General features: G+C 46.9%; 9 protein-coding genes and 1 pseudogene across 12 annotated transcripts; 4 read left to right on the forward strand and 6 right to left on the reverse strand.

Annotated features, from left to right (window-relative positions):
• Positions 1-13,054: 13,054 nt before the first annotated feature.
• Rhcg (Rh family C glycoprotein) lies at positions 13,055-33,683 on the reverse strand. The gene is made up of 11 exons (XM_051206613.1): positions 33,387-33,683; positions 24,050-24,236; positions 22,561-22,711; positions 20,246-20,393; positions 19,284-19,450; positions 18,444-18,581; positions 18,136-18,272; positions 17,743-17,867; positions 17,452-17,525; positions 14,264-14,470; positions 13,055-13,304 (listed from the first exon to the last, which is right to left on the reverse strand). Exons 1-10 carry the CDS (start codon positions 33,571-33,573, stop codon positions 14,288-14,290), a joined length of 1,497 nt encoding a protein of 498 aa, XP_051062570.1. The 5' UTR covers positions 33,574-33,683; the 3' UTR covers positions 13,055-13,304; positions 14,264-14,287.
• A 17,116-nt stretch (positions 33,684-50,799) lies between these two features.
• On the forward strand, positions 50,800-72,353 carry LOC127238120 (cullin-4B-like; annotated as a pseudogene).
• Ticrr (TOPBP1 interacting checkpoint and replication regulator) lies at positions 72,282-112,409 on the forward strand. The gene is made up of 22 exons (XM_051206567.1): positions 72,282-73,077; positions 76,448-76,727; positions 78,374-78,612; positions 80,012-80,246; positions 82,173-82,302; positions 86,211-86,350; positions 87,718-87,936; positions 90,420-90,571; positions 92,278-92,378; positions 92,994-93,087; positions 93,180-93,259; positions 93,427-93,654; positions 94,143-94,239; positions 97,938-97,995; positions 99,205-99,366; positions 101,572-101,662; positions 104,566-104,624; positions 105,630-105,761; positions 106,642-106,799; positions 109,184-111,284; positions 111,412-111,537; positions 112,169-112,409. The coding sequence occupies exons 1-22, from the start codon at positions 72,415-72,417 to the stop codon at positions 112,276-112,278; spliced, it is 5,655 nt and encodes a 1,884-aa protein (XP_051062524.1). The 5' UTR covers positions 72,282-72,414; the 3' UTR covers positions 112,279-112,409.
• A 1,697-nt stretch (positions 112,410-114,106) lies between these two features.
• On the reverse strand, positions 114,107-129,540 carry Kif7 (kinesin family member 7). Of its 3 annotated transcripts, none has more exons than XM_051206616.1 (18): positions 129,207-129,540; positions 126,865-127,065; positions 126,134-126,527; positions 125,476-125,995; positions 124,764-124,880; positions 123,997-124,215; positions 123,096-123,232; positions 122,568-122,683; positions 122,288-122,437; positions 120,226-120,428; positions 118,161-118,358; positions 117,866-117,991; positions 117,515-117,691; positions 116,543-116,758; positions 115,745-115,951; positions 114,965-115,163; positions 114,714-114,860; positions 114,107-114,489 (listed from the first exon to the last, which is right to left on the reverse strand). In XM_051206616.1, exons 1-18 carry the CDS (start codon positions 129,532-129,534, stop codon positions 114,122-114,124), a joined length of 4,023 nt encoding a protein of 1,340 aa, XP_051062573.1. In that variant the 5' UTR covers positions 129,535-129,540; the 3' UTR covers positions 114,107-114,121. The 3 variants fall into 3 exon arrangements, with proteins under 3 accessions (XP_051062573.1, XP_051062572.1, XP_051062571.1); XM_051206615.1 differs by having other exon boundaries at positions 117,515-117,688; positions 123,096-123,235; XM_051206614.1 differs by having other exon boundaries at positions 123,096-123,235.
• Positions 129,541-137,106: 7,566 nt separating this feature from the next.
• Positions 137,107-150,108, reverse strand: Plin1 (perilipin 1). Its single transcript, XM_051206623.1, has 9 exons — positions 149,946-150,108; positions 149,275-149,333; positions 145,856-146,060; positions 143,933-144,015; positions 142,556-142,808; positions 141,913-142,085; positions 139,819-140,016; positions 139,138-139,383; positions 137,107-138,392 (listed from the first exon to the last, which is right to left on the reverse strand). The coding sequence occupies exons 2-9, from the start codon at positions 149,317-149,319 to the stop codon at positions 138,057-138,059; spliced, it is 1,539 nt and encodes a 512-aa protein (XP_051062580.1). The 5' UTR covers positions 149,320-149,333; positions 149,946-150,108; the 3' UTR covers positions 137,107-138,056.
• Positions 150,109-152,469: 2,361 nt separating this feature from the next.
• On the reverse strand, positions 152,470-159,087 carry Pex11a (peroxisomal biogenesis factor 11 alpha). The gene is made up of 3 exons (XM_051206628.1): positions 158,981-159,087; positions 156,581-156,696; positions 152,470-154,402 (listed from the first exon to the last, which is right to left on the reverse strand). The coding sequence occupies exons 1-3, from the start codon at positions 159,034-159,036 to the stop codon at positions 153,834-153,836; spliced, it is 741 nt and encodes a 246-aa protein (XP_051062585.1). The 5' UTR covers positions 159,037-159,087; the 3' UTR covers positions 152,470-153,833.
• Positions 159,088-159,173: 86 nt separating this feature from the next.
• Wdr93 (WD repeat domain 93) lies at positions 159,174-203,619 on the forward strand. Its single transcript, XM_051206630.1, has 18 exons — positions 159,174-159,371; positions 165,697-166,034; positions 166,493-166,685; positions 168,784-168,848; positions 173,697-173,775; positions 176,459-176,574; positions 177,838-177,876; positions 180,971-181,006; positions 182,142-182,226; positions 184,949-185,120; positions 186,647-186,717; positions 187,199-187,285; positions 188,576-188,692; positions 189,571-189,784; positions 191,784-191,847; positions 192,939-193,095; positions 193,436-193,640; positions 203,361-203,619. Exons 2-18 carry the CDS (start codon positions 165,735-165,737, stop codon positions 203,458-203,460), a joined length of 2,100 nt encoding a protein of 699 aa, XP_051062587.1. The 5' UTR covers positions 159,174-159,371; positions 165,697-165,734; the 3' UTR covers positions 203,461-203,619.
• Positions 203,620-208,766: 5,147 nt separating this feature from the next.
• On the reverse strand, positions 208,767-210,034 carry Mesp1 (mesoderm posterior bHLH transcription factor 1). Its single transcript, XM_051206627.1, has 2 exons — positions 209,328-210,034; positions 208,767-209,067 (listed from the first exon to the last, which is right to left on the reverse strand). Exons 1-2 carry the CDS (start codon positions 210,006-210,008, stop codon positions 209,002-209,004), a joined length of 747 nt encoding a protein of 248 aa, XP_051062584.1. The 5' UTR covers positions 210,009-210,034; the 3' UTR covers positions 208,767-209,001.
• Positions 210,035-228,839: 18,805 nt separating this feature from the next.
• On the forward strand, positions 228,840-231,259 carry Mesp2 (mesoderm posterior bHLH transcription factor 2). 2 transcript variants are annotated; one of them, XM_051206626.1, is made up of 3 exons: positions 228,840-229,664; positions 230,458-230,577; positions 230,689-231,259. In XM_051206626.1, exons 1-3 carry the CDS (start codon positions 228,840-228,842, stop codon positions 230,725-230,727), a joined length of 984 nt encoding a protein of 327 aa, XP_051062583.1. In that variant the 3' UTR covers positions 230,728-231,259. The 2 variants fall into 2 exon arrangements, with proteins under 2 accessions (XP_051062583.1, XP_051062582.1); XM_051206625.1 differs by having other exon boundaries at positions 230,458-231,258.
• Positions 231,260-237,651: 6,392 nt separating this feature from the next.
• Positions 237,652-255,512, reverse strand: Anpep (alanyl aminopeptidase, membrane). Its single transcript, XM_051206617.1, has 20 exons — positions 254,683-255,512; positions 254,151-254,293; positions 253,935-254,071; positions 252,166-252,292; positions 251,929-252,083; positions 251,666-251,779; positions 251,422-251,565; positions 251,208-251,273; positions 251,037-251,102; positions 249,070-249,245; positions 248,791-248,876; positions 248,055-248,188; positions 247,897-247,952; positions 246,277-246,424; positions 242,338-242,429; positions 241,543-241,653; positions 241,244-241,411; positions 240,501-240,641; positions 240,127-240,208; positions 237,652-238,202 (listed from the first exon to the last, which is right to left on the reverse strand). Exons 1-20 carry the CDS (start codon positions 255,288-255,290, stop codon positions 238,050-238,052), a joined length of 2,907 nt encoding a protein of 968 aa, XP_051062574.1. The 5' UTR covers positions 255,291-255,512; the 3' UTR covers positions 237,652-238,049.
• Between the last annotated feature and the right edge of the window lie 8,045 nt (positions 255,513-263,557).

Below are 263,557 nucleotides of genomic sequence, written 5' to 3' on the forward strand. Positions count from 1 at the left end.
CAGGCTCCAAAGAAACCCTGCCTTGAAAAACCAAATCAAAACAAAACAAAACAAAACAAACAAACAAACAAAAAAACAACAAAAAAAAAAAGAAGAGAAAAAAGAAAAGGCTGATAAGGGCTGGAGAGATGAGATGCTCAGAGGCTAAGAGCGCTTTCTGATTTTCCATAGGACCCAAGTTTGGTTCCCAGCACCCACATCAAGTGGCTCACAGCTGTCTCCTCCAGCTCCAAAGCATTTGATGGGCATTCGTGGACACTAGCATTCACACGCACAGATCCACATGCAGACACACATATCAAAGCATAAGTTAAATATAATAGTAATAATAAATCTTTAAAAGGTAGGGGGGCTGATGAGATGGCTCCATGGGCAAAATGGCTTGCTGTGCAAGTCTGAAGATCTGAGTTAAATTCCTGGAATGCACAGTGGAAGGAGGGAACCAACTCCTTTTCTTTCTTTTTTGGTTTTTGAGACAGGGTCTCTCTGTATAGTCTTGGCTGTTCTAAAACTCACTCTGTAGACCAAGCTGGCCTTGAATCCACAGAGATCTGCCTGCCAAATGCTTCATTTAAAGTCGTGTGCCATCATGTCTGGCCAAAGAACCAAGTCTGAAAGTTGTCCTCTGACCTCCACATACTCACTGTACCAATGTGTGCCTCCCCCCAACAAAAAAAATACTGTACAAGTAGATATGAAAACACTCACGTATATTGCATGAATCTATTATACATTACTCCTGAGACTTGTATATATGAATCATATGTCCTAGCTTGCTGGGCAATTTAAAATCCCACTAAATATAATTCTGATTACATAATTGTATCCTTGAGGGATTGATTCAGGAGCCCTCCACAGATCTCCACATCTATGGAAAATCTGATCCCTCCTATAAAGTGGTGTTATATTTGCACAGAACCCACCCATAACCTCCTGTGTATTTTAAATGTTCTCTAGATGACTTACCCAACACAATGCAAATGCTATGGACACTAGTTGTTGCATTGCTTAGGGAATACTGACCAAGAAAATGAAAATTCCATGTTTAGTACATTTTGCTACCTGTGGGGATTGACTGGATCTTCCAGTATGGAACCCAAGGATTCAGAAAACCAACTGTTGTGGAAATTGATTTGAGTACTGAATCTAATTCCCACAGAAGGTAAGACTCCGCTGCACCAAACCCGACTCTTGCCAGAGACAGGCTTGAGTGGTAGAGACGTCGTCTCTTGAGGGATGCAGGGCCTCCTGATGGTGCTCTATGATGACACACCCTATGCATGAAATGGCTTCCAGGAAGGGGAGGGGAGACATTGGCTCAAGTTCTGAGTAGGAGGAAGAGTGGCTATGGGTAGAAGCCATTTCTTCATTGCCCTTGCAACTTGGGGAAGCCTGGTTTCAAAGTCTGCCCCTGCCACATTATGAATAAGTGACCTTGGGCCATTTGCCCCTCTCTGAGGACCCACAACAATCATTTCTTTGCTGTCCTTGATGGCAGAGCCTACTTTTGTCTCTGTTCTAAGGAAGGAGAACCCTGCTATAGCCCATAGTAGCCTCAGGGAGAAGGTTCTAGAAGGTGTAAATCATTTACAGGGACCACAATTCCCATGCCGACTGATTTAGACAGTGAATGATACACTGGCAGTCTCACTACCTCAAAACTGAAAATGATGGCTGAAAACGTTTGTCCAGCACATCTGTCATGGGTTCATGTTGGACTTGACCAAAGGACCCAATTAATTCCCAGGACCTTCCCTCATGGCTAGTCACAGCCTAGGAATGTGGGCCTGGGTCCTTGACTACTCTGATATAGTGGCTGGGGTCTAAGAAACAGAGGTAGAAGTGGGCAGTCTCCTAAGATGTAGGCTTGAACACCTACCCAGCACCACTGTTCTACTCTGTGGGCCAGGCGATTTTGATTCATCAGCCTTACTGCTCCAAGGGAAGAATGCCAATGAATGTGGAAGCCATGGTTTCAATGTTTCATAGCCAATGAAACAGAGAGAAGTGGGCCGAGGAGTGTCCTGGGATAGACTTCTTTGCTCTGGAAGGGAGCATAAACTTAACTGAGTTACAACTATGAGGCCAGTGTGGCAGGCAAGCTAATCCTGGGAGGAACACGCCTTATTCTTCACAATGATGTTCTCACTTGCACAACTCCTAGGGCTGTTTTATGTAGGAGGATAGCAAACATGGCTAGATGACTTACATACAGTTACGTGACATATTTAACATTTCCACAATTTTGATAGTTGGTGGGAAAACTCAATATTAAGAAGTCAGTCCTTCCTAAAGTAAGACATACTCAACACAGTGCCACTGTGATTGGAACTTAGAAGCAAATCACAACGTTTTTCAGAAGTCACTGTGAGATCTGGAAGTGTGGCTCAGTAGAGAGAGCTGGCCTGCCAGTGTGTCTGAATTCAACCTGCTGGGGAAAAAATGGGGGGAGGAAGAAGGGAGAAGGAGAGAGGGAGAAAAGAGAGAAAGAAGAGGGGGAAAGGAGGGAGAGGGAGGAAGAGAGAAGAGAGAGAGGAGAGTATGGGAGGGGAGACGGGGAGGGGGAGAGAGACAACAAATGGGAAAAAGTCTTGAGAGGGAAATGTTCTCACAGGATGTAAAACCAAATAAAAAGAGTCATATTATAGTAGAAGAAATTGGAAACAACTCAAATGCCTCTCAATGGGAAATTAGTAAATTATGGCAATATTCTCTACTCTGCCATGCCTCAGGTTAAATCCATCTCCATTCTCAGAGTTTTGATTTTGCAGGTTGGAGAAGCGAGAGTCATGTTTTCCATGGGTTTTCTCTCACTCAGAAAGCCAACAAACAGACACACTAATGATTGTGTAGAACTGATTGGGAAGATCAAATAAGGTTATGCCTGGGCACAGCGGTGAACAATCCCAGCCCTTGGGAGATAGAGGCAGGAGGATCAGGAATTCAGAACCATCCTCAGCGACATAGATCCAGGTCAGCCTAGGCTGCACGAGCTGGAATGAGATCAGACTGGTGAATGAATGGCCTTTCGGGCACTTAAGGCATAGTGAGGCTCTTCCACCCAGCCATTGCATGTAATACTTATTCTGGAAAAGCCTTCTAAGCTGGATTATAGGGGAAACACTGTGAGGGAGGTGTTAGATTCAGATTCCTCGACTTCCAGGTGTTCAGTTACTATACAGAGAGACAAGAAGAGCAGAAGGATGAATCTGCTGACTAACACAACTAAAACCTAGTGATGGCTGGCATCAGTCAAGACAGGGCTGTCACTCAAAAGGTGCCAATCAGTTTCCTTTTCAATATGTCTCGGGTCTTCTCTTGTGTGACCCAGTTGTACTGTTTTCTCCATGCAGTAAGGAAACATAGGGTTTGCCAGCCATAAGGCTCACCACGGAGCAAGGCTAGAGAAAAACAGAAAGCCCCCTTCTCCCTCTACTTTCATCTACAAAGTCCTAGGAAAGTAGCCAAATTGGTTTTGCTTATCTACTCCCTATCTTTGTTGTTGTTTTTGTTTTGTTTTGTTTTGTTTTGTTTTTTGGAAGCAGGGCTTCGCTGTATAGCCCCTGGCTGTCCTGGATCTCACTCTTGTAGACCAGGCTGGCCTCAAGCTCAGAGATCTGCTTGACTCTGCCTCCCAAGTGCTGGGATTAAAACAGTGAGCGACCACACTGAGCTCTACTCCCTATCTTATCTTTATCTTATTTTAGTCTTATGTGCTCCAAGTATGTGTTCAAGGAGATGGGTGCAGTGTGTGAATGTCCTTTTATACACTGCATGCTAGATAATAATATGTACATGGTTAATGAACAGGCATAGTTTTATTTATTTAAGTCTCTCTGCGTGGCTCTGGTTGCTTATCTACTATGTAGATAAGACTGGCCTTGACCTGAAGATCCACCTGCTTCTGCCTCCCAAGTGCTGGGATTAATAAAGGTGTGTATCACCATGCCTGGTCAGACATAGATTTCTATATGACAATATTAGTACAAACTCTACAACATAAGGCATACATATTATCTCACAGCCCCTGTCCTAAAAAATTGCTTAGCTTAGCAAGCCTGCCATCAAAATGTAAAGCAGGGGCTGGAGAGGGCTCAGAGGCTATGAACACTGGCTGTTCTTTAAGAGGGCCTGGGTTCAATTCTCAGCATCCCAAATGGCAGCTCACACCAATTTGTAACTCCAGTCCCAAGAGATCCAACACCTTCTTGTCTCTGTGGGCGCCAGGCACTAAAGTGGTTCACAGGCATACATGTAGACAAAACACGCACACACACATCAAATATGTATTTTTTTTATGTATAGCAGAACTAGGTCCTCATGTGAAAGCTCAACTTCCAAGTTCAGGGGGCATTTGGCACAGTTCATTTCCCTGCGTTGTGGGGACTGAGAGCTTATTGCTGGGTGGATACCCTAACTTTCTGAAGGCCTCTCTCAGTTGGACCCCAGCATGGCCATCTGCCCTATCCAAATCAGCAAGAGTGTAAAAGACTCCAGGAAAATGCATGCAACAACCCTATGTGATTCTACCTGAGAACCACAAGTGTAGAATCACCTACACCCCATCACTTCTGTTATATAATATTGATCAGAAGCAAGTCACAGTTTCTACCCAAGGAGCAAACAGGAGATGGGTTTTTTTTAATGGCTTGAAAACCAGGTAGTGATTTGAGGAGGGAGATGTTGCAAGTACCTGCCATGTGTCTGTGACTATGTGTCATAATGCACATGTTCCCCTTGACTAGGAGTTGCAGCCTGATAGTCCTATTGTGTAACAAAAATAGTGTAAGTCAAAACTGCATGTAGTGGGTACCAGAGAGATGACTCAGCAGTTAGGAGCATTGGCTGCTCTACCAGAGAACCTGTGTTCTATTCCCAATGCCCATATGGAGAATAGTTCCAGTTCCAGGGAACACACTTTCTTCTGGCTTCTGTAGGCACAGACATACATGCTGGTACACTGACCATATATACATGTAAAGTTTAAAAAAAATGAAGTACACTTAGGGCTTGGGAGATGGCTAAGTGAGCAAAACACTCATTGCACAAGCATGAGGATCTGAGTTTGAATACCCAGAAGCCACATAAAAGCTGGGTACAACAACACACATCTGTAATCTCGGGCCTGAGAATGGATTTAGCATGATCCTGGATGTTCACTCACTGATCGGCCAGGTGAGCCAAAATAGCCAGGTTCAGTGAGAGACCCTGTCTCAAAAGAGAAGTAGAAGGAGGAGGAGGGGAAGAGAAGAGAAGAGAGAGGAAGGGTAGCTTCTACTCACAGGGTTTGATTTTTCATATGATCAGAAAGTTAAAAAAAAACCAAACAAACAAAAACCTGTAAAACCATCTGTATGTATGTGTATGTGTATATATATACATACATATATGTGTGTGTGTGTGTGTGTGTGTGTATTTGTGTTTATTAAACACTTCATAGAACACATAATCATTTAAGATTTATTTTATTTTTAATTATATGTATTTATGTATGTGGAAGTATGCCTTCAGCGGTCAGTAGAGGGTTCTGGATCCCATGGAACTGAAGCTACAGGCAGTTGTAGGCTGCCTGGCATGGGTTCTGAGAACTGAACCCACATCCTCTGGAGAAAGCACTAAGCTCTCTTAACTGCTAACCATCTCCACGTATAATCTTGATGCTGTACACAAATAGTCCTGGGCTATCAATGTGATGTCTATCTGTGCTGTTGACATTTGTCACCCAGCTTCCATGTACTAATTTCCCTTTAATGGTAGCTCGGGACTGACTCCTAAGTCCACATATTATGGATGAGGACCTGGAAGCTCAGGGAAGCAAGGAGACCTTCCCAAGATCAAAACAGTAAGTATAAGAAAAGATATATTCAAAACTAAGTCTACCTGACAAACATCTTATATGCATCTCAGTGAAGCTAGCTGTCCCTGGGTTCACCTTTACTTGGTGTTCTGCATCTGTCACCCTGGACAGTTCCTTGTGACACCTCCGCTGTCCAGTCCAAGAGAGGTTTTGGTTCCCACCTTTTCCTTTGTCCCCTGCTCTGCCCATGGTCATCCTGCGATAATGGGCTTCCTGTAAAGCAGATGAAGCCTTCCCCCCACATTCTGAACTCCTGCTCCCCAAAGCCTAGGCCTTCAGGAGAGTTGAGAAGGTTGAAGCACAAAGGCACCATGCCTTTGGATGCTGATCAGGGGAGAGGTGTTCTCTTTTCCCCAAAACCTGTGGAACAGAGAGAAAGAGGGCAGAGAAAAGAAAGGATGATAAACTTACAAGAGTGCTGTTTCTTAGACTGTTTGTTTGCTTGGTTTTGTTTGTTTGTTTTTTGTTTTTGTTTGTTTGTTTGTTTTTGACACAGGGTTTCTCTGTGTAACAGCCCTGGCTATCTTGGAACTCTCTCTGTAGACCAGGCTGGCCTGGAACTCACAGAGATCTGCTTGCCTCTGACTACTGAGTGCTGGGATTAAAAGCATGTGCCACCAATGCCAAATGTTTCTTAGATATTTGAATCTAGGAACTAAGATCCATAAATGCTCACAACTTTGAGCTGTCTTTCCAAACCACAATCCTTTTTTAAGCTCTTCCCGTGAAACTGCTCCCCCCCCCCCACAGAAGTTGGTATATTTATCAGAATACCAGCTTGGCAGCTGGCTGGGTAGGGCAAAAAAAATAGTTCATAAATAATTAAAAGCATTTTTCTCTTGGGTAAAAATCTGGGGTTTTTTTTTTTTAACACACACATTTAATTATTTATTTTATGTGCATTGTGTTTTTTGCCTTCATGTTTGTCTGTGTGAGGGCATCATATCCCTGGAACTGGAGTTACAGACAGTTGCAAGCTGACATGTGGGTGCTGGGAATTGAATCCAGGTCCTCTGAAAAAGCAGCCAGTGCTCTTAACCACTGAGCCATCTCTTCAGCCCCAAATCTGGGTACTTTTACATAATAGTATTGGAATAGTAGCTGTGGTAGTTATCAAGGACCCTGATTCTCCAGAACAAAACCACTTTTTTAAGCATTTGTGTGTTGGTGGACAAACGTCAGAGGATAACTCACAGCAGTGGATGCTCTCCTTCTACCATGTGGGCCCTGAAGATCAAGTCAGGTCATCAGGCTTAGTGGCACATGCCTTTACCCACTGAGCCGTCTCACTAGCCCCAACTATTTCCATCTTGTTGCTCTGCCATGGAAGAGGAAAGGAGCTTCCTTCCTGAAGCAGGACATGGTGTGCTTACTTGTCATCAGCTAGAACTTGGCCATGTTATTACAAGAGAGTCACAGAGGAGGCTGGGAAATGTAGTTTTATAATGAGCGGTCATGTATCCATATAGTGGGACAACCACTATTCTCTCTATTAGCTGGCCATGGTGACAATGAGTCTCAGAAATGATAAAGCCCCATAGCCTTGGCTCTATATCTTTGTTTAAGAGGTTCCAAGTGAATCTTTATTACAGCCAATTAATACCATATATGGTGGCTTTACTTCTGTTGGCAGTTTTAAGGAACAAATAAGGGGTATGGTAGGGCCAAACAACTTATGCCCAAGTGCGTGAGGAAGCAGGGCAAAGAGGTTAGGCAAAGATGATCCTACCAGCTATTCTGTGCCCAAAGCAAGCTTCAAGGATGACAGCCTTATCCTCTTATTTAATTGCTTCCTATCCCCCTCATTAGCCAGTTTTGTGGTCATTTCCTTCCCCAACTAGAAGCATAGCTTTTTACTTCTTTGGCAGCAAGGACTTCTAAGTTACATCAGAGGTCTCTGCTTTTCCAGCTAGTGAGTCTATTCTAAAATCAAGAAGACAGTCTAGCTGGGCATGGTGGCACACTCCTTTAATCCCTGCACTCAGGAAGCAGAGGCGGTGGCTCTCTGAGTATGAAGCCTGGTCTACAGAATGAGTTCCAGGACAACCAGGGCTACACAAAGAAACCCTTCCTTGCAAAACATAAATATGACAAGGAGAAATGCTTGGTTCACATCCTGTAAGTACTGCCTTTTACAATGCCCAAGCTAATAGACATACCCATTGCCATCCCTGTTCATAGCGGCATGGTGATGACCTGACTTGGTCCTGGGAGAGTGTCATACAGTGACACCTCTGCTATCTTTGACCTTAGTTTCACAACACAGATGAACTAAATCCATCCATCCACCCCCCCCATCCATCCATCATTCTTTCATTCAACAAGTATTGATCAAGCGCCATAAAATGCCAGGTTCAGCCTTAGCAGACAAGATACTTCTCCTGGTGGAATCTCCCCTGGAGAGATCGACAGGTGGCTAACCACAGAAAGAAATACACTGCACTACAGACTTGACAAATGCCATGAAGAAAAGGCAAGGGTAGGAAGAATACAAGCAGGAATGGGGCATGACATATAGAACATTCTAGGCCAGTGATTCTCAATCATCCTAATGCTGTGACCTTTTAATACAGTTCCTCCTATTGTGGTGACCTCCAACCACAAAAGTATCTCATTGCTGCTTGATAACTGTAATTTTGCTATTGTTATGAATTGTAATGTAAACCTCATTATGCATTATGATATGCAACTTCAAAGGGGTCACAATCCACAGGTTGAGAACCACTGTTTTCGCCAAAGGACACAGCTTAAGAAGTGAGCGTGGCAACTTCCAGGACTGGATAGAGCCAAGGCTGTGTACTTCATGGCAATGAGTGAAGAGTGCTGTTCTCAATCATGTGACTGCTTACTTCCCTCCAGCTTTACTGTAAGATCAAATTCACCCCTGGGAATTTCTGGCCTCATAATTTCTGAGCTACATATTCCCTCACCTCCCAGAATCAGGTCCCCTTACAACCCTTTGTCTCAAAAATTCCTACTAGCCCTTCCAGACCCAGCTTGAATGTGGCTGGATGCAGAGCTGGATATTCTGCTCTCATGTTCAGATCCACGGGTTCCTGGTGGTCTTGTAAGGAGGGGGAGGTGGGAGGCCGGAGGTGTGCTACCCAGTTAGCCTTAGGGTCTTGGGACCCTTACTCAGCCTTTCTTCCATTTTGAAGGGAAGATGAAACCCTGCAGTGGGATGGGGCAGAGGGACAGCAAGGGCTCAGATCTTTGCTGCTCACCTATGAGCTGTGGCTTTGGGCAGGTCACTTAGCTTCTCTGAGTCTCTGTATTCTGCATTGTGGATTAGGACCCAGGGCATGCCGACAGTTGCAGTCACGAAGGCTCAAGAAAACCGCAAGAACTTTCTCCAAGTCTCCATCCACCTCTGAATCTGCCTGACCCCTCAGTCCCACCAGGTGGGACTCATCCTTCAGTACTCCATCTTCCGGCACCCCTGTCTCTCACAAATTTCTCAAGCCTTAGCCTGCCCCACTAGAGAGCCAGCTAGCCCCCTGCCCGGTTTCATGAAGGTCTCCTAGTGATGCCAGTCCAACCCTCTCTCTGTGGCTCTTGTCTCCTCCCCATCGTTAATCTCACCCAATAGTTCTGTTCTCCCCAGAGGACAATCTAGGCTGGAAGCTTCTGGAATATGTTAAATAAAGGCCCCTGCACTAAAAGCTAGAGAGATAATTCAATGGATTCTTTAATGTGGGCCCTGGGTCCCATAGTCAGCAGTAGGAATATGAGGGGAGAGAACTAGACCAGTGAGGGGCCCCCAGAAGCCTGGGCACCCCATGCCCCTGCCCTGCCTGCTCCCTGGAGAAAAGGTCCCAGTCCCTCCTATTTTCCCAGCCAGGAATCCTGCTGGTTCCCACATTACCACATGAATGGGGCACATGCCCCCCTGTCCACTTGAGCAAACAATTTGGCTAGCAAATTGACATAATTACCAAAGACTGGGAAGAAAGAAGCCCCCACCCCTTGGCCCCCCAGAGGGTGGCTCCTGCAGAGTTCCTCCAGGGCTTTGTAGGCTGGGGCGCTCAGGGCTGATTAGGGACCTTGTGGCCTTTTCAAGAGCCCTAAGTGATTGGTCCCCTTAATCTGATTACAATTTGCAGAGCCCCTCCAGCCGCCTCTGAAGGGCTGCTCTTGAGCACCCTGCTCCATCAGCCCTCAAGTACACACACACACACACACACACACACACACACACACACACACACACACAGATATTAGGCTGCCTATTTTTAAATCGTCCTACATACATACTACACCCAGGCCAGAGCAGCTGTGCACACCCCTTCAGGCACAACTACTCATCACCCACACATCCCACCTCCAGGTGGCCTCCTCAGCACCCAGGACCAGGCTGCAGGACCCCATCGAGTGCAGACTGTTTCCCCAGCAGCTTTGTCTGGGTTCCTGGGCCTGGCTCCCAGGGGATTAGGCTCAGCAGGCAATCTGGACACAGAGCAGGCTGCTCCAGCCCCCGGCCTGGGAATTCAGTTCATGGCAGTCAATGGTCCAGGCACTCCATATCCAATTGGGAGCTCTTAATTCTCTTGGCCCAGCGACAATGGCGCATTTTCCCATCCTTGCTGCTGCCTGCCACCAGCCTCAGCTTGGCCCCCTACCCCCAGTGTTTCTCTACTGTAGCTAAGTGCCCCCTCTCCAGGGCTTAGGGCTTGTATACATGTGTGGGGCCCTCTAGGGTGACCTTTGGCTTGATGCACCATCCTAAGGGAACCATAGTCTGGAAACCCAGTAAGATTAGTGCTTGGTGTAAGAACCACACACAGTTCAGACCATCCTGAAAATAGGGGGTGGGGTGGGGCTGAAGGCTAGGCCTGGTGTCAGAGGCTGGAACAACTGTGTGTGTGTGCTCAGAGGGCCATGTCTCACTGTATGCTACCTTTAAGAACACTCTTATTTATCCAGGTGGTGGTGGTTGCATGCCTTTGATCCCGTAGCTCAGGAGCAGAGGCAGGTGGATCTCTGAGTTTGAGGCCAGCCTGGTCTGTTGAGTGGGGTCCAGGGCAGCCAGGGCTACACTGGAGAAATCCTGTCTTGAAAAACAAACAAACAAACAAACAAAAAAGAACACGAAGTCTTGGGAGACTAAGGCAGGCTAGATATGGAATTCCAGGCCAATCTGAGCTACATAGTGAGACTTTCCCCATCCCACCACAGTGGCCTTAAAAGCAGGGTGTTAGGATCTCTCGGCCTCCATTTCCCCACCAGTGGTAAACCTGCAAGTCTACAGCCACTCTCTCGGGTCCCTGGAAAGTTAAATGACTGGGTGGGTGAGGGAGGTCTTCAGCATAGTGCCCAGCCTGGAGCTCTGTGCACACAGGGGAGGGGACCTGAAGCACATATATAGGACATCGGCAGGGCAGCTCTGGTGGACCTGCAAGCTCCCTGGGAACCTTCACAGTCCAATTTTCTGGTACAGTGCCCTTGCCCCCAGCGCTGTGAGACCTCATTCCTGTTCACATCACGTTAAGGCAACCTCTGCCCAGCTCGCTCCCAGAAATGGGTTGGGCGCCGCTTTTCAAGGCAGCCGGATGTTGCCCAAGGGCAAAAACTTGTCAGTCGCTGTCCTCAGTGCCCAAGTCCTGTGATCACAGGGTCAGGGGGAGCTGCAGGCACACCACAGCCCCGTCAAAGCCTGGCCCACCATTGGTTTTTAGCAATTTGGGAGATGGTTCAGAGACCTGAGATGAGAACCTCTAGAGAATCATGCTCCCTCCACTCCAAGGCTATCCCTCCTCCTGTACCCCTTGTGGACCCTGCCCCTGTACTCTTCGCAAATACCCTCCCACGCTCCCTGAACCCTACCATCGGCCCTGCCCCTCCCAGACCCCAAACGCGTCCATTGAGCCCCTCCCACACCTCGCCCCTGCACCCCGCCACCTGCACCCCATTTTTTGTTCCCTCCCAGACTCCGCCTCTACACCTCACCACCTGCGCCCCTCCCACATCCCGCCCCTGCACCCCGCCCTGGCCTTACAAGGACCCTCTGGGCGGGACCGCTCGGCCGTGGGGGAGGGGCCGGGCCGATCAGCTGGAATCAAAGCCGCCGCCCCCTCCCCCGCCACCCCGTCCCCCTGCCGAGCCGCCGCGCACCTCCTCCTTTGTCACAATGTTTTTCAATCCGGTGAAGCAAACTGTCCAATTAGAGCCGGGGCCTCCGGCTTCCATCTTTGCCGACGTTTAATTAACATGCTCCTCTTGGCAGCTGCTGACAAGTTCCAGAAACAGGTTGTAAAGGGTTTTTGTCTTTACCCAGCATGGAAAATAAGGGGTGTTACATCGCGGAACATGAATAGGTGGCACTTCAGCTTCCTCCTTCTCTCCTCCCCCTCCCCCTAATCTGCAAAGGGGAACCGAGCCCTGAGTGTTCGTGTATGCGCGTGTATGTGTGTGAGTGAGTGTGTGAATTGCCAGGGAGACGGGGAGAGAGTCAGAGGCAGGAGAGATGATCCCCTTCCTCTCTTTATCCCTTCTTTCCTAGGAACCTTTGCTCCACAAAAGATTTGGGTTTCTTTGCTCTGTAGCCTGCACACTTTCCCATCACCTCTTGATGCCTGTCCTCGAGTTTGCCCATGCTACTCCCTGGTTACTCCTATTCATCCTCCACAACCCCGGCAGGCTACCACCTAGTCACTGACTGCCTCTGCAAGCACTCGGGTCATAGTCTACCTGTCCATCTCACTCTGGGAATTTAAGGACCTGAAGCTTTCCCCATTGTACAGCAGGAGCGGGGCTGGGCTGGCAGAGGAAGGGGAGGTCCAAGGAAAGCCCCGGATGGGGACCCCTCCCTGCCTCTCCCCAGCCTGCTGGGATATACTCAGAGCAAGTTAGTGGCCTTCTCACTAGTGTGGGCCGTTAACAGGAGGAAAAAAGGGTGCTTGGGGAATAAACGCAGCTGGGGCTGAGCTCCTGGGCTTCCCAGGCTGAGTGAACTTCCTCTAGACAGATTATCTCTTTGGGAAAGCAGTCAGAACCAGGCAGGAGGCCAGGTTCTCTGGGTCTATATATCCCCCACAGGAGCCCTACCAGAGCATTCACACCCATTCTACAAAGAACATCAACATTTATTTACTACACAGGATAGAGTGGTCTGAGGTCCCTGGGAGCATGGCAGGTGTGGTTGGGGAAAAGGCAGGGCTGGAAGAGTCCATGAAGCAGTGCCCCCAGGGAAGGCCACCCCAGCCACTGTCCATGCCACTTTCCACAGGATATTGAGCATCGCGACCCCAGGCAGGGGCAGACCTTCTGCAGCTGACCCTGGCTTGGAGCTCACTTTGTGGGAATCTCCTCCTTCTCAGGCAAGCCCCCTGGGATGAAGGGGGTGTGGAAGGTGCTGGGGCCAGTCAGCAGGACTTTTGGCTGCCCTGCTCCAGAGTCCCCAGCTAGGTGGGTCCAGCTCTTTCCAGAGCCTGGGGACAGTCTGTGAAGCCTGCAGGGAGAGAGGGACAACAGCGGGTGGTTTGTGTCCCAGCCAGGCCTGCTGCAGCCTCCTGGCACCAAAGTGGGTATGGGCTTTGGTCCTCCCTAAAACCTTCTCTCCTAGACCCTGGACCTTTTATTTTTACCCTAGACCCAGCTACTTCCAAGCTCTGGTCTCCAAGGAAGGCAAATGTTTATAAGAACAATGACAATGACCTTGAGAGACCCCAGTTCCTTCATTTGTTAGCTTGTGGCTTGAATTCTATACCTTAATTTCTTCAGCCATTAAAAAGAGAGGGCTGGGGATGTAGCTCAGTTGATGGAGGGCTTCCCTACCATGCTCAAAGCCCTGAGTTTGAAGCCCAGCATTGTATAAACTGGGTGTGGTGGCACAGTTCAATGTCATCCTCGGCTACAAAGTGAGTTCAAAATCAGCCTGGGATATCTGAGATCCCGTCTTTAAAAGGGGTTAGGGATGGTTGGTCATGGTGGCATACATCTGTAATCCCAGCATTTGGCTGAGGCAGGAGGACGCTCAGTTCCAGGCTAGCCTGGAATATGAACAAGAGGAAAGCAATTATCCTGCTTCACAGAAATTTCTCAGGGGTGGGTTGGTATTACAGAATCCTGTCAATGCGCCGCACTCTACAGAGGGGAAGGAAGAAGGAAGGTCTAGCCTGATCTAACCCGGTAAAGCCAGATCATAGACGAGGAAACCAAAGCTTGATCTCTAGGATGAAGAGACTCTCCAAGTCACACCGCAGCAAGCAGTCACAAAACCAGGTGTGTCTCTGGGTCTCTTTCTATACGTTCCTCCAGGCTAGCCAGTCTATCCTATCCCAGGGGCAGGAGAGCTCACACCTTCACATCTTTATGCTTGCTCTTTGTTCCCTCATTATGGCATCTGGCTTTGAGAGCTGGGCCTTTACTGAGAGGACCAGACCACCATCCCCCAAAGATAAGGCTTACCTGCTTTTCACCTGCCTTGGGAGCTTAGTGTACCAAGGATGCTGAAGGTACTGGAGTTGCTAAGGATACTGGAGGTGTTGGAGGTACTGGAGGAACCAAGGATGCTGAAGGTGTTGGAAGGACCAGGGGTATTGGGGGTACCAGAGGAGCAGGATGTTTGTGGGTGAGGTCCTCAGGAATGTAGACGTTGCTCACCTCTTCATGAATCTGTGGAGAGAGGAAGCTAATTCCAGGGTCTAGGCACAGGCAGGAGCTGATATGCCTAAAGGTGCTGGGGTGAGCCAAAGGCTGTAAATATTGTGTGGCGAGTGCCATCTTGTGGTCATGTTAAAGGTCGCACGTTACAAACATTCCTTTATAGCTCGCAAAGGGCTCGGTCAGGACTGGCACTGTCCGGGGTGCTGAGCACAGCAAGAACCAAATAGGGTCCTTGCCCCACAAGAACAATAGCCAGGCAGAGTGGCCTAAGAGTTTATACTGCATTCTAGACTCTTAGAAGTATATGAGGGGCTCAGGGAGGTTGCACCCATTTTTGAAAGATGAGCAATACGGCATGTCAGAACTAGAGCAGTATCCAAAAGTAGAACAAGAGAATACAAAGGCTGGAAATGGATCTGGGAAGTGAAGTATGGGTGGAGCAGCTCAGCCCTGCCTTCTCACGGCTGTCTCACCCCCCACCTCCAGGGAGCCTTCCTTCTCACTACCTCAGCAGACAACCTAGGGGTGCAGGGATGGCTTTCCTTTACAGCAGGTTAGAGTTTTCCTCCTGATCTAGTCCTGCTGAATGTATATAGCCAGGGGAAGATGTGAACATAGCATTAATTACAGAAGTCATAACAATTCAAGATGGGATGGAGTGGCATCTCAGTAGTTAAGAGTGCCTGCTGTGTAATCATGAGGACTGGAGTTCAGATCCAAGCGCCATGTGACATGCCAGGCATCTGGCACATGCCAGTTACCCCAATTCCAAGAGGAGTGGAGACAGGAGTACCACTAGTGCTTGCTGGCTTCCAGCCCCGCTGTGAAAATGTGAGCTCCAGGTTCAGAGAGAGACCCTGTTTCAAAGGACTAGGCAGAGAGAGACAGAGAAAACCAGCAGGATTTTCTGAACTCATAGATACATATGCCTGTGTAAGCACACATGGGTATACACTCAGACACCTACACACAGAAAAACAGATGATGACAGACAAATAAAAATTACAGATGCTACATAAATAGATAGACAGAGGCAAATCCTATGCGTAGTCTCTTATTAGCATTATGCCCAGGTGTTTCTAATTGTAGTGTTAAATTATATTTGTGTAATGAAATTACACAATAAATTACATTTATGTGATGAAAACAATTATGCTTAACAAAATAAAGTTTATTAAGAATGTAATAGTGCCGGGCAGTCTGTATTCCAGATAGGAAAAGAGAAAGAGCAGGGCAGACAATCAGATCTCAACAGCGTATGAAAAGCCCACACAGATAAAAGAATGAGAAGAAACACACCAAAAAGTGTCAGTGGTACTTCAAAGAAGGTTGTTTGTGTTTTTGCAGTGTGTGTGTGTGTGTGTGGTGAGATTGAACCCAGAGCTTTGTGATTTGTGTTCCAACACTGAACTACACATTCAGTCCCTTGCAAGCACATTTCTTGACACATTTCTCTATTTCCAGAGTTTCTGTAATGAGCTTCTAGTAATTTTATAATTTAAAATAAAATTTAAAATTCAGGCTGGTGAGGTGACTCAGTGGGTAAAGGCTGATGACCTGAGTTCGAGTGCACTCTCTCTCTCTCTCTCTCTCTCTCTCACTCATAAGGAAGGGATCGTGTAAACACCTGTAACAGTGGATTGTGGATTGTGGAGAACAGAAACCCTGATGCTACTGGAGGCCCAGATTGTTTTCAAGAAAAAGAGTTCTGGGGTGGTAGGATTGCTCAGTGGGTAAAGTCATTTGCTGCCAAGCCTGATGACCTGAGTTCAATTCCTGGGACCTACATTGTGGGAGAGAATTGACTCCTACAACTTGTCCTGTGACCCAAAACAGATGTGTGCCCACACACATCCATACACACACTTGTATGCACACATGAGAGAGCAAGAGAGAGTGAACGAGTGATACAGACACACACAGGCAGAGACAGAGAGACCGAAACAGTGAGAGACGGCTCTCCCGTACTCTGGTATTTTATTCCTGGAACACTGACAGGCTAAAAGTTGTGGCGGAGTTCCACTCCTGAGCCAGAGTCCCCTGGGAGCTTGTCCACCCACATTCCCAGTTCTTCTGAATGAGGGTGGCATCAAGTGGCAGTCTCACAAGGTGACTGTTACTGAAGCTGGACACCACACTGAATCTTTCACCAAGATAGCATCCCTGGGAAGCTTTACAAAATATTCTCATGTCCAAGCCCTGCACCACCAGAGCAGTGGGACCCAAGCTGCCTCATGGAAGCTCTGAGCAGCCCTAGAGGCTTCCTAGGTGACTCTCAGATGCCAGGAAGGTTAAAGAGCCACCAGCCTTACAAGGAGGTTCTCAGATGGGGCTTCATCCAGTGGTTGTTAATACTTCTGGGGAGGGTTGCTTGCTTAAAAAAAGAAAGAAAGAAAGAAAAAGAAAAAAAGAAGAAGGAGAAGAAGAAAATAAAGGTAGGGTAGCATATAGCATATCAGGCTGGCCTCAAACTCACCATGTATCTAAGGATGGCTTTGAACTTCTGATCTTCGTGCCTCTATCTCCAGAGTGCTGGAATAATGTGGTGCTGAGAATCCAGCTCAGGACCTCATGCATAGGTGAGCATTTTACCATTTGAGGCATAGCTCCAGTCTTTGCTATTCTGTTTGTTGAGGCAGAGCCTCACTCTGTAGCCCAGGCTGGCCTCAAACTTGTGGCTATCCTCTTACCTCAGCCTCCTCCCTAGGCTAGGATTACAAGGTGACTCCACTGCTGTTAGGATCGGGGACAGATTTTAGAAGTTTACTACTAGAATACAGCTGGCTGACACACCAGATTCAGGTCCCAGGGCAGGCTGCTCCCATGACTGCTCTCCCAGAGTGTGCAGAAAGAAAGGTATACACAGCCACCTTGGGGTCCCCAGGGAAAAGAAAGATGGGTAGGGGAAACTTATAGGTAACACAATGCCCTATGCAGATTTCACAGCATGTGAAGGCAAGGTGAGGGAGGGCACAGTCTCCAGAAATTACCTCCCAGTAGATGGTGTCCTCAAAGCAGTTTTCATCAGCAGCTTGTCCCCAGAATGGCAATTTCAAAATGAGCCCTAAGTAGATTGGGGGACACAGTAGTCAGAAAACATTCTTTGCTTACCCCAACTTTTTCCCTGATGGAACCCCACATTCCCAGTTCCACAGCTGACAATACAGATATCAGATATTCTGGGAAGACCAAGTCCACCCCTAAGATATGCTCTTGGGTCCCCCACTTAGTGAGTCCCCTACCAGGGCCCCATGTTTTCTAGTTCAGGCATTCTTACTCACCCACAATGATGCCGCCCACCAGGGCCATGGCCAAGGTCAGGAGGAGGCCAAATATCTGGGAACTGCCCTGCATTTTCTTGGTCCAGTCTGCCTTATAGCCTCCAAAGCCAAGTGAATGGACTAGCCTGGGGAAGAGATAAGAAGCAAGTGGGCCCCATGGAGAGGCCAGGGAACTGGGTATTGCTTTCCCATGGACGAGCTCTTGAAACCCTAGGCCTCCACTTTCCCAGCAGACTGTACCTCTCTTGAACCCTTGAGATAGGTCTGAGGGTGGGGAGGGAGGCCAGTGAACAGTCTAGAGTGGACGAAGGGAGGGAGACACTCTTGGCCCCACAAACGAAGGAACAGAGAGTGAAGGAGGAGAACCCGCTTCCACACCTCCTCCATATTTACCCTGGCTCTCCGTACACATCAGGGGAGGAGTAGGCTGCTGCCACAGCACCCACAATGCCACCTATGATGCCAGGGATACCGTGCAGGTTGTGAATGCCACATGTGTCCTGGATGCGCAGGTGGGACTCCAGGAATGGCTAGGGGAGGAGAGAAGGCGGCAGTGCTCAGGCTGTGGCTGTGGTGGGGGCGTGGGGAGGCCTTCAGACACACAGCCCCAGGGGTCCCTAAGCCTCACCCCCTCTGTCTCTCCCTACCTTCCGGAACATAAACACCCTCAGCAGCCCCAGCCCCAGCCTTAGGGTGCTCACCGATAGGTATGTGAATCCTAGGGTGGAGAAAATACCACAGAAGAAGCCCACGATGAGGGCACCATAAGGTGTGAGCATCATCTCCGCAGCTGTGCCCACGCCCACCCCTCCGGCAAGCGTGGCGTTCTGGATGTGCACCTGGGCAAGGTAGGTAAAGTGTGCAAGCTCTCAGTGCTGTTCCTAGAGCATGGCCTGTGCTCACACATTGCGCAAAGTTGGGAACTGGGAACAAGCCAGGGGTATGCAGAGGGCGCTGGACTTGGCCCCCAGCTGAGTACACCTGCTTTGTGTGCTCTGCAAGCAAGTCACCTTCCCCACCCACCCCCCAGCAGGCCTGGACATCTTCTGTGTCCATGACGCAATTGTCACTGGGCATACCTGTGGACCCCAAAACCCATCTGCACATCTCCTTTTTCTCCATGTCTACCTTGGGCCAGTGGGCATAGCTGAGTGCACACTGAGTCTATGCCAGGCATTTGTGGGCCCCATGCATGCCCAGCTGTTACCAATGTCAGACATGCCAGATCCTAAATATGTATGCTGGGACAACTTTAAAAAGCCCAAGAGGCCAGTGGTGTTAGAATAAAGACCTGCCAGAGGGGACCCCCCCACACACAACACACACACATCGGCAAGTCTGCTAGGCAGGCCTGGTGTGACACTCAACCAGCACTGACTAATAGCATTTCAGGCTGTAGGGAGGACAAGAACATTTGGCAGGGATGGCCCACTGTGAGCATCCAGGTTTGGGTTTGCCAATCTAGAAGCTGCCTGTCATGATGAGATGCAGGCAGGGCATGGCAGTCAGAAGGGTACCTCCCCAAGAAGCCCCCTGCTCACCATGTCCAGTTTGCCCTTCTTGTGTATGATGCTAGACACTGCCACTGTAGTTAGCACACTAGCCGCCAAGGAGAGGTAGGTATTGAGGGCTGCTCGGTGTTGGGTGTCTCCATGAAAGGAACTGGCTGAATTGAAGCTGGGCCAGTATATCCACAGGAAGAGGGTGCCTGGGTCAGAACATATGCAGGCCGGGGCCGGGGAGGGGGTGTTATGCCAGGCTCACAGAGCCCAAGCAGAGGCATCGCCTCTCAGCTCCAGCGATGTCCAGCTGCCTCTGACCCATGAACATCGCTCTCACTAGTGGTCCTTCTGGAAGGCCCTCCTGGCCCAGCTCGCCTCGGCCCCACTTGGCCTCCCATACCACTTCAGAAAGCCTTCTCTGTCTCCCCAACCCTAGGACTGGTTACATGCCCCTACCCTTACAGCATCATGTAGGAGAGTCTCTCCCTTCTGTAGACACATTAGCTGCTGGCACTATCATCTCAGTCTACTGGGAGACGGAAGGAAGGGCTGGGTCTGATAGACATTGTATGTCATGGGGACCAAGTGGCCAGTTCCTGTTTCTACTCTGTCTGCCTTGGGGTAGTCTAGGGAACACACAGGATGAGTGACCAACTTCTTCAACTACTTGAGGGAGAGAATTGGACACTCGGGACTCTAGAAGTATCTACAGGCTACATCATTCTGCCCTTTTTCCTGAAGAAGCAGCAGTCACCCACTGATTATGTGGAGATCAGGGGTGATCGTGACCATCATCACCCATCACATTCATATTGTCCTCATCCTTTTTAACTGGTCCTCACCCAGCATTGTTGTTCTTACCCATCCATAGCAGTTCTGATCCATCATGGTGGCCCTCAACAGTTTGGCAAGTGCTCCCCCCACCACAGTGACCCTCACCAACATAGAAGATCTCACCCACCATGGCTGCCCTCACCAACATGACAGCTGTTAGTTCTCACCAATCATGGCAGAAAGGTCCGAATGGTACACTGAACTCTGTCTCTGCTTGCTCTGCTCCAGGTTTTTTCGGTAGAGGATCCAGGTCACTGTGAGCCCAAAGTAGGCGCCAAATGTGTGGATGGTCATAGAGCCCCCTGCATCCTTTGCCTGGAGTGCAAGGGGCCTGTCAGGGCCTGGTACCCTTTATCCCTCCTTCCTCATAATACTCCCCACCCCACACATATGCACACATGTTTGGCTGTCTCTGACGCCAGCTATGGAACACAGAGCCTAGTTCCCTGTCCTATTGTCCTGTGTGTGTGTGTGTGTGTGTGTGTGTGTGTTTGGTTGATTTTTGTTGGTTTTGTCAATTTGACACAAACTCGAGTCACCTGGAAAAAGAGACCTTCAATTGAGAAAATGCCTCCATCCAATTAGTATATAAGCAAGTCTTATATATAAGGTATATAAGGGCATTTTCTTGATTTGGGAGGGCCAACCTTGGGTAGGTGGTTCTGACTTGTATAAGAAAGCAAGTGAGCAAGTCACGAGAAGCAAGCCAGAAAGCAGCACCCTTCCATGGCCTCTGCTTCAGTTCCTGCCTCCAGCTTCCTACCAGGACTTCCTTAGGTAATGCACTATCACATGGAAATGTAAGCAAAATAAACCTTTCCCTCCCCAAGTTGCTTTTTGTCATGGAGTTTCATCACAGCAATAAAAACCCTAAGACAGTTCCCAAAGCAACTAGTTGAGCAGAGGAAGGTAGGGATGTTGACTGTCCAGTCAACAAAATGCCAGGGTCCTTTCCTCTTGTCCTCTCCTCTGATTGGTTAGCTCTCCTGGTGGGCTTTGACTGCTTATGGTGGGAAGCCTCTGGGCTATTAGGCTGGTTGTAGCACCCTCTGATGGGCTGCCTAGCCCTGCCTGGAGGCCAGTCCTTAACACAGGAAGGACATGCTTGGTCAGTGCCTCTATGTTTGGATCCCTCTCTGAATTGTAAGTTCCCGGGTCCTATCTCAGTGCAGTCTCCTCCCCTGTGCCTACAGCCTTCGGCATAGCTCAACAGAGCTTCAGACTCTGAAATCTGACTATGTGTGATACACTGACCAGGTGTGAGGGCAGAGAGCATCCAGACAACCTTCCCTTATCAAACAGCGCCCCCCCACCAAGTGCCTTGAAGAAACAGATAAAAACAATATAAGAGCCACACAGGACAATTTGAGAGCTAGGGCCAGAGAAGGAGAACATGAAGGAAGGCAGTGCCTCACTGTAGCAACATTCAAATTGAAACATGCATGGATCATGAAAAGAATAAGGATGACTGCTCCAGGACCAGATGACAGCAAGGGTAAAGTTCTGGACAGAGTCATGCTCCATGTAGTTGGGGGCATAAAGGAGGTCACAGTCAAAGCAGTCCATGGAGGCAGAGCCAAGCCTAAGCTTTGAGGGAAGGGGAGGCACAGTCAGAACTTGCAGAGCCTTAGGTCAAGTTCAATTTCATACTAAGTGAAATGAAAGCTGTTGGTTTTTAGTCAGGGGAGTGGTTTTCTATGTATGGCAAAAAGCCTACTCTGTCTTCTGACGGAGACCAGCCTGGCTTAGAGCAGAACAGAGTCAAGCTTGAACATGAGTCAAAAGAGAGAGAGAGAGAGAGAGAGAGAGAGAGAGAGAGAGAGAGAGAGAGAGCGCGAGAGAGTGAGTGATTGATTGGAGCTTAGAGTGGTCAAAATTCCTCCCCCAGCATAGGGGGTGTTCCTGGCTGGGTTCAAATCTAGAAGAGGAAGCCCAGAAGTGCATAAGGTAGTCAAACGATATCCTCCTCCACATTGAGGTACCGGGGAAGTTCCCAAGAGTCAGAGGTCTAAGGCGCTGTTAGCCAGTTCATGGAATCAGTCAAGCCCAAAATGCAGCATCCTTGCCACAACCCATGGGAATGGCATTTCTAGGGTTATGGCATTCACAACTTCTCTGGCATCCCTCCTACACACACTAGCTTTTCTTGGGAGAAAAAGCTAGAGATGTATGTATGCCCAAGTATGTGCAGGATGTTCCACTCCTTCCATCCAATGGAAGAGAAAGGAAATTAAAGACAAAACCACAACAAAAACCAAATCCAGTGATGGCCTATTCTGCCCAAACACTGGGCAGAGGGCAGATATGTTAGGTAGACAATGATTTTGCTAGGGGAGGCATCATGATTGCTGATTTGTAGATGAAGAAACTGTGATGCAGGAAGCTGAATGGCTTGCCAGGTTACACATATCCACAGACCTCTCTGTCTTTATCCCTCTTTGTCTCCTCCAGGGTCTCCCTTCCCCCTCTGAGCTTTGCTCACCTCTATCAGATTCAGGAGGATGAACTCATTCACTGCGAAGAGGGTCACTTGGAAGAAGGTCATGATAAGCAGTTGGACTGGGCTGGTCTTGCCTAGAACTGCCCCAAAGGCCACACAGGTAGATGCCACACAGAAGTCAGCTTCTATGATGCTGTAGAAAGACAGACCAATGAGGAACTGCAGCTACAACCCAGAAGTCACACCCCAAGCCTTTGATCCTTGGTGGACTGAGGCTGCTGGTTAAGTCTTTTTGAGCCTTGGTTTCACTATCTGTGATAAGGGTTCATCATACTTAGGGCCATGCATGCATAGTATGTCTGGCGAAAAATCTACTCTGGCTACAGAGTCAGAGATAAGAGAGACAGTGACTGAGGACTAAAGAAGAATGTCACAGTACCCCAGGTGTAGGGGGTTTTCCAGGCTGGGTTCAAATGTAGGCAGGGAGGCTTGGAATTGCATAAAGTAATCAGATAATATCCTCCTCCACACTGAGGCACCAGGGAGGTTCCCGAGTAGCAGTGGGAGCCATACCTTCCCTTGACAGCATCATGCTGTGGGCAGCTTATGCTCAGGGAACCAAGTGGTCTAGCCATTCTTGTTGAACAAGCCCTGTATTTAGGGTACAACCCTTCCCCCTGTCTTCTGCTGCCTGTCCAGGTCCTCCTCTTATTGTCTCTGTTTGCCAAAAGCCTTCCTCAGTCCCTCCAATGTGGCCTCTGCTCCAGACAGAGCGCTCACTCTAGACTTACCAGGCTCTACCACTACCATAGCCTTCTGGGGTTTGGCTACTGGGTCCTTCTTCTCACTTTACCCACAAGGAAAGGTCAGTCTCCACAGAAAAGGGGCTGTATTATCTCAGAGCACCAGCAATTTCAGCGGGATTGGGCCCTTCTTCCTTCTTCAAGAGAACACTACCCTCTATCATAGGGGAGGGAGACCCTCCCACGTACCCAAATAACATTACAACCTCTATCTGGAGAGGAGCTATGAGAAAACTGTGTGTGTGTATGTGTGTGTGTGGACAACTGCAGGTGTCCACCACCGATCCAAGGTGTCCTGAAGGAAGAGCTACCTCATCCCAAACCCTCAGAGCCCACCCTCACAATCACTCACCCTCTTCCTGTTCATCCTCCCACCCCTCACCCCCCCACACCCCGACTCCGGGCCCCATTGCCTCTCCCTCATTGCCTCTCACTGCGTGGAACCACCGTCCTGCTAGGCCTTGCCTACTGAGCCTTTTCAAGTTTTCCTCGCCAGTCCACCCATAGGGTCCTCCCTAACACCACAGTACCCACCCCAATCCAGACTCTGCCCCCCTTCCTGAGCCACGCCCACTCCACTCTCCTCCTCAGGACCCACCCACCCCCATCCAAAACCAGCTGGTGGGCACCTGAGCCCCCTCCCCACCCAGGGTGTGCCCCACCACTGCCCAACCTCCCTCCCCGTCCGACCGGCCCAGTCCATCCCGCCTGAACTCTCCCAGGCTCACTTCTCCACGCTCAGCATAATGTGGCCTTCCTCAAAGAAGCGAAACCAGCCTTGCATGAGCAGCGCCCACTGGATGCCGAAAGCTGCCAGCAGGAAGTTGAACCCTACCGCGCTGAACCCATAGCGCTGCAGGAAGGTCATGAGGAAGCCGAAGCCCACGAAGACCATGGCATGCACGTCCTGGAAGCCTGCCGGGAGAGCACAGTTGAAGGTCTCTGCTGCATAGGGAAGACCCACCATGGCTTTGAGTCTGACAGGCCAGCACAGCCTAGAATAGCTCCTGTGGTTTCAGCCACTGTGAGACTCCCTGTTCCCTTCATCTCCTCTCCCTTCTTCCTTGCAATCAGACTAGAGCCAGGTGACAGAAACAAAAGGCCTCTTGATTGGTAAAAATAGCCACTGCCTTCATCTTAGGCTCTCTGGAGGAAGCCAGAGGACTAGAGGTGGGTTTCCAGATCAGACCACTGGGTTATAGGGTCAAGAAGATGACTGAGAGTACCCTCGGGAGATGACAGTTTTCTTGTTCCCCCCTCCATCCAGATGGCACTGCTGATCCCCAGGGATGGGCAGCTGAGCGTTTGATTCCTTTATCTCTCCCCGCCCCCATTGCTGTTGTGGAACTCACTCATATGCATTCTCAAGGACCGTCTTCCACAGGCCCTGGGCATTTGAAGTTGAGGCCAAGCTATGAGTTATACTCAGGGACCAGAGTGAGTGTAGAGCACAGATCATCTTGGCAGGCCAAGCAAGGCTGCACAGGGCTACTCGTGTCCACGCCCCAACATCAACTCCACAAATGCACTTCCTCCAGCCATGCAGTGGGAGAAGTTATCCCACCCCCATACCAAAAGCACTTCCTCCAACCGTGCAAAAGTTAAATACAGATGTGTAGGTAAAGTTCTTGGCACGGTGTGTACCTATAATAGGTGACCCAACTGGGCAGCTGTCTTTATTAACTATTTCTCAAGCATTGCTTCTATTTCCAAGTCTGACCAGACTTCTAACTCACAGTGATCCCAGGAATTCATCTTCCCACTTTGTGCTTCAGGTTTCTAATAAAGCTAAGGATGAGCTAGAATGATTTGGGAAGGGCTAGAATGATCTAAACTGTTCTCCCAGCACTAATCTGCTTGCTTGTAGAGCCCAAAGAAACAAGAGACGGCAAAGAGCTTCAGCAGGTGAAAACTTGAAGGTAGTGGTGCACACCTTTAAGCCCAGTACTCAAGAGGTAGAGGCAGGTGGATCTCTGTGGGTTTGAGGCCAGCTTGGTCAAGTTCTAGGACAGCCAGAGCTACACACAGAGAAACCCTGTCCTGGGGGTGGGGTGGGGCAGGGAGCCCGGACAAGTGAAAACATAATAGAAATAAGACACAAAGGAACCGTGGATGCCATGAGACACAAAGAGCCAGACAGAAGGGCTCCCATTGGCCTCATCTGGGGCAATTTAAGCACCAAAATAATGGTTTCTCATAATAAGTTACAGTCATTTACATACAGGAATTCATGAGTCCATGCCAATAATAAATAGGTAAAAATGGACAGGGTAGCAGAGAGGATTCTTGCCTGCAATAGAATGCTGAGGACTCTGCTCAAAATTTAGGTAGAGAATTAGGGATGGAAAAAATCATCGCTTTCATAGCAACAGCTCAATAAATGATGCTAAATGCAGAGGGAAATTCCAAGAAGAGCAGGGCGTTTACACTGTCTTAAAGATTCTGCCAACAAATGACTCATTGGCCTCACGGGAGGAATAGACAATAGTGATTGCACAGAGGGAAAATTAGGTTACATATTAACTGGGGGAATAAAAATTAACATGTCCAATGGTGGCAGAAGGGACATTGTGTGCCTCCAGATGGGACATCCTATAAAGGATGTATCCCCTGGTGCCCCCCATAGGGTGCTCTCCCTGAGACAGCGGGGACAAATTTAATAATGAAAAAACAATTGGACACAGAGCGAGGAGTCTATTGTTAAAAGGGGTTGAGGCTGAGGCAGGGCATAATGGCACACGCCTGTTAGCCCAATGCTGGAGAGGCCAGCTTGTGCTTCTTAGTAAGACCTTGTCTCAAAAACAAAACAAAACAAAACAAAACAAAGCAATAGTGGGTTAAGCTGTACTCTTGAAGATTATCCAAGTCATAGAAAACAAAGAAAATGTTTTTCTAATGTTCCAGATTAAAAGACATGCCAGCTATACTTAATAAATACATTTGCACTGCATTTGGCAGAGAGAGTATGGGGAAGGCTAAAAAAGGTTGTCAGGTCAGCTGAAGGAATTAGGTATTGATGGTGGATTAAGGTGCCTCACCCATGTGGATGTATGAAGTTGAATTCTGGAAGCAAATACTCCTGTTCTTAGGAAATATGCTAAGGTGTGCCAGGGAGGAAGTCTATGAGGAATGTAACCAACCGTCCAAGTGATTCGTGTGTGAGTGTGTGTGTGTGTGTGTGTGTGTGTGTGTGAGCATGAGAGTGCATGTGTGAGCATAATTGTGTGTGAATGTATGCCATGTGAGAGTGTGGGTGTGAATGTATGCTGTGTGTATGTGTGATTGTGAGCATGAGTGTGTGTGTGAATATATGCTGTGTGTGTAAGTATGTGTATGTGTGAGTGTGAATGTATGTGTGTGGGTATGAATGTATGCCAAGTGAGTGTGCATGTGTGTGTGAATGTAGTGTGTGTGTGTGTGTGTGTGTGTGTGTGTGTGTGTGTGGCTGGAGAGAAAAAGAGCAATGCCTGTGTCTGAAGTTAAAATGTATGCAGCAAACTATGTCTCTCTGTGTTCTCTCTATTTTAGCAGCTTCTGTAAATTTAAATTTATTTCCAAAGAAAAAGTTGGAAAAGAGAAGAAAAGGCAGTTCCAGGGGCCCACCAGGCCACCTGTCTTCCTTACACTGTCCCCATTTCTACCCTCCCTTCTGTCTACCAGCTGTGTTGACCTCTGGTTCCCGGGCCTACTTCAGGGAACACCAAAGGGAACACCTCCCTTTGCTGGAGGGCCATTGTGTGTTCCTACACGTCTCAGAATAATGCGCCCTCACTGAAGAGCCTTCTGACCACATACTTTCTTTTCTTTCTTCTTCTTCTTCTTCTTTTTTTTTTTTTTTTTAACAAGATCTCAATATGTGGCTGTTCTGGCTGTCCTGGAACTCACTCTGTAGACCAAGCTGGCCTCCATCTCACAGAGATTCACCTGCTTCTGCCTCCTGAGTGCTGGGATTAAAGGTGTATGCCATTGCACACAGCTGTGACCACCTACTTTAAGTCAGGCTGTCCGTTCATGGGACCCTCACTTCCTTCCCAGCCCCACGAGAAAGTGAAGTTGTATGTTTAGTTGTTTGTCTAATCAACTAGACCATAAAGCTCCAGGAAGATGGGCTGTGCCTGTGCTGGCCACCAGGGTGTTCTCAACACCTAGGAGAGCGCCAAAGGGAACTCTCCATGATATTCTCAAGAGTGCAACATACTGCTACTCTTCCAGAGGACCAGGATTCAATTCCCAGAACCCAAATAATGGCTCATAATCATCTGTGACTCCAGTTCCAAGGGATCTAACACCCCTTGGCTGCTGCAGGCATTATGCATGCAAGTGGTGAGACATATATGAATCTTACACACACACACACACACACACACACAGATACTGTGTTTGTATTTTAACAAGACTACAGCCTCACCACCTTTGTTTTGTAGCCAGCTGGGCACAAGGATCAAAAGGGGTGTTTTTACAGTATGGCAGACCTGTGGCCCCTCTCCTTCTAATTCATAATGCTGATGAGCCCTGGAGCCCCTGTGGTCTGCAAGGTAGTGATGAACAATGTCTTTGTCACAGCTCCCTTGACCTTGACTTCTCCTGTCTGCCCCCGTCTGTCTCCCACCCCACCCTGCCCCATGCTTCCTTGAGGTCCAAGCCCAGGCACACAGGTCTCTTGACCAGCAGGCCTCCCTGCTCATCGAAGGATAGAAGCACAAATGGATACAGGGAAACTGACATTCTGCACCCCACACACCTCAGGATGGTGCTCTAAGCCCCCTTCATGGCTTCAGCATTATTCAGCTCTGCTGAGGTTGCCAGAGCAAATACATCCTGGCTGGGATTTCTAAATGCATGGACAGATTTCCTGTATTATCATGCCCCATGCCTTATTAAGTTACCAGCTGCTGTGGAGAGCATGGAGTGAATGCTATGTGAAGCACCATAAAAGATCCTGGGGTTGTTCTGGGAAGAGCTGATGAGTGACAGACTAGAAGAGCTCTGCAGAGGACAGAGAGGCTGCATGTTTGGATGATGGTCCCCCAGGCAGGGAGCAGAGCTCAGTGGCAGGGCTGTTGACAAGCTTGCAGCAACGGGAGGGATGGGGCAGTTGTTGAAGGTTAGACGCTAGGTGTCATCCTAGCTGTGATGAGCCTAAGACAACCAGCCATGGAAGAGGCAGGACCTGAAGCCTGAAAGAACCAGCTGTCACCTACTAGCATGCAGGCCCTCACACCGCGGGATGTGGGAACGGAGAGGGAGATAGATCAAGCCCGCACACTGGTATGCCTTAGGGCTAGAGGACAGGAAGGGAATGTTGGGGGAAGCCCCCAGGAGAAAATGTCCTGCCAGGAAACAGGGTCTTTAAAGAAGGGGGGGTGTCCCGGTCCCAGTGGCACAGAGGAACCATGCTGGCAAAGAAGAGCAGAAGGGCACCAGGGACACCACCTGCACACCCTGAGGCTACCCTGGGTCTCCCTGGGTCCCAAGAGCAGGCACGAGGAATCCTGGGTTTTCTGTCCTTCCACCCCACCCGTATCCTCTCATCCTGTCCCTGGGGCACCCTGTCTTCCCTGTCCCTCCCTGTCCCTCCCTGGAGATGTAGCTTTCCCTCGGGCACATCCCTTCCTCTTTGTCTTCTAATTGGCCCTGAGTTACTTCTGAAACCTTCCATTCACCACATTCTGTTGCCTCAGGTTCGGTGCTAACTTTAGAGATCCGAGCAGTAACCATGTGAAAATCTGGTCTGTGCGCCACCGTCAAGGCATGTCCTCTCTGGTGCTTCAGACAGCTATCCCAAGAGGTTCTGTGGGGCCTTTTAATGAGGGAACTCCATCAAAGGTCTGGCACAGGCCATTGATCAGCCATATTAGCTGGTGTTTCTCCTCTTCTCCATGCAGGCAGCTTGCTGCTGGCCAGTGCAAGTCAGCCCCCACTCTTCTCCCTGTTTCTCTCAAATCCAAGGTCTAATTTGGCAGAACAGCACACTAGTGGCCAACCATGTTAACTTCCACCAGAGGGCGCCACTACATAGCTGTTTCCACTCTCCCTCTGCAGGCCACCTAGTCTCCTCTGAAACTCTTCAGATTTCTCCAGTCAAGGTATTCAACCAAAGCTTCTCATAGCTTCCCACCCCAGCGAATGGCTGAAGGCCCTATCCCACCCTTACTGTATCATCCCACTAAGGATGGTGCCTGGAGGTACTGAACCTCTCCATCCATTTCCTAGCGGCCAACCCAGCCTCACTTGTTTTGTGGGACCACGATGATGATGACAATGACGATGATGACAATGACGGTGGTGATTGTGCATGAGTGCCAAGGTCAGAGGACAACTTTTGGAAGAAGGTTCTCCCTTTTCATCATGGGTTACAGAGATCAAACTTGAGTTCTCAGGCCTGGCAAGTGCCTTTCCCTACCTACCCCTCTACCCCTCGCTTGTTTTTGGCTTTGCTTTGTTTTGTTCTTTAGACATCTGTTGGCAATTGGCCAGTTCTCCTGGGACACCAGCACTACACAGTTCCTGATGGGGGCAGCAAGGCCACAGACAACTCCAGAAAGCAGTAGAAGGGCTTGGCTTCATCCCTACGTCACTGTCCAGCTCAGCATCAGTCTTCCTGAAGAGAATAAATGTCCTGCCCGACAACAGACAAGCCACACACGGCCACGGAGAAGAGTACAAAGGAATGCAAAGTCTATGACAGTTCTAACTAGTTCCAGGGGCATATTTCTTAGCCACATAGCTAGCCAGATGCTGGGCCTCTGTTTACACATCACAGAGTGTTCACTCCCTTCTGGGGCACTCATGACGGTGTTTACTAGGAAACTATACCCCCAAAAGCCTAGACTCCTCTTAGACACTGAACTTTACAGCACCACCCTACAGTCTGAGGCTCAAGGTTAGGTCACCAAGGGAGGGATCTGACCCAGGCTATAATGCCACCTATTCTGGTTAAATGGGTTCTGATGGGATGAAACGGAGTCTGTGGTACAGTTCCTAGAGGACCAGACAAGCCTGGATGCTCTGGCCTCAGGAGACAGGCCCTTAGCGGTGGGAAACCTGGGCATCCTCTACTTCAGGCCCTTTCCTTCATGTTTTGGCCTCCTTTGGTGTCTCCAGAAAGCTTCTGGGGTCAGGACCTGGTGGCCCTCCTTGGCCCATGGTCACTGAGGCTGCTACACCAGCTAGGAGGCGGCTTTGCATTCAGCAGCTGATGTAGCACTTCAGATCCCAGAGAGCATCAGGGCACATTCCCAGCTAGTTCTGTATCTGTTGTCTGGCAGGGGCTGGGGATGCTGATGCTGATTTCAGTCTTGGTGCTGACCTGCTCCAGAAACCAGAGATGCCCAGCAGGCTCCAGTGACCCCTTGAATAGGAATAAGGCCCCCACAGCACACCCTGAATGGGTGCTGGTGGTTGCAAGCCAAGAACTAGTAGGACCACAGGGGCCTGCCTGACCCACACCTTGGGAATTACCCAGTGGTGCAGAAACCAGGGCCTGGAAACCCACCTGGCTCGAAAGCCTCATGCTCCTTAGCACCTAACCATTGTCACCATGATCTGGGAAGTTCAAAGAGTGGTGCTGGGGAGAGGTGAAGGACGAGACCTGGGGTGGGAGAGCTACCAGGAGGATGGGCTCAGAGCTACACCACAGTAGCCACCTGGGCCCCTGGGTTCTTACTGGGTAACCTGTGTCTGCTCTATGGGTTTAGTTTTCTCATCTGTGAAATGGGGGGGGGGGGCGGTTAGCAATATCTCCCCTTGAGGGATGATAGCGGTGGTCAAGGAGAGATCCCATGCTTGGCGGGGGCTGTTTCTGCCACCACGGTACTTCCTGTGCTTGCCAAGGAACACTGAGTTACCTCCCAGTTCCTGTTTCTGGGCAAGCACTCCCCCATATCTCTTGGAGTTAGAGACAAGGGCAACTAGGGGGCATCCTTGGTGTTTAGGGCTCCCTCCTCCCTCAGCATTCTCCCCTTCTCTCTCTGGGAGTCCTTCCCTTAGGCCATTCTGAGCCTCTCTCCCCTCTTCCCAGGCTTCCCTTTCTGCCCTGCTCCCTCCTCAGCACCAGTACTTCCCATTGTCAGAGATGGACTGCCTGCTCAGATGCTCAGAGCACCACTGGCCTTCGGTGGTATGGGATGCAGCGCTCTGTTCCCAATAAACCTAGGAGTCCTTGAGGACCAGAGGGTACACAACTTGTTTGTCCAGAGTGACCATAAATCCTGATTTACCGGAACAGCCAGGGTTCATGTCTTGCTCCCAACACACTGCTGCCAGCACCCCTGGATGACCCTCTAGATAAATGCTGACAAGTGATGGAAAAGGAGACAGGTGGCTGGGTGATGAGGGACAGTACAGGAGTTGGGGAGTCTGAGGACTGTATCCCTTCTTGGGGGTATGAGGTTCTGTGGCTTCCCTTGTGGGGTCTTGATGGCCTGTACTGTCAGGACAAGATAAAAAACTACAAATGCCCAAGAAAGGGAAGCCCTGGCCTTACACTTCTATGAGGCTGTGATGTGAGCAAGGCAGCTGGAGATGAAATGGAGTAAGCCAAGGATGAATACTAAGCTCACCTGCTTCCCCATTTGCCTGCCAAATCCCCACACAGACGAGGAAGGTTTGGGACACGAAGACTGGATTTGCACTGTGGATTCTGAAGCTATGGCTTCAGCTACATATAACAGAAGCTACAGCTGTCAAGATCTCTTTTGCATCACACAGCTCTGAAGGGGGCCCTGGGTTTCCAGACATAGAGAGTACCCTGCTGCTGAGTATGCAGCAGCATACTCAGAGGACCGCATAGGCAGCTGTTGGAGAAAAGCTTCAGGGTCCCTTGGAAAACCAATGGCCCATGACCACATGAGCTCCAACTGTTAGAAGAATTGTCATTGGCTGTCGGTAGACAGAGTGGAAACTGAGAAAGCATAAGGGCATTAGCAGAGTCCTAGGCTGGCAGTCCAAGGTTAGGCTGCTTGGGATGACCTTGGGCTAGTTCTCTATGCTCTCTGAGATGCCTGAAGTCCTCAGGTGCCTGTGTTTAGTGCTCTTGTGGTGTGAGGCACTCCCAGTACTCCACCCGGCCTCACATCCCTCCTGTGTGGTGGCTCCCACCATCACCCCTAGGCAGCAGAGAAGGAAGGTAGGGCTCTTTATGACTGACATCTGCCTGACTGCACCCACCCCCAAAGCAGTAGAGCCATTATTAAAAAAAAAAAAAAAAGATATTCCAGGGAATATCTTCTTTGTCATCATCATCCTATTTTTGTGTGTGTGTGTGTGTGTGTATGAGTGCTTTGCCTGCATGTGTGTGTCTGGTGCCCACAGAAGGCAGAAGTCATCAGATTCCCTGGAACTGGAGTTACACATGGTTATGAGCCACCACATAAGTGCTAGGAATCAAAGCCCAGTCCTCCGGAAGAGTATTCAATGTTGCCATCTCCCCAGCTCCTAAAGCTGTGTTCTTAACTATAGCATTACAGAAAATCCCAGGGCACAGGAGGGGTGTCCAGTGGCTTTATTTCCAAACCCAGAGGGTGGGTGTTATGACCTCCTGGCCCAACACTACCTGTGGTCCCACATACCTGTCTCCATAACAAAAGTGGAGAGCCATCATGCCACCCTTGTGATCGCTGACCTACCCCCTATTTGAAGAATATGGGAGCCAGATAACCTGCTGGTTGGATGATAGGATCCTGGCTTTTGAGACCAAGTAGGACTGGGACATAGGAGGCGTCTGATGGCTGGGGGAGATGAAAGTTAAAAAACAAATAAAAAACCAAACCAACTAACTAAACAACAATAACAAAGACCTCTCACATCTCCCAGGTGAGTGCTCCTACCAGACTTTCACAGAAAGTGTGAGCACGTCTGCTAATTTCTCCAGTGACTGGCTGAGGTAGGAGAGTACCCTGGTGCAGAGCCTACTCTGGGACCAGCTGGGGACTGTGGGGCAGTGTCGGCCCCCCATGTCCATCCTGTTTCAGAGCCGGAGGCAGATCTAATACGGAGAGCAGTCAGGTGGCCCGATGGGAACCACCCGGAGACTCTTCAGGTGAGCCTGCCCGCCATAGGACTTACTCGGGTAGCGGTAGTAAAACTCGTTCTCAATGTCGCTAGAGATGTTCTTGACCTTCTTCTCCAACCACCAGCGAGCATCCGCCTGGATGTCGTAGCGCACAAACACGCCGAAGAGAACCACCATCACCACCTGCAGGACCAGGCAGATGACCGGCAGCCGCCACCGGAGGTTGGTGTCCCTGGCCATGTTCTGCACAGCTGGCTGTTCCGCACGCAGGGCTCCCAGGCTGGGGCGACACTTATAGGACCCGGGCACTGGGCGGGGCAGACGCGGAACAGCTGAACCTGGTGCCGCCCACGCGCCCAGGGCGCTACCCAACCGGCAAGAGGCCCGCGGGGCCGCCCCGAGCCCAGCGCCCCTGGAAGCTCCGGGTGTTGGGAGCAAGGGCAGAAACAAGAGAGTAGAACTTCTGCAGGTCTTGTCGATGCCTGGCCTTTTCTCCCTTGTTTGGGTGAATAGAGCGGTAAGATGATCTTCACCGTTCATCCAGATCAGAACGAAGAATTCCTAGACTGGAATTGCTACCCACATCACCACTCTGCCCCCCCCCCCACCTTTTCCGTTTTTAAGACAGGGTTTCTCTGTGTAGCTCTGGCTGTCCTGTAACTCGCTCTGTAAACCAAGCTGCCTTTGGAACTCAAAGACCGGGGATTAAAAGATCACAGCCGAGCCACTCCTGTCCTTTTTGAGATATTCTCCCTCTGTAATCAAATCTGGTTTCAAACACTTAGCAATGCTCCTGCCTCAGCCTCCCAAATGGTGAGATTACCGGCTTGAACCACCACTGCCACTGACCATTCTTTTCTTTTCCAGTTCACAAAAATTTAAAGAGAATGCATGAATGAAATGCAAAGGAAATATGAGAAACTTTCACAAACCACAGAAGTTTTGAGGCAGGTACAGAAAAGCAGAAGGAAGATAGACACCACCAATTTTCTGCCATCCAGAAGCAAGGCTGGAATTTTGGTGTATCTATGTTCAGTCTTTCAAGCTTGTTAGAGAGGACACTGGCTCAAGAAAGACCATTTCACTTTGTAATATTTATATATAGTTTGTGTTTCTCAATAGCTCATAAACATCTCTCTTGCTCTTTATAATATCTTTGATATATATATATATATATAAAATGTATGTTTGTGTGTTCATATATATATATATATATATATATATATATATATATATATATATATGAGACGGGCTTCTTTGTGTAGCCCTGGCTAACTTGGAATTCACTATGTTGGCCTTGAAATTATAGTGGACCTTTTGGCTCTGCCTCCTAAGTGCTAAAATACAGGCATTCTGCTGCCAAACCTGTTTTGTTTTGTTTTGTTTTGTTTCAGTTTTGTTTTGTTTCATTGGTTTTTGTTTTTGTCTTTGTTTTTTGGTTTGGTTGGGTGGTTGATTTTGGTTTTTCAAGACAGAGTTTCTCTGTGTAGCCCTGGCTGTCCTACTAGAACTCACTCTGTAGACTAGGCTGACCTCAAATTCACAGAGATCCACCTGCCTCTGTCTCCTAAGCCCTGGGATTAAAGTCCAGCTTTGGTACTGTTTGTGGTTGTTTATCTTGTTTTGTTTGGTTTGGGTTTTTTGTTTTGTTTTGAGACAGCTCTTTACTCAGTAGGCAAGGCTGGCTTCCTGCCTCGGACTTCCAAGTACTGAATTAAGGATCTGAGCCACTGTACTCACTTTACAACATCTTTTTACTTTATTTATTTTTAATTAAACAATCCTTAGGGCTGCAGAGATGGCCCAGTGGCTAAGAACATGCACAGAATTTACAAAGGACAGAAGTTCTGTTCCCAGTGTGCACACTGATGTCTCACAGCTGCCTGTAACTCCTGATCCAGGAGGACCGATACCTCCAAATCTGCAGGCACCTGCATTCATGCACACACACACACACACACACACACACACACACACACACACACACACACCTCCTCCTATATATAATAAAAAGTAATAAAAATAAATCTTAAAAATGAATACCTTTTTATTACATCTTATTTACTTTTATGCCTTTGTTGTGATGTGTTCTTGTGCAGGCCAGAGAACAACTTGTGAAAGTTGGTTCTTTCCATCATGTAGGTCTGGGGTATCTAACTTAAGTCTTCAGGCTTGACATCAGGTGTCTTTACCAGCTGAGCCATCTGCCAGGCCCAACATCCTTTTTAAAGGCAGGGTAATACCATGCTTGATCAAGCCAATTCCTACTGTTGGATTCTGAGGCTGGAATCATAGACACTAGTGACATGAGCATACAGGTACATAGGTCTTTGCATTCCGAGAAGCAAGATGATTGTCACACCTCACTTGATTTCCCCTAGGGAGTCCCCACCACACAAAGCATACACTTCTCATGCTGGCTAGTCCTTCCACATACTTCCATCTCAGCACTGGATTTACAGCCATATTGTGTTGGGAACTCCAGGAGCTCCATTATGCCAGCATGGGGTGCCAAGGTCCTCAGCTAAGAATTGTTTTGTTTGGAAACAGCAAGACACCCCAGAAACCTTGTCAGCCAAAGGAAGCATTTAGTAAGGATTCTGCTGTGGGCAAACTCCCTGTGTACCTTTAAATTTGTAACAGTTCACAAGGTGGATACTGTAGACACATGCTTGAAGTGAAAACTGAGTTCTCAGGCAAGCTATAGGCCTAACTGGAGATTCAAACCCCTGGCCATCTTATTTCAAAGGCTGAGGCCCTACCATGCTGTTTGTCCTCCTCCATGGCCAGAGGAAGGGAGAGGCTTGGTGTCAGGCCAGCACATTCTCACCGGGGATGACATCTAAGCACATGGCAATGGACAGCAATGAAGTGAAGAGAAGGCTATAGCGTGTGGCTAGATCCTCAGGCCTTTAGATTCCAAAAAACAGCCACTGACGAGAAGAGACAGTGGGAAGCAGTCTCTGAGAACAGATCTAGCAGGGATCTGTGAGAAGTCTGTTCGCCAGGATGACCATCTTAAAGTTAAGCAAGATGCCACACTCATGCTGAGAACTGTAGGTCACAGGCTGACACACACCTCTAACAGAGTCCCCTAGCATCCCTGTGGGACTGGAAGCTAGATTCTACTTTAGGCTCTGCTTATTGAACCCAGGATGCTGACAGAAGAGCCCTAGAGAATGGGCTCAGACCTGGAATCACAGGCCAGCCTCGTTCCTCACAGGTAGCATAAGAGAGCCCTTTGACACTGACCTTCACAGAGGGACTCCATCTGACAGGCTAAGGGAGTCCATCAATGAGTGCATTAGCGCACCAGAAACGCAGGGCTGAAGGAAGACACTATCATCAAATAGTATTTTTCTTTGGTCACATTTCTGGGCTGTTCTACTCATAGATCACTATGAAATAACATCAAAAATATCATGTCACCTTGTGGATGACAAATATGGTTCTGCTGCATGAAGTCTCTGGATACCATAAGCGTTCACTCATTTAGGGTGTTAGTATGTAACAGTGAACAAATCTTTGTGGTATTTTTAAGCCCTGGGGCTGGATTCAGGATTCTGGGCATACTAGGCATGAACTCTAACCCTGAGTTACATTCCCTGCCCCCACATTTTTATTCCAGCAAGCTATTAGGCTGGGTATGGGGGTGCACACCAGCACCCAAGACACAGAGGCAGGTGGGTCTCTGTGAGGTTGAGGCCAGCCAGGTCTGCATAGCTAGTTTCAGCCCACCTGTGCTTTGTGGTAAGACCCTGTCTCAAGACACATACTTCCTCCCCTCCTTTTTTGGCAGTACTGGTGATTGAATTTAGGGACTCATGCATGCAAGGCAAGTGGTAGAGCACGTAACTAAACCCATACTTCAACTTCTTAGACACCTGAGCAAGGTGTAACGTCCTCACATCTGTACTGACCTGTAATATGGGAACAATGATACCTGGGTCTTGAAGACTCAAGGCCCGTCCATCAGTGTGGAATGGTGGAAAGATGGCAAAAGTTGCATTTTGATCTAGTGTCTGCTTCCCCTTGCTGGGTGATCTGGAGAAAATTCTTAGTCCCCCTGGGCTTGAAGATTCAATGGGTGTGAATGGGCATCTCAAAAGCCATTTGTCCCCACAAAAGGCCCTTGATCAAGTGAAGCCACTCAGTTCACAGTGCCTGCCTCTGTTTCTCCTAGTCACGTGAAGTCTTTTCTTTGGTTGGCCATTGCTTCATACTTGTCTGTCGCCTTGCCTCGACCTAAGTCACCCTCAACTTTACTCAACTCTGAGGACCACACCCTTTGCAGTGTTGGCAGTCTCCTGCCTCTAACTCATTAACCTCTCTTCCAGCATTCTACTATGGATGAGATGAGCCTACCAAAATTCATGTTGACATTTAGTCCCCACTATGAAGCATCAGTACTTGAGACCAGGGGCTGCCTCTCGGAGGGGTGATGGTCAAGAGGACCCTGAGTTGGTGGATTCATGGCATCTGAAGTGGCTGTTACAAAAGCCACCCTGACTGTCTCTTGGGCATGCTCACTTCTCACTGTGTGATGACTCATACCACCTGTAGATTGCTCACCAGCAAGAAAGTCCTCACCTGGTCCAGCCTTGGTGGCCCATGCCTTTAATCCCAGCACTCGGGAGGCAGAGGTAGGTCTACAGAGCAAGTTCCGGGCCAGAACAGGCTCCAAAGCAATACAGACAAACCCTGTCTCAAAACACACACACACACACACACACACACACACACACACACACACACACAGACAGACAGAAAGAAAGAAAGAAAGAAAGAAAGAAAGAAAGAAAGAAAGAAAGAAAGCCCTCACCAGGTGGGCTCCCTGGGCCTTGGACTCTCCAGCCTCTAAAACTGTGAGTTGAATAAACCTCTTGCATTTTTAAATTACCCTGCTTATGATGTTCAGTGATAGTCACAGGAAATGGGCTGACAGAACCCTTCCTCTTCCTACAGTCTCTCTTTTTATCACTCTGTATCCTCTTAGTCACACCACTGATAGCACCTGTGTCTCCTTTGAGGCACTCCCTCAAAGGCACCCTCCCTCTGTGCCCTGTACAGTCTTCAAGGTGAGGCCACGAACATCAGCTGCTGACATTAGTCCTGAAGGCACTAAGGTGCAGCCTGTCTGGCCTGAGGTGGAGGGTAGGCAGGGCAGGGACTTTTAGAATAAAATGGACAGGTGCACTGCTGTCTGGAGTCATGGGCTCCATCATCCCATATAGGAGATGGCCCTGGAAAGACGGCCTAGCAGTAAAGAGTACTTGCTGCTCTTGCTTGGATCCAGGCTTGAGTCTCAGCACCCACATGGCAGCTGACAACCATCCACATCCCCAGTTCTAGGGATCTAATGTCTTCTTCTGGTGTCCCTGGGCACTGCATGGTGGCTTCTGTGCACAGGCATCATGATTGCAGGAAAGACACTCATACACATAAAAAGAAAAATAGATAAATCTAAAATTATTTTTTAAAAGATAGAGATGATGTCCTTATTTAAATGAGCTGGGGGAATGAATGCCTGTGGAGGTCACAAGATGGCATCAGTTCCCTTGGAGCTAGAGTTCCAGGTGGTCATGAGCCACCCAGCATGGGTGCTGGGAACTGAACTCAGTTCCTGTGGAAGAACAGGAAATGCTCTGAATTGCTGAGCCATTTCTCCAGTGCCTGTAACTCCAGCTCCAAGAGAACTGACCCTTCTGGCCTCCATAGGTACACACACACACACACACACACACACACACACACACACACACACACACACGATTAAAAACAAAATAAATTAAAAATAATCAATGAAAATTTCCAGAAGGAAACAATTCATAGATGTTTAAATTACTTTTATTACAGTGCATTGTTATATTTATTCCATTTTAGTGATGTTTAGTTAGTTGTTCATTCTGTACTGTGGCCAACTAATAAATTAAGCTTTATCACAAATACAAATATTTGATATTTGTGGATATCATAATTATGGAGAAAGGCGAGATAAATGGAGTTTGGCACCACCTGAGGTTTCAGACATCAGATAACTATGTGGAACATGAAAGCAGGGAGTAAATGGGGGGCAGTGGTTGCTACAGAGAGGGTTTAAGGAAAGTGGAGAGAAGGTTGAGGATGTGGTGAAAGTGTTACCATGTCCCCCCACCCCCACCCCACCCCCACCCCCGGCTCAGCTGTCAGTATCCATCGTCAACTGCAGCATCTCCAAACATCCCAACAGCTGTCCCTTTCCTCGTCTACATTTTTGATGGCCCAAACTCCCAGTGTCTGCCTCCAGTGGCCAATAGTTTTGATACCCCCCCTCCAGAAAAAAAAATGGTCACTGTCCCAGAAGCCTAGGGGGAAAAATGTCACCTCCTAGGATGTTCTCTCTCCAGTTAACATAACACCAGGCCTGTAAGCTGCCATCTTGGGTGAAACCAGGTTTTCTGGAGTCAGAGAACAGTAAAACACGAGGCTTCTCGCCACTGGCACTGTGTCTACTTTCTCCTACCACAGTCTCTATGTCATTCTTTATCTGTTTCTTCTTGTGTTATTTCTCCTGGACATGGACATCTATATGTGCTTATTCATCTGTCGAGGGTCAGCCCTGGAATGTCAGGCCTGAGATGACAGGAACCTAGAAGAGAGCCCACTCCATGCCATGTCTGGTAGCACATACCTGTGAAGGCAGGAGGATTAGGAATGCCATGTCATCCTTGGCTATGTGACACTGAGGAGGAAGGAATTGGGGGTACTGGGAAGATGGCTCTGTTGGTGAAACATTTGCTATGCAAGCCTGCAATGATTCCCCAGCACACACATAAAAAGCTAAGTGTGATGGTGTGCACCCATCACACGTAATCCTGGCCCTGGGGAGGAGAGACGGAGGCTGTCAGGGCTTGCTGGCCAGGCTAGACTTGACAAAATCAGTCAACTTTAAGCTCAGTGAGAGACTGCCCATAAAAGAAGATGAAGAACAATTGCAGAAGACATTTGATGTTGACCTCTTGACTACACATGTGCACTCACATATATGAGCACATACTTGAACATGTATATATGCATATATGAGAGAAAGAGCACATGAGAGAAGGAGAGAGCTGGAAGGTGAGAGAGAGAGAATGTAATGCTAGGTAGTTGCTAATGAATTCTTTTTCTGAGCAAGCAAATGAATGAATCCTTTCAGTTTGCTTATCTGAGAAACTACTGCACATACAGCTCAGTATTAGGCCTAAAAATGATAGCCCTCCCCACACCAAAGAGAAAGCACAGCTTTGTTCCATGGGTCAAAGCAGACAAGCCTTGCTCCTTCAGTACAGGGAGCTTGGTGAGTGCCTGGGTGTTGAGGTGAGCTCCGCAGAAGAGGTGAACTTTGATGTGGGGCTTTCAGGGCAGGCAACAAGCCTCCTGCATTTTCTCATCTCATGTGGTCTTGGCAGGTTATTCCAGACCTCCTTCCCCACAGCCTAGGACTTCTACTGACTACCTGCAGGGCTTGTCCTTGGAGATCTGAGCTCAAGAATCTAGTGTTCAGGTCTGTCTGGTAGACAGGGCTTTAGTGGAGGGACTTCCTCGGAAGGTGGGCATTCCTTGAGCAGTAGGGATCTGTGGGACTAGGGTGCTTTTTTCACAGCCAGGGAGGGGCAGGGTGGAGCTCCACACTGGCAGGGAGCAGGGAAGATGTGTTCCATGAGCAAAGTTGGTGCCACTGCCTTCTTTCAAAGGTGTGGCTGTGCTGGGGGGAGTGGTACAGGACTGGTCACCCTTGTGGCTCTCCCTCTTGGTATGTCACCGTCACTCTTGCATTTTTGTCTGGGATCCCATAGAGCCTAATGTTGGGCAAGAGCACTAGGCTGGGGGTAGGACATTCTCAGACTGATCAACAGTCCCACAAGTCTCTGGTACCTTCATGTCTGCCTTGCACAGCTCCAATAGGCTGTGCAGCACAGCACTTAGCACTCTGACTCAGAATCAATGTGCCACATCCTCCACTGGTAACCGATGGCTGAACCTCTCTCTACCGGTTCATATGATGAGAATGGCAGTAATAGTACAGCTTACTCTGGTGCACTCGATGCCTTTAACTCTGCATACTTGATGAAGCAGATGCCCTTAATACGTGCAGTTAGAAATAAATGGGAAAATCCTATGCAGCTTGAGACATGTCTTGGATATAATTAGGGGTGGCTTTTGTGGTAATGGATAACAGAGATCCCCTTAGGCATGCTTGAAGAGTCATCAAAAGTAAATGGACCCAGGAGATCCAGGTTCATGGCCCCAAGACCACATGGCAGGGACTTTGGTCTTGTTCCCATCCCCAGAAGTCCCTTGAAGTGACTGAGGATGCCCCTTCCCCACACTTCCCATCACAATGTAGGTGGTTTGTGCAGTGAGGACACAGGCCTCCAAAATGCTTCCTTCTAATTGCTGTGTGGGCTCAAACACCAACCGCAGGGCACTGGGTGTGACATGCTTGCTGACCACTGCTCCAAGGAAAACAGCTTGGCCTCTGTGCTCATCCTACCAAAGTGTGTGCCCTAAATGCCATTATGAAGACTGAGGAACACTACAGAACAACTGGTCTGGATTCTTAAAACACTGTAGGTATGGGCTGGGGGTATATTTCTCTTGGTCGTATGTAATGAGTTATTGTAATAAGGTTTACGGAAGCCTGGATAAAGTGAAGTCAGGTAATTATTTGGGAATCACACACAAACAAAATAAGGTAGAGAACAGCTGAGCTTTTCTGCCCAGAGTGCTGGAAGCTGTGACCCAATCCCCGTCCACCACCCAGGAGAGAGTGCTTGCCTCCCAGTCAGCATGTAGCACTTGAGACTGTGCCCTGAAGGGGGCTTGTACCTCAAAGACTAGTGGCTGAATGAGTTCCCACAACAGTAGTAAGGTCAGCTAGCATGCTTGAAGCCCTTGAGTGGATCTCCAGTACTGCATAAACCAAGCATACTGTCACAGGTTTGCAATCCCAGCACTTGAGCGGTGGAGAAGGAGCATCAGAAGTTTAAGGTTATCATTGGCTACATTGCAATATCATGAGAGCCTGGGCTACATGAGTCCCTGTCTCAAAAACAAAACAAAACCAAAAACCATGAATGAACCAAAGATGTCATGGTTGGCCAAAAAGGGAGAGAAACCACTTGGAGTTAAACAAAAAGTACATAAGATACCTGATTAAGTCTTGATGGGTCCTGAATTAGAACAGAGGACTAGGGCTGCTGAGATAGGCCAGTTCAGCAGGTAAGGGCACTGGCCTCTAAGCATGGTGACTGGCTATCACCTAAATCCATATAGTGGAAGGAGGGAGGAAACTCCTGCAAGTTGTCCTCTGACTTCCATGGGTGCACTGTGACACATGTATGTACATGCATGTGCACACACATAGAATAAATAAATAAAAACGTGATTTAAAAATAATAATCACAACCCCATAAAGGTACAAAAATGATAGAATGAATAACTAGAGGAGAAAGAAAATGTTAAGCGATGGCATGTGAATCTTCCTGAGTGTTCATGTAACTCACATCCACATTAGCCAAAGGGCTATCCACCAACATTTGGATAAACGGCAGGAATGGACAAACTATAATATATACATACAATAGAATACCACTCCTTAAAAGCGAAGGGATTTTCAACATGTTACAGCAAGGATGAACCTTGAAGACACTGTGCCCAGTGGAGGAAGCTATTACCAAGGGCCAAGCACAGTATGGTGCTATTATATGAGGTTCATGGAGTCATCAGATTCATGGAGCCAGAAAGCAGAAAAGGAGTTGTCGGGGCTGGGAAAGGAGGAGGTGGGGAGTGATTGTTTTGATATGGTAGAGTCTTGGCTTTGCAAGAGCAAAGAGCTCTGGGTGTGGCTGGTGGTGATGATGAGAAACGATGGGCATGAACTCAATACTGACTTGCTGAAATAAAACCTGAAGCTGAGTGTGAAAATGGGGGTGCACGCCTTTAATCCCAGCACTTGGAAGGCAGAAGCAGGTGGATCTCTGTGAGTTCGAGGTCAAAACTTGGTCTACATAAAGAGTTCAAGGGTAGCCCAGGTCTACAGACAGAGTTTGTGCCTCAAAAATAAATAAATAAAAACCTCAAAAGGAAAAAGTGTCAAAAAGACCATACCAAGGTCAGTATGGGTAGAGGAGCCTGAGGATTAAAATGAGTGGGCAGGCAGGGGACAGAAGTGGGAGCCAGACTGCTGCACTGTGTTCCTTTTCATATTCTTTCAGTGGCTGTATTGCCTAGTCAAACATTACAAATACAATTACAAAAGTTAAAAATAGTTCTTTTGGTCTTGAGAGGACAAAAAAAAGTCTGTCTGTCTCCATGAGGAGCTCCTTGAAGTGCCGTGCCTTTAGCATCTTAGGACCGTATTCTACAGGGTGGGGTGGGGTGGGACATCTGCGGCTGAAGGTTATCTGGGGACACAGTAATTAGCAAATGCCCATACACTCCCTCTCTGGGCCCCTCAGAGACCTCAGCTCTTCTCTGGGGAGTCTCCCACTCTGTGCACTCCCCACAGTAAGCCAACAGAACTCTTAAGAGGCTCTAGTGGCGGCCCTTTCTGCCCACACTTACCCAGTTAAATGTAGCCTGTCACTGAGCCAATCAGTTTGGTCTTCTCCAGCTTCCCTCTTTATGAGGTGCTGCCAAGAAGCTGGGCCCTGGGGTCATAGTCATTGCTAACCAGCAGTGTCCCCCAGTATGGGCCTGTGCTGGATAGGACAGTTCATAAGCTTTTTCTTTTGTGGGGTACCTTTTGTCCAGCCATCTGAAGCTCCTTGGTCCTGGCCCAGCAACACTAGCCTTCCAGCCTCTGTTAAATCTGGGAATCCCAAAACTACTCAACAGGGTGTCTTCACTGACCAGTGCTTTTTCCTAGCTTGTGCACAGGAATCCTGACAGTTAAAAGCTTGAGTTTTGTAAGGCTTGGGAGATGTGACAAAGATGGCCTCAATAATTTCTCTGTTCCACATGCCAGCCAATAACTTTATCTCTCCCTCCAAAGAGAGGTATAGTTCAGGACCACCATCAACCCTTTTTCAGTACTAGCTTGATCATAGACCCTGCAGGAAATCTAACTAACGGAGACAGTCCTGGAGAGGCCCATGTAGGGGTTTGGTTGACAGTCACAGATGGAGTTACAGACAATAGCCCGCATCAGCTGCCAGCTATATGAGTGAGTCACGGTGTACACCCAGCCCAGTTAAGTCTTCAGGTGATGACAGCCACCATCTGACTGCAACTGCATGGAGATCCCTGGCAAACACTACCCTGGGTTCCTCTTCAAGTTTCAGACCCACGAAAGCACAGGCAAAAGTGTGATTTCTTCAAGCAGCTCTTTTTGTTTGTTTGTTTTTCGAATCAGGGTTTCTCTGTATTGATTTGGAGCCTGTCCTGGAACTCGCTCTGTTGACCAGGCTGGACTGAACTCACAGAGATCCGCCTGCCTCTGCTTCCTGGTGCTGGGATTAAAGTGCCACCAACACCAGGCTCCAAGCAGCATTTTTGAGACCATGTTTCAGGTAGACCAGGTGACCCTCAATCTCACTATGTAGCAAAGGATCACGTTGGAGTCCTGACCCTCCCCCTTCCACCTCTTTTTTTAATTTTTAAATTTTATTAGATGTTAATGTGTGTTTTGCCTGCATGTATGTGTACCATGTGAGTGCCCAGTGCTCTTAGAGGTCAGAAGATGGCATTGAATTCCCTTGAACTGGAGTTACAAGCCATTGTGAGCTCCTATGTGGGTGCTGGGGATCGAACCCAGGTCCTCGAGAAGAACAGATAGCACTCTTAACCACTGAGTCATCTCTACATCCTCATCTGCCTCTATATCTTGAGTGCTGGAATTACAGGTAGGTTCCACCATGTCTGTTTATTTAGTGCTAGGAATTGAACTCAGGGCTTTAGCTACACTAGGGGAACCCTCTACCAACCAAGCCACAGCTTTAGCCTTGGAGTCATTTATGCACAAACAAACTAAAGACTCCTGTTAGCTTGTTTATCTTGACCCCACAGAAAACTGTCTATTCTTAGCAGCCAGGAAGAGAACAGGGTAAAAAGCAAGGAAACTTAACATTTGTTGACTCCTATCACAGACCTGAGCCTTTCTACATACTACCTCATAACGCCCTTCAGGGTCTGAGAATCAGAGACAATCACTCCTTTGTCAAAAAGAACATCACTGGGCAGTGGTAGTGCACACCTTTAATTCCAGGACTCAGGAGACAAAGACAGGCAGATCTCTGTGAGTTCAAGGCCAGCCTGGTCTACAGAGTAAATTCCAGGACAGCCAGGGCTGTTACACAGAGAAAGCCTGTCTCAAAAAAAAAAAAAAACCAAAGAAAGAAAATGAGACAGAGAGCATCAGACCAGGCATGATGGAGAACACCTTTAATCTCAGCACTCAGCAGATCTGTGAGTTCAAGAACAACCTGACTGCATAGTGAGTCCCTTCTCAAAGAGGGTGGGGGGATGTCTTGGTTCAGAAGGGATATGGCTCCATTTAGTTGAGTGTCAGATCATAAAGCTGATGTTCTCCGATATTTGGCTTGAGGCAAAACTCCTAGGATCAGGACTGAAGGATTGGGGATTAGGGAAGAAGTTCAAGCCAGTTTGGCAGCTTGGCCTTGCTAGGATAAAGACCTTCAGAGCAGCTGTGTGACCATTTTAGAGGGCTCAGAGCATCCTCATTGCTTCACCCTGTGCATGAACCCTGTGAACACGGAATCTGGGGTGGGAGTAAGCAATGCATAGAAACTTCCAGCGACAGAAAGCCAGAGAAAGGCGGCCTCTGAGAGCTTCGTGTTGACAAATCTCTTCCATTAGTTCTCAAGTGACCCTGTGAGGACCTGGGTTGGTTTCCCCAGGTAGTTCACGGTGAGACACGGAAGTAAATGTCGCAATGCCTCGGAGAATCTCTACGTGAGCCAGGCATTTCATGTAACATCCCTAATATGACAACCCTGACACCATCACCTTGTATGATATATAGAGAAAATCACTGAGGATTTAGTTATTTGTCCCAAACTACACTCAGCTATGAAGTGCAGGCTACATAATGGTCTGACTGGAACAGTGAAGGGAGGAGAGGTGGGTGGACAGGCATCAGATCCATTTGGCCTGGAGCCCGAGACAGACAGAAACTGGGAGACACAAATGTGCTGTGGCACAGAGAGGTGAGGTGGGGAGATCTGGTAGAATATGGTGGGTCCCTAGAGGGCAGTCAGTCAAAGGCTCATTACCCTATGGGTTGAGTGGAACCCTCAAGGATAGCATCTCACTTTCAGCCCACCTATAATTGGCTATCTGACCTAACTCCCCATGTTAGACATGAAGCCACTGCCACCAGAGAGAAAAATGGACATGCTTAAAGTCTCCCAGTTTGGCAGCAACAGAGCAAGACAAGCACTCGTACCCCTGACTCCTGGGCAAGCTCTTCCAGCAGTCTAGAATGAACAAGGGCTTTTACTAGGGAACCCTGGCCTGCAACATCTAAACCAGACAGAGACGGGGAACTATTAATAATTACACTGAAACAGCAGGTGCAAGCAGGACTGTCTCAGGCAAATGGGGCACCAGTCACTCTAGCATGACAGCTGACTGCCACCCACTTGCCCTTTAGGAAATCTCTGTATAGCCTAAAGGCCTAAGAGGCCTGAGAACTAGTTATCACTTTCTTCACATAGTAAGGAGACAGAGAATGAAGGAACCCTGAAGGCCCTGCCTTCCTGGGCTCTTCAGGGTGCCTAGAACTGGCTGCTCCATAGCTGGCCTCTGTAAGCCACCTGTAACTGTGTATACACAAACAGAGGCATTCCATTTGTCCTGTTCCTGCCTATCCGAGGTCAAGTGCTCTGCCAATTCCCACACAGCTCTAGTCCCAGGTGCTTCTCACTGGTAATACCCACTGAAACAAAGCCATCATCACTGTGGGGTGTGACTATCAGGGCCTTTTCATGAACCAAAATGCCAACAGGGTAGAGATGTGGGAAAACCTGTCACTCCTGACCTGGAAGCCAGGTCACTGTGGAAACATCTGGAATACAGCTTATGCCAGTTGTGCTGTTTCCTTCCTCCCCCACATCCTTGCTCAGAGTCCAAGAACCATGTGGTTGGTGGGAGGTTAGAACATGTTCTTGAACACTAGGGGATTCTCCAATGAAGAAGTGTGGTGCTTTGGGAGGTAGAGGAGTTAGTGATGGGTAGTCCCAATGGATTGATTATTCATGGGTCACCATGCCTTTCACACCCACATCTTGGTGAAGCCAATGGATTATTCATTGGGTCACCATGCCTGGTAGTTTCTGGCCATAAGGTCTTTGGATCTACCCTTGTGATTGCTTAGGCCAATAGCACATTAGCAAATCTGACCCCCCCCCACACACACACACACTTACCCATGCATTCCTTTCTGGGAACACTACAGTCAAGAGAAGCAACCCAGGCCAGTCTGCAGGAAGCTCTGATGATAGGCAAAAACTACAACTGAGGGTGAGGGACATTAAACTGACAGCCAATGCAAATGAGTCTAGAAGAACTGGTCCAGCAGAGTTCAGCCTAAATTGTGGGCCCCCACCATAGTGAGCCCATTACATACTTTTTGGAGGTTTTACATTTTAGGAACTTTGTTATAAAGCGGAGATAAGGGGAACACTGGTTTAATGTCTCCATTAGAGTGGAGACAAAGTTTCCAGTGATTTGACTTCATGAATGAATGAGGCAACTGGGATCTGGGTGATTCCCGAAGCCCAGTAGTTTCTGCTCCACCATCCTTTTGCCCAACAGGAAGCTCATCCTGGGTCACTGGTCAGGGTTAGGACATGCCATGAAGTCTAGACCAGTCTACACTGTCTAGTCCATAGTGATGGGTTAGGAATGAGCATGTGACCTTAGAGAATTCCACTCAGGGTTATCCCTGAGAATTCCCCAAGCCTCCAGATGTAGTATAGCCCACTCAGTGACATTTGCCCAGGGAGGCTTATTGGGAACTGTAAGAACAGAAGAGCTTTGTGCTAGGCCACAAAGTTAGTGATGGTTTGTCAAAGCAGCCATGAGAAATGCATAGGCATCATCCTAACAAGTGGGAAAGTCCACGATGGGACCCAGTGCACAGCTCTTCGGGGAAGTCAGAAACACTGAAGAGTGGGGAGCTCTGACCTCAAAGAGTAGTTCTCAGCTCTCAGTGCACAGCAGATTCATCTGAACCCAGGAGCACCAAAGTCCACACTCACCAGGTCCACACTGAGAAGTTCTGGTTGAATTTCTCTGCAGTAGGTCTCAGGCACACCCTTTGCAAAGCCCATTGACGATCCTAGTGTGCAGTACCGTGGAGGACATGGGATTCCTTTCCCATCCTGCCCTCCTTTGGCTTCCCTGTTCCTCCTGTTAGGAAATGGGTGGGATTTCTTCCTGAGGTGGCAGGACATGGTTTTGTTAGCATTTCTTAAAGACAAACAAACAAACCCACTTCACTTGTAAGTGTATAATATGTATGTGGCTGCCAGCATGGAATGCCAGATTTCCTGAAGCTGGAGTTACAGGTGTTTGTGAGCTCCTGGTGTGAGCACTGGGGACTGAACTCTGGTCCTCTGGAAGAGCAGTGAGCCCTTCTGAGCCATTTATCCAGCCCTTCCTTTTTCTTGTGTTGGAGTTGAGGGTTGAACCAGGGCCTCTCAGATGTATTAAGGAAATGCTCTTCCTCTGAAACTATATGCACATCCTTTTTTCTTCATATTTTGAAACAGGGTCTTGCTAGCCTATAACTAACTCACCTTGTAGCTTTAAATTTCCAATCCTTCTGCCTGAAGCTCCCAAGTAGGTAGGATGACTGGCCTGTGCCACGAGACCTGATTTATATGTCTAAACAAAGCAAGCAGTTATATTTAATACATAAGTACATGTGCTGGCTGGTTTTGTGCCAACTAGACACAAGCTAAGGTCACTGGAAAGAAGGGAGCCTCAATTGAGAAAATGCTTCAGTAAGCTTGGGCTACAGGCAAGCCTGTATGGCATTTTCTTAATTAGTGATTGATGGGGGGACCCAGTCCACTGAGGGTGGGGTCATCCCTGGGCTGGTGGTCCTGGGTTCTATAAGAAGCTGAACAAGCTGTGGCCAGCAAGCCAGTAAGCAGCACTCCTCCATGGCCTCTGCATCAGCTCCTGACTCCAAGCTCCTGCTCTGTTTGAGTTCCTGTCCTGACTTCCTTTTGGTCATAGGGTTTCATCACAACACTTAAGACAGTATATATAAAAGTTTTATTAAAAAAATAATCACAAGGTGGTGGCACACATCTTTATTCCCAGCTCTCAGGAGGCAGAGGCAGGTGATCTCTCCGAGTTTGAGGCCTGCCTGGTTTACAGAGCAAGTTCCAGAACGGGCTCCAAAGCTACAGAGAAACCCCGTCTTAAATATATATATATATATATATATATATATATATATATATATATGTGTGTGTGTGTGTGTGTAATTTGGGACTGGAGAGGTGATTCAGCAGTTATGGACACTGGCTGCTCTTTCCAAGGACCTAGGTGTGATTCCCAGCATCCATATGGATGATGGTTCCTAACTGTAACTCCAGACCCAGGAGATCGGATTCCCTCTTTTGGTCTGCTCAGGTACAGGGCTCCTACATGGGTCTCAGATATACATGCAAACAAAGCATCCATACACATAAAATAAATTACATTTTTAAAGTAAATAATATAAAATTTCTAATTAAACAAAATAATATAAGATATATAGAGACTATATAATTGTGCATAACTATAAGTTATATGAGGAATATATATTTAATTTATAAAATTATGTATATATTATACACTGTCACAAACTTAATATGGCTGTGACAGTGAAAATAATCACTGTTTGTTTGTTTTTTGAGACAGATTTCTCTATGCTGTCCTAGAATTTGCTCTGTAGACCAGGCTGGGCTCGAACTCAGAGATCACCTGCCTCTGCCTCCTGAGTGCTGGGATTCAAGGCATGCACCACCTTGTCATTCGCTCTTTCCACAGCCTTTCCAGTTAGGAAACTGAGACCCTGAGAGAGGAAATAACTCATCTGGGCTATGGAGCTCAGCCCAGAGCCTCGGAGGAAGCTCTAGTCATTTGTGCCTCTCACATACTCTGGCTCTCTGCTTGTTATGGAGGCTCCAAGCTAAAACCCTGCTCTTTAAATGCCCCACACTCTCTTGTCTTGGTCTCCAGGTAGGTAGCAGGGAGTCTGTGTAGTGGCTGGAGGTGACCTTGAGTCAGAGCTCAAGTGGCAGGAAAAGTTTTGATGGATAATGATAAGGTAAGATCTGCGGGTTCCAGAGGCAGCCACCTGAGACTATCGCATCTGGAAAGCGGCCTGCAGGCTCACTCCTGCCCTGAGCAGGCCCAGGGTAGAGGGAGGAAAAGGTGGAGAGGGGACAGGGAAAGAGGGTGGACCAGGAGAGAGGGAGGACGATGGGGAGGCGTGGCCAGCGGGTGGTGGAGTACGGGCTGGAAAAGTCCAATGGTGCTTTAACTGGGTTACCCGGACTTGCAGGGCCTCTGGGCCAGCTTCCCTTTGGTAAAACAAGGTTCTAGGTAGCAGCCTAAGAAAGGACTCAGAACTGGACACGGTGAATACTCTCGCTCAGGGCTCAGAAACAGCAGGCACACAGCATCTGAGGGGTCAGTCAGCCCCAGCTCCCCCTCTACCAAGCTTACACCTTGCTTCTGGCACCAGGCTGGTAGGAGCGCATTAACAAACAAATGAACGACAGTAGCCTAGGGCAGACCCATGACTGAACGAGGAGAGCTACCAAATGTCACCTCCACTTGGTTTCCTAATGTCCTTGCCGCTCTTGCTCTGTGTGTTCCCAATGGACTCTGTCTATACCACCCAACAGTCCCGCCCCAGGAATCCAGATCCAGGGTCAGGGCCTAAGGTTTCCATGTTCACAGGGACCCTTTACAAAGCATAAAAGGAAAGCTACGGAATGGAAACAATGGTCTAGATAAATGTCCATCAAGCATACTGACTGTGCTCGGGAACATTAGAAACTTAGTTGTTGTTGTATTTTGTTTTTCTAGACAGGGTTTTCTGTAGCCTTGGTTGTCCCAGAACTTACTTTGTAGACCAGGTTGACCTCGAACTCACTGAGATCTGCCTGCCTCTGCCTCCCCAGTGCTGGGATTAAAGGAGTGTGCCACCACTGCCAGGCCATTTAATAACTTTTGAAGCCAATTTATGGTGGCAGGGGGTCTTCAAGAATTTAAGTGATTTAATTAGCTTGTAAATAAAAAATGTCAGTGTGAAATTATGAGAATTATTTTAGCAGGTCAGTGGGAAAATTGAAAAGAAAATAAAACAACCCATAGATGTGTGTTAGCGATAACTCTGAAGAAAAATTAAACAATCCATAGATATGTGTTAGCGATAACTCTGAAGAAAAAATAAAATAACCCATAGATGTATGTTAGTGATAACTCTGAAGTTCAAAGAAATGAATGGGAACAGTATTTTCCAAATTCAAGATGGACATTACTTCCACAGCAGAGGGAAAGGACCAGAAAAGGTGCATTTCCAGCAATTCAACTACGTGGGTAACATTTCATTCCTGAGCTAGTGGTAAGGCTATGGGTTATACACTTTACACTTTGCCTCTTCCTACATCTGAAAAAGTTGTGGCAAAATTTAAAAAAAAAATTGTAAGAGAGGGGAAAGAAACCCACACATCCATTTCAAATTACTTTCTGGCAAATACACATTAATATGAAATGGATTTTTTTTTTTTTTTTTTGGAGACAGGGTTTCTCTGTGTAGTCTTTGCTGTCCTGGAACTCACTTTGTAGACCAGGGTGGCCTTGACTCACTGAGATTCACCTGCCTCCTGCGTGCTGGAGTTAAAGACACGCACCACCACCACCCAGCAAAATGGAAATATTTTAAAATGATCTTCGTAGTGTGCAGTAGGGCTTCCAACAGTACACGGCTCTGAATTTCTCAGTGGTCCTATACACCTCACCTGGTATCTCAGTCTGTTCCAGCTGCTGTAACAGATATACAGACACTGGGTAGATTATAAACAGTAGAATTCTAAGCAACACCTCTGGAGGCTGAGAAGTTCAAGATCAGATGTAGCACCTGGTAAGAACTCTCCTAGATGGTGTCTTCTTGCTGTCCCTCCTATGCGGCAGTAGGGATGATGCAGATCCCTCAGGATCTGTGATGAGGGTGCTGATCTTATGTGCCAGGGCTCCACCCTCACACTCTAAGCACCTCCCAAAGGCCCCACCTCCATATGTCATCATGCCGGAGGTTGAATTTTGCCAGAACATTTGAAGCACAGCACCTGGGTTCTGGCTCTACTGGAGGGACCTGGAGCAGTATGTATATCACCTGCCCACCGCAGGCCCTGTACCCAATGCAGGGTCAATTGTTGTAGATGGAAGTTTCTGTCCTGCCCAGTCCTACAGCCATTTACTCCCAAATAAACACACAGAGGCTTATATTAATTATAAGCTGTTTGGCTGATGGCTCAGGCTTATTATTGGCTAGCTCTCTCTTAATTATTAACCCATTTCTGCGAATCTGTGTATCTCCACGTGGTCTTAGCTTACCAGTGATGCCCAGTTTCTTGCTTCTTTGGCAGCCACATGTGTCCCTTCAATTCTGCCAACTACCTTTCTCTATCCCTGCTTGGATTTTTTTCCCCTAGCTAAATCCTGCCTGTCTGTTAGCCTAAACAGCTTTATTCATCAACCCATAAGAGAAACATATATTCACAGCATACAGAAGGACATTCCCCATCAAATTGTCAATTTTGTATTAAGCATATGCCTATCAAATACAAATCTATGTATTTACCCCCTGGGTGCTAGAGGAGTAGTAGATACAAGGCTTTAAGAGAAAACCAGACAGTTCTAGAAAAGTAAGAACTATATGAAAATTTGTAAAGTTTGGGGGCTGAAGACATGGTCGGGAGTTAAAAGCTCTTTCAGAGGACCCAGGTTTGGTTCTTCAGCAACCACATGGCAGCTAGCACCCTTCTACAACTCCAGTTCCAGGATATTCAACGCCTTCTTCTGTCCTCCATGGACACTACATGCATGTGGTGCACATCCATACAAGCAAGCAAGCTCTCATACACATAAAACAAGATAAATAAGTCTTGGTCAGCACCCAGCACTCAGGAGGCAGAGGCAGGCAGATCTCTGAGTTTGAGGCCAGTCTGGTCTATAGAGCAAGTCCCAAGACAGCTAGGAACTATCTTGAGATAGTTCCTATCTTGAAAAACCAATAAATAAGCAAACACATGGAGATAGAGATGAGAGAGAGAAAGGATCTTTTAAAATTTTATAGATCTGAGCAGGCCTCTTGGTCACTGTCACGGCCAGGCCTAACTGGGCCCACAGATGTATGGCAAGGTGCTGTGCTGGCCAGTGGCTTTAGGGGACAGCTTCCCTCTACCAATGCCTGCCTTACCTGATGCTTAGAAAGAAATGCTGCTAAAGCATGCAAAGGAGAAATGGGCTCTTCGCACAGGGAAACAGGAGAGGAGGAAGAGGGGATGAAGACCACAGGTGAAGAGAGTGTCTGTTACCTGGAGTATGCACAAGCCAGACTCCTGTCCTAATGCTCCTGTCCTTTAACACAGTTCCTCATGCTGTGGTGACCCCCAAACATAACATTACTGTTAAGAATTTTAATGTAAATGTCTGATATTCAACTCCAAAGAGGTCATGACCCACAGGGTGAGAACTTCTGCCCTAGAGCATTACTGGACCCCACTCCACTTGTTGAGGGTCCCCAAGTTTGAACATGGGACAGAACTTCCTGCCTTTAAAGAAGGTGCTGCCGAGGCAGAAGATAAGCACCCGGCCCATTCTCTGGGCTAGATTTGATGTGTAGCCTTGCTTGACTTGAGGTCAGAGGTCCACAAGTTAGAGCTAGATAGTGAGACCCTGCCTAAAGAAAACATAGACATACACACATACACACACACACACTCATACACACACAATCAATTGTTGCAGAATATTTGTACACCGTGTGAAGATATGTTGCTGTGATTAGTGTGATAAAAAGCTGAACAGCCAATAGCTAGGCGGGAAAGATAATTGGGACTTCCAGGCAGAGACAGAAAGAGAAGATAAAGCATGCAGGAGACCTATCAAAATGTAGACTGAATCAGACACACAGGATGGGAGAGAGATAAAAGCCATGTGGTAAATATATATATATATATATATATATATATATATATGTATGTATATATATATATATATATATATATATATATATATATATTCATTCTAGCACTTGGGAGGCAGAGGCATGCAGATCTCTGTGAGTTCTAGGCCAGCCTGGTCTCTACAGAGTGAGTTCCAGGACAGCTAGAGCTGTTACACAGAGAAATCCTGTCTTGGAAAGCAAACAAACAAAACAACAAGAAAAGAAAAAAGGAAGGAAGGAAGGAAGAAAAGAAGAAAGAAAGAAAGAAAGAAAGAAAGAAAGAAAGAAAGAAAGAAAGGAAGGAAGGAAGGCACCAGAGAACTGGCTGCCTCCCTCTATTGTGGGAGACCAAATACTACAGTGGTGTCTGTCTGGAAGCCAGGAGGAGAGCCCTCACAGAGCAACTGTGCTGGCTGACACCAACTGTAAGAAACACATGGGGTCATTTAAGCCATGAAGTTAGTACTCTGTTATGACCACTGGAGACGAGACCCAGTCCCTTAATGGTCAGCCAGGGATGTGGAGTGAATGAATAAGTCTTTCCGTGGGTTGCCGTCCTGCTCAAACAATTGGGACTAGTGGATAACCACAACAACCATCTCATTGCCATCATAGTTATTACTGCTATTCACACCCAAGCAACAGTCACAAAATGAAAACATTAAGTAAAATAATAAAAACTACTTGGAGCAAGGGAGCCGCCCCAGACCTCACACCCTCAGTCTAAACATGTCTCATGAGATGTCAGGGGCTCAACGGGTACTGTCCTCTAACTTGCCTGGACTGGAGTGGCGAGTTTGTATCCTTGGGAACATATAATCGGTAAATGAATTCCTGGTCCCTAAAGTTTAGTCAAGTCCCTCGTAGCCAGTGGTTCATGGAAAACACGGCTATATGAGAGGCCCTTGATAAAAAAGCTGAACCTCTCCCACACCTCAAGTCCAGCAGAGCCGGGGGCTTCGGGATCTGGGAGCTCTGAGGTGTGTCTTCTCAGGCACTTCTGCCAGTGACGGTAGAACCAGTACTGCTCCTCCCACCTCTGCCAAGAAGACACAGTTAAACAGCAGCAGCTGCAGCAGTAACTAGAGATAAGTCTTTGATTCCACCTTGTCCTCTTCTACCCCTCCAGAGCCTAGAGATTCAGTGTCCCTTTCAACCTTATTCTCTGACTCGGGCAGGACTCCAGCAGCCACTTCCAGCTACATACTGTACCGATACAGAAGTTGCATTTTGAAGAAACCCTGGAGTTTGTAGGGTTTGATATGAAAATGGCTGAGGAACCTTCCTCCTCATCTTTCTAGTCTTCACCAATTGCTGCAACCTCGCAGTAGCAGCAACTTAAAGGTTTAGAGTATGTTATTTCTTCGATGCACCATGCAAATGGTCTGGCTAAATCCTCTACCACACTCTCAAGTTTTGCTCTGGCTCTGCTAAGAAGTCACTGATGAAGAATTCTAAAGATAACCCTAAAACTATACAGATGACACACGGCAAAAGCTAAAAAATGTGGCAAAGCTATTCAAAATAGAAGTCCAGTTAAGTGCCATTTAGAAGAACACAAACAGACTCTAGAAGATCACATCAAACACAGATTCATCAGCTCCCAGAGGATTCATTGGCTTGTGTTCTTTTTCTAAAAATGGTTGATAGAGGCTGGAAAAAATCACTGTGGGCAAATGATGATGAGCAGGGGCATTTTATTTGTTGCTGGGCAGAACTTACCCTTCTTCAGAATCCAGTGCTCTTCTCCGTTTGGGACATAGGACTGGAGTTACTTAGGGCTCATATTATAAGTGATCAAAAGAGTCAAGAGGAAAGCAATTGATGGCACCTTTTAGGCATGCTGTCTGATTTGCAAGTTTACCAAGACTCTTGTGAACAATGATGTTTGGAAGAAACTAACTGGCTTTATGCAACTGAAGGTCAAAAGTTAATGAAAGAAAGAGAGGCCTGTGTATCTCTTTGACTTCTTAATAAATGCCTAGAAGAAGCAGATGGACAGACTTCTTCCTTAGATGGGATCACACAGAAGTCACTAACTGCTTCTGTGAGAAACAACTTCTATGTGAACACTTAATAGAAATTCTTCAAAAAGGGCTAAATAATGTTAAACAGAATTTAAAATTTGTCTTCCCTCTATCAGTTCTTTAGTAAATTCAAGGAGGAGTTCAGGTCCTCTTATAGTAGTGGGTTGAGTATATCAAAGTTTTTGGAAGTACTATTGTTATTAATTCTGAAAAATATAAAACTGTGGTTCAAGAATTGTTGGATCTAAAAAAAAATTAAAAAAAAACTGTGATGGAGCACACCTCCATCCAGTAGATCTATTTCTGAGTTCAAGGTCAGCCTGATCTACAAAGTGACAGCTGATGCTACATAGAGAAACCCTGTCTTGAAAATGAAGTTGTTGGATTTTAATGATAAAGTTTACCGTTTCTTATATCTGCTTTCTGAAAAATGAAAACTTCATCAATGCTATAAAAGAATCATTTGAAGAATTCATTACTAAAACACCAAATAAACTAGCCAGGCGGCAGTGGCACACACCTTTAATCCCAACACTCGGGAGACAGAGACAGGCGGATCTCTGTGAGTTTGGGGCCAGCCTGATCTACAGAGCTAGTTCTAGGACAGCCAGGGCTACACAGAGAAACCCTGTCTCAAAAAAACCAACCAAACAAAAACCCTGAAAAGTAATGGCAAACTGCATTGGGTAACTGTGAATTTCGGTTGTCCTGTAGCAGCTGGATTTTTGTGTTCTTTCCCCATGTATGTAGTGTTTCTATTTCTCTCCAACAAAGCTTTCATTTTTTTAAAAACAGCTAAATTTTGAATTGCTAAATGAAACATTAAGTATAGTGTGTGTGTGTGTGTGTGTATGATTTTTAAAAAACATTTTATGCGTGTTTTCATGAACATATGTTATATGTGAGCAGGCTCCCTTCCTTGGAAGCCAGAAACTGGGTCCTCTGAAGCTGGAGTTACAGAGCTTAGTGTGGGTGCCACGAACCAAACTCGGGTCCTCTGGTACAGCAGGGAGTGTTCTTAACCTCTGACCCGTCTCTCCTGCCCCCCAAATCGTGTGTGTGTGTTATACTTTAATACCTATTTTTATTTATGTGTATGTGTGTATATGCCACATGTGTGTAAGTCCCCTGGAGCTGCTGGGGACTCAACTCTGGGCTTTTGCAACAGCAGGGGGCGCCCTGACCACCTCCCCACAAAGCCATCTCTCTAACCTTGAATTTTTTCTCTTTTTTTCTTTTTTTGACTGGGTGTCACTGTGCAGCCCTGGCCAGCCTGAAACTCTCTATGCATACCACAATGACCTTGAACTCACAGAAGTCCTCCCTCTTCTGCCTCCTGAGCTGGGAAACTACATTTTAAAACGTCTCACTGAACTTACACAGAAGAAAGCCATCCAGCAAAGGAACTCCAAATCCAGCCAGTCATCTAAGGATTTTGCAGAATACTGGAGACCTTGAACTTGCATTTGATGGATGCCTGTAGTGAAAGGATCCACTCAGTGACTTGAGGAAAATACGTGTGCCTATGGACACACATCAGTCTTACAGATATGAAGGTATTTGACATTTGCAAATAATAGTAAAACATGCAGTAGTCTATATGGGAAACTGATTATTTTAAATATATTTTTATTTATTTATTGCCCAACTCTTTTACCTGCAGCCAACCCCTGGTTACTCATCTTGATTCTGACTCAAACGTTGGTAGACACTTTTATGTTAGGGAGGAAGAGGAAATGAAAGAACAGGACAGGTTAGCTAATAATGGAAGACACACCTTTGCTGAATCAGAGAGTAATATGCAACCAGAACATCTCACCACACACATATTGCTATTCACGATATCATGGCTACAGTCAGCGCCATTTTAAATTGAATCTGAATGATTAACATTTTGCAATCACTCAACCTAGCCAATCAGCCAATCAATAAAACAAGAAACCAAAGCTTGATTCATAGCATTTGCAATGAACACTGTCCCTAGAGCTGATGACAAGCATTCAAGAAGACATTGCTGAACATGGAGCTAGAGAAAGCAGCACCCTTGACAAGTGCACACTCGTGGTCCAGTATGCCCACCTCCACACGGACCAGGTAATCTAAACATAAAAGTAATGGAAATAAAAAGTCCAGTGGATGGCCGTGAGGAGCCTGTGGCCGGGTCAAGCCGGATACCCTATGAGACCTGCTCTCACCAAAACCTGGCCACATGGACTATCTGTCAGCAAAACCAATCCTCAGCTTTTCTTGGAGCCGCTGAACTTTGGGGTGCTTTCTTAGAGACCGACCAGGCAGCTGGAGCCTACTCTGAGATGCTTGTTTTCTGACTGTGGCTGCTGGTGGGGGTGGGGGTGGTGGGGCTGGGAAGAGAGAGGAGGGAAAGGAAGGGAGAGAGGGAGGGTGGGGGAACCTGTTAATGGCAGAGACGTCCCCACACATGATCCAGAAAACATTCAGTGGGCGATGACCAGTGGCTTCAGTTCAGGCAGCAATTGGGAATTTTCTAGAACATGTTAGCTGGGTGTTACAGTGCACATCTGAGATTCCTGCACTTGGGTCTTTTGAAGGACTACTCTGGGTCAGAAGCCAGCTTTGGCTACACAGGTGTTGGGTCTCAAACCTAGGACAAGTCTCACTCAGTACCTGGGGCTCCTCCCAGCACCCCACCCCCTACCCTAAACCTGTCCCCTCCAGGGGCTCGGCTTCTGCTCCCCTGCCCCAGGCCTGATCCCTATATAACTCAGCCATTCTGGTTAAGTTGGTCTCTTGACCTCTTTCGGTTGGTGGCTTCTCTCTCCTGTCATGGTCTGGGTTAGTCTATCAGCCATGTTCAGCCTGGACTCTCTCCTCTGCCTGCTTTCTCCCTTACATCTACAATGAATCCTACACACCAGAGGAGCAGTCATGTCCTCCTCTTTTATTTCATTTTTCTCAAGCAGTGTAAATCGGGAGGAAGATGGTCCAGGATGAAGTAACTCTGCTTAAGACCTCTCTCTCTAAAAACAAACACAAACAAACAAAGGAATGCTTCACAGGAGAAAGGCAAGGGCCTAAGCATTGAGATCGTGGCAGAGGTGCTTTGCCCTGGACCACCTTCCTCCCGACTTATGCTACTTGAGAAAAGCCACTAGATACTGGTTATGTAAGTTTGGGCATTTCTGTAAGTAGCAGGAAGCCTAGCCAAATTCTTGGCCAAGTCAGAGTGGTCAGAAGGGCACAAAGGCTGGGAGTTGGGAAAGGGAAGAGGGTGAAACTCGGGGTGAACATGGGGACAGCTGAAGCAGTCCCACCTGGGCCTGCCGCCTGGTGTTGTACCAGGAGGAGTTTATCTCCAGGCAGCATGTCTAGCTGTTCTCTGTCTCTTTCTCTCCATGGTCTCTCTAAGTATCCCTGACTGTCCTGGAACTAGCTATGTAGACCAGGCTAGCCTCAAATTTACAGAGATCGGCTGCCTGCCTCACCCTCCACCACACCCAGCTTCCTTTTTTTTATCTTCTTTTTGTTTTTTGTTTGTTTGTTTTTGTTTTTCAAGACAGAGTTTCTCTGTATAACAGTCCTGGCTGTCCTGGAACTCTCTTTGTAGACCAGGCTGGCCTCTAACTCACAGAGATCCACCTGCCTCTGCCTTCCAGAGTGCTAAGATTAAAGGCATGTACCACCACTAGGAAGGGAGGGGCCTCCTTTTTCTTTTTAGATTTATTTATGTATGCTTGCAGGCCAGAAGAGGGCACCAAATCTCATTATAGATGGTTTCAAGCCACCAAGTGGTTGTTGGGAATTGAACTCAGGACCTCTGGAAGAGCAGCCAGTGCTTCTAACCTCTGAGCCATCCCTCCAGCCCCTGGGGCTTTTTCCCCCCTTAAAGTATAATAATGTGGAATTGTCTACTGGTATGTTAAATTACCTATAAAATTTTTCTTTGTTTTGATGTGAGACAAGGCACATTGCGGTCTAGGCTAGTACAATCTGTAACTTACAGTAATTCTGCCTCAGCCTTCTAAGTGCTGGACTGCATACATGAACCAGTAAGCTTGGCTTCATCATAACAATTTTTTTTTTTTTTTTTGAGGCAAGTCGTCTAGGCTAGCCTGGAACTTACTGCATAGCCCAAGTAGGCCCTAAACTTGTGGCAATCTTCCTGACTCTGTTTTTTTTGTTGTTGTTGGTTTTATTTTGTTTTTGCTTGTTTGTTTGTTTTTGTTTGTGTTTTAACTTTTATTTTGAGGTCTTCATTTCAGTCTAAATTTGCCTCCTTATTTTTATGCCTGTGGGTAGCACTTCTTAAAGGACCCTGTCTAAATATGACAACTATCCAAGCTAAAGAAGGAGGGGGGAGATGGATGCACAAACAGGGCCTTGGAAAAGACAATTCCCCCATGCCTCTGCTTGCATGCAGACCCGGCCAGAGCACACACTCTGCTCTGAACCTCCCTTCAGCTGGAAGTACCTTCCTTCACAGTCCCTCTTAGATTTTCAGGGACCCCCACCATTCCCCCAAGACTGTCAGTTTCTACCTTAAACCCTTTTCTCCTCGTGATACTGTGTATACTTCCTGAATGCCGTCCCTCCTTCCTTCTCCCCCCCCCCCATCCTACCTTCTCTCACCTACTCCCTCCTCCCCTCCACTCCTCTCAAATGTTCCAAGTTCTGGGAATTACACTTGGGGCCTCAGGCATGCCAGGCAGGTGCTCTGCCACTGAGGAAAACATTCAGCACCATGTTCTTGAAGTTGCAATTAAAAATATATAAGGTAAAGTTTACACTTTTTTAACCATTTTGAGGGCGTCCTTCAGTTCAGTAGCAATAAGTACATTCACACTACAGCACACACAACCACCAACCCCCATGCATGTCCAGAACCTCTTTGGCATTCCATATCATAGTTCTCTCTCTCTCTCTCTCTCTCTCTCTCTCTCTCTCTCTCTCTCTGTGTGTGTGTGTGTGTGTGTGTGTGTGTGTGTGCGCGCGCGCGCGCGCGCAACACATCGTTTCTAAGATGAAGCTGTGATATGTAATGAGGAAGCAGTTCCTGTGTGAGATGGTTGCTGTGCAACAATGTGAACATATATTAGTATTTCAGGCTTTAAGCTGGTCTTGAATTCCCTGCATACCTAAGAACGGCCTTGAACTCCTGATTCTCCTGTCTCCACCTTGACAGTGCTGGGATTACAGACTATATCCAGTGTGTGGGGTTATAGGGTGCTAGAGAGCCCATCAAAGGAAGGGCTGGGGCAAACTAAACCCAAGGCTTTCTTGAAAGCCAGACAAGCACTCTAAACTGAGCTACATCCCCAGTTTGCCTTGTTTATGCTTTTGAAGAATGAATTTAAAAGGGATTTCCCAGCCCCTGGTCCCAAACAGCCTGGAGGCAGTGGATTCCTGCTTTGATAAGCAATCAGGTCTAAGGGCTCTCTGTGCTGGGTCAGCCCTCACTTGCTGGGCTCTCCTAAAGGGCGGGAAATTGAAGGGATTTACTCCTGAAAGGGGAGGCATGAGTTCCTAGGGAGTGAGACCTCAGCATCACACTAGGATGCCCAATTTATTCTGCCCTTCCCAGGCTCTGGCCAGAGCCCATTAGGGAAGATTCAATTTTGTCCATCCTCCAACTATCTAAGTTATCCATTCTCTTCCATTCCTGCATCCAGGAGTTCACTGATTTCCTCTGGAGTGAAGTTGTCCTTCATTGGGAAGGACCAGGAACTGATGAGGACCAGGATAGGTGCTCTGCAGTGTGACTGTCTTCGGAGGGGTCTGGCCTTAAAAGGACTTTCAGCACTGCTCAGGTGTCCCATGTCCCCATCTGCTCTGGTCCCTCTCCTGGTGGGCTCTAGAAGGAGATGCTTCCCCAAAGCTCCTACCTTTAGCCCTTGATTCTCCACGGCTGTAAACAGACATGGTGTTCCAAGCCAGGTCTTTAGCCACCTGACATGAGGGGTTTCTGGGCTCTGTGCCGCCCTGATAAGGCAGGTCTGGGCCATGCCTGGCTGCCTTCAGTCACAGGTTGCTCCCCTGCCCAGAAAAGGGAGGGCCAGCACCACAGAACTCTGGGACCACACCAGCCTGTAGACAGGTTTTGTCCAGTGAGCACTACGTAGTCTGGGGGGGGGGAGGGGTTAAGAAGAGAGCAGAGTCTCAGGCCTTTAGCTTGCAGGAATGTCCCTCGTCCCACCCCTACACCCCCCCCCACACACCCTGAAAGTGTGAGTCCTCCCAAATCAGCCACTTACTTAACCTTTCTGAGCTGTATGACAGGGGATTTAAAAAAAAAATACTCTGAAGGTTTTCTTTGAGAATTAAATATGAATGCTCTTGTCCTTGATGCCCTGCATTCAGAAAGTGTTCATTAGATGCAGTTTCGCAACCAGCTGTGGTGGCGCACACCTTTGATCCCTGCACTAGGAAAGCAGAGGCAGGTAGATCTCTGAGTTCAAGGCCAGCCTGATCTACAGAGTAAGTTCCAGGAAAGCTAGGACTGTTACACAGAGAAATCTTGTCTCAAAACAAACAAAAGAACAACAACAACAACAACAAAAAAGACATTACATAATGGAGAGACCCTCTCTCAAAACAAAAACCAAAACAAACAAGCAGAGCACCCCCCCATATAACCCAAAAAACTTGAATGCATTTTCTCTTTGTTTCATTCTGTCTTAAGAGCTTATGACCATGGCTTAGCTTAGGCAAGTGAGCAATGGTATGGGAAAGCCATTGTTGTCTTTTCATGCGCAAAAATACTGCCACAAACAACAGCTTACAACAGCTTCCCTGAGACCAGGTAGCACTACAGTATGAGCTGCTGGGCTGAGTGGATGCTGGGACAAGTGGCTACCATAGAGGTGAAAGTGTTCCCAGAAAATATGCCCTTTTCCAGGACCTACTATGACACTGTCTGTATTTGCCACTTGAACATCTCATACAGGGGACCTCCTCACACAGAGCCCTCTTGTGGAAATGACCTCAATTGGGTGGCTTTTTCAGAGAGGGGGGCATTTTCGCTCATGCCTTCTTCATATAGAAACCAGTCTCAGAATAAGAGGTAATGTTCTACTCAGAGGTATTGTCCCCAAACCCACTGGGTTGGAGTCTGTGGGGGTAGTGTAGCTCTAAAGTCCTCAAGGGTCTCGAACATGTAGCCAGGGTTAAGGACTATTGCTCTAATCCTACGCCCTCCTTTTAATTTTAATTTTTAGTTTTAGTTTTCATATATATGTGTGTGGATTTGAGCATATGAGTGCAGTACATTGACAACCATAAGGGGTGCTGGATCCTTTGGGGCTGGAGTCACAGGCATTTGTAAGTGACTTGCTGTGGGTGCTGGGAACAGAACTCAGACCCTCTGTACACTATCTGCTGAACCAACTCTCCAGCTCTTCCAACACTGAGACCAAATGCTTAGAAGGGACCTGAGTGTAGTTAAACAATCTGATTGTCCCACCTTTAAATCCTTAAGTTTTATTGTATTTGTTATTGTGGAGGCTTTGAGACAGTCTCACTCTGTAGCCTAGGCTGGCATCCGTCCTTCCACTTCTGCCTTCTATCTATACTACATATTACACACATCATATATTACATGCCATAATATGTAATATTACTCAGTGTGTATAATTATGCAGTGTGTATAATATATGGCTGTCTCACTGTAGCATAAGTTGGCCCGAGACACACTCTGTACCATAGGCTAGCCTCAAACCCACAGTGATGCTCATATTCAGCTTCCCAGGCTCAGCCTGAATTTACAAGTATGGAACACCATGTCTGACCAAAATCCTTTTTTGTTTTTTGAGACAGGGTTTCTCTGTAGTGTTGGCTGTCCTGGAACTCACTCTATAGACCAGGCTGACCTCAAACTCACAGAGCTCCACCTGCCTCTGCCTTCAGAGTGCTGGGATTAAAGGTGTGGCACCGCCTCCTGGCTTGAAATTCTTAATTTAAAAATTTTTAGAAGCCAGGTGGTGGTGTGCACCTGTGATCCAGGATAGCGAGGGCTGTTACACAGAAAATCCCTGTCTTGAAAAATAAAATATTAGACTCATTTTATTTTTATGTGTATGAGTATTTTTTTGCAAGTATGTGTCTGTGGATGTTAGAAGAGGGCGTCATATCTCTTGGAACTGAGTTTCGGATAGTTTCAATCACCATGTGGGTGCTGGGAACCAAACTTGGGTCCTCTGCAAGAGCAAAAAGGACTCTCAACCACCGAGCCACCTCTTTCACTCAACTGAAAATAAATTTGTATTCATTTCTATGCATATGGGTGTTTTGCCTGTGTGTAAATCTGTGTAACACATGAGTGCCTGATGCCTGAGGAGACCAGAAGAAGGCATCAGATCCCCTGAGACTGTAGTTCATAGGGTTGTGAGCTGCCAAATGGGTGTTAGGATTCGAACCTGTGTCCTCTGGAAGAGCAGCCAGTATTCTTAAGTGCAGAGTTATGTCTTCATGGTCCCTCTCCCATTTTTTAAAAGGGGTTGGCACTTTATTTTGCACAGGTGCCTGCAAGTGACACAGATCCCTGACTATGAAGCTCCCAAAGGCAGAGTGAATAATGCTCCCAGTAAGGAAAGGTAGAGACAGGCTTGCTTGCTGTACAGTCAGGAATGATGAGACCCGACTTCCCTGGCTAGTAGGCACTGCCAGCCTTGGGATCACTGAACACCCACCCAGTGCTGGTGGGAGATAGAGAGTTGTGGGGAGGCTGTCTGCAGCTTTTGGGGGGCCTGAATCTCTCTTGCTAGCTATGATAATTAATCTGAGCCTCAATCCCCTCAGGTGGAGAAGGAGGGAGAAAGTAACACCTGCCTTGCAGAATCACTGTAAGGCTTGCCCACCATCCAGACCATCCCACTAGGTGGTAAAAATACCTGATTTCTATTTATGGGGGAGAAAAGGAAACAGCTCTCTCCAAAGGAAGGGGACTCATGTGTCCCACATGCAGCCTCTCAACCACCCAAGGTCTTTTGGGGGTGTCTGGTAAACCGCTGGTTTCTGCTTTCCATAGGCAAATTAAGGAGCCCTTGATAGAGGGCTGCTGCCACCCCCTGGTGGTACTTTCTGGTATCTGCCTGCATTTCTAACCAAAGAAATAAATTCTTGGTAATATTTTAACGTTAATTACTGAATATGTATTCTGTTAGGCACTAAGACTACAAAGAGAAAGACACTGCTTGTTATTGTTGGAAAATGAAGTGTCCAACACAGGCTCACATTTTGAACACTTAGACCCCAGTTCAGTGGTGGCTTTTATTTATTTACTTATTTTTGAGACTGTAGAACAAGGTGGGTCACTAGGAGTGGGCCTTTGAAGGTCTTTGCCTGGGCAGATGTATGGAGGTCAGAGAGCAACTTAGGGGAGTTGGCTCTCTCCTTTGGCCGTGTTGAGGCATGGTCTATCTTTTCTTCACCATGCTGTGTATTCCAAGCTCATCAAGCTTCCGGGGGATTCTCCTGTCTGCCTCCCATTTTGCTGTGGGAGAGCTGGGATTGCAGGCAGAGCCACTGCTCTGGCTTTCTATGGGTTCAGGGGATTGAACTCTGGTCATCAGGTTAGTTTTTTTGTTCACTGAGCCATCTCACTGGATCAGAAAACATGAATTTATTTTAGATTATAAACTTTTAAAAATTATTTACTATTATGTAAATATGAATGTTTTGCCGGAAAGTATGTCTGTGTACTGCATACATGCCTGGTGCCCGAGGAGATGGTGAACCTCCATGTGGATGCTGGGAATTGAACCTGGGTCCTTTCCAAGAGCAAATGCTCTTAACCACAGAGCCTACTCTATAGCCCTGATTTTATTGCTCTTAATTTTGTTCTGAAACTGAAATTTACCCCAAGCCACTGTTGGCAATAGTAGTTTGTCATGCACAGTTGTATATAACTCCTCAGAGCAACAGTAGGTCAGCAGGCCCTACTCACCACAAAGTTCATGAAAAACTCAATTGTCCACACCCACTGCTGATGGGAAGTGTCAGTCTAGGTCCTGACACTGAGACATGGCTATCTATATATCTCCCTATGTCATCTGGATGTCCTGAGTTTCGCCTAAGGCAGCTCTTCACAGCTTAGCTTTGCCTGGCTGAAGCTGAAAGCTTTGTAACTTCATTGTAGACCCAGGTTACCATTGATTTGCAGTTTACCTTGAAAGCAGACTGAGAATTCATTTTCCTGGTTATCAAAACCAGCAAGTCTGAGTCAGCCATGATGACTGTGCAGCCAGAATTTTTTCTGAATTGGGAAGTACCTCTCATTGCCATTCTTCACATCCACAACTCGGGTAACAGACACACACACACACACACACACACACACACACACACACACACACACACCCAGCCCCATCACTACCTGGAGCTGAGACACCTTGGTGAGCTCATCCAGGCCCGGGGCTTTAAACGGCAGCTAGGCACTCATCCTTTTCAAGTTATGTCTTTGCCGGGATTTCTCCTCACTGCTCTGTACTCACATATCTAACAGCACACCTGAAACTTCCCCACTTGGGAATTATCCTAGTTTAATTTCTGTTAATGTGATAAAATATCCCAACAAAAGGCAACTTAGGGGGTGAAAAGATCTAATTGTTAGGCCACAATTCCAAGTTGCAGACCATTAACTGAATAGAGACATCAAGGCAGCAGGAACTTAAAACAGTCAAGAGCAGAGAGAAAAGAATTTATGCATGGATACTCACTTGCTTGTGTCCAGCACAATTTCTTCATTCATATAGTTTAAGCCCCTCTGTCTAGGGAATGATGCTGCCCACCAAGAGCTGAGGCTTCCCACATTCATTGCCTTCATTTAGACAACCCCACAAGGGTCAGCCCACAGGCCAGTCCAATGTAGACTAATCCTTCATCAAGGCCCTTCCCAGGTGATTCTAGGTTGCATCAAATTCACAATAATTACAGGGGTCCAGCTGGCATCTGTTGTGCCTACCGGGTTTTCTCAACCTCCAAGGAAGTGACTCCTGACTGCAAAAGCAAAAGGTTTTTATTGCTAAGAACAAAACCAGCTGGGGCCTCACTCTATCGAAAGAGTAAGGCGTCTGCTTACAATTGTGAAGGATTTTTAAAAGGGAAAAGGGAAAGGAAGGCTTGAGACCACTAGTCTCAGCTCACAATGTTTCCAAGGTTACAGAGATTTTACAGAGTACAAAGTTTCTTTACACGGTCAGCAGGCTCAGTGGCCTTGTTCTCAAGATAATGGGGCAGGGAGGATGCTGGTGTGGGCTCTGGCTTGCTTCTTTAACTCCTGAGAACAGCATGTGGTCTCTGTATTCTGTAGTCAGTGAGTTATCTACTGGCAGAAATTCTTGTTCTTTCTAGTTTTCCCTTCTTGCCATAAGCCCTAATTTTATATCTTTTAGTTATTTATTTTTCCATCATAGCATCTTAATCATAACATTGCCTAACTAGAGTCTGCCTCCTCACCATTACTTTCTCACTCCTTCTCTACTTTTGTTCAACTTTCAGGCCCTAAACCTAGAAGTTATTATTATAGCCTGCAATCTGGAATATATCTTTAACACAACCATGGTTCCGTATCTCCACCACAGGAACCCTGGTCCAAAGTCACTGACATGAAGTGTAGACCAGTAGTGTCCACACTTTGATGTTTTCCCTTAAGGGCACAGAATTACATTAGAGAGGCTGGAGAGGTAGCTTGGTGATTAAGAGCATTTTTTCTTCTCTAGAGGACCAGAGTTCAATTCCCAGCAACCACATGATGGCTCATAACCATCTATAATGGGATCTGATGCTCTCTTCTGGCCTGCAGGCATACAGAATGCTCATACCTTTAAAAAATGCACAGAGAGGTATAAAATCTGTATCCTCAACATATGTTGCTGTGGTCCCACCCACAGCCTGGGTTCAGGTCCTAAGACTGGGAAGGCGTTGGTGCTAAGAAATGAACTGACCGACTACCAGATGAATTCACACAAGTGGCTAGCCCCAAATAGCTCCAGCCATCTTTATTTATACATCAAAAACAAGATTTTTTTTCCACACTAACAAGATTTTCCCATTCTTCAACATTAACCTCTGGCAAAAACAAATACATGAAATATATTTTTCCCAACTTTTACATCAAAACATCTTACAACCAAAACAACACTTATTTTTCTAGTTTGGCCAAATATCAAGCCAGATACATCCTGTCTTTACAGAGCTAAAGGTGGATAAACACATTTTCAAGAACGATCTCATTCAAAACATATTTACAGAAGTAGGAGTGACCTGCCTCCGATCCTATCAGCATGGAATCAGAACAGCTCCAGGGTCGGGAGTGACATCTCTAGACAAGAAACGGGAGAAGCATCAGCTCCCAAAAAGTTTTAGGAGAAAATACAGGAGAAAAAAAAAATGGGGTTTCCAGAAATGATCACATCTGTCCCATGCATGACTGACAATATGACACTAAAACCACCAAGAGAATCAATATTACGAAAAAGAAGAGAGCATGCAGGTGAGTGGTCCCAGCAGTATTCTGTACAGTCCCGAAGCCCACTGGTCCTTGCTGAGTAAGACTGTCCCCGTGGGCTTTGCTCATCTGGAGATACCTTGGACAAGCACTCATATACTGGTCTGAAACTAGCCACATGGCTCTCAACAATATGTATATTTAATCAGCAAATTATGTGTACTTTAAAAATATTTACTTGATGTGTATGAGTGTTTTTCATACATGTATGTATGCATACCACATGCATGCCTACCCATGGCAATCAGAAAAAAGAGCATTAGACTTTCTGTAATCATAGTTACATATGGTTGCGAGCCACCAAAGGGTATTGGGAATGAACCCAGGTTCTCTATAAGAGCAACAACTCATCTTCACCATGGTTGCTCCAGTCCCACCACCCACCCTTTGGAGACCCTATGTAGTGTGGGTGTCACTCTGTAGCCCTGGCTGCCCAGAAGCTCACTATGTAGACTTAGTTTTGAACTCACAGAGATCTGCCAGTCTCTACCTCTTGAGTGCTGGAATTAACGGCATAGTGCAACCATGCCCAACTCTTTTCTATCAACACTTATAATATAACATATAATGAAATATAAAATAGAAACTTGGAAACAATTATATAAACAAATATTAAGAAATTTTTGCATGCCTAACTGATTGTAAGACTCATACTTTTGTTTTGTTTTCCAGACAGGGTTTCTGTTCGTAACAGCTCTGCCTGTGCTGGAACTCGATCTGTAGATAAGGATTGCCTAGAACTCAGTGTTCCATCTGCCTCTGCCTCCCAGTGCTGGGATTAAAAGTGTGCACCAATACCGATCAGATTTTAATCTTTCTTTAGACAGAGTTTTGCAACATAGCTCAAGAACTCTGGATTCTCCTGTCTCAGACTCACTCCTAAGTGCTTTGGTTATAATAAGAACATGTCAATATGCCCAGCTAATATTTCAAAGTATAATAAGCATTTATGTTAAGGTCCATGGTTCTTTATCCTTATAAGAAAAAAAAAAAAAAAACAATCTGTTTCAAATACTCTCACCTGGAATACACTGTAATCCCAGTATTTTGAAGTTTGAGGCAGAACCAGGGATCGTTCTAGGTCAATCAATGTCTTTAATTTTATCTTGACAATTTAAACGTAAGATTTGATCAAATTGTCTTTTTTTTAAAAAAAAAAAAAGATGGCTGACATTCTAAAAATGGTGTTGCCTTGTGATTGCATTATTAACATTAACAATATGTGGTTTTATTACAGGGATTTTATAAGGCTGTGTGTCCTGTTTGTGAAGGTAATTTTTTTTTATTATTTAGAACAATATTTATTTTATTTTTTATTTATTTTTTTAATTTTATATAACCAAGTCTATTTAAATGAAAACAAACATTTACAGACACTATTTGGGAATTTGGGCGTCGTTCTTTCCAAACTACTTCCTGCTGGTAAGGGGCACTGTCAAGAAGATGCAGAAATCCTGGCTGTAGTCTGTAAGGCTGCTTTGTCCAGCTGTTTTGAATGTAGGATCACCTGGTACTCTGTTTCAGGTGATCTGGCTTGATCAAACCACATTAGTCTGGAAGGAATCCACATCTTTTCATTTTCTGTGAAAATAAAAATAAAAATCCTTTTCCCCAGTAACTTGTCCTTGAACTTAAATTTTGGAGTCAAAGCATTTTTTAAAATTTATTATTTTACATGTCGATCCCAGTTCCCTCTCTCTTCCTCCCTCCCTCCCTCCTTTCCTCCCTTTTACCCTCTCTGCCCTCTCACATGCACTCTAACCACCCTCCCCTCCCATCCCCCCCCACCTCAATTCCATATGTAGGGGAATTGAAGGTAATTTTAAGTTAAAACTCAATCAGATAATCTCAAATCCCCTTAATCTGGTACCAAAAACACATATTAGGGGCTGAAGAGAGGATGGCTCAGTGATGCAGAGCACTTGAAGATCGGAGTTCAATTCCCAACACCCACATGGTGGTTCACAGCCATCTGTAACTTTAGATCCAAAGAATCCAACAGTGTCTTCTGATCTTTGCACACAGGCATTCACATGATATCCATATGTGAGCAAAACACTCATACAGTAAGATGTAAAACTAAATAAAATAAAATAAATAATATCCAGTGGCCAGGGATGTGGCTGAGAGGAAGCATGCTCACTAAATACATGCCAGTCCCTTGGTTTCATCCCTAGCAACCATTCCCCCAACATAAAACAAACAAACAAACAAACAAACAAAAAAAAGAAAGAAAGAAAGAAAAAGAAAAACAAACACCTTTTGGGTGTAGTATGTACATGGTCCTGGATTTGACCTCCAACACTCCATAAACAGGGTTTAATGAGAGCATACCAGTAATCTACCACTAGGGAGGTGGTGGCAGGATACAAGAGAAAGTCACAAAAATAAACAAGCAACAAAAGCAAGTTAAAACGTCTATTGAGTGGATGAGGGGTAAGATTTTTTAAAAAGGCGGGCTCTGGGGATATAGATGTTCTAGTATAATTTTTCTGCACCCAAAGAACTGGCTTAGGTACTCTCTGGTATGTTGGTTCATTCCTTAGTTTGTAAAACAGCCAGCCCCCTTGATGATGCTCTGCAGACTCCTCGTGTATCTCACTGCCTCTATTTTGACTCCTTGAGGTGTTTGTCCATTGGATTTTCCCAGGAGGACCACGAGTGCTCTTTTGAGAACACGAGTTCTGTCACTTCCCTTCCTTCCCGGAATCCCTTCCTGTCCTTCACAATATCCAGCGCCCTTCCACTGTACTCCTTGCTCCAGTGGCCCCGGCTGGTCTGGGACCCGCGATCCTTCTACCTCGGCTGGGGGGGGGAAATGTTTATGGCAAAAAATTAAAGCCTCCGTCACCAGATTCTGTTCCCTAAAGACTTAAGAAAAGACTAGGGCGAGTTGGACTCAAACCACGCCAAACCCCTTCCCCATGCACCTCCCAGGCCCCAGGGTCCCACGCCCCCGCCTCCTTCACGCACGCACACGCCCCCAAAGTACCGCCTCTTTAAATTTTAAAACGAAGGCTCAGGCCAATGAGGACCAAGTGTCTCCCGGAATTCAGCGCCCCGCCCACAGCGCCCCGCCCACAGCCACACCCTCCACCAATCGAGCGCAGCTTTTCCACACTCCTTCCAGTTAGGCTCAAAAAAGGAAGTGCTTACGCAGTTTACGTTCAGCCCGCAGCCAATAAGAATCAGGCTTGGGCCCCTGCTCCTCCAATAGTGGCAGCTGTCGCGGAGCGCGGGAGGCTTCGGAGCTAGGGCCTCAGAGAAGCGGGCAATGGCGCTGGTTCGCTGAAGAGAGTCCCTTGCCCCGGGAAGGGCGACGCGCGGCCGGGCCGAACCCCGCGGCGGCCGACATGGCCTGCTGCCACAAAGTGGTGCTGCTGGTGGACACCGCGGGCGACGCCGCTCGCCACAGCCCGGCCAGGCGCGCCGCCCTGCGCCTCCTCACTTACCTCAGCTGCCGCTTCGGCCTGGCTAGGGTCCACTGGGCCTTCAAGTTCTTCGACTCTCAGGGGGCACGGAGCCGCCCCTCGCGCGTGTCTGACTTCCGTGAACTGGGGAGCCGCTCCTGGGAGGACTTCGAGCAGGAGCTGCAGGCCAGGCTCGGGGATGGCGCTCCCGGCGCCCACCTGCCCGGCCCGACGCCCAGGGCCACCCACACTCACGGTGCCCTGATGGAGACGCTGCTAGATTACCAGTGGGATCGGCCGGAGATCACGTCGCCCACAAAGCCGATCCTGCGGAGTAGCGGGAGGAGACTGCTGGACGCCGACAGCGAGGCCAAGGAGGCCCTGGCCGCGCTCGGGGGCTTTGGGAACGCCGTCTTCCTCCTGGCGCCCTGTCCTCACTCGCAGAGGGAGCTGCTGCAGTTCGTGTCGGGGTGCGAGGCCCAGGCTCAACGCGTGCCGCTAACCCCCAAGCAGGTGATGGAGAAGGTGTTGCCCAAGAGGGTCCAGGAGGTCATGATCGCCCGAAATATAACCTTGTACTGGGTGGACACCACCGAGCGGTCTAAGGTAAGGTGGGGCACTCTCAGATCCAGTGCACGTACTACCCCCTCCCCCACCCCAGACAGCTAGAACTTGTCAGTGTCAGGTTCTGTAGAGTGCCGAAGACCCAGCGAAGGAAACCCCAGCGGGTCCCAAAGAGGGACAATTTTCCCCAACAAAGTGAGTGTGTGTGCTCTCTCTCTCTCTCTCACACACACACACATTCTCTCACTCTCTCGACAGGGTTTCTCTGCATTACGCTGGCTGTCCTGGAACTTGCTCTGTAGACCAGGCTGGCCTCGAACTCACAAAGATTGGCTTGGCCCTGCCTTCTGATTGCTGGGATTAAAGGCGTGCACCACCACTGCTGGACTCATCTCTTGACTGTTTCGTCTTATGCTGTCCTGTCTTCGTGGTCCTCTAGTCCTGCCCTTTCTAAAGCAATAGAAACCTATCTTAACTTTTGTTGTTGGCCTGACATGGTGGCTGCCCAGCCCACACTTTTAATCACAACACTCAGGAGGCAGAGAGTGGCAGGTGGATCTCTTGAGTTCAAGACCAGCCTGCCTAGTCTATGTAGTGAGCTCCAGGACAGCCTGAGCTATGTAGAGAGGCTCTGTCTTCAAACAAAACCAAAACCCTTTGTTGTGGTATGTAGAACTCTTTCTCTATTATGTTCCACACATAATAGGACACACCTGTCATTTTCCATCTAGTTTAAAAACACTATCTTAGTGACAATGGTCTATAGGAAGCTGAGGCAGGAAGATTGTCAGTTCAAGACTAGCCAGACTGCACAGAAAGATGTCGTCTCAAAAAAGCTAACAAACAAAAATCTCAAAGGCGGGTACCAGCTCTTAACACAGTCAACATGGTGTGTGTTAAGTAAATGTCTGCTGGTTAGATGAATCACTTTTTACAAACTTAGTCTTAATGGTTAGTTTGGATTTTTGTTGAGTCAGTGAAGTTCCTTGCTCTTGTAAGTGCTATGGTGAGTGTGTGTGTGTCTGTGTTTGCTAGTTTTGAAACAGACTAGTGTAGTTCAGGTTGTAGCCCAGGAGGGGGTGGCCTGGGGCTCTGTGTATTGGAGGGTGACCTTGAACTCCTGGTCTCTCTCTCTACATACATACATATTTTACACACACACACACACATATATGGAATTATAACATGAAAGCATCAGTAGTATATACAGTTCAATTTTTATTTCTGGTACATTATTTAGTAAAGATATATACATAGGCCACTACATTGAGCCCTGTCTTAGCTGTTAGAGATATGGTGGCTAAAGTAGTTTATTTTCTGGTGTGGAAGATATATTAAAGAGATGAGCAAATAAGTGATGATTTCAAGACTTGCTCCAAGGGTGAGGGGAGGCAGGTGGTATTGTATTTAGAGGCGTTCTTAGGGAAGAAAGCCTTTCCTCGAAGACTTGAACAGTGACTGAGGAAGACTATGAAGACTGAGAGAGAACATTCCCAGACTTAGAGAAGGCCATGAGTAAGGCTATGAGCTAGGAATTAACTTTGTATTACAAATAGGAACTGTGGACCCAGAAAAGCAATGGGGAGAACAACAGAATTAGAAAGGAAGTGCTGGTTGATGTAAGGGAAGAAGTGGGAGGTAAATGTGATCAAATACATTGTAAGAGATTCTCCAGATCAAATACATTGTAAGAGATTCTCCAAGAAGTAATAAAAATTTGTGACTTTTATTTATTTTAAACATGTGGGTGTTGTGTCTGTATGTATGTTTGAATTACCTGCCAGAGGCCAGAAGATGGTGTCAGGTTTCTTGGAACTGGAGTTATTTGTGGTTGTGAGCTGCTGTGGTGCCAGGAATTGAACCTGGTTCTTCTAGAAAAGCAGCCAGTGCTCTTAATTGCTGAGCCATTCCTCCAGGACCAATAAAAATGTTTTGTTAAAGCTAGGTGTAATGGATCTCTGAGTTCAAGGCCAGCCTGGCCTACATAGTGAGTTCCAGGACATTGAGAAGTATAAGTGCTGGAGAGATGCTAAAGTTAGGGACACTGACTACTCTTCCAGAGGGTCTGTATTCAATTCTCAGTACCAACCTGGAGGCTTACAACCTTTTCTTTTTTCCAGACAGGGGTTTCTCTGTGTAGCCCTGGCTGTCTTGGAACTCCCTATGTAGACCAGGCTGGCCTTAAACTCAGAGATCTGACTTCTGAGTGCTGGGATTAAAGGCATATGTCACTACCACCTGGCTTTTTAAATTAAAAAAAAATTTTTTTCAATGTTCATTGGTGTTTTGCCTGCATTCATATCTGTATGAAGGGGTTCATATAACATGTAAATGAAAAGTCAACATCCTTCACCTTTCTAAGCTAGTCTTCTGGCTTAGTTTCAAAAGATTTGTTTCTTTTGGCAGAGAAAAGGGTCATAATCAGTGATATCTGAATAGTTTGCTTTCTTCCACATAGCAGTGAATTACACAGATGATAATAGATTAATACATAATATGAATTAATTAATTTTGCTGTTACAATGCTTAAAAGATTGATATGCATGACTGACAGAGAACTTTCAGACTATATTGTGGGTTTTTTTTTTTTTTTTTTTTTTTTGAGATCTGTGGTTGTAGCTGAGGCTGTCCTGGAATTCAGTCTTCCTGCTTTAGCTTCCCAAGTGCTGTGCCATTTAGTTGATCCATCAAAATCTGTGGAAGTATCATATTTTACAAACACCAGGGTAGTTTCCTTCTTAGACTGTCTCAATGAAAAGTAGTTGGGCTGGGGAGATGACCCTGAACTAGAGTGTTTCCTGCTCTTCCAAGAGGACCTGAGTTCGGTTCCCAGCACCCATATTGGGCAGTTCATAACTGTATGTAGCATTAGCTGGCCTCTGAGGATACCCACATATACTTCATACACTTATACATTTATATGCACATTAATAAAACATGAAAAGCAGTAAAAAGAGGGCTACTTTCCTTCTGTGTAGTTCATTTCATTTGTTTATCATGTGTTTAGGAGGTCAGAAGACAACTTTGGCTGTTGTTCCTCAAGTGCAGCTCACCAACTAGGTTAACCAGCCAGTATACCCTAAAGATAACTGCTCTCTGTTTCTTGGTGCTAGGATTATAAACATGTGTCACTGTGCTTTTTAAATATGAATTCTAGGGTTTGAATTCAGGACCTTACACTTACAAGGCAAACACTTTATTGAGTTTTCTCATCAGTACTCTGTTTTCTTGAAGATATGTTATGTGGTAATTTGGCTGTGTATAATAGATGCTAGCTGTTATTTGTACTTGGTTCAACAGATACATTAATAGTATAATTTGACCCTTTAATGTTGGTATCAGCATTTTCCTGATTTCCTCTAGTTTATTCATAAATACACTAACCGAAGCTTCTTTGTCATGTTTATTTTAGTTGTGGGCCTCCCCAGACCATGTTGGGTACTGGACAGTTTGTGAACTACTCCACCATGGAGGAGGCACCATCTTGCCATCTGAAACTTGGAGCCTGGGTCTTACTAAAGCCAGGGAAACATTGCTGCAGAGTGGTGGTGAACTGTCGGGTGAACCTCACCTGTCCCCGTGGGTCTCAGCTCTACCAATAGATGCCTCTGTAAACTGCCTACTCCATAATTCTCCTGAGTATGAAGCCTCCTTTCCCCAAACCGAAGGAACATTATTTCTCCCTGTTAAAGGTAAGCACATAACTTTTAAAAATCTTTCTTTTTTTTCCTTCAAGGCATACTGCCAGTTTCTTTAGCAGTTACTATAGCCTGGTACTGAGTATAATTGAAAGAATTTAAAATTCCAAAGCAAAATCAGACACCACAGGAAGACTGAACTGTGTATACCTGCCAGTGCATGTGAGGAAAAAAAAAATTACAAAGAATTTTCAGTGTTTCCAAAAAGAATGGTAGGTAATATTGTTTAGATGATACCCAAGCACATCAGTATAAGGATTTCATTGCCTTGTAGAAGAAATTGGTAAGTTAGAGAGCATATAGAAAGAAGATGATTACAGAAGAAATGAATTACAAAAATCCTCAAATGATGCTTGCTACCAGGAAAAGCCATCATCTTACAACTTTGTTTCCCATATGATTTGCTGCATGGTAAAGCTCATTTCACCATATATCAGTATATATGTTCCCAGGAAACGACTGCATAGAGAAGAATACTTTAAACTATGTTATAATTAAGTGCAGCTGAAGAATTTTTACTGGTTTTTGTTTTTGAGATAATAATGTCTCAAGCTGTTTCAGACTTGTTAGTCTGGTCACGTTGCCTCACCTCCCGAGTGGTGGGGTTCTGGGTGTATGATCCAAGACTTAGCCAGTTTAAAGAATTTTTTAAATGTTTATTTATTTTTATTTTATGTGCTTAGATGTTTTGCCTATGTACTGTGTGTATGTGTTCAGTCCCACAGAGGCCAGAAGAAGGTGCCAGATCCCCTTAGAACTGCAGTTATGGACAGTTGTTAGATGCCATGTGGGTGCTGGGAATTAAACTATGGTCCTCTGAAGAGCAGCCAGGGCTCTGAACTACTGAATCATCTCTCTAGCCGCCCCCCCCCCAGATTAAATTTTTTTGAGAGCAGTTTTGGGGGCTGGAGAGATAGTTCAATGGTAAAGAACACCGTTTCTTTTCAGAGGTACTTAGCACCCACATGGTGGCTCACAACTATCTAACTCCAGTTCCAGGAGATCCAATGTCCTCTTTTGATCTCTGAGGGCACTAGGCATGCACATGGTACATATACATACACATATGTAAATACTCATACACATAAAAGGAAAAAAAATTTAAAGAATACTTTTGTTTAAGCAATTTACTTTCTCATAATATGTAATACACTGGTTTTTTATGGGATTTTTTTCCTCTCTAGTACCTTGGTATTGAACCCAGAACCTATATGCTAGGCAGTTATCTACCACTGAACCATACCCCGATCTTACCAAAGTTATTTTTTTCAGTTTTGTTTTTGAGACAGGACTTCAGGATGTAGCCCAGATTGGCCTAGGCCACTCTATCTTCCAACCTCAGGCACCTTAGTGCTGGGATTATAGACATTTATTATCTCACCAATCAGAGAGTCTTATATTTTGAAAGTAGTACTACTTGAGTACATATTTCCAAGTTATGATTGAGAAGTTTTGATACCATATCCATTTATATACAATTATTTCTATAGTGCCAAATGAACCTGCCAGATAGCTTGTAGGCAACTGGCTAAGGGTTGAAATGTGAATTGAGTGACATTATCCACAGTCTCAACTGGAAATCTGATTCTTTTCCTTCTTGCTATGAAATCTAAAATTTTAATATCCTTTATTTCCATCAGGCAAAGACATTCAAGAAACATGGGCAATCTCCCTAGAGCCCTTAGCCATGCATCAGAGACATTTCCAGAAGCCAATCAGAATATTTCTAAGGGGCTCAGTGGCCCAGTGGTCTTTCCCAATGAGTAGTGCTTTAGGCACTGACAACTGGATGCTACAAAGTCCAGAGGGACACAAGTCAACTCAAAGGCTGTTGTTTCAGGAGCTGGTAAGCAGGCTGACTGCTGAAGAATTCCATCTGGTAGGTGTCCTCCACACCTCAGAGTGTCTTGTCCAGGAGCACACTAGTGAGATGACATAAGCTTGTTCACAAAATGCCAAGGATTGCCTACCTGATACATTCTTACTAAAATTGGTGTTTTTCAAATAATGTTGTTTGCACTTAAGTATAATGAAGATGATGATTTTTAGTGAAGAAATCATTTGTAAAATTGTATACATCATGAGTCCAGTTAAGTTAAAGACCCTGAATTTACCTAGAGAAGAGGTATCTGGCCCAATGAGATGGTTTGAGATGATGGGTGGTTTCTCAATGTAAAATATTCTGTAATGTACTTTGATTTTAATGTATTTAAGGAAAAGCTGCTACAATATAAAATTAAATACAATAGCATAAGAATGGTTACTCAAACTTACAACTTTCTTATGAAAGGAACACAGATATGCCTAGCTTTGATTTTTAAAATGTTGACAATTTTTGTTTTTTGATTTTTGAGAGAGTCACACTGTGTAGCTTTAGCTGGCATGGAACTTACTATGTAGACCAGGCTTGGCCTTGAATTCAGAGATCTGCCTGCCTCTGCCCCTCCAATGCTGGAATAAATGGTGTGTAACACCACACCCAGCTATGATGGTTATTTTGAAATTACTCTCAAATTCCTTATTTTTCTTTGCCTTTGTAATCTCAGGAAGTATCTTTGTTCTGAATTCTGTAGTAAAAGATTCTTGAGGAAGATTCTGGATCTTGTGTGGAAACTTTCCTAAGAGTTAACATGGTTCAGTGAAAAGAACACTATATTGTGTTATTGTTAATGTGATTTGTATCACTTGGTTACGCTAGATAGACAAGCTTGGGGAGGCAGGCCGTCTGGATTAGATTTCAACTCTGCTGCCCAGGTGTGTGTTGTGCCAGGTGATTGTATTGCCTCACAGTGAAGTACATTTGTTCTGAAGTTCTTATACCAGCAGGTGACCTTGAGCAAATGGCTTTTTCCTAAGCCTCAGTCCATCCTATAAAGTGGAAGTGATAATCATTTTTGTGTATGTGTGTGTGAATCATTTTAAATGAGTGGTTGTAAGATGCAGCAAATGTGTAATGATATATGTATGTATGTATGTATGTATGTATGTATGTATGTATATATGTATATCTGTGCTTGCTTTCGTTGCCATGTACTAGACTTGAAGAAGTCACTATTAAAATAAAGCAAATACAATTGGAAGGATGCAGAAATGATAAACACATGGTAAATATTACTAGCACTGTAAGCTTTTTATTACAAATTGAAAATTTAGGGACTATATAATTAGTAAATTCTCTTCTGCCACTGATAGACAACTATTGTTCTATCTTCTAGCAGGTTATATTCTTTTAGGTATATTGACAATAATATTCCCAACTAATTAGCATTTCTTTATAGGTTGCCAGTGTGGATCCTGGTGAAGGCTGGCCCCCTATCACAGGAATTATTTCACCATTCTCTGCCAATGCTATGATTCTCACAGTTTTCCGAACCAAAGAAGCTGAATTTCAAAGACATTATCTCCAAACAGCTGTGGCTGAAGACCCCCAGGATATAGCTTCCCTTTTCTCAGATGTTGTAGATAGTGTACTGAATCAAATTCATAATTTATTTGAAGACCCTGTTTCTTCTGGTAAGTTTTCCCACCAGAAATTAACACGACACAGGGTGGTTTGCAATCTCTTCCAGCAGCCCTTTCTATCATGCATTTGGTGGAATCCTAGGATGTAAGCCAGATAAAAGCAAGCTCTAGTACAAGCTATAGGTAGTTTAAATCTAGTTTTAGAAATCCTGAAGAACTTCATATGAAGGCTGTATAGAAAACTTTGAAATTAGTTATAAGATGTTGCCTGGCTCTTACTATAGTTTATGACTATACATGTAGGTGGATAGGACATGAAAGTAGAGGGAGATTTAGAAAAAAGAAGCAGGAGGAACATGGGTAATCACAATGTACTAGGAAAGGAAGACAAAATAGTCTTTATTTCTTTTATGTGGGTATTATCTTTCTGTACACATACATACACATGTGACAAAAACAGGAGAACTGTTTGAAGGTGAGAAGAGAAACAGAAAAATTGGGACAATTACGTAAGGGGTGATAAATAGAAAAAATGTTCAATGTATAAAAGTATCAATGAAAAAATTTTAATGAATGAAAATACAGTGAAACCTATATTATATACACTGAAAAATTAATTTTAAAATTTGGGGTGGAGAAGGCTGCATGAGGGCTGGTGCGATAGCTCAGGACTTAAGAGCACTGGCTGCTTATATGGAGGATCCAGGTTCAATTCCCAGCACCCACATATATGGCTCACAACTATCTATAATGAGATCATCTGTGCCTTCTCACAACTGTAACTCCGGTTCCAGGGGATGCAGCAGCCTCTTCTGGCTTTCATAGGCACTTCACAAAGTGGTGCACAGACACATGCACCCATACACATAAAATTACAAAAAAGAAACTTCAGAGCTGTGGAGATGGCTCAAAGTGGGTAAGAATGCTTGCTGCCAATCCTGAGAATCTAAGTTTGATCTTTGGAACCCATGTATAGATAGAAAGAAAGAAACGACTCTACAAAATTGTCTCCTAACCTTTTATTACATGCACACATACAATAATAATATTAACAGACAACTTTGTAAAAGGAACATTAAATTCATAAGTAAAGCTTAGTACATATAAAGGAAATGCTGAAGTTGGTATTGGGTGAGTGACAAGGACAAGGCCAAACATGCAAGTGTGTAAGTTGGAAGAAGATAGTGGATTGTGCTATGTTCTCCTATTGTATTTACATTAACTCACTTTAAATTAAACTGTTGCTTTTTAGGTAGGATGATTTATTTGAAATAATCACATATTAAAGCAGTGGATTATTTTGTATCTGTGTCATTGGCTTATTTGTCAAGAGTATATGCTATTTGTAAAATCTTTAGAAACAGGTCAGAAACTATTTTAGAATACTGTGAAACAGCACTCTGGATATTTTGCCAGTGTGCTGTAGCATGGCTCAGTTTCCTGGAGTACATAAGTCAGTATGATGCCTTACTGTCCAGGTTCCCCACTACTCTGTCTGGATAAGATCCTGTTCATGAGGTTCTATTGAAGCTTATTCTGGCATTCCAAATACATCCTCTAGCAGGCCTGTCCTAAAGCAAACTACTCTTCTACTGTAGTTAACTGTCTCAAAGTTACCAACTTGATGCAGTACAGTGGTTCTGCTCTGCAGCTTTAGACTGCTTTTATGTTAGTACATTGTTTATTCTTGTACAAAAAGGCACTTTTAAAAGGAAGTTAATTTCTTAGAATAGAAAAATAGCACAATTTTAAATGCATTTAGAGAAGTATTTCAGAAATAAGATGAAGGGTTGTGTAATAGAAGCAAAAACTTCAAATTGTGTTTATATTCCCCACCCCAGACAAGACAGACCTGTGAAGTTGGTAATGCAGAATGTCAGGTGTTATTGACATGCCCTTTACAGAAGGAGTGAGTCGGAGGACAAAGCACTGGATTCTCTCCTTGGTTCTGATGTCTTCTCTTTTCTGTCTTTTTAGCCTCCTGTGTTCCAGAGTGGGTCCAGCAGGAGCTTAGTCGCACCAGCCCCTGGAGTCCAGCTCTTATGGAAAAGTGGTTTCCTTTCTCTAATGTCAGTGGAGCCACTTCAGACTTGATGGAATCATTTTGGTAAAGCTTTATACATTTTTTATATTGATTATTAAAGTCAACAAAGATATGAACGGTCTTGTTCTAAGGGAGCCTATCCTTCTATAGCTCCGTGTCATGTTTTACTATTGAAGATTTACCAACTTGATGCAGTGTGGTGGTTCTCTGCATTTTACATTACTATATCATGTTATTGTACTAAAAGGCACTTTTAAAGTAAATTTCTGAGACTGAAAAAAATAGCATAATTTTAAATGCATTTAGAGAAATATTTCAGTCAAATATAAACATATACTCACACAGTATACAAACATATCTATCTCTCTTATTCACTGTTCCATTGCTGTGAAAAGACACTGTGACCAAGGCATCTTATAAAAGAATTTAATTAGGTGTTTGCTTTCAGTTCCATGGCTATAATGGTGGGGAATATAGCAATAGGCAGACAGGCAGGCATGGTTCAGGAACAGTAGCTGAAAGTTTACATCTGATTTGAAAGTTGGAGGCAGATCGAGAGAGATGAGGCTGGTGTGGGCTTTTAAAGCCTCAAAACCCAACCCCAGTGGCACACCTCCAACAAGGCCACATCTCATAATCCTTTTTAGTCCACCAATTGAGGATGAAGCATTCAAATATAAACTACCACATTATTTATCTATCTCTCTCTATATATAAATATATGGCAGTCAGGAAACATTTAGAACTAACTATCAATTAAAGTAGGATTTAGGCAAACTTGGGTTGGTGAGATCAATCAGACTTGAGTTTGATCCCTTGAACCACATGGTGGAAGAAGAAGATAACTTTTGCAAGTTATCCTCCAACATTTACTTGTGCACCATGACGAACTTATACACGCACACACATGCACAAATAAATGCAAAGAAAATGCCAAACACTAATATAGGTGTGGTTTGAATAAGAATAGCACTCACAGGCTTAAAGATTTGAATACTTGATTATTATGGAGTGGCACTACTTGAAAGGAATAAGGAAGTATGGCCTTGTTGGAGGAAGTGTGTCACTGGAGATGGGCTTTAGTACTTCAAAAGTCCAAGCCTGTCTCAGTGTTTTTCTTTCTGCTGCCTGTGAACATGCAGCCTTGTTCCTGGGCTAACCCTCTGAAACTAAGCTAGTCCCAATTAAATGCTTTCCTTTATGAGCTGCTGTGGTCATGATGTCTCTTCACAACAGTAAAACACTGACTAAGACCACAGATTAATTTATACTGAAAATAGAGGTTTCTTTCTTTTCTCTCTCTCTTTTTTTTTTCTTTTGTTTTGTTTTTTGAGACAGGGTTTCTCTGTAGCTTTTGGAGCCTGCCCTGGAACTCACTCTGTAGACCAGGCTGTCCTCAAACTCACAAAGTTCCACCTGCCTCTGTCTCCCGAGTGCTGGGATTAAAGGCTTGTGCCACCACAGCCGGCTCTGATCTTTTCTTCTAAAGAGAAATTTAAGAACCAGTTAATCAGAATCAAGTACAAGAAGGGATAAAGAACCAGGTATGGTGCTTTCCTATAATCTCAGCAGATGGGAAGATGGAGAATTAGGGGCAGGTCTGGGCTGCCAAATTAAAACTATCTCCCCACCTTAAATACAAAAGGGAATTGTAAGGGTAAGAACAGATATGAATTACATGGAAAATAAAAATAAAGGTGGTTTTTAAAAAGTCAAATAAGAGGCCAGCAAAGTAGCTCAACAGGTAAAGGTGTTTGTTGCACAGACCTTGTGTTTGAGTTTGCTCCTTGGAACTGACTCCACAAAATTGTAATCTGACCTCCACACTCATCATGCACCATATCTGTGTACACACAAAAAGTGAGTTAAAAAAAAGAAAAATTAGTCAAGTAAACCTTAAGACTAGACAGTTGAGGGGGCTGGAGAGATGGCTCAAAAGTTAAGAGCACGGCTCTTCTAGAGGTCCTGAGTTCAATTCCCAGCAACCACATGGTGGCTCATAACTATTTATAATGAGACCATTGGTGCCTTCTGGAGTGTAGGCATACACACAGGCAGAACACTGTATACATAATAAATCTTAAAAAGAAAAAGATGTGGTAATTGAAAAAGATGAAGGACACAAATACACAGTATTAGAACTATAGAAGATATAGTATAAATTCTACTTTTATTTATGTTTTATTTTTCGAGACAGGGTTTTTCTCTGGCTGTACTGGAACTCACTCTGTAGACCAGGCTGGCCTGGAACTCACAGAGATCCACTTGCCTCTGCCTCCTGAGTGCTTAGATGATAGGCATGGGCCATCACCACCTGGCTTAAATTATTACTAAAAGGTAAAGTTTAGGGTTTTTTTTTTTTTTTTTTTCTTTCTTTTCTATATATAGTTACCCATTTGTTCCAGTATCATTTGCTACAAGAATCCTAATTACTTTCCATCAGTTGACTACTAGTGTTCAAACACCTTTCTAGACAGAAGAGTCCAGAAGCTCTGATTATACGACATTGTCTGAAATATTGTACTATAATACCACATACTGTAGCTTTATAGTTTAAATCTCTATCAGATAGGGTAAGTATTCTCAACTTTGTTTTATTTTCTACTTGCTTTGATTCTAGAGTTCTTGATGTCTATGTGAAGTTTAGAATGTGTCTATAGGGGCTAGGAAAATGGCTCGGTTCATAAGAACACTTGCTGTGAAAGCAAAAAGAAAGACCCGAGTTCAAATCTCCTGCACCATATAAAAGCCAGGAATGGCACACAGGTATATACACTCTCAAATACACATACTCACACACACAGAGCAGGGGAGTAGGGAGAATATCTGCCTGTTAATTTCCTAAAAAAAAAAAAGGCTGTTGGAATTTTGATTGGGTATGTATAGGCTCATAGATAAATTTAGGGAAGAACTGGCAAGTTTAGCCTTTGATCCATAAACTTGGTACATACACCTTTTTAAATCTTTTAATTTCCTGTAGTGTTTTATAGTTTTCAGTACAGAAATTTATTCTGCATTAATAGCTAAGACAGAGATAACCAATATGAAGTTCTACCTATTGGCTAACAGTTTATAACTTAAAAAAATTTTTATTCAGCACTATTTCTGAAAAATATCATTAAGAATTGAATGTACAGATATCATCATAGAAAATCCAAAAAATTCTACAGGTAAATGATTACACTGAGAGAATACAGCATGTTGCTACATACAAAATCAATGTGTAAAGCATGTTAATAGTGTACCTACAACAAACAGAAACTATCATTTATGAACTAGAGAATTGATCCCTTGAGACTGTGGTCTTAAAAACTAATTTCTAAGAAAAAACTTATACTAACAAATCATTAAGAGAGCATAGGGTATAGCCCACAATGCCACCCTTGTTTGTTCTATGCCATTCCTATAAATTCAGGATCACTTTCCAGGTTCTCTGTTTTGGATTATTTGTGCACTAATGCCATACTGCCTTTATAGAACTGTAGTTTTACAGAAAATCTGCTTGTCATGAGAAGAGGAACTTTTATTTTGATGTTAGATTTTTTTGTTTGCTTTTGGTTTGTTGTGACAGGGTTTCTGTGTAGCCTTGGCTGTCCTGGAACTTGCTCTGTAGACCAGGCTGGCCTCAAACTTGCAGAGATCCCCCTGCCTCTGCCTCCTGAGTGCTGGGACTGAAGGCAGTCACCACCACCCAGCCTCCATAAGATCTCTAATCTTGATGTTAGGTATAATATTACCTTTTAATATTGTATTCTCTGTTTTTCTGGTTGAAAGGTTCATGTTTTCAAATTAACAACAAAAACTTAGAAAGGGAAAAGGGAGGGACAGACCTCTACCATCCAGCTCTCATGGGACAGTCAGTCTATTGAAGACTAGCATGCATGTATGACGCTGATAGCCCTCTACCTGTTCTGATTCTGGTGGTTTGGAAAGTTAGAATTTGGCCTTATAATAAGCATCTTGTCTTATAGGTTATTACATGCTGCCTCACCTGATAATGAAGAATCCTCTAAAACTGAAAGTGAGCTAACACGGTGCCTCTCTGAACTCTACCAGAGAAAATCTCATGAAGAATCTATTGCAGTTAATCAAGACCACACCAGAAAAAAACGTATGTACATAGAAAACATGTTTTTTGGGGGTAATCTTTTCTCCTTTTGAGACTACATTTTAAAACAGTTATTCTTTCCAAAAAGGAACAAAAGTGGAATAAGATTGGAATGGTAACTAAAGGCAAATTTTTATATTTCAAATTTGGAAATATTATGGTAGTTCAAGATGGATTAAATCACTGATGTTTTCCTAACGAATTGAACATCCTTATTGTGATTATATTAAAAATATCAGTGTGTGTATATATATATATATATATATATATATATATATTTTTTTTTTTTTTTTTTTTTTACACAAATATTTGCTCATTAGTTACTTTGCCTCTCCAAGCCCCATGCTGGAAATGAACACAGAGCATCAGCCTCCTAAACAGTGCTTTTCCCTAGAGCTCCATCCCCACCCAGGCTGCCCTTCTAATCATTCTGCTTCACTTGTGTTGTTGAACATGTACATTGTTTTCAATTTCTGTCATTGCAAATAATACTCTAGTACATATCACACCACACATATACTCTGAGAAATTGATTTCCTTAGCAACAGTTTCCAGGAATGAGTTAACTGTGTTAAAGAGTATGAAAATTGGCTTTAATACAGATACTAAATTGTGTTTCAAAAAAAGCATGCACTTGTCTAGCATGCATGAACTGTGGGCTCTATCCCTAGCACTGCCAGAGGAAAAGTATCATCACAGCTATCTCTTGGGCAACACCAAACTGAAGCATGCTTGGTGTTTGCTTTGGGGAAAATCATTAAGATGGGTCTGGAGAGATGGCTGAGCAGTTAAGAGCACATTTTGCTTTTGCAGAGGACCAACGATTAGTTTCCAGAACCCCATGGCAGCTTACAACCATCTGTAATTCCAGTTCCAAGGGATCCAGTCCTCTCTTCTGATCTCTTTGGGTACCAGACATGTGCTCGTGCGTGTACACACACACACACACACACAAAAGAATCACATACACACATTGCAGGCAAAACACTTGTGCAAGCACACCTTTAATCCCAGTACTCAGGAGGCAGAGGTAGGTGAGTTTGAGGCCAGCCTGACAAAGGGAGTTCCAGGACAAGCTCCAAGGCTACAGAGAAACCCTGTCTTGGAAAAAAACAAAAGACAAAGAACAACACACAAAAAAACACTCATGCATGAAAATAAAATAATCTTTAAGAAAATGATTGAGATAATTTAGTTCCTAAACTTCAGTAAAAGGAGCCTGTTTTTTCTATACTGTAGGTAGAAGTGGATAATTACTTGGTCAGATGAATCTGAAGGGAGAATTTCATTCCAGTATTCTTTTTGGTATATTATTGTTCTTGATTTCATAGAAATGAAAGTTAACTTTCTTCTTGCTGATGTTTTGACAGGTGGTATCCCTCGAACTCCAGTGAGACAGAAGATGAATACCATGTCCCGCTCCTTGAAGATGCTGAATGTGGCAAGGCTAAATGTAAAGGCTCAGAAGTTACACCCAGATGGTAGTCCAGACATGACTGCAGAGAAAGGGCTCCAAAAGACAATAGTCAGCAGAACAGGAGATAAATCAGAAGACAGAGGAAGAACATTAAGAAGTTCTAAACTTAAAGGTATTGATTCATTCTAAAGCCTTTGGTGTCTGTGTTGTTATATAAGATTGCTGGAGGATGGGGAGGCTAGCCCAGTGGATAGAGTGCATGCCTAGCATTCATGAAATCCTTGGGTTTGATTCCTCATGTAAAACTGAATATGATGGTGCATATGTATGATCTCAGAACTTGGTAGTAGAGGCAGGAGGATCAGAAGTTTAGTGTTATTTCATATATATATATATATGGTGAGTTTGAGGACAACTGAGCTATATGAAACCTCATGTAAATAAATATACAAATAATTAAAAAGAGATAGAGGGGAAGGAGGTAGAAAAGGAGAAAGATTGAGATTATTTGGAGAAATTAAGAGCAGACTAGGATCTGTCCCCGTGTAGACTAGAGGACAGACTCGGTTTACATTCTTCAGAAGCCATCCACCTTTTAAAAATACAAATTTAATTAATTGAATTAGGGTCTCATGTAGCCCAAGCTATCTTCAAACTCTTTGTAGCTGAGTGTCACCTTGAACTCCTGATCCTCCTGTTTCCACCTCCACAATGCTAGAACCACAGCATGTACCAGTATGCCCAGCTAGTGAGCTGCAAGGATCTACCTATCTGTATTTCCCCAGCACTGGGATTATAAGCATGGTCCACCACATTTGGCTTTTAAAAGGATAATGCTGGGAGATCATGTCCTCATAGCTTACAACTGAGTATGACCCTTAGGTGGCCATATTGTTGAATTTTAAGTAATTTTTTTGCAACATTTTAATATATATTGTATGTTATGGTGTACATAGATGGTATCTGCATGTTATGGTGCACACATGGGCCAGAAGGCAGCTAGTGGGAGCTTCTCCTCCATCCACTGTGCGAGTTTGATCTCTAGGATTAGCAGCAGGCACCCTCAACTATTGATCCCTCTTCCTTGCCTTTAATTATTGAGTTTTAAGAGGTCTTTGCATATTTTGAATAATGAGCGTTTATCAGATGTCCTTTGCAAATATTTTCTTCAAATCTGTGGCTTACCTTTTTTACACTCTCATCAGTATGTTGGTAGAACATTTAATTTACTTTTAGTTGGTTGGCTTTTTATCTTATGCAGCCTAGAATAACCTCAAACCTGTTATGTGTCTGAGTCTTCCTTTGAACTTCCTAGATATCTAGATTTTATTTTTTACTGTCTAGCAGTCTTAGGATCTTTTATTTTCATATTATGCTGACTTATTTTGAATTAATCTTTGTGAAAGATAAAAGTTTGTGTCTGAACTTAATATTTCCTATTTGGATGTTCAGCTGTTTTACACCGTTTATTGATCTTGCATCCATTGTGTATCACCTTTGTACTTTGTCAAAAATCAGTTGATTATACTAATACAGAACACTATTTATTCTATTGATCTGTTTGTATTTTATTTTTCTGATACCACATATATAGTAAGTCTTAAATTTGGGTAGTTTTTAGTTTTCTGCTTTTATCTCTTAACATTGAGTTGACTTTTAGTCTCTGTATAAACTTTAAAATCAGTTTGCCAATAACCTTAATTTGTTGAGGTCATCAGTGGGTTGCATTGAACCTGTAGATCAGATGGGGAAAACTTACATCGTGGCAGTACAAAGCCTGCTTACTTATGAACATAAGGATGCTTCCATTTATTTGGTCCTTTGAATTCTTTCATAATTTTGTAGTTCCCTCATATAGGTCTTACACATTATTTGTTAGATTTAATTTCTGAGTTAGTACTTTTTTTTGCATTTTAAAATAGTGATTTGTGTGTGAGTTTTAAAAAGTTTGTTTTTGTGTTAACCTGCATTTATGTATTTATACCACATGTATGCCTAGTTATCTACAGAGGTCAAAAGAGGGCTTCAGATTCCCTAGAACTGGAGTTACCAGCAATTGGGAACTGCTGTGTGGGTGTTAGGCACCAAATCCAGGTCCTCTGCAAGAGCAGCAACTGCTCTTAACCCCTGAACCTATCTAATCCCTGCTAATGTGGTTTTAGTTTCAAATCCCACTCATAAGCCACTAATATTTAGGGAAGTGGCAGGCTATTTAGGTTAACTTTGTTTCATACAACCTTCTTAACCTTCACTTACTCCAGGAACTTTCTCATTGGTTCTTTCAGATTTCCTATGTAGAAAACAAAGATACTTTAAAATTTTTTTTTCTTGATCTTAAATTTTTATTTGCACATTTACAAAACCTTAGAAATAGTCACTAATGTCTTTTCTTTCTCAATCTTGGCACTAGTGATATTTTGAATGAGTTATTATCTTTCCTTGTTTGCCTGTGCTAGGTAATGTGGCATGTTTAACATTACCAGCATCTTCATGTTATATGCTAGTAACCCCTAAAGTCAGTCATGGCAATCCAGGTATAGTTAGATTTCTCCTGGAAGACAAAAGTTTCTCTCCCCAATTGATAAACCTTTAAATGATACACAGAGTTGATCAGAATATGAAACGCAAATGTTCTTCTCTCCCCCTCCCCCACAGACTTTAAAACAGAAGAGGAGCTACTGTCTTACATACATGAAAACTACCAAAAGGCTGTGTCTACGGGAGAAATCACATTGTATTCATGTGCTCAGAATATGGTCTCAACTATTAAAGTGTTCCTAAAGTCAAAGGACGTCAAAGAATTAGAAGTAAGAAAGTCTAGATGATGCTGTCATAGATGTAGTTGAAGAATTTCCATTATGTTGTACATGATAAAGTTATGAGTAGGCTGGAAAGCTCGCTCAGTGGTTAAAACTAGTGACTAATCTTTGGGCGATCCAGGTTCAATTCCCAAGCTGCATGGTGGCTCACATTTTTTAACTCTAAAGGGGTCTGATGCCTTCTTCTGGCTTCTTTGGGTACTACATGAAAATGGTGCACAGATTTATATTCAGTCAAAACATCCATACATGTAAAATAAAGATAAATATTTTCTTTTAATGATGAGTATAAGATTGGGTACAATTCCAGATTTTAGAATGTGAGCCTGATAAACTGGAAGGCCAGAATCAAAGTGAACTTCTGTCCTAATGAAAGTGCTATATTTGTGTATATGTTAGCTACATGAATTAAACTAATGGTTTTGACCCTAGCTGCTCTTCAGAATCACTTTTTGTTGTATTGGTTTATAATTATTATTTATCTGTTTATTTATATTTTATGTATATGGGTGTTTTGCCAGCATGTATGTCTGCATACTGTGTGTATTTGGTCCCCTGGAACTGGAGTGACAGATGTTTGTGGACTGCTGTGTGGGAGCTTGGAATCAGAACTAGGTTCTCTGGAAGAACAGCCAGTGCTCTTAGTTGATGAGCTACTTTTTTTTTTTTTAAGTTTTATTTATTAATTATGCATACAGTGTTCTGCCTGCATGTATGCCTCCAGGAAGAGGGTACCAGATCTCATTATAGATGGTTGTGGGCCACCATGTGGTTGCTGGGAATTGAACTCAGGACCTTTGGAAGGACAGCCAGTGCTCTTAATCTCTGAGCCATCTCTCCAGCCCCCTCGATGAGCTATCTTTTCAGGCCTGTTGTTTTGTTTTTAATGCTAGTGTCTGGTCTTTCCAGATTGACAGACTAACTCCCAAGTTTCTTTATGTTAGCACTTGGGCAACTGTTTGTTTTAAAAACTCCCTACATAATTCTAGCAGTGTCGTAAATCACTGTTTTAGAATACCTCATGGTATTTATTCATGTATAATGGCAAGAGCAGGATTCTTTCTCTATACTGGACAGGAGCTATTTATGGTATCACTGCTTTGTAGAACCTTCTTTTTAAAATTAAGTGTATAAAGCTGGGTGTGGTGACACACTCCTTTAATTCCTGCACTTGGGAGGTAGGAAGATCTCAGTGAATTCAAAGCCAGCCTGGTCTACATGATAAGTTCTAGGACAACCAGGACTACATAGAGAACCCACTCAACCTGTGAGTGTGTGTGTCTATATGTGCAGTATATACATATATGAGTGCAGGTGTATTCAGAGTCCAGAAGAAGAAGGTTTCTGACCCTCTAGAGCTGGAGTTACAGGTGGTTGTGAGCAGCCCAGCATAGGTGCTAAGAATCCTCTGCAAGAGCAATTTGTGCTCTTAAACCTAACTGTTAAGCCATCTCTATAGCCCAAGAAACCTTCCTGTAACAGTTGAAATCTAAAGGCTTGCTGTGTCTATTTGGTTACTCATAATTGTTTTGTTTTGTCCCCTGCACATTCTCTAAGATATCAAAGGAAAACATTCATTTCTGTAGTTTTCATTCAAATGAAAGAAGAGGAAAGTATATAAGGCATTAGTCAACTGTGAAGCAAACTAGAAATAAGTAACAGTTTTCTCCTACATAATATCTTTGTATTTACAGATGACTTGCCTGAATCATATGAACAGTAACCTCTTAAAAACCAGCAAAACTCTCCGACAGAATCTAGGGGGAAAGCTGGATAAAGAAGACAAAGTCAGAGAGTAAGAAACCACTTTGTTTAATTTTACTACTACCCCAAAACAGAATTCTCAGGTTAGCTTGGGACAGTTTAAATTGTCAGTTGCTTGAGCATGCTTTTGTTAGTGACCTTTATGATGTACTGAACAGCAGTTTGAGTCATCTGATTACCTAACAAGCACACCAGTATTTAGAGAAAGTACTGAGCTCATCTTTCTCTCCTTTTATTTCAAACAAACAAACAAACAAACTGTTATCATGGAGCCCAACATGTCCTCAAACTTGCTATACAGCTAAGGCTGACCTTGAACTCCTCCTTCTACCTCACAAGTATTGAGGTTGCAGATGTACACCGCCACGCCCAGTTTATGTAGTGCTGAAAATCAGATGCAAGGCTCAGGCATGCTCCACAAGCAAGTCACCAACTGAGCTACACCCCAGGTTTCCCTGCCCATGCACTGCTTCCTGCCCCCCCTCAAGATTGAATTCACTGATCTGTATTACTAGGCATTTGCTTCAACACTGAACTACCTTCTGAGTTCTTGGTCATTGTTTCTTATATAAATCTTTGCTCAAAGAAAGAGTTTTCAGTAAGTGACAGTCAAAGGAGACATGACCAAGTATTTTGTTTCCTCGAGGTGCCAGCTTCAGGTGTTTCTTCGTCTGGAGATGTGTCAGCAGTGCCCCTCAATACTGCAAAGTACAGATGAGGTGGAACAAGTCGTGGAGGAGGTGAGTCCCTGGCTGCTTCCCTGAGACCATGCGCTCCTGCTTCCACTTACTTCCCAGCAGAGGCTATGGTAATTTTCTGCAACTTCTTTCAGGTGACAGATTTGCTGCGCATGGTGTGTCTCACTAAGGACTCGGCATACTTGTCAGAGTTTCTGGAGGAGATTTTGAGACTGTAAGTTTAATGACTACTGGCTTAGTTTAACATTGTTTTATCAAGGACTCCACATGGTGCTGCCTTAGAATTACAAGATTACAAAGGCATTTTTTTTTCAGGCTGGGTGGAGGGGTAGAGAGGATGAGATGGTAACTCTGTTCCATATCTACCAATATACTCCACAGGTATATTGACTCTATCCCAGGGACAATTGGACAACTTTACCACAGCCTGGGGTTAAAGATTCCTCAGAAGCTGGCTGGAGTTCTTCCTACAGAATTTTTTAGTGATGATTCCATGACTCAAGAGAGCAAGTCACCACCTCCTTCATCAAGTGCTCAGAAATCAGTGTCGGTCATTACTGAGTCTGAGCAGCTGGAGGAGCTGCGAACCAGATCAGCCAAGAAGAGAAGGTACCAAAGCAATTACCTATGCTATAGTTAAGTTCAGAGAAGGGAAAAGTTTGAAGACAGCCTCATTTTTGTCCATCTAATGTGCTAAGTTGGTAGTTGCCCTTGTGTCAGAATCATAGAAACAAACTCTCAGGAGTTCCCTCCAAGTAGTATCTGACACTTTATATTTATTACTCAGGGAATATGTGGTATTTATTTTCACTTACAAAGACCTTTACTGTCTACAGGGGTGTCTAAGAACTAGGAACCTCTTATAAAATAAGGTTAGGGTTCCAGCTTATTTATAACACCTCCCTTGCTGCCTGTCATTGTTAATTAACAAGTTGAATCTGTAGTAGCTATTTTTAGTAATTCTGGACTTGTTCTAAAGATAGGCCACCTCAAGATAACTAACTAGCACTTAAGTTAAACAATGTATTTTAGATGCTGACTTCATGCAAGCCTCGCTACATAGTTCCTTTATTTGGTGTGTTTTCTATTTTTAAAAGGAAAAATGCATTAATAAGACATAAAAGCATTGCAGAGATTTCACAGACTCTTCGACAAATTGAAGTTCCCAAAGTGTCCAAGAGAGCTATGAGAAATGTAAGTAATCACCATTGACAGGTGCTAATAGTTCCTCTCCAGCAATGTTTCTCCCAGTGGGAAGTCAAATTTGGAAGGTACCTTATCTGAAATGACCCTTCAGAATGTCTGGATTTTAGAGTATTAACAATCAAAACAATTTTTTAAATCTTTGGGAGTTAGAGAGATGGCCTAATGGTTAAGAGCACTCATTGCCCTTCCAGGGGTCCTGAGTTCAATTCCCAGTAGCCTCATTGTGGCTCACAATCCATCGTAACTGTACTACTTACTATGGGATCTGTGGCACTCTTCTGGTGTGCAGGCATACATGCAGACAAAACATCCACATACATAAATAAATTTGGATTTTAGCACAGTTCAGATTTTGAACTTTTGGATTTAGGGATATTCAGTTAAATGTTGAATATTTCTGTGAACATGTATTAAACTATAACCAAAGGAATAAAGAAATATAAAATTAAAAACCAACAACAAAACAACAGCCAGGGAAATAGTTGAGTCAGTATGTACTTGAAACCAGAGTTCAGTCTCCAGAACTGTTATACACACGGACAGGGAGTTGGGTTAGAAGCTCAGTTGATAAACTTCTTGCTTTAACATGAGGACCCATGTTTTAAAAATATATCCAATAGGACTGGAGAGATGGCTCAGTGGTTAAGAGCACCAGCTGCTCTTTCAAAGGACCCAGGTTCAGTTCCCAGCGGCTCATAATTGTCTGTAACTCCAGATTCAGGGTTGACAGCCTCATGCAGACAAAACAGAAAGTGGTGGCCCATGCCTTTATTTTCAGCACTTGGGAGGCAGCGCAGGCAACTCTCTGAATTCAAGGCTATCTTGGTTTATGGAGTGAGTTCCAGGACAGCCAGGGCAACACAGAGAAACCCTGTCCTGCCGGGGCTGGCAGGGGGTTTGGAGGGGGGGAAAAAACAAAAAACAAACCAGGGACTGGGGACATGCTCAGTTGATAAAATGCTTGCCATGCAAACATGAAGACCTGAGTCCTGAATTAGTTTAGAACCCACGCCTAAAATGCCTGGCATAGTGGCACATACTTTTAGTCTACCACTGGGAAAGCAGAGACAAATTCCTGGGACTGCCAGACAGCTAGCCTAGACTACTTGGCAAGTCTCAGGCCAGTAAGTAACCCTATCTCAAAAACAAAAATGTGGGTAGTTCCTAAGGAAGGACACCCTAACTTGTTCTTTGGCTTCCACCTGCACACATATGGACCTGTCCCACACATACATTTGTGAACAAACAAACACAAAGACAGTTCTAGTTATTGTATTGTAAAGAAAACAAGTGAAGTTAGGAGTTGGAACTGGAGAGACCACTCAGTTAAATGTGTTTGCTTCTCTTCTAGAGTACTCATTTGGTTTTCACAGCACACACTGGGAAGACTCGCCAGCACCTATGACCCCAGCACCAGGGGATCCTGTGCCTTAACCTGCACAGACACCCATGCACATAATTGAAAATAATAAAAGTAGATCTTAACCACCTTTAATTCCAGCACTTGGCAGGTAGAGAGGCAGATGGATTTCTGTGAATTCAAGGCCAGCCACAGCTAGTTTCAGGACAGCCAGGACTGTTACACAGAGAAACTCTGTCTCAAAAAAAACCTTAGAATGAACAAATGAATGAATAAGTAAATAAGTCTTTAAAAAAAAATTAGGCAAGAATGAATTCAGTCTTTAATATACATAGCAAAACTTAAAAAACAGTGAAAATGTCATTGAAAAATAATATGATTATAATAGGTGTTCGATTATCTACCAGAAAAGTACTTTATTTCATTTTGATTGTAGTTTGGGATGTGGGCGGGAGTAAAGATGGGCACTGTCATGAAACTTGGTGGTAATTGGTTTTTCTGTGGCACCATAATAGGAGCTTCCAGGGAAACAAAACAGTATACCCAGAATCTGCTTACTAGATGGGGTTAGCATCATGCTGAGGAAAGAGGGAAGAATAAAGATGCAGTGATGCTTTGGAACACAAACTGTCTGAAAAGAAATCCAGTCTGTGAGAACTTGCTTCAAAAGCATCCTCTATGATAGTGGCTGCCATACAATGGGAGGCAATTTTCTTTTAGAAGTACTATATCTTACGTGTAGATAAGATGCCAGTCTCACAGATCTTATAGTCATAACTAAAAGGCAAAAAATCCAGATGTGGGTGGATGTACAGAAGCCGGGAGAACTCTATTATCACTAGTTTTTATGCTGATTTACATTTTCTAGCATTTTTGGAAATTTTTATTTTAGATTGTCCAAGACAGCCATGGCTGGACATGGTGGCTCACATCTTTAGGTCCAGTACTCAGGGGGCAGAAGCAAATGGATCTCTGAGTTCAAGGCTTGTCTGGCCTACATAGTGAGTTCCAGGCCAGCCAAGGCTACATAGTGTAACCCAGTTTATTCTGAAAATAAACGTTAAAAAATATCAGAGCAGAGACTTACTGACATTAGGTTTTGATATTGATTGAAGAATTATTTCACACCAGGCCTTGGTGGTACATGCCTTTAATCCCAGCACTTGGGAGACAGAGGCAGGTGGATCTCTGTGAGTTCAAGGCCAGCCTGGTCTACAGAGTGAGTTCCAGGACAGGCTCCTAAGCTATACAGAGAAACCCTGTCTCAAAAAACTAAAAAAAAATTCATGCCAGTTGGTACCATAGATAATGATAGCTGTTGAACTGAAGGATTAGTTAAGTTTCTATATAAGAAATTTTAGTTTTTTGAAAGATCAATATAGTTAAGCTAGGAAACAGTGAATTTGTATTATAAGTGTAGCACATATTAATTATATACATGAATCACATTAGTGCATATTCAATGCCCTCTTCTGATCCCTGTGGGCATGTTCATGGTACACATACAAATATGCAGACAAAACACTCATATACATAAAAAGAAAGAGATAGCAAATAGGAAAATCTTGAAAAAGGATTCTTTTATTTAGATGTATCTGGGAGTCTTGTCTCCTACACTACAGTAACAAGCCAATAGAGGTTTGATGCAGAGGTGTTAAGAGTCCAGTGTCCTAATCAATCTGTATGACTTTTTTTTTTTCCAGGTATAAAAGATATGTATGGTCATCATTATAAAATTGAACAGTATCTTCTCTATCCATTCCTCAAAAGTTATAATGCCAGTTAGTTTGTTGTGTATGATCCTGGACCTTTTTCTGTATATACCCAAAACAGACATCAACAATTTGTTCATAATGTAGACACATCTACATGAACTTAAACATAATTCCATCGTTGCTGAAATGTGCACATCCCTGTAAAGTTGGTGTGAGGAGCTGAACCATGAGCACTGTTACATAGCCAGCCTGAACTGCATAGAGACTCTTATTTTCAATGAAACAATAGATTTAAGCTACCATACTTACTATTCTGAATTTAGAAGCCCTCTCCATTACATAATTGTATGATGGTATACACAAATCTCCATGTGGTTTCAAATCCTCATTGGTTGGGTGTGTGACACACCACTGTTTCATTTTTTATGTGTGTTCGCATGCTTCTTATTTGGGATTACTACTCATAGCAGGGGTGTCTTTGGGATGTGTACTTTGGTGCATTTTTCTATGCTATGGATCTCTCTGAATTGCAAAGGTCAGAGAGCTTCAGGTAGAACTTTTTCTTATCTTGAACAAATGCCTGTGTTGATCTTCCTCGTTCTCATTTCCAGGAGAACTCTCAGCTTGCTTCTGCTCAGCCACCACTCCCAAGGAAAGACTCTGTTCAAGGTGTGTTTTGTGTTTTCAGCACCTGTTCACTGGATTGACAAATTTACTTTGACTGGATGTATTTATTTCATATTATAGCTGTATATGAGCATTGGTTTAAGAAAATACATCCAAATCCTTGTTTGAGGGGAATAAGATAGTTCATATAGCCTTAAATTAAGATACTGCATCATGCAAATTAGTGACTTAAAATATTTTTAAATATCATTATCATGGAACCCAGAATTAGAAAAAAGAAAAGAAAGAGAGAGGAAGTGGGTCTGTTTTAGACAAAGGAGTTTAAACATGTTGGTCAAAGTGCATTCCATAGTCCTGCTTGGATCTTAAGATAATTTTTTTCTTTCTTTTTTACAGCTAAAATATAATTATATCACTTTTCTCCTTTTCCACTCTCTAATCCTGCCATGAGCCCTCCTATCCCTTTGGAAATCATGGTCTTCTTTTCTTTGTTATTGTTATATATTCATATGTGCAGCAAAATCATAAACACATAAGTAAACGAATTGCTAAGTCTGTTTAGTGTTACTTATATGTGTATGATTTCAAGACTGGCCGCCTGGTATTAGATAACCAAGTAGGGGGCTCATACCTGTGAAGATTTTTCTCTCAAGTTAATGATATATTTTTTGTTTGTGTTTTTGTTTTATTCTAAGACAGACTCTCAGTATTTAGTTCTGGCTGCCTGGCACTTGATATGTAGATCAGCCTGGCCCCTGAAGCCACAGAGATCTGTCTACCTGTACTCCCTAGTGCTAGCAAATAGAAACATTTAATCTATAAATAAAAATATTAACTTCATTATTAAAAAATACTTCCCACAAAGAAAAGTTGAAGATTAGATGATGGCTTCATTGCTGAATTCTACCCAGCATTTAAAAATAAACATATTAACATGTTTTAGTTGATAATTCTAAACAGTTTGTTGAGGAATGAATTACCTTGAACAAATGATGCTGAGATAACTATATCCAAAAGAATGATACTGGGCTTACACCTCATTAAAAAATCTGTGTACAACCCTTTGGGACCTGTAAGGTCAGTAGTTTTGAGGTCCCCCAGAAGTTATGCTATCCAGGGCAACATTTTAATACATTCGGTTACAGAGTGGCTTCCTTAAGCAGCTCTGTTTGGATCCGGCATCCTTGGTTAGTTGACACCAACTAATTCTTTTCAATCTCCTGTCTCTCTCCTCTCTCCCTCTGTTTTTAGAAGTGACAAAAGTCCGAAGAAATCTCTTCAACCAGGAGATGATTTCTCCTTCAAAGAGGGGACTAAAGCGGGGACTGCCTCGAAGTCACTCTGTATCAGCCTTGGAAAGTCTACACCACAAACAGAACAACTTCAAGAAGACCAAAAGCAGTACATTTCAAGGTAACCACAAAAAGAATTTGTAACAAGTTTGCTGATAGCATTGTTCTCATTTTTATTCCCAAATCGGTAATTTGAATCTTTCTTTTTTCTGGATTAGTTTAGCTAAAAGTTTGCTAGTTTTATTGATCTTTAAAAGATCAATAACTTTCCATTGACTTTCCAGCCTCACTTTCCTCCCTCTACTTACTTTAATTTTAGTTTATTGGTTTTTTTGTTTTGTTTTGTTTTTTAAAGTTTCGGTTGTTGGTTTTGTTTAAATTTGTAGGGTATGTGTGAGCAATAAGGTTGTCTCATATGGATTCTTTTGGGTTCATCCTTCTTGGAATCCATTAAACTAGAGCGGTTAGGTTCATGTCTTTCATCATTTTTAACAATTTTCTTCAGGAAGGTTTTCTGCCACTTTGTCTTTTCACCTTCTGTAATCCCCATGATACATGTGGAACATGCATGATAGCACAGTATACATGGGTGCCTCAGTCCTTCTTAATTCTTTTTTCTGGTCAGCCTGTTTAATTTTATTTATTTATTTATTTTTTTTTTTTTCAGATTTACTGATTATTCTACCTGCTAAGACATGTGGTTGAATCCCTTTACAGAATTTCTTGTTACATCTGTATTTTTTGGTGGCTGTTTTGAGTCAGTTTCATTTAACCTAGGCTGGCCTCAAGCTTGCTATATTCCTAAGGGTGGCCTTTGATCTCTTACTTTCTTCTCTTTTTTTAATCCAAATTATTTTTATCTTTTGGAAGTTTTTAAATTAAAATATAATTACATCATGTTCTTCCTCTCTTTCTTCTCTCTAGCCCCTACCAATTCCCTCCTCACTCCCTTTTAGATTCATGGTCTTTTCTTTAATAATTATTGTTACACACACAAACATACATATGTATGTATGCACACACACACACACATATATATCTTGTTACATATATGAATGAGTTTAGGGCTAAACAGTCGGTATTAGATAACCAACTACAGGGCAAATTCTTGACGGAGACTTAATTCTCCCTCTCTTAGCAGTCATTATAGTTCTTTGTCTAGGCCTAGACAAAGGCCTGTGAGATTATGTTAGAGTGTCTATTGATGTCATTGTTCAGTTTTCTTTTAGCATCCATATTGTTGAAGTATAATGTGTGTAGCTTCTCTATCATTTGCAGCAAATTTTCTGGTCCTGGCTCTTATTAATCTTTCTGCCCCATCTCGGTGATGTTTCCCAAGCCTTAGCTATGGGGTTTGTGTTGTAGATACATTAATTTGGCAGAGTACCCAACAAGCAGTTGCTCTCAGCATTTTGGCCACCTATGGCTTTTTGTATTGGTCTCCATTAGCTAGCTGCAAAGAGATTGATAAGAGATGAGAGTCTACTCACTTGTGGGTATAAGGATAGATATGTAATGCAGGTAGGAATTATATTAGTTTAGTAAAGTAGTAGGCTCTCCTCTAAGATGCATGATCTCACTAGCCTTAGATAGTTGGCTAGGTTTCTTTTACCAGGCACGAGTTCCCTCTTGTTGACTGGGACTTAGGTGTAATTACATAGCTATTGGATACTGCCAATGTAGATGCCACGATTGCACTGTTAGGGATCTTTTGTTAGGCTGGTCACAGTTCACAGGCTGCACAGCTGGGTAGGACTGTGGACTACCTCCCTCCTTTGCCAGCTTTCATGGCAACTTCCAGTGTAGTAAAAAGCTAGTCCTCAGAGACGAGGCTTTTGGATCAGATCCGGTTCAAATCCTTCACGTCCTTAAGTGACACAACAACACTAATATTTTATATATAATTATATGTAAACATAAAACAATATGATTTCTGTGGCTTTAACAATTATCTTTAATGTTATTTATCCCTCCTCCCTCCTTCAATATTGCTCTCTCCTTCCTTCATTCTTAATTAAAGCCTTCCCCCCCCCTTGTCAATTTCTCCCTTTATATCAATTCTGTTGCTCCTGTTTCTACTTCCTGAACACTGGAATTGGCTACATGTGCTGTTGATTGAATCCAGGGCCTTCTATATACTGTGTCATTTTTAATCAGTGCTGTTGACTATTATGTTGAGCCTTGAAGGCATAGAATCTATCTCAGAGTTTAGCATCTTCTCTGGCCAGGTAAAAAGCCACATGTAAGTTCAAACTGCTGCTCTTCCCTTGCTGTTACCTGAGAGGGTTAAGTGAGATTTATAGTTGACACTGTTTTTGCATCTTAGGGTATCACAAACTGCTGACTAAGAGTGTAGCTGAGACCCCAGTCCATAAGCAAATCTCCAGGAGACTGCTCCACAGACAAATCAAGGGCAGGTGAGTGACAGCCCAATCCAGACCCCTCCAGGCCACCCTCAGCACCATCTTATAGGCAACTCTTTGCCTTCTCTTGACTTAGCTAGTTCTTAACCTTGTTGATTATATTTTACTGACAATAGAATAATATATACTATTCCACTCTGGCCTCTTATACTGGGTATAATAATTTTGTGATTATGTACATTTCTTGTATCAGTTCATCCCTTTTTATTATTAAGTGGTATTGCATTAAATGGATCTTCTGCATTCACCTGTTGACATTGGGAAAGGTGTCAAGTAAGGCTGGAGAGCCTAGTTAGCCTTTATTGATAGAGATACAGCTGGGGCTTGTTTTTTTTTTTTTTTTTCCTGTAGTCACTAGTCGGATTAGGGAAATTACTGTCTCATTCCAAAAGAGCTGTCTCATGTGAATAAATTCTACACCTCAGTCAAATAGTCCTTTGGGAAAGGATGTGAACTCCTCTGCTGACCAGCCATTGTTTAGACTTTCTCCAAGGCTTCTAACATGATGACGCTGTTCCCTTGTATGACCACCATGCCGATGTTATTCTGTTGCCCATTAGTTGCCATCTCCACACACTCATCAATCACAATATTCATAAAGGGATCAAAGCCCCGTAGTATTCCTTGTATGTGTCTGACACCATTTAACTTCAGTGATAATTTCTTGTCCATACATTTCTTAAGTTCTTGCTCATGGCAACTCTTCAGTGGGCTTGGCACGATAGACAAACTCTTCTATTTTAAAACTAATTTTGACATTGTCAAAATAAATTTCACAGTAAAAGCATCCTAGGAGCTGAAGAGATGGCTTAGTGATTAAGAGTACATAGTCTCTTACAGAGGACCTGAGTTCAGTTCCCAGCACCATGAAGAATAATTTGCAACAATCTTTAACTCCAGCTCCAGAGGATCCGACAACTCCAGTCTCTGGGCACTGAACACATGTACATAAGCATACACACATACTTTTTTTTCCTTATCTCTTAAAAAATTCTAACTGTCTCCTGTGGTGATACATTATTTATGATTTAATAAAGCTTGCCTAAAGGATCAGAATACAAAACTAGCCATAGCCATAAGAGCTAGGCAGTGGTAGCACAAATCCCAGGACTCAGAAGAGAGAGACAGATAGACCTCTGTGAATTCAAGGCCACCCAGGGCTACATGAAAGTGAATTAGTTCAAAAGAGAAACAGAGTTCATGCCTTTAATTCCAGCACTACAGAAGTGTATAAGATAGGAGCAGGGCATTTAGAATTCAGTCTCTGCAATTAGTCTCCAGCCCTGGTAAGAACAGGATCTCCCCAGCCCTAGTAGAAGTAAGAACTAGCAGCTAGCTGCTTTGCTTTTCTGATCTTCATCTTGAACCCCAACATCTGTCTCTGGGTTTTTATTATTCATGTTACAATCTCCATCTAAATATTGGAGCAGAGCTCAATGATGGTGTATATTAGCTTATGCAAGAGTCACAATTCAATCCCCAGTTCTCAAAGGGACAGTAATTGTGAATGAAAGTACTTACCAATGCTAATTATCAATAACCTTAAGGTCCAGCCTCAAGGCTTTTGCTCAGGGTTTAAAAAGAGATAATACATAGGATCTAAGTCTGAGGGCTGTAGAAAAGAATCTTCTCACACCATGTTCATTCTATACATGTGCTCTTTATTGTACTCTCCTTACTGTTCTCTATTGTAATTCTTTTGTCCTGATGTCTATAATTTCTTAGCTCTAGTTCTTTATGTCAATTCTTATTCTGTTTAATCCTTCTTCATTTTTCTACTTACTTATTCTTCCTACATTCTGATCCTTTTACATTTTATTAATTTCTGACAGCTTCTCCCCTCAGTTACTACCTCTCTCATCTCCTCTTCCCAAATGTCTTTTCCCTCAGAGAATTATAGCGTTAGTTTTTCATTGGTCAGAAGCAATCCTGAGCTAAGTAATAAAGGCAAAGCCATTGCCATGGCAACATGAGGTCTCAAGCCCATAGGAGCAAAACTGTGACCAGATATGGAGGGTACAGTGCCTAATGACAACTTTAAGACAGTGATCTATTGTTAGTCGACTGGCAAGTGAAGAATTGGCATGCTTTTCTTAGTAACGTAGGTTGGACATCTACAGCTCTGGCCTTGTACATAGCTGTAAGGTTTCAAGCTTATGATCTATTTACAAAATGTCTTTAGTTTGAACTGGTTCTGAGGTGAAAGTGAGCTAATTATGTGCAGTTAGTGTGAGTAAGAGAACAAGGCAGGCTAGTTAGAGTCCACAGTCCTTGTGGGGCAAATAGATCTGGTTATGAAGCATGTCCCAGTATATATTCTATATATCAAAATTATATAACCAAAAAAAGTCATCTTCTAGACCATGCACAGATAATGTGCCCAGCAGATGAAATATTTTCATGAGACAAACACGAAAGCAGTGGGAAAACACCCAAGGCTCATGAGAGAAATTACAGACAGGAGAAGCAACTGGTTTCCATAGCCAGTGACCCTGTGGCCTTGCCGAGTGGAGCTGTCCCATCAGAAATCATGTCTCTGGTCCTTCGACCTGTTAAACACCAGTTTACACCTGCTGTATTTCTCATGGCCCCTGACAGCTAATATTGTCAAACCCCAGGCTTTTGTAACTTAGTTGAGATGTTTTCTGTGTTTAATGTATTTTGTTGTTGCATTCTACTCTGTGTGTGTGTGTGTGTCTGTCTGTGTGTCTGTGTGTGTGTGGTTGAGGACAGTTTTCTTAGAGTTGGTCCTATCCCTCTATGTGTGAGTCTTGGGGATAGAATGCAGATTGTTGGACTTGGCACCAGCACCTTACTCACTGAGCCAACTTGCCTGTCCCCATCTTTAATATGTAAATCATGAGTGCTATTGACTCTTTGTGCTGTTGCTCTTCAAGGTCTTCTGATCCTGGTCCTGATATTCATATAGTTGAAGAGTCTCCTGAAAAAGAGGATGGTGAGCATATCTCCTCTTTCTGCATACTATCTAGTTTCAACAAAAGCTTTCTGTGTTTTTCACTTAGTATATCCTTCAATACTCTGGATCCAGCATACACATATATGGATATATGTATTAAATTTAAATTTCTGGGTAAGAAATACTTTTACAGAATAGAAATAGTGTTTGGTGTGAGGATTCAATTTCCATGTTATATAAAGGGGCTGTGACATTTTAAAGTGTGTCTTAGTAGGGCAGGTGTTCAAAACTACTTTCTCTTTTTATTTGTTTGTTTTGTTTTGTTTTTTGAGACAGGGTGACTGTGTAGCAGCCCTGGCTGTCCTAGAAGTTGCTTTGTAGATCAGGCTGGCCTCAAACTCACAGGCCTGCCTCTGCCTTCTGAGTGATGGGATTAAAGGTGTATGCCACTATTGCCTGACTCAAACACTACTTTCTTAAATGGTTTAAGTAACTATTGTTTGTGGCAGAAAGATGGCTTAATAAACCATCACTCAAAAATACTTTTAACACATTTTAGTATATATTCTTCCTAGACAAAAATATATGTAATGTACTTATAGAAAACCTAGTTAGGCTGGGTGTGGTGGCTCTCATCTTTAATCCCAACTCCATCACCCTGTAAGCAGAGACAAGTGGATCTCTGTGAGTCCAGGGCCAGCTTGGTCTACACAGAGAGTTCCAGGGCAAGCAGAAGTACTCTCTGTCTCAAAACAAGCAAACCTAGTTTTTGTTTTGTTTTATACAAAAGTCACGCTATTTATACTTTTTGTTCTTTCTGTCATGCTTAGAGGTGTAAATTCATGAGACTTGTAAAGGAGCAAGTTCATGGGTCATTATGTTCTGCCCCCTTGGTGTGTCAGTCTCTTGTACATTTTCAGACACTACAGTTGCCTCTAAAAGCCACTTTTACCTGTGGCTTTTACCTGTGGTGCAGACACTGTGGGGAGGAGATGCTAAATCTGAAGTCCCCCACGTTTACCAGCTCTTGTTCTGGTTTTGCAGAAATAAGTGTGAGACGAAGTCCTAGAATCAAACAGTTGTTGTTTAGCAGAACAAACTCTGGTTCCTTCTACTCTGTGTCTCAGCCAAAGTCTCGAAGTGTGCAAAGGCTCCACTCGTTCCAGCAGCAGTCAGGTAATGTAGGCCTGTCTGTCAATGTTTTGGGGAAAGGAGGTATACAATTTGGTGCTGTCTCAATGTCTGTAATCAAGGCTAGATTACAACCCTTGGCTTGTAACCATTCCTCTCTTGGATTCCCACAGCTGGTCATCCACAATGCTGCTGTAGATAACTCATTCACTCCCACAAACAAGCCCAGGGACAGGGTGGGTAGTATCAGTTTGTCTATTCTTCATTCTTTTATCCATGTTGAGCTTGGCTAACAGATGTGTTTTTACATTTATACTAAAACAACAATATATTTATACTTAAAAATAAGTTATTTCAGTTACTTACATTTTCTAAAATAAGGTTAAAATCCAGGAAGACAGGGCCTACAGAGATAGATGGCTTAGAGGTTAAGAGCACGCTGCTCTTACAAAGGACTAGGGTTTCCCAGTAGCCACATGTGGCTAACAACTGTCTGTAACTCTAGTTCCAGAGGATCCAGTACCTTCTCTGGCCGCCTCAGGCACTGCATGCACATGGTGCACAGACTTATATAGACAAAAACACATAATAAAACAAGTTAAAAAAATTTTTTTTAATCTAGGAAGGCAGCAGTTATTGCAATCATGTGCATCATCAGTTGGATTTTCTACCCTAACTGGTCTAAAAACATTGTTTTTCTTGTTTTAATGATGTTGGGAGCACTGGACATAGTAGCGTACACCTTTAATCCCAGCACTGGTAAGGCAAAGGCAGGTGGATCTCTGTGAACTAAGGCCAGCCTGGTCTACAGAGTGAGTTCCAGGACAGCCAGTGCTATATAGAGAGAGAGACCCTGTCTCTACCAAAGGAAAATATTGGGAGGACAAGTCTTGAGGAAGAATTAAATGTTATTTTTGACTTGCAGACCAAAGAGAAAATTTTCCAGTCCAAAGTAATCAATCTCCTAAAACACTTCTTTTTGGGGCACTATCTGAGATACCTGGCTCCTCCAAGAAGGGCTCAGCCCGAATTAGGAAGTCCTCAAGAAGCATCTTGGATTCTGAGATATCTACTGCTTACCAGGTATAAATGTTCTTTAATGTTTAAAATGGTACTGTCTTGGGGAGCATAGAGACATGGTTGTAGAAGCAGGTGTCCAGTAAAAAAAGATGTGGGTGGTGTGTGTCTTTAATCCCAGCGCTTGGGAGGCAGACAGGGGCATATCTCTGAGTTTGAGGCTAGTCTGGTCTACATAGTGAGTTCCAGGAAAATCGGGACTATGTAAAGAAACCTGTCTCAAAAAAACCAAAAAGGTCTGGGTGACAGGGTTAAGCCACATCAATAGCTGCTGGGAATGGGTTTAAAGCAGCAGGTTTGGCTGAGGTCATGGCATTGAAAAAGAGACAGTGGTACTGACTGCTCCTTTGGCTCCATCTACCACATGTATGGTCATTTCAGAGGCTTTTCTAGTTTCTACCTTCTTGCATCCCATTTGACTGACAGTTGCTCTTCATGTCTCTTGGGATGAAGCCAGAGTGAAGTCTTGCCTGTCTTGGTACAGACGTTTGTGCTCACCTACCTCTCCTCTCTATCCCTCCTAGTCCCTGCCTTCTTCAGTTCTACCTGGAACATTTTGTTAGCCATCCTCCATTTGGATCAAACTGGTCTTTCTGAAAGTCTGATCTGCCATCTGGCATTCTTGCTAAAGCAAAGTTCCCTAAGTTTTCCTAAAGCAGAGCCTTTGTGTTCAGAAATCAAAATCATTGAAACTGCTTCATTGTTAGAGGATGCCACAGAGCTACATGGCCACGGGCAATCTCCTATGTTCTCATGGGGTCCACCATGTCCATGTGCTGGCCTGGGCCCTCTCCACTTGATACTGTTGCTACTCAGACTGCACCTAAAAAGCTACTGGTTTTCATAGTTCTGCTTTTGTTTGTATTGCTTTATGTAAACCAAGTCCCCTCTGCCCCACTTTTCCAGTCTCTGCTTTCCCTTGTAGAGGTACATTCTTTTTTTTTTTTTTTTTTTTCTATTTGTGTGTGTGTGATGTAAAATGTGTGTGTATGTCATAGTACAGTCGTGAAGGTCAGAGGGTAGCTGTGTGGATTTGGTTCTTTGTCCCTACCTTTATGAGGGACTCAGGGATCACACTTAAGTTGCCAGGCTTGTATGGAAGCATCTTTACCTCAGCCATCCTGTTGGCCCAGGCATCCATTCCTGAATGGCTGATTTGTCAGTCATTCTTCTTTGCTCCCCAGCTGGGCTACATGGGGTCTTCTGTGCTTTCTGCATGCACCTGCTAGCTCACTCAACGTGAAAACCTGTTAGCCTGGGCTTCCTTGAGACCTTCAGTCATGCTGTAGAAAGATTGGTGTTTGACTGCCTCCCCTTTCAGAGTTTTTAGCTACATTGTTAACAAAAAGGAAGGAAATTTTTGGTTTGGGAGTGACCTTTCTGACACTTCATTTTTACTGTGCTTATGTATTTGTATACCCCCCCCCCACCCCTTTGATCCTAGGAAAAGTGTACCAATAAAATCTGAGTAATGTTTGGGAGAGGAAAACAGGTCACTTTTTTATTAATTTATTTTTTTACATTCCAATCCCAGTTCCTCCTCCCTTCTCTCCACACGCTCCCTCTCTCCCTCCGCCACCTTTTCCCACCCTACTCCACCTCCCATCTGCTCCTTGGAGAGGGTAAGATCTCCCCTAGGAGGTCTACTAAGTCTGTCCCATCATCTCATTGAGGGAGGACCAAGGCTCCTCCCCACCCCACACCCCTGTGCCTAGGCTGGGCAAGGTATCTGTCCATATAGAATGGGCTCCACTAAGTCAGTTTGTGCATTAGAGTTAGATCTTGGACCCCCTGCCAGGGGCCTCATATATTGTCCCAGTCACACCATTGTCACCTATATTAAAGGAGTCTAGTTCAGTCTTATGCAGGTTCCCCATTTTTTAAACTGGAGTGAGTGATCTCTCACTAGCTCTGGTCAGCTGATTCTATGGGTTTCTCCATCCTGGTCTTGACTCCTTTGTTCATATTATCACTCCTCCCTCACTTTAATTGTACTCCAGAAGCTTGGTCCGTTGTTATGGATTTCTGCATCTGTTTCCATCTGTTTCTGGAAGAGGGTTCTAGCTTCTCTGGGGTTGTAGATTGTAGGCTGGGTATCCTTTATATCTGGTATCCACTTATGAGTGAGGTTCTGGGTTACCTCACTCAGGATTTTTCTAGTTCTGTCCATTTGCCTGCGAATTTTAGGATGTCATTGTTTCTTACTGCTGAGTAATACTCCATTGAGAGGTCACTATTTTTAATTTCCAACTGAAGATTTTTTTTTGGGGGGAGGGGCTAATTTTAAATCCCCTGTTTGGTTTTCTAATGGTCTTAGAGATTACTAAGACAGTTTTTAGAGAATAGAGATTACAATAGTCTCTAAAATAAACATTTTTTTTTCTTTTCAGACTCCCAACAAGAATAATCAGAAATCCCCAAGCTTTCCTAAGACTACGCCAAGAAGGTTTCCTCATATAGCACAGACCTCACTGTGCACTCCGGAAAGACTGCAAAACTCCCCTACAGAAGTAACTGCAGCTGAGGGGCCCATTTCTGAGGCACCCTCCTCACACGGTTACAGTTCACCATTGGCATCAAAGGTCACTCCCCAGAAGAGAGCCTCCCCAGCAGAAAATACCTCTCCTCTTCTCAAAAAGCTGCCCAGCACACCCAGGGGGCCAGATGTTCAGCTGCCTCGATGCTTGTCAGACTGTGCATGGCTACACTCGGTGAATTCCAGTCCAGAAAGCCCTTATTGTCCCACATCCCCCCCACCTCCCTTGACCGCCGAGTCCCAGAGTCAGTGTTTAAGTCCTGTAAGATACTGCAGAACACCCCCACGAGTAGCCCTTGCTGGCACACCTGAGCATCAGAAGCCCCGACAGCTCCCTCTCCCCAGGGCCTCTCAGGCACAGGAATCTTCACAGGAACTACAGGAGAAAGCCGTCAAAATTTCCAAGCAGACAACAGACCCCATTACTTCTTCCCAACCTCTTTCTCCTAAGGAACACTTTACTTCTGGGTGTGATAGCTCCCAGTGTCAGCTTAGGAAATCTTCGTCAGCCTCCCCCGCTCCTGGAGAACAAAGTTGGAAAGCACACCCGACATCACCCAGCACAGCCACACCTGTCTCTTACCCTGTTCCCTCAACTCCTCCCAGAACCCCACAGAGAATGACTTCCCACCCCATCCCCCCTTCTCCACCATCCAAGCTTAGGAGACTGTGGAGAAAGACCTGTAGTCCTCAAGACTTCCCAGAGTGCCAGCCTGGACCTTCTGCTGCTCCAGTGCTTGAGGCAGCTACTAGCCCAGGCTCCAGTGAACAGCAATCTCAGTCTTGCGAAGGACAGAGCACTGGTTTCAAGAGTGACTGGCAGGTATCCTCTCCTGTGCTTATTGCAAGTGACACAGAGCACCTTCCTCTGATTGGTGAAGCCCAACTCTGTAGCCTTGAGAGCCGTGAGGTAAAAAATGCCATCTTGCCAGGGGAAGAAGGTGAGGCGCCAAAGACCACCATTGCTGATGAACCTCCCTCTGTGTCTGGCTCTGGGATTCTTCCACCTGTCCCTTCCTCTGTGCCCAGCTCCCCTGAGCTGCTGCCCTATGCCTGCATGGTAGACAGAAGGCAGAGCAAGGATGCTGCTCAGCAGGGGAGCCCACAAGCTTCAGAGGCCACTGGCAGCCCTCAGACCTATGAGGTTGAGCTGGAGTTGCAAGCTTCTGGCCTTCCCAAGCTCAGAATTAAAAAAATAGACCCTGGAGCTCTTCCGGAAGCTGAGGCCCTAGGAAAGGACAGCCCCCTGGGAGAAGAGGGTGCCCTCCCTGCTCTCAACATGCCCAAGGCCAGTAAGTCTTCCAGCAGAGCTGAGCACACCTATTTGTCACCTCCTTGTCTCCACCCCTCACACAGCACGCCTGGCAAGAGTGGGGGGCAGACCTTCATCTGTCAGTCTTGTACTCCCTCCCGCTGCCCACCCAGTACCCCATCTCCATTTCAAGCAGATGTTGGGGTTTCTTGGACACCATCCCCCAAGCAAAGTGGGAAAACCACTCCTGAAATTATCAAAGACTGGCCCCGAAGGAAGCGGGCGGTGGACTGCAGTGCTGGGCCCTTTGCTGGGAGAGGCGAGGCCAGTGCAGACTTCCCTGGGGCTTCGTCACTGCTTGAGCCTGAGCCTGAGCCCGAGGGAAAGGACCAAGACCTTGAACATCACCTCCCTAAGGTCCTTGTCTTGGAGGATTTTGAACTAGAGGGGGTGTGTCAATTGCCAGACCAGTCACCTCCCAAAGACAATGTGTCTAAGGCAGAGGATGCCTTCTCTTGGGGACAGTTTGGACTAGGCTCCAGAAGGAGACACCTGTCTGCCAAGGAAGAAGCTGAATACGATGTCAAAAGGGTCTGTGATTCTCTGGGCGAAGATCCCCAAGCTAGCAAGCATGGAGAGTGGTCTCCACATTGGAGGACACCACCACTCCGCTCTGTAGGGGAAGACGAGGTGTTTGTTTCTGGTGAGTTTCATTTTCAAACCAACATATGGTGTGCTTCCCTTGGGCAGAGTGGTAAGGAGGTGTTTGGAGCTGCGGGTGGCCTGGATGGAGTCTTGTGTGCCTGCACTTACTTGTGGCATCTCCTTAGGCTCCACCCCACCCTCTGGCTGCATGGTACGGAGCTGCCTCTCTGCCAGTGGTCTGCAGGCCCTGACACAGTCTCCACTGCTGTTCCAGGGAAGAACGCCATCCTCTCACACCAAGGACACCAGAGGTAACCTGCCTGTTAAAAGTCCCAGGCACTTACCAGAGCTGGGATTCCCTGTGAGTGACTTGCAGGATTCTCTTGCGTGCAGAGTGTGGGAAGATGGTTTTGACCCTGCAGTGTCATGTGTCTTTCCTGGAGAGGCTTCATGGTAGAACTTGGGGCATCTGAAGAGAAACCTCTGTAAAATCCTATCAAACTAACTCGGATGCAGGGAGTGGTGTGCATGCCTTGGCACTGTTGTTCTTGGGCTCTGGCAGTGAAATAGCTTGGGAAGCACAAGTGACAGTGATCAGGGCCAGTCACTTTCTCACAATAGGTTTATGTGCACATTTCATCAGGCCCCAGGTTTCCCACCTTCCGGCCCTTAAATAAAAGCACAGGTTAGAAGCATTTGCAGTGAGGGACTTGTGTGGCTCTCTTCTCACAAAACATTTCAGCCATGCAAAGTAACATAAACCCCTCTAATCCAATGTAAAAGAAAGCCTTATGTGTGGACACACTGCATTTCCAGTGGCTTGTCACTGTCGCAAGTTCAAGTGTAGGTGACACTCTTGAGTCCACTCTTGTGACACCCTCTGGTTAGATCGTGTTGTGCTGTTTTGTTTTTCAGGCCTCTCTGTTCTCTGCTTTTCCCTAGATGAGGAGGTGGATGTGTTCCCCTCCACTACTGAGGAGTCTCCTTTCAGCCAAGCCTTCTCCCGGAGACGGCCTTTCAGAACCTACACGAGGAAGAAGCTCATTAGCTAGCCCTGGTAGAACATAGCTGGAGGACTCAGTGAGGAACACTGCGAGCCTGGCCATATCCCTTGCATTCTTGGAGCGGTACTCCACAGTGGCTTTCTCTGGATGTGGAAAAGATACCAAGTTCATACCACCAATCCCAACAATGTGTCCAGAACGGCATTGCCAGAACTTAATGAAACTGAGAAACTTCACAAGCAGCTAGCTATGTCCCCTGTGGACTTAAAAGACCTTGGGGACTTTGCAGGGTGTGGTCCTATGCCTATAGTCCCGGCACTTGGGAGGTGAGGGCAGAAGGCTCAGAAGATTCTGACTGCATAGCAAGTACAAGGACAGCCTGGGCTATATGAGACCCTGTCTCAAAAACACAGCAAAAAGACATTAAGGACCTTGAGCCTTTTTCCCAGTCAGTTTTTGAGCTTACCACTGAATGCCTCATGGTCTTCAGATTCCTCTTATGGACTTCCATCTGGGGCCAGGCCCTGGTCCTTTGGGAGAGATTAGGAATCTGGTGGGCCACAGAGTAGCTGGTACTATAACTCAAGCAGCCTGGGATCTAGACAGCAAGCAAGGATCCCATTCCAGTGCCTCCATACCATGACCTTGGTGATTCAGAGGACCACTGCCACACTGGGGAGTGGAGAAAAGAACCTTTGACATAGTCCCTGGAGGGCTTGCCATAAGGTTTGAGTTCCCTGACACAAGCGGTACTTCATAAACTAAGACTACAGCAAAAAGCTAGGTAACAGTAAAGTCATCCTGGCTACTTAGCTCTCAGTGTTTCTGCCCAGGAGTATGTGATCATGCTCCAGAGTGATCACATTGCAGGGGCTGCCCTGAGAGCCAGCCACCTCGTGGCCGAGTCTTAGCCTGGTACGTGCTTGGCACCCATAATCAACTAAGCCAACTTGCTGTGGAGTCTTGGCAGGAGCCTCATTTGCAGCGAGGGCTGCTTTGGTACCTACTGTCTCCAGAAGGTTCAACCCTTTTGTGGTCCCAGGGCTCATTCTTCCCATTGTCAGATTCCAAGTAAAAACTCCCATTTCTCCTTTCAGAGATAATCACTTTGTGTGGTTGAGGTAAACAACTAAGAATGAAGAGGTCAGCCTGGAGTGCCTGCCTGGGTTCAGTTCCCAGTACTGAATAAATAAGAAAAGGCTTCGGGTTGGCTCAGGCTTTCAGAGGTCAAAGTTCATGGCTATTTGTCCCTAACTTGAGTCCTGTGCACTAGCAGTGAGGCAACCAGGAAGTCGAGAGGAGGGGCAGGACTCCAGTATCCCCTTCAAGGATGCTTGCTCTCCAGTAACCTAACTTCCACTAGACCCCAACTCCGATAGGGTCCTCAGCTGAGGACCAGCCTTCAGGAGTCTTTGGGAACACATTTAAGATATAAACCATAATGAGATTTTCCTGTTTATTATTAAATATTTTACATGTTTCTAGTAATGCTAATAACTTTCCTAGTTCCTCATCTACATAAGACCACTTGAAGCCTTAACTGTTGCCCCTGATCATTTTGTGACAAGCCTTGGATGATCTCCAGATTTGCCTCACAAATAACAGGTTGCTGTCAGATACTACAGCTTAAAGGAAGGGGGTAGTAGGAATTTGCATATTTTTAAGACTGCTAAGGGTAAGGGTGTTAAGCACAAGGTCCTGTGGTTGATCCCCAGTACCACAGTGGAGAAATGTCCAGTTCTTTTGGGTTGTGGCCCAAATTTGCTGACTCCACAATCAGTGTAAAGATAAGACTCTGGATTTACAGTGTGAGGTTTGGGCTGTCCTTCACAGATGCAAAATAGGCAGTCTCTCAGCAGGACTGGAATCGGAGGCAGAGCCTGGCCAAGGCCTACAAGGGGTTTTTCCTGACATCGATCATCCATGGGCTGGTTCTTCGGGGTTCCCATCGGGGCTTAGGCATGGGTCCAAAGTTCCAGGAGAGGCCCACTTCACCCACAGGTGGCACCCGCCCTCCTGAGGGTTCAGTTGTTTCCCGGGCCCTCAGCTCCTCAGAGGAGTTCTGCTCACTGCACAAGCTCGAGCGTTTCCATGTCAGGGGTAATGGGGCATGGACTAAGTCCCGAGTCTCATCCCAGGCACGGGGTGCCCCTTCCAGAAAGGAGGCCTGCCAGAGACCTTCAGGAGCTGCTGGGTGGAGCCCATCTTCATTTCCAAAGCCTTGCCTATTTTCCTGGCAGAAGCTTCTCCTCTCGCCACCTGTCACAGAATAGCATCTTTGTCAGACATGGAGGCAGACAAAAGTGTCCCCAAACCTAGCTTCCCAGCACCCTAAAGAAGCAACTTGAAATGAGCTGAAAGAAACACATGAGACATCTGGGCATGGCAGAGCAGGCCTGGGCCCTCTGGCTGTGTAAATTTGAGGTCAACATGCTACTCCTCGATTTCCCAGTGGGGCACACTCAAACAGCACCAGTGTTTACCCCGGCTCTGGCCTGCTGAATTTCCTGCACTGAGCTTCTGCTTCAACTCCTGGTTTATCCACATGTGTCGGCCCAGTTCCTTCTCCAGAGCTTGAATCCGGGCCTCATATTGCCTCTTGCTGTCTGCTAAGCCCTCACCAAGGTGGTCTGGCATGGAAAGAGAATTAATTAGTGAGGGGCTGTGGGCAGGGTGCCTTAGCCTTGAGGCAGGCAGGGTTATGGGCAGAGTGCCAGCATCCCCCAAGCCTTACCTCGACCCTGCTGGAGGAGCAGCTGCACATTCTGCTCATGTTCTTTCTGCTGCAAGGTTAGCTGGCGGTCCATCTCCAGGCGCTGCCGCTCCAGCGCCACCTCCAGCCAGTACACCAGGCGCTGCTGCTCCTCCAGCTGCATCTCAAGCTCCGAGAAGGCAATCTGTTGCTGGTGTTGCTCCTCTCGGAGTGTCACCACCTGCCCCAAGACCAGCCAGGCTCACCCATCACACCAGTACTTTACCCAAGTTATCCTTAACCAGTTAGTAAATGTGGTCACAAGGAAATCACTGGTCTTTCCTGCCTATTACATAGTGCTCTACACAGTGAACTCCCAACAATCAGCTGGCTCTCCAGGTGGAACCTACCACAGACCTTTCCCCACCACACAGTACTGAGCTACTAGACAGTGGAACTGGAACTATACCCAGACCAGGATTTTTCAACCAAAGAGTAAGGCATTAGGGACTGGCCAACTCTTGATTGTGGAGTCTATTATGCAACATTGGATAACATCTCTGGCCACCCCCACCCACCTGGAATGCCAACCAAAAATACCTCAAAACATATCTCTAGGGGAAAAAACAGCCCCTCTTGAAATACCATTAATATAGACCAGGGCCTTCAGATCAGGAGAGGAGATAGTCTTAGCTTCACTGTGATAGCTTCACAAAGAGACTGGAGAGTAAAGGTGACCCTGACCATGTCCCCTCATCTGGGAGGAAGGGACAGACTTCTTTGTGTGGCCAGCAACACAAGGCATTTGTGTTGGTAATTCACCTTGTCAAAATACTTGCACAGCAGGGCTCTGGTCTCTGAGGAGGAGAGGTAGCTGAGCTTGGCCATGAGATTCATCTCACACTGGGACAGCAAGGAGGCCGAAGCCCGCAGCACTCGCTGGCGGCAGGTGATTGCCTCATTCTTGTACTCAATGGCAGCGTCCAGGGCCTCAATGGCTTCATCTAGCTGGAACAGTGTCCTCTCCTCCTGTGGGAACAGGTGCATGCATGGAGGAGGAGATCAGACTAGCTGAACAAGAGTCCTGGGCAGTTACACAACAGCCAACACACAGACACAACTGAGCTTTCAGAGTCCCCCTGACCTAATAAAGTCTTGAACATTTCAGAAGTACCCTCACTACAGCAGCAATAGGGACAGTGCCTGACACAGCATGAAAGATGCAATGCTGTGAGGCTGTGTTCTCAAGTGTGTACCCCCCTTTCAGGATGAGCTTGGGGAGCTCCAGAGAGCTAAGACAGGACTACCTAAGGCTCCAGACAACCAGGGGTAAGCGTATTCAGTGCAGGCTTTCTCTGTTCAAAGGAAGAGCACTGTATATACAGCACAGCACAGGTGTCTAGTTCCACTGGAAGGGAGCTGAGAAGTCCACAGGGTCTCATATCTATCAAGGGGGCCCAAGGGACAATCTCACTTTACCTTTCAAGGCTTAAAACACATTAGGGCTCTTATGTCCTAACGCAGCAAGACCAACACTGACAGAGCTAGGGCAGGGGACAGGACAGGTGGACAAGGAATCGATCAGAGCTGAAGCATAGGGACAGAGCTGGGTGGCCATACCTCAGGTGACAGCAAGCTTCCTTGCCTTAGCTTGCTGTCAATCTCCAGGCGTTGCTTCAACAGTGAATCCTTTTCCTGGCGCAGGGTGTCTATCTCCCCGCGGATCTGCTGCTGGTTCTGGGCGCTGCCTTGCCGCAGCTGCCCACTCTTCTCAGATAGCTCCTTCTCCAAATGTTCTAGACGGCTGGACACGCGCACGATGTCCTCATTTAGGGCCTGAGGCGGCACCGCCAGTGATCAGAGAAGGAACAGGCGCTGTCCTCACAGAGGACACAGAAAGGGCCCAGCGGGCTCAGTGGATGCTAAGGAGGATGAGGGTCTTCCCTGGCCTATCTGTAACCCAGATGTTTGCTCAGGGATCAGGGCCCTTTAAAGGACCAGAACACCTGTGGAGGAGATGGCCCAGAGGAGGACTGTGCAGGCAGAGAGAGAAGGCTCTAATGTCAAGAAGCTGGTGTGTGGGAGGCTGTCAGCGAGGAGACTTGGCTGGAGAGTGTGGGACGATGAGAAACTGGCCCTTCCTGGAGGCTCGTGTGGAAGGAAGCAAGGGTGCCCTGTGTCCAAGGGATGTTGTAGATCACCTAGTGACCTTTAGGCTTCTCAGATCACCTGTGTTCCATGATGACAGTGACAGGAACCCTGGTCTGAGTGTCCACCACCCTTCGGGATTCTGGCTTTGACCTAAGCACCTGGATTAGAACAGTCCTAGGTTTGGGTGTGACACAATTCCCACTAAATTCTCTTGACCACATTCTGATCCCATCTGACTGAAAAATGAGACAGCTCAGAAGCCGGGCTTCCTATTAAAGAGGATGTGGCTGTGCCAGATGCAGATGGACTCTTAGCCTACCTCCCCCAAAGCTGGTCTTCATTTTGCCCATGTGGATACCAAAGTGGTGTGTGCAAAAGGTGAAATGGACTTTAGGGTGGGTACCAATGTCCCATACACTAGTTCCCGTGGCCGGGGCTCACCTGGCTGGACCTCAGGCGCTTGCTCTCTAGCCCCGTCTTCTCCTGTATCAGGGCCTCCTTCTTGGCCAGGATGACCTCGCGCTTGTGGAGCTCTTGTCCTAACTCCTCCAGTGCCCGCCGCTGCTGCAGCACCTTCTCCATCTCCTGGTCCAGCCACTTCTTCTGCTCCTCAATCTTCTGAGGGATGGTGAGGGAGAGAGCGATTTCAGTACCTGCCTCTAACTAGAGCCATTACCAAAGGTCCCACGGAGAGAGCAGCAGATCCCAAGCAAATCCCCAGTAGACCCTGACAATGAGCATGGTCACCCAGCTGCCAATCTCATGGGGACATAAAGCTCGCCCCAGTCACACCTGCTGCTGCTCCAGGCTGACCACGGAGCCATTGCTGCCACTGCGCCTCTTTCTCTGGAAGGCTGCAATCTCTTCCGTCTTGATTTTCAGGATCTTCTGCTGTTGTTCATGCTTCAGTTCCAGTTCCTGGAGGAGGAAACCCAGTGAGAGGGAGGGAGGATCGTGGTGGGGAGGAGACCTGCTGGATACGGCCATGGCATGTGCCCATAGCCTCGAGTTTCATAAGCTCGGAGGACAAACAGCTCTCAAGAACCCACAGTAACTTGTTTTGAAGATCATGCAGCCAGAGCCTGACCTTGACACGATGCTGCCGTTTGTTCATCTCTGTCTCCAGGCGCCGCTTCTGCTCTGTCTCCTCTCGGAGCCGCCTCTGCAGCTGCCCCTGCTGTCGCCGCATGAGCTGCACATTCCTCTCCAGCTCCTGCAGCCGTGTCTCACTTTGAGCCGACAGTGACACCAGCCGCTCTGTTGCTTGCTTCTTCTCCTTCAGTACCTGGGATGCACACAGCAGTCACAGGGCTTGCAAGGAGCTGGGCACAGTGCTTGGCACTTATCAAGGGTGGGCAGGACCAACAGGTGGGTGAACAGAAGGACACAGGAAAGAGGAAAAGGTGGGTGGATGGTAGACTAATGACAACAGAATACTAGTAACATCAGGTGTGACAACTTTTACTATTTGGGTGGATTATGCCGGATACTCTGCACATGGTAACGGATCTAACAACCCTATGAAGAAGTTTGCTCCTGAGCTGGCAAAGTGGTTCTGTGGGTGAAAGTGCTTGCTGCCAAGCCCAATGACTGATTTGAGTTTGAGCCCTAGGACCCACATAGTGGAAGGGGAGAACCAACATCCAAGAGGTGTCCTTGGAACTATTCACACACAAAAATAAATAAATAAGGAATTATTGTAATGAAAACAATATGACGATTATCCCTACTTTACAGATTAGGAAACAGGCACTAAGAGGTTGGGGAAGTTGATCAAGAACCCACAGCTAGGGGCTAGAGAGTTGGCTCAGTGGTTAACAGCACTTGCTGCTTCTTGCAGAAGTCCTGGTTGGGTTCCCAACACCTACATGTGCTCACAACCATCAATAACTTTAGTTCCAGAGGATCTGATGCCCACTTCTGGCTTCCACAGGTACAAGCACACATACATTGCACATACATTCATTCAGGCAAAACACTCATACATATAAAAATATGTAAGTCTTAAGAAAAAACAGGCCAGGCATGGTTGAGCACACCTTTAATCCCAGTAGTTGGGAGGCAGAGGCAGTCAGATCTTTGTGAGTTGGAGGCCAGCTTGGTCTACCAATTGAATCCCAGGACAGATAGAGCAACACAGAGAAAACCCATCTCAAAAAAATAAAGACAGTGCCAGGTTTTAAAGCCAGTCAGGTTCCAGAAGCCCATATTCTCACCTATTCTACCAGGTCATCTCTTGGACTGGAACTGAGAAATGAAGGAGGGAGGCGAACAGAAGGGCAGATGGGTAGGTGGAGAGGCAGCTGGGATCATCTGAAGATAAAAGCTAGGACGGACAGGGCTACGGGCTGAACTGTCTTCCCCAAACTCTGAATGTGACCACATTCAGAGATGGGGCAGCTTTTATAATGAAGCATTAAGTATGATTGAAGGCCTGAGGGTGACCCTAACCTAGTATACAGGAATCCTGTGAGAGGGAGAGACTCCGAGAAAGCAGGTGCACAGGAAAGGTGGACACACAGAGAGAAGGCCAGCCATCCACAAGCCTCAGGAGGCCTCAGGACAAGCCAGACCTGTGGAAGCCTTGAGCTTGGCTATCCAGTGTGAGAGGCTGAATCACTGCAGCAGGATGACCCTCCCAGCTGTGGAAGCCTGGTCTAACAGCACAAGCAAATGAATATGAACTGCTCAAGGGGATGGAAGATGGACACACACAGGTACGTGAACAATCATCTGATAGATGGCTAAATCAGGCCTTGGGTACGGTGCTCAGTGTGGGCACTTCCCTTGGGTTTCCTTCCCAGAAAAAAGCAAGCAAGCTAAAACTAAAGAGGGTCAGATGGACACCTACACTGACAAATGGGAAAGCTGGTGGGACAGAAGTTAAGTGAAGAGCAAGCTGGGATTGTGGATGCATGCACGGAGGAAGTGTTGTGGGCTGAAGGAGATTTTCCTTCGATGTCTGCCATTCCTTGGTTGGCAGGCAGCACCCTTCTTTCTTTTCCTGTTGTACTGAAAGCTACGCTGATTCCAGCTTACCTGTGACACCAGCCTAGAGGCCAGGAGTGACTGCCACTAGCTAGGGCTGAACAGGAGGTTCTGTATACACAATCCTGTTCCCAGAGACCCCAGCTGGGGACCCCAACACTGACCTGCACCTGGCTTTGGGCTGCAGCCACTCTCTTGCGGAATTCCTGGAGCCTGGACCGTTCACTGGCATCCTGGGGCTCCCTGCCCTCCAGTTCACGAAGCTGCCTCTGTCCTTCGTACAACTCTGCCCGAACACGCTCAGCCTCCTGCTCCAGCTCCCGGATGCGCTGGCTGTGCTGGCGGTTCAGGGCCTGGGCCGCCTTCCCTGAAAGAACGTGGGTCCAAACTGGCATAGGCAGACCCCTTCCCAGAGTTTTGTTTCCCAGGCTGAAACATCACATGGGTTTCTTCAAGCCCTCACACCATCGTCTTTAATCCACTCACTCAATCGCCCCTCCACCCTGCTTCTAGTCCTGGCTGACCAGAACTCATGATATGGACCAGGCCAGTTTCTGCCTCCTGAGTGCTGGGATTAAATACATGTACCACCACTCCTAGCTATCCCCCTACTCACTTTTTAAATGAGTTTTGCCCACAGGAATGACCCAAATCGGCAAGTTTTATCTTTACCTAACACACGACAAAAATCAATATAAACCCTGAACCTGCATATATCTCTAGCTTCAACTGTAAGAGATAGGAAGGACAGGGAAAACACCACTGCAGGTGAACAGACAAACCCTGGCAGGATGACTCAAGAGCTGAGAGAAGAGAGGCCTCAGAAGCCTTTGAAGCCACTGAGCATGCACAGGCCCAGGCATGGGAGGCTGACTCAAGCTAAACAACACTGTTGGGACACCAGGGAGCAGTGCCCAGGCTCTGGGGACTGACATGTGGAGGACAGCCTGCAGTTTCACCCCAGCACACAAGCCAGTGCGTGCCTGTAATCGCAGCACTTAGGAGGTGGAGACAGGATCAAGAGTTCGAGGCCAGTGTTAGCCACACAGCATCTTTAAGGTCAGGGTAGGCTACATGAAACCATCTCAAAACAAAGAAAATCAAGAAAATGACAAGGGCATGGCATGGTGGTTAGGCAGCAAACAAAGTTTGGTTGGCTGTTTTGTTTTTTTGAGGGGGTCATTCTAAGTAGAAAACAAAAAGACAGGGTAGTTGGGATTTGCTTCAAAATATATCTGCAAAAAATGGGCACAGATGTCAAGGTGGGAGCTCTCAGGGACTGCTAATTCTGGATAATGACCTCTGTACTGTTCTCTCTTCTTAACCTTCTGTTTGAAAGTTTGAAAAATGAATTTAAAGCTGGGCAGTGGTGATACATACCTTAAGTCCCAGCACTTAGGAGCCAGAGGCAAGTGGATCTCTGTGAGTTCAAGGCCAGCCTGGTCTACAAAGAGAGACCCTGTGTTTAAAAATAAAAATAAGATATAAGAAATAAAACGAAAGAAAAATGAATTTATAATAAATTCACAACTAATAAAGACATTCAGAGCCAGGCAGTAGTGGCACACACCTTTAATAAAAACGTCTACCACCAAGCCTAATAACCTAAGTTTGGTCCCCAGGCCATGGCCATATAGTAGAAAGAGAAAATTGACTCCTGTAAGTTACCCTCTGACCTTTACAAGTGCAGTATCATACACACACACACACACACAAACACACACACACACACAAACACACACACACACACAAACACACACACACACACACACACACACACACGGGAGGGGGGTGTAAATAAAAATTTATCCTAAAATTTTTTTTTCCTATCAGATGTGGCACAATCTGGGGATAGCAGGTTCTCATTTACACTGTGAGCAGGACCAAGAGTTACTGGTCCCAGCACCTCCAGCAAGTCAGTAAGAAAGAAGCTCTGTTTACTGGAGGCCATTCAAAGCACGCCAGCAGAATGGACTCAGTCACTTTCAAAGCCATCCTATGAGATAGGTACAAGCATTATTCCCTCCAGACAAGAGAAAACAGAGGGGTTATGATACTTGCTCAGGGCCCCACAGCTAGAAAAGGCTGAGCTAGGTCTCAGACCTAGGCCCTGTGGCCTGTGCTGCTAAGCAGGACATGCAGAACCCTCTCCAAAGCAGCACTGGAAGAATGCTGAGTGTGTGGAAGCCCATCCCGAGGAGGAGCCCACCTGATGCCACCACTCACCTGTTCGGACCAGCTCACCAATGAGCTCCTCCTTCATCCGGATATTGATGGCCAGTTCCCGGATCTTCTGCTGGGCCTGAGCCAGTCGCCACTCAGAGGCCATGGCAGCTGGGGCCTGGCGGGTCTGCACTGGGACCTTACTACCACCAACTGCTACGACATGTAGACTGTTAGGGTCAGCACCCTGACTGAGAGTGGGAGAGGCAGAGGAGTGGACTGGAGGGCTCCCGGGGTGAGTAGAGAAGGCAAGAGGAGCCTCTCTACTCTCCACCTAGCTTACCTTGTGGTGCTGGGGTGGCAGTAGCTGACTCTTCTAGGCAGACCTCTGGGCCCTTCCTGTCAGGTGGGCTCCCTGGACAGACCACTGCTCTCTGGCTCCAGCTGCTGATCCCATTTCTGGAAGGCAGAAGCAGAAGTTGGTACCATTCCCCAGTCCCTGACCCAGCTTAGCTACCTCTTAGGCCTGGAGGGAAGAGAAGCCTCTGGACCCACCAACCCATAGGATAAGGGTGGGGCAGAAGCCAGAAGCTGGGCAAAGCTTAGAAGATGTCAGGAAGCTGTAGGAACCAAGGATCGCCTTGGAAACTGAGCAGCAGGGAGCCTGGGCACTTCCTATCACAGGCAACCCAGTGAAACCTTCTCAATCAGAGGTACCAGTCCCCCAAGGGCTGGTGAGCATGAGACAGACAAGCACCTTCTGTCACAGGAGAGGCCTTCACAGTACTGAGAGGAGAATGGCCAGGAGTCTCCCACAGCCTGCAGCAGCCCTGAGCTGACCCTGAATGCCCACATCCTGGGCCTCCCTCACCTGCGAAGGTATAAGGTCCGCCTGGGTGGCTCCTCTTCCTCTTCCTCCCCTTCCTCCTCTGAGGTAGTGGAAGAGTTACTTCCCAGCTTGTCCACTTGGGCCAGCACCTCCGACTTGGTCCCCATACCATTTGTCACCTGCTAGGGGAGAATTAGAGGCTCAGGGTGAGAATATTTGCAGGGCATCCCCTGAGTCATTTCCCTCCCAAGGCTGTTACTGAGCTGTACCCTGCCACGCACGCCCTCCTCCCCTCAACTTCCTCCACCCAGTCTTCACCCTCAAGATCTGTCAAGGGACACGCTGGGAAGTATTCCCGCCCACTAGGAAGGATGTGATCCCCTGGCATCTGGCACTCCTTGGGTGAGCTCTTTCTAGTAGGCAGTTCATATGAACCTAAGTCTTTTTCACCATTGATAGACACCCTGCCAAAATAGTGGGTATATGACATACTCCCACCTAACCCAAGCTCTCTGCAACTGCAGGCTGAAATGCCTGGAGTTCTGAAGCAACACAGAATTCAACTTTGTCTAAAAAGACCCCACACTGCAAAACCTACAGGCAGGGGACCAAACCTTGGGGGGACAGCAGAGCATGTGGAAGAGTGAGCCTGCAGAGAGCCACCCACAGATGGTATGTTAAGAGCTCCATCCTCAGGTGCAAAAAGGTGCCACGTTGTCATCCCCAATACCCTCACTCCAAGCAATCGCCTGCTGTCTCAAGATGCTCACTGGCCCTGGTCACTTCTCAGAGACCCCCATAATTTCTCATATTCTGGCCCTTTCTCTAGGGACACTTGGAATAGGAATTTTATAACTCACAGCTAGTCCCGCGCAGACATGAACAAGGGACACATGTCCCCATGTTACCCTGGCCCTGCTCCAAGCCTTGCCGCCTTCCTCACCTGCTCGGAGCTAACTTCTTCTCCAGAAAGACAAATGGGGGGCACCATGCCCAGCATGTTAGTGTGGACACCTCCGAGGGGGGCTGTGTGAGGTCGAGGAACAAAGGACCCAGGAGGCAAGCCCTGCAGGAGTCCTGGGGCTCCCCAGCCAGGCCGTGCCAGCTCTAACCGAAGCCGAAGTTCCGCCATCTCTTCCTGCTGCTCTCGCAGGCGCTCACTCTGCAAGACACAGCCCAGACACTGATGCGGACATAGAAGCCTAGCACAGGGATGTTTGCGGACCAGCATAAGTATAAGAAACTGAAAAGTGAATCAGAACATCTCACCTTCTAGGATGAAACAGAGAAGTTTGAATACCACTGATCCCTTTCTATCCAAATAACATACTATACACTGGTTCTGGCTCAAACTCTCATCCTATCCTGCCCAATGCTCATCACATTCCCACCTTGCCTAACACCACCACTGCCCCCAACACCAGAGAGCCCATGCCGATCTGGCCATCAGACTCCCAGACCATCCTGCTGCCCTCAGAAGGCAGCTCCTGTCACTCATGTAAGGCTGGGGTGCCAGGCATGGCTGTCAGTGCACTCTCTTCATCTGTCCCTCACCCCATGCTTCTGTTAATGCTGGGCACCCCACATCTCTACATATCCCTTCACCAGATGCCCTTGTCCGATTCTCCATTCAAACAAACTCCCTTCCATTTTGGGAAACTGCCTCCCTCCTCCTGAAAGCCTTCCTGATCTGCAGAAGGGGCATCCTACCTGCAGTTTGTACTGCTCCATGGCATCCTCCAAAGCTGCCAGAAAGTCTCGATTCTCCTCCTCTAGCCGCGCCACCTGGCTCTGCAGGACCATCAACTGCTGGGCTCCCTCATCTCCCTATGGGACAAGTAAATAAGCTTTAGGGGTGGTACATGGCAAGGCGCTAGGTCACCCCAGCTCTTTCTCTGCCTGTCCCCAGCTCACCCAGTCCTACTCTCCACTTTGTTCCAAGATCTGCCTTGCAATGGGTGCTCCTGGCCCCATCTAACCTTAGGTTCTTTCTGCAAGCCATTTGGACCATCACCCGTCAATATTAATAATGCTTTACATTTTACTTATTATTAAAAATACTTTAGTTTTGAATTAGGGCATTGCTATGTAGCCCAGGCTAGCCTGGAACTCATGATCATCATGTTTCCTTCTTCACTGTGTTGGAATTAGAGATGCGGTCACTATTCTCATAAATCACGTTTTTATTAATGTTATATTATTAAGAACACCTCGGTGCTTACCAGTGTGAGAGCACCTATTATACCTTCCGATCTTATATATCGTTACTTAACAGGTCCGGAGACTAAATCAAGTTAAGAAACTGACTTAATCACCAGAAGTGACAATGAACCCTGAATATACATACTACTGTAAAAAGGCATGACTGTCCGGCTAAGACCCTCTTCCCTCGAACCCTTTCCAGGGCCCACCACAGAGCCACCTTTCTCCCGTTGTTCCCCTGCGCGGTCTGGTCCTCCGCTGGAGCGCTCTCGATGCCACTGTCAGGCCCGGAGGCGGAGCTCAGGGCGCTGCGCTCACCCTCCACCGCACACAGCCAGTCTCGCACCTTGCGCACAGCTCCGCCCGGCAGCCCCGGCTCTGCCTGCAGTTCTCGTAGGAGGCTGTAGGCGGCGCTGGTGCGGGCCCGGCAGCGCGCGCACTCGGCTCCCAGGCCAGCAGCCGCTACCGTGGTGCCCACTGCCGGACCCGGCGCGCGCCGGCCGCGGTGGATGATGCGCGTCTCCGAGCGGTGTCGCGGCGGCCCGCGCGCGCCCGCCGCCTGTTCTTCGGGGGCGCGCTCGGCCTCTGGCCGCCAGTTGACTGTGGCGCGATTGCGGATGTTCTGGGCACGGCTGGCGTAGTTGAGGGTGTTAAGAGTTTCATCGAAGTCGGAGGAGGAGGGGCTGACGCAGGCGATCATCACCGTCTTGGCATTCCCTCCCAGGGAGTCTTTGAGGATTCTGCAGGCAAGAGGACGATGAGCGACAGCGATTTAGCTCTTGTGAATACTCACCTGGAACCGCGGGCCAGGTGACAAAGACACCCATCCTGAAGGGCTCCGTGACCCCAGCCGAGCACAGAGAGCTGGGCCAGCTCACCGGGTGATCTTGGAGTCGCGGTAGGGGATGTGGCTGCCACGGCGCTGAGGGTCCCCTAGGGCGCTGATGACATTGCCCAGCGCTAGCAGGGTGCTATTAATCTGGATGCTCTCCTTGAGCCGTTCGCCAGTGCTGCCGGTCTTGAGAACCCTCTCGGAGCCTGCCAGGTCCACGAAGTGGAATTTGGAGACCAGCAGGTGGCCGGCGGCGGGTCGAGGCAAGCGGCTAGGAGCCCGTCCCCTCTGCTCTAGGGTCACAGTGAAGACCGTGTGTGAGCGGCTGGAAAGACGGTTGAAGTGTGTGGCGCCTGTGTGCCGCGCAGCGTTGCCCATCTCCAAGAGGCTCAGCACCTCATCCAGGCCTTCTACGTCCACTTCTTTCACCCCACACAGCACTGTGGACACAGAAGACTGTGAGCGGCTCCCCTACAGACAGCCGGAAGACAAGAACAAGTCCAGAACTCCTACCTGTTCTTCTTTACTCAGAAGCACCCACTCGTGCCCAGGGTCCCAGCTTTCCCACACTTACCCTGAGGCTTCTCACTCTGGACACAGAAGCATATGTTCAGCTCGCCAGAGGCGGGGAACAAAACGGTCCAGGGCCTGGATGGTTTTTCCCTTGGTGGGATGTCTCTCCCACACAGGTAAGCCACCCCACTCTCAGATCAGCCTGAGGCTTTATTTGCCACAGGTCTCACTCCCAGTCATTAGAGGATTCCCAAGATTTCTCACCAACATTTCCCCGATCGTCTTCCCGAAGCTGGATATCGCGGCTAGCAGTGCCCACTTCTAGCAAGTCCCGGAACTCTTCCTTGTACACTTCCAGGTAGGACACATGCACCAGGCAGTCCAGCAGGTCATTCTCATCAATGAGCTTGAAAGCCTCAGCCATGGCCCTTGGGATGATGCCCTGTTCATCTTCATGCAGGGAGGCTAGGGAGACACCACAGAGTCTCCTGCTGCAATTCCCCAGCTAAACCTGGGGTATCCTACACCCCACCATCAGCTTGAGAATGGGGCTGTAGCATGGAGAAGACAATGGCAGAGGCCAAGGAGAGGCAGCCTCTGCTAGGCAGTATCCCAGGGAGATTAAGGCAGAATTAGGGAACTCAAGCAACCTCTTATGGGTTCATCAACCCTTTACTACATTCCCAACAGATAATCATATACCCTGGGCTTGATTATTCCCTGGGACAGGCAAGGCACTACCATGGCCTATGCACCGCTAAAGGGCCTCTTCATTTGTTTCAAGGAAGTAGAGTGTTCATCCTAAGAACCCATAGGAAGTTCGCTTAAATATATGCACAGCAGAATGCCAAAAAGTTACTAAATAAAAAGGAGATTGAAAGACTAGGGGTGTAGCTTAGTGGTAGAACACTTGCCTAATATGTGAGACCCCAAGTTCAATACACAGCAACACACACGACTGAAGAATATTTAACAATAAATGTTCATCATTAGGAACTAAAATAACATTTTATGGCCAGAAAATTCAGATGTTGCTGGGTATAGTACTGCATTAAACCATGAACATTTATCATTAAATATTATTCATTTGAGTGTGTGTGTGTCTGTGTATATGGGGTGTTGAAGATCAACGTTATGACCTCAAATATGACAGCAACTCTACCAGTGACCTATACACAACCTCAGCCCTATGGCATATTATTAAGAAAACAAAACAGGATAGAAAAGAGTGAATATAAAATAATGTCATGTTTAGCTGGTCCTTGTGGTGCACACCTTTGATCCCAATACTTAGGGGAAAGGGATAGATGGATCCCTGAGCTTGAGGCCAGCCTGGACCATACAGAGAAACCCTGTCTCAAATGACAAAAACAAACAAAAAATTCATATTTAAAATATAATCATTTTCACAGAGAAACTGGAATGCTCAGAGAGGCGGTTATCAAGCATGTTATTTTATGCGTGTATTTTTTTTTTGCATTTTCTTAATTTTCCACAATAAGCAATTGCACCTTTGTAATTGCTATGGTCTGTTTATGTCTCCCCAAGTCATGTGTTAAAATCTTCACCCCCACCCCTACTGTGATTGTATTAGGCGACAGGATGGCTAACACATGAGTTGGGGCCCTTATGAATTAATTGAGTGTAAAAAAAAAAAAGTACATGGCACTGGACAGGACTGGACAGGTTGCCAAGGAGTGAAGGCTTTCACAGAAGACCAGGGTTTGGTTTCCAGCATGGTGGGTCACAACCACCTATTGTAATATCCAGTGGGATCTGATGTCCTGCTCTGGCTTCTAAAGACACCAAGCATACATGTAGTGCACATGCATACATATATACAGGCAAAACACTTATACACATAAAAATTTATTTTTATTTTATGTGCATTGGTGTTTTGCCTATATGTATGCCTGTGTGAGGATGTCAGATCTTGGAGTTGCAAACAGTTGTGAGCTGCAATGTGGATGCTGGGAATTGAACCCAGGTCCTCTGGAAGAGCAGCCAGTGCTTTTAACCACTGAGCCATCTCTCCTGCCCCATAAAAAGAAATCTTAAAAAAAAAGAATAAAAGAAAGAAAGAAAAGGCTTGAGCCAGGTGTGGTACTACATGTTTATAATTTCCTAGCACTTGGGAAACTGAGGCAGAAATTTAAAGTTTGAGGTCTAGACTATGCAGTAAATTCTAGATACATCAGGGCCCTGCCACAAAAGGGAAAATGGTTCATGTTACTCAACAGGAGGCAATTCTGCCCATTGGAACTGGTCCCAAGAGTGTCCCTCAGGTACAGAGACTCCAATCTCGACTGGAACACTGACTCCTAGCCCTTGATAGCATCCTGAGACAAGCCAACTTGCCTGGCCTTCCTCTGCTATGATTCCAAAACCCACCTTGTCTCTTCTTGAGAACGCCATTCACCCACAACTCCCCCACCCTTCCTGCCTTTCCCAGCTGGCTGATCCAGCTGGTCCCACTGTAGCAAGCTGATCTCTACACTTCCTCCTCTGCACCTCACCTTGGAGGCTGGGGGAGGGAGACAGGGACAGATTCAGGAAGACTTTGAGGTCCCTCAAAGTAGTCAAAGGGGACAACACGGGTCACTCACCCACACTGGCCTCCCCCATGGTGTAGGTCTTCCCGGAGCCTGTCTGACCATAGGCAAAGACTGTGGCATTGAAGCCTTCAAAGAAAGCCTCGAGAAGGGGCTGGACGCAGGCCTGGTACACAGCCTCTTGTCCAGTGTCCTCTCCCAGCACCACATGGAAGCCAAAGTGGCGGTCCCGCCCCAGGGTGATTCGACCATGCTCTGGCTCCACCTGCACGCAACTCTGGTGACCATGCAGCAGCTCCTTGGGCAGCAGTGGGCGAACTCGAAGGGCTACCCTCACTGGGGCTTCCTCAGCCCCAGGCAGCCTCTGGGCCTCCAGCCCCATGTTGAAGGAGGGGCTTTTGGATCTGCAAAGAGAAAGGGCTGTTGCCAAGAGGACCAGACCACACAGCTGTAAACCTTGGGTAGATTGGGGGAAGGGTATTCAAAGTTGAGAGCATCTGCCAAACCTGGTACCCAACTACCACACAACCTGTGATGCCATCTTTCCTAGTAAATTCTCTTGACATACTCCACTGGGGGGGGGAAGGCCCACCACTTGCTACCCCAGGGTTTAGTGTTCCAGCCAATCCCTCCATCTCCACACACAGGGCATCACAACAGCGAACTCTTTCCCTTAATACCAATAGGCCTCTCACACAGTCTCTGCCATTGCCCATCACTGAAACTGCTTACGCCTGCCCATTTCTTCAAAGAAGCCAACAGATCTATCAAGATCAAGTATCCAACACTCAATTCTGCCAATCCCAACTCCTAAATATTTCTCAAGATTATCAGCTACTCCTCATTCTGTTGCCAAAGCCAGTCTTTCTACTGACATCCCTAAGTGATTACTTTTGCCAGTCTTCTGCGTCTCAGTTTCCCTGCCTCTCCAACCCCAGAGCCTGGGGCATCTTTCAAAAATGTGGTTATGACAATCTCTTCTTTATACCCCACCTCCAACAACAATAAAGGAGGCTTAGAACAGACACTCCACTCCCCCCATCTCCTGGACACCATGTCTTTCCTCACCTCTCAGGCCAACAACCTCTGTGTTACCAAAGCTTCTTGATCCACCCACGCTTGGGCTGGGCCCACCTTCTGCACAGAGCCAGGGAAACTTCTCTGCTCCGTGCCCATCACCACCATAGACAGCCCTTTGTGCTGCCCAGATCAGACACTGACCACACAGATGCAACAGCCAGATTCACTTTCCAGACAGAAAGCAAGAACCCTCTTTGTCTATCACAGCACCCAGCACAGAGTACACTACCCAGTAATCCGTGATGACCCTCCGATCTCCATCCTCCTTCCTCAATTCCTCAGTCCCCAGTACACCACTGCCCTTTGTTGTTTTTGGTATTTACTGTTTAGCCTCTCCACATGTATAACCGCTCATTCATTCAGTCCGAGTTAGGTACCGGGATCTGGATACACTGAGGTACACTGCCTGGCGGCACTCCAAACCCCAGGTAGACTCTGGAGCCTAGTCCTGGCTTTTCCATACCCACAACCAATGCAACGAGCTTCAAAGGCGTGCTGACAACTCCACCCGCGCGATCGGCCACTGGGAACAGGCCCTCTCGGAAAGTTTGCAAAAGTGATTACAAACGCGGACCCTCGAAGGCAGCTCCTCCTGCCGGGCCCTCCCTGTAAGGAGCAGCGGACAGGCGGGGGAGCATGGATGGGGCGCTGCTCAGGCGCCTCTCTGGTGAGCCCCGCTTCGCCCTCCACCCACTCCTGACCCACACCCACCTGCCTGGGTGCGAGCACTGTCCCGGGACCTACGGTCGAGCTCGGCGCCCCGGCGCGGCGCGCTCCGATGCCGTCATCGGGACCCCCGCCCCCCAAACATCCCTCCCTTCACCCTCTCAACTCCGCCTGCCCTGGCGCTCGGGGGCGGAGGCGCTAGCTGGGCGCCTCCAAGTCCGCCCGCAGACAGGGCGGGGCGGCCGGGGCGGCCGGGGCGGGCCCTCCGCTGGGGGAGGGGCGGGCCTGGAGAAGCAGCCAGTGGCGTCTCTTAGAAGTCTCCGAAATCGACACCAGACCTCAGTCTTTCTCCGGGGAGACTCAGTTCTTTCTTTCTGTTCCCAGCGTTAAGCCATCCTTCTCATTAAAAACAAAACAACAGCAAAAACCCACCTTCCTTCTATTCTAAAGCTAACTTTGCCACAGTGCTGGATTTCTGAGATAAAAATTGATTTTACAGTCGCTGTCAAGGGACACTGTCATGGAGAGAGGTGATACAGGTGTGGTCATCTCGGTGACCTCAGAGAGATTGTTCCCACTGGAAACACCATGCATTACTGAATTTTTAATCCAAACCAGGATGGGTGGCACATGCCAGCAATCCCAGCTCTCTACTCGATTCTTAGGGTAGGGGAGTCCAACGCCAGCCTGGGCTACAGAGCGAGATTCTGTCTCAAACACAAAAAATATAAAATCGGACACCGGAGTGGGGAGGAAGTAGAGCATTTGCCTAGCGCGAGGGAGGCCTTGGTTTCCCTCCCAAGTACCACAAACATCCATCGCCATCTCAGAATACACACTTATCACTTAAAACAACACTAAAGAAAACTCTAATACAGCAGCAAATTTTAATGCAGTACATATACAGAAGATTGCCTGTTATAGAAGGGCAGCATAATTAAAGGCTTCAGAAATTGCTAGCTATCCCAGATCTACATGAGAAAACCCTCAAACCCAAACGGAAGAAACACAGCCTGAAATGACAAGAACAAGAAGATCAGGCGGTGCCACTGGAAAGATAAGCAGAGGAGAGAGGAGGGGTCCCCCAGAAGGTTGAGTCAGGGGCAACAGTACCAGAGGCCCGCTCCTCCACTCCTCCATTCCTCCACATGTAACCTGTTATACAGAGACTAAACACCCAGAGGAAAAAGGGTCACCATGTGGTGTGGAGTGCTCTTGGAATCAAGTGACCTGTCCTTATGTCCTTTCCTTCAACCCTTGTATGTCACATGGTTAGGTCTGTTAATCCCTGAGCTAATCACTGGCATGGTGACAGTCTACAGACCCTCCGGAGATGACATGGATAGCGAGAAGTCAACCACAGCCATATTCTAGTCTTTTGAAATAGAAGCAGGTGGCCAGCTGGCTCCTGGATGAGGAGGGGCCACCAGGAGAATGCCGGAATACCATTAGATGCATATGAGCTGATGCAGGGGACCTGCCAGAAGCTGTGGCACTTCCTACAAAAGGAGGTAAAGCAATTGGGAAATATGAATACAGTGTAGAGTTCCTCTCACACGCCATAGAATTCCACCTGTCAGTCCCAAAAAGCCTAAACCAGTTGGAGAACTGAGCAGGAATATCCCAAAATGCAAAGCAGCCTGCCAAGGAGACAAAGAGATGCTGAATGGGAAGAATGCTACACCTGCATAAACATCGAGAAGGTGACAGAGATAAATGAAGCATCACATTTTTAGAGGAGTTATGATTGTAATTATAATAGCAATTATAGTAATTAAGCTATAGAGACGGTAACACTAAAGCTGTTAATGTTACGGTAAAATTGTAGAATTCTGCGGTGTTAGACATCACTGGAACTATCAATCCGAACACATGACTTTACAAAGAAGTAACCTTTTCCTAACCCTTACCAGTGAGCAGGTAATGATTTCACATCTACCACCAAAACCCACATAGAACAATCTAGTACGCCCATCCCAGTGTTCAAACTGTGGTCCTTATCCCTGATCTCAGTTCAAAATAGATGGTTCCACATATTGGGTCAAGAACGTAAAGGATTTTTTTTTTTTTTTTTTTTTTTTTTTGTGGTCAGAAAATTTAGGTGTTGTTAGGTGTGGTAGTGCATCCCTGCAACCCCAGGACTGGGGAGATGGAGACAAAAAAGGGTCAGAAGTCTGAGGCCAACCTCAGCTGAATATCAAGTCTGAGGCCAGCCTCGGCTATATAAGACCCAAGAAAGAAAGGGAGGGGTGAGGAGGAGATGCAAACAGCAAGGCAGTGGTAAAGCAAAGGGGAAGGGAGGATAAAGAGGAAGGGATAAAGGGAGGTAGGAAAGGATAGAAGGAACAGAGGGAGGAAGGGAGGGAAGAAAAATCCAGATGTTTTGAAAGTTGTGATAGGCCTAAAAGGCCATAAGGGTATGGCTGGCTGGTTTTTATTACCTATATGGAAAGGCAAAGTGTGAGGAGTAGCAAAGACTCTCCTGCCAATGAACAGTGTGGGGATGGCTAAGCAGGTCTAAAAGCTGGAACCATCGTGATTCAGATAACCCCACAGAAATAAACAGAATATACTAGAAGCTCAGCTTGTATAACAGGATGTTGATCAGCAGCAAGTCAGGCTTCCTGGGACATCAAACAGAACTTGGTCTGTTGACGCCAACCAGGCATCAGACAACAAGAGGGCAGAAATTTCCAGCTGACCTCTGAGAAACTCTCACTTCTCCTGTAGTATTCAGCACTAAAGAAATCTCGGGATGAAGCGAGTGAGAAACCTATAGGCCTCCAGTCAGTTCTCCACATGAACGGAGTCATATATTTAAATGTAATCAAATGTATAGAACAGCATTATGAAAATAATTGGAGAAATTCAAGAGATATTGTTGTGAGATATCCATCAGAGAAAAACCACTTGGACATAGGTTTAAGCCAATAGAAAGTATTTATTAGACAGCTGGTAACCACACTGGGTGTTTTCAGGACCCACGCACAGTCTTAAGCCTTTCTCAGGGCGGGCTTTTAAGAATGCAAGCTTGATGGGGAATGTCCTTCTGTATATATGTTTCTCTTATTGGTTGATGAATAAAATACTCTTTGGCCAATAGAGGCAGGAAGACAGGCAGGACTAGGAGATGAGGAGAATTCTGGACAAGGTAGGCAGAGAGGTGCCGGAAGGAGACTCCATGTAGCCAAGGAAAGACTAACAGGTCCAACCCTTCTCCTGTAAGACAAGACCACGTGGAAATACATAGATTAATAGAAATGGGTTAATAATTAAGACAGAGCTAACCAATAAGAAGCCCTAGCCATCAGTCAGTGTTTTATTCATCAATCAATAAGAGAAGCATATATACAGAAGGACATCCCCCATCGAAAGCTCTCTAGATGGGAGCGGGAGTGGGGGAGCAGGAAGAGAAGAGGGAGGGGAAACTGGGATAGGAATGTAAAAAATAAATTAATAAAAAGAGGAAAAAAAGAAAATTCAAAGTTAAATAAAGCATTACGCCATCCCATTAAAAAAAAGAACGTAAGCTTTCTCTCTCTCTCTCTCCCTCTCTCTCTCTCTGTCTTGCTTGCTCACTCATGCGCGCACAAACACACAGGACACACAACAAAACAAACAAAGTACCCCCACATCCTGGATTGATATACCTTAATTAGCAATAATTGTTAGCCAGAAGTGGAACTACAGAAGCCAAAAAGCAAGGTTAGTACAATTAGGGGCTTTCCCAGACTAGAGGATTTGATGGATTAGGTCTTTGTTCTTGTTTTGGCAGGTGTTGCTGCCTCCCGCTGGGTTCCAAGGCCTAAGTGGTACTTCCATCATGGTGTCAGTTGTGCTAAGGTCTAGGGCCTACTAAGTTCTGGGGCCCTGCCCTGTTACAATATCATAACGACTTCCAGGTAAGGAATACTTTTAAAGTTGTAACTAGGGCTGGAGAGGTGGCTCAGAGGTTAAGAGCACTGGCTGCTCTTCCAGAGGTTCTGAGTTCAATTCTCAGCAACCACATGGTGTCTCACAACCATCTGTAGTGAGATCTGGTGCCCCCTTCTGGTGTACATGCATACATGTTGACAGAAGACTGTATACACAATAAATAAATCTTTAAAAAGTATAACGTTGTAGCTAAGAATTACAAAGTATAAAATAAAAAATGTCTTTGACTAAATTTAAATCAGTCAGAGAAAATACTGCTCTTGCAGAGGACCCAAGTTTGGTTCCTAGTACCCACATCATGTAGCTCACAACTAATTGTAACTCCAGGTAGTTCCATTGAATCAGATGCCATCTTTGGCTTCTTGGGGCACTGCACTCATGTGCACAAACCCACACAGACATGAACTCATACACATAATTCAAAATGAAACCTTTATTATTATTACTACTAGTACTACTACTACTAGATTTTATTTATTTTTTATTTATTTTGAGACAGAGATTCTCTGTGCAGCCCTGACTATCCTGAAACTCACTCTGTAGACCAGACTGACCTGAAACTCACATAGATCCACCTGCCTGTGCCTCATGAGTGCTGGAATTAAAGGCATATGCCACCACCACCTGGCCAAAATAAAGCCCTTTAAAAAAAGAAAGAAAGGAAAAAAGAAGGAAAGAAAGAAAGAACCTCTGCTCACTTAAAAACAATCCTGAAGCTGAAAAACTAGTCACATATGTGGCACATGTGGCTGATGAGTGACCACTATCTGTGAAAATGTACAGAGTCCCCAAACCTCAATAAGGAAAATAAGTTACTGAGAGAAAAGTACATAAAAGTTTTGACAGAAGGGGAAATACAAATGTTCGAGAAATACAGGGGATTTATGATTTCTTTTGCTTTGTGTGGTGTTGTGGGTGGAATCTCAGGGTCGGTGGGGAGGTAAAAGATATCCAGGGTAGATAGGGGAGGTCCAGGGTAGGTGGGGATGCCCCCAACAGATAGGGAGGCCAGGACGAGCCTGCATTTCTCTCTGCACATCCAGGCCTGGTGTCACTTTCCAGCAGCTGCCTATGCAGCTCTACCAGAGATAGGCTGGGTTCTGTCTTCACAGTCCTGCATTCCAGCATCGAAGGACCCCTCTTGCAAGATTCACACCCACTACAGTCCAGGGCATTCCTGAGTGTGGTGTGTACTTAGGAGGGGTATACTAGTCATGTTCACTTGTACATGCCCCTGTCCACTCCCCATTCCTATTTTTGTTAGCCTCAAATTCCAAAACCATGGATTAAGGTAGAGAACTCATTACAACAGAGGTCTGCCAAAGACCAGGTGTTAGCATACCACAAAGCAGGGGCCAAGAAGGTACTCATGGGTCTGAGGGATTCCAATAGGATATGATGTATATATTGATTTCTAGAAGGAATGTCAGACATGTCCTAATGATTTGTGTACATTTATATAGCAGCAGATGACAATAACAGGACAAAATAGAGTTTCCTTTGGAAAGACAGCCAGAATTATCAGTATTTCAAATCACATATTATTTTATCAAGAATGTCATGATTACAAATTACAACTTGTCCATAGATACATATGCATAAGATTGTGTGTGTGTGTGTGTGTGTGTGTGTGTGTGTGTGTGTGTGTGTTGCTGGGAACCGAACCCAGGGCTTTGCACAAATTAAGCATTTGTTGTACCGTAGAGCTACATCCCAGCTTTACTGTTTACAGTAGGGAGAAAAAAGGAAACAACCTAAAAATTCATCATTAGGAAGCTAGCTACACCAAATTATTCTTATTATTTTCATATAATAGATTACCATTCAAAAGAGTACGAATGGCTTCTGATACTGGTACAAAAATGGATAAGATGTATAGTTGAGGAGCTGAAGAAATAGCTCTGTGGTTAAGAGCACTTGTTGCTCTTGCAGAGGTCCATGGTTTTATTCCCAGCACCCACATGGCAGCTAACCACCTAAAACTACAGTCCCAGGGGATCCAATGCCCCTTCTAACCTCCACGGGCACCAAGAACACATATATATGAGAAAGACATTCATACATGCAAAATAAAAGAAAAAATTTGTTTTCTTTTAAGCATAATAAGCATTATAAAGGATGTATTGATCAGAGTGGGAAAAGCCAGGGAGGACACCACCCACGGTTTATGTAAGCAAAGATAGGTCTATACACAAGCGCTTGCCCAAACATAGCCTACAACTGGAAGGATCCGTGAAAGAAAACTGAGAAGTCCAGAAAGGAGAACACACACTTTGAAATGTTTGAACATTACAAGTGTATTTATGAATTTGTCTAGATTGACCAAATATTGACATTTCCAAAAAACAGGATTTGGAATGAATGATGGCTATGGATATATGCTCTGTATAATATACACTGTTAGCTAAAGGTGACCATTGCGGGCTTTCAGCATCTGGAGTAGCAACATTCGAGAGTGAGTATGCAGAGTGACACAATGGAAGTGTGGCTGTGAGTAAAAGCTGACACTATGGAGGACACACCCGAGCCCACCTGTGCAGGGGAGAGAGACTCAGAAACTAGAGCTGCTATCTAAATAAACACTCAAAGGCTTTGGCATCTTGTTGTTCTTTTTTAAAGCAGTGTGCTGAGAGCTAGGTAATGAGAGGGTCTCAGAGCTCAGTGCTGAAGATGCCCTGAGAATTCCTGACATTCAGAGGGAGTGGCCAGAGTGTGCGCCTCTCACTTAGCACTGGAGATGGATCCAGCCTGTGCTACTTGGGAGAAGGAAGAAAGAAGAGAGGGGAGGAGGAGAGACGTGAAGGGAAGGAGGAGACAGAAAAAAGGAAAGAAAATGTCAACTGACTCACTACTTTTTGGTAATAAATACATGTTCACAGAGAAGGGATATGAATTTTAGAACCAGTCAGGTGTCATTGGCCAGAAGTTTTGCTAAAAAAGTGAGAAATCGAATTAAGCAATTGCTTTTTTAGTTAAAGAAAAGCAAAGAAAGCCATGAAATGAGAATTGCCAGCTGCTCCGGTGCCCCTTAAAAACTGCCTGTGATGGTCAGGCCCCCAAAGGATGCTTTAGAAGTGCCTCAACAGCACCGTGGAAGTGTGGCTCAGGCTCCCAAGGGGCCACCTTAAAGAAGAGACCCACTTAGCAGTGTGGTTTCTGTTTCCTTTGGGAGAAGCGACCCTCCCGTGGGGGTGGCGCCAGGCGAGCAGGGACGCAGGCCGCTCAGCTCTTTTTGCGCAGCTGGTTGTACTGTGCTCGGCCTAGGATGGGCTCCATGACGCTGGGCCGGAAGAAGCTGTCGCTGACCCTGCGTGCAGGCTTCTCCCGGGGCATGGCCAGAAAGCCAGGACGCGATGTCTCCGCCTTGTCGTCAAGACCGGGGCAGGAGGGCGCGCTGAGGCCACGCACGTTGCGCAAGCTGCCACGAGGCTGGCCCGGGCGCTGTGCGGACTCTGGACTGGCGGGTCTTGCCCCAGACCCCTTGCGCTCGACCTCTGATGGCGGGTTATCGATGTCTCTGAATTCGCTCTCGGGCTCCATCAGGGACAGCCTGGGAAGCTGAGAGCCAGGAACTCTTGTTAAGAGTCACAGCCCTTTCTATGGCCTTTAGCCTAGTACACACACACACACACACACACACACACACACGCACACGCACGCACGCACGCGCACACACACACACACACACGCACGCACGCACGCACGCACACACACACACACACACCACCCCCGTGCGCCACGGGGCAGCCATCACAGGGCAAAGACTGGGGTTTGGGATGAAGGGTACCCCGGAGACCCCTGGAAGCATGCCACCCCTCCCACTTTCAACGATTTCAGTAACCTTTCCCCTGGCACCGCCTGTTCATCAAGCTCTCCTTCAACCTGCTCAACCTGTAACTTCCTTTGGAGAGGTTCTCAGGGATTCCCAAAAAGATGGCATTAGTCTTGGCTTCCCAGCTCCCCCTTCCGCTGTTGATATAGGGCCAGCTACTATCCCTGGAATGCACACCGTACTGCTCCAGGTGCCTTGAAAGCCTATTGCCAGGCCCTTCTTCTGGGAGCTGAAGTGGGAGGGTTGAGTCACTCGGGACTCCATCATCAAATGGGAGGCACAATGTAGGGAAGAGGTCTGAGGCCAGGGCTGTGACCCTCTGTACTCTGGGCTGGGGGAGTCCAGTGTGCAAGGTTTTGAGTACTGAGATTGGAGAAGTGTCTCCAGGGGCTGGGAGAAAGGAGTGGGGCGGTCTACATCTCCTTCAGTCAAATCTACCTTGGGAGAAGGTGTCCCTGGGGTGGGACTCACCGGCACATAGTGTACTACAGTGTCTACCACGTTATCGGTAACACCCTTTAGAGCATCGGATAGGGACATGGCCCTCCCTTTGGTGGAGGACACAGCCTGGGCTGGTGTGAGGTGCAGGATCCTTCCCACTGTGCTCAACACAGCCGCAGGTGCCCATGTCACCGCTGAGATGGTGTTCCGGACAGTCTTCTGCATGGTGTGTACCACACCACCCAGGAGGCCTCTCGGATTGGGCAGGGCTGCTACCTGTGGGCCAGAGAAGCGTTAGCCCCTGCCCTACATCAGTTCCTCTGACCCTTCCCCTAACCTCCAGCCCAGAGCTAGGAGGGAAATGTGAACATAAAATAGAAACAAAACAAAAAAGCAACAACAATAAAACAAACAAACTAAAAAAAAAAAAAAAAAAAAAAAAAAAACCTAGGCCTGGGACTGTCCCTAGCTGTGGATAGTGAGGCCTTGGGCATGTCACCTCCTCTCTCTGAACCCCAGTCTCCTCGTCTGCAAAAGTGGACCAGCAATGGCTGCCCTGCCTACTTTTGTGGGTGTTGTGGAACCCGCTGAGTGACACAGCGATTGGATTGGAAGAGACCTGGGGACAGAATCCTTTATTCTACCCTGCTCCTCTGCTCCTCACCCCCACCCACGGGCTGTGAGGCCTTAGGCTCTCACTCTCTTCATCACCTCCCTGGCGCTCTCTTCAGCCTCTGATCCCTCTTCTTCCTCCTCCTCGTCTGTCTCCTCTCCCTCGGTGTCTGTCTGGTCGTCATGGCTTTCATCCTGGGAAGCTGCTATGTTGTGCAGCCAGGGCACCCGCACCTCACTCCGCCGCCGGGACACCACCTGCATGGCTGCTGATGCGCCCCACTGGGCCAGGCTGCTCTGAGGGAGGATGGCACAGAGAGCTGGCTCAGTGGACCCCTCTAGGCCCTAAGGTCCTTGTCACAGGAGCAGGGGCACGGGTGGTGAGCAGGGCCTGTTCCCACAGGGGTTGGGATTTATTTGTTGGTTTTTATTTCTTTATTTCATTTTTACGAATATGCGTGTGCGCCACCTGTGTGCCTGGTGACCACAGACGTCAGAAGACAGCATCAGATCCCTGTGAATCGGAGTCCTGGGTGGTTGTGAGCCACCACGTGGGTGCTGGGAACTGAACCTGGATCCTCTGCAAGAGCAACGAGTGTTCTTAACCACTAAGCCACCTAGCATTTTAATTTGTAATAGCTTGTCACTGAACATACATAGTTGGCATAGAACTCTGGGACTTTTTGTAAGCACATCCTATGTAACTATAGCAGATGAAGACAGAATATTTCAGCACCCAAGAGGTTCTCCTCAGTCTGTATCCCCCAGTCTGTGCCCCACATTCTGACTTCACAGCCACGCATTCATTTTGGCTATTCTCTTCCGTTTTTACTGTTGGGATGGAATCCGGGGGCTCTTCTGCACAAAGCTTGAGCCTGTACCCCCAACCTGGATGCTAATTTGTTTATTTTTATTTGGTTTTTTTTTTTCGGACAAGGTCTCATTATATAAGCCTGGATGGCAGGAACTCACTGTGAAGGTCAGGGAATCCTTCTGTCTTGTTTCTCAAGTGACCCAGTCCCTAAGAGTTGTCTTTTGACCCCAGCACATTCCCCCCATATCTGGGGTGGGGAGACAACACACAGAGTAATAATAAGCAAAATCAAATTTGAAAAAGATTATCACTCACATTCTGGTGTGTGGACGGGAAACACTTGCAAACACGACAGTTGTAAGGTTGAGGCACGAAGACTGCCACAAATTAAGGGCTAACCTGGGCTACAGGATGAAACCCTAACTCAGAAAAAATTAGTCAATTAAAGTTTAAAGAAATTAAGTAAAAGGACATCTCACATGACCGGAGAGCAGTCACTTCCTGCTGACTCTGGGGCTTGCTCTTGCAGCTCTGCGGGTATGTGGCCTCGAGTAAGCAAGGCAGGTGCTCTACCACGTAGCTACAGCCCAGTCCAGACTCCATCACCGTGTTCTAATCGTTTAATTTGTCTCTGGTTTTCTGTTTATCTTTGTTTAAGGGACTTTTGTTGTTGTCTTTTGAAATGGGGTCTCACCATACAGCTAGGATAGTCTAGACCTTGGATAATCTATAGACAAGGCTGATCTTGAACTTGAAGAAATCCCAAGTGTGGAGATTATTAGTATGTACTTACGTGCCTGACTTTAATGTGTGTGTGTGTGTGTTTTCTTCTTCTTCCTTTCCTTTTTTCCCTTCTTAGTTTCCCACTAAGTCCCTTGCTTCTAAAACTTGCAGCCTAACTATATCAAGATGAATGGAGAAGCAGCTTGGCCTGGGTGTGGTTGGGGAGTCAGGAGCCCCTAGAAGAAAAGACTGGAAATCTGCATAGTCAGAGGTGAGGGCTATTGGGACTCTCGTCCATTGGATGGGTTTTTGTTTTGTTTATTTGTTTATAAGTGACCTTTCTACTGTTTTAATAGCAAATGGGGGTGGGAAGGTCCACGTAAGAGGCCCATTTGGGGTCATGAAGATTGTGAGTTAAAGAGACTCTGAGGGAGGATTGGGGAGACAGAAGAGGGTAGGTAATGAGGCAGGACCACCCACAAAATTTGTGTCCTGTCCTTTCTCTTCTCCCACAGGATGAGCAGTTAGCCCACCATCCTCTTAAGTCCCTGTCTTTACCTCTAAAATCCCAGCCCGGCTTGAAGTACGTTCCCAAGACAGAGGGACTGGGAAACCCACAGAGCAGGGGTCAGGCAGAGTTCTCAGCAGACACTCACCAGGGGTGCCACACCCGGGATCCACATGGCCAGAGAATGGCCCTGCTTCAGGGCCCAGGCAGTGGTCTGCATGGTGTGTTGAGAAAGAGTGTTGGCCAGGGTGCTGACCCTCCTCATGAGGCTGGGTTTGACCTTGGGAGGCTTCTGGGCACGATGCCGTCCAGAAGCGGGGGCTGGATAGAAGATACAGAAGAAAACATCAGAAAGGGACTGAGGGGCCTGGAGAGACAGCTTAGCTGTTAAGAGCACTTGAATTCAACTCCCAGCACCAGTACGATGATAGCTCATAACCACCTGGAACTCCAAATCCAGGGGATCCAATGTCCTTCTCTGGCTCTTGCAGGTAATAGTCACATATGATGTATACACATACATGCAGTCAAAACACTCATACACGTAAAAATTTGAAAGAATAAATACAATAAGAAAATGGTCTCAGCCTTGTGCCTTGGGCTGCAAAACAGTTGCCTTACTTCTACCATGACCCCACTGGCGATAGCCAATGCCAGTTCCTTCTCCCTCTCACATCTGGGGTGGAGGGACTAAAGGACTGAGATCCTCTGGAGATTCCGAGGGGCATTCCCTATGCCAGAGCAAGGCCAGCAAGTTCCCAGGTTAGCCAGCAAGTCTGGAGGGCAGTTACCTGACTCTTCCTTTGTTGGTGGCAGGAGGAACTCTACCACCTTCTCAATGCCACCCAGAGCCAGATCAGCTCCTCCAGAGGCCAGTCGGCCAACTCGGGTGTTGGCAGCATATTCTGCTGTTTCTTTGGCCATCCCCAAGGCAAGCTCGCAGCTGGCCAGGACCTTGTCCGAAGTACTTGCAATGGGCACACTGATGCTGTTCCTGGCACTTCGAAGGCGGGTAGAGATGGTGCCTTTCAGTTCAGAGGCGATCTGAGGAGTGTGGGGAGACAATCAGCTATGTGGATCTCCTCACAGACCCTGAGCCCAGCTCCCTGGAGCGCCCCATTTAAAGACCCAGGCACACTGGACACACAGTTGTAATAAAAGGACTGGAGGCTGAGGCAGAAGCATCACCATGAGTTTGGTACTATCTGTGGCTTCATAGTAAGATCCAGACCAACCTGGGCTACAGTACAAGATCCTGTCTAAAACTTAAAAAATTTAAAAAAGGACCCAGGGACCAGCAAATACATGAATATGTGGGAAAGAAAAAGGCCACCAGGCTTCTCCACACTATATAAAATATCCATCCTTCAAGGACAGCCCCTGAAGCCTCCCCTGGTGGTATCATTCACATAAGGCATCCCCTCCTCTGTCTTTCCCTTAGCACACTATTTTATGCTGGAGTAATTTGCCTTCTTCCTCCTGGGACCTGGAACCTGCTCTGTGAGTTGACTTGGTCTAGAGCACTAGAGAGGAGGTGCGCTGCAGGCCTGCCCCCTGGAGGTCTCCACCTCAGGCTGGAGTATAGCAAGTCCCATCACCAAGGATGACCTGGGAGGGCTCCATAAAGCCCTCGTTGTGGCTGTTGGCAAGGGCAGGGCACAGGGCTCAGGGCAGATCTGTAGGACAGGTTGATGGTTGGGCAGTAAAATAGATGAGGTCATAGGCCTTACTGAAGCCAGCACTGGATAAGGGGAGATAAAGGTATGGCCAGGGGGAAGTGACTTTTTTAGTCTCATGGTCCATAAAGGTTTGGATCTCAAGGCCATGTATGTAATCCTGGGATCCCAGTGAGAGGGACCCAAGATCTGTTGTAGCTGTTGTCACCACATAGTCCTGTGCAAACCCATGGAGTCCCAGATCCCATGACCACAGTATCAGAAGGCTGTGCAATCATGGAGGGGCCATGAGAGCACCTGTCTGAGTTTATCTGAGGCATATGCCTACTCTCCCAGACACCCTGACTCTACCTGACCCCACAGAAACAGGAAGAGGGCTCTCCACCTGCCTAAGAGGGTGCTCTCCCCATGAATATCTGGGGCATCGGTGCTCTCCTTCCTGAGAGGAGATCACAACAGTGTAGGGAGCACTATGGAAGAGGGAGGACTCACCTTTTCTGGAGGGTATTGAAGGGCTGGAATCTTTTCCTCCAGGTGGTCCAGGCCTCTGCAGGCCAATTCATTGGCTGCTGTGACTGAAAGGGAAAGGCTGTGTTGGGTGATCCCTGCCCCATCCTGAGGAAATACCCTGGGGCCCACAGATCCCAGCCCTGAGGCTTCCAGGTCGCCTGGGGCCAGAGACTCTGCTATATTTAGCCCCCAGGTACTTATAAGGCCTTGATAGCAGGGCCATTTTGGAATAGGTAAGACCTGCACCTACTCAGCATGTAGTATTAGCAAGTCCCGTTGGTCTGAACACCAGGTCAGGCTCACAGGGTTCCATTCTTTACCTCTAGGGCCCTGGGCAGCAGCTCTCTGCTGCCCCCTTCTGCCAGCAGCCAGAACCGTGCGCCTCTGTGTTTGTAAAGTGTGGCTGCATGGGCAAACTTGTAGTGGGAAGTGATCACTTCCAAATGCTGTTCTCTCCCCTCCCAGACTCCCTGTTCAGTGTTCCGGAAGGGTGTGAGGAAGTGAGAGAGTTCACGTGGCAGTGAGGCAGGTGGCACCCGGGCTTTGGCCTTGGCCTCAGGGGCACCAGGCCTGGGCTTGCTTAGTTCTGGAGATGATGGAGTCACAGTCACAGCCAGAGCAGTTCCAGATTGCAGGACCAGATTTAACCCCCAGCTGTCAGGATGGCTGCAGCTGAAAGGAGCCAAGGGAAGAGGACCAAGTTGCCCCGAGGAGTGGGACACGCCCCAGAGGATGCAGGTGTTTCCAGGGGGAGACTGCCCTAGTCTGCTGAGGATGGAGGCTCTGTGGTCAAGGTCATGGAAGGCACAGGTTTCAAGGGTATTTACAGATACTCTATCATGTTTCTCTGAAACAGCAAAGATCCCAGATGACTTTGGCTGCCTTCTGATTAGACAGAATGAGGGTACCCACGAGGGGCTAGCCCAGGGCCTGTGGTATTTTTGTTATTATCATTAGTTGAATGAGTTTTTCTTGGACAACTGTATACATATCCCTGCATCTTCTCTTATCTCTCTTCCACCCTCGCTGTAATTTGTTTTGTGACTCACTTAATTTAATTAGGGCCATCTATGAGACCAAGGATTTGAAATGGAGCCTTTAGGTCTGTCGTGCCTGGTTGCTGGGTAGAATTCTCACATACCCAAAATCTATTAGAACAATAGAAGATGCTAGACTTCTTGGCACTGCTGAGATTTCCCTCAACCCTGACAAGAGTTGAGTCTGTTTTGAATTTTTCCAGACAGGTTTTTCTCTGTAGCTTTGGAGCCTGTCCTGGAACTCACTCTATAGAGCAGGCTGACCTTGAACTCACAGAGATCCACCTGTCTCTGCCTCCCGAGTGCTAGGACTAAAGCTTTGCATGGGCCACTACTGCCTGGTGGAGCTGAGTCTTAGAGACCACCTTTTCTGATGGAGACAGGATGAGTCTTGTTTCTGCCCCCAGTTTCCTGCCTGGTGGCTCTCCACTACCCCACTGGTCGGGAGCTGGCAGCAGCAGCCACAGGGTGAATGGGCCTTTTCTTTTCCTGGTGCACTGCTAGGCCCACTTTCACTGAGACTTCCGGTTCATGATACTGCTCCTTCTGTTGTATTTGGAGTCGGTGTGGCCAGATGTCTGCCTCTGGCTCCACTCACTACTGCGCACATAGATCTGCCCATTTATCCCCCTGAAAATTATTTGGCTGCCCTAGGCTGGGCTACAGCTGAGGCATGTATAGACACAAAGAGATCTGCATCTATGCCTCTCTATCTGCAGATGAGAAGACCAGGAAGTTGGATACAGGCAAGCAAGGGAGGTGGACAAACAATTTGTGAGATGACCAGACAGACTGACAAGCACACAGGCAGACACGGAATGAGTATCAGTGGGCAGGCAGACTGATGCCAAGTTCTATGAGAACTCACACTGGGTGGACAGCCGGCGGACCACCGGCTCCATGCTCCAGGCAGCCAGATTGCTGGCACCCTGCACACCCTTCTCATAGGCATTGCACACGGAGGCCACCAGGGGGTGGGCTTCCTTTGTGCTGTTGTAGGTCTTCTGGAAGCACTCACAGGTGCCGCTCACCACAGGCAGCTGCAAGACTCTATGCAGCACATTCTCCTGCTCCTGTAGGCAAAGGAAAAGTGTTAGACCCCACCCCACCCCACCCCCTGCTCAACCTCCCTGCAAGCTGACCCTAGTTAGAGTCATGCATGCCGGTAGCGAGGCCAGCCAAAGTCTAAGGGAAACAGGGCTTCTCTAAATGGTCCAGTCATGAGACCATGAGGGAGCCCACAGGGAAAATGAACCTGCCTGCTGTGCCTTCCTGGTCATTACCTAAATAAATCCTGGAGAACTCCCGAGGTGATCTGTGCAAGCCAAATCCCATCTCCCTCCCAGCTCACCCCTCTTAGACTGACTGCCAAAAGCAAGTTAATGTATCTGTTAGTCCACCTTCAACTGGTAGCTTCATGTAAACTTTTTAGTGGTCTTCCTGAGATACTGGGCCCATGTCTATAAATGCTGAACCACATAGCCTTGCCTTCCCTCCCACATCTCTTTCTACTTGGTAGAATATTATTCTCTCACTATTACCTTCTCTGTGGGACAGGATCTCAATTAGCCATGGCTGGCTTTGAACTCACTAATTAGCTAAGGATGACCTTGAACTACCGATCTTACTGACTCCACCTCCCAAATGCTGGGATTATAAACACGATCAGCTTTTGACTCTCCTCCATCATGGCTATGTCTGTCCTTGGGCTGTCTCTACATCTGTCACCCTGCTATGATTATGTGTATATGCCACCTTTCTCCCAGTAAAATGTCCTCTGTTTCCCCAGGGCCTGTTTGAAACACTAACCCTGGAAAAATGAGCCTCATACTGGAAAAATGAGCCTCACACATACACGGGGCTGTGCCTTGCCAAATGTGTAGGTTCTTTTTTTTTTTTTTTTTTTTTTTTTTAACCTTTCTTGTTTTTGTTTTTCAAAATAGGGTTTCACTGTGTGTGTGTGTGTGTGTGTGTGTGTGTGTGTGTGTGTGTGTGTATGCTTGGCTGTCTTGGAACTCGCTCTATAGACCAGGCTGGCCTTGAACTCACAGAGATCCACCTGCATCTGCCTTCCCTGTGCTGGGATGAAAGGTGTGTGCCACAATGCCCAAGAGTTCTTCTTAACTACACAGAATAACAGGATTTGGGCCTCCTGGAGTTCCTCAGCAAGAATCCTCTCCAGAAAACCTCCTTGGGTGGGCTTGCTGCCTTCCTTCACAGAATGGCTGGTGCCCTGGTGGCATGACTTTGCTGAGCTGGTCTGCCTCCACACCCTGTACCTGCTCTACTGGAACAACCCTGAACAAATCTACTTCACCTTGTATCCCTGCAAAAATCCCTTCTCCTTAGGAAATAGCTACATTTCCTATGTTAGTTTATAAGTGGGTCATACAATGGGCTTGTGACCCTTTTCTCCTGACACTTTAAGAAAGGTATGGCCTTTCTTAAAATACAACACTCCATTTTTAAGTTGGTTCTCCAGTGAGTCTGACCTTTTGGGTGTAGTGGGGTCATCTCTTGTTATTGGGATGCCATACTCTTACCAAAACATTTTGTTTTGTCAGCAGTTACATAATTACACTTTAGCAAGCAGAAAATGCCTAATCTTTGAGTGAAAGAATGAATCTGGTTTTGTAGTAGGAAGCAACATTTTCCAGAGCTGTTACACTCCAGAGTACTGGTTTGGGTGCCTTGATCTCAATCCTAACTGTATTTTGCAGTGTGAAGTGTTTGAAATTCAGAGATAACTTACCCAAGATCACACAGATAGTAAGTAGCAGAGCCAGGACTTCGGTCAGGTTTGATTTGATTTTTTGTGTTGAGATAGGGTCTCGCTGGGTGTAGTGACACTCAGCACTTTAATCTCAGCAGTCAGGAGGCAGAGGCAGGCAGATCTTTGTGAGTTCAAGGCCAACCTGGTCTACAAAGTGAGTTCCAGAACAACCAGAACTGTTACACAGAGAATCCATCTCAAAATCCAAACCAAACCAAACAAACTGAACAAAACAAAACAAACAAAAAACAATGAAAAAGGAATAGGGTGTCATTTAGTTCAGACTGGCCTTAAACTCATTGTGTAGCCAAGGCCAGACTGGTCTTCAACATCTGATTGTCCTGCCTCTACCTCCCAAGTTCTGAAATTATAAGCATGTGTCACTTATATTGGACTGTTTCCAAGTCAGGTTTGAAATGGAATATATGGAATGCACTTCCAAATAAATTAAGATAAAATAAATTAACAATTGGGCGAGGATGTGGCAGATTGGCCGTGGGTTCATGGCCTTTGGGATTAGTCAGCAATCCCTGGGACCTTGTATACGTTTGCCTAGTCTTGTGAAGACTTGTCCATAGAAAAAGGAGCATGAAGCAACTCTTCAGGGTTGACCCATCTGTTCCAACTCTGTATGACTTTAGATAGACCCTGTGACATGCCATCAAGGAGACCTGTGTGGGCCCCGGGACCAAATAGTCACACTATTTTTAATTTTTCATCCTGCAGGTGAATCAGATCTCAGAAGGAGAAAGAGATTTGGACTACATGAGGAAGCATCTTCTTTAATGCCTTGGACAGTGCTTTCAAAGTTTGTTTTAAACAGAGCTAAAGGAGAAAAGGTCTGGGAATGAAAGAAACCATTAACCATTAGGAAGACCTAACATTTTGTTTGTTTGTTTGTTCGTGACCCATTCACATCCCTCTTACAGTTTAGTACAAAATAGGGAGGTCTATTGAAGCGTAGTTTGGGATGACTTTAGTCTCCTCCAGGGTCATACCTCTGAATCTCACTAACGTCTGAACTGTACCCAAATCAGACAGGTCTTGGCAAAGCATATCAAGGACATACAAAAGTGTCAAAATTACTTAAAATCATGGTGAAATCTAGGCCAGAGATAAATGCTGGACACACGAATGTCTACTTTCATCCCATGCATGGCAGCACAGGTGACACGTTGCAGAGTCACAGAACATGCATGGGCACTGTATGGCATGCATGCTCTCCTGGGTGGTGGACTGTTGCCTCAGGGTTTAGGTCATGGCGATTTCCTTCCCTGTCTCTCCTTAGCCATCATCCCTATCCTTTTCTCCAAGGCTCTTAGACTGTCATAGGCATCTTTTCTTTCCTAGTTTCCCAAACACCTGTTAATGGTGGCAAGGGGTGGAATAATGAGACAGTGACTTCGGAACAGACAGTAGACACATCTTCCTGAGGTCCCCTGGCTCTCCCCTCTGCTCACCCCCTTCTACCTTGGTTGCCCATTCCCCATCTCACATGAGCCCAGGTTACTTACAGGGAGGTCTCCATCCATCAAGGTTGGGCCCTTGTTCATTGCCATCCTTACTCTTCAGGCTGCAAAGCAGAGTCCCAGGTCCATCAGAAGCCCACAGGCTTACACTCCACAGGGTGGCTCCCTACTTCTCACAGCCACCCACCACTCATCTGGGAGCTCAGCTGCCCTAGGTTGCAGAGTGAATGTCACATAGGAGAGGCCATTCTTTGGAGTCCCGACACAGTGAGTCTCCTAGTCTGCTCAAAGTGAATTCCATAGTCTGCTCAAAATTGATGCTTCTTTTAAGGGCTCAAGATAAAAGAAAGTGTAGGTAAGTTAGATAAAGATAACGAGATAATGAGAGAAAAGGTTAAGATGAAGTCTGGGGCTCTTAAAGCAGTCACATAGAGACTAAAAAGCAAGTGTCAGGTAGAATTTAGTCTTTTTCTTCATGATACAATTCTAGCTAATTACCATTTCCCAATATTGCCAGTTAGGTAAGCCTTCTCCTAAACTGTCTTCTGGATAAGCCAATGGCCACTCTGTGCCCTGCTCTTTTAACCTGTGTCTTTTCCTCAGTGGTCTCCCTGCAGACTCTGTGTCCCTCGGTAAGTTCCCCATCTGCTCTTCCTCTTAGCTCCTTCCCTCTTAGCACTCAGGTTAGGGCCACCACCCGGGAAGCCCACACTCACTGCAGCTGGCTGCCACCTCAGTCTCAGAAAACCCAGCTGCAGAACGGCTCCCCTCCACAGAAATCCTCCAGCCACTCCAGGGAATCTTGGGCAATGCCTCTCAGACCTCCCAGCTGGAGGAGGGCAAAGAGGAAGAGAAAGCTGGGCCAGGCTGTTTCCATAGTCGTCTGACCCAGGATGTCCCTTGGGCTCATCCTAGTTTCTGTGGGGGACGTTTAGCCAATGATGAGGTGGCTCACAGAGCTGAAGGAGTCCTATGCCAGAGCCCTGAGACAATAGTTCCAGAATATTTCTGGCTTCCAAATGACAAAAATCGCTTTCCATAAAGAAGGCAATAGTAATTGTGTCACTAAACTCCTAAATTCAAAGTTCCATGTAATTCTGTGATCTTTGGTCCCTTTCCCCAAAAGTTTCTATGAACAGTACTTCCATATAATTTCTCCTACCCTTCATTATTTGCTAGCAAGGATGACTACTGAACAGCATGATTTCAACCCACACAGGGATGGTGTTCAGCTTACTGTATTAGTCTAAGACTATCAAGATAAATTAACCTGCAAAGAAGGCAAAATAGAGCTGAGAGTTGAGCCCTTCGTAATTTTGACTCTGGGAGAATAGTTTTAACCCCTGTAAGTTTAAGAAAATATTTTGAAGCTGGTTGTGGTAGCAAATGCCAGGAATCCCAGCACTCAGAATGCTGAGGCAGGATTGGTAATTTGAGGGCCACCTGAGCTACATAGCAAGCACTTGTCTCAAAAAGCTAGGGACTAGGGGGTGGAGCTCAGTGGCAGAGAACTTGCCTAGGGTTGAAGGCCCTGGATTTGATCTTCAGCACTGAGGAAAGGAAGGTGTGTGTGTGTGTGTGTGTGTGTGTGTGTGTGTGTGTGTGTGTGTGTGTGTGTGTAAGAGAGAGAGAGAGAGAGAGACTTTACCTAGCCTAAGATACCAACAGAACCAAACAGGAAGGAGGAAATCTTTGGGTTTTGTTCACCTAAGTCTGAAGAAGTGATGGTGTTGATAAGCTTTGATTTGTTTTTGTTTTTTCCAACCAATATCACCCAGACAGCCAAGAACTATCAGAACATGTCATTCATTCCTCAACAGGGACTCAAGCCCAGGCTCAAATCTTAGTTCCTGATTAAAGTAGAACACTATGGTCTCAACCAGTATCTTCAGACCATCTAGATAGGGCCTCAATGAAAATGGATGAGAGGACACTAAATATTAGCTGGTAGCAGATTTGCATGTTGTTGGCTCTGCTAAGTTGTTAATTCGGATGAGAGAAAAGAAAGGCACTGAGCAGTAGGTTCAGCAAAACGGCTCAACAGGTTAAGGGGATTGCCGCCAAGCCTGACCATCTGAGTTCAATCCCTGGGACCCACATGATAGGAGAGAACTAATTCTGGCAAGATGTCCTCTGACTATCTATCTATCTATCTATCTATCTATCTATCTATCTCTATCTCTATAAATAAATGTAATAAGAAATAAGAATTAAGAAACAGATTCAGATTAGTTCGTGGTAGTAAATTTGAACCTTCATATAATAAAATGGAATAAGATGTCAGGAAAGGGGGGAATGTGGGGCATGGAGCTTCCAAAAGAAATAATAAAGAAGTAAAACATTTGATACTTAGCAATCTTGGTCTGAACTATAAGGCAGCTGTGGAGAAGGAGGGGAGTATGTAAAGTGGCCTCTGCTCCCACTTCAAGGTCCAGGACAAATCATCCGGAAGGCTTGCATCTGGACCCAGTCCAGGCTAAAGGGCAGTCTGCCTTCTCAGGCAGTGGCTTTGGGCCAGAGGGGCTATAGGGCTCTGTGCCTAAAAGCTCTGCTGACAAAGCTGGTCCTTTGGCTGCTTCTACTGTGATTCTAGAATGTGGGTGAAAGGTGAGAAAGGAAAGGGGCAGGGGGAAGAGGCAGTTCTCCAACAGTCCTGGGTGGGGTGGGCTATCTCATGTTGCTCCCTTCCCTCCACTAAGGAGAGTTGGGATCTTGCCATTCTGTGCACAGGTGGGTCCCCCAAGCCAAACAGGGCACTCAAACACTTGCTGAGTGAGCCCTCAGCAGTAGTGTTCAACTGTGAATGTGCAGCTCCTTGGGGCTTTGTAGTTTTTCCAAATCCCTCATGAATGTGGACCCAGGAGGAGTTAGTTGAGAAGGAGAAAGATACAAGGATGAGGTAGCAGGGCCCCACTGAGTTTACAGACTCCAGGAGATGGCAGTTTCCAACCCTCCAACCACCCCCTCTAATGTGTAAGACCCAAAGACCAAAATAGATATCTGCAAAACACTGCCATGACCTCAAGGCTGGCTTCTCTGCCAGCTATTGCCAGGCTACCTTGGCAGGGGTGGTTTGGACAGATCTGTAAGGGAACTTTTCAACCAAGAACTTTGACATAGTCCCTGTGCCTTCCTCCCAGCCTGCACCTTGCCAGCCCTGAGCTTCCTCAGATGGGATCACCTGCTCACTGCCTTACTCTAAACTCTCTCCAATCCCAGACATATTCACAGATGCATGAGTCAGTTTTATTTAGAAATGTATTAGACATAAATGACATGTTACAGTACAGTTATTTAAACATGTTTGTCTTGTTTTAGCCACTTTATAGTTTCCCTCAGAATGCCCCAAAGCTTTCCCAAATCACATACTTTAAAAACAGAATGCCAAGGACCTGAGTCTGCTTTTCAAGGATCTTCCTCACGTTTATGGGACGCAGCTGTTCAGTGCATGTCTCTCCTTTCCACTTGGATGATGAGCATGGCTCTGTAGGTGCGGCACTGGTCACCCTTCTCCCTGCTCCCCACGCCTCAAATAGGAGCACTGAACTGGGAGGAGCACACAGGCAATGCCACTGACTCAGTGCTCCTAGTGCCCTATTGCCACTTCCTGTTGTCCCCAGCTGTCCCAAACAAACCTGATTTATCACAGAAAACTGACATTCACACACAGGAAAACTTTAATTCTCCCATTTTGATAAGAACGGTTGTGGAATTGCCCGCAGTGTTCTGTAGCTGTAAATAAAATCAATCTGCATTGTTTTGATTTTTATCAAGAAACCTTCAAAGTCTCCAGCCTGGTGAGGGCGAATGCAGAGGGGCAAAAGGCAAAGGACTCCTGAGCCTGGAAATGCTGCTGAAGGTCGTGAGATGGCACAGAGGACTCCTCTCAAAAAGTCAGAGCGGACCTCTGACTTCAGTCTTGTTTGTTAGTGTCAGTTTCCTTATCTGTTGCACACTGTGTGACAGGTGCCACAGTGACCTTCCACCCAGTTTCACCTCCGTCTCCTCTGCGGCACCTTTGCTTACTCACAGCATTTCCAGAGGTTTCCACCCAGACCCAACCCACAGCACAGAGGTCCCGCTGCTTTCCTGAATCAACCTCTGGACATGAGGGCACACTGCAGCAATGGCCAGAGCCTACAGGATAAGAGGCTGGAAGGCCAGCTCCCCTCCACCCCACAGTCGTCTGCAGGGATGGGGCACAGTAACTGATGGGAGGAAGGGAGGCTTTAACCAGAGCCAGGAGTGCAGTGCTCCAGCTCTGATGTCCTGTGTGAAATCAGGGACCCAAACAACCCGACCCGTGAGCCTAGTGTCTTTGGATCTTTTATGATGCCTTTCCTTTCCATTTTTATTGATTTAGCAAACATTAAGCTCTTACTATGTATACAAAAAATACTTAGTAATGTTAGCTGAAGGGAAAACATTCAGAAACTCGGAAGTTACTGCAGCAGTTAAAAAAATCAGTCTGCATGCTCCATTGTTGGTCCCGCTTCTCACATTACAAGTTGATAAGATGCTCACATGATTAAACAACTAAGCACAGTGAGACCCTGTGACAAAGTTTGTTCCACTAAGCTGTTACCTTTAAAGCCCCCAAACACCTAGCGGGTCTTCAGTTTCAACTGAGGGTACACTACCGTGATGAGGCCGGCCACAGAGGACACGAGACCTCCAAGTCCTACGACACCAAGATTGGACTTGTAGATCCCGAGCTGGTTCAAAGGGATGAGGATGTCACAGAAGTTCTTCAGTGTGTCTAGGAGCAAGGGAGGATGCTGCTTCAGAGATCGGAATAGGAGCAGGAGGAAGGACTGAAGCCAGTCCGTGTCTTCACTGACCACGCTGTGACCAGGAGAGCCCTGGGATGGTTTCTCTCTCTTCGCCCTGTCCCGGGCCACCCGTTCCATCTGCAGCAAGATTTCATACAGATCCAGGACCAGGCTCAGCAGCAGGAAATAGTAGTAGTGGCGGGTCGCCCGCATTTGCCACTTCTCTCTGTTGACTCCAGAGGTTAGACCCACACTCTTCACCCAGAGGACAGTGTCACAGATGTAATAAACCACACGGTTCAGGTTGGCTAGTGTTAGGCATAAGCGGGGCACAAGGTCCGTGATTTGGATGCTCTGTTCCGTTGCCTGGATAGCATGGACCACGTTGCCCAGTCTAAACCCTGTGAAAGGAACCCACAGAACCAGCACTTGATTAGTACTGAATGGGAGGTGGGAGCCCTGTGGCGAGTTAGGATTCAGAACTTAGCAGCTGACAGCAGTCCAGGCTCAGGCCTAGCTGAGGAAAGGTGCCCTATAGTGACCCTGCAGAGCCCAACAGATAGTGACCTTGACAGTTCACCACCCCCATTCCAAGGCTCAACATTCACTTCCAGTACAATCCAGACAAGGTTAATCACGGGTGTGTGCCAATATGTTTCACAAGCAAAACAATACTTGACATGAGCTCCATGTTCAACATTCTTACACATTTCATTCCAATTTGTGGTGGTTTAAGTAAGAATGTCGTCCACTCCCTCCCCGCCCTGAATGCTTAGTCACCAGAGAATGGAACTCTTGGATAGGATTAGAAGGATGAGGAGGTGTGGCCTTTTTGGAAGAAGTGTGTCACTAGGGGTGGGCACTGAGGTTTCAAAAGCCCATCCTAGGCCCAGGCCCAGACCCAGTCTCTTAGTCTCAGTTTCTCTCTCTCGGCCTATGGATCAAGATGTAGATCTTAGCTACATTTCCAGTACCACGCCTGCTTGCTGCCATGTTCCCAGCCATGATGATAATGGACTAAGTCCCTGAGACTGTAAGCAAGCCCCCAATTAAATTGTTTCCTATATAGAGTTGGTTTAGTCATGGTGTCTCTTCACAGCAATAGAACAGAGGCTAAGTCACCATCAGAAGGATTATCATTTGGTTGTCATTAGCCCATCTTCCTCTGGCTCAGTATGAAAGAAGAGGACAGGGAAATGGCAGGAACAAGGGGCAATGGTGATCAGTAGTCACATGGAGCTCCTAGATGAACTAACGAAACCATTGCAATCTATGCCCTTACATCAGCATGCAATTAGTCAACTGGGGTCATCCATGCATGGGTATTTACTGGGCACCCAGAAATGGGTTATTTGACTTAGTAAATGACCAGAAGCAGCTACTCTCCAAACACTTTCAATCTCAAAAGAGCACTTGAGCTCACACAGAGAAGTATATGAAATGACTGTTTCATAATTGGAGTTTCGGGTTCTTATTCTACCTTGTGGGACTGTTGGCTGAATGACATTGGATAAAAACCTTCTGGATTTTCAAGACTAGTGAAACTCTAAAGGACATTTCAGCAATGACATTCTAGAGAATTTATGACAGAATTTCCAATCTTGGCCTTCAAAGATATCAGAAATCTTACCCAACCCTTCTCAGCCCTCCTGTCTATTTAAGTCTTCTTTCTCTGCCAAACCAGGTTTTGGTTTGACACTGATCCTCCAGGACAATGGTTTGACTCCAACAGTCCTGAGCCTCTGCTAAGGGAAGCCTACCTTTCAGAAGACTTTGTTTCTCCAGCCACAGCTCAAATCCTATCTCCTTCAAAATATTTTTTTACTCTGCCCCAGCCATATTATTTGTAATGTGATTTTTATCTCCCCATAAAGCCGAGGGATGCTCCTACATGAAGTAGGTAGTCAAAACAACTCATCAATATGGGATGGTCTACATCCCATTCTAGTATATGTGCTGATCTACTGCTGAAACATCTGCTTTTCAACAGACAATGGAGTCAGACATGCAATTGTTGTGAGAAGCATGGGCTTTCCCAGGGTGATTGGTATGGAAGAATATCCATCAGCGAAAACCCCTGCCTTTCTTTCCCTTTCACATGAAACTACCTGGCAAACTAAGAAAATACATGCATTCAGATCCTCCACTAATCTTCAATAGATGAGGAGGAAAAGGCATGTGGTCTAGGATATGGCTATCCTGTCCTACAGAACTTAAGGGCTCATGCTAAGCTGAAGTTCAGGTTGGGCATTACCAAGACAGTCTTAGAACTGAAGTGAACTAGCACATACACTGTGTGCCCCGCTGGCTATGATTGTGCAGGAGGAAATGGTATAGCACCAAATTTGAACAGAGGAAGATACCTGTGAATGGTCCATAGGAAAACATTCAGCCTCAGCCTTTTGGTTTTTTTTTTTTTTTTTTTTTTTTTTTTTGTGTCACCAGGCAGGGTTACTGCCAGTTTCATTGTAGACTTGGGTGAATGGAAATGATGATCTTGAAATCATGTTGTAAATTCCAGGGACTGGGGTGATGGTTTTAAACCAGAAGCCACTGTCCCTCGAGAGACAGGTACTTACATTTACGGCCAGTGCTCACACTGGACTCCAGACTCTTGAGCTTCATTACCACGGCCTCTTTGCCAGCTTTAGACTCTAACAAATATCTAAGTAGCATGCATGCATGTTGAGTGGCTCTGAAATGGAAAAAAAAAGGAGGAAAATGGTTTACAAACCAAATAAAATTTGATTCATGAAGGGAAAGAGAAACATATGCCCTAAAAGCCAAGAGAGACATCATGCTGAGATGGAATTTCTGGGAAGGTTTCTCGTGTTGAAGCTCTTACAAAAGCCACATTCTGCAATAGCTCTTGCATAGGAGGGCCAAAGGGTGAACATGCAACGGTAATGCAACACAAAGGTTAAGAAAGAGAACTGTGCAGGGCATAGCACCTCCAGAGCCCTTTACTGTCATAGGAAGATGGATGAAAATCAAGGTGAGACACTGCACAGAGATGTCTCTCAGCTCTACAAACTGTCCACAGGGCTATTTGCCCCTATGTAGAATGATTTTCAGATTTCCAAAATGAATTTTTCTATCATATAGCTTAAACTTACTATTTATGCGACAGGAAACAAACTCAAAAGCCAAGTGAAAAGTACAGTCTTTTGTTTGTTTGTTTGAAAAGTCCAGTCTATTAACACACCAATATACACGTTAGCAGCTATAGTGTTTGTCCTTCAAATCAAATAGTATTTTATAAAAAAATTGTTCAGCATACTGTACACCCAATAAAATGATTATTATACCAGCAATGGCAATAAATATAATAAATTAGAGTCACAAACATCCAAACCCATCTGCAGCCTACTTAGTAAAAAGCAGGTTCCGGGTCAGGTGTGATAGTGCCCATCTTTACTCCCAGCACTTAGGAGACAGAGGAAGGTAATCATGGCCAGCTTGGTCTACATTGAGAATTTCAGGCTTACCAGGACTATATAGTGCAACCCAGTCTCAAACAGAACAAAAGAACAACAAACAAAAATCCCTACTGTCTGGTGGTCCCTACCGTCTTAGAACTGCACCTGAATCCCCGTAGGATATAAATTCTCAGTAAAACTGGCACAGGGCTGCTGGCTCATGCCTATACTTCTAGTGCTCAGAAGGCTGAAACAAGGGACTGTAGTGGCTTCAAAGTAGGATTTTTCTCAAAATAAATGAATAAATCCTCCCCAAAGTGGTACATTTCCCACAATGATGGGCAGTTTGGGGTAATGAAGTAAAATGAGGGAGAGTAGAAGGTAGAATCCACCTTCTGGCTAGAGGGCTCAACTGCTCACATCAATACATCCTCCTCTCTCAGATTTGGTCTAATAGGAGTGGGTCTTAAACAAGGCATCACCTTAGAAATGCTAGTTTGTTGATGGTTACACAGATCCTTAAAAGGGCTGGGAAATAAAATTTTGCTAAATATTTATATCCTAAATTATTATTTTATTGAAAGACATTGCAGGGCACATTCTGGACACACTAGAATTATATGTGTTGACTTTAATGAATCGTGTATATTTTCAACCATTTTGAAAACCTATCAAGTTAAGCACGACTGAGTTAAGAGATGGGCGCTGGAGTCAGCTGTGTGGACTTGCATCTCTCTCGGCTCTGCACATTAGTTCTCCTGAAGCTCCTCCTCCACTTTCCCTACAAGTGAAACTGGAGTATCTCCTGCACAAGGCTGCAGTGAAGGTTGGTGCAGTTGGTCTCTGAAGTCTCATTATTAGGATTTTCCTTACTCATATGTTTAGCTTATATTAGTGGTTGAACACAAGCACCTGGAAGAGAAGAGCTGTTAAATAAAACGCCTCTATTTTTTTTCCCTTTCCCTTTCCTTTTAAATAATCATTGAGCAACACTCATATTTCCCTTTTGAAACAAGACTGAAGGAGGATTTGTTTCAAACACTAAAAAGTACACCATGCACTTCGGAGGTGTCGTTCAAACACTTTTCCCATTGTACTTTTTACAGAGTGGTTTTTTGGTTTTGTTTTGTTTTTTAATAACGCTCTCCAAGACACAGGCTGAGCCAAAAAAATGGAAGATAATGCTATGTTTCCGCGAGCACTTCACGCGGTGCTCCGAGCCGCAGGTGTTCTGCTTCCTTAGGCACAAAAGAAATCCAAAGTTCCCCTCGAAAAGAAATCTCTAGGAAAGACGCTGAGCGCTGGGGACTCAGTTTCCCTCTCTGGGGGAACGTTAGGAGACACGGCGGGCTCATGGGCTGCTATCGCATCCAGAGGCACGGAGGTGGCTGGCGTGCACAGCCCCATCGAATTTAGGCTGGGGTCCCAGCTCGCTCAGGGGGAGCTGGCCGCGTCCTCCTGCCTCGATTTACACGGCTGTCAACTCCTTCCCCACGCCCAGGACAGGGAAAAACTGGGTCCGGAGCGGACAGGGGTGGAGGCCGACGGCACCTGACTCACCTGAAAAGTCGGTCGCGGCCCTGGCTCTGGTTGGCGAAGCGGACGAAGGCGTCCATGGCTCCCACCCACAGCCGCGCGTCGCGCCGGGTCCACGCGCGGGTCCTCTGGGGCTCCGCGGGTCCCAGGGGACAGTGCGGGTCAGCGGAGCCGCAGAGTGGGTGGGGCCGGGCTCTCCGCCCACACCGGGGTGGACACACCTTCGGAAGCGCGGCGTTGCAGGTTTCCGGTTGGGACCGGAAGTAGTAGTTACTAAGGCAACCCAAGCCGCCAGTCGGAGTGAGCAAAGCTAGGTCTCACAAGCTCGGCGGTGGTGGCCTCCTCCCGCCTCGTCTCCACGTGGAGGCACACAGTGGGTCAGTCCTCCCTGCCTCCCGCGTTCCGGTGTGCTCAGGTACCCACGAACCCCTCCTGGAACGCTGTGCTCTTCCCTGGCGGAGGACCCCGAAGTCTTCTTTGGGAGATGGCAGGCGTGATCATGCCTCTGTGCCAGGCCTGACGCGATTGATGATGCAGGCAACAGAGCTAAGCCAGTCCCAGAGTGTGTTTCTAGCTGGGGAGTCGAGTAAAGTGAGAGAAATTTCTTTTAGGATTATTGAAAACCGAATGGTTCTTTGCTGAGGAAACCCTAAAAGGCTCAACATGAACAACGCGCAGGCAAAGGAGATCATAGTGACCGCACTGCGCATCATTGGTTCTGTGGAACTTAAGGATGGAGCCTCACTTACCTCGTAGTTTTCTTCTCCTCACCGTTGCTCCCTCCTTACTTACCCCTTCCCTGTTTTTCTGTTTGCTTCTCTCATCTCCCACGATTTCCCCCCATCCCAGACTCTGATGAAACAGACTCAACCATGTCACCGTACCTTTTTGGAGGACCCCCTAGAGGTGCTTTCCTAAGGATGGGGTAACTAACATGTGAATTGCCAGTCATCCCGGAGCCTCTCCGCCAGGACCTCTCAGCAACTCTTCTCTAGCCAGCTGTGCTACACCTCACTGATACATGAAGGGACCTGGGCCACCCCCACTGTACACTGTACACAGTATTCGTCCCTCCCTTGTCCGGCACTCTTTCCTAATGCCCTACTTGCTACCAGGGACAACATCAAGGCTCCTTTTTGTGGATTAGTAAAAGAATTTAGAAGCAATCTTGGAAGCAGGCTGGCCAGCAATTCTATTGAGCGTCTGAAAGAAAAACAGCAGGCAGCCAAAGTATAAATCTCAGCAGCATCCAGGTGTAGAAAGAGGAAGAGAGAAAGCTATGCTTTTTTGCAGTGGAGGTTGGCAAGCACCAGCATGATGTCTGGAGCTTCAGAGAACAAGTGAGATGAGCCCAGAGCTCCTAACAGAAGCCCTGCAAGCAGCCTCTTGGGGGTAATTTTATAAGATTACTCTCTGTAGCCACAAAGTGAGGTCTCCCACTTTTCTGTCTTTATTCCCTGCATCGGACCTATCCCTAACACCTGCAGGCCTGGGGTAAAAGTACACTCCAGCTTCCATACACTATGTCTAGATATTTGAAAGTTGTACAGGTAAAAACTGGTAAGTGTTCTGTTTCCTGGGTTGACATGTGCTCTCACAATAACATAGAAAGCCAGGCTGACTTTTAGAGTTGTAAGACTCCTTGAAATATCCACAAACACAGCTGGGCCATATAGTGAGAAACGGCTCCCAGACTTTTCCCAGTCCTCCTCTAATCTCTTGCTGAAAAGGGCCTTGCAAGAAATGTGGGGATTGTCCAAGCTACATTTTAATTCTACTTGTGCTGACATTGGCATCTGGTTCTCCCTCCAGGAGAAACTGAGAAAGGCTTATGCAGACCCTGGTATCATTTGGGAAGTGATTTCCATGGACTTGACTAGAAGAGGGAAGTAAGGTTTTAGGTAAGGATTTTATCTTGTCTCCATGAATTACAAATCCTTTCCTGAGGAAAGTGCCACTGAGAAAAAAATGAGCCATCCTTCTCTTACCCTCCATCCCCTCTCCTCCCCACACCAACTCCCCGCCCTACTTTTATGTCTTTATTGGGGGGGTTGTTACTTTGCGACATAGTGGATTTAACCAGGGCTGCTCCTTTAGGCATGGCTGTATAACAAACAGAAAGAGTGTGTTGATTACTGGCTAAGTACTAATTACTCTGCTAGGCTGACCTCCCAGGAACCACAATATATTTATGAGTACAACATGTTGAACTGTCAGGTAACAGAGGTGAACATAGGTTCTGTTCCCTCTACAGAGAAATTTAGATCATGAGTTTTCTATGCATTCCCAAATTTTCAACACTATCATAGAAATGTAATTATAACATGTGTTTTTTTCTGATTTATTTCACTTGCCATAATGCACTTGAGCTTCATTCGTGTTGTACATATCAGGACTTGGTGGTTTTTATAGTTACCTTTTCACCTGCTGAAGTGCACTTGTGTGATCTCTGGTTTGGGGCGATTACAAATAAAATGGCTGTATTTCAGTACAGATTTTGAGGTGACACTTAATTTTTTACTTTTCTTGTTTCAATATGTAGAAACGTGACTGGCGAATCATAAAGAGGGCTTAACTTTGTAAGAACCTACCAAGCCATGTTACACCCCAGCTGTATTGTTTCATTTTCCCACTGGGAGTGTGAGAGTTCATCTGCTTGCCTAGTGGTAAAACATCTAATTGTTTCTGCTTCGGTGCTCCTAGAAATAATGCAGTCATTGTGCATAAGGCTGGCAAGTGTTTTCATTTCCACACCTAGAACTGGAATGACTGGACTGTTGTCCTGCATATATGTTTAACTTTTTAAGAAGCCATGAAACTCTTTTAAAAATTGTTTGTGCTTTGACAATTTCATACATTTGTATAATTCGTCCTGGTCACAGTCATACCTCCAGCCTCTTACCCTTCTCTCATGCTCAACATCACCCTCCCTCCTCCCACCAACACCCCCACACACCCACACACTTTCATGAGTTTGTTGTGTTGTGTGACATATAACTCCCATGGGCATGGGTATAAAGCTATTCCATGGGCCACTTGTCATCCTGTGGCTACATCACTGAAGACTATAACCTCCTCGCCCTCATCAGCCCTTAATTCTCCTGGGTGATGTGGGGTGGGGCCTCATGAGACCCGCCTCCATCTATGACTTGATGTTTAAGGACTTGGTCCTGTGCAAGCTCTGTGCAAGCATCTGTAGCTGCGTGAGTTTGGAAGTGCCACAGCCATGCCATGCTCCTAAGATACCATTTCACAGCACAGCAACCCTCCTGTCTCTACTGTCTGGTCCTTGTGTTCTTTCCACTCCATCTTTTGAAATGTTCCCTGAGCATTGGAGAGGGTGGTATGGGTGTCTCATTTAAGGCTAAGCATTTAGCAATCACTCGTTCTCAGCACCTTGCCAGCCACGAATCTTTGCATTAACCACAATTCACTGCTAAGAGAAGCTTTGTTGAGCAAGTCTGAGGACAGCATTGGTCTATGGGCATACATATACTTAGAAAGCAGTTTGACAACATATCCACTTAACAAAACAAAAGTAGTGGTTTTCTCCTACTGCCTATGATCTTCCTAGTCACCAAGCTTCAGCCAGGTCCACAGTGCTCCCTCCTACAGAGTGGGCCTCTGGTCCAATCAGAAACAAGAAATGGTTATGCCATAATATTCATGCCATTATTGCACCAGTAAGCAAAGCACAGATTGGTATTATGGCATTTGGGGTCCAAGTCATCACTGCTGACTCCCCTGCTTCTGAGATCAACATTATCAACCATCCCTGATCTCCAAAATGGCTGTACGAGTTTGCACTCCCACCAGCAGTGGAGGAGTGTTCCCCTTTCTCCACATCCTCTCCAACATGAGTTGTCATTGGTGTTTCTAACTTTAGCCATTCTGGCAGGAGTAAGATGGTATCTCAAAGTTGTTTTGATTTGCATTTCCCTGATAGCTAAGGATGTTGAGCACTTTCTTAAGTGTCTTTCAGCCTTTTTGATTTCCTCTATTGAGAATTCTCTCTTCAGTTCTGTAGCCCATTTTTAAATAGGGTTATTTGGTGTTTTGTTGTCTAGTTTCTTGAGGTCTTTGTATATTTTGGAGATCAGCCCTTTGTCGGATATAGGATTGGTGAAAATCTTTTCCCAGTTATGGCTTACATTCTTGACTGTCCACCACATGCTAGGTCCTTTTTATTGTGTCCCAAACATTGCTGATTTCATATCATTGGATGCTGGGTTTTTCAATCTTTTCATTATCATCTATTAGAGATGATGGTTATTTAATTTTAATTCATAACCATAAACTCACCTCTGCAATAAAAATGTATGGAGCTGGGTGGGGCTGGTACACGTCTTTGATCCCAGCACTCAGGAGGCAGAGGCAGTGAATCTCCGTGAGCTTGAGGCCAGCCTGGTCTACAGAGCAAGTTCCAGGACATCCAGGGTTGCATAGAGGAAACCCTGTCAAGAGAGAGAGAGAGAGAAATATGCAGCAAGGGTGCAAAACTCATGGGATATTGTGAGCAAATCAGATGTTAGAGGCTGGTTAAGATGTACAAGTCAAAAGTATCAGAGTTCCTTCCATCTCAGCACTCAGGAGACAGAGGCAGATGGATCTACCCTGGAAGTTCCAGGACACCAAAAGCTACAATAGTGACAACAAACAGTCCCAGAGCTTTCTAGAGTCAGCAATGGTGATCCTGTTGATCTTGCCTTTCCTGGACCCAAAGTGCTCCGTGGCTTCCATCCTTCACCTTTGCAAAGACCACAGTTTACCATCCAATAGCTCAGTCTTTACTGTGCAGAACAAAAACTGAAAACTGTATGTTTGGTCCAGCATCCACCATGGATGAGATGGCAGGACTGTTTGCTTCAGACACTGGTAGTGTCTGACCGCGAATGGCAGCAAGCAGCAGCAGACAGTGGCATTTGCAAAGTGATGCTGGATTTTTTTAGTTTGGTTTGATTTTTTGTATTCTTATAAAAAGTTCTCAATCTTTGTTCTGAGATAAAGTTAAGTTACATAAAGACAGTTTGGTCTTCTCTATTCTAGAAAATAATTCCATGTGAGTGATTCCAGTGCAACAATTCATTCTTGCACTTATGTTTCCCACCACCAAGGCCAGATTCTTCCGAATGCTCTACTCTCTGTTTGTGACTTATAAAATTGTCTGGTCTAGCTGGTTAAAGAAACCACATTATTCCTGGTTCTGTATGAGCTCAACTTACTGTCCTTACTAATGCCCTCAAGTAGTACTTGCCCTAGGATCAGCCAGCCTCATCCATCATGTACTGGAAGCATCACATATGTTCTCCAGCATATAGGGAAAAACCATGATAGCAGCTGTATCCTTACAGGACTTGCACAGACCACAACCACTTTCTCAATATAAGACCATTCTGCTCTGAATTAAGCATCTTAAAATGCCTCCAAATTTTCTCATTAAATGGTTTTTAAAGCTATGACAGCAGCTGGTGAGATGGCTCATTGGATAAAGGCATTTGCCACCAAGCCTGAGTTCAATTTCTAGGACTCACATGGTGGAAGGAGAGAACCAACTCGTGCAGGTTGTCCTCTGAACCCTACCTACCTTAGTTTGGGTTTCTATTGCTATGAAGAGAACCATGACCACAGCAACACATATAAAGGAAAATATTTAATTGGGCTTTACAGTCCTTATTATCATGGTAGAATAAGGCAGATGTGGTGCTGAAGAAGGAGCTGAGAGTTCTACATCTTGATCCATGGGCAGCAGAAGAGGAGACTGTATACTGGGCATAGCTTGAACATATATAAGACCTCAAAACCCTTCCCCACAGTGACTCACTTCCTCTAACAAGTCCACACCCACTCCAACAAGACCAAGCCTAATAATGCCACCCCCTATGGGCTAAACATTCAAACACACGAGGCTACGAGAGCCATACCTATTCAAACACACACCACACATGCTCTATGGCACACGCACACACACGTGTGTGTGTGTGTGTGTGTGTGTGTGTGTGTGAGAGAGAGAGAGAGAGAGAGAGAGCGCACAGGAAAATGTAATTCAAATGATAACATTTGAAATCTCCATTATACAGACTTGTACACAACTTTGAAGTTTTTGAAATATAGATTATTTGTTCCCTTCCTGTAGAAGGGAGCTGCTGTTATAACTACTTTAGAAATATCTAACTATTCTGATTGTGCAGGCTTTTAGTCATTATTCTCTCCATATCCCAGACATCTCTGTAGACTCCTGAAGAATTGCACAGATGCAGGGCATGCAGGACATGGGTCCTACAGAGATCGGGGGGGGGGGGGCAGGGGCACCAACGATACTGCTAATGGAACAGATTACACCACCTGCACCTGATTGTGCCTGAGGAAAGAGACAGGGAGACTAGGTGGCTTGACCAGAGCCATTTGCAAAGGCAGACAACTAGGGAAAGATATTAGTCGTTAAGTGAATTTCATTTGGAACATTTGGAACATAGTTACTTATCCTATCAGGAGGGAAGGAAAGACAATAGCATGCCAAATTCTTCCATCAGAATGCACATTATCTTGGGTTAGCCTGGGAGAACTGTCCCTTCTGATACCCACGTGAATATAAAGACCATATCCCAGGCATGTGGTAGCAATCCTACGATACATAAGGCAGTCCAGTCTGAGACAGCCGGTCCTATGGGATGCTGTGCTGGGAAGACTAACTTCTTGTTTACCTTTTTTCTCAAAGTCTCTCTGCTCCCTCTGCTTCTCAGATTTGAGTTCCCAGAAGCTCTTGGTGCCACCTGTTGTGATGTCATCATTCAAAGGAAATCAGACTCGGAAGCCAAGGCCATCTGTGCTTGCCAAGGGACCACTGGAGATTCCCTCTCCAACAGAGGCAGACTGGCCTAAGGATGAAGAGAAGGATTTTGCCTTCTGGGACAGGAATCAAGAGCTAGACTCCCTGCCTCAGCCTTACCGAATGATCAACAAGCTGGTGAACCACCTCTTTGACCGCTCATGGGAAGTTATTGAGGAGAGAGAAGCTTTACGGGAAATTGAGAAAAACCGCATCCTGCCCACCATCTACCTTCCAGTTTCGGAAATCCAGGTATGAAATCCAGGCTGTTTTTTCATTTGAATGTTAACGAAAATGCCTGAGTAAGGGTTGCCTGTGAGAAATGGGGTGTTGTGGTTAGTTGACAACTCCACAAGGGCCCTTTATGTTATGTTATTGACACTGAAAAGCTTCATTAGTGTATTAGGTCCCCTGCATGCTTGGTAGTTGAGAACTGTAGGGATTCAGCTGTTGATCTTCCCACAGGACACTAGATTTAAAAAAAGCACAGGGCCTGCAGTCATGCTCATGTCCAGGGTATATATCAAGTCTCAACTTTTGTTTTCTCTGGCTCCTTTCCCCCATAGGGAAATGCATAAGGCAAGCATTTTCAACAGGTACACGTTTGGCTGTTATATGTCTAGGAAGAGCCCTCTTTGAAAAGTTAGCTCAGATTGCTTGATGGCATTGATGGAATTAGTTTTGTCTTTTTGTGTCTGTGTTTTCCCCAGCTCAACAAAATGCCTGGTGGTATGGCTGTTTCACAAGACTACCTGTTTATTGGAGGAGCCAAAGGATTCTCAATCTATAATCTGCAAAATTTCAAAAAAATATATGTTTGGGAGAAGTTTAAAGTTGATGTTATTTCCATCTGGGCCATGGATTTGGGGAATGAAGTACTTATCATTCCCGTGGATGAACTAGGTATTTGTTTTTCTTCGTTTAATCTCTTTTCCAAATATGGGCGGAATCAAGCATGTCGAGTTCTCTCTCATATAGTTGTAACTACCACCTATCTCCATTACAAGTAAGTTATGCCAGGCCTAGTGTAACGTTTCTCATACCGTAGCTGATTTGGTTCTTCACCTGTCCAAGGGAAGTGTAGTTTATCATCATCCATTTGCAAGAGACAACTTGAGGCAAAGAGGTTAAATAATTGAGGTAAACAGAAATAAATGGCACAAGGAAGTTTTAAACCAGGATAGCCCCCAAGTTCATACTCTTCCAACACAAAGCCTTGCTACCCAGTTTCACCCACACAAGTACATTGAAGTTCCCATAGTTATAAAAAGTCAAAAACCAAGCCGGGCAGTGGTGGTGCACACCTTTAGTCCCAATACTTGGGAGGCAGAGACAGGTGGATCTCTGTGAGTTCGAGACCAGCCTGGTCTACAAGAGTGAGTTCCAGGACAGGCTCCAAAGACCCAGAGAAACCCTGTCTTAGAAAAACCAAAAGAAAACAACAAAGCCAAAACCAGAAGGGATGAGGGGGGAAGACAGAAAGTGGGGATCTGGGGGACTATGCAGGAAGGATCGCTGTTTTCATTTACGAGAGAAACTTTGAAGGTCTGAGCCAGGACAGGGGCTAGTGAAGGGAAAAGAAGATTGTGCTGTGATGTTCAAGATGTGAGTGTGCTGAAGTGAGGTGGAAGGTGCAAGGACTCCTTGGCTCTGTGTTTGTGCCTTTCCTCTAGGTGTAAAATTAGTTCAAAACAAAAGCTTAAAACTGGCAGGATCGCCTAGTGAGCTAGAAAGACTTGCTGCCACGCCTCACTTTGATCCCCAGGACCCACTTGGTGAAAGGAGGGAACTGACTCCTGCAAGTTGCCCTGTGACTGCCACTTGCCTGTGTGGCACAAGTGCCGCCCTCTTCTAATAATAAATAAGTTGTAATAAAAATTTTAATTTCTTTAAATGGAAAGGGGAATGCAATAGACATAATGGTGGATTGCAGCTCACACATGCAACCCAGCACTTGCAAGGCAGAAGCAAGAAGATCAGGAATTCAGGTTCATCCTCAGCTACGCATAGGTTTTGGAGGCCATCCTGAATTACTGAGAGCCTGTCTCAATTACCCTTTCCACCAAAAAGACTTAATGATAAACCTATTTTATGGGGAAGGAGTCGTGCTGGACAGCATAGGCAGGGATGGTTCCTTTCTGCATTGGATACCTGGGTGGATGACAGTGCCATTCCTTGATAACAATGATAGGAGAATAAGGTGCTCAGGGCATGTGAGTTGAAGAAGTCCAGTTGAACCCCCACAGATTTGAGGTACCTGGAGATATCTGTGTAGGACACAGGGGGGCTTTGGGCTAAAGAAAAAGCCATTCATTATGATCCATTACCAGGTGGTTTTATGTCTGTGTTACCTTCTTTTGATGACTTTGAAGGCAGACTGCCTTGGCATCCCCTGAACAGTGTCAGGGAATACTTTTGCCATGACTCTTTATTAGGATGGGTTAGAATTTACCCACAGTGGGCCAAGCGCCTTCATGTGATCTGTCTTTATCGTGGGTGCAAAGGCAGGTTATGAGTAACTAGGAGGCAACTAAAGGAAGATAAGAAGCCACAGTAGGTAACAATTGCATCCTGAATTCAACAGAATTAATCACATAGGGAGCCTAGGGGGTTAAGACACATGGAAAGATGAGGGATAATCCTTTCTCTCAAAGGAGCTTAGGGACCCAACACACTCACAGCAAACAGTTGGGGCAAACAGTTGGGCGCCAATGTGAAGAGTGTGTGATAGTGGCCAGTGTAGGACTTGGAGTGCAGGACAGACTGCTGTGGTTTACAGGAGACTTACAGGAACTGTGGGTAACACCAGCTAAACACCAGCTAAGTGGGAGGGGACTGAGAGGGAGAGCAAATGAGTATTTCAAAATGAGGTGGAGGAAAGATGGGAGACAAAGAGCACCATAGGCCACCTGGGCCAGCAAAGCAGGCACTGAGTTTAAAGTCAGACGCTCCCGACCCTGCCTGGCTCCCCAGCTCACAGCCTCTTATTTTTCCGTTCCAGGTATTGTTAGATTGTTTTACTTGAATAAAGACAGTCTTTTTCTCATCAAAGCCATCAATGAAATGGTGAGTTCCTGTTCTTCCACTTCAGCTGGGGAATACCAATTAGGTTACGCAAAGCAGATTCCTGGTAAAAGACTTGTACCCAGGATGCAAATGAAAATTATACTAAAAACAAATAGGCCCAAGAAGGCTCGGGGGTAAAGGTGCTTGGTGCCAAGCCTGAAGCCCGATGACCTGCGTTCATTCCTAGGACCTGCATGGTGGAAGGACAGAACAGACTCCCTGAAGTTGAGTCTGACTTCCCCTCTCTCTCTCTCTCTCTCTTTCTCTCTCTCTCTCTCTCAAACACACACACACACACTTTCAAAAGTGCTTTTTTCCAGCATTGCAGTTTTTATTTATGTGAACTGTTTAAAATGGCATTTATGCCGGTTGTCAGGTGAGGAAGGCTGCGCAAGGGAAAGAAGTCCCCTCTTTTGGTAATAAAGCTTCGGGTTCATCCCTTCATGGATTTTTTAATCTCCAAAGACACACGGTCCTTAAAAGTTGTGTTCCACTTTTGAAGAGCAATCTTACTCCAGTTTCTTCCGGTCCCAGATGGTGTCTGTGTTGCATTTGACATGCATGGACTTTCCTTCCCAGATGGTCATTACAAACCACCTCTGTCATTGTGGCTGGAAAATCTTCTCAAACAAATGGGCACCCCAACCTCTAGTAATTTTTAAATTACTTTTTAGAATAACTGTCCTAGATTAAAAACAAATGCCTTCCTTCTACCTGGCTTTCTGGTCCCAGTGGTAAGACGGGGGCTGCCCCAGAGCACAGTGTAGAAACGGCAGAACTGCTCAAGGATGAAGAAACACAGAAGGTAGCACAGTCTGCGGAGGAACAAGGAAATTAATCCCATGCCAAGAAAAACTCCACTGAAACTCTAACTATTCTACAACCACCTTAGATTCCTTCTTGGTGAATACCAGCTGCTATGGTAACAGAGCAGCCAGTTGATGGTCGCAAGGCTCTGTGAAGTCACATCAGTCAATGAGACTGGATGAAAAGTTTGGGTGGGGACATATATGATAAGGCAAGTCCCACTTTTCACTAAGGGATATGATGGCATGTCAACAGCTTCCACAGAGCCTTAGAACTGGGACATGAAAATGCCCAAGGCATGAAGGATGCAAATGCAGGGGCTGAAGAGATGGCTTAGCCAGTAAGAGTGCCTGTTGCTCTTCCCAGTACCTACATCAGGCAACCCCAGGTATATGACACCTTCTTCTAGACTCCTTGGGCACCCACAACACACACAGCATATACTCTCAAAGATACATACATTTAAATATATACATGTGTATGTACACATACACATAATATATATGGTCATGAAATGGAAAGTAGAAGAAGTTGGTTTTGTGTGTGTGTGTGCATGAGAGAGAGAGAGAGAGAGAGAGAGAGAGAGAGAGAGAGAATAGAGCCACTGTACATAGGAGGAGGTCAGAGGATAACTTTCAGGAGTTGGTTATCTCCACTGTGGGACTGGACTTCTTCACATTTTTTTAACAAGTTCTCAAAAGTATAGTAATTGCAGGTTTTTAATTGCAGCTTGACGTGTGTGTGTGTGTGTGTGTGTGTGTGTGTGTGTGTGTGTGTGTGTGATCAGTGTGCATCAAAGGACAACTTCTGGTGTCTTCCTCACTCACTCTCCACCTTCACTAGGCACAGGATCTCACAAAATCTGTTTGTAGCTCGCTGTTTTGACTAGACCAGCTGGAGAAGCCAGCTAAGGTCCTTCTTTTCTCCACCTCCCTGTGTGGGGATTACAGTCACACATTGCTGCCGCCAACTCATCATCATCATCAAATTTATATTTTGACAGTTTATATCCAACTTTTTACATGAATGCAGGGATCCAAACTCATGCTTGCATGGCAAGCACTTTGCCAACTGAGCCCTCTTTCCAGTCCATGGACTTTGGGGCTTTTGTTTTTGTTTTTTGAATCAGGGTCTCTATGTGTTGCCCTGCCTGGTCTTCAATGTGCTGTATAGACTAGGCCATCTTTGAACTTGTAGAGATCTACCCATCTCTGGATTAAAGGTATGCACCACCATTCCTGGTGAGCTTTGTTTTGATTGTGATCTGAGCATAGCAATTGTGAAAGATATTAATAACCTCTATGAGGAACCCGAAAGACCAATTAGTTATTAGCTTTATTTGGGAATTCATAATGTGGGCTTAAATAAATATTAACAATTTATTGGGTTTGGAAGGTAATAAATACAACTAAAATTGTGATGCCACAAGGTATCATGATGATACAGTAGAACTTCTTGTTGTTACAATGGAGCTATAATGCTACAATGTAGCATTGCAGTGGCACAGTAGAGGTTTGTAGACTCACAATGCAATATTGTTACAGTGCAGTATAGTGATGTCACAATGCGTCATCGTGATGTTACAGTGCAGTATAGTGATGTCACAATGCGTCATCGTGATGTTACAGTGCAGTATAGTGATGTCATAATGTGTCATCATGATGTTACAGTGCAGTATAGTGATGTCATAATGCGTCATCGTGATGTTACAGTGCAGTATAGTGATGTCACAATGCATCATCGTGATGTTACAGTGCAGTATAGTGATGTCACAATGCGCCATCATGATGTTACAGTGCAGTATAGTGATGTCATAATGCATCATCGTGATGTTACAGTGCAGTATAGTGATGTCACAATGCGTCATCGTGATGTTACAGTGCAGTATAGTGATGTCACAATACAGTATAGTGATGTCACAATGCGTCATCGTGATGTTACAGTGCAGTATAGTGATGTCACAATACAGTATAGTGATGTCACAATGCGTCATCGTGATGTTACAGTGCAGTATAGTGATGTCACAATGCGCCATCATGATGTTACAGTGCAGTATAGTGATGTCATAATGCATCATCGTGATGTTACAGTATAGTATAGTGATGTCACAATGCGTCATCGTGATGTTACAGTGCAGTATAGTGATGTCATAATGCGCCATCATGATGTTACAGTATAGTATAGTGATGTCACAATGCGTCATCGTGATGTTACAATACAGTATAGTGATGTCACAATGCGTCACCGTGATGTTACAGTGCAGTATAGTGATGTCATAATGCGCCATCATGATGTTACAGTATAGTATAGTGATGTCACAATGCGTCATCGTGATGTTACAATACAGTATAGTGATGTCACAATGCGTCACCGTGATGTTACAGTGCAGTATAGTGATGTCACAATGCGTCATCGTGATGTTACAATACAGTATAGTGATGTCATAATGCGTCATCGTGATGTTACAGTGCAGTATAGTGATGTCACAATGCGTCATCGTGATGTTACAGTGCAGTATAGTGATGTCATAATGCGTCATCGCGATGTTACAGTGCAGTATAGTGATGTCACAATGCGTCATCGTGATGTTACAGTGCAGTATAGTGATGTCATAATGCGTCATCGTGATGTTACAGTGCAGTATAGTGATGTCATAATGCGTCATCGTGATGTTACAGTGCAGTATAGTGATGTCACAATGCGTCGTCGTGATGTTACAGTGCAGTATAGTGATGTCATAATGCGTCATCGCGATGTTACAGTGCAGTATAGTGATGTCACAATGCGTCATCGTGATGTTACAGTGCAGTATAGTGATGTCACAATGCGTCATTGTGATAGTTCAAAGAAGCATTTTAATGTACTTTACAACATTTGGTGGCACAATCACAAATTCTCCAATGCAACATAGTGACAGCACAGTTAAGCAATGTGACATAATTTGAGGGCAATGTGATGTTACAGTGGAGTTTATGATATCACAATGCAACACTGTGGTGACAAAATCTAACATTGTAATGGGACAATGCAGAATTATGATGTTTAAATGCAAAATTGTGATAATATGGTAAGCTATTATGATAACACAAAGCAGTGTTGTTGTCACACACAATGAAGAATTATAATGCCACAGTGCAGTATTCTGACGACACAATGTAGCACAATGAAACATTCTGATAATGACCTGGAACATTATCTTATCATAGTCCAGCGTGTGGCACCACAGTACAATATTATGACAGAACAATGGACCACTATGATATCACAAGAGCATTAAGATTACAGAATGGAAAATTGTGATGTCACAATGCATCATTGTAGTATCACCATGAAGCACTGTGTTGGCACAAGTCAGCATTTTGAGGTAATGGAGCTGCACTATGACTCACAATTGAACGTTTTTATGTTATAGTTGGAGCTGTGCTATAACACAATGGAGCCTTGGACAGGCTCAGTGGAGCATTATGAGGGCCACATGGGAAACTGATTTACCACTTTCTTTTTGTATGTTTGAAAATCTTTGTAGTAAGTTGATAGATATTGAGATAGATTAAAAATTGTTTACTCTTAAACAAATTAGGGAGCTTACCAATATAACTTGGTATAGCCACCTTATTTTCTTAGTAGCTCTCAAGCTCCTACAAGGTAGCAAACCCATCACCCAGCCTCTCTCAGTTGGCCCCAAATAGAAGGAGCTTTATTCCAAGGTTACACCCAGCTTCTGTTGTAGAGTGGCTAGAGGCTTTGTCTGACAAGCACCAGTCTTCAGAACTTACTTTGACTCAGCTGAATAATCGACTTTAGGGTTTGCAAACCACATCTGATAGCATTCCATGACCCGTGAGGAAGTATGTCTACAGCAAGCTCCGTTTCTTCACATGCTATCTTGTCCAGTCCCTGGACAAAGATGGAAATGAGAAGTGATGTGTGGCATCTTGCAAGCTTCTGGAAGACCCCTGTCCTGATGTGACCCACAGGAACCCCTGCCCTATGCTCCTCCCCTTTAGCAGCCAGCACTCACTCTTTGGCACCTCTTTTCAGGATGATACCAGCAAGCAAAGTACCTGTGTGAAGATGGAACTCTCTCAGAGTGGAGACTACGCAGCATTCCTCTTCCAAGGCAAGCTCACCCAAAAGCTGTGAGGGAGCTTCCAATTTGAGTCTCTCCCAGGCACTGTAGACCTTTCATTTAAGAATCCCTTTAGATTTAGATACGTGTAGAGGAGCACACCTGTAATCCTAGCCCCAGCGCGGCTCTCCCGGGAGGAGGATCATGACTGTAAGGCTACATAGGGAGAGCCTGTCTCAGAAACAAAACAAAAACAAAAACAAAAAGAACAAAAGAAATAACTTTCAATTTTAAAAGTAGCAAGGGCTGGAGAGGTAGATCATTAGTCAAGAGCACTGGCTGCTCTTCCAGAGATTCAGACACACTGGAGGCAAAACTCATACACAGAAAATAAAGTCTTTTCAAAAACAGAAGAGTAGCAAAGCCAGTACATACTTCTTCTGCCTACATTTACCCTATGGAGTGGGTGTGGAAACAGCCAGTAACTACATCACCGACTAGCCCCTGCTGACCGGATTTCCCATCACTTCATCTTTTTTTTTTTTTTTTTTTCCTTGCCTTTTCTCTCCTTGCTTTAGGAAAGGATACAATATCACAGTGAGTCATATGTCACCTAGTGTACTCCTGCAACAGCTTTTTGGTCATTGTGTGGTTTCCATTATCTTGATGTTTTTCAGGAGAATCAACCAGGTAGCTGGTTGCTACCCTTCACTTCCATGTGTCTGCCTTTTTTCTCATGACTCTGCCAAGGCTGAGGATGTAGGGGAGCCAGCACAGGACCAGGCACTGTCTCAGGAACTGCATGGTCCCACGCTGACTCATTTTTGCTGGTATTTGCATCACAGGTTCCTGAAGGCTGGCTCCTAAATCCCGCGCTCAAGCAATCCTCCTGCCTCAACCCCCAGAGTAGTTGTCACTCTAGGTCTACACTACCATGCCTTGCCTACCTTTTCCCCTTTCATCCTCTGTAAGGAGCAAGCCACTAAGTGCAGACAGCACTCGGAGGGCGATTTAGGAGTCCCCTAGAGGCAGACCATTTGGTCATATATTAACAACCACTATTGTAATTATTAGACATTGGGGGCAGCTGCTTTGAGAAGATACAGATATTTTCTTTGTATTGTTGCTTTCTTTCTTTTTTAAAGTTCTTCTCTCATATATTACATTCTGACCAGTTCCCTTCCTCACCATTTCCCCTCTCCCCCAGACCCAATACTCCTCCACTTCCCTTCAGAAAGGGGCAGGCCTCCCAGGGATATCAATGGAACAAGTATATCAAGTTGCAACAAGATTAGGCATAGCCCCATCATATTAAGGCTAGATGAGGCAGCCCCATAGGAGGAAAGGGGTCCCAAAAGCAGGCAAAAGAGTCGGAGACAGCCCGTTCCCACTGTTAGGGGTCCCATCAAACTACACAACCACAACATATATGGTGATTGGTAGGTAAAACTTTTTATTTTGGTTTAGTTTTTTGTTTTTCAAGACAGGGTTTCTCTGTGTATCCTTGCTGTTCTGGGATTTGCTCTGCAGACCAGGCTGGCCTCAAACTCAGAGATCTGGCAGGTAAAACTTTAGGAATTAAAATATCTGTGTCTTCTCAGATATCTTAATTTTCTGTAAAGTTTTACCTTAGCCCCTGCTACCCACCTTGCCAGCGGCAGTTATGCCTGTGTCAACAAAACATATTTTATTCAAATGTTTGGTAGTTTGATATTCAGCTTTTAAATATTTGAACATATTTTATATGAGTCTGGATTTATACTTTTTTCCTAAAGGGTCTTCAAATGCTAAATGCTTGAGGAAGATAGAGATTTAACAGTGCTTTTTGTATCAAAAGATATGGTAGGGACCAGAGAGATGGCTCAGTAGTTAAATGCACTGACTGCTCTTCCAGAGGACCCAGATTGGAGTCTCAGTATCAATATGGCAGCTAACAACCATATGCAACTCTAGTTCCTCTTGGGTACCAGTTACATACATGATATATGAACATACACGTAGGCAAAACACTGATGTATTCATGTTCTTGGACTATTAAACAAAGTACCACAAAGTGGATAACTTACAATGATAGGCATTTACTCCCTCATGGTTCTGAGAACAAGAAGCATGAAATTAAAGGGTCCAGATGACTATATTTTTAATGAAACATAGAAGTAGGATCCCAGTCTGTGGGAAAGCAACCTTTCCCAACTGGTTCAGTATTCAGAACAGGAACCCAGCCTGTTCTTGTGATGGGAGAAGGTCCAGCAGCCTTCTATAGATCATCATCTCAAATGTTGGCCAGAAGAATTCTTTGGGGTCTGTCCCCTTTCCAACTCTTCCTTTGCTCCAAGACTCTCTTACTATGCTTACATGTGCCACCTTCCTTCCCTAGGTGGCAATGTCAACTCTAGGGCAGAATGTCAGTACAACTACTTGCAACATAGAAAACAGGGGACTTGGCATAGAAGACAGTTTGATTAAAAACACAGCTGTGTCAGTGTGGGAGAAGCCCCTGATTCCATTAGATAGCAGTGGCATAAGGGGTCAACTCTCCATGCAGAGGTTGCTTGGTAAGTGAGGGCATGCCATAACCATTGCTTCAGTTTATGCAACCCTCCCTTGCATGGGTGTCTCCTGCAAAGGTTCTGGGTCTCCAGCCAGCACTTCTGAGAAAACAGACAATCTTCAGCTGAAACTTGTCGCCTGCTAGCAGTTACCTAATGCTTGCTTGTTTGGTTTTCCAATGCAGGAGCTGGGGATGTTTGGCTGGAAGTGTATAAATTGCCCAGGGAGACTTGGCTGAAGGAAGTGGAGCACCCACAGTTTGGTCTCAATCAAAAGAAAAAAACCAAACAGCTGCAACTGGTAGAAAACATCTTTTCCAATCACTATTGTTCCCTCCTCCCTTAGCCCTGGCTGCCATGAAACTCTTTGTAGACTATGCTGGCCTAGAACTCAGAGATCCTGAGTGCTGGGATTAAAGGTGTCTGCCACCACTGAATGGCTATTCACTTGTTTTTTCATACACTGAGGATCAACCAGCATGTAACGGTTTAGACCTTATACTGTAAATAATATTTGGGGTTGCTTAAATATGAACTGTTGTCACTATATTTTCCAAATTAGAAATAGTCACTTTAGGGACCCAACACAGACTGCTGGGCATACTGGCACACTCCTTTAATCCCAGCACTCTGGAGGCAGAGGCAGAGGCAGAGGCAGGTGGATCTCTGTGAGTTCAAGACCAGTCTGATCCACATAGTGAGTTCCAGGACAGCCAGTGCTACAGAATAAGACCCTGTCTCAGAAAAAAAAAAAAGGAAAAAAGAAAAGGAGAAAAGAAAAGGAGGGCCCCTGGAGATTGCTCAGTGGGTAAAGGAGCACACTGCCAAATTGGACAACCTGAGTTCGACTCCTGAGACTCACGTGGTTGTCCCACAAGCAAACTGTGGCACACACAAGGCTCCCTCTCACAAATAAATAAAAATAAATTAATTATCAAATTAAATTATTTAAATATTTAAATTGAAATCAAACTGGTTAATTAAATACTAAAATTTGATTTATTAAATTAATTAAAATAAAACAAAGATAATTAAGAATTTAATAAAAAATTTTACAAAAAACCTCATTTCAAGTTTTTCCAATGTTAGTTTTTTGTAATGGTGTCCTAGCTGATCCATCCATCCCACACCCATAGTTGTTAGGTGCTTCATCTTTCTCCAACTACAGTTTAAGGTCCTGAAGAATGGACATCATGCCCTAAAACCCTATAGGCTACTCAGATGTTGGACCTACATGTGTACTCCATGAATTTGCTTCTTTTTGTTGTTGCTGTTTGTTGTTTGTTTGTTTTTAACATAGGGTTTCTCTGTGTAACAGACCTGACTGTCCTGGAATTCACTTTGTAAACCAGGCTGGCCTTGAACTTACAGAGATCTGCCTGCTTCTGCCTCCTGAGTGCTGAAACTAAAAGCGTGCACCACCAAGCCCTACCCATGAATTCATTTCTTAAAAGAGAAAATGGGTCTGGGGGGGGGAGAAAGAACGTCTCTGAAGACAGCAGGGAGTCAGGAACACACATCAACCTATTGTGAATTCATTCCTGTTTCTTTGTTCCTTCCTCAGAGCACTCCTGACTCTGCTCTTATAGAAAGTGGAGAAACGGTAAGAAACTTTAAATATTCAGAGAGACTTAGTCACATTTGAAAGGGCCATGCTTATATGTGAAAAGTACATCAAGTATACTGGTAGAATGTCCTGCTGGGGCCCTGCTCCCAGCATCTGTGTATCTTATTTCAAGTCTTACAAACACTGAAGACAGCCTCAAACCATGTGAGCTGAGACAGAATTATTTGAAGCTAACTAAGGGAGCTTAACTGCGACCCCACCACTTACAAAGCCCCTTTGTGAGGGCCTTAGTGATGCAGTTTTTTCATCTTTGATTCTTATAAAATTTGCAAAAATATTGTTAATTGCCATCACTTGAGACTCTAATTTCCCTCTGTTGTAATCTCCTTCCTGTTTAGTGGTGTTAGAGTGGCTGTGGGCATTTTGGGTTCCTAACTTTATAGGTATTTGTTTTTGAGGCAGAGTATCCATGTAGCCCACACTGGCCTCTAACTAGCAGCTTTTCACCACCACCCAGTGCTGGGATTCCAGACACACACTGCTGTGCCCTGATTCCATTCTCTCCCCTAAAGAGGACCCGGTGAAACCTGGATTTGCTCCTGCCACTATAACAATGCAGCCCACCAAGACAAGTGAACTGTGGAGTTCATTTTCATCTTGGACTGCTTTGGGAGATGGTGCAGCCTGCCTGTTCTGGGGTCTGTGGAGAACACCCTTTCTTAAGGTTGAGAAGAAGACCCACAACATCTGAAATGGGGTCCCTTGCTAGAGCCCTTCCCTTCCTTCCACCCTTTAACTTACACTTCGTCTCAAGCTGCATAAATAACCCATGACAACATCACTCTGGGCAAAGTCAGCTCACTGGCCAGCAGCATGGAGGCATATGCTCAAACAGCACTTGGGAGGTCCACCTAGGAGGGTCATGAGTTCAGGGTCATCCCTGACTACAGAGCAAGTATGAGGTCAGCCTGCGGTACTCAAAATTCTGTCTCAAAGAAGAAACATTCTTTGAGATGTTAGTAATGGTTGAGTCTCCTCCAGATAAAAGTGTCAGGGCTGGGGAGTCAAAAAAAAGACAAGAAGCGAGGCATGGTGGTGCACATCTTTAATCCCAACCCTCAAGAAACAGAGGCAGGTGGACCTTTGTAAGTTCAAGGTCAACCTAGTCTACATAGTGAGTTCCAAGACAGCAGACAACCAGGGTTATAGAGCAGGGCCCCGTCTCAAAAAAATAAAATAAAATAAAATAAAGAAGAAGAAGGAAGAAAGAGAAAGAAAGGAAGGAAGGAAGGAAGGAAGGAAGGAAGGAAGAACGAACCAGTCTCTACCACATTGGTTCCTATTTACCTTGCTGATTTCTATTGAGTAGAATGAAGGTACAGAATTTAAAGAGATACTCTCAGAAAAAAAAAAAAAAAAAAAAAAAAAAAGGAGGTGGAGAGGTGGCTCAGTGATTAAGAGCACCTGTTGCTCTTGCAGAGAGCCTGAGTTTGGTTCTCAGCACCGATGATGTCAGGAGACTCACAACTGTCTGTAGCCCCAGCTCCAGGGAATTTGATGTCTGCTTTGACCTCTTCAGGCACTACACTTACATACACACATCTCCACATGAACTCACAGTTTTGAAAATTAATCTGATAAAAGGGAGAGACTCTTCGGGTCAGGCATGTGGGTACAGAGTCCAACACCCGCTGTACTGTCCCTCTCTGAGTTCCTCTGCCGCACTGCCCCGTCCTGAGAGCGCCTTGCTCTCTCCCTCCCATGCTGGCACTGCTGGCCTCTTTACTGAACCTTCTTATCTCTGCTGACGCTTTCTGCTTAATGACTGTGCATCTTCTAGACACACAACCACAGCTGTAAATCCTGACAGCCTTTTCTTGTTCTTGCTCTGTTCTATTTTCCAGGGTCCCTAACAAAAATGTTGAAGAATAGCAGTAAACAGCCTTTACCAAACTGAACATGTGTCCCTCTAGTCTCAGCTTGCTAAGTTTTGTTTTATTTACATCAAGAATGGATATTGACCTTTATCAAAGTTTTTCTCCTCATTAAAAGAAATAAACTGTTTATTTAAGGGACATAACAAGAGGCTGTGGGATACATGCAGGTTTTTAAAAGAGGTCTCCATAGTGAAGCAAATGAACGTATCAATCTCTGCACAGGCATCTGCTTGCTGCTGCTTTATGTTTGCTGCAGCTAACCCCCCATTCAGCACATTCACATATACAGCATTAGTTTTTAGATTGCTCTCCTGCCCACCTGCATCCAGACCAATCAGATGGAGATATTTTCTCAACTGAAGGTCTCCCTAATTGACAAACAAATGTAGACACCTAACCAGCATAGGCTGGCTACACAGCCTGTGCTGTGTGTTTGGTACTGCTCTGTCTAGGTGATCTTTCTACAGAGACAGAGGTAGACTCAAGCATGCATGCATGCGCGCGCGCGCGCGCACACACACACACACACACACACACACACACACACACACACACACACGGTAATTCAAAAGTGCACAGGCATTTTCAATTTTAAATATGAGATATGAGTCTGGCTTATTGTTTTTGTGTGAATTTCTCTGGATAGTTTTCTGTTCAGCTTCTGGTGTCAGGATATGTATGGTAGCCTTCCCTGTAAGGTAAGTTGTAATATCTTTTTTCCCTTCTTAGGTGAGAGTCATGAGGTCTTACTTAGCAAAAAGTTGTATTACGTTTTCAAACTCTATGCTATTCAGCCCATTATTTTTTTAATGTTTTGAGTCATTTTTGGTGATAATTCATTTTACTTAAGCATTCTGTTTTATAAAGATGTGTGCGTGTGAGTATGAAGCCAGATATAGTGCCCGCCTTTAATCCCAGCACTCAGGAGGTAGAGACAAGTGGATCTCTATGAGTTCCAAGCCAGCCTGATCTGTATAGTGAGTTCAAGTGCAGCCAGAGCTACATAGAGACCCTGCCTCTAAACGCGCATGCGCGCACAAACACACACACACACACACACACACACACACACACACACACACACCCCAAAGATATATGTGTGAATGCTTCCTTTGTGATATTTTTCTTATGTCTGTTTCTCTTTCGTGATCATAACATTACTTATTTATTTGTGTGTGTGTGTTTTTTTCCAGAGCTTGCGACCAAGTCTAAGCCCTTATGCAATCCAGGTAACCACCCTCTCACTGAGCCCTGTGCCACTGTTTTTAAAACCAACTTTTCACAGAGCTAGCTAGCTTGCTGCTATTTTATTGAATATTTTGTAGTGTGACACCTTTCAAATCTATTGAGATTTCTTTTATACCCAAAATATGGTTTGCATGGTTAAACACATTTGAAAAGAGGGTAAATTCTGCTTGTTTTGGTCAAATTATTCAAGTCCCCTGCATCCTTTGCTTTTCTTCTTGTACCCGTACTGTATTTTACTCACATTTCTGTGTGCTTGATCCTGTTGCCCTTTGGGAGAGGAGTCTCTAAGACTGGATTTGTTCTCTCACTTCTGTGAGGTTTTTGTTTGGGTATTTTGAAACCCTGTTATTAGATGTATAACATGGGAAGCCATGTTTTCTGATAAACTGACATTACTCATGTACTCTTTGGTCCTGTTAGTAGTTTTGGTTCTTATTGGAATCTAAGTCAAATGTTAGTATTAGTCATCTCAGCTTTCTTTCAATTATTTTGAGTTGATATATACCAGTTTTAATACTTATATTTTTAACATGTTTATTTATATTTAAACCAAAAATTGAAGTAGGCTCTCTCTCTCTCTCTCTCTGTGTGTGCACGCGTGTGTGCGTGCTTGTGTACGTGCGTACGTGCGTGCATGTATGTGATATAGCATCTCTCTGTGTAGCTAAAGCTCATTTTACAGTTTCCCTTTAGCTCAGGATAGCCTCAAACTCACAATCCTGCTGCCTCGCCCTTCCAAGTGTGGCTTAAATGGAGTTTCTTTTTGACATCATATAGTTTAAATGTATCATTTTATTGGGTATGTATTTCTTAATTTTATGCTTGGTGCACTATGCATATTCAGTAAATATTGGTGATAACACATGGATATAAGAGTGAATGAGTTCCACCTAGCAATAAGAACTGATGTATCTACCTTTTAAGAATAGTATTTAGACCATTTATATTTAATGTTATTGGAAAGTTTGAGTTTAAGTCTACCATCTTTCTATTCCATTTTCTACTTGTCCTATTTTTCTTCTTTTTCTTGACATCCTTAAGAAAGGTTATTTTTAATGATTCCATAAATCTCCTTTGTCGGCTTACTGGATGGGTCTTTCCCTTATTTTATTTTAGGACTTAAGCATTTGTTTTAAAACTGACATTAAGTTGAGTTCTCCAGTTTATATAATGAAGATTAAACCCCCTAAGCCCATAGCAGGTAAGAGGTAGCACTTGTTTCTTTTGCTGTTGATTTCCTGTTGTTTCCCTTACTAGCCCTATTCCACATTTCTGTTTTCCTGCTTATTAGCAATTATATCTAATTAAATGCATAATTCTAAAGAGGATTTTTAAAAAATCTGAGTCTCTAGGACTGAAAAACAAAAAGAAGTACAAATATTGCAAGAATTCAGTTAGTAGAATTAGTAGGTCAAAGAAAGACATCTTTTATGATTGCTAGGCAGAATTAATTCATTCCCATACTTCTGTGTAAGTCATCATCACTCTTTTGCTTAGTGTCTGCAACCAAGCATGGAAATCAGAAAGACAAATCTCCTTCATTCTAGAAGTTGAAGGTCTACCAATGGAGACTGGAAGGAAACTACAGTACAGTGTTTTAAGTACAGTAATTGGAAATATCTAGGACCATGAAAACAGAAAGGAATGTCTGACTCTGCCCAAGGATAAACAAAGACTTTATCGAAGGAAGGGATATTGGAGCCAGGTTTAGGTTAAGTAAGAGTTGACCAAGAAGATAAGAGCAGTTATCCATTATAAGCAGAGAATATAGAGCATCTTGATACTAACATGGTCTCAAAGATATACCAATAAAAATGTTACCTACACCCATGAACTACATAGCATTATTTGCAAGAGAAGCAGACTGGTTAAATAAAATCTAGTGTATCTATACAAAGGAATAACTTGCAGCCATTAAAAATCAGAAAGAAATACAAAGGGTCAAGAACAGCCAGTAACTTAAAAAAATAATGTTAGAGCTAGGTGTTGGTGGCGCACACCTTTAGTTCCAGCACTCAGGAGGCAGAGGCAGGCAGATCTCTGTGTGTTAGAGGTCAGCCTGGTCTACAGAGCAAGTTTTAGGACAGGCTTCAAAGCAATACAGAGAAACCCTGTCTTGAAAAACAACAACAACAACAATAATAATGTTAGTTGAAGCTGATGATGTGGCTCAGCAGTTATGACATGAGTTGTTCTCACAGAGGATCCAAGTTCAGTTCCTAGCACCTACATGCTAGTGCACAACCTTCTGACACTTTAATTCTAAGGGGACCCCAATACCTTCATCTAACCTCTGGCCTACCAGGGACAGGTACACAATGCACAGAAATACATGAAAACAAAACATACACATAAAATAAATAAATATAAAAGATTTAAATGCTTTATAAATAAAAAAGAGAGGAGTATTAGTGGGGGCTGGGGAACTGACTTATGGTTAAGGATACTTCCTGCTCTTGCAGGCTCAGTTCCTGGCATCCACATGGCAGCTCACAACTCCAGTTGGAAGGGATCTGAGACCTAATCTGGCCTCCTAGGACACAGGCTTACACATGCTGCACAGACATGCAGGCAAAATACCATACACAGAAAATGAAAACTAATTTAAAAATTTAAAAGAATATTAGTGTTAGGACTCTTTGTGCAAGAGATCCTGGGTTTTATTTCGAGCTCTAGAAAGTCCTATCTAGGAAGATTTGTTACGAGGACTGGAGAGACAGAGCAGAGGGTGAGAAACTTGCTGCTCTTACAGGTGATCCACGTTTGATTCCCATTACCTACATGGTGGCTACAACCATCAACAACTACAGGGTCCAGGGATTCAGCCCCTTCTTCTCACCTCTGTGGGCACCAAGAGTGCACGTAGTGCACAGACATGCAGGCTACACACACACACACACACACACACACACACACACACACACACACAAAGTGAATAAATATAATAAAAAATGTAAAGGTGTGTTGCAAAACTACAGTAATTAAGGAAAGATAAATCGACTGCGTGGTGGCACACCACCCTTAATCCCAGCACTAGGGAGGCAGGGGCAGGTGGATCTCTGTGAGTTCAAGGGCAGCCTGATCTACAGAGTGAGTTCCAGGACAGGCTCCACAGCTACAGAGAAACCAGTCTCAGAAAACAAACAAACAAACAAACAAAAACATTAACTGTATACAAGTGTGTCTATATATGGTTATGTGCATCTTTGAGTATGGTGTTGAACCCCCCCCCCCCCCCGGAACTGGAGTTACAGGCATTTGTAAGTTGCCTATCATGGATGTCCTCTACAAAAGCAGTATGCATTTTAACCTCTGAGCCATCTCTGTCTAGACCTAGGAAAGACTTTTTGTCACACACTCACACACACAGAATGGTGTGGTAGACTGGGAGTATACTTAATGGTAGAGTGTTTGCCTTTGTGCAAGAGATCCTGGGTTTTATTCCTAGCTCTAGAAAGCAGAGGAGGGTGGATTGGGAGGTTGCAAGGTTGCTAGGAAGAATGACAGGGAAGGTGAGCAACAGAGCAGAAGTCCTGTAAGAGAGGAAGTGGAAGCAACAGGGACTGCGTAGGAACAGGGGTCTTCAGCAATAGCAGGAAGTGATGGCCTTTGCCGGTCGGGGCCTTACTTTGTAGGACAGCAACACAGGCCTTAACACACCACAGGCATTCCCTTGACCCTTCTTTTGCAGAAACCTGACATGCTGGGTTGGGAGTGTGGAGAGGGAGAATAGCTGCCCTCTGCCCGGGCTCTCTGAGCCTGTGTGTTAAGGGAGAGGATGGCCAGGGCTGGATCCCTGGATCTCAGACCCTCAGACCCTGCGGAGCAAAAGTGGGTTTCTGAGGTGAGGCTTCTGAAGGAAGCAGGGGGAACCAGCACAGGGAAGTGGGATTTCACTGGATCCTGGGATCTCTTCAATCCAGGTACCACATTTAAAAGCCCCCTGGAGATTTTTTCAAAGGTAGAAGACTACTGTGGGCTAGGCTCCGGGCAGAATCACTTCATCAAGGATGCGCAATGGGATCAGCACATGGATCTCTTCTATGCCTCCTACAAGAAGTACCTGGAAGGGGAGTGGGAAGAGGAACCACTCAGGTGAGCCCGAGGGAGGAGGCTGCCAGGCTCTGTACTCGCTGGACCCAAGCAAGCATCCTGGATCAGTCCCCGTCTAAAACCTCTCTTGGGAGAATTCAGCAGATTGTTTTTAAATGTTTATTTTAATTGTACTTAATTAACTTAAATTTTGGAGTGGTATTTTGCCTACATGTATGTCTGTGTGCCATGCTCATGCAGTGCCCATGGTGGTCAGAAGAGGGCCTCCGGCCATCCCCTGCAACTAGAGTTACAGACAGTTGTAAGCAATCAAGTGGGTGCTAAGAATTAAACTGCTCCAGAAGCCAGTGCTCATAACCACCAAGCAATGTCTCCAGCTCCAGCAGGTTCTTGTAAAAATGCTCTGTGGGCTTGTTTAAGTGCAGCTAGATAGAGCAAAGGCTGGCAACTAGAATTTTAAAGAAGGAATATCTGTATGGCTCAGTTGAACTCTGTCTAATAAGCCCAAAGCCCAGGTTCAAAGCCCAGACAAGGGAAAAGAAGCAGGACCTATGGAGATGAGACAGAGTTTACTTTAGATTGATGTATGACATCTTTTCTGTTTCGTTCTGGTTTTCAAAAAGGAAAATGCACACAGAGAAAAGATAACAAAAAAGGAAATGTCAACACCTCTATAGAGGGACACTTCCCTCTATTTCTTCTTGCTACTTTACAGCATTGAATATAACCCAGGGCCTATGTGTGCCAGCCAGGCTCTCCGTGTCTTTCTAAATGTGATGTTATATAAATCTGTAGTTATTACAATATGTTAGCAGTGATGTGTGCTAACACCTCAGTCAGCAGGCAAGCCTCATAGCCCACGTCTGATGGTAAGAACTGAGCCAGTGTCTGAAGTAGCCATGGTTTAAGAACCATGCCTCCCGGCTCTGTTGGAACATTCTTGTTTTCACATGAAAAATGAGACCTGTCATCTTGCTATTAAGTAGGCCTTGGATGTCCTCACCTCAGGACATGGATTCTGAAGGCCCAGCCTTAACGGCAGGCAGCCCTTTATTGTGAACTGAGACCCTCGCCTGACTTGATGGTACCCACTTAGTTCTTACTGCCCAGCAAGATATTTAGGGACCACATTAACTAGCCACTGCGGGAATACCATGAGAATCTGCAAGCACTCCAAATAAGGGCCAGTTTATCAGTACACTTTGAGTTTTGTGACGCCCCCCCCCCCCGGTCAGAAAGCATTTATGAAATGTCACCCATGTCTGGCCTTTAAGGGATCTCCTCTGAGGATAGAAGTGACCTTCTGAAAGTGGGGGTGGGGCTCCTTTGGCTGGGGCTCTATCCTCTACCCTGCTGGCCTATGAGTGACCCACAACTTCTCCCCAATAGCACTGTCTTCATCTGTGTCAATGTCTTTGTGGCCCCTCAGCCCTAGCATGGGGCTATCATGGGGCTCTGGGAGGTTCACTATCAGAAACTAAGTCATTTCTGGTCTTAGTTACATATTGTGCCAGATCTCTTCTTGCCAAGGGGTCTACATGGCTCTGACCCCTGTCTGTCTTCCCCAGTACGGCCACATTCCACTTCTTTGCTAACCCCTCCATATTTCCAACACCAGTGGATATCAAGAGCTCTTCAGGTAAGCGAGAGTGGGACAGTGGTCATCTGGGCAAAGGGCCCTCCTGGAGATGTGCCACACGGCAGATCTTGCATGGTGGGAAGGAGTGAAGGTGGAAATCAGGCGGACAGCTGTAGTTTGGCGGTGTCTGTTTGGGTGTGTGTCCCTAAAATGGAAGCCACAGGACTTGAGGGAGGGGCTGCCCTAGAAGGACATGAGTGTACAGATCTGTCAAGCTGCTTCTGGTTATGAACTCCTCGTAACAATCAGACCAAACTCCGGCTTCTAAGATGTTGTCTTTCTAGAAGATGTAAGGACAGCTGTAGCCTACCCTAGGAGTAGCCTCCATGGAGGTGCTAGACTGTTCTCGCTGAGTTCACCTTTCTGCCGAGTGGACTGCACTAGAACAAATCATTGCAGACTTGACAGGCAGTACACTTGCCACACAAACCCTAGGCTGCCTTTTGTCTACTAATGCCCTTTCTTCTCTCCCCACCTCCAGGAGCTGCCTATATCCTTGGCATACACTGGACTGGAAGTCATAATTTATTCCTCTATTCCCTGAACAAAACTCTGAAGGATAAAACTGGTACTTTAGCTGCCAAGACTGAGACAGTGCCTTAGCTCGGGGCTCTGAGAACCTATGCTTCTCTGGCTGAGTGTGGCATGAGGGAACCAGAGCTGTGCAGGCAGAGATAGGTGCTTAGTGGGTGCCCAAGGTCTGTCCCTGACTCGTTTCTTGTCAGAGTCAATGCACAGGGCCCCACAGAATGCAGTGTGAAAGCAGAGTGGGCTTGGCTCCGGCGGCCAGTGCCTGCAGCCCAGTGTGTGTGTGTGAAAGGTGCACTTCAGGCCCGTTGCTTCACATCCATCTTTTTTCTTTGAAACTCTAGTAAGTCATTATACATCACTGTATGCTGAGTGTTGTAATTTTTAAAAAGTGGCTTGAGAGAGAAAGACACTATGCAACAGAGTTCAAGCTGAGGGTATTTTTGGTTTTTTGTTTGTTTGTTTGTTTGTTTGTTTTTTGGTTTTTTTTGTTGTTGTTTGTTTTTGTTTTTTTTTTTTAATTAAGGGGAAAGGATTGTAAAAAGGGGAAGGGGAGAGAGGAGACTAGCCTCCAGGGACAAGAACAGAGGGAGAGGGGAAAGAGAGGCAGAGAGAAAGAGAGAGAGAGAGATGGGAGGTGGGCAGGGTTCTTTTAAAAGGGAACATAGTGAATAGGCATGGGTGGAGCTCTTAGTGGCAGCGGCCAAGGGCACATCCTGTCAGAACTCCAAAGGCAGGCCAGTACAAATGCCTAAATAGTAACACTGAGTGTGTTGGCTGTAAATAGCAAAATCCAGAGGGTTTGATATTGGAAAGCCCGTTGAAGTTGCAACACAGGCAGGGATTGTTGCCGGACACATCCATGGACACAGCTTACGTGCAGTCCACTCAGGATGAGGTCTTGAGTGGCACTTTACTTCCACGCTGTGCTGTACAAGTCAGGTTAAGTATGCTTGCAGAAGGACTTGCTTCCTCTGCCCTCTCCCAGGCAGCCTGGCTTCTAACCCTACACACACACACACACACACACACACACACACACACACACACACACACGTCTACTGGTCTACTGACTGGCTTGTCTCTCAGTCTTACCTATGAAATGGTGTTCTACCTGTAACCAGTAACAAGCCTATCTAAGCCTAACCATGTCCTTCAAGTGCCCACAAATAGCCACCAAACATTAGCTGTGACTTATTTTAGTCTGGGAAAGGAGCACAGCACTGAGAGATGGGTGGAGATTCTAGACAAGGGGCTTCCGGTGCTCAGACACTGGGTTAGGCAGACCAGTCTGGGCCTGATTCCCCCGCAAATGATCTCTTCCATCTAGACTGTGAAAATGTATGGCCCTGTGCTGCGCCCATTACAGTGTCTCAGATCAGCAGCTCCTCCTACCTTGTCCTCGCCTGTGAGGATGGTGTGCTCATTCTGTGGAACCTGGCCCAAGGTGAGTTCCCATCTCACCCCTAGACTGAGCTTGGGAATTCCTTCCGTCAGTACGTTCACAGTCCTTTTGGGACAGCTGGGCCTGCTCTCCCCTTCTTCACTCCTGGAGCATAATATTGACCTTTTGCTTGTTTGCTTGTTTGTTTGTTTGTTTTTGTTTTGCCCATGTACTCATTGAGAGATTGCTCTGTGTCTGGTAGTGCGCCAGGTCCCAAGAGCACAGCTATCACTTTCCTTGTTACAGCGCAGGGAAAATGTGTCTCCCAGAACAGCCTGAGAGGTTCTGCAGCCTCGGCCCTTGCTCTCAAAGAAAGCAGGTCCTCTTCCATGCTGTTCTGCCCCCATGCCAATCAGCAGGAACTCTGCTGGTATTAGAGCTGAGGGATCTAGAAAGCCGTCAAAGCAAGACCAGCGGCGGTTCTGGGTGATGGTGGGGACCCAGGTTCCTGGTCCAGCTTTACAGACGCAGAAATGGTGACATCTGAAAGCATCCACCAGCCAGGCTTCATCAGGGACCGTGAATCAAAGTGATGCACAGCCCCTTAGTCAACAGCTCATTTTCATTTCAAGGGGACGATATTAGTAGACTTTTGTGGGCAATCAACCGTAGGTCAGCTGGGCTATAGATATCTCCATTCCATTGCTGTCTCTCCCCTTCCTCCTTAGCCTTGGTCCCTGTCCCCCAGCTCCTCTCTAGGCACAAGACCCTCGATGGTTCTTTTGCAGTGGGCATGGGCATTCTCCTTGCAGAGGCTGCACATTGCTTGACCTGGCCCTCACCCCACACATGTCCCTCACACGCTTCCTGGTCACAGAGCTGTGACCCGTGGCTGCGACCTCATCTTTTCTGATGCGTTAGAGTCATTTTTTTCTCCCCAGGATTCCTCTTTGGGGTCATTGCTCTGCCTGAGGGCTGCTTCTGCCAAAGCATTCACTTCCTAAGATTCTTCATGGTGCATGAAGGACGGAACATGTATCCTGAATTCTGGGTGAAGTCTGAAATGATGTGTGTGGTGCTGTGTACCAATGCTTCCCTCCACCTGGTGACAGCCAGTGGGACGAAAGGACCCACCAGCAAGGTGCTTGTTGAGAGGTCAGTGGCTTAGGGACAGGACAAGGTGGTAGATAGATGATGCTATTCTATAAGACTGACGGCCTCTGCCTAGAGTCCACTGCCATTGCCACCACCCTCCTGGCCTGGCACAGTGCCATGTGGGTAGGGCACAGTTCTCTAGAAAAACCGTCCTTTCCCTATGCTATAGGACCAGAGAGCCTCAGTTTCCCCCAAATAACTTTCACCAGTTTCCCCAGAGGTCTTTAAGAAACACAAAAATTTTAAATAAGGCCAGGCATGGTGGCACATACCTTTCATCTTAGTGCCCAGGAAGCAAAGGAGCTTGGGCTACATAGTAAGTCCCAGTGTCCCAGGGCTACATAGTAAGTCCCTGTCTCAAAAATGAGGTTTAAAATATTATATGTATGCAAGTGAATCCCTGCTCTCTCTCCCTCTCTCTGCTTGTGTGTGTGATGATGATGATGATGAGATAAACTTGCTGTGCCCAGAAGAAACCAATCACCTCCCGTTCCCTAAGGAATTGATCACATCCTCCTTTCTCCCTGAAGGTTGTTGCCTATCAACAGCCACACACCAAACATCCCCCAACATGACTGGCTGCAGAAAGCAGCCCTCCAGCGGCACCCCATGCCCGTAGTGAGCAGATCATGTCTCACTGGCCTTACCTAGCTTGCACCAGCTCTTGCCGGTCACTGGTGGCTCATCGGGGGCTAGGGCCTAGGCTAGCTTGTCTCCCACTCCTGGAAGCCAGCAGGCTGTTGACCAGGAAACAGTGGCTCCCCTCCTCCTGCTCTCTCCTCTGGCTGGCCAAGGCTTCCTCACATGCTGCCCTAAGCTTGCCCACGAGCAAGAGAGGGCAACAGCAAAGCGCAAACGCGCCTCACACTTCTGGACATTGTGACATCTGCTGAGATCTTACAGGAGAAGCACGTGCCCTGGCCACACCCAAATCCAAACAGTGGGAGGCTTTGTTGTTTTGTTGGTTTTTAAAACAGTACTTTTATCTAAGTGTATGAGTGCTCAGCTGCATGCATGTTAGTGTACCATGTACATGAGCTCCTGCAGAGGACAGAAAAGGGAGTGACCTTCTGTTATTAGCTAGCACGTTGGTGTAGAGAACCCAACCCAAGTCCTCTGGAAGAGCAAGTGCTTTTAACTGACCCATCTATAAAGTCCTGGTTTTTATGAGAGTTGCTGCTAAGTATTTGTTTTTCTTTTTTCAGTTTCCACATTTTTTTCCTATTTTTTGTTTTTTGTTTGTTTGCTTGCTTGCTTTTTAAGACAGGGTTTCTCTATGTAACAGTCCTGGCTGTCGTGCAAATCTCTGCCTCCCAAATGCTGGGATTAAAGGCATGCACCACACCTGGCCCATTTTCTTATTCTTATCATTCCTTTGATTTAAGAATTTACAACCTATACATGATTTTGCCTCTAAAAGTGCATTTGTTACGTTGTATATATTTAGGAAACTTATGACTGGAACCATATTCTATGAACCTCCAATTTGCTTTTTGTTTATTCTGTTTAATCTGACTTGCTTTATAACATTGACCATGAAAGCTATACATGTTGGTACATGTACCTCCAGTTCCGTTTCCATTGTGCTTTATGCTCTGCTACGTAAGCAGCCTCCTGCTGGTGAGTATCTACACTGTTCCTAGTCTTGTTTGTTCCTTTCTTTGTTTTGCTTCTATGAATGATCTCTTCAGATATCTATTGGTATACATCAATAGTTTCTCTTGGTGCTGGAGAGATGAGTCAGTGGTTAAGAGCACTGGTTGCTCTTCCAGAGGTCCATGAGTTCAATTCCCAGCAGCACATGGTAGTTCACAACCATGTGTAATAGGATCTGATGCCCTCTTCTGGTGTGTAGGCATGCATGCAGAGTACTCATATACAAAATAGAAATAAAATCCCAAAAGGAAAAGAAGAGTTTCTCTCGAATAAATACCTAGGAGAAGACAGTAAAAGTCTGAGACCTCTACAGAAGGAGAATGCCATTGTTTGTGCCCCATAGGCCCACGAAGCACCTGGAAGAAGCCATCTGTGCAGTGGCCCCAGTCCCAGCCTTGCCTGGCATGGTAGGTGCTCCGGTCCTTGGTCCTCTTCTGTGAGTGTTCCAGAAATGGTTGTTGACAGCCTACTGGGTCAGTAGACAGTGCTGGTCATTGGATTTGCTTTGGGGTATATGGATATGAAAGAGAAACTCCAGGGCGGGGTGGGGTAGTGCTGAGCAGTAGAGTAAATGTTAGCTGGCCCTGGATTCAATCCCAAGCAGCGAATAAACACTAACACACTAAAGAGGAAGTCCTCCCCCAGATGGAGCTCCCATTTCGTCAGGACACAAATCCCCAAACAGTTGCCCAGGAACACAAGAAAGACTGACATAATGTGTAATATAACTCAGCAGGGATCATCTAATGCAGAAGTTGCAGAGGGGAGGGTAGTGTGACAGGAGGGGACAGCAGGCTAGAGAAGTTGAGACAGTATCAAAAGGTACTACCAAAGTTCAGGTGTGTAAGTATGAGGAGGGAAGAGGGTAGGTGTGGGACAGAGGGGCCAGCCTTTGTGTGCTGGCAGAGGGTGCAGACACATTCCCTGTCCATGAGATCCGCTACACGGAGCGGTGGGAACAGGAACAGGGAACATCATCTTCTAAGCGGGTCTAGAACCCACGTGCTGGCCTGCCTCTGGGTGCAGCTGTAGGACAAAAGGGCATTATGGCTGGTCCTGCCACATTCTGCTGACTCCCTAATCCTTTCAGGGCCTGTGATTGAGACACACTTGGCAGAGAATGAGTCCATACAGGGCCCAAGGAGGCTCCCCGAATACATGAGTCTGGTAATGTCTGTACTGTGCCCAGCTGCAGTTAGTGATCACTGTCAAAGTTAATGTCCTGTTGGCTCCCAATAGTCCCCAGGAGATGAGTTTGTAAGAGACAGAGAGGGACCCAAGGGCATGCAGGAAGGGCCCTCAAAGCTTAGGGCCAACTGTGAGGGGATGAGGGCAGCGCCCTGGACTGGGAACCAGATTCTCCCTCGTGGCAATGAGTGTCTGACCTGGGACAGAGGCCAGGAGGTAAGAAGGGTCCTGGAACCGGGTCCCAAGGTGGCCTCCATCTTCCGCCTTTCTGTGAGAGTCAAGTCTGAGAGTTCTTTCTCTTTGTTTCCAGGTGCTAATCTTTTTCAGGAACCACTCAATGAGCCTCATGGATGTGGCCAAGGCTGAAATAACCTGTGCCTTTTCGGCCCCCGCATACCACCCACAGGAGATGCCCTGGAAGCCACTGTTCGTTGTGTCTCCACACCATCCATGCTTTCTGCTTCATGGTATGGAAGGGGATGTGAGGGCAGCTACCCAGCACTGGGGCCTGCCACACTCTTCCCTGAGTTTTCCTGACCTCTCACAAAAGCTGGGCCTCATTCCTCAGTCATCTCCCTAGTCCCCTCTGCCCCAGGCCAAAGGAGGCTGAGGCCTGGTTCCCACAATGGTCTTTGATAAAAAACGTTGGCAAGGTCTTTGTTCTGCATGATTAAGGAATTCCTCCCAACTTAAGCCAGGCAAGCCACCTCCACACACAGATAACAGTGTGAAGACCCACACCCTGAGGACCCTAACTAACCCCACAGAGAAAGCAATTACACTGAGCAGCCGTCTCCTTCCTCACAGTAATGCGTCCAGATGGTAACACCACACCTACCGACGATGCCAAGGACACCCCAGATTCTGTGTTCTGTTTTAATTTTGAGGAATATCCCCTCCTGAAAGATATCTCCAAAAATTGCACCATTTCTCAAAAGGACTTGGAATGTAACCAGGCCTTCTCCCAGGTGTTACCACTGGAGAAAAGATGCGAGCAGTTCCTACAGAAGAGGTAAGACCCCGCCCAGCTATGGGGCTGTGGCTGATGAGCCATCACTGAGTGTGGTTTGTGGTTAAGAGCCTTTCCATACTTAATTACTACTAAATGAAGGGTTTTTTTTCCATGTGAGCCAACCCATCCTACTCTGTGAGCTCTAGGCCAGAAAGAGACCCTGCTCTTCAAAAGAAGTGGCTGCTCTTCCAGAGGACCCAGGTTCTATTCCCATCACTTTTCTGGTAGCTCACAACCATCCTGGAACTGGAGTTCCAGAGATTTGACACCTTCTTCTAGCCTCCACTGGTCCCAAGCATGCACATAGTGCACAGAACATGCAGGCAGTGTAATGCAGGCAGTGTGATGCAGGCAGGCAGTGTGGTACAGGCAGTGTGACATAGGCAGGCAGTGTGACACAGGCAGTGTGATGCAGACAGGCAGTGTGATGCAGGCAGGCAGTGTGATGCAGGCAGGCAGTGTGATGCAGGCAGTGTGATGCAGGCAGGCAGTGTGGTACAGGCAGTGTGACACAGGCAGGCAGTGTGACACAGGCAGTGTGATGCAGGCAGTGTGATGCAGGCAGGCAGTGTGACACAGGCAGTGTGATGCAGGCAGTGTGATGCAGGCAGGCAGTGTGACACAGGCAGTGTGATGCAGGCAGGCAGTGTGGTACAGGCAGTGTGACACAGGCAGGCAGTGTGATGCAGGCAGTGCAGTGCCCGTCAAGTCCATCAGGCCATCTCCCCTTTCTTTATTTAGATCTCTCCCCCAGGAAGTACAATGACCGAGTTATAGAGGTAGTGGCTGACAGACCTGGGTTTGAATTCTGACTCTCCCAATTGTTAACCATAGGACCTGGCTGGTTAACTTTCAGAGCCTGTCTCCATGCTCACCTACCTGCCACTTGCCAGGTCATGGTGTGGACATTCTGATTAGGCCTGACTTCTGGGGCTTGCAGGTGAGACAGTGCATACAGAATGCCAGAAGGGCTGTGTCCTAGTCACTGTTCTGCTGTGAAGAGATACCAAGACCAGGGCAACTCTTATAAAGGGAAGCATTTAACAGGGGGTTTGCTTACAGTTTCAGAGGCTAAGTCCGTTATTATTATAGGGAAGAATTTGGTGGGAAGGTATGGTAAGAGAAGTAGCTGAGAGCTGTATCTTGATCTGAGAAGGGGGGGAGGGAGAGAGGGAGGAAGGGAGAAAAAGAGAGGGAGAGAGACAGAGATAGAGACAGAGAGAGAGAGGTTGGGCCCAGTGTGTGTTACACGTACTTTCCCAAAAGCCTGGTGCCTGGAGCTGAGTCAGCCCCAAAATACACAAAGACTCTATTAGTTATAAAGCTGTTGGCCAATGGCTAGAATGTCTTCTTGGCTAGCTCTGTCTTAAATATTAACCCATAATCACTAATATATTTATTTCTACATGGTCTTATTTTACCAAGATCACCAAACTCGAGTCCTCTCTTCCCAAGATCACATCTCGACTCTACTACATTTCCCAGAATCCTCCACCTATCCTAGTCCCACCTGTCTTGCCTTCCTATTGGCCAACAGTGCTTTATTCATTAACCAATAAGAGAAACATATTTACAGAATGACATCTCCCATCATCTCTTTTCTGTATAAAATAAAAAGAAGGGTTTTAACTTTAACATAGTAAAATGTATAACAAAACAGTTATCAAATAAGAACTATAGTTAACAATATTTAGTCCATTAACATTTAGCAAGATTTAAAGAAAATATGCCATCATTTATCCTATCTTTGTGAGTCTAAAGTCTTATATGGAACTTATCTTTAATCCTAACTAAGGAAAACTATAACCATAACAATCTGTCTTCAATCCATCAAAGACCACAGAAGGATAATATATAAACTCTAGAAATGACGGAGACAACTCTACCTGGACAGTCATCCAAAGTTCTTCTGTAAATAGGCACATCCATCTTCAGCCTACTGTGTCTGGCAGACTTCTCAGCAGAGCAGGAAAACTTAAACTGTCCACATGTATTGTCAGTTTGTCAGTCACTTTTCTCTGAGTCCTGCAGACTGTCTGGCAAACTCTTTCATGAAGCAGGAACTCTGTAGCACTGTCCATCTTGGTTCATCAGTCACTTTTCTGTGGGTCCTGAATGTTCAGTTTATACAGCATAAAGTCAAACAGTCCAGACAAGAGCAATATCTTGCCCAAATGACTAGTCATGCCATATTGGAAACAAACTCCATAACGAGTTTCTTCGATGTCCATCTTTCTTTCTGATGCAGGTGGTGTTGTCAGGAGCAGTTATGTCTCACTGTCAAGAGAAACCCTAAACCATTTTAAATGCCATATTCTGTAGGTCTTTGAAAGGTTTTAAGAATGCCTCTCCTTTTGAAATATATATATATATATATATATATATATATATATATATATATATATGTCCAACAAACCTAACTATAAGTTTTGACTATTATAGGTAACTACCTGTAATTTGTACTTAATTATTCATTACATTTTAAAATTTGGCTATATAAACACAATACTTAAACAAGAGGAGAAATATACATATCACAAAATTGACCTTAAATTTGTATCGATAAATGAAAATCCATTCCAAAACAAATTATTCATTTCTATACCATAATCCCTTTTTTACCTTTAAAAGAGATTGGTTGTGATCATCAACCATTTATAACCAACCCCATTTAAATAAAAACAAACATTTATAGACAATATTTGGGAATTTGGGCGTCATTCTTTCCAAACTGCTTCCTGCTGGTTGGGGGTGCTGTAATACCATGGGAATCCTAAGAAGCTGTAGAAATCCTGGCTGTAATCTGCAAGGCTGCTTTGTCCCAGCTGTTTTGAATGTTGGATCACCTGGGACACTGCTTCAGGGGTCTTGCTTGATCAAACCACATTAGCCTGGTTTTCATTTTCTGTGGAAACAAAAGTAGGAAGTCTTTTCCCCATATCCTGTCCTTAGACTTAAATGTGGTCACTGCCACTGCCAGCTGCTGGTATACATCACTGAATTGTTAGCGAGGCCTCTTAAAAGAGCCCTGCAGTTTTTTCTGCTTATGCTGAGTAAGGAAACCTCCCTTAAAGGAGCAATGGCTCTGCTGGTCTGTAGCAAAACAGATCCCAACCAAGAAAAATGCTGCTACCAAGAAGACTTGTTTGCAAATCCTACCCCCAGCTGGCACACTTCTTCCAACAAGGCCACACCTCCTAATCTTTCTAATCCCTTCAGAAGATGTCACTACCAGGTGACCAAGCATTCAAATAGATGAACCTGTGGGGGCCATTTTAAACCACCACAGGTTGTTTCCTCCGTAAATAGTAGTTATAATGTGCCAATCTGTTAAAACCAGAATGCCTCAGGTCTGGAGAGATGATTTCTGATGTTGAAAGCTCTTGTGGCTCTTGCAAAGGACTAAGGTTTGATTTCCAGCACCCACATGGTGGCTCACAACTGCCTGTAACCCCAGTTCCAGAGACTTTGACATAATCTTCTGCCCTCTGAGGGTACTACTGTATGTAGTGCACCCACAAATATGCTGGCAAAACACTCAAACATAACATAAATCTAAAAGAATTTTAAAAAATAGAGTGCCTGGGAAAATCCTGAATATGACCACTAGGTGGCAGCACAGCTCCCATGCCCTCTCACATAGAGCACCTTCTACACTTTCCTTCCAAGGTCCTTTTCTAGAAAAGAATAGAGGGCCTTTGCCTGAGAGGCTAGTTACCATCCCTGAGCTGCACTCCAGCCTCTTACCTGCATCGACCTTCCTACCATGTGCTGAGTGGCATAAGTGGCTCTCAGTATCTCCTGGAAGGAAGTAGGCCACTTGATCAAGAAAGAAACGTGGTCTCAGTTCTTGGAAGAGGGAGCTGTTTGTCAACACTGCCCGGGTCAGAGGTTTGGCAGTTGTGCTCAGGAGCTCTCTCATTCTGGACCCTGGGGACCTGCTCTTTAGATAAATTTAGGGGAAAGGCTCATGATGTCTGCATCGTATTTCCAAACGATCCAGGAAAGTATTTATAGAGACAAAGGGAAAAATGGTAAGAGATGGTGAAATCTGGGGAAATGTTCATAGAGTGCAAGGGAGCGACAGCTAAGGACGGTGAGTGCGGGTGAAGGGGCATTGTGCTCTTTGTACCCTTGTAACAGGTTTGGAAGTTTTCCAAAGGGAAAGACAGGAAGAGGTGAGGAACTATGATTGGTTTTGAGTCAGGAAGACCGGGAATGTGTATTTGAAGGAACATTGATTACCGTGGGACGGTGAGCATGTGTGTTGGTTTTCTTCACTTTCTCTATCTGTAACTTTTCTACAAAAATCCTCCATTGCTTTGGCAAACAGACTGAAAACAACAGGGAATGGAAGTCTCAAGTGTGAGAATAGGCTATGGCTGTGGGGAGGTGCTTGCCCAAGGCCGTGGCCTGGAGCTTTCTAGTGCTCCTGGAGTAGTTGGGTGCTCTGTGAATTAACTCCCAGTTTGATGAGCTTGCTTCCTTCCATCTCTGCCTCTTCTCAACCCATCTCCTTCCTTTATTTATTAGAAAGGGTGACATTTCCCACTTCACCCAAAGGTCAGTGGACACCCACCTGTGGGAGTAGACCCAGAGTCACAGCTGCAGTCTGAGTAACTCACTACCCTGGGGCCACAGACTGCCAAGTGATCTTGTCACCGACATCTGCTGAACCCAACTGTAGCCCAAGAATGTTACTTCTGAAATAGAACTACTGATTAATAACAGTCAATTCCCACTGTTGTGAGAATGAACTCAGAAGCCAGACATGGTGGCGCAGGCCTGGAACCTCGGCACTTGAGGAGCTGAAGCAGAAATGTGGGGACCTCAGGTCACACTGGGCTACTTAGGGAAGCCCACTGTAAAGACACAGAGAAGTGTGTGTGTGTGTGTGTGTGTGTGTGTGTGTGTGTGCGCGCGCGCGCGCATGCGCACATATGCATGCACGCACACAAAATTGTAGAACTTTAGAAAACATGAATGTGCAACCCCAAATTATCAGTACCACTGCTGATACCCCCTGGTCACTCCAAGTGACATTTTCGTCAAATTAAGATCGTGTTTCATGCTCACTCTCTTATCTGAGTTTATGTTGCTCCCGAATGTAACTTTGTGTGAGTGTGTGCATATATATGTATATTCATATAAGAACATGCATGCACACATGTGTGATGCCTACAGAAGCCAGCACCAGAGGTGTTACTCCGCCTTACTCTATAGGTACCGTTCACCCTGGGCGTTTCTGTTTGGTTGTTTTGGTTTTTCCGGGGGAGGGGGTTATTGTACTAATGTGTATCTGTGTGTGGGTGTGTACGAGTGATTTCAGGTGCCCTAGGAGACCAGAGGCGATGGGTCCCTTGGAGCTGGAGCAGTTGTGAGTGGACTGATGTGGGCGCTGGGAATGCTTGCTCTTAACCAGTGAGCCTTCTCTCCAGCACTGCTTGTTTGTTTGTTTGTTTGTTTGTTTGTTTGTTGAGGCTTTCACTGCCATGGTGACACAGCAAGCACTTTACAGATGGACCTCTCTCGATGGCCCCTAGTTTCCAGAGATAACTTTATTGTGCTGCCAACTTCCTGGCCCAGCAATAAGATTCCTGAGATGATTAACTTGTAAGTAGAAAAGGTTTACTTTGGCTTGCAGTTTTATAGATTTCAGTCCATGGCCATTGGACCTTATTGTGGTGAGGCAGCATGTTACAGTGGGGATCGTGGGGCAGGACAAGACTGTACTTACTCCATGACACTCCAGGCAAAGGAGGAGGAGAGGGCTGGGGTCCACAATCCCCTCTCAGGCACATCCCCAGTAACCTAACCTCCCACTCAGCCCACCACTTCCCAACAGCATCACACTGGGGACCAAGCCTACAGCACATGGGACTTTAGGGCCACTCGACATCCAAGCCACAGCATTTGTAAGTGTGGTTTCTGTGACTAACTTTCCATGGATGGATGTGGGTGACTTCCTTCCTGCCTCTGTGGTTGGTCTGCTTGGAGAAGGGGGAAGACCATACTTTCTGACCTAGTGTCCCTATTTTTGGAACCCTGAAACCATCCTGAACCCCAGCAGGAACGGAAGGGTCTCTTCATTCCTGCCTCCCTGCCTTTCAGCAAAGTTAGCTCCTGGGTTCCAGCCCAACCTCTCCCTGGAAAGGGCCCAGCAGCTGGCTGGAGTGCAGAGGCTGAATGCCCATGGCCCTTTTACAGAGAAAAGGGCTGCTGTCAGCAGAGTGGACCAACATGGCATCGTGGCCCATTGGGGCCTGGGCCTGACAGGAGTGAGAACTCTGAAGAGCCTCTGGGAGCTGGAGGGGACAATTTGCTTGGTGGCAGGCCAGCTCCCCACTTATCTGAGGGACAGACTTGCAGGAGCATTTACAGGGCTCTGAGTGCGGTATCTAAGTCACATACTTCGGGCAACCTGTTTTGCTTGCTCTGAGGCATAACATCCCGGGCTCCAGAGAGTAACCCCACAATGCTCACAGACATGCTGCATCCTGGAGCACATGCATGTTCATACCTTTATCCTGTCCCTAGCTGTCAGCTCATGTCTGCACACATGTGTGTGCATGTTCACACACACACACACACACACGAATACACACACAAAGGTACACATATGCACAAGTACATATATATGTACACATGAACACATACCCAGAGCTTTTGTCTCCTATTGCCTTTTCTGCTTATTCGTTATATCTGAAGTTAATTGTCATTCATTCCAAAACTAGATGAAGCAGGGGCTGGAGAGATGGCTCAGGGGTTAAGAGCATTATTGCTCTTCCAGAAGGCCCAAGTTTGGTTCCCAGTCCCCATATGGCAGCTCACAAATGCCTGTAACTCCAGTTCCAGGGTATCTGCTGCCGTCTTCTGGTCTCTGTGGCACCAGGCACACATGTGGTGTACATACATACATGCAGGCAGAACACTCATATAATAAATCATTAACAACCACAACTAGGTGAACCAGTGAGGGCCCACATGGTAATAGATTTAAAATCTCAGACTTGCAATAGTTTCTCCAGATCGCTTTCACAGAGCTGCAGAGGGACTTCTGCAAACAGCCTGCATGAACACAGCCTGCCACTGGGGCCTGAGATCACACAGATCATGCTGTCCTCCTGGCAGACCACTGTTCTTGGCAGTCAAGCTGAATTAGTTCCCTGTGATCTGGTCACCTCTTAGTAGCAGACTAGCTGGGTGCCAAGCTTTTAACACCTGAGCCTTTGGGGGATGCTTCAATCTAAACCACTTGCTGCCATGTCTTGCCCCAAACCAATGAGTTCTCTGCCACCATGAGGAGAGGCCCCCTGTGTGTGGGTGATGGAGAGGAAAGGATGTTCCTTCCTGGAGGGCCTTTGGGGTTCTCTTGCCAGGTAGCACCAGACTTGAATGAACAATCTGCTTCCCCCTTCTTCCTCATCACCAAATAGCGGCAGTGCCACTCTGGGCTGACCCAGCTGCTTCTACTTTGGATGACACTGTCTCCCATAGTTTCTGCCTTAGTTGTCCCTTGCTGCCTTCTCTGGGTCCCTGAAATCACCCCGACCCCTCTACATGATTCCTGACTCAGAAACATGGAAGCCTACTCATACTCCAGGCTGAGGGCTGCTCCTCAGCCTAGAGCCCCAGAGCACCTTCTTCCCCAAACTTGCTTCCTTGGACATCTTCCTTTCCATGTGGTGGCAGCTGCCTGGCTTCCCCTCTCTTCCTGGCACAGGCTTGTCCTTGACGGGAGATAATATCAGTATGTTCCTGTATGAGCAAACAAACAAGCAACTGTCTTCTTAGCTCCTGACCAGAGCCCAGTGGGCTCCTGGGAGAGCAGCCCGCACACCACAAGGTGCCTGCAAGCTCCTTGGCTAAGTGGCCTAGGCTTCCTGCAGGCCAGCTTCTCGGAGGTAAAAGTTTAGGGTTTGGTACAGGCACATCTGAGTCCCTATTCCCTCTCCTGTCCTTTCTCTTTCCCAGACTATAGAAACAGAGTTAGAAATCCATGGAGTGTAGTCTGCATGGCTTTAATCTGTTGTAAAACTTGCCCTGCAGCTTTTCAATTTTGCCTGTCAGTTTTAAGAGTTCCTTGTCACACACACACACACAAAGTTCTTTGTCAACCAGGAATGATGGCACATGTTTTTAGTGTCAGCACTCAGGGGACAGAGGCAGGTGAGGTTAACCAGTTTACACAGCAAGTGTCAGCCCAGACAGTGCTACATAGAAAGATCCTTTCTGGAAAAAAAATACAAATATATACATGCATACCATGTAAATTTTCCTCTTTTGTCTTTGGAGAAACCAAGTGTCATAGAGCCAGGTTTGTCTCCTGTCTCCTTTGGGGTTGGCCACTGACCTTAGAAAAGATTTTCCATAGCCAGCTGGTTCTGAAGTGTGGCTGTGGACCTGAGTCAGGAGGTGGAGTGTGGGAGGCCAACTCTGGCACCTAGGGGTGGTTACTATGGCTAATATTAGAGACCTTTAAAAACGGGATTTTATTCCAGGCAGAGGCAGACAGATCTCTGAGTTCAAGGCCAGCTGGTTTCTAGTGAGTTCCGGGGCAGCCAGGACTACACAGAGACCCTGTCTTGAAAGCAATAAAATTTAATTTAAAAAACAAAACAAAGGACAGTCTCTATCTGTCGCCAGGTACAGAGAGAAAGCCAACGAGGAGCGCTGAACATTCATTCGTTGTATATATCTTTTCAAAAACTATTCCTAGAGCAGTCATGGTGGCACAAACCTGAACCCCAGGACTCAGGAGGCAGAAGCAGGTGAATCTCTGAGTTCAAAGTCAGCCTGGTCTACATAGCTGTTCCAGGACAACCAAATGTATGTATTTGGTTTTTAAATTTTGTTTGTTTCTTAAGATTTTATTCTTATGTGTTCTGCTTGCATGTATGCCTGCAGGCCAGAAGAGGGCACCAGATCTCATTACAGATGGTTGTGAGCCACCATATGGTTTCTGGGCATTGAACTCAGGACCTCTGGAAGAGCAGAGGATGCTCTTAACCTCTGAGCCATCCCTCCAACCACAGTTTGTTTGTTTGTTTGTTTGTTTTGAGGGGTATGGGAACAAGGGCCTTGGGAATACTAGGCAGGTGCTCTGCTGCTGAGCCAAATCCCCAGGCCTTGATGTTTGTTTCCTATCAGCTCTCTTTAAAAAGAAAGCTTTGAAAGTTATGTGTATGTGTGTGTGTTCTTGTCTGTGTGCTGCATGCATACAAGTGTCTGTGGGTGGCCAGGTTCCCGGAACTGGCGCTGTAGGTGATTGTGAGCTTTTCTATGGTTCTGGGAGCCAGACCTGGGTCCTCTGTAAGAGCAGTAAACGCACATAACCTCTGAGCCATCTCTCCAGGCCCTGGATTCTCCTTTTTAAAAGCCGACCTCAGACATCAGATGTCTGTAGACGTGAGTCACAGTTTCTGCTTTAGAACTGGCTTCTGTCACTAAATGTTGCCCTGCTGTGTGTAGCAGGTGTGACCGCCTTCCTTTAGAAGGCGGAGCCATTCCCTTGGGTGTCTTGTTGGTACTCTCCTCCATGTGCTTGTGCCCTAGGGCGGCAGGCCTGCTGCTCCCGGAAAGGGCTTCCGGGTGCCTGCTGATGTCAGGCATGTGCCATCTTCCAAGAGTTTCCCACCTGCATGCTCAGGGACAGCCAGGGCACCAGGGGACCCGGTGGCTGGGGTGACAGCTCTCATTGTTGGTTGTTGTGGCCCTCAGTTTCCAAAAGCTGGCAAAGTCCCAGATGAAAGGGCGTGAGCAGTGGACACGGCTGCGGAAGTACTCCATTATTCTCCAGAAAGAAAACTGGAAGAAGTGATCACCCTGGGACTCTGAAGGAGTGTCCGCCTCAACAGCCACTCCCCAGGACACTGGAAGGCAGAAAGACAGCAACAGAGCCACACTCAACGCTTGGCACGTCCACGGAGCCAGTGGGGACCCTCAAGTACTAAATGCCCATGGAGGTTAGATATGTCACTCAAATAAACAGACTGGCAGCTGCTGTGTGCGACCCACCCTGACTCCAGCCGGGCCAGCTCTAGATCCCCCAAGTCTACTAAGGACACTAGCCTAGGAGAGCCACTTCCTGAAGTAAGACAGCCAGCCAGCCTGCCAGCCACCCTGCGGCCCCTTTTCTTCCCACACACTCACGAAGCAGTTCTTCACACAATCTCTTTGAAGGGCTGGTGTGTGGCACAGTGGGAAAGTGTGTATTTAGCATGGCCAATGCCCTGGCTTAGGTGCCCCAGAAGAAAGAAAATGAAGGAGGGCCAGAAGAGTGGAGGCGAGTGGTGGGATAACCTTAGGCCGCACAGACTTGGGAGGCAGCCTCATAGGCGGATCAGACCGCTAGAGGAGGCTGGGTATCCTGGGGAACTGCTGCTCAGGGAAGTGTCTGTTTCTCTGAGGACACCATGTGGTCATGTTGAGAACTGCAGAAGGCTACCTCCCAGCCTGGCCCTAGGCTAACTCAGGGGTCGGTCCCTTCTGGGTCTCGACCGACCTTGTAGATCTGTGCTGCTGCTTTGTGATACCCGCATCCACCTCCTCTCCTGGGCCACATGCTTTGCCCTGGCTGGCACTAACATCGACCATCCGAAAGTCCCCGGATAACACTGTGCTATCTCTCAATGGGAATGAGAACTCACCACACAACCCCAACCCCGCCCCCCACCCACGTCGACTGTCCCTCCCTCCCTCCTCTTCCTTCTTTTCTTTCCTCCTTCCTTCCCTTCCCTCCCTCTCCTGCCTATTCCTCTCTCTCTCCCCTCCCCCTCCCTCTCTCCTTCCCTCCCCATCCTTCCCCTCTCCATCCCTTCTCTCCTTTTCCCCTTCCCTCCCTCCTTACTCTTTCCCATCCCCCTTCTCCTTCCCTCCCTCCCTCTCTTCCTTGAGATGAAGCAGGAGCCTTGGAACTTCAGCCTTGACCTAGCACAGCTCCCCAGTGCTCAGAGCCCTTGACTTAGAGGGGAGTGCAGCCCCAGATTACACTGGTTGGAACAATCTCCAACAGCCTGATCAACCTTCCTACCAGCCAGATACCTAGCCCGAGTGAGTAACACTTCCGGAGCCCCAGGAACAGTGTGGAGGCAAAGTGAATTGTGAATTCCCCACATCTCCCTCAGTCCTAGCCCCTTTCAGCTAGGCTCTCAGCTGGAGTGAACACCATGACACACACAGTACCCAGGCACAAACAGCATCCGTGACACCCAGGGCACAAGAATAGCCCGGGGAGGGATGCACACAGAACACACAGCTCATGTCCCTTTCCTCAGGCTCTAGCAGAGTCCGAAGCCTGCCTCTGGCTGGCCCAATGTGGTCATATGAGGATGTAGGTGACACAGGTCTGTGGTGCATGTCTATCCCTGGAGGGACAATGGAGGTCTGTTCCCCCAAACTTCAAACTGTCAAGGGGGTGGGGAGAGCTAGGTGAGGAAAGGTGAATGAAAGGTGTCCTGGCAGTTATGACGACTCTGTCATGTCTGCCGGTGACACAGGCCCTCTTTATCCCTGTGTAGAAGGGAACAGGAAACCTGAAATTCCAAGCACTTAGGTGTGGCTTCCATAAAGAGAACCAGCAAGAAGGAGCCAGACCTGGCAAAGCCCCCTCCAGGCCATGAGGGCTCAAGGCATTAGCTAGGCTCCACTGTGCCATCCACTGAGGAGGAAGCCAGTGGTTCCAAGAGAGGCTTTTCCCGGGGGTTCACAGAGGCCCAGGGAACATGAAGAGGAGAGCAGGGCTCAGGTGATGCACACAGCACACTGGTACAGAACTTCAGTGTGGCCAGCACCAGAGGGAAGGTGTAGATAAAGCCATCAGGTCTGGCCCAGTGAACAAACCAAACTTTATGGTTAGATGAGGCTGACCCTCCGGTTCTCTGGTCTCACCCACGTAGATGGACTTTATTTCCCATGTGTGGCCAGAAAGCCCATGATCTCACCACACGCAGCTAGTCCGAGGGCCTCGTCAACCTCATTTCTCTTCTATCTGATGCTAAGCCATCCCTGCAGCCTGCTCAGGAACCATCCATCATCTGCTGATGAGGACACTGTCGGCCGCCACCCCCTTTCCTCTGCCCTGCCTTCAGATGGCAGCCCTCTTATGTCCTCAGATAACAATGGCTTAAATACTAATTTTTGTTCTTCCTGTGTAACCTGAGTGTTTGTCTGGCCTGGTACCAGCAGGGGCCAGAAGAGGGTGTCAGATTCTAGTTATAGACTGTGACTGAGGTGACAGTTGTGAGTTCCCATGTGGGTACTGGGAATCGAACCCAGGTTCTCTGAAAGAGCAGCCAGTGCTCTTAACCACTGAGCCATCTCTCCTGGCTTGACTATTAAACCATCAGCTTGACTGCTGCTCCTTAAAACACTGGCTTATCAGCACCCACTTAGTCCAGCTGTCCACAGTCCCGGCCAGGATGCCCTAGGAGTTTATGTTATGTGGCCCGTTTGTGCAGTGCTAGTGTGCCACTGGGTCTGTTGACCAGCTGTGTGGTTGTCCAGGCCCCCAGTAGCCTCATGGTAGGCAACAACGCATCTTGTTTCTTTGTGCTTCTGCCCCCTGATCCACACCGGACAGGCAGCAGCAGGCACCACACCCTTCTCACAGGGACTCTGCAGCTACAGGGACTTAACAAGGCATTGTCTGGGTCAATGGGCACTCAGTTGGACCAGCCACAGCTGTTCTGCAGTCGCTGGTCCTTCACTGGTCCTCTGCCACCCAGGTTCTACCAACCAAGTCAGATGAGGAAAGCACCTCCCCCACTGGAAGGAAGGCAGCTGGGGCCAGGGGGTTCAGAGTGGACAGCCCTGGCTCGGAGCCTGTGTGCTTGTGCTCCAGCCCAGCTTCTCAGTCTCGACCTCTCCAGACTCTGCAGAGGACTCAAGCAATTGAGATGCCGTCTAGCACCCAAGCAGGCCCTGGAGTCAATCCCAGTGCAGACAGCTGGCATCTGTAGGGTCTGTGATTGGGATACCTCTGAGGTTGGCTGAGAACCGGGGTGACAGGCTTGGGGGTGCCCTCCTGGGTCAGGGCTACTGCTGTCTTCACTTGGGAGTCTGCTCCAGGTGCTGATTGGGCCAGGAAGGGGGGATGGGACCTGGGAGCAGTGGGAGGCGACCCTTTTCTATCTGACAATCCTGTGTCCCAGCCACTATTAGCAGGGACCTGTTAATGAAAATTCACACCCAGGTGCTAATAAACAGTGGGCTGCTCCCAGGCCCCTCAGAGGAGAGGCCCTCTGCAGGGAAAGGGGCTGGCCAATGAGCTCCACTTAGCTGTGAAAAGACTTGCTAATAACTTTAATTCCCCATCCTAAAACACTGGGCCTTTACTTTGCAAATAGATTTTCCTCAGTGGGTTGGCTCCGGGACCAGGAAGACTCTTCCTGTCCTGAAGCAGTTAAGGTACTGGGAGGAGAGTGTCAAAGGGGGTTAGAAGTATTGGAAAAGGGAGGGGCCAGTGAAGGTGTGAGATCCCCCACCCCCTGGCAATCTCCTCTGGGTCACTCTCTCTGCAGCCAAACACCAGCTATTGTATGAACTGCTCAGGCCTGGACCCCAACGCTGCAGAATAGGACCCCCCCCTTCAGCATGACCTCCCCTCCTGGCCTGAGCCAGAGTTCTGGAAAAGATCCCCCAGGTGATTTGAAACAAACCCGAATGGATGATGGTGAATGAGCCTATGAAGGAGGTGGTGTTGGGTAATAAGGGATGAAGCTCATCATCATGCCCCAATCTAGGTGAGCCTTAAAACATACTCAGAAAAAAGCCACACACACAAAAACACACTCTATGTCCTTTCTGCTTGTTTGTTTTTGTTTTTTGAGACAGACTCTCTAGCCCTGGATGGTCTGGAACTCACTATGTAGACCAGAGACCTGCCTGCCTTAGCCTTCCAAAGTGCTGGGATTAAAGGCCTGTGCCCAGCCTGTATATTTCATATACATACATACATACATACATACATACATACATACATACATACATGAGAAATGTTTACAGCAGATAAATTTCATTAGAGATAAAAAGTGTTACTGCAGGGGGCTGGCTAGTGAGGAGTGGGTGGGGCTAATGGGTAGAGGGGTTAATGAGTAGCTGCTGCTGCTTTCTTAGTCTTTTTTGAGACAGTTCTCACTGTTATCCTAGCCTTTGCCGCCTGAGTGCTGGGATCAAGGATGTGTGCCACCACATCTGGCCAGTAGCTTCCTTTTGGAGGTGATAAAAAAATATTCTCTAAAATTGGTGAGAATGGTTGCACAACTCTATGCATATGCCCAAACCCTCGACTTGTACTTTTTAAAGCCTCTTGTGGTGGCACACATCTGTCACCACAGCACTCCTGTGAGGTGAGGGCAGGAGGGTCAAGGAGTTAAAGGCCACCCTTGGCTGAATGATACTCTATCTCAAAACAAAACAAAAACTTAAAAAATCTGACTTTTGTGATATATCTCAATAAAATGCTTATTTAAAAAAAATAAAACAAATGCTGAGGTCCAAATTTCTGACAGTTGAGGGGGAAAGAGAGCTGTTGCCCCTGAGCGTGAACCCTTCCTCCCCTGTGGGTTGATGCCAGTCTCTCTCCACGAGCTCCAGGTGCCCTCTCTTCTCGGCTGCTTATTTCTGGTCTGATTTTCACCAGCACAGGTCAGCAATCAACAAGTCCTTCACTTCACCCTAACCAGGCCTCCAAGGAAAACTCCCCTACTGAAGTCATGTCTATCTCCCGGCCACATGGGACAGAGCTCTAGCGCTGCTGGGATAAGTCTTCCCACACACACACACACCCCAGCTGCCCAGAATGAATAGACAGGGCGCTATCCTCCCTGGCTGACCGCTCCAATGCCCGAGTCCTATGCCTGAGTCTTGACCTTTATGCTTTTGTAAAATCTACGTAAAGGCAAGGAAGGCACAAAAGACACTGACGGAGTTGCATTTCCTACATAAGTATTCTGGTTTCATCCAGTTTCTCCCTAAGTTCAAAAAAGATGAACTACTTCCTGCCACCTGAGAGCACGAAGCCCCACTCCACTCCTTCCAGACGGACCCACAGATAGATGTTGACAATTGAGGGAGGGGCAACGACACGGGACCGGGGACGGACGGGACACACAAACACCAAACGACACCAGCACAAACGGTTTATTCACAAATAAATAAATACACACCAAGCAGAGTATCGTGCCTGCTTCAGTTTTACAGCGTTTACCCTATGGGTCCCTCCTCCCAAGCAGGGCGTGCCCACGTTGGTATCGCTGGTGCCTGCCTCTTCCAGGAAATACTCGCTTCGAAGGTGCGGAGGCAAGAGAAAAAGTCACTGTGCTCAGACGGGGTGTCAGTCATCCATTGTCCCTTCGATCGTTCAAGCTGGAGGCCACTCTTGCGGCGTCCAGGTTTCTAGCAGAGCCAGCACATCGCTGCTGAAGAGCTGCGGAAAGAATGAACAGCGCCGAAGTCAACACCTGCCCCAGTGCCAGGTCCGCGCTCATCTGCTCCACGCTCCAGGTTCCTCGAGCGAGCAAAGCAACTTTAATCCCTGCCGGTCCCCCGCCTCCCACCCCGATTGGGCACCCAGGGAACGCGGGGGTGCTGTCTAGGGAGATCGCGTGAGCTCCGCACCGTGGTGCTGTGCACCGCCGCCAACAGCAGGGGGCGCCACCCAGACGGCGCGGGGAAGCGGCTACTAACCGGAGGCGAGGGGCTGGGTTCCATCTCCTGCCTTTCCAAGGATGTTGTGTCTGTCCCGGCGTACGGGAACGATGGGTCCCAGGGCTCTGCGATGTCTCGGGGTCGCGGGCAGGCGGGCGGGGACCCCCACGACACCCCGCTGCAGGCAGCCGGCCTGAGATGCAGACCGAGCGGCTGCGCCTGCGCCTGAGCCGGGCCGCCGTCCGGGCAAAGCGGGCAGGCACGGGGTGACGCCGCGTCCGCGTGCCGCTGTCGCCGCAGACTGTCCTCGCTGAGGCCCAGCACGGCCGACAGGTGTCCGATGTAGCGGATGGCCAGGCGCAGCGTCTCGATCTTGGTCAGGCTCTGGCCGGTTGGTGCCACGGACGGCGGCAGGAAGCGGCGCAGCTCGTGCAGCGCGCGGGCGAGCGTGCGCATGCGCAGCTTCTCGCGCTCGCTGGCGCTCTGCCGCTGCCCGCTACCCAGGCGGCTGCCGTGCGAGCCTCGCCTACCCGGGATCCCAGCGCGCCGGGCCGGGCGGGCGCACGATGGTGCGGGGCTGCCGGCCTGGGCTCCGTCCCACGGGTCCGAGGACCAGGCCGGGGAGCAGACGCTGTCCCCGTCGGAAGGCATCAGCGGGGGCCGACGAGCGGGACCCGGGATCCAGGACTGGGCGAGCGGCGCGCACAGGGGCTGGGCCATGGCAGCGGAGGCCTGTCCAGTGGTCCCGCTGCCGCTTTATCCCGAGCCCAAGGTGTGAAGTGGCCCCTTCCAGAACTCAGCACATCAAAGCCGGCTCGGGCCAGGAGTGGGGGCAGGGCCTGACCCTTTGAACCAAGAGCAGGCACTCTAAGGTGCAGGATCTTGGTTCAGGCTACCTTACCTGGGCCATATTTGGGGCCTCACAAAGACAGGCACCTATGACTTGTGGTGCCCAGGGCGTTGAACAAGTCCTGCAAGTTGAAAGAACCGTGCTCAGAGAACTGAAGTCCAGCTCCTAGGTTTAGGGTATGTCTTCATATATTAGGAACCCTACACAATTTTTTTTTTTTCCCAGCCGATTGTGGACTAGGGTAGGAACCTCTAGACATGGAGAGAACTGTAGCCCATTTCTCCTCAGAAGCTTGGTGGTGGCCTGTAGCTCCTCCTTGATGTTCAGGCTGTGGGAGGCACAATGAAGAAACTATCCCAACTATTGAGGTTGCTGGGTTGTCTGAGCAGGGGGAATAGGAAGGCCTGCTGCCCTACCCTACAAGTCATTCCTAGTCTTGGCAAGATGAAGGGCTTGATGCATTTTCCCAGCTCTCCTGTGACTAGTGTTTGACAAAACTCAACAGCCCTGAGCTGGGTGTGGTGACACACTCCGGAGGTGGGGGCAGGAGGGTCAGGGTCAGTCCTAGCTATATGTAGCCTAGGCTAACTTGGGCTACATGCAATCCTGTCTCCAAAAAAGAAAAAAAAAAACAAAACAAAACAAAAATCTTCCCCTGCCCATGGCAGGCTTGCAATCTCACTATTTCATAGGATGCTACCTGCTACTTGTTAGTTTCTAAGATTTTATATATACATACCTATGTATGTATCTATCTGAGCTGGTGCCCACAGAGGCCAGAGGTGTCACATTCTTCAGGACCTGGAGTTACAGGCAATTGTGAGCTGCCTTGGGTCCTCGTCAAGAGCAACAAATGGTCTTCTCTGCTGCTGAGCTATCTCTCTAGTGCCCCCCCACAGGGTCTCATGTAGCCCAGGCTAGTCTTGAACTTACTATACATAACCTAGCTGTCCTTTAACTCCTGATCCTCCTGCCTCAGCTGAATGCTGGAATTGCAGTTGTGAGCTGCCATGCCTGCCTATTGAGGATGTCTGCTCTTACCACACCTGTTTAGTACTGGATGGAGGGTCTTGGTTGGGAACTAAAGTTGAAGAGAAATAAAAAGCAGACCCTACTTATATGTAACATGCTTACCCACGGTCTCAAGAAGTTGTGTATATGACACAGGCCTGTAATTCTATCACTTGAAAAATGAAGATGAGGAGTTGGGGCCAACCTTGCCTACAAAGTGCATCTGAAGCTATCCTGAGCTCAAAAAACAAACAAACAAACAAACAAAAAACCTATTAGAGGGTGTGTCTCAGTTGGTAGAGTGTTTGCCTAGCCTCCAGGAAACCCTGGAGTGGCACTGGCTTGTCACTTCAGCGCTGGAGAATAAAGACAGAAAGACCAGAAGATCAAAATTCTCTTTGGCCTAGATCCCAGGCTCAGAGGTTAAGAGTACTGGCTGCTCAGCAGGGTGGTGGAGGCATGCACCTTTAATCCCAGTCCTTGGAAAACAGAGACAGGTGGATGTCTGTGAGTTCCAGGACAGCCAGGGATACACAGAGAGACCCTGTCTCAAGCAAACAGTACTTCCGGAAGACCCAGGTTTGGTTTCCAGCGCCCGCACGGTGTCATAACTACAGTCCCAGGGCACTGCTCTCTTCTGGCCTCTGGGCACTACCGTGCGTGCAGCATACAAAATGTGGCAGAAGCTCGCACACACAGAAAACCGAAAAACAACTACATAGTGAGTGTGAGGCATATCTCAGAACCAAGGCCCTCAGCCCGATGGGCAGATCTGGGATCAGCTGACTTGAGGGGCTGAGGCAGGAGACCCACAAAGCCCTGTTAGGCTACCAATAAGTTCAAGGCCAGCATGGCTACCTTAGTGACTGTCTCAAAATAATAAAGGTAGGGCTGGTAGAGTACTTGCTTAGGATGCACCAGGCAAAGTATCTGAGTTGCCTGCCGAGCACCCCAGGCATGAGTTGGGTTTATGTTGTTGACCTGGTACATAGTTTATGGATTGTTGTCTCTTCTCCAGCCAGGCCACCAAGTACCTGGTGTCTGGCATCACCTCTGTATCTCTTCTTCAGAGGAATGGCACCTCAGATCTCCCAGGTGCCCCACACGTCTTCTAGATGGGTGATGGTTTGTAGCAGTGAAGACCTCGAGGATTGGTACCTGATTCTCTGGGAATCTCTGCCTACTCCCATCCCCTCCTCAAACACTTCTCCAACCTTCCCTCTGCCTTCTGTTAGAAGGTTCATGCCCACAGTCACACCCCGAGAAGCAGTATTCCTCTCCACTGGGGCATGGAGAAGTGAGGCCCAGGCCGTGAACTTGTTTATGTGCCTGTCCCAGAAGGTTCCTTCTCTGCCTGCAGCTGTCCACAGGAGCCATCCCTCCTGAGCTGTGGCAAATGGATGCCTTCCTGCCCACCCCCATCTGAACAAGAACCTTGACCTCCAGGAGTGTGCCTCTTGGTTGACACTAGAACAAGCATTTAGGGATGTGCTGTATGCTGGGGCAGGGTGGGGGTGGATACGGTTGGTCCCCACAGGCAGGAGGGGTGAGAACACCTGAGTGTCCCAAACACCCTCCAATCCCCATGTGCTCATGATTTTACAGTATAGACAAAAATTGAGAAAATTCACTGAAAGGCCTTGGGTCTCAGTTTGAAAATACAGTAGATGCTTGTAGTTTAAAATGAAAAGGTGTCCAGGTCCAGAGGGCACGGCCCATCCGCTTCTGAGACGTCTCTACCTGCCTGCTCCAGACCAAACTGGCATTGCTTCTTGTTAACAGCGAGCACTTTGAAGTGAGGTCTATTTTATTAAGTACAAAGTTAGCCAGACACATTTGGACAAGGGAGGGGTGAGGGGAAGGCACTCTTTGTTAAGAAGCCTCAGATCTGAATCCTAATTGTTAACATTGAGCACACGGAGGGATCGGGGACTGGAGAGGGAGCAGGATAAGGTGGCCATGTCAGTGATGAGGGAACATTTAAAAGGCCCAGGGTCTGTGAGGTGGTGAAGCAGACAGACACAGGACTTCATGAGAGGCGGGGCAGATGGCAGGTCCTGTCTCAACCCCATCCCCAAAGTCTTGAGTCCTAATACTAATTCACTGAAGTGCCACGTGGAGTCCCTCTCTGCCCTGTCCCCCCTGTTGTCCCTGTGTTCTCTGGGAAACAACTTCAGGGGCCCAGCTGGCAAGGACAGTCAGAGCCTCCTGCTTGCCTCTGCCCCTTTGATCTCCTTATCTGGCCACTGTCTTCAGTGGGCTCTTGGGAGCTGCTTTGAGTTAATGAGTTCTCCAGGCTGCACTGGCCCATACAGCCTCCCTGCTGGGCCAAGGCCTTCACACTTCGGGGACTGTGTTTTGACAAGTGCCAGAGCCAGTGGCTTCTGCTCCCCTGGCCCGAGCCTCCCCTGGTTGCCAATGTGTAAAGCTGGGAAATGAGGCCTTGCCACCACCCCACCAAAACAGAGGTGAAAGTTCAAGCCTCAGCCCGGGCAGGGGGCAGGCAGGATGGGGAGGGGGATCTTTAAGGCTCAGGGTCCAACCTCAGCCTTCATGCTAGAGCCTGGGCTCCACACTCCCACCCACTCTGCAGGGAGAGCCCTCATTTCCCGGCCAGCCCCTCTGACACACCCTTGTTAATCAAAGGTGCTATGCAAAACCGCCTGCCTTGCACCCCTAATCTCTTGTGACCCTCAAATCCCCAGCAGACCTTACTTCACATCTCAGAGCCCCCAAGAAGACATGGGAAGAAAGAGGCTTCCAGGCAGGACCACATGGGCCAGAAGTTCTGCAGGATAGCATCTGAGAATCCAAGAATATTAAACCTCAGGACCATGAGAGGGCTCAGTGTTAGGTAAAGAAAGCTATTTGCTTCCAAGCCAGGCAGCTGGAATCCAATCCTCAATCCTTGGGACCCACAAGTTGTCCTTGACAGCCACCGGTATGCCTACAAGTGTGTGTGTGTGTGTGTGTGTGTGTGTGTGTGTGTATGTGTGTACACAAACACCCTGTACATACAATAATGATAAACATTTTGAAAACCTCTTTAAAATAACGAAAGTACCACCCCCAATCCAGAGACAAAAAAGGCACTAAAGTGGCCAGTCCCTCCCCTCCCCTGGGACCTTCATTCCTTGGGTCATAGATAGATGAGTCAGGACACATCTACTAAGAAGGCCCAGTAGCAGAGTTCCCCATTTCTCCCCCATTCCCCATCAACCACCCCACAACCCTGCCTGATAAGGTTCCCCGAGGTTCCTGAGGCTCCCAAGGGAGCCCTGCCAACCAGACCCCCACCTGCCTCCTCCTCACACCTTCCGCTCTTGGAGCCACTGACCTGGCACACCATATGGAATAGATTATTCTGGACCTAAGGTAATCTGATTATCTGGTCCTGGGCCAGTTGGATGCTCAGCCAGTGGCAGCCACAGGCAGCAGAGGGGTGATGAGGAGGGTGGGGGTGGGAAAAGAGGAAAGAGATTTGGCACATCACCCCTCCCCACCCCCGGAAAGGCTCAAGAGGAAATGCCAGAAGCCCCGTGGGTCTGAGGCTGGTTGCTAAAACTGAGAGAGTAGAGATCACCTCTCTCTTTAGGGGTGTCATATTTATGATTCATGGCCACATCCAGGTAAATTGGGGGTGGGTCTGAACCTTAGAATGAGAACAGGAGAAATTGAGATATAAAAGGATTAAGGATCTGAGCTAACTTTCCCAAAGCAAAGACACAAACACATATGAATGCAGGAAATGTGGCATGCCCCTAAATTCCTCAATCTGAATGGATCAACTCAGCCTGTGGAGCCCTCTGCTGGCTCCTGGGCGGGCCTACATTCCTGTATTCCCAGATGCTGCCAGTAGAGGGCGATGTACAGCCACTTGCAAGCTATTGGTGCTTTTTTTGACAAGGTCTCCCCTTCCCTAGGAAGCCAGAATGGCCTCAAACTATACAACTTAGACAGGCCTCAACTCTGGGGAATTCCTCCTGTTTCAGATTCCTGAGTGCTGAGATTAGAAACATGGAACATCGGAGAAGCTTTAAACCTACCCAGGCCAACCTTCCTCAGTCACTAGACTTTTGCTGGAACCATTATCAGAGGTTATGTTTTAAGGTGGGATGAAATGTTGGGAACATGAGAGGATGCCCATGCCTGTGGGATGGTCTGTGTGAACCTGCAGGAGAAAAAAATGTATTTATATGCCACCAGCAAAGCAAGACAGGGGCCCAGAGAAATGAGAAGAGAAACCAGGGACATACCAGCTAAAGCAGAGAAAGAGGTATGCTTGGTGGTATATGCCTGTAGTACCAGCACTTGGAAGATATATGCAGGAAGATCAGAAGTTCAAGGTCATGCTCACCTACACAGTTGGTTTGAGTCTAGCCTGGGGTCCCTATCTCCAGATAAACAAACAAGCAAACAAAGTAAAAGTTTTGCCCTGAAGCTGAAGTTCTTTCTACACACCAGCTGCCTGATATTCTTTGTTCCTGCCAATCTGGGAGGATCTTCAGACCCAGTTCAACCGCCAACGTGAGGAGTGAGACTGTGGGGCTCCTCAGATCCCTAGCACCATCGAGATGCCTGAAGGAAGCTGCAACAGGGCATTACCCAGGCAACAGGGCGGGTTGGGACACTCCGGTCCCTCCCATTCCCTCCCCCACCCACCCCACAGCAGTGGAGCACCAGGCAAGTGGTCTACAGGCAGAGACAGGAGCAAGGGTCCCACACCGAGTTCCAGGGGCCAGCAAGGCCCTCAGCTAGCTCTAAGGCCCTGTCTCAATGGCACAGTTACCTGGAAAGAGTCTGGCCATGCCAAGTGGGCTACAGAACAAACAGGGGAAGGGGTTGGAGCTCAGACTACCACAAGATTAAGAAGGAGGAGAAGGGCCTCATGGGGTCATCACTTTGTTTTTAGATCCAAGGATCTGGTGGAGTTGACCATGACTCCTCGGAGGTTCCTCTCCAAGATGAGTCCAGAGTCAGCCCTGGGCCTGACCCAGGAGATTTCTTCACCCCCCCCCCCCCCGAGATTATGTTCTATCCCAGTCCCTGGGAAGGCATGCTGTGGCCAGGCTGGCTGCTGGCTTCAGCCACCCACCTCTGGAGCTTGAGTGAGCTGGCGTTTCCCAGGCATCTTACCCAGCCTTTCTGAAAGGGAACCTGTCCTGACAAGAAAGGAGTAAAGGGGCAGGTGTGGGCGTGCTGAGTGACAAACTCAGATGCAGAAATCTCCATTCTGTTTAAGACTGTGGATCCTAGCAATGCCAAGACAATTCAAGCCCGTGAAACAGCTCTGCACAGGCAGCAGCCTGTGATGCTGTGTGTTTTGCAAGGGTGTATAGTGTGCATATGTATGATCGCACAGACAGACTCCTCAAGGCTCATCGGGTACACTCATGTCCTCCAAACATGACACAGGCAGTTTGGTCGCCATGTAGAACGCAGTGGCATAAGCTGATGTAGCCACAGCTTTACCACATGATCTTAGGGACCATGTTGTACATACCACTGGCTGTGTCATTACCAAGTAGTACTTATGCTGGGGGCAGGGGATAGATAGGTCTGGGTTCAAATTTCAAGAGAGATGTGAATCTTGATTGTAGAGATTAGTTTTCACAAGGAGACTCCATCTCTAGATTACTGATAGTTTTTAAGCTTTCTTTTCTTCTTTTTGCATTTTTTGACATGTGCACTCTATTGTTCTTTTTTAACACAAGGTCATGTGATCCAGGTTGGCCTCACCAACACTCCTGGTCCTCCTAGCCCTGCCTCCCAAATGCTGGGATTACTGATGTGTGCCACCATGCCTGGCTCATGTGTGCAAATTTAAAATCATTTTTCAGGGCTGAGGGTATAGCTCAGTGACAGAATAACCTTACATGGGGGTTTTAGTTCCAATACCACATAAACTGTGTGTGGGAACTCACTGGATGACCTTCATCTATACAGGGAACTTGAAGCAAGCCTAGAATATTTATGATCCTGTCTTGAAACAAGCAAACAAAGCCCAGTGTGGAGGAAAAGAGAGAGAGCAGGGATTCGGGCAGATCTTGTACGTTCATGTTCAGAGCATCTCTATTCAAATCATAAACACTGGGAAGAGTTCAAGTGGCCCCAACAGACCAATGGATAAAAATGTGGTCCAGACTGACCATGGAATAGTATTCAGCAAAAAAAAAAAAAAAAAAAAAAAAAAACGTATGACATGGGATGCAAGCTACAATTTGTATGAACCTCAGAAACACGATGCTGTGGCAGCTGTAGCATCACAAGTCTAATTTATGTCATGGAGCTGCCACTCAAACAAGGTTCCCAAAGGGCTGCCTCTCATCCTGAAAAGGCCTCTCTCACATGAGTGAGGTCCTGGCATGGATTCTCCACACTGGGGAAAAGCAAACATCTAGGATGGGTGAGGCTCCAAGTCCCACCCAGAAACAAAGACAGGGAAAAGTGTGTGTGTGTGTGTGTGTGTGTGTGTGTGTGTGTGTGTGTGTGTGTGTGTATGTAGACAGGCTATCATTCAGTAGCCCAGCATCGCTCAGATTCATGGAAATCCTCCTGCCTCAGCCTCCTGGAGTGACAGACTTGGAAATTTTTAGGTTATAGATTCACATTTTTTAAAAACTAGAAATGTAATATACAAAATATTAAATTGTGACTTGTATCTCGGTGTACTTTTTACTTTTTCTTTTTCTAGAGAAATACAATGCCATAAAGGTGGCTCAGTGGGGGAAGGCACTTGCTGCCAAGTCCAACGACCTAAGTTTGATCTGTAGGGCCCACACGGTAGAATCGTCCTTTGACTTTCACACTCAAGCTGGGCATGCCCCCTCCCACGTTGTTGTTGTTTTCAGGAGCGCAAATGTCGCCCAGCCACAGCTGCATCACCAAAGGCCCACTCCCGCACGGCTGACAGTGTATGGACTCTAGACAACCACGTTGCACAATTTATGAGTTGGTGTCCGTCTCTTTTTTTGGAACACAGGTGGTCTGAGCCTCTTTAAGGTAGCTCAGATGTCTCATTTCTTGCAGGCAGCTTGGCTCAAGAGAGCCTCTCCTAAAGCTTAGCTTGTTTGAGAGTGTCTCTCAGTCTTTATAACTTATCTATAAGGGGTGCAGGACCTGGTGCGGCTGGTTAGTTTTAGGGACTTCCTGAAGCTCTTAAATTGTTTATCTCTTGAGCTCAAGCTTTCCTGCAGGATAGAATATCTCATCTAACCTCACAACATCCTGTTGGTCTCCTTAAAATTTGGGAAAAAAATTTAGTGGAAAATATACTAGAACCTTACTTTTAAAAAAAAGAAAAGAAAGAAAGAAATGCCAGGGGCTACAGAGATGGCTCGGTCAGCAAAGTACTTGCAGACATGGGAACCGGTGTTAGAGCTCACAGAAAACTCCAGGCACGTCATCGTGTACCATGCACTAGGGAAGTGAAGACAGGGGGACCCCGGGACATTATGGTCAGTCAGTCTAGCTGAATCCCAGAGTTCTGGGTTAGAAATCCTGTCTCCAAACAAGATGGAGGAGAGAGCAAGGGTTGGCCTCTGGCTTACGCACCTGTGAGGTGGAGGCAGAAGAATCAGGAGTTCAAGGTCACTCTCAGCTATAGAGTGCTTGAGGCACTTGGGATCATATTTTAAAATATGAAACAAATAAAACCCAACCAGGCATGGTGGCACACACCTTTAATCTCCGTAGCTGAGACTTAGAATTAAGAGGGAATGTGCAAGGCTGCTTGAGACGCTGTCTTAAACCAACAGAAAGCAGTGGAGGAAGGTGCAAGGTCCCCTGGAACCTGCATCTGTGTGTTGGTGCTGGTGCTGCTGTCCAGCAGAGGTGAACCGCCTTCCATTAGGATGTGGAGATAACCACAGAGTGTCCCTCTGGGTGGGTAGACCTGGGGCCCGTATTCTCCCCAGTGTTTTCCTACTGCTCTGGAGGGTTTGTGTATCACTTTAGTGGAAGGAAGAGGGAAGGGAAAGGGATGAGATGGGAGAGGAGAAGGAACTCCTGACACCCAGCTAAGTGGACACTCCCTGTTCCCCACCGCACCCCACCTCCACCCCTGCCTCTCCAAGGCAACACCAGCAGGTGCCCAGTGCATCCACTGCAACCCTGGCAGGTGCCCAGTGCATCCACTGCAGCCCTGGCAGGTGCCCAGTACATCCACTGCAACCCTGGCAGGTGCCCAGTGCATCCACTGCAGCCCTGGCAGGTGCCCAGTACATCCACTGCAACCCTGGCAGGTGCCCAGTGCATCCACTGCAACCCTGGAAGGTGCCCCAATGCATCCACTGCAACACCAACAGGTGCCCAGTGCATCCACTGCAACCCTGGCAGGTGCCCAGTGCATCCACTGCAACCCTGGCAGGTGCCCAGTACATCCACAGCAACACTGGCAGAGTAGAGCAGGTTCCATCTCCTGTTTCACAGATGCTGTAGGTGAGTCCCAAACCCAGACTCTGCTGGCCCTGGGTAGGAGCTGCCTCCACTAGGCCTTGTTGCCCTGCCTGGCTTATCCTTCTGGGCAGAAGAAGGCAGAAGGTGGGTTCTGGGTCCCAGCTGTGGAACAGCTCCTTCAAGGCCCGTGACCCCAGCCCCTCTCTGCTTCCCCAGCCAGCGCTCTCGCTCACACCCTTCAACACACGCTGCACTGATCCTGGCCCAGACCTCCTGGACCCTGCCCTGCCCTGGCTCCAGCCGGTGCCCGCCTGGTGTAATCAGGGTCCCCTTTCCCTTCCAACCCCCTCCCATCACAAGAAATCCTGTGGATCCCACTGCCTTCCTAAGATCAACTCCCCATCCAGCTGGACCACACCCTCTTCTACCTCCCGCACCCTGACCTGGGTTCTAGCACCCCTGGCCCTACCTGCCCAGCCCTAGACTTCCAGGTCTGACTCATAATTTTTATGCTGTCAGCAACCCCTCTACAAATAGAAAATCTACAATATCAGGCCCTCCCTTACCATGGAGCCCTGCCCTGACTGCCTTCCTGATCTCCAGGTCACCAGGTCACCCCCAGACGCAGAGCTGACCTAAGGTCCTAACAGTCCTTTCCCTCCTCCTGACCTAAGAGCAGCCACTTGTCCCTCAGGCCTGGCCCTAGTGTAATAAACAACCTGTAATTCAAAGCCAGGTGCCCCAACCTGTAATTCAAAGCCAGGTGCCCCAGGGTTAGGATCTGGCTCTAGTGGCCTTACTCGAGAAATGACACCTCCATGGGCAACAACCCTGTGGGGTAGACCATGGGATTTGAAATCAGAAATCAGACCAGGCTTTTCTGAGGCCTGGCAGAGAGAAACCCAGACCCGGGGCATCTCTGCGGCCTTGCCCTGGTGGTTGTCAATCTCTGGGGCTACCTATGACACTGGTGGTGCTCTGCCAGACAAAGCCTTGGCAGGAGGCTTCTTGGGCTGTGCTCAACATCAAACATCAGTTCCAGGACCAAAAGAGGCTGACTCAGAGCCCACGGACACCTTCCATCTCTGGTCCAGGGACACACCTTGCCTTCACTCTGGCTCCTGCTCCAAGTATTCTCTGGGGCTGTGAGGAGCCTCTGCTGTCTGTTTTGGAGGCCCCTGCACACTCCAGTTCCCAAGTTAACACCTTCTGCCCAGAGGGAGGCAGCCTGTCCTGTCAACAGGCAGACAGAAGGTGTGAAGGCCGCCAGTGGCCTGGCCCAGGGGGAGCCCAGGCTGACCCTCTCCACTGGCCAGTAATGAGAATACCACCATCTCTGCAGCCCCTGCCCACCTGCTCGTGCTGTGCCCTCCTGCCCTCTCTTTTCCCACAGCCTGACACCCTGGGACAGGGGACTCATGGGAAAAGGCAGAGAAGCCAGACTTGTGCTCAGAGGCCAGGCCTTAATATGGCTTCAGCTTGCTGGATCTGCTTTGAAATATCCACAGCCATCAAGGGTAGGGTGGACCAGACTCCATAACCTCCCCCTACACACACACACACACACACACACACACACACACACACACACACACCCCTCCAGAGGGCCAGAAAGGAAGCACATCAGGTGATTCGGGGTACCCAGTGTGTGAGGCGGTCTTGAGAGGCTGCCAGGGTGGTGGGCTGATGCGTGGTCTCCCTGCTATCTAATGCAAGGGCAGCACACAGCAGGGGTAGATGACTGGGGGTCTCGTGAAGCCAAGACTAGAGGGCAAGACTCAGGCCTAACTTGCTCGTGGGCTCCTGGGGCAGATTCCAGCACACAATTAATACCTGGCTTAGGCACATCTGTGTTCAGGGGACGGCTTGAGAGCTGCGGGCTCATAGTTGCCCTCAGATAGTTGGTACATGGGTCAGAATCCCACCCCCAGCAGGAAGTATTTCTCAGTCTCCATTTCTAGTCTGGCCTGGTCTGGTGGGCTGACCAGCACCCACAGCTCTGACCTAGGTCCCCTGCCTTCCAGTGCCAACTTCACCCAAGCTGAACAGGCAAAAGTGATGGTGTTTTATAGCCCCGGCCCTGATATCAGGCTCAACTGGGCCACACATCCCTGGCACAGTCAGAGCAGGATGGAGTAGTGTCAGGCAGAAGTGCAAAGAGACCTCTCACTGCACATTCCTCTCTGCACACTCCCACCTAGCGCTCCTGTCCCCTCTCTGGCTCAGCTCGGGGCCTTCTCTCTGGAGGAATCTCATAAGCTGCCAACACCCTAGTCTCTCTGTGGACCTGTCAGGGGCCAAAACAATCATGTGCTCAGCTCCTAAGTGCACGGCTCTCCATCACCTTCAGGGTCAGGCCACCTCTTTCAAAAAGTAGCTATGGCAAGCGGCTGGGCTGAAACTGACTCAGTGGTTACAAGCCCTTACTACTCTTGCAGAGGACCTTGCTTCAGTTCCTGGCCCCCACATGGTGGCTTACAACCCTCAAAACTGAAGTGACAGATGGCTGTGAGCCACCAACTGGGGGCTGGGAACAGAATGCCAGTCCTCTGGGAGAGCAGCACACATGTGCTCCTAACTACGGAGCCATCTCTGCAGCTCCTTCTCTCTCTAAGATTTGCTTGGTTTCTGAGATAGGCTTTTACTCTGTAGCTCAGGCTGCTGGTGCACAGCCTGAGCTGGCATCAGCATCCCCCACTTCAGTCTCCCAAGTGCTGGGGCTGCAGTCTGAGATCATGCCTTTTCTTGTTGGGCTGAATACTGACCCCCTCCACCCCCCAGAATCCTTCAGCTACTTCTCTAGTGATCCAGCTTCCTTGAGCAAAGGTTTGTCTGCAGGGCTCATCAACTGTGGCCTCTGGGTTCACCCCTCCCTGCCTGGGCAGCAGGAGCTTCACCTTCCTGGGTGAAGGACCAGCTTCTTGTCAACTCCAGCATAGTTTGGGGTTGGCCTCTGTGCCCTTGACACCTAGAAGGCAAGCATCACAGCCTCCCCACAGGTGCTACGCACCTCTTACCAGGTGTCTCCCGAACCCAAACTTACAAGGGTGCCTGTGATTCTGTGCACCCCATCTTATTGCAGCTGATGGGGGTAGGCAGGCCAGCCTGTCATGATGGCTTTGGCTCTGGTTGGTAGCCATCATTTCCTGGGTACACGTCTCACACTAAATTAGTTCAAGCCGTGTCTTCACTCAAGTTTATAACCTGCCCATGCCAGGGCTGTAGAGCCTATGGCACATCACTGGAGACCTCTTCCAGGTGAAAATGCCCCCATCACCTCCCAGAATGCTAACCCTGATGTGAATTCACTTGGCCAAGCTGCACCAAGCTGACTCTGTTGGTGAGGAAAGCCAAGCACATGCTCAAAATGTCAGCTCAACATGGTGACTTGTTTTTTTTTTTTTTTCACATTAAACAAGTCCAGGGGTGTACAGTGTAGAGGCAGCACAGTACCCCCTGGCGTTGTGACAGGGTTCCTTTCGGCTCACCCATCCTCATTGTGTGGTTTCTGCCCTTGAGCTTGCCTTTGAATTATCTGAAGTTAGCTCAGGTTCCAGCCATTGCATAACTTTCAGGTAGGAAAAAAAAAAAAAAAAAAAACACAGCAGGCAGGAGTGTAGGGGGATAACTACAGGATTGCACCTCCCAGTCTTGAGGTGTTTTCCCAAGCCTGTAGTGTACCTGCACTACAAGCTAGTTAGGAGGCTGAGGCAGGAGAATTGCAAGTTTGAGTTCATCCTAGTTAACACAATAAGAGCCCTGTTTTTTTTTTTTTGTTTGTTTGTTTGCTTGATTTTGAAGTTCTCCCAGAAGACCTAGCTAAGGAAAACTACTGACATCTAGTTGGCCTTCCAATGTGCAGGAGAAACCAGGGTACAAACAGGCCTTACCACCAACCACAGCATCCCAGATCCCGTTATTGAGGCAACAGGAAACAGGTTAGAGCAGAGGCAGTGTGGGTAATGAACAGCGAGCACACTGTACTGATTCTGTTGACCTGATCTAGCCTCTTCCTCCTCCCATCACAGGAATAGGGGAGACTGTGTACCCAGGATGCTGAGGCCCAGACCCCAACATACTGAGCCACAGTATACAGCAAGGACGATGACTGGAGGGACAGGAAGATGGGAGGGCAAGACTCAGGCCTGGGGCAGGTTTAGGCACACCTGCACTGAGGGGACTGCTCAAGCGCTGCAAGGCTTCAGGGAAGTAGCAGATAGCTCTGATATCTGGGTCAGAACCCCACCCCAGCCAGACGTAGTTCTGAGTCTCCATTTCTGGTCTTGTCTGGCCAGCTGGTACCTACAGACATGCATGTAACTCGGTGGCCACAGGACAATTGTGTGCTGAGGATGCCCCCATGCTGGACATGGAGGGGATGGAAGTGTGAACCAAGATCAATGCTGAGAGTTCCAGAGACCAGAACTTTCCCTCTGCCAGGGCTGACACAGAAGATACTCATGGTCCAATCTATCCCTTGACCCCTTGACCCACTCGTTTGCTGCCCCTGAACATACTGTTAAGTGGAACATCAGCCATGTGTTAAATGCTATGTTACTTCCCCCAACAATTACCCTGGGACCAGAGCCCTCCCTTCATAGAACAAAAAAAAAAAAAAAAAAAAAAAAAACCACTAAAGTTGAGCCAGGCATGGTAGTAAAAGCACTTGGGAGGCATAAAAATCCTGTCTCAGAAAACTGAAAAAGAAAAAATAATAAAGTTGAATAAATTTTCTAAGTCCTACCACTACTGACCCACACAGCCTTGAGGCTTGTGAAGGATCGACTTTCATCTACCTCTGCTCAAATAAGGCTGGCATGAGTGTGCCCTTTGCTTTGGGGGGTCTGACTGAGGAGCTTCAAGAGCTCAGTGAAGAACCAGGTTCCTTACATCTTTTAGAAATACACTCTGAAACCCTAGGACCTGGCCTCTGGGGCTAGCCCACACCATAAAAGTTAGCCCATGGGTCTGTGCTGCTATTAGACTCTTGTGTTGTTCCTTTAGGCTGGCTCTACAGATCGGGGGAGGGATGGAATAAAGTCAGAAACTCAGAACTTTCTAGAGATTACAAGGCCAGTTCACAGGTTTAGCTGTCTGCATACCAGGCAGAATCCTCGAGAATAAATAAATAATAAATGGTGGGATTGTGTTCTGAGAGGCGTGAATTAGAAACACCAAGAGGAACCTTTATCTGAAATTTCGGTGACTGTTTTGTGGTTCTGGGAGCTGACCTAAGGTCTTGGCCATAGTCGGCCAGGGCCTCACTGAACTACATCCTAGTCCACCAGCCTAAAATTACAGATGCACATGAAGATGTAGAGAGCTGGGTAAGTTGAATTAACATTTAATGTTCTCTATCACAGCAGGAAATTGTGACTAAATGTATGCTTTTTAAATAGCTAAGGAGAAAGAGTGATGGCTAATTCTTGTAATTCTAGCAGTCCAAAAGCTGAGGCAGGAACATTTCCATGAATTTGTAGCCATCTTGATCTAAAAGATGTTGTCTCAAAAAAAAAAAAAAAAAAAAAAAATTAGAGCTAGGCATGGTTTCATATGCTTGCAATCCCAATGCTTGGGAGGTGAACATAGGAGCTACATATGGAATTCAAGGATGGCCAGGTGGACTTGAGGCCCTGTCTACTCGCCTCCCAAAAAAAGATGTCAGGCTGTTGTGGCCTACTGGATGTGGTCTGAGAATGTCCCCACAGATTTCAGAGTTAGAATTGTGCTTCTCAGTGAAGCAGTGTTAACAGGTGGTATGGAAGCTGAGTGGTGATGCACACCTTTCATCCCAGGTCTCAGGGGCAGAGGGCGGGGGATCTCTGTAAATTCAAGGCCAGCCTGGTGTACAGAGAGAGTTCCAGGACAGCCAGGGATACAAAAAACAAAAACAAACAAACAAAAAAGAGGTGGTATAGAAACTGATCTGTTGGCACTTGAGAGACAGAGGCAGGAGAATCAATCTCAAGTCTAAGTCCAACCTGCTCTATGCATAAAGATGGTGGGGAGTTTTAAGATATGGTATCTCAGGCTGGAGAGATAACTCAATGGTCATGAGCACTGTCTGCTCTTCCAGAGAACCTGGGTTCAATTCCCAGCACTCACATAGCAGCTCACAACAGTCTATAACTCCAGTTCCAGGGGATCTGACATCCATGGCAAAACACTAATGTACATAAAATAAGGATAAATAAAATTAAAAAGATGGTATCTCACAGGAGGTGGCTAAGTTGTCCTTAGAAGGACCAGGGTGTTTTCACAGGGCCCTGGTCAGTTCCTGCTAGAGACAGTTGTTATAAAAAGATCAAAACTGTGGTAACACAAACCTCCAATCCCAGCAATTGGGAGACAGAGGCAGAGACAGACAGATCTCTGTGTGTTCAAGGCTAGCCTGATCTACACAGCAAGACTCTGTCTGGGGAAAAAGGAAAAAAAATTTAAGAATTTTCTTTTTTAATTGGCTTTTAGAAAAGTCAAAACATGACAGAGAAAAGAAGAGTTGGTTTTGTCGAGTTGGTTTGTTTGGGGATGAAACCTGGGTTCTGGCACATCCAGGCAATGGTCAACCACTGAGCTCATCATCAGACCCAAAAGAAAAGGCTGGATATGATAATGCACACCTTTAGTACCATCACAGGCAGGTTAGAGTCTGTGCCCAGCCTGGTCTACAAATGAGTTCCAGGACAGCTATAGTGATATAATAGAGAGACCCTGTCTCAAAAAAGAAAAGAAATTCATGTCTCTCAGTTCTGGAAACTGGGACATTAACAAGCACAGTGCCAGCATGCAGTGAGGACCTCATCCTATGGCGGAAGCCATCCCAAGTAAAACAGAGTGAGCATGGAAGAGAGCTTGCCTTTCTGACAAAGACAAATTCAGTCAGGAGAGCAGAGCCCTTGTGGCCTCTCACCTCCCAAAGACCCCACCCTCCACACTGTTGAGCTGGGGAATATTTCAACACTTGAGTTCCAGAGGACTGACCCAGTCCTCTGGACTAGTCAGTACTGAGTACTTCTAAGGAGACCTGGGTTCATGAGTTCAGATGGGTGCTAGGATTGAGTTAGAAGAACATTGATGACCATCTAGTGCTGTCAGTGTGGAGAGAGTCACAGGGCCTTTGGGGAGAGGTGACTTCATTTGTCAGGGTTCCATCTCCCACGGTGAAATATTTGGCTATGTAATTTATGTAATAAAAATTTAACTTTTAAAATAATAACAAGCAGGGAGTTGATGGCGAATACCTTTAATCCCAGCACTCGGGAGGCAAAGGCAGGAGGATTTCTGTGAGTTCGAGGCCAGCCTGGTCTACAGAGAAAGTTCCAAGACAGGCTCCAAAGCAATACAGAGAAACCCTGTCTCAAAAAATAAACAAACAAATAAATAAATAAATAAATAAATAAATAAATAACATTTACATGGCCATTATTTACTTCAAGCCGTACCAGTTAAACCAGTTCTTGAAATGTTTTCAATTTGTTTAAATAAACTATAACTTTTCATTTATTTGCTTTGTGTGTAGGAATATTTTGTCCACATGCATGTATGTACACCATATGTGCCCATTGGATCCTCTAGAATGGGTCACAAGTCCCTTTGTAAGAACAAGTGCTCTTAACCACTGAGCCATCCCTCCAGTCCCCCTTAAACATTCTTGTCATACTGACCTTGACTTACTGATTACTGATATTTTAAATTATATTAACCTTCTGTTCAAAAGTCACAAAGGCCCTTAAGAATAAAACCGACTCCTTGGCCTGGTCCCAGATGTACTGGCTCTCACACCACCATCCTAACAGCACCCTGCCATCCCATCACCATGCCTTTCCCTTCTGGCATGCTCTTCATGCCCCCTCTCCCTAATCAAATAATGTTCTTGGTTCAAGGCCCAGCTGCAACTGCTCAGCCTCTGTGGCCAAGGCCCTATTGTCCTAGGTGCTCCCCGTTAGTCCTTTCCTGGAGATCATGCAGGACAAAGGTGCCTTGTTTAAACTGGAATTGTCGATGAGGGAGGGCAACCTGCACATTATAAGTTGTACCACCTCAGCTATTCCTCAGAGCAGTCCTGGGACTAGACACTCTACTTATTCCCGTTTTACCCACCAGAAGAACAAGCTCAACCAGGTTAAGGGCCCTGCACAAAAGCAAGCAGGTGTCCACAAATGCCTTGATAGGTTAATATATGGGTTGTATTGGTTTTCGTGTTTTGAGATAGGGTCTCATGTAGCCCACACTGGCCTCAAACTTTATGTAACTAAGGATGGACTTGAACTCCTGGTCCTCTTTCCTCTACCTCCCAAGGGCTTGCATTGTAGCCATGAGCCCCTACCCTGGTGGCAGCTTCTGGGTTTTTGCTTTGGTTTTCCTTTCTGAGACAAGATCTTAGTGAGTAGTACAGGCTGACCTCAAACACTGCCCTCGCCATCTTCCTGCCTCAGTAGTCTGCCAAGTGCTAAATTACTGGTATACGCCTTCACACCTCACTGTGTCGGTCCCTCTTTATTTATAAGTGCCAGGTAAAATTAAGGCCCATTGTAAGCACTTTCAAGAGCATCATGAGGGCCGAAGGCTCAGAGGAATGAGATGACTCCACGGCTACACAAGGCATAGCTGGCTTCGGCACCCACTTCCTTCTATCTCCACCTCCCATTCTCTACTCCCAGGCTGCTGGGTTCCATTTTTAGGGGGCAGAGACAGCTGTGGTCAATGAGATTACTTTCTTCCTTAGTGTCATCCAGCCAATTGGCAAAAATGTGGAGTCTGTCCTGCCACTGTGGGCAGACTCCTCCCGACCTCACACAGGGCCAGTCCTATGGAACACACCTGAAAGCCCTGGGTAAGTTACTGGGAGTACTGGGAATAGTCCACCATAGGCCAATGATGAAGGGTAGCCACCCCTCAAGTGGGGCCAATGAGGCCATGAGGGCCAGCCAGGTACCCAGCAGCCCGTGGAACTGTCATCCCACAGCCGCTGTGGGTTCCTGTGCACTCACCCTGCAGTAGAGGCCAGAGTGTGGGCCAGGCTCAGTGAGATGCTTAGCAACCCCATCCAGATGCGAATCGTTCCTCCCACACTTCCCGGCAGCAGGGGCCTCAATTAGAGCCTTCGAGGGGTCAGAATCCACACCTCCGCAAATGGGCCTGCTTTCCCAGGGCCCCCCTGCCCAGACCTTCCCTGGGCTCTGTGGGTTTTGACACCTCTCTGCAACCTGGCAGGGAGCCACCTCACACCTTTGGTCCAGATAAAAGCTAGGTGCTGGAGGCGACCCGTCCAGCTTCCCAGAGTCACACCGGCCATGGCCCAGTCGCCTCCTTCTCAGGGCCTCCCTGGCCTCGACCCCTGGGTCTTCTCCCAGAGCTGGGGCTCGGACTCCACGTCCCCAGCCTCATCCTCGGATTCATCCGGATCGTGTCCCTGCTACATCACCCGCCGCCCCTCGCAGTCCGAGGGCCTGGCCCGCAGCGCGAGCAAAACCCAGGCCGCCCCGACGGCGCCCCGACGTGCGCGGCCCGCGCCCGCAGGAGGGCAGCGGCAGAGCGCCAGCGAGCGCGAGAAGCTGCGCATGCGCACGCTCGCCCGCGCGCTGCACGAGCTGCGCCGCTTCCTGCCGCCGTCCGTGGCGCCTGCTGGCCAGAGCCTGACCAAGATCGAGACGCTGCGCCTGGCCATCCGCTACATCGGACACCTGTCGGCCGTGCTGGGCCTCAGCGAGGACAGTCTGCGGCGCAGGCGCCAACGGAGTGCAGACACCGCGTCCTCGCACCGATGCCCTCTGTGCCCGGATGGTGGCAGCCCCCCGCAGGGTCAGACGCTTGGCACTGACCTGGGCTCAGCCATCAGTAGTGGGGTGTCCTGGGGGTCCCCGTCCGTTTGTCCAGGACCCCGAGTCTCTCCTGAAAACCTAGGGAGCAGGATCTCCAACGTGGATCCCTGGGTGACGCCTCCTTATTGTCCCCAAATACAGTCACCCTTGAACCAGTCCCTAGGGAGAGCCCCTGACACCTCTCACTGGACACCACCCCAAGCCTATTCTGGCACGCAGACATCTCCAGAGCCTAGGAACAAGACCGGACTCTGGTCACCATCCACTGCTCCTGCAGAGCTGACTGAAGTATACCAGGTAGGTCCCAGAGCCCCTGCTGCTTTCCCCAGGGAGGTCCCAGGCTTCATTTGGAAATAGAGTGGGTAGGTGGTCTCTAGTATGTACAGGGTCTCCTGCCTTTCAGGTCCCAGGTTATCCAATGAAGGGGAGGATGGAAGGAGCCTTACCGACAGCTGTAGGGGAAAAGACAAGGCCCTGGAAAGTTAAAGCTACCGCCATAGTTGCCATCACTGCTATGCAACAGTTTCCACAGCCTGGGGAAGAGAGGATGGCCCTCGGATTTACACAGAGGCCAGGGTGGAAGGTGAGGGGTTGCACTGTCAGGAAATTCTAAGTTCAGAGCAGAAGTGAGTGAGGCCCAGGGGGTTCATCTGCACTTTCCAAATCGATTCTACTGGAGTTGGTGACCTGTGTGTTTTCTGTGGTTTATTCGTTCATAAATGTCTTGTGGTCCATAAAAGATCATGATAATGACTTAAGTTTTACGGAGCACTCACAGTGTGCCTACACCATTCTTTGTACTTTTACCTGTATTTGGTTATTCATCTCTGCTAATACAACCCTATGCGGCATCAGCACACCCATTTTACAGGTGGTGAAACTGAGATGGAGGGACTTCTCATAGCTAGTGAGTAGCAGAGCTAGGATTTGAAGGTTGGCAGTGCTTCTCCGGAACCAGGGTTCTTGTCCTCTGCACCCCTCTACACTGTTGGGGCCATCTACACACCACCAGCTGTACTCTGGGGAAACAGGCAGGTATGAAATCTGCCAGCAGTGGCCAGGGAGCAAACCCTTCTTGTTTCTCTTGCAGAGTCTTTCTGTGTCTCCAGAACCCTGCCTGTCCCTGGAAAGCCCACCCCTCCTGTACCGTCCTTCCTGCCAGAGACTACAGCCTCAGCCTCAGTGGGGCTGCTGGGGCCACAATGCAGAGGTGCTCTCCAGCTCCAAGGACCAGGGTTCCAGCCCTGCATCCCAGCTCCCTGCGGCCAGCCCCATTCCAACCTCAGGCCTGCAGCTCAGTGGCTGTCCTGAACTTTGGCAGGAAGACCTGGAGGGACCCCCACTGAATATCTTCTACTAGTGGCCTGGCCTGTACCCTGTCAGTGTGGAGTCACAGCTGATTGAGAGTGCCTTCGTCTACCTCTTCTGTGACATTCTGAGTTCTCCTTAGCCGTGGATTCCTTTTCCCAGGTGATGCCCTTCATTGAAACTGTCTGGAACAGATAGATAGTAGGTACCTTCCCTGACTGGAGGGGGCTAGGACAGTGCCCTCTACTTCTAGGTATCCTTCTAGAGCTACTGCTCTCAACCTTCCCAATGCCTCGGCCCTTTAATACAGGTCCTCATGTTGTGGTGACCCCAACCATAAAATTATTTTCATTGCCACTTCATAGCTGTAATTTTGCTACTGTTATGAATGACAATGTATCTATGTTTTGTGATGGCCTTAGGCAACCGCTGTGAAAGGGTCCATTTCAACCCCCAGGGTGAGAACCACTGTTCCAAAGGCTCAAAGCCCTGCGGAGTCTAAACTGCTCTCAGAGTGGGGTGGCCTAGGTCTGGGCAGTAGAGCACATCCAAGCTCTACTTGCTGCCCAGAATCTTATATATTTGTATTATAATTAAAAAGAAAAACCAACAAAAATGTGTTTTCTTCTGATTTTCTTTCATCAACATACATTTTCCTCTACTAGTAGATAGGGGCAGCCAATGATTTGAGTTGACTGGGGGAGAACAGAGAGTTGAAAAGGGCATCTCAAAGGAGGCAACATTAAGTGGAACCCTGTGAATCTGTGATGGGGAATTCATCCTTCCTGGGTAGTGATTACAGAGGCTGGGAATGGGGGTGGAATGGCCATGGGAGATCTTGGGCCCTTTCACCACTTCATTAAAAAAAAAGTCACTAGCTGGGGACGCACCTCAGTTGGTACATTGCTGGGTTCAATCCCCAATACCACCTGAAACTCGGCATGGTAGTACACACCTGTAATCCCAGCACTGGAGAGATGGAGGCAGGAGAATCGTCCTCTGCCACACAGCAAGTTCATGTATCATGGGATACATCAGATTCTGGATCAAAAACAAGTCACTTAGCAGCCTCGGGGGGAAGGGAAGTGAGGAAGCTGTTGATTGCCTGTCCTGGATCTTGGCCATACACAGGGCCTCCCATGTAGGGGGACCCTGATCCTACATGGGAGCCCATTGTCTGTTGACATACCTTTAGGCAAGTTACTCCCTTGTTGACGCAAGTTCCTGTCCTGCCAGCAGCTCCCAAATAAACACATTGAGGCTTATATTAATTACAAGTTTTCAGCCAATAGCTCAGGCTTGTTACTAGCTAACTCTTACATTTAAATAAACCCATACTTCTTATCTATGCTTTGTCAAGTGGCTTGATTCTTTTCCTCAGAGAGAGAAACAAGAGACAAGCATGGTCATCTTGTTTCTTTCTCTGTCTACTGGTGACCTCTCTCTGATTCACCCTTCTTCCCAGCATTGTTTGGCTCTGCCTCCTTAACTTATCCTGACCAGCTATTGGCCAGTCAGCTTCTTTGTTAAACCAGTCACAGTGATGTTATCACACAGTGTAAAGGAATATTCCACACTTTCTCTTTGAGACTCAGTTTCCCTGTCTCCTAAAGGAAAAACTGGTTTAGGTTATCACACAGTGTAAAGGAATATTCCATACTTTCTCTTTGAGACTCAGTTTCCCTGTCTCCTAAAGGAAAAACTGGTTTAGGTGATTATTAGAGGTGTATTTTTTCCCCCTCATCTGTTAGAAGTGGTCTAGTTTGGGGTGGCAGGGAGAATTGTGGTTGGAATGTAAAATGAAATATAAAAGAATAAATTTTTTTAAAGTGGTCTAGTTCCAACTTAAGGACTGTCACTAATCTTGGAAAGATGAGAAAAGTGTACAGCACACAATGTCTACAGCACATACACACACACACACACACACACACTCGTGTATGCACACACAAGCACACTTACAACACTTACACACAGGCCTCACTTCAGTGCACACTACATTCAGCTCTTCCTTGCTGAGTAATTGTGGTGAGCTATGAAACTCCTTTGAGTCTGTTTCTGCAGTAGAGATAATAGTAGACCCCCACCTGCCCTTCAGGGTTCCTATACTTGGCACATGATGGCTGCTCAAGAAATGTAGTAGCTGAGGAGGGTCACAGTACCTATGACCCAGTCAGGTGACTGCCAAACTGAAATGGGCACTGAGTCATCTGGACACAGTGCCCACTTAGACAGGGACTTTAAGGTCCGGACAGGGTTGCACACAATAGCTCTTCCTTGACCTTCATTTTCCAGTTGAGTAAAGAAGTCTAGGGGAAAAGCAACTTTCCGTAGCTCCCAGCTAAGTGCAGACATCAAGCCCCTGACCCCAGTCTGCTGCTCCTTCCTCCCCAAGAAGACACAGGTCTTGGTGCCTGTGTCACTAGATCTAGTCCCAAGGCAGAACCAGACAAGGGTCAAAGCTTCCTATGATTCACACTCTTTGTCCCAAAGGGACAAAGAGAGTCCATCGCTGCTACAGTCTCCAACACCAAGGCCCCACAGGATGATGGGGAGAAGACCCCCCCATCAGCTGCAACTGGAAATGAGCATCCTCTGGAGTTTGGCAGTCTCGGTCCCCAGCTCCCATGTGTTCCTTGAAAGCCACTACTTATGGGGACCATGCACCTCAATCAACCCAACCAATCACCTGGCTGGACAGCCTGATGCTCCTGGAATAACAAAAGCCAGCTCAAGTAACCCTGCCTCTTTTTGGCCCCTACCAGTAGGCAGGCTCAACCCTGCCTCTCAAAACTGTAACTCCTCCCTGTACCCCCCCCCCACCCATCCCTTGTCTTTGAGTCTCATGCAGACTACCATGAGCTACATTTTTTTTGTTTGTTTGGTTGGTTGGTTGGTTGGTTGGTTTTGTTTTTTGAGACAAGGTTTCTCTGTAGCTTTGGAGCCTGTCCTGGCACTCACTTTGTAGATCAGGCTAACTTTGAACTCACAGAGATCTGCCTGCCTCTGCCTCCTGAGTGCTGGGACTAAAGGCATGTACCACCACCGCCCAGCATGAGCTACATCTTAAAGCAGACAGAATGGTGATGTTGGTGCCAGTTAGGATGACTGGGGACCCTTTTAGCATTGCCTGAGAACTCACCCAAGACTTCTAATGACCCTGTGAAACAGAAGCCACACTACCTCTACATGTAAGCAGTGGAGGCTGGGAGGAGTGGACATGCTTGGCTTGGAATCAAGGCTGCAGTAAAGATGAACTGAGCTAGGTTCATCCCTCATCTTCAGATGCTATTCTGTGATCACTGGGGCTGCGGCTGGCTACTGGAAACACCCTCATCCCTGCTGGCAATGAGGAGTCCATCCTTTGGCAGGCAGAGGCTGGACAGGCAGTTGGCAGCCTGAATCCTAGCTGGTTTCTGTTCTGAAACCCTGACTAAGTTCCTGTGGGCAGGCTTTTGGCTCTTGGTGCCTTGACTGCATCTCAGGGGACTGGCATCTACCAGCCACACAGAGCCTTGTGAATGCCAACATTTTAAGGAGACAGGGAACAGGAGCTTGTAAATGTGGATGTCACAGACTCTGGCTCAGCTCCAAACTGGTGACAGTAGTCAGAGGTCAGCACTTCTGCCAGAGTCATGACTTAAGCTCTCAGTCCTCAGCCACCTTAGGTGTGGCTGTGTAGCTTCACCTAGAATGCATTAGGTTTGATCCACAGCACTGAAAAAGTCAAATTAAAAAACAAAACACTGAGATTAAGATAGTCTATGATCATTTAGCATCACCTAAGAAAGAGAGAATGCCGGTAGATTTCTCTCTGGTAAGCCAATTCTCCCCTGTGACATCCACAGGGACCCAAAATGGTGAGACTGACCCTTCCCCCCAGCTGAATGCCAGAAGGTCAAGTGCCAGCCATGGCTGCTGGGTACTGGCGACAGGAAGGGTTGGTGTAGAGTGAAGGAGCCCAAACACTTAATCTAGGGCAGCCCAGGGAGCCCGGCAGGGCCCCTCACCAAGGCTGGCCACAGGATCTTGCCCCTCCTCGCCCTTTGATATGCAGATAGAAGGAGAGAAGTTGGAAGCTTTCCCACCCCAGTACCTGGCCACACCTTTCTCACTTGGGAAGGAGGGCTGCTTGGAGCTAGATGAGGCTAGGGGATGGTGGTACTTGCTACGTAGCTAAGAATGACCTTGAACTCCTGTTCCTCCTGCCCCTGTGTCAAAAAGTCAACCCAAAAGCTCAGCTGATTGTGTCTGCTGTGTCTGCTGCTCAGGCTTGACTGCTGACTTCGGATACCCTCATAAGGTAAAGAGTAACCAAGGAAGACACTCATGGTGGACTTCTGGCCTCCACACATGTGAATATACATGTGCATACATGTGTACATGAACACACACCCAAACAAAAACAACAAAGAAGATGATAGCTGGAGTGTGTCTGATGCCACATGAGTTTAACTCCAGCACTCAGGAAGCAGAGGCAGGCAGATTTCTATGAGTTCAAGACCAGCCTGTTCTATATACAGAGGTCATCCAAGGCTACAAATAAATACATTTTTAAAAAAGATTCCTATTGGGAAGTAACATTTATGGGTGATAATTGATGTCCCAAGGTCTCCTGTAGTAAAGTACTTGCCACACAAACATGAGGAACCCCGTTCATAAACTCAGCACCCATGTATAATGCTAATCACAGTGACGGGAACCAGTAACCCCAGCTCTGGGAGTGAGAGACAGGAGGGTCTGCAGAGCTCATGGGATAGTTCTGGGTTCCATAAGGGACTCTGTCTCACAAAAAGTAAAAAAGACAGGCAGAGGTGGTGCACGCCTTTTATCCCAGCACTCAGGAGACAGAGCCAACCTGGTCTACAGATCGAGTTCCAGGACAACCAGAGCTGTTACACAGAGAAATCTTGTCTCAATAAAGCCTAAACAAATAAAAAGGTAGATAGTAATGGGGGAAGACTACCTCTGGCCTTCACACACATCTGCACACACAAATAAAGGAGTTAGGGGACAGTGAGATGGCTCAGGGTCCTTGTAAACCTTGTGACCCAAATGTGATCCCTGGAAACCAAGTAAAGGTAGAAGGTAAAGAGAGAATCACCTTCACAATATTGTCCTCTGACTCCAACATGAGAGCCGTGACTCAAGCATCTCTCTAAAAATGGGGAGGGAGCATCTGAACTATCTCATCTCTCTTCAAGGCTGGAAGATGATGAGTATCAGAGGTGTCTTACCCTTGGCTTTTTACTATGTCTGTCCCATTCCCAACCCCTAAGAAGGCGCCACAGAGTATCCACTCACGGTCCTAACCCTGCAGTCACAGGCAATCAGCCCATGAGGGGATTGCTCCTTACACAGGCCAGCTGTTCCTGTCAGGCACAAAGGACTTCTGGGATCATCTTGAACCAGAAGAAGCGATGACCCTCACACCATACCTAGGCTAAGACTACTTAATTATAAATGGATCCCTTCTGCCTGCTGCCCCAATTATTTTCATTCATTTACTCCTCAAGTTTGTGACAGAGATGTTCTTGGGAGGCACTGGCCTCCTCTATCTGTACTTCCCAGAGTGTTATTGTGCTTATTCTCTCTCTCTCTCTTTCCCTCCCTCTCCCTTTCCCTCTCTCTCTCTCTCTCTCTCTTTCCCTCCCTCTCCCTCTTTCTCTCTCTCTCTCTTCTCTCCCCCTCCCTCTCTCCTCAGATAGGATTTCCCTAGGCTGGTCTTGATGGGGGATGTCCTTCTGTATGCTGTGGATATAGGTTTCTCTTATTGGTAGATGAATAAAGCAGTTTCAGGCAATGGATAGGCAGGATGTAACCAGGCAGAAGTATAAACAGGGCTGCCAGACTAGGAGAATTATGGGAAGAGGAACACAGAAAGTGAGAATTGGGGGAGATGTCATGTAGCTAACAAAGGAGCAACATGCTAGAGCATTATAGGTAAGCCACAGCCTCATGGCAATACTTAGTTTAATAGAAATGGGTTAATAATTAAGAGAGAGCTAGCCAGTAAGAAGCCTAAGCCATCGACCAAACAATTTATGATTAATATAGGGCCTCTGTGTATTTATTTGGGACTTAACAGCTGAGGGACCAGGTGGGAGAGAAATCTCCATCTACACATGGCACCCACCTTGAAGCAGGAACCCATGACCCTGAGATTAAGAGTCTCATGCTTGAGGCAGGGCAGGGGAGGAGGGGAGGGTGAGGGAACTGGGATTGACATGTACAACAAGCTTGTTTCAAATTTAAATAAAAATATTATCATTAAAGAAAAAAAAAGTCTCATACTCTACCGACTGAACTAGCCATTATCAGGTCTCCAACTCCTGATCCTTCTGCCTCTGTCTGCTGGGAACAAGAGTGTGCCACTGTGCCTAGCTTGCTCATCTTTTTAATTTGCAAATTGAGACGGACAGCCCAGGCTGGTACAGGACTGACAGAACTATGGGCTTCCGTGCTTCATTTGCTATTCCCAGGAGTCGATATATACCTGGCACAAGAGACTGTCCTCAACTGCAACCATTCCCCATCCATCCAGTCTTCCCAAGCTCTCCTCGTCCAGCCACCTGCCTGCCTCTAACCCTCAGCCCAGCCCTTGGGTTCCCGTGGAAAATCCACCTTGGAGCCTGGAGAGGAGGTATATGCCCTAGGTCATGACTCAGCATTTAGGTTTGGGGTCTCTACTGGAATACCCTTCCCCTATCGTCCCAGGTGTCCAGTGTCTCTTTGACAATATGAGGGCCACAGCCAGCTTCTGCCCCTTTGAGATTTGGTAGGGTAGATCCCATGGGAGCCACCATATTTACCCCTCTCAACCTCCAGGGAGGTTCATCGGTGCCTGAAAGCTTATCCTTGGAATCAGACTGCAATGAACTTCCTCCAACCCCTAGACCTACAGCATGGCTCCCCTCTCCTCTCCAGTCTCTGTAACCATTGTGTTAATCTCCCACTGAGTGACAAGTCTGGAAGGTCATTTTAGAAATTCTTTATTTACATTTTCTTTTAAAAATATATATATATAGATCTTGTGTCCTGATGATTCTTTGGTTCTGGGTCTCATGGAGAAAGTGGCAAAGTGTGCAGGGTGACTATTTGGTCTGCCCTTTGTCCAGTAAAGTCTTACTCTGGCCTCAGAGCTGGGCTTCCCTGAGATCAGCCCCAGAGGCCTGGGCCTGGGGCAGAGTTGGCATGAGAGGCAAGGGCTGGGAGGTGCCAGAGCACCTGACAATTAGGAGCTAGGGTGGCTCCATAGGAACTCTGAGGATAGGATGCTGGTCCTGGAGCTCTGAGGACAGACAGAGACCCTGCACAGGCTGCTGAGCTAGTTGTTGGTGTCCCCAGGTGCCAAGCGGTTCTCAGGGCCAGGATCTACTTGCTGTTTTGAGTGAACCACTGGAGTACCACCTCCTTGTTCTCCTTCACCCACTTGATGTTGGCCTTTGTCTTCTCCAGGGCTTGCTCCAGAGCCCGAGTGCCTGAACCAAAGCCTGTGTCTTTGTTTTCCTCCTGGAACTGCTCCAGCTGCCAGGAAAACAAAGTGTCAGATCTGAGCGAGCTCTCAAGCTCAGCCTCGGGAGAGGGGGCCTTCCCAGTCCTTACCCATGCACAGGTCCCTGGGGATGGAGACCATATCTTGTTCCCTGTATAAGGGTGAGTCCCTCACCACTTCTTGGAGCTAAGTACTCATCTACCCAGAAATTGTGAAACCACAGCCCCAGGTGGAGTCTGCTCAGAGGGTACGGGCTTCATTGTGCACTATTTCAGTGAGTTAGCCCTGAGTTCAATGAGGTATCTCAACCCAGTAATGAGCAAATGAAACAGGTACCACATGGAGCAAAGACTTAGGGAATGTCTGAACCTCAGATGATCAATTGCTTCAATGCCTAAGTAGCTTTTTTTTTTTTTTTTTTTTTTTTAAGAAAGGGGGTATGGGGCTGTGGCTTAGGAGTAGAGAGCTTGCTAAGCATGATCCAGCCCCTGGCTTCCAACCTCATCACTTCAAGACAGTAAAGAGGAGTAGACAATTGCAAGTCACACCCAATACAATTTTGTACACATAGACTCTTAAGAAAAATCTGTGAAAGAACTGTTAGGACTCAGGCTAAACTGTCTCTCACTGATAGAGTTTGCTCAACATGTGTGAAGCCCTCGTTTCCATCCCCAGCACAAGAAAAACAAAAGGAAACTGAGAACTAATGATTCAGCAAGGTTTCATAACATGGAACCAGTATATGGCATCAACTGTACACCTAGGAACCTGAGAAATGTTTGCAAATCATAGGTCTGTATTCAAAATACATAAAGAACTGTTACAACACAGCAACAAAAGGCAGCAGCCCAATTTAAAACCAGACAAAAGGCATGAATAGAAGTTGTTCCAGAGACAGTAAACAGCCAGTAAACTCCCTTCAGTAGTCATCAAGAAAAGACCATTACAATACCCAGGGACAATGAGAAATTAGAACCATCCAACATTGTTGGCAGGAATGTTGCAGCAGTAAATTTGCTCTGGACAACATTTTGGCCATTTATTCAAGAAAGTTAAACATAAAGAAATGCCCCAGTGAGTCTGCTGCTAGCAATATGCCCAGGAAAAATGAAAACACATGTTTGTATAAAAATACGTGCATAAACCGGGCATTGGTGGCTCTGGATCACGCCTTTAATCCCAGCACTCAGGAGGCAGAGGCAGGTGGATCTCTGTGAGTCTTAGGCCAGCCTAGTCTACAAGAGCTAGTTCCAGGACAGGCCCCAAAGCTACACAGAGAAACCCTGTCTTGGAAAAAAAATGTGCATAAATGTTCATGGCAGTGCTATTGATAACAATGCCCATCAGCTGATAAATGGATACACAAGATGTGGTATATCTACACAATGGAATACTACTTAGCCATACAAAGGAACCATGGTTTTCTTAGGTGCCAAGAGAAAGAACCCTGACACAAACGGGTCACATATTACAGGATTCCATTAAAAAAGGTCACAAAATGTCATGATTCCATTTTGTGAACTGCAAAAATAAAGTACATTAGGGATTGCCAGGGGCTAGGGAGAAGAGATGGGGATGAGGAGGAAATGCTAGCAGCTACCTACAGGTAGTCTTTGGTGAACTGGTAAAGGTTGATTGTACAATCTTGCAAATGTACTAGAAAGCACTTAAAATGGTAAGTTTTATGGCACATGAATTGTAACTCAATTGTTAGGTAAGGGAACCTAGGTACTCAGGAGACTAAAGCAGGAGGATTGATGGAGCTCAGGGGTTCAGGGTTAGCCTAGGAAATCAACCAATGAATAAATATAGTTTTAAAATTCCAAGTTTTATTTTAATGGGAACATTAACATCTACAAAGTCTCTCTACTTAATCCTTGCTTTATGAATGGAAGCTACCACCTCCAACTGGGAAAACTAGATAGAGCCCAGGGCTAGGAGAGATCTGCTCCTTACCTGCTGCAGCTCGAATTCGGTAGAGAAGCGCCTGGTCACTCCCTGGATGAGATTGGCAAAGGAGAAAGATCCTCCTCCATAACTGTGGGACAAGGGAAGGGTGAGTGTGAGCAGTGGAGGGGGCAGAAACCTGAGGGACATTCTCTACGGGTGTCACAGAACTATAGAATTCTACAACCATTTTGAGGGAGGTATGAGGAGGCAAAGCAAAATGACATCCCAAGATCCCAAAGAGACCCTGCCAGGACATGCAGAAGGCAATGTTAAACACAGCTTCTTTCTAAGAAAGTCCAGCACAGGAGATGGGAGGTGTGGGGGTCACCCAGGACCTCCAGCCTTGGCCTTCGCCAATCCAACACCCCAATCAGACTCACTTCTCAAAGAGTTTCTTCCAGTTGCTTCGGACAAAGTCCCAAACCAGAGATTGCCCAGCCACATTATTAGCAATACTGATGATGGTGGAGGTGGCATCCTGCCTCCGGATGTAGTCAGGATTCAGAGTGTAGGTCAGGTACCTATGGGCAGGAGGCAAGGGTAGGGACCACTTGAGGACTGTAGTCCCATGATACAGGGGTGGGAGCCTGATGTCTCACACACAACCACCACCTCTTGTATTGCTCAGGATCCCTTTGATGTATGAAGAGCTGTGGGGCACCTGGATACTACCTTCCTGCAGCAGGGGGGAAACTGAGGCACCTGCACACGGCTCTCAGGATCACTGGCCATGCAAATGTGAGCTGCCATGTAACTCTCTGAGAACCGATAAGAGGGTAGCCACTCCTCACTTTGAAGTTAAAGGACACTCACTAACACTGAGGGAACAAAGAATGTGATTGTCCTGGGTCTAGGGGTCATGGGTGTCCTGTGGTTGCTGGAACTGTGCAGGTCTGGCCTCTGAGAGCTCACCAGGTTCAGGAGACCCTGTCCTGAGACTCAAAGCAGAGCCCACAGCCTTAAGAGTTAGGGACCCTGACCCTGTTATTCCAGTGTTGGCTCAGTCACTTACTAAGCCTGTGGTCTTTGGGCAAGTAATTGTTTGGCTCTGAGCTTCTCTGTCCGTGTGCTGGTGAGGAGCATGGTGGCTTGGCTGAGTCTGTGGGTGGGACCAGGTTCTCACCTGTTCAAAATCCACACGTCTTTGCTACAGGCCAGGGCTGTTCGAAGTTTGTCTGCCTCGTTTACCAGAGTGGCCTTCCGGAACTGATCCCAGGCAAAGTTCCACTCTTCCTCGCCACCAAAAGAAATGGCGTTGCAGTAGACAGTAGACCGGAGGTTGGGGTGGATCCTGGCGTGGGGGAGTCAGGAACACAGCATCAGTGGAAAGTGGGGAGCCAGGAGTTGCCAGTGACTGGCCTGGGGCTCTATTTAGTCCGAGGGGAGATGAGGGCAGGCAGACAGGAACAGGGGAACACTCACGGGTTATGACTAGAGTTCTTCATCCATTCACTATAAAGCCCAGAAACCAGGTCCTTGCACTCTTTGACACCACTGGAGCAGGCTGTGCTGATGGCATTAACTTCATTGTACCTGTCCCAGGGGAGGCATGTGGTTAGCACTTCCTGCCCAGACCCCCACCAAGACTTCCTCTCAACACACAGCCAGGGGCCAGAGGCTCTGTGGTCCACCTGACCCTGTGGGGCTTTTCCTGTTTCCTACTGCCTGTGGCCTGTGATTTCTTAGTTCCCAAGGCAGACTCAGGCTTTCCATTTGAGTCTTAGTTAATGAAGTCAGGACTGGGGATGTAGCTCAGTTTGTAGCATTCAGAAGCTCGGGGTTTAATCCCAGCACTGTAAATGAGTGTGGTGCTACACATGTAATTCTACCACTTGAGAGGCCAAGGTAGGAGGATCAAAAGTTCCAGACCAACCTGGGCTACATAAGACCTTGTGACAAAGAAACCCATAAACTCAAAAGAGGCCAGAAGAGCCAGGCACTCAGGAGGCAGAGGCAGGTGGATCTCTGTGAATTTGAGTCTAGCCTGGTCTACAGAGTGAGTTCCAGGACAGCCTCCAAAGCCACAGAGAAACCCTGTCTCAAAAAAAAAAAAAAAAAAAAAAAAGGTCAGAAGAGTCCACAGGCCACGTAGGTCCACAAGAAAGCCCCTGCTCCTAGGTGCTCTCTCCCTGGCGTAGTCAGACATGGAAGGTTACTTCAGGTGTGCTCAGCTCTCGGGTCATGTGGGAACTCCAAACTCACAAAAGTCACACTTACTGTTCCATGAGTGTTGCTGGGCGATTCTCCCAGTTGGTGGTTATGTTTTTGAAGTGTTTGAAGAGGGGTGTGACTTGCTTCTTCAAGTAACTCTGGGGAAAGAATGTAGTAGTGTCAAGGACCAGGTCCACCTGCCTGGGCCAGCAGCCTCTGTAGGCATGAATGGGTACTGGCAGGCAGGGAGAGGTCAGGGTGTGCCCAAGGCCAGCACCTTAAGACCAGGTTTCAGATGACCGAGTTGGTATTCAGGAAATAGATAAATGAACACAGGGGATGGACCCAAACTATGATTTTTAAATTAGCAAGTTCATCCACTCTTCTTGCATTTCCTCTCTTAGCTTGTGTCTAATTCTGTGTACTGTTCTTTTTACCTAAACTCACATCATCAGCCCCATACTCTTACTAAATTAAAATCCCTTGCAGATTCTGGTTTGATGTGGCAGACTGACTTTTGTGATGAACTGAAGACATTATCCAATGGTAAAAGGAATCGACCTCTCCCCTCCCCAAGAACATCTTTGCTCTTATAGGAGAGACAGTAGTGGCATGCACCACCAATCCAGGCTAAAACTTCTGTTTTTAACAGTTTGATAGAAATATATAACTAATTTAGTTTCTTTTCTTGGCCTTTGTGTCAAAGATCAGATTCAAGGTGTTGTATATGCTGTGCACATACTCTCTCACTGAAGCCACAGTCAGCAAGTCTTCCCACAGTGAGATCTACAGGTGACAAACTCCACCTCCCCATGGAGTTTGCAATCCCTCTTTGTCATGGTCATCATCATCGAGATATGGTCTCACTATGTAGCCCACGCTAGCTGGAAACTTGCTATGTAGACTAGGCTGAACTCATGCTCAGAGATCCTCCTACCTCTCTCTGTCTCCTGAGTGCTGGGATAAAGGCGTGTACCACCAAGCTCTTTTGTAGGCCTTGATAATCTGTTCTGTTCCAATTCTGGTATGGCTTCAGGTCACTGTTAATTGCCTCACTCTCAAGTCCAAAAATGTCTCTCAGCCTCCAACTTGACAGGAAACCAAAACAAACAGAAACCTCAGATGAAAAAGGAAACTTCAAAAGCCCTGTAATAACTACCCTCAAGAGAGGGCAGAAGACGCTAGGACCAGATGCAAAGAATAGAAACATCCTGAAGGTGAGGGGAAAATTTTGAGGGGACCATCTCTGGGAAGAGTGAAGAGCCACCAAGCTCAAAAACTCCGAGAGACATAAAAACCAGGCCAAAGCAAGAGAGAGGAGTGGAGTCACTCAGACCTCCAGAAAGACACGAAATGGACAAGAGACTGAATAATAAGATAGTTCTGATACAGCTTACCCATGTCCAAGCTGGCAAGAGCCAGGCTGGCCCACCAGGCCTGCTACGAGAGCCAGGAAGTTTCCATAAAGGAAAACTGATCACATACCAAGAATCAGGAATAACAAAAGCTGTGGGACTTTTTTTTTTTTTTTTTTTTAACCGAAACCTGAGAATCCTGGTGTCAACAGACCTGGACCTTTTCTGAGGAATGATTTCCAATTCAGAAACTTTCTAAACCCAGATGAATTCTCAGTCCATGGTGAAAGTAGAATAAAAGGCATTCCCACCCACACAAATCCTTGCTCCAAACTCTCAGAATATGTACTCCCTGAGAGAAAATGGATAAGGGAGCCAGGAGATTCAGGAAGCAGAGTGATGCTCACTCAAGTAGAAGAGCAGGACCTTGTGCATGGCCTGAGCGACAGACCTGGAGTGGCAGAAGACTCCAGGGAATACACGAACCCTCGTTTGTGTAGGATCAGTCCACAGAGCCTTACTAGACAGGGGACACAGGTGCCCACACAGCACTCCGACCAGCTCCAAAGGGAAAACAGACACTGGGGTGTATGCTGAATGCTGGTATTGTGACTGCACTATAGGACCCTGGGCAATCACGAAAAAGTTCTGTTTACCAAAATATGCATCTGCTATCCTAGGCTGATAGTGGGATACTTTTACATTTAGGTTTTTTTTTAAAGGATAAAAACAAATAAAAAATAAAGATTAAAAAAAAAAAAAAGCCTGGCGTTGGTGGCACACACCTTTAGTCCCAGCACTCAGGAGGCAGAGGCAGGAGAATCTCTGTGAGTTCAAGATCAGCCTGGTCTACAGAGCGAGTTCCAGGACAGCCTCCAAAGCCACAGTGAAACCCTGACTTGAAAAACCAAATAAATAAATAAAATAAAAGATGGCTCAGGAGTTAAGAGTACTTGCTGCTCTTCCAGAGGACCCAGATTTGATTCTCAGCACTCACATGCTGACTCATAACCATCTGTAAATCTAGTTTCAGAGGCCCTAAGGCCCCAAGACCTTCTTCAGGTGTCCTGGGTCACCAGGCAGTCACATGGTGTGCCAACAGGCACAGGTGAAAGATCCCATCACAAAAAAATTAAAAATAAAAGAATGTTAAAGAGTTCTAGGCTGGGCGTTGGTGGCACACGCCTTTAATCCCAGCACTCGGGAGGCAGAGGCAGACAAATCTCTGTGAGTTCGAGGCCAACCCAGTCTAGAGAGTGAGTTCCAGGACAGCCAGGCTGTTACACAGAGAAACCGGAAACCCTGTCTCAAAAATTAAAAAAACAAAGAGTTCCAGGCTAACCTACAAAGACTATCTATAAAATGGACAAATAAGCAAACAAAACAAAAACAACCAAAAACTGGGCTAGGGAGATGGTTCAGTTAATCACGGGTTTGCTACACAAATGAGTTGAGTTTAGTTCCCAGAACACACACACACCATACGCATACACCACACATGCGTGAACAAACAGACACATCAGCCAAAGGCATCAGCAATACCTGCAATCCAGTGCTAGGAGCTGGTGACATGAGGGTGCCTGGGGTTTCCTGCAGGGCTCCCGGGGCAATGAGCTCAAAGCATAAGGTGGAGGGAGCTCAAGTGCTTGCTGCCCAAGCATGAAGACTTGAATCCCCAGAAACCATATAAACACATGCCTGCAAGCACAGCTCTAGAGTAGACAGAACGGGTGCTGGCCAGACAGGCTAGCCAAAATGGTGTTGAGCTCTGACCTCCACAGTCACATGAGCACACACACACACACACACACACACACACACACACACACACACACGCAATCAAATTCCAACAACAAAATGTGGTCTATAGAGCTATGAACCTTCCATCAAATGGGCATCGCAGTGTAACTCAGCCAATCCCAGCTATCAGACACAAGCATTTCTTTGTCTGCTCTTTTATGAAGGATGCAGCGAACATCCTGTGGGTGTGGCTTCATCCTGAGCCAGCTCCCACATCTTTGGTCTCCTCAGTGGAAATTTCACATGTCTAGGCCATACTATGAATGTGTCAAAGCCTATAAGACCAGCCTGAGGGGATGGGCTATGGTGGCCAGTGTTGCTGGGAACAGCTGCCTAAGGCACATGGCTGGTAAGACAAGGCAATGTGCTCTCTGGGACTTCCTAAAGCATTAATTTCCCATATTTCCAATGGGCAGATTTTGCTAGGCGGAATCTTGTCTTCATTTTGTGGGGCAGGGGAGGCATCCACTCTTCTAACCTCTGTGCCTGCTCCCTCTAGTTTCCTCTGACTCTGTCATCCTCCCCATGCCTTTTTTCTTTTTCTTTTCTTTCTTTCTTTCTTTTTTTTAAAGATGTATCTGTTTGCTTGCTTGTTATGTATACAGTGTTCTGCCTGCACGTGTGCCTGCAGGCCAGGAGAGGGCGCCCGATCTCATTATAGATGGTTGTGAGCCACCATGTGGTTGCTGGGAATTGAACTCAGAACCTCTGGAAGAGCAGCCAGTGCTCTTAACCTATGAGCCATCTCTCCAGCCCCACCTCTTCCCCCACACCTATTTTCTCAAAAGGCAGTGCACCTATTGACTTCCCGGTGGTGTAACTCAGACACTGGGATGTTGGCCACGCATACCTTCATGGGGCCATAGACCTCGGAGCGGTCGAACATGAGCTGGAAGTAGTTGAAGCTGCTCAGGGCGGCCTCCCAGGGCATGTACTCAATTTCTTTCTGCAGAAAGAGGGTGTTGTCCAGCGCCAGAGTGATGTTCACCTTTTGAGCACTGGAGACAAACAGGAAGGCCCAGGTCAGCACCCATCCAGCCCAGCTACGCCCTGGGACCCTAGCTCAGGTTCTCAAGGACACACCTATGCCTGGGTACCCTGACGCCTTCACATTTTCCATGGGGAAGGAGTGACGCAGGTGCTCTGTGGCGCCACCAATGGGCCCCACCTCAATTTACTGCCAGTCATGTTTTCTGCTTTCTTGCCTATTTTTTACTGTGATAATTGTTTTATCTGTTTGTTTTTACAGACAGGGTTTCTCTGTGGCTTTGGAGGCTGTCCTGGAACTAACTCTGTAGACCAGGCTGGTCTTGAACTCACAGAGATTCGCCTGCTTCTGCCTCCCAAGTGCTGGGATTAAAAGTATGTGCCACCACTGCCCGGCTATGTTTTTATTTTTTATTTATTTAGTTAGTTTTGAGACAGAACCTCTCTATGTAGCCCTAGCTGTCTTGGAACTCATTATGTAGACCATGCTGGCCTTAGCTTTGAACTCAAAGATCTGCCTACCTTCTGAATGCTGGGATTAAAGATGTGCACCATCACCTGTGGTGAGATGTATACTGACTTCCCCAAAGACACACAACTCACAAGAGACCGAGCTCAGAGCTCCATTCCGTGTGTGTGTGTGTGTGTGTGTGTGTGTGTGTGTGTGTGTGTGTGTGTGTGTGTATTCCTGTGGATGTGTGTATTTGTGCTTGAGGGCATGAATGTGTCTATGAATGTAGAGGCTAGAGGCCAATGTTGGATGTGTCTCTTCTTCTGTCATTCTCTATCTTACTTTTTGAGACACAGGTCTCTTGCCAAACCTGGAACTCATTGATCCCTGAGCTGGCTGGCCAATGAGCTCAGGGACCTGCCTCTCCCCACCAGTGTTAGGGCTATAGTACACCCTACAGTAGTTTGCTACACAGGCTTTCCTGGGCTCAGGGAATCTGAACTTGGTTGTACTCATGCTGTGTGACAAGCACTTTACTGACTGAGTCATCTCTCCAGACCCTTCTAACTGGACCTTTCCTCCACCTTCTGGCTTAGGCCATCTGTGGGCATTTGGTCCACAGCTGTCTCTGGGTTCTGTCACTCATATCAAAGAGCTCAGCACCTCACCATGAACACAGAAGGGGTTCAAAAAGCATAGTTGTGCCCAAGCTCTGTCTCTCTGTTCTTCTCATCCCAGATTTTTTTAAGCACCAAGCACAGGCCTGGTGTGCACACAGCACTCTGGAAAGCTGGGCTGTGGGTGGAAAGTGAGCAGTACAGCAGGACGAGCCTGAGTGTGGCTGCTGTGACACTTGGAGTAAGGTATTCTTACACTGCCAGCATCCTTCTCTGTGAAATGGTCATGTGGGGACCCCAGGAAGCTGCTCTGGTAGCCCCTGGCACAGCACCTGGTGGCATCTAGGACAGCAGGGGGAACTGGGTCCAGTCACCATCAGTCACTGGCTTCTGTCTCGGCCAGAAGGGCACTCACCTGGCCAGGTCGAAGGAGTCGTGGATAATCTGGGCACGATTGATGACAGGGATAACCTAGGAAGGGAGACAGTGTGACTTTGGGCTTACAATAGGGAACAGACCTTGCAGTCTGATGGCCCATCATTCCATGGAGGACAGTGCAGGAGGGATACCCACAGACAGGTCTGACTGCAGCTGACTCTGAATCTTCTTCCAGTTGCCTTCATCGTAGTTCACCTGGTAGTAGCCTGTCACACCAAGGTTCAGCAAGACCCACTCATTCCCAGAGGTCTTAAAGGCGATGTTCTGGGCTGTGAAGCAGGGCTAAGGTCAGGGCTAAGTGGAGTGGCCCAGAAGACCATGGGGGACCCTGAGCCTCCTCTCAGCATCCATCTTGCCCAGCCAACTTCCACTAGTACCCTGTATAGGACACAGTTCACTTTCTAGGCCTTTGCATTGAACTGAGCCCCTGACTCCTGGCTCACCACCCCAGCCACTCCAGCCAGACGCTACAGTTAGGCTGTCAGATGGTTCCTGGATGATTCTAATTGCTTGGCTTCCATCTGCCTGTGAGTAACTGGTCTTCACCTTTGATTTTTCAGTGCCTAGTCATATTGGGCAGCTCTGTACCTGCCAATCACCGTCCTAAGCACTTTACAGGAATTCTCTCATTCAGTTCTCACACAGCTCAGTGGAGCAGATACAGTCAGCTTGATAGAAAAGAAGATGAAGACCAGAGAGGGGTGGTAACTTGCCCAAGACTACATAGAAGCAAGGTGAAATTGAAAACAAAGACATCTGCTCCATTTGTTGAGTGAAATAATGAAGGGAATCTTCACTCAGCTCCCCCACAGTCCCCCCCCCCCCCCGAGAACATGGGCCAGGAGGCAGCAGATAAGACGGGACTCATTACATTTCTGGGCGTTCAGCCAGTAGTGCTCCTTCTGCTGCTGTTGTAGTCCACCTTTGAGATACGGAATGGGTACAATCCAAGTGTAGCTGCAGTGAGAGACCCGGGGACCAGTAAATGACGGTGGGCAACTCTCGGGCACACCGTGGGGACCCCTCTAAGGTGCCCAGTGACGACCCAACACCAATACCAACTGTCACCATGCTCCTGACCCCACATGATCTCCTTCCTTGTGGCCCACCCTTCCCTGGGACCCAAGCCTTGGTGACCCTCTGTGCTCACTTAAAAGCTGAGGGGCGGGTGACATTAGACTGGGGGTCAAGGAGGAAGTGTTCCTGGGAGATCTCTCCTGTAGCGGTGTCCACAGTGATAACGGGAAAGCCCATCTGTAGAATCCAGCGGTCCATGATGGTGCTCACGGAGTCTGGGAGTTTAATTTCTGTCTGGCTGTCCACAGCCTGTTTGAGGGACACAGTGTGGCTGTCAAACCACTGTCCTCCCATGCCTACCACCCAGGCAGCCTCTGCAGATTCTGGTCAGCCTAGACCTGTGGTGCCGCCTATGCAGGGCAGGGGGACAGAGGACAAGGGACCCATCCCTCTCTGCCTCTCCTTGTCTGCCCAGTGCTGAGCAAGCTGGAGAACCTCTCTGCCTCTAGCTAACTCCACATTGTGTGTGCCCCCAAGCTGTGGCCCACAGCCAGGGCACCTTCGGAATGTTAGCGATGAGATTAACAGAGAGAGGAAAAGCAGTGCCCAATGTCACAGGCAGGAGCAAGGGACAGGGTTGTGGGGTGTGGAGGGAATGGGGATGCCACAACCCTTGTTACTGCGTTCATGGGTCTTTTTCATCTTTTTTTTTTTTTTTTTTTTTTCTAATGTATGGGCACTGCTTTTGTAGTCACAGCAAAAAGCCAAAGACATCTGCTAATAACTGAAGCCGTGAACTCTGAAAACTGGGCTGTCAGAAGGGGAAGTGGAGGCAGGGGAGGTCTGGGGCCACAGAAGACAGGGAAGGGAAGGGGCAAGCTTTGCTGAAGCAGGAAGGCACCAGGTGGAGGAAAGATCCAATGATGCTCCACCGGCCAATGGGGGTGGAGGATGGGTGTGTGTGTCACAGACAGGCTGGGGGCAGGGAGAGAGGGCAATGGAACCTGCCCAGCTGTGACTCTGTGATATCCCCTCCCCAGTGAGATGGCCTTGGGGCCCAGAAGGACACAATGGCAGCCAGGGAGCCAGGGAGTGGGTGGGCAGGAAGTCAGGGCCCTAAGGCTCTGGAGGGAACATTAATGGGAGAGGTGGGTGTGGCTGAGGAGGGGTGGGCAAAGTCTGCAGAGAAGACTGGGAGGCTCACAGGGATGGAGACAGGGACGATACAGGATGAGAAAGTGATGGAGGTTCATGGGGAGGGTGGACTCCAGCCCTAAGGAGAGGCAGGAAGGAGGAGGACCTCCGGGGAGGGCAGGAGGGCTTGGAAGCTGGGGGATGGAATGTGAAGTAGGGAGGGACAGAGGGTCAGAGTTTGCATCCCAGATGCTGGATGTGCCAGATAGATAGGGCCGCAGGACACAGGGCAGCTGGGAGTGCTGAGTCAGTTAAATGGCTGGCTCCAAAGTTCTGGCAGAGGAAAAGGAGGATAGTGAGGAGGTTTGGGCACAGTGCCCTGAAGTCCATGCTCTCAGCACTAAGTGACCCCACGAGGACCACCATGGTGCATCTAAGCAAGAAGCTCAAGTGGTCGGCTCTGGTGGCGCGGGCCAGTAGGATATGCTGTAGTAGAGGCAAATGCAGGAGGATCTCTGAGTTTGAGGCCAGTCAGGTCTACTGAGCGAGTTCCAAGACAGCCAAGGGCTACACAGAGAAACCCTGTCGGGGGGGGGGGCAGGAGAGGGGGGCGGGGGGAGAGAAAAAAGCTGAATGTGTTGGCAACCATCTGATCCCAGCACTACTAAAGTGAGATGGGGAATCAACTGTTCATACAGAAAAAAAAGATAAACCCTGCCTCAGAAACAAGATGGGAGAACCAATTGAAGAGAGCCCAGAGAGAGAGAGAGAGAGGGAGGGAGAGAGAGAGAGAGAACCTGAGCAGACAGTGAGCAGGGGTCTTACCTACCCTCTTTAAGGAGCCACCTTCACACCCATTTTACAGACTAGCCACTGAGGCTCCCAACAGTTTTCCTGGACTGCAGAACAGAGAAGCTAGGCACAGTCTCACACATGCTGTCCCCAGGGACTTTGAGCGTTACCCACCTTCTGCAGGTGCTCCCACAGGTCCAGATAAACAGTGTTCGAGTATTGGAAGGTGTGGAGATAAGACTGTGGGGCGACAAATCTTGGTCAGGGCTGGGTGGACTCAAGGCTGTGGAAGGCTGTGCTAGGGGAAAGCCACCATGCAGAGGGACCACCTGGAGCTGTACTCACTGCAAGGCCCTTCTTGAACAGGTCCTCTGTCAGGAAACTAGACAGCATCCTAATTACCGAAGCTCCCTGGGGTAGGGTGAGAGGGAGCTCAGAAGGCCAAGCTGGCTACCAGGGACCAACACCCCCCAGAGCAGCAGGTGTGTTGAGCTCTCTGTGGGATGTATCCCTCCCCACACCCCTTGTCTCTCAGGGCCTCCAAAAAGTCAGGTAGTACCTTACTGTAGGTGATGCTGTCAAACAGCTCGCTGATCTGGGCTGGTGTGTTGACTTCGTCGGCAGGGCTGGACAACGGGTGGGAAGAGGCGAGTGCGTCCACGGCCATCACACGATACACTTCATTCTGCACTATGAGGTCTGTCTGCAGAGTCCCCAAATGCCATCAGGAGCCTGGCCCAGGAGGGACCATCCTAGGCACTCCACTCTCCCACCTCCACCCAATCCCCAGAATGGTGGCTCACCAGATTCCAGGTGGGCTCTGCAAAATCAGCCCCCAGATACTCCACATAAGAGGCAAAGCCCTCGTTCAGCCACAGGTCATTCCACCAGGCCACCGTCACCAGGTTACCGAACCACTGCAGGGGACACAGATGAGTTGCTGAGCTTCCCAGGCCTTGCCATCTATCATGAAAAGTATCTAACCAAGTGCTGACTGTCTACTAGGCACAGGAGGGCTGGGCACTCCAAGGCCTCCGTTCCCTCTTGCTTCTCCATAGTCATCTACCTGATGGGCCAGCTCATGAGCAATCACGGTGACCACCCGCTCCTTGTTGCCGATGGAGGAGGACACAGGATCGTAGAGCAGGGCACTCTCACGGTAGGTCACTAGCCCCCAGTTCTCCATGGCTCCAGCGTTGAAGTCAGGCAGGCCAATCTGGTCTGTGAAGGAGCCACGTGTCAGTGGAGGGCATGGATGGGGATCCCAGCACTACCTCCCCATGAAGGCCCCAGGGCCACTCACCAGACTTTTCTAGAGGGTAGGCCGTATTATAATGTTGGGCAAAGAAGTTTAGGATGGGGCCTGTCACTTTCAGGGCGTAAGCACCATGGCCCTCGTCGATGGCACTGGGACGAGCCCAGATTCGAATCTGCAGAATGAGAGAGAAGAGGTCAGGTTTGGGGTCCCAAGGAGAAGAGTCCCAGGATCTGATGAGCTGGAGGTCCACAATAAATCAGGATGGGGACCCACTAGATTAAACTAAGAAATCTGAGCATGGTATCATATACCTATAAACTCAGCACTTAGGAGGCAGGAGGGTCACAAGTTCAAGGCCAGCCTGGCACCTAGTGAACCCTATCTTAATATTTAAAACAGAAGGGTGGAGAGATGGCAGCTGTGCTGGTTAATTTTATATCAACTTGACAGACTAGAGCCATCTGAGAGAAGGGAATCCCAATTGAGAAAATGCCCCTGTTTCTTATTGGGCTGCAGCAAGCCTATAAGCATTTTCCTAGTTAGTGACTGATGGGGAAGGTCCAGCCCATTGTGGGTGGTGCCACCCCTGATTCTGTAAGAAAGCAGTCTGAGCAAGCCATGGGGAGCAAGCCAGTAAACAGCCCCCATCCTTGGCCTCTGCTTCTGCTCCTGCCTCCAGGATCCTGCCCTGTTTGACTTCTTTCACTGATGGACTAAGATATGGAAATGTAAGCCAAACAAATCCTTCCCTCCCCAGCTTGCTTTTTGGTCATGGTGTTTTATCACAGCAATAGTAACCCTAACTTAAGACAGCGGTTAAGAGCACTTGCTCTTCTAGAAGACCTGCTTCAATTCCCAGCACCCACACAGCAGGTAACAACCATTTGTATGGAACTCCAGTTACAGAAAATCTGATGCCCTCTTCCGGCCTCCAAGAACACGATACAGTACACACACTTACATGTAGTGTAGGCAAAATACCCATACACATAAAACAAATTTGTTTCAAATTTTAAAAGGGGGCCAGGCATAGTGGCATACAACTTTAATTCCTCCAGCTCTCCGGAGCCAGAAGCAGGTCTACACAGTGAGTTCTAGGACAGCCTGATCTACACGGTGAGTTCTGGGACAGCCTGATCTACACGGTGAGTTCTGGGACAATCTGGTCTATACAATGAGTTCTAAGATAGTCAGAAGACTTGTCTCAAAAACCCCTGTCTCAAAAAAAAAAAAAAAAAAAAAAAAAAAAAAAAAGTCCAAGAGGCTGAAATGTGTGTTTAGAGGTTAAGAGTGCCTGCTGTTCTTCCAGAGGACCCAGGTCTGGTGGTTCACAAGCACTGTAACTCCTAGGGATCAAACACTTCCTCCTGGTGTCCACAGGCACATGCACTCCTGTGCACATGTCCATATACAGACACATACTCATACACATAAGAGGCAGAGGCAGGTGGAAGATCTCTGTGAGTCCAAATCCAGCCTGGTCTACAGAACTAGTTCCAGGACAGGCTCCAAAGCAACACAGAGAAACCCTGTCTCAAAAAAACAAACAAAACAAAACAATAACAACCAAAACAAACAGAACGGGAAAAAACAGCAATGTCCTATCTCCTACAGTCAGGAGCTTCCCTAAGGAAGCAGAATTGTGATTCCCCCATGCATTCCAAACAGACTGAGAAGTACTTAAGAACGCCTAGGATCACGTGGAGTTGGAACTCAACTGTCTAATAATTCAGAAGCTAGTACTGGGAAGATCTGTAAAGGTCCCTCAAGCCAGGGCCTGTGCCATCTGAGAACACACAGGCCCAGTTCCATACCTGGACATTATTGGTTGAGATCTCATTCAGATATTTGAATTCACACACAATGTAGGCCAGCAGGTATGTGGACATCTTGGGGGTGGGGTGGAATTCCGTGACAATCCAGGAAGAATTATCTTGAAGGGGACTGGAATCTGGGCATGGGACATGGAAGTGTGTGGGCCTCTTGCTCTGCACACCAGTCCAAGGCAAACCCAGGGCAACCAGACTCACTTTTGGGAAGCATGTTAGACAGAGCCTGAAAGTTTTTGGGGTAGATGAGTGTGATGTTGAATATGGCCTTCATGGCTGGCTCGTCAAAGCACGGGAAAGATTTCCGGGCATCAGCAGCCTGCATCTGCGTTGTGGCCACCACCCTGTCCAAATCAGAGTGTTAGAAAGGCTATCTTTAGGTGCAGAAGAAAGGGTGTCCCACCCTGCTTCCTGCCCTTCACCCAACTCCAAACAGCCTCAGGGGCCTGGTCAACAAGCTGCCATAGCAGACCAAAGCTTCTAGACTCCATCCAAATCCTGGCAAGCTCCATGCCTGTGTGAGCTCAGGGATCATTCAGTATTTCTGTCCATCCAAGGAACCCTTCCATCCCACATCCCTAGGGTGTGGAAGACAGTACCCTCAGTAACTGTACCCCCCTACACTATAGATGAGAACCAGGGCTACCAAGGTCTCCTGAAGGCTCCAGCCCCCCTTTCCACAATCCCCAGATGCAATGCCATCTCAGCCTGTGCCCATGGCCCTGGAACTTACTTCTTGATGTCACCCTCCATGTACTCGCTGCGGTAGAAGCCAGCCAGGTCATCGGCCAGTTCCCCCTGGAACTCGCTTTCCATCTCATACTGTTTGCCCTTCGTCAGGGATCCCTGCAGGTGCACCACCAGGTACTCGGTGCGCTCTACCAGCTCAGTTTTAAAGATGGCAGGTGCCTGGGAACCATCCATGGCTCGCAGTGCCACCATAAAGCCTCCCTTTAGGGTGTAGCTGAGCTTTTTGCTGTGGATGATGATGACATTTGTGGTATTGTTACAGGTAAAGCGGACAGTACTGTTACCTGTAAAGATGTACAATCCCTGTTCGTTGGGGGTGAGGTAGGGCCTCAGAGTCACCTGGTAGGAGTCAGGTATCAGAGTCTTGGGCAGGCGGTACTGATTCCAAGGCTTGCTTTCATCTACAGATGTGGTTGGGGTAGCAGTAGAGGTGGTGTCAGGGAGTGTGGTAGCCGTGGCAGAGTTCTCAGCATTCTTGTTCTTCTCTTGAGCATAGACCACCGACAGGGCTATGATGGTGCACAGAGCTGCCACACCCAGCAGGATGCCCAAGATGCCCAGGGTCTTGGAAATGTAGAAACCCTTGGCCATGATGCTGGTGGGCAGGTAACTCCGAGTGGCTCAGGCCACACTGGAAGCAGAGCAGCCCTGGGCCAGCTTATATCTTGCAGGGGGCGGGCCCCTCTGCCTGGGGATTGGGCAAATATTAACCAGGGCTCAGGCGAAGGTCACTAGGCTAGATAGGGGTATTCTCTGCCCAGGCTCCAGAGAGATCAGAAATGAAACTGTGTAAAGCTGGCTATAGGGAGGTGGGGGGGGGGGTGGAGCAGGTGCCTGCTGGGAGCAAACAGTGTCTGGTTATGGGCTGAAGGTGGCCTGGAAGGTTGGGGGGGGGGGTCGGGCGGAGCTGGGACTGAAGGGCAGGCTGCAGACTGCAGGCTTGGCACCTGGAGGGCAGAAGGGAAGGCAGGTGACACTGATCCACCTGCAAGCACAAATGGAGGGGACAGAGACAGGGGGGTTACAGTTAGACTCAGTGATTGATTCACCAGACCCAAGAGGTGGGCCAGGCAGAGCGGAATGAAGACAATTCCCATCACACTGGATCTACCTTTGGACTGGGTTCCCTGAGGGATGCCAGGGACCCCTTAGGACATCCTGCAGATTCTCTCCCTTTCTCTCCTCACTAACTTCTTTTCTCTCTCAGCTCCCCAAGGAAAGCAAAATGAATCTCTTTTCCTTCCTTCCTCCCTCTCTCCATCCCTCCCTCCCCCATCTCTTTCTTTACTTCTTGAAAAGAGTTATAGCTTCCCCTCGTGAGTAAATCACAGTAACTACCCCCCCAGTCTTACCCTACATATTTAAGAGGAAACACATGGACCATCCCATGGTAGAAACTTAGCCCTATGACCCTCTTGACCCTAGCACAGCACTGTCCTGCTCTCTGTCCTGGGTACCAACTCCATAACACATGGCCTTCCTATTCTCCTTTACCAGTCCCGCCTCCCAGACGCTCCACTGACTGATCCTCACCCCAACACCCAGCTCACCCCATCTCCTCACAGCATTCAGCAGACACTGCTGTATTCTCATGAATTCCCTGCTTCCTCCAGTGCCCCCCAACCCTACTCATCACACATCAGGCCATGGCATCCCATTGTTTCAAACCTTTTTGTTCCATACAACCCAGGCTCCACCTTCCTAAGGGATCTACACACAATGTGCAGAAGTCAGCCTACCCCCTTCCCACCCTCACCCCAGGACCTCCCACACACACACACACACACACACACTCACTGTCACAGTACTTCAGACTTCATCCAGCCCCTCTACCCCAGGGCCTTTGCACATGCAGTACATGTGGATAGATGTCCCTTCACTCTAACCCTGATTAGCATCTACTGATACTTCAAGTCTTAGAGAAGCTACCCTTCCTCCCTGACCAGCAGTTCCAGCCCTAGTGGATTGGATTTAACACCATACATCTCCTCTGCAGATCCTTGTACCTCAGCATGGGTTACTACTCCATTCAGTGGTAACGTGAGCTGTGACTTTCAGCCTTGTAAGAATAAGGCCTTGGCTGTCCTGTCCCCAGACTTGACTCTGTGCCTGACCCTAGTAGGTACCTCCATATGTATCTGTTAGGTAGATGCCCACATATGCGATTGAATGACTGAATGAGTCATTCCAGAAGAAATCCCTTTTTGAAGTCCTCCAGCCTTTATCTCCACCCTGCCCCTGCCCAAAAGGCATTTTTAGAAAATAAATACCCTTCTTCCTCTGAGGCCTCTTCTAGCCCATCTGACCCTCCAGGACCTCATCCACCTGTCATCCTGTCCCTGGCCTTCAAGGAGGTGTGTTGAATGAACAGAAGACAGAGGGTACAGGTATGAGCACAGGAGGAGCATATAGCTGCCCTCTGCTCTGGCTAGCAAGGCCAGGATCTGTGTTTGAGCTATCTGGTTCAGTTTGTCTACATTTTAGGCCAAGGGCAGACAGTACTCCCCAGTCTCCCCCACAATCTGCAACCCATCCCCAGGGCCTCAATCTGGGGTCAGAGTGGACTCCACCAAGGGGCATAAGTGGGAAACTAGCTGTTGGAAAGGCACATAACGGTGCCCCAGCTTGCAGAAATAGGGTTGAGGCCTCAGAGTTTCCCATGGGCTTCCTCAAACATTAACACCCTGGGGACTGTGCCTCTACCTCATACCCTTCACCATATCCCCACGCAGGCCCTGCAGCCCCCTCCTACCCGAACAGCAGGCAGACCCACAAGTCCACTGGGCTAATCCCCGTCTCCAAACAAAGAGCTAGGTTCAAACAAAGAGCAGCCTCTTCCTGTTTGTTTTGGATGTGGACCATGGGCCAGCTGGCCAAAATCTGGGTTCCTCTGCAAGGGGGCCCTGGTGTCTGGTTTTGGCACAGCTCCAGGAGTGGCACCAACCCAGGCTAGGTTGTGTGGGTGGGGTCTGCAGCTCCTCACCCTTGGGGGACTCTAAGAAAGGCCCCTTGCCATAGTCCCTGCCTCAAGCAGGTCTCGCCACTTCCACACCCCGGCAGGCAGTGTCGGCTCTGGGTTCTCATCACCCTGCCCAGCCAGCACGGGTGGGCATCTTCCTGTATGTGTGGGTGAAACGACCCTCACTGCCTTCAGAGTGAGACTCTGACTGGGGCCTCAGGACCATCCGGACTGGACCTCTGTGGAATCCAGGGCCAGGTTTTCACAGTCACCTGGGCTCCCATCGCTCTGCCTCTGCTCCTGTTGCTTCCTCTGGCCCCATTGGTCACAAACACCTTTCTTCTCCTCATCAAGTTCCTACTTATACTTCAAAGCCAGCTCACAACCTTGTCATGCCTCTCAGCGACAAACTTCTATGGTGTCCAGTTCACATCTTCATTGTCACTTACAAAAAGACCATGTTTGTGTCAGCCCCCACACCAGCCCAGCACCAGCGAAAACCAGGCAGACAGCCTGCACTTCACCACCACGAAAATGGCGAGTCAGGACCTTGATTTCTGGATAGCTAGTTCTGTCCTCCATCCTGGGCTCTGACACTGCACAGAAGCCACCTTTGCCATCGCCCACTAGGTCATTCGCCTCATATTTTTCTCAAAACCAACTCATGTCACTTAGCCTGGTGAGCAAGAAGGAACCCGACATCGTGTATTGTTACTTTTTTTTCCCTGATGTACGGCTCACCTCATACCTCAGATGAAAACAGAGGTACTAAGGCAGCCTGAGACTACCCTGCACAGCTGCTGCTGCTGCTGCTGCTGGAGAAACAGCACTCTGTCCTGCCTGACCTGGGGGGTGTCATTGTTTCAGTGTGGGTCCTTTCTGCAGGTGAGAAAGCCTCTTGCCTTCCTTTCATTACTTACCTCTGGGGGGGGGGGGGTCGGGGCCCTGATCCCACCTGGCAGATCTCAACTGACAAATGAACCCTGTTTAGGATGTTCTCTCTCTCTCTCTCTCTCTCTCTCTCTCTCTCTCTCTCTCTCTCTCACACACACACACACACACACACACACAGGCACACTAGTTAATCTGTGCCCCATACCACATCTCAGGCTCACGATTCCTGTCTAGAGCGCTCATCCTGAGTTCCGGTGTAAGCACTGTGAGCACTGACCAAGAGAGGAGCTAGGGGACTGTGTGTAGCCCCTCTGTCCACTCTGAAGTAGCAGTGAGTAAGGCCAGGGTGAAGCCAGGCCCTCAGAACAGAGTCATCCTGACTGACGGCCTATTCCCATGTCACAGCTGGTTTGGGTTGGTCTGAGCCAGCCCCCAGGGTGCTTCCTCTGGGAGGCCTGGACACTGTCCATTCTGTGGGAACAGCATTAAGCCCATGGCAAGTGGGCCTTTGTGGGCCAGGGAAGTGTCCCCGGAGGGCGGGGACAGAGGGGCCCTGTGCACTGGTCATACAGGCCCACACTTTCTTTGATGGAAGTGGCTCTACAAACCACAAGGACAGATTCCTTCCCTCAGACCATGACCAGGAATTGGGAGTTGTTCTGGGAAGCAATACTTGTAAGCCAGGAGCCACCAGGGGGCTGCTACAAGACACAGTCTTGTAGGGGATTCTTATCCTGCTCACACAGATATAAATGAGGCCACCATAGGGTCCCTCAAGATAGGACTCAGGCTGAGGAGAGAAGCTTCCAGCCAGTGGGGATTCTGATATGGAGGCGCTTCAGAGTGAGCAACTTGCAGCTTCCCCTCAGGTACTCTGCAGAGCTACCAAGCATTATGGTGCTAGGTTCAAATCCTGGGGGTGGTGGGAAAGTCCCACAATCAAATACGGAGGCTGAGGCTGAAGCAGGAGGATTGCCTGGAGATCTAGGCCAACCTAGACTACACAGCTCACCTCTGGAGGACTCGAGCACTAGGGCCACGGCCCCTCCCCCTGGAATTGTAGCCAGTCTTGTGCAGTGGAAACCCCCTCCTTCTTACTGGCCACCCATGCTGACAGAGGTGGGAAGCCACCTGCTCCAAGCTCCACATTTACCGTGAACTGGCCAAGGTCCTGAGAGTCCTCCTGTCACCCCTAGACCTTACTCTATCTGTCAGCCACAGGGGTGCATTGGTGCCCTGAATTCTCCAAACTGCACACCTCGCTGGAACCTCAGAGCAAGTCAAAAGCCCTGACCCTCCAGGACGAGCGGCCTGCCAGGGGTTATTGGAGGTAACCTGCTTGGAAAGACCCCCTCCGGGGAACGGCCTGCCAGGGGTTATTGGAGGTAACCTGCTTGGAAAGACCCCCTCCGGGGAACAAGGTCCGGATGTCACTGGCGCTGCTCCCAGGAGGGCACCTGCAGGATCCACCACCTCTGTGACTTGGCGCACTTCCAGGAAGGATGCCAATAGATGGGGTGAGGTGGGCTCCAGGAGGATAAAATCTAGTTCCCACTTTCTCACATACGCTGGGGCCCAGCACCAGGGCGGGCCACTGTTCCAAACCGAGCTGGGGTGGGGGGGAGACTGTAGAGCAGAAACTATGACTTCCCTGGGCCACTGCGCGCCCTCTGTTCGCACCATCCCGGTCCTCTGTGCACCAACCATCTGTGCCTCAACCCCCTGCTCCGTCCTTCATGTGTTCCTCGACACCCCTCCTCCCCTGTATCTGACTCTGGCCACCTTCTCCAAGACCAGCCACCCCCTGTTCTCTAGGCCTGGTCATCTTCTGTCATCAAATCTGGGGACTCCCTCTGAGCCCTGAAGACGCCTGGAGACTGCTGGCACCCTTGAGAACCTACAGCCTCGGCAGCGACAGGCCCTCAGTTTACTCATCTGAGTTGGGGCAGAAGCTGCATTTGGCTCCCTCACCCGGGATGCCAAACCCCACTCCCGGTGTCCCCACACCTCCACACCTCCACAGCCCTTGTCCCGCACTTGCCTGGGGCCGCGCACCGCTCGGAGCAGCTCCTACCTAGCCGCCGCCCGCCTGGCCGGGCCGGTTAAAGGGAAGTAACCCGAGCCCACCGCTGCTCAGCCAGGATCACACACACACCCGCCCGCACACCCTCACCCCGGCTCCGCCCGCGCTCCTCCCAACCTGCCAGCGCACAGCCTTTCCCCCGACGGCGCGGCCCTGGCCCCTGGCGCCCTCACCCACCCACACTTCTCACCACTGTCCCAGTGTCCCTCCCACCACATCTGGGAGACATCTGCAGCTGGAGGCAGGGGCTCCCAGCCTCCTCAGCCTGCAGAAGAATCCCCACAGCCCTGGTGGCTTTCCACACAATTCTATATTATTATTATTGTATCTTTCTTCTTCCTTCTCCTCCTCCGTTTTTTCCTCCTCTCCCTCTCCATTACTTTTTCACCCTCCCTTCTCCTCTCCTTTCATCAAGGTCTCCTATATGTACAGCGCAGACTGGCTGGGAACTCATTATGTAGTTCACGCTAATCTCAAACTAGTAACAATCCTACTTCACTGCTACACTTTTTCATGAGCTGGGATTCTCCAATTCCATCCAACCTTTTTTGCTCTCTCCTCCCTCCCTCCTGTTCCTCTGGTACTGGGGATTGTGTTCAGTGTCTCATACATACTAAATAAGTGCTCAGCCATGAGTTACACCCCCCCAGCCCTTTTCCCTACAAAAAAAAGAAAAAAAAAAAAAAAAAAACCTGAGATAAAGTCTCACTAAACCATCCAGGCTGACCTAGAACTCACTGTATCCCAGACTGGCCTTGAACTGTTTATCCTGCCTCAGTTTCTCCAGGCCAAGCTCTGGCTAACTCTTGACCCTTGGACTGTCTTCCAGAAGTCAGAGTTATCAGAAGGATCTAGCAAATAAAGGATTATACTTTGGAGTACATGTTCTTTCTGCTTCTAGATGCTATATGTATCTGTCAGGGCACACCCTCGCTGAGTGGCTTTTTATTGGCAGCACAAAGTATTAGTTTAGCATTTGTATTAGTTTCCTGTGGCTGCTATAATAAGACAAACTTAAGAAGACACACGCTTATTCACTTACCGTCCTATAAATCAGACTCACTGAAACTGGGGGTGTTGGTGAGAAGTGTTCCTTCTGGAAGCTTTAAGAGAGAGCGCCTTTGTCTTCCCAGTGGCTAGAGGCACCACATTCCTTGGCTCAAGGCCACCTCTGTCTCTGAAGCCAGGAGAGACAGGTGCTGCCTCTCTAGGCTTTGTCATTCGGACATTGACTGGCCTCTCCCATGGGATCCACCCATGTAATTCAACATAATCTCCCTGTTCCAAGTGGGCTCCTGAGCAATTGAATCTGCCCACAGCTCTAATTGCCCTTAGATGCAGAGCACTGCATTTTCCCAGGTTCTGGGTACCTGAGGGATCTAGGGAGGATTGGGGTATCTATGGGGAGATTAGTGCCTACCACAATAGCCAAATGAGTTCCAGGATCTCAGACTTCAAGGGATTGTAAATAGTTAAATCAGCTCTTTCTTCCCATCCTTGGGAGTTGCTGGATAGTTTAGCATGCACTGCACCAATGGCCAGGGGGCTGCATTGCAAGTTCTCTGGTACTGAGTCACACCCTGTCCGAGCCTAGCCATGTTTTCCTTTCATACTTGCCCTCCCTTTAAAATCCAAAGGATGGGCCAGGGTGCCTCTAGGCAATGCCTTGCTTCTTCAGATCTGCTGCTGTGATCTTAAAAACCAGGTCACAAATCTATTGGAATGTAGAGTTGCTAGACTTGAGAGTTGCTTGCAAAGAGTCAGTAGCGGGCCCTAGAAAGCCTGAGAGTTGATTTCAGATTTCCTTTCTCCTTCAGACTCATGCTTGGACTTACTCCATCATATGTGGTGTGGCTAAGGCTAAGTCACCCGGGCCTGCCTCTCCCACCTCAGACTGGGCGTGGGGGGTGTCTTAAGAGGAGCCCTGCTCTCTGGAGGGAAGTGTAGGGTTGAAGGTGGCTTTTGGGGATTTATGTATAGGCTTCTCACTGCTGTATAATTCATAGTAGTGGAAAAGGAAACATACCTTAAACATTCTGCAATAGCTGGGCATTGGTGGTGTATGCCTTTAGTCCCAGCATTTGGGAGGCAGAGGCAGGTAGATCTCTGTGAGTTCAAGGCCAGCCTGGAGCTAGTTCCAGGACAGCCTCCAAAGCAATACAGAGAAACCCTGTCTTGAAAAAAAAAAAAGAAAGAAAAAAAAAAAAAACCCAAAGACAAAACAAACAAGAAAATATGCATTAGGGTATTGGTTAAATTACAGTTAAAAAAAACAAACAAAAAATTCTGCAATAGGGCATTGGCTAAATTACAGTTCTCTCATATGATGACATATTATACCATCATTATACCATCATTTTGGCTAGAGATATGGCTAAATGGATAGAGAATGTTCAAGGCCCAGGGTTCAATGGATCCCTAGCACCAAAATAAATATATGTGTGTAATATTTCATATGTAGCAAAACATACATTTCAATGGAACCATGGGAGGATTTTTAAAAAGGTAACTTGAAGAAAGCCCATTTAAGTATTTTAGAAAATCTAAGACTTCTAAAGAAAAGATCAGTGAGTTAGACTACATAATTATCGTGGCACACGTCTTTGATCCCAGCACTTGGGAGGCAGAGGCAGGTGGATCTCTGAGTTCAAAGCCAGCCTAATCTACAGAGAGTTCCAGGACAGCCAGGGCTACATAGAAACCTTGTCTCAAACAAAACAACAGTTATGGAGCTCCAGATTCCAGCAGAGACAAGGTAAAGAGTGTTAGAAAAAAGGTATCTAATTTCCTTCTCTGACCTCTTCCATGTAGGTCTTTGTACCACATAGCATTCAAGCACAGGCTTGTACACACACACACACACACACACACACACACACACACACACACACAGAGAGAGAGAGAGAGAGAGAGAGAGAGAGA

Source organism: Phodopus roborovskii, unplaced genomic scaffold (assembly GCF_943737965.1).
Source record: "Phodopus roborovskii unplaced genomic scaffold, PHOROB, whole genome shotgun sequence".
NCBI classification, from domain to species: domain Eukaryota; kingdom Metazoa; phylum Chordata; class Mammalia; order Rodentia; family Cricetidae; genus Phodopus; species Phodopus roborovskii.

Excerpts from the sequence above, each read along its gene's own strand:
- Mesp2 (XM_051206625.1), top strand. The coding sequence starts at position 228,840 with ATGGCCCAGTCGCCTCCTTCTCAGGGCCTCCCTGGCCTCGACCCCTGG. Across the intron at positions 229,665-230,457 it reads AGCTGACTGAAGTATACCAG|AGTCTTTCTGTGTCTCCAGA; the intron begins GTAGGTCCCAGA and ends TTTCTCTTGCAG.
- Rhcg (XM_051206613.1), bottom strand. The coding sequence starts at position 33,573 with ATGGCCAGGGACACCAACCTCCGGTGGCGGCTGCCGGTCATCTGCCTG. Across the intron at positions 22,712-24,049 it reads ATTATGCTGAGCGTGGAGAA|CATCATAGAAGCTGACTTCT; the intron begins GTGAGCCTGGGA and ends GTCTTTCTACAG. Across the intron at positions 17,526-17,742 it reads GGTGGGCGGCATCATTGTGG|GGCTCATTTTGAAATTGCCA; the intron begins GTGAGTAAGAAT and ends CAATCTACTTAG.
- Plin1 (XM_051206623.1), bottom strand. The coding sequence starts at position 149,319 with ATGGCAATGAACAAGGGCCCAACCTTGATGGATGGAGACCTCCCT. Across the intron at positions 140,017-141,912 it reads TCCCGGGTGTGGCACCCCTG|AGCAGCCTGGCCCAGTGGGG; the intron begins GTGAGTGTCTGC and ends ATCCTCCCTCAG. Across the intron at positions 138,393-139,137 it reads CTGTAGTACACTATGTGCCG|CTTCCCAGGCTGTCCCTGAT; the intron begins GTGAGTCCCACC and ends CCTGGCTCTCAG.
- Anpep (XM_051206617.1), bottom strand. The coding sequence starts at position 255,290 with ATGGCCAAGGGTTTCTACATTTCCAAGACCCTGGGCATCTTGGGCATC. Across the intron at positions 254,072-254,150 it reads GTCTAACATGCTTCCCAAAA|ATTCCAGTCCCCTTCAAGAT; the intron begins GTGAGTCTGGTT and ends TCCCATGCCCAG. Across the intron at positions 246,425-247,896 it reads GACTCCTTCGACCTGGCCAG|TGCTCAAAAGGTGAACATCA; the intron begins GTGAGTGCCCTT and ends GTTTGTCTCCAG.
- Ticrr (XM_051206567.1), top strand. The coding sequence starts at position 72,415 with ATGGCCTGCTGCCACAAAGTGGTGCTGCTGGTGGACACCGCGGGCGAC. Across the intron at positions 93,655-94,142 it reads AGATCAGCCAAGAAGAGAAG|GAAAAATGCATTAATAAGAC; the intron begins GTACCAAAGCAA and ends TATTTTTAAAAG. Across the intron at positions 111,285-111,411 it reads AGACGAGGTGTTTGTTTCTG|GCTCCACCCCACCCTCTGGC; the intron begins GTGAGTTTCATT and ends GCATCTCCTTAG.
- Kif7 (XM_051206614.1), bottom strand. The coding sequence starts at position 129,534 with ATGGGGCTGGAGGCCCAGAGGCTGCCTGGGGCTGAGGAAGCCCCAGTG. Across the intron at positions 120,429-122,287 it reads TGGTGAGCTGGTCCGAACAG|GGAAGGCGGCCCAGGCCCTG; the intron begins GTGAGTGGTGGC and ends ACGTTCTTTCAG. Across the intron at positions 114,490-114,713 it reads TTCAGCAGGCCAGAGCCGGG|GTGGCGAGAGGAGAAGCTTC; the intron begins GTAAACACTGGT and ends ATTCTGTGACAG.
- Mesp1 (XM_051206627.1), bottom strand. The coding sequence starts at position 210,008 with ATGGCCCAGCCCCTGTGCGCGCCGCTCGCCCAGTCCTGGATCCCGGGT. Across the intron at positions 209,068-209,327 it reads AACCCAGCCCCTCGCCTCCG|CTCTTCAGCAGCGATGTGCT; the intron begins GTTAGTAGCCGC and ends TTCTTTCCGCAG.
- Wdr93 (XM_051206630.1), top strand. The coding sequence starts at position 165,735 with ATGTCATCATTCAAAGGAAATCAGACTCGGAAGCCAAGGCCATCTGTG. Across the intron at positions 173,776-176,458 it reads CGCAGCATTCCTCTTCCAAG|GAGCTGGGGATGTTTGGCTG; the intron begins GCAAGCTCACCC and ends TTTCCAATGCAG. Across the intron at positions 186,718-187,198 it reads GGATATCAAGAGCTCTTCAG|GAGCTGCCTATATCCTTGGC; the intron begins GTAAGCGAGAGT and ends CCCCACCTCCAG.
- Pex11a (XM_051206628.1), bottom strand. The coding sequence starts at position 159,036 with ATGGACGCCTTCGTCCGCTTCGCCAACCAGAGCCAGGGCCGCGACCGA. Across the intron at positions 156,697-158,980 it reads GGCCGCGACCGACTTTTCAG|AGCCACTCAACATGCATGCA; the intron begins GTGAGTCAGGTG and ends TTTCCATTTCAG. Across the intron at positions 154,403-156,580 it reads TGTGAGCACTGGCCGTAAAT|GGTTTAGACTGGGCAACGTG; the intron begins GTAAGTACCTGT and ends TTCCTTTCACAG.